General features: G+C 41.0%; 3 protein-coding genes across 3 annotated transcripts in view; 1 reads left to right on the plus strand and 2 right to left on the minus strand.

Annotated features, from left to right (window-relative positions):
• The window catches only part of LOC117805731 (formin-like), a 46,636-nt gene extending 9,458 nt beyond the window's left edge, over positions 1-37,178 (minus strand). Inside the window, exons 1-13 of the mRNA XM_034674259.1 lie at positions 35,350-37,178; positions 35,133-35,253; positions 32,891-32,952; positions 28,978-29,729; positions 25,236-25,377; positions 17,637-17,724; positions 15,262-15,323; positions 14,904-14,992; positions 13,814-13,943; positions 13,509-13,655; positions 13,320-13,379; positions 13,119-13,239; positions 5,002-5,094 (exon numbers count right to left, since the gene is read on the minus strand). Of these exons, the coding sequence (XP_034530150.1) occupies positions 5,002-5,094; positions 13,119-13,239; positions 13,320-13,379; positions 13,509-13,655; positions 13,814-13,943; positions 14,904-14,992; positions 15,262-15,323; positions 17,637-17,724; positions 25,236-25,377; positions 28,978-29,729; positions 32,891-32,952; positions 35,133-35,253; positions 35,350-37,131 (3,649 nt within the window). The 5' untranslated portion in view covers positions 37,132-37,178. The remainder of the gene's footprint in view (positions 1-5,001; positions 5,095-13,118; positions 13,240-13,319; positions 13,380-13,508; positions 13,656-13,813; positions 13,944-14,903; positions 14,993-15,261; positions 15,324-17,636; positions 17,725-25,235; positions 25,378-28,977; positions 29,730-32,890; positions 32,953-35,132; positions 35,254-35,349) is intronic.
• Positions 37,179-40,459: 3,281 nt separating this feature from the next.
• LOC117805732 lies at positions 40,460-54,037 on the minus strand. Its single transcript, XM_034674260.1, has 3 exons — positions 53,960-54,037; positions 51,421-53,085; positions 40,460-40,848 (listed from the first exon to the last, which is right to left on the minus strand). The coding sequence occupies exons 2-3, from the start codon at positions 52,970-52,972 to the stop codon at positions 40,631-40,633; spliced, it is 1,770 nt and encodes a 589-aa protein (XP_034530151.1). The 5' UTR covers positions 52,973-53,085; positions 53,960-54,037; the 3' UTR covers positions 40,460-40,630.
• A 9,519-nt stretch (positions 54,038-63,556) lies between these two features.
• On the plus strand, positions 63,557-201,199 carry LOC117805906 (ryanodine receptor 3-like). Its single transcript, XM_034674508.1, has 105 exons — positions 63,557-63,921; positions 93,161-93,280; positions 101,231-101,335; positions 102,031-102,051; positions 108,330-108,404; positions 109,611-109,689; positions 110,260-110,372; positions 111,779-111,878; positions 112,067-112,160; positions 113,003-113,077; positions 113,645-113,801; positions 115,783-115,947; positions 116,617-116,738; positions 117,678-117,858; positions 120,472-120,607; positions 121,844-121,939; positions 122,301-122,419; positions 126,478-126,611; positions 127,924-128,165; positions 129,083-129,275; positions 132,833-133,049; positions 133,674-133,778; positions 134,010-134,012; positions 137,174-137,277; positions 138,871-138,954; positions 139,162-139,321; positions 147,725-147,872; positions 148,125-148,327; positions 148,503-148,677; positions 149,037-149,245; positions 149,343-149,542; positions 149,742-149,808; positions 150,600-150,760; positions 150,951-151,116; positions 151,495-151,581; positions 151,933-152,159; positions 153,268-154,075; positions 154,369-154,569; positions 156,960-157,062; positions 157,656-157,787; positions 165,243-165,516; positions 165,643-165,757; positions 166,332-166,464; positions 167,395-167,498; positions 167,665-167,800; positions 168,451-168,637; positions 168,754-168,862; positions 168,945-169,065; positions 169,619-169,788; positions 170,232-170,452; positions 170,744-170,834; positions 171,509-171,649; positions 172,223-172,386; positions 172,534-172,612; positions 173,137-173,226; positions 173,333-173,476; positions 175,064-175,126; positions 175,283-175,358; positions 175,620-175,743; positions 175,873-175,988; positions 176,077-176,144; positions 176,249-176,370; positions 176,519-176,568; positions 177,245-177,305; positions 178,362-178,600; positions 179,157-179,238; positions 179,322-179,452; positions 179,697-180,020; positions 180,381-180,621; positions 180,740-180,827; positions 180,931-181,023; positions 182,336-182,506; positions 183,716-183,775; positions 183,866-184,000; positions 184,568-184,680; positions 185,419-185,518; positions 187,621-187,730; positions 187,997-188,048; positions 188,132-188,185; positions 188,279-188,378; positions 188,458-188,537; positions 188,619-188,695; positions 189,061-189,134; positions 189,880-189,897; positions 190,532-190,612; positions 190,719-190,807; positions 190,907-191,035; positions 191,158-191,262; positions 192,603-192,684; positions 192,844-194,156; positions 194,271-194,329; positions 194,437-194,611; positions 194,703-194,789; positions 194,881-195,075; positions 195,188-195,318; positions 195,402-195,444; positions 195,565-195,692; positions 195,781-195,841; positions 195,984-196,130; positions 197,335-197,469; positions 197,552-197,708; positions 197,850-197,914; positions 198,542-198,642; positions 199,344-199,395; positions 200,154-201,199. Exons 1-105 carry the CDS (start codon positions 63,874-63,876, stop codon positions 200,247-200,249), a joined length of 14,667 nt encoding a protein of 4,888 aa, XP_034530399.1. The 5' UTR covers positions 63,557-63,873; the 3' UTR covers positions 200,250-201,199.
• Positions 201,200-221,363: the final 20,164 nt, after the last annotated feature.

The following is a 221,363-nucleotide window of genomic DNA, read 5'->3' on the forward strand; positions in this document are numbered from 1 at the left end:
CATTTTAGCATCAAGCGTTTTATCGAAGTGACAGTTAAGCACATTGTAAACTTTGACATGCCTCTGTGCGTTGACGCATGAGAGTGTGAGCCTGTGATGCCTGTGTTCAGGGTGGGGAGCGGTGGTGTGTTTGTGGAGATGTGTGTTTAAGTGTAAGTGTGTGTTGTGGTGACATACATGTGCATGTTCTGAGCAGAGCTGTAGCAGGGGTGCAGGATTGAGCACGGAGGCTTGGGAACTGAAGGCTCCTGTGGACTCCTGCCATGTAAAAGTGTACAAATGCAAGGCAGATGTGTGCGGCGGGCCAGGCCGAGGTGCAAGAATTTATCTAGGGCCAGAGAGAGCCTGTGATCTCAGATTTATTGCATTTTTCCAGATTCATCCCTTTTACAATGATGGGGGACCTTTCCTACTTGAAGATTTAAGAGCGGGAAGTCTCCAAAAATTGTTCAAAGAGAGGTTTGGGGGTCTTCTGGGAGAAGGTGAGCTTAAGCCTCCAACCAACCACCCCGCTTACTTTGACTCTTTTTTTTCTTATGTATGTGGGCAAGAAGGTAAACCTAATGAAGGGAGGTTGTGGCCATGTCTGGGGTACATGGAGGAGGGGGGGCAAGGAGAGGGGCCGTGACCAATGGCGTTAGTCTCAGCAGGGGTCAGGCTGGCGCCTGAGGTACCCCTCTGGTGCGACTGTGCAGAGGTGGCACTGGAGCCGAGGGAGAGAGAGAGAGGGAGAGAGAGAGAGAGGATGTGTGAAGTTTCTCTTCCTTGACTCCTTGTGTAAACATGAAACCAGTAGTCGCTAACTAGAAAGTTATGAGATGTGCATGCTGAGAGGGATAATAAATTAGGGCTTTAAAACTCTGACACACTTTTCCAAACTGCTGCTTTACCTAGCAGTTAGATAACAAAGAGACGGATCACTGAGAGGAATGCCGAGGACCTTCAGGACCTCTGAGAAGCATCCACTTTGTTCCTCAACACCATCTTTATCTGAACACATCTCAAAGGCTTCATCAAAAACAGGCTCTTGGGTCAGTCATCATCTGCGGATCTGCTTGATTTACGTAATTCTTGGTCATCTGGACAAGTGGAATTCTGGTTATTGGGATGTGACTCACAGACAACAACAAAAAAAGTGTGAGGATGTGATGATACATGTGTACTTGCTAATAGAGCCAGATGATGAATAAAAGAGAGTTGTTTTTAATTAGGTGTGGCGCGTATTCAACATGAAAATATTTCCAACAGGGTATCCCCAGAGGTTTCAAAGAGCTTATTAAAAAGGGGAAACAAGAAGGTGGTAAATCTGATGTTGTGACAAACAGTCTGATGTGAGGGTTTGTCTTTGATTGTGAGCTTAACCTTAGAGATGGGGTCTTTATGTAGAGAAAGAAAGTGTAGGTGAAATGCAAAGATGCCAGAAATGAGCTCAGGATAATGCTTCATAAAGTAGAGTCTCAATATATCATACAAATCATAATGCAGGTAGGAGTTTGCTTGTAACCACAGGAGTAACAGTGATGGGATGAAGACAGGAACAGCCTTACAAGAGAGCAGATCACTTGATATAAGAGGTTAGATCTGGGAGAGATCATACAGGCTTGTTTAAAAGGCACAGCGCAGGGCGTTTGGGTTCACCTGCAGGCCCTGCTGTGAGCCTCTCCACAGGGTCACAGGTCAGTGCTGCTCAGAAACACAAGACTCACAACAAAGCGTTGATCACTGATACACTTTGATCTCTTTTTTCTCAACCCTGTTTCCTCAAAGTTAATTTCGATATCTAAAATCATGTGTCAAACACATGAGTCTGCGGTCAGCCTCTGGAACATTTACCTGAATGAGAAGTTCACGCATTTGCCGATGAGTCAGAGTTTAAGAGCTTCAGCTGTGTTTGATGTGAGGACTGTTGCTTTGTTTTTGCCTTTTGAAGTCATGGAATCATCACGAACAATGATTACACACCGCTCCTCCCCGACGCGCAGCCAACGGCTAGAGGAATTCTGTTTATGATAGAAAGGTTTACAAGTATTCCATTGGAAAGTTTATGTTCAAGATGTGCTGTCGGAAACCAGGTCCGTTTCGTAGCCAGTGGCAGCAACAGAGGTTTTAATAGCGTTCAAATATTCTGTGATACTGAACAAAGCTCGGGAAAGACTTCAGATTCTGACTGATTTACGGTGGATAAATCATGAGAACAATGCTGTGGTCGATTAATTTAAAGAACAGCAACACAGACTCTGTGTGCAATTACAAACAGCTTTCAGAAACGGTTCCACAAACATGGAATCCCCACAAATTTTCACTCTGAGCCGCAAACATATGGCTACAAACTCGCTGTGAGATACTCCATCTGACTCCTGTATGATGGGGTGAAAGTACGGTTTAACCACTCTTTATTCAAGTAATCTAGTATCCAGCCATGGTGAGAGTTTTAACATCAAACCAAAGATTTTCTGCAAGACAAGCTCAATCATGCATCATTTTGCTATTGCGCAAGTCTGAAGCATACTGAAATCTCCAACTTTACACCAACGTGACCAGACCAGAAAATGGATCATTTCTATGGCTTAGCCACAGCCATTTACTGTCTCATTTTCAAGCTTTTATTTTGGTAGCTAGATTAATTTATAGCGCCATAAACATGGATTAGGGTAATGAAAATGTTGAGATGTCCATTGGTGCTTCAACAGAATACAATGAGAGAGAATGTAAATTTCTTCTATGAATTTGAGACAAATCTTTGGTCTATGTGCTCATCAGGGTTGTGGATTGAGGCGTTCCTTTTTTATGCTTTGATAACATTTTTAAAAAGTAATAAAGGGAATTCCTTGTTGACTTGTGGTTTGAGTTGGTGACAGCCCATCTCAAACTGCCAGTTAAAGGTGGAATACCTACATCCCTATAATATCTCGCTTTTGATATGAGTGTCATCGAGGCATATTGGGAGGACGAAGCTGCGCCAGAGTCAGAGGTAGCAACAGAGGCGCTAAAGAGGCAAGGATTACTATGAGCTGGCGGAACAGGCAGGGCTGTGTGTATATGCATGTCTGTGTATGTGAAAGTGCGCATATGTGGAGCTACCACTGTGCATTTACCACCTATGCTTCTGCACATCCTCAATATAAAGTGAAATCAAACACTGGGACATCAATATTGGAAAGTTGTGGGTTCAATATGAAAAGGCGTTACCCACTGAGAGCAGAGCTTTGTGGTCTTACAAGATGAGGAAGATGGAAATTTCCCCGGATTTCTGTTGCATGATATAACTTTGCAACCCCCCAACTCACATACACATAATTAAATAAGCTAAAAGGTAAATCATGTTGTGTACAAGTTTATTTGTTAGGGGTCTGTGGAGCTTAAAGAGTAGCAGGGACTTTGTTTTTATAAGATAAGTCTCCGTTTTGATTGGGGTGAACTCTCCTTTTGCAAAAAAAAATAGTATGCTCTTGTTTTCTTGCAGAATACATGCTGCAATGCAAAACACAGTAATCACATGAGAATGCTTTAGTGGCAAGCCTTCAAGAGTTTCTCCTCGAGACATCTGATCAGTATCTGGAGCCACTTTCACAGTTTGTCCTGTTGTAATTGAATCAAGTGATGTGACAGCAACAGAGGGAGACTGAGCGATCTAAGCAAGATGGCTTTACCGCTCTCATTTGGATGCAGAATAAGGTTTGTGAATGATAAAGATTTGATGACACAAATGTAGAGCAGCATGGACCCCTTTTGGCCACCATGGATGATAACTTAAATGATGGCAGTGCCACTGTCATGTTTTTCCTTGCTTCTTACTAATAATTAGGCAGACTTTGTGTTCTGAGGAAAGACAAAATCAGGAGTGGGACAGGTAGCTCGATGATAAGAGTGTGTTAGCTCTTCCTCAGTCCTGGTGGTCCCCGGGGCCGATCCACTGAGGCCAGCCAGCCTTTACAAGGCCGCAGCCAGAGATGTCCCGCCAGCTTTATGGAAGCTGGGAGTCCATGAGAACCATGTTAGAGGCAACGCGATCCCTTCTACAGGCCTGTAGACTCCTGTCCTCATGCTGTCTTACAGTGCACCACGACGCCCTCTCCCAGCAAGAACAAAACTCACACACACACATGCACTGAGAGGCTGACTGTCTGACACTGCAAAAAACATAATTATAACTTCCTCTTTTTAAAGGTCTCATGCTAGGCATCAGGGTGAACATGGGGCTTTTCTAGCTCTGTAAGCTCGTTTTACTGACCATCTCCTCGGCTGTAAATCCACTGTCTAAAATACTGTTTCATCTTTGGAGACAACAGGAATTTTCTTCAGGCTCCCTTCAGAGTGTTGTATGAGAGAGGTCAGCTGGAGGTTGGGAGTGAGGGCAAACACTGGCGAGGCCTTCTAGTGTGTCATTGTGCATGAATTGGGAGGATAGTGTGGACAGAAAATTCAACCTATGGCTCCTCTTGACTTAAGAGTAGAAGGTTACTTCACAGAAGATGGGAATTTGCATAATGAGGAAACACATGGAGAAATATATGATGTAAACAGCATGCTGGAGTTTAAATGGATTATTTCTTAAGTACTTTGTTATTGTCCTCTGATGCTGATTTTACTCTCCATTAATATGACATGAGGCACTTTTTTATACCACCAGTGAAACAGATGTTTGCTGTCCACACAGCATCTATCAAATATACACGTCTTTTGCGTCACCTAAACAAACCACATTGTGTGACTAGCTAGAGACGTCCAAGATGGACGAGATGTGTTTCTTCTGTCCTTCTTTGTTTGCACTTAATAAAAAAAAAACATGCTAGCCCTCGGTGTAAAACACGTCAAGACACACCTTCAATATTCATTTTTTAGCTATCTCAGACCGCTCCTCGTCCGTGTCCATATGCGTGGCAAGCCATGACACTACAATAGGAAACGATGCAATGGTTTTGTCGCTGATGCTCTCCCCACATCACATGCAATCACAGCGCGGTCTAAGTTTAGCACATAGAAAGCTGAATCTTGACTCACCTGCAGAAAGGAACTTTTCCATCTTCCCCTTGAAGGGCTCGAGGTATTCCTCTGAAGAGTTGGCGCACACCGTCTGTACGTCTTTCTGACAGGCTGATGACAGAAGACAGGGAACAAATATAAATGATGTATTATGTAACTGGTGTGACTTCCTCCATATAGAGGGAAATACAGACACAATAAGAAAAGAGCCTCAAATACGACATTTCTTTAAGATAAAGATATGTAATAAGGAATGGTTAAAAATATCAAAGGTTATACTTTTTACCCAAAAGCATAGGTACATTTTTTTATACACTATATTATTGAAATATTAATTTTAAGTGTTTTTTTGTGACAGTTTGTCAGTTTTATACATGTATGCCATTTTTGCAAGGGGTACTGTGGCTCAGTGGTAGAGATTCTCAACTGAAAGGTTGGGGGTTCGATACCAGGTCCCACTGTCTGAAGCGGTGAAACGTCTTTAACCCCAAAACTGCCCCCATGGCTGTGTCAGCAGTGAGTGCAATTACTGATAGGCGCTTTGGCAGCCTCTTCCATCAGTGTATGAATATGGTGTGAATCAGTAAATGTGACATGTCATGCACATTTTTTGTAAAAACAAAAAAAAAATGGTTGTATTTTCTGTTTATTTATGAAATCTCCTCTCCCCTATAGGCTCCTGTTTGCTTGTATTTTATGGTTTAAAAATCAGTAGTACTTGAGTCTTGTTCTACATGTTGTTACTTTCCGGATGTCTTAATAATATACATGTGAGTTCAGCAGATGTCTCTTTGCTGTTTGTGGATTTGTTTTCTGCACAACGCAAAATGACCCAGCTCACACGCGCTGAGAGGAAACAATCGTGACTGAGCGTGCTCCAGCCGAAGCTTCCCCATTTCCTCTCAACTGTTACCCGGGTTAATATACACACAGACGCCTGGTAAAAGAACTTTGGCACATTGCTCAAACCTGTAAGTCATTAATGGCTGCAATAAATACCTCTACTTGCTTATGACTGCATAGCTAAATAGTTCTGCAACACAACAAGAGCATTAACAGGTCTGGCCGCAGTCTCACTTCACTGCGAGGCTGCTTTTAGATCTGAGTTTGGCTCTCAAACGTTTGCATGCAAAGCAGCTGCACCTGCAACTCTGTGAACTCAGTCTATTACATCTTTTATTTATTGGCTGTGTTAATAAATCAGACAGGAAACACGACGTCTGAGCATTAAAGTTGAGGAGTAACTACGTACAGCCTCAGTGTCTGGATTCCAGGACTCTTTTAAAATTTGTGAATAGTGAGAGCCGGCAGTTATCAAAATAAAAACCAGAGATCGGCAACCAAACATGACGACCAAAATATCCTGTTTGGACAAAACCGCGTTTCCTCACCAGAAATCCCCCAACTCAAAACGACCCATTAAAAAACAGTGTTCAAAACAGCAAGTCTACAATTTAAAAGGCGGCTCTCTCCCAAATGTGGTCCAGACAGCAAAGGCCGCAAGGAGGAAGCCCACAAAACACAGCAGCTGTAAAGAATAAAAAACCAAAAGCTGCAGTTTGAGACATTGTCTTAGAGTGATAATACACTTTTTAGGAGGCGTGCCTTGTTAGGGAGGATTCTCCTGCAAGTAAATGACAGACACCATGCATCAGTAAGGATGGAAGATCTTAAGTGAATGGGCTTTGCCAAAAATAAAACCAAAATGAAAGTTAAAGGGGCAGAAAAAGAGAAAGTTGTAGTGAGGCCTTTTTTTTCATGTGAAGTTGTTGTATGAAGAGCTGTTTCTTTGATTCAGTCCTTATGGGCTGCTTAGAAAAAGTATACATGAAAAATCATGGACTGTGTCCTTTAATAGGTGTCTTTTTACTTACTGCTATTTCTTTAAATTTGGGCCTAACATATTCTTTTGATAGAATTGTACATTATTCCTTAGACGGATCCTGATAAAATTATTCACTCACCAATGATGTATAAGTGTAATTCAATTAATATTGAATTACATATAATTCATATACCTGAAAATCATTTATATGAGTGAAGAGTCGTACTTTTAGACATCTGTATGGCAAAAAAGGTCAGAGATTAGAGGAATTTCAATTATTATCATTATTTTTTTTTTTGCTAAATACAATTAAAAATAGTGAATTTACATAAATTACAAAAAAATGGCAATTAGTGTAGATAAAACAAAATCATTTTGCCAAACTCTTAATTAAAATGTAGAATCTTTTAAAATATTTTCTAAATGGATTAAAAAAAATTTGGTGAGGCGTAGTATACGTCTTGATTTAAAAAAAATTGCTTCAGTTATATTATGGATACTTAAACCTGAACTATGAACATCTAGAATTAACATTTTTATGTTCAAATAACAAGGTAATATTACAGAAAATAAATCAACATTTTATCTCATGAGACGACAGCAAAATATGTGTGCACTAAAATACAATAAATACTAAAATACAAGTTTCCACTCTTTTCTAAAGACCATTTTTCAGGACTTTGACAATTTAGCTGGTATGACAAATTGTGCCTTTACACCAAAATACTCCCTTTGTGGAAGTCTAAATCAAAAGATATGCAGTGCATGGTTATAACCCAGAACTCTCACATGATTATACATTAAATGGAATTGATCATACAATAATGCAAATACACTTGCAGATGTATAGCACTTAATGTCATACATATATAAAAAGATAAAAATCTAGGCTATGTAAAAAAAAAAAAAAAAAAAAAAAAAAAAAAAAAAAAATATATATATATATATATATATATTATGGCAAGCCGTTCAGGAAATTAATATATATGGAATGAAGTCTGAATATATGGATTGAAAGTCTGAATATATTGAATGAAACTTGATATATATGGAATGAAACTCGATATATATGGAATGAAGTCTGAATATATTGAATGAAACTTGATATATATGGAATGAAACTTGATATATATGGAATGAAGTCTGAATATATGGAATGAAACTTGATATATATGGAATGAAACTTGATATATATGGAATGAAGTCTGAATATATGGAATGAAACTTGATATATATGGAATGAAACTTGATATATATGGAATGAAGTCTGAATATATTGAATGAAACTTGATATATATGGAATGAAGTCTGAATATATTGAATGAAACTCGATATATATGGAATGAAGTCTGAATATATTGAATGAAACTCGATATATATGGAATGAAGTCTGAATATATTGAATGAAACTTGATATATATGGAATGAAACTCGATATATATGGAATGAAGTCTGAATATATTGAATGAAACTCGATATATATGGAATGAAGTCTGAATATATTGAATGAAACTTGATATATGGAATGAAACTCGATATATATGGAATGAAGTCTGAATATATTGAATGAAACTCGATATATATGGAATGAAGTCTGAATATATTGAATGAAACTTGATATATATGGAATGAAACTCGATATATATGGAATGAAGTCTGAATATATTGAATGAAACTCGATATATATGGAATGAAACTCGATATATATGGAATGAAGTCTGAATATATTGAATGAAACTTGATATATATGGAATGAAACTCGATATATATGGAATGAAACTCGGAATATATGGAATGAAAAATCACGTCATGTATGGCCTGCGCCATCTTGTCTTTCTGGGGTGTGATCATAGGGGTGTGATTTTGTTTTCCGGTTAGACGTAGCTTTTAGTAATGCAACCATGAGGGAGACACGAGATGTTTTCACTGCAATTTTAATTAATGAAGGGGTTATCAACCCCTTGGGTAATGCATGTGCTGTTAAGTCAATCCGTATAGGAAAAAGGAACCCACCCCTCCTCTCTATTAAGTTGGTTTCATCCAAAAGTGATGATCGGACCGTCTGCACAGAGAGACGAGAGGAACACGAAGCAGTGGGCTGCAGAAGCATTTAGGAGGGTAGTAAACAAGTGAAAATACGAAAATATTAAACATCACAGGTTATACACACTTCTACAAAGGCTAGAGATATTGCCCCTTCTTTATTCAGGTGGTTCAGTCCTCTAGTTCGCTAGCTAACTTTTGTTATGACTTGTGATAATGTAGCATCCTGTTCAATGTTAACAGGTGGAGCTCATACCTGTGTGCATCATCTGACAGTGAGTGAGTGTAATGAAAAAGTACGACCAAATTACCACAGGTTACAGAGGTAGAGGAAAATGTGTCCCCTCAGAAACACTAAAAAGAAGTGCAAAAGGTTATTTTCGGAGAGACATTAATAAAAGATGAGTCTCTTTGATGACAATAAAACAATACGATTATAAGTGGTGTTCAGAGTACTTATTTAAGCTTTCATTCAATATATTCAGACTTCATTCCATATATATCGAGTTTCATTCCATATATTCAGACTTTCATTCCATATATATCAAGTTTCATTCCATATATTCAGACTTTCATTCCATATATATCAAGTTTCATTCCATATATTCAGACTTTCATTCCATATATATCAAGTTTCATTCCATATATTCAGACTTTCATTCCATATATATCAAGTTTCATTCCATATATTCAGACTTTCATTCCATATATATCAAGTTTCATTCCATATATTCAGACTTTCATTCCATATATATCAAGTTTCATTCCATATATTCAGACTTTCATTCCATATATATCAAGTTTCATTCCATATATTCAGACTTTCATTCCATATATATCAAGTTTCATTCCATATATTCAGACTTTCATTCCATATATATCAAGTTTCATTCCATATATTCAGACTTTCATTCCATATATATCGAGTTTCATTCCATATATTCAGACTTTCATTCCATATATATCGAGTTTCATTCCATATATATCGAGTTTCATTCAATATATTCAGACTTCATTCCATATATATCGAGTTTCATTCCATATATTCAGACTTCATTCCATATATATCGAGTTTCATTCAATATATTCAGACTTTCATTCAATATATTATTTCCTGAACGGCTTGCCATAATATATATATATATATATATATATATATATATATATATATATATATATATATACACTGAACGGAAGCTATACTGTATTTCACACAATGATGGTTAAAACCTAAAGTTAGACTCAAACATGGATTCACTTTATTTCTCCAGAGGCATGATTCCCCAATCCATCATATATGAATAGGAGTGAGTTGGCGATGTATTGTGTAAAATAAGACAACAAGACAACAAGCTGTGGGTAAAGGAGGGGCGGAGGTGGAGCTAACGGGAAGACAAACAAACAAGAAAGTCAGAATTGTTCTCCAGTATTTGCCCTGTGTGGTTTACTTTGATGTCAGCATGTACTTATGATTTTACTGTGGTAAGCATGAGCCCCACTGCAGCTACCAGGAAATCACAGCACAAAGACAATGCACAACTTTGAGAGGATTAGAAAATAAGCTGAACAGTGGATGAGAGAACCCGGGGACTAAACTAGCTGTTTGATGAATGTTTCTGTCTCTACGCCTCGCCACCTCCTGTCTCTGTAGCTCTGGATCATTATTAAAAGTGGACACTAAGGAAGTAAAGCAGTAGACAGAGAAACACATGATGATACACCGGTGACTTCATTGTTGTTTAACAGTTGCCAGCGGAACTACAGTTCCAGCTAATGAAATAATTAATGTCATATATTGTTATTTTCCAGTCTGACAAATATCTGCATGTAAAAAATGACTTTGGCTTTTTTTTCATTATTTATCAGAGGTTAAATCAGTGCGGTGCTCCGACCCTGGCACATGCTAATAATTTATACCTGGAAAAGTGAATTCTCTCTCTGATCCCCAATTATCTCCAAACCCAGCAGACTGTCAGACTTCCAGCTCCGCTCTCTGTTGGATGAACCCTCTATCCCCCCTCTGTGAAGCCAGCCAGGAGACAGCTTCAGTGGGGAAAGGTAAGACACTCCTCACCTCTTTCCACTCCTCATGAATCAACTGGAACCAGCAAACTAGAAGCCTTCTCTGAATTTTTTGCAGGAAAATATTTTGCTGGCTTGTAGAAACATCACGCAGGACTTAGAATTAGAGGTGGAGCATTAACCCTTGATCAAATGTTGGTGCAGGGAGCAAGATGGACTAACCCTGTGATAAGAAAAAAGCCAATGACAATAATGAGCTAAATATATGAGGAGTCTTGCTTTATGTAAAGAACTAATGTTGAATTGAAGCGATTACATGTTTGGTTAAACGAGTGGAGCGATACTTCAGCACTTGGACTTCACACATGCAGTTCCGAGCCCAGGCTCCATCGTAAAGCAGAGCTCAGGCTAAAGGCCCTGCCTGAACCTGACATTAAAGGCCATTTAAAATCAGGACACTGTCTGATTTGCCACAGTGATGAATGCCTAACCTGGGCCAGGCCCTCAGTGAAACACTAAACTCCCCTGGGCAGCAAATGAGCTCTGACTGTTTCTTTTTATTTGATCCTATTTCATTCGGTAGCGTCCCTGCCTCTCTGTCAAGTCCAATTACGCGGCAGTTAAATGGATCTTTATGTAGCTGGTCGCTTGCCTGATCTGCAGATTCAGCCTCAGGTTTGAAAGGCAGCTGAGAGCTCAGGTTGTACAGGATTTGAGAGTTAAATGTTGGTTTAAATGCCAGGGTTAAAAGGTGTGATTTGTCACAGAAACACAATAGAAGATATGCTTTATAGCAGTCCTGCAGTCGGTTTAACTCCTTGTGGCCTCCTACTCATCTCTCTCCCTTTGAGAGGAGCACAGGGAGAGGTCATCACCCTCTCCCCAAACAGGAAGCCCCATCAAAAGAGGATCATGTTTCTGCACAAGCTAGTGAAGGAGAGGGCAACCAAACAGACGGGGACTTGCTCTTGAGCATCACTGACTGGACTCTACACACACACGCAGAGCAAAGTGAGAGATATGTGTGATGTGTGCAAAACCGACCCTGTGCAAAATACCAAGATTCTTTGGAAAGACTGATTTACACAAACAGATTTCGTCCTGAGAGGTTAATCTAGGAGAGGTGAGTTTCTGACTGTTAGTACAAAGTCTCCTGACCTCTGACCCCAAGCCTGGAGGGCAAGACAACGCAGTCGTGATCAGGTGAAGCCTGCCAGCCTTTGCTTTTTTCAGTCGAACAGAGCGAGTTAAATGTGATTCAGTGTGAACCTCTCAGTGACAGAATTCTCATTGCGGATGGAAGCGATCTGTGTTAGCTTCATAATTAAGACCACTTGCTTTCTTTAGGCAGGTTTATAATAGCCGGGCATAAATATTTATTCCTGGCGTCTGCAGAGGATAAAAATGGCTGGAGTCAGAGGTGGAGCTCACCAAACATCCAGAATCCAACACTCGCCCTGTGATGCTAATACCCCCGAGGAATACTCTGCCAGACTGTGCTGCAGCGGAGATCAAATGCGAGGGCCCTTATGTTGCATTTATTGTCTTCAGGTCTTCCATTTTTCCTAATAAATGAGTGACAGCTTGAGGTGGGTCTGGGTACTTCAGTAGACTCTTTGTATTTTTCCCCCGGGTCAGTGAGGAGAGGGCTTTAACAGCGATCTAAAAAACGTAGGGGAGACTTGCAGAGCATATCTAATTGCTTTCATATGCCGTATTATTGGTTGATTTAAATAACCACAGACACGAGGGGCACAGGGGTGCATTGCCTTTAACCTCTGCATGGCCCTGACCAAGACTGACTGGCTGGCTGGTTTGGTTACTGAGTGGATCAGCGCCCCTAACACTTTAAGTGCACAACACCAAAATCAGTTTTTTAATCTGGCAGTTATCCCTCTGATGCTTCCCCAGCATGCTGGACTTTGATTTTTTGAACTCCACCCTTGCTTAAGAGTTCATTGGAGCAATTTGGATGTTTCATAGCTAGCTGTTCTGTCATTGGTGTTAAAACAAGAATGCTTGTGGTGTTAAGATGACAGGGCTGTGAAGATGCAATGTCTGGAAACTGGAAAAAGCTGCTTCAGGCGTTCATTGTTTTTGAATACACCCTAAAACCTCTCTCTGCCTTTGAATTTATATTTAAACTACTCTTATGAAGGATGCTCATAAATGCTATCACATCGGCTAACAAAATTGAAAATGCAGTGATAAATTGACTGTATTTAAACAACAGGATATGTCTTACTTGTCAGATCTTTCTTCAGCTTCCTGGTGTCCTTGGAGAGATCTTCAAACTTCACCTGAGCAGCCTGGAAGAACTCCTGAGGCTCCGGTAGAGGGAACACACTCTTATCTGTGCCAGCATGCTGGAATACATAACAGTTTATGAGTGTTGAGAAACTGGCATGGGAGTAAAACTAGGTAAATTTAATTGATAATACCTTACCTCGTCGAAATTACGCAGGTAGTATAAAACGACATAATCCACCAGATTCATCTTGTTGTCCTATGGAAGAAATATATGGCTATGACGATCAGGATTTAAACTGCTTATTGTTGTATCACCTTGATTTGATTGTACTTGGCTCTTATTTGTCAGGTAGTTACAGCATTTGAGGCTGTTTCTGTTTGTTACCCTGCTCTTGACATCCTTAATTTTTGGGAGGATTTCCAGTCCAAAGCCATCAGCCTGACCTCTTGTCCTGTTCCCCCCGTTCATATAGTTCCCAAAGGCCAGAACCAGACCCATAACATCCTTTAAACTTTGACACTCTAACAGCTCCTGAAACACACACACACACACACACACACACACACACACACACACACACACACACACACACACACACACACACACACACACACACACTGTGTTAGGAAGCCTTCATGTAGCTTTTCAACACTTTTCTGAAGCAGTGTTTGTTGACATGTAGCTCTTACTTTGCTGATGCGTGAGATGAGGTCCACCTTGCGGCGGATGGAAGCGATAGTATCGAGGAACACTGACTGAAAGATGATGCTGCGTGCTCGGCCTGCGAAGTCGGGAATCTGGGAGAGCTCATAAAGAAACCTAGGGAGAAGAGCGGGGAGAGGGAAGGGGGAAAGATCGGGGTGTGATGTGTTATGACAAATTTAAACAAATTGTCTAAAAGGAAGAAGTATTCTGGGTTCTTGGCAGGCCCTGCTGCTCCACATAGTCTGGCTGAGTCAATGTTGCTGTTCTCAAGCACACAGGCAGCTGATAGTCATGAGCGGTGCTGCTCTGCTGGGTTTGAAGGGTCCGCGGGGTCGGGGTGGAAGGAAAGCAGGCAGAGAGAGCGGCGCACACAGATTGATCAAAGGTAGCTCTGGCCTGATGCGGGACGACTTATGTAAACAGTGCCGTGTCAGAGGGGAGCAGAGCGGTAACATCCTGTGTGATTAGGCCCTTCTGATGGAAGGAGACACTGAGTAAGGATGACTCTGGCAGCCATAGTGACAGCTCTGGTCAAACATGGAAACAGGAAGGCCAGGCTGAGCGGCACCGCTGGGTCCGGGCCTCGTTAACTGGTCGGGACTACTTAACCCTGACAGGAACTACTGAGATACTAAAACAATGTCCATGTATCCTTTTTATTCACCCATTTGTAGAAGGCCATATGAAAGCTGAGGACTATGAAGGGAATAAAAGGATGATGCCCTGATTTGCACAGGTTGCAACCTTTTCAGATTTTTGGAATTTGGTGCTACCTATATAATAAAACATTTTTATATAATTGAAACACTATTGATATTAATATTGAGATTACATTTTCTTTTTTTGGTACATCACATTCACATCCAAAGAAACAAAAAAATGAAATGATACCAGATTTCAGATGTGTCTTGTGAAATTGTCTAAATTGCTGTTTATCAATTTAATTTAGCTAATTTAATTGGTTGAAAACCAGACAAACAAAATATAAATGCTATTCAAATTCCCTGATATTCTCTCTCTCTGATAAAGACAAAAAAAATAAACAGGTTTATGATGATTTTAAATGATTCCTACTGTTCAGGCTTGTCCAGCAGTTTGATTTCCTCTTCTTTAGCGGTCTCAAAATGTTTTTTTATCATCATCATCTCATCATTGGTAGCCCTCTGTGAAGACAGACAACAGGAAGCTCAGAATAAAAGGGTTTAGTAATAAAAATAAATAAATTCAGACAAAGAAAACTACCAAAAAACAACATAGTTCTATATGTTCTCGTGTATGATGCAGCTCAATAACGTGCTAAAGAAAGGTATTGTTCTACAACAAAACTATATTATAGTATTAAAGAGGTTTTTCTTAATTCTAGGCTGGTGCATGACATTACATCCCCCGTTTTGATTTCTTGAAAATAGGCACACTGCTCTTTCATACTTACATTTTCATATAAAGCTTCAATGGTCTCAAAGTCCACTACAGAGTTGTCCACAGTAAGAACAGCTGGAAGGTAAAGAAATTCATGATTAGCAGTCAGTCTCATGAATGGACAAGACCTTTACCAAAGCAATCTCAAGGGCCGCCAGTGCTTGAGGAACAGACTTATGTTTCTTATGAGAAATACATAAATAATAGCCCAGTTAGTTTGTTACACCTCACATTATATTAGAAGCAAACACAATCTAAGCATCACAATGCCAACAGTACATTGAAAACCAGTGCAAAACATTGAATCAACATCCACAACATTTACAAAATGACTCTTGTTCTGTGTCTGAAATACTGAGAGATGTCAAAGATTTATGGCTTTAATGAAGGAGGAGGGGAAGAGAAAATGATGGGGAGGAAGGCTCCAGTGATGCTGGATCAACAGAAAGTAGTGGGTTGGTGTTAGCAGAGGGGGAGCGCTCAATGCTTACTGTTCTACAAACAACTATCCACTACCAATCATACTGTTATTTCAGCTCCAAATACCTCAAACTGACCCAAACTACAATTTGGTAAGAAATTCTTAACTTATTACTGTCACTGAGGCTAAAAGTGAAAGTTGTGCAATGACTCAGTTTTGTGGAGAGCAAGCAAGAGATTAATTACAAGCAAAATTTTTCTCTTAAGTAGCAAAAGTTTGTTTTTGTAAAAGTGCAACCATTGCCATGCATCAGTTATTATATTGGCAAAAGTAAAAGTAACAGTTAAGACAGAATCACAGCCCTAGTCTTTTCAATCACTGCTACAAGCTAACAAGGTAATGCTTTGCATTCTGTTTCCCAGCTGTTCCCGTTGCAGAAAAGCTGTCAATGTGGTCCTGATGTCTGGATCAGAGAGATCGCTGGAGGTCCATTTCCTACATCTTATTAGAGTGGATTATTCAGTCCCTCAGCCATGCAGCCGTCAATCACACACCAAAGGGGGGCCTGCTCCAGTGTGCACAAGAGCACTCTGATCCGAGGGGAGCCGGATATCTCTCCACACCGACAGATCAAAGCCGGCCTGCCAACCGCCTTACACCCTCTCCTTCCACTTTTCACTCATCAGCTTCGGTGTGGAAGGGCATGTGTGGTGTGTGAACATGCGTATATATGTGTGTTTGTAGTTGGTGTGTGGGGGAGAGCCTCCCTTTGCCCTTGAACCATGGTGGCCCTTGAGGTCCCCCAGTCACTCCGGCGGGTGCAGTTGACCCCCTCTCTGCCTTAACTAGAGTGCTACCTTCTCTACTCCCCTCCTTCCCAACCTTTCTCCCTCCCTAGTAGCTCTAATTACATTACATGTCCCATGTCCTTTTAATTTGGCAACAAAGGGGAGGCAAGCAGGCGAGGCCAGGGACCAGAGCCCTTAGAAGTGCTTATTAAGGTGCTGTCCTTCATTGTCAGATTCAAATAGTTAATTTCACATTCACCTCCCATTAAGGCACAAGGAAGCAGCCTCATGCTGGGAGCGAGCAGGCCTTTTTTTTTTTTACCAAACTACCTCTACAAGCTGTCACTGGAACACAGAGAAAAGGATTAAAAGAAACAGGGGAAAAAATCTAAACAAAATGGGCGTCCTGGTGCTATGTGCTGTTTGGCTCGTGTTTGAGGTGGTTTTATGTGGTAGCGCAGTGTCTGCTAACTGTTGAAGGTGGTTTTGTACATGCTCAGATCATTAGTGGGGTGTCAGTCCCATTAGGCTTGTGGAAACCGTCACTGGCTACAATAAACAGATCTGCTGGCCGCATGCTCAGACTAACAGGCGGCAGGAACTCTCCGCCACAGTCCTACGACAAGACCAATTCCTGGCCTATCTGCGCCATCCACAACACACACATTATGTGTTTACACACACATACAAGCGTGCATTTTCCAGAGAACAACCAAGCATGTAATCAATCCATGCAGCTCTTCAAATAAAAGAGATTGCAATTTGATTTAAGCAGTGTAGGAGGGATTTAACACAGTGTGACAGAAAACAAAGGCTTCCTTCAACCCAGTGTTTAAGTCTCACATTTTGACAAACTGAGGCGTTTAATTTCCCACCATGGTAAATGGAAAATCATCCACTTTTCCACTTGAGACACAAATGAATCATAAATGAGTGTGTGTAGTTACAAATAAGTGGCTGTCATGAAAAGGAAATTAATGTCTGCAGCCGGGCTCGCTATCTCTTCTCTAAAAATAACGACATCTGCATCTCATCACGAGTCATTCGCAATTTCTTGCTAAATAGGAGAGTTAATTCAGTTTATTACTCTGGAAAAAAATAAGTGCTCCTTCCTTGACAGAGACTAAAATGATGTCATGGACATAATAGAACAGATCATCATTAGAGCATATGTTTTACCATGTTGGATGTCTTTCATCTCCAGATGCAGGCTCGATATGAGGATCCCAACTGCTTGTGAACGCTTCCCATCAAGAAGTTTGATTAACTGAAAAAGAAAAAAAACAAGTTGATTCTTTTTTACAGTCAAAAACAAACATTTACAATAAACAGTACAACATTTCAAAAATGATTTGGGGTTTCAAGTCTCAACTAATAAAAGTGTATGACCCAAAACAGGGTCCATGGTGTGACATTACTGTAGTTATACCTAAGGTTACACAGCCATATAATAAATCAGTAAGGTGTCTCATAAAAAATTTATTTCTGGGATGAAAACTTGATAAAAATAACCTCCTATGGTGAAAACGATTGGCAGATGAACGACAAATTGAGTGCCTTAAGTCAAGTTAGTCTGAAATGGACTCGAACATCCATCACACTTTATCAACACACTTTGTCATAACCAACCATCATGCAAATGTGAATGACAAGAAAACATCAGCACAAAACCCTGCAGATTAGGACTTGGCAATATATCAAGTTTTTAAGATGTTTTTTCACACCAGATATGGGCAAAGACCATATCATTTAAACCAGGGGCGTCAAACTAATTTCAGTTCAGGGGCCACATACAGCCCAAGTTGATCTGAAGTGGGCCAGACCAGTAAAATCAGAACATAATAACCTATAAATAACAACAACTCTAAAGTATTCCCTTTCGTTTTAGTGCGAAAAAGTACATCCTGAAAATGTTCACATTTCATGAACTACCTTTCTACAAAAACAGCTGTGGTATTTTGTCCATGATGAGTCTCACAGTGGGCTGAATATTTTACTCTTTAAGCCCTGAAACCTGCTGCGAACACACCAAACACACAGGTTACCCATTCAGCTGACACAGAGTGTGATGTTTACATCAAAAGAACAGAGATTATAATAATGAAGAAGGTAAAGTTGACTATTATGGACCCCTCAGCTCCAGCAGGAACAGTTTGCTTGTTGGCCAGTGCTGTATTCAGGGGTGTAGTGCTAGTGTTAGTAGTTAGTGGGTCATCTTATAATGTTCAGAAAAGTCTGCATGAATCTCAACTGGATTATGCAAACAGCAAGTCATCTATTTTCTCACTTTGAGGAAAAAAGTCCTGGAAAAAAAGTGCTGTTAAGGTGTGCTCAGTCAGCACTTTGATTTTATGTGACCCTCAGAGGACAAATTTGAAATAGTAGTTACTTTTATTGAAAAATTGCAGTTAATGTCTTCTCTGTAATTTTTTTCACTTTGCAAAGTCATCCCGCCGGCCCGGATTGGAACCTCTGGCGGGCCGGTTTTGGCCCGCGGGCCGCATGTTTGACACCCCTGATTTAAACTGATTTAGTTATGTTGCCTTAAAATAATGTGCTACGTATCGTCCATATAGCCACCATTTTGCCTATTTCTTTCGTCACTTTTCTCCCTCTTCACCAGCCCTGCCTCACTCCCGCTGAGCGTAACCGAAACTCAAAAACTCTCACTCACAAAAAGTCCTGTGTGCAGCCACAACATAAAATCAGATATAAACATATGCAACGCTGCTGAAGATGGCGACGAGGAGCTGGTGGGTAAAAAGCATAATACAGGCTTAATGAGTTTGAGATTGTAAAATTTCTGGTGAGCAGCTGAATAATATAGAATGTAGAGAATACTGACAACAGATTGCAATAAAAAGTTTGAGCATAATGAATGTTTCCCCCGATTTACTTTACAAAGTGCAATACAAAAAGTGTTTACAACTGCATCCCACAACCTAAAACGTGAAGCTTTCGCAAGCTTCTGCACCATAACAATCCACGTTGCAAACTTAATTTACCCGTGCAATGGCCTACACATTGCAAATGCCGAACGGTACAGCTTCACCGACTACTAAAAACCATTCACCAGAGGTACCAGTTGCCAAGTCACGATTACTTAGCAAGAGAAATACTGCCAAAAATGTAAACTTGAGTCAGAGCCTCACCGCATGGCTCATAAAAGTGTCTCACTTCGCGCTGATCGCCGTTATGTGGTCTAGCAGGACCTGTGAGCCATGTGAGTGTGACAGTGCATTTCATGGGAGATGAAAAGTGCTTCTCTCCAAAAAAAAGGTACTTTCCCAGAGATCACAGTGGAGAGCACACAGCTGAAAACTCATGCCCCCGAAGAGACTGAGTGAAATGCTATCAAAGAGTGCGACACAACAAGTGGCAGAGGATGCAGTGTTTTGGTCACAGAGTTCATCTGGCTATTGACGGGATGAATGTTGAATGAATTGATATGCAAAAAAAAAAAGAAGATTGTCAGGCCTGTTGCTCAGTAAAAAGATTGTTTACAGTAAGAACTGCTTACATTTATACACTTACTGACCACATGATAATCTGTTTGAAATGTTAAAGCTACATCTGGAATTTTTCTTTTCAGATTAAAATATCGAGATATGATATTTGGTCTATACCGCCCAGCCCTACGGCTAACACAATTCATTCAAGTTACATCAACCAGGAAGCAATGTAAAACAGAAACACAGCTCCTCTGGTTTACCAAAGAACACATGTGAGATGTAATCAAAAAATATCAAGTCGCTGTGAAAGTACAAAGGAAACAGTGGCAACATAAAAGGACAGTCTAGAAGAGCACGGCATAGAGAAGCAGGGTGTTTTATAACTAACTATAAATTCACAGGATTTTTATTTGTGCCTACACATGGTCACAATTACTTATGACTGAATTAGCCGTAAAGCCAGAGAGAGTTTTGGCAAGGTAAAGCCCAGCTCTAAAAGTTAATGTGTCACGCTTCTTCATTAGGTATTATGGCGTTGCCGGCTACTGGGCTGTCCAGTGGGAGCTGGAGAGCAGAAGCCTTAGAAGTGGGTATTGCATTACAGAGCGTAAGTGGGTGCCATGCTGCTTCCAGCTCTATTACCTGGATCACTGGGGATCTCCCACTCTAAAGACTTGAGAGGCTGGCTTTCCCAACACCTCTAATTAACCATTCTGGACGGGCCGCTCTAAAAGCAGCCCAGGAACCCTTTCTCTGCTCACAATTAGCCCAAACAGTTACATTAATGAGAAAAGACAACTGATGCTGGATGCTGGGCTGCAAACAGCTTGGGTTAGATGCTGATGCTGAGACAGGTAGACATCAACAGCTACAACTCCCTCTTGTGGAAGAAAAAGGGGACTGAAGGCTAGGTGCTCAGAGAAGGGAAGAGGAGAACATGAGAGAGAGAAAAGTGAGCTGCCAAAGAAAATAAACAGAATGATGGAGGGAGACACGCTGAACTGAAGCAGGTGGAGGATGTTAGGCGAGGTGAGCAAGGAGATGCAGGTTCAGCGAGTTTACACAGCTACGCCTGAGCAGCCAGTCTGCTCTGCATGGACTTCTGGTCTGACTGTGTGAAATCTCTTGAATCCCCTCAGCAGATTGTACAATAACCACTACATCAAGACTTCCCATCAATAACCACCTACTTCACACCCTGAAACCACCCAGACGTGTTAGTCTTACACCCACTCTCCAACGTCAGAGCCAGAACTTCAAATATGTCTTTAATAAACGTTCTGTGATTGCTCATAAGTACTTCCCATAAAGCAGTTAAAGCCACTGTTTGTTTAAGGAGATCTGCTTCGTGTAAGCTTGATTCACATTTGATTTATGTGGGAAGAGGAAATTGCCATTTTTGTGTTTACTGATGTGCATATTTTCAATTTCAGCTCCACTTATTTCTTCACCTCCAGCATTCTCTTCCTCCCCTCTAATCCCTCAATCAAGAATGCATAGACATGCCCGTCCTCCCGCTTCTATAGGTGCCCCCATCTTCATTGCCTCCTCTAGCCAGTGGATTGGAGTGAAGCCACATGCCTGCAATTATACCCCATGGCCCAGTCCGGTCCAGTCTGCCCTCTTCCATGTCATCTCCTCCACTTTGATATGCTAATATGCAGAAAGAGAAAGGCTCCAGAGTAAACAAGAGCTTTGATTTTTCTATGGCACACATGATAGAGATTAACCCACTCATGTCGGCATCAGCTACATCCCCAGAGTTTCAACTTATGGCGTGTGGAGTGAGGAAGTGGCTCATATGCATAATGTACACACACATTCCTTTCTCTCGGACTCATCTCCTAAGACCTCCGCACACATATCCTCCTCCACCTCCTCCTCCTCCTCCTTATCCTCCCTAGGGCTGTGGTGTTAGCATGATCTGGCAACACTTTCTGAGCAAGTGCATAATGACTCGGGAGGAATTGCCGTCATCACACACGTACATTCAGGCAACATGGACGCAAATACGCAGAAAAAGACGCACAGGTCTGGAGAAACACGGACAAACACAGAAACAAATAGACACGAACATGGTAACAGAACTGCACACACACACACACACACACACACATATGCACACACACACACGCACACGCACACACACACACACACACACACACACACACACTGGTATCAACAAAACACAATTTTTGCAGCAAATTGTCTAAATTCCAAAAGAAAAGCAAAGCAAACAGGGGCAAAGCCAGGGGGTAGTTTGGGGGTGGCCATGGCCCTGAAATCTGATTGGCCACCCAGAAATCATAAACTCTCATTGGCTGTTTTCCTTATCAGAGGCAGCACTTATACGTAAATCAACTATATAAATTATATCTAACGGGCTGCTAGCATCCTCTTTGCATTTCAATGAGGAACATTTTCTGTTGCTGGTACTTTGGAAGGTGACTTTGTACAAACATCTTCGTTTGGAGTCCTTAAAGAATTATGTTCAGCAGACCTCAATGTTGCCACTCCGTTGAATTACCTTTTAAATAAAATAAAAAATTAGAAAAGATAGTAGAATTTTTATTATTATTTGTGACTGGTAGAGATTACATTCCTAGGTTTGGGGTATGCCCTAAATGTTTACCACTCCTGGCCACCCCTACAAAAATCAGTGCCCCAGTTTAGCCAGCCCAACCAAAAATGTCCGCCTCTGAAAGCAAACTGGAAGATATAGAGTCTGAATATGAAGCACATTTAAAAGTGTATGCAAAAGAGAAAAAAAAGCATGTCAATAGATGAATACTGAGTCAATATCATATCATTTTCTGTACCTGAGAGTAAGGCATGTAATGCAGTGTGACATCTTGTCAAAAGTGACCCTGAAAGTATAAGCTTAACAGCCACAATAAATCGGCCAAACCTGGTAAAATTCTGAAATATCGATATCTTAATGGCCAGGGCTCTGTTGTGCAGTGTTTCCAAATCATGTCCCAGGTATCAGGTTACGGTATTTCTATACATTTGTAAAACCTGTAACCGAGGTGAACCCTGCAGCAAAGAGCCACAGACAGGAGTCAAACCAGCCAGCCACTGCAATGAGGACTACAGCCTCTTTATATTGCAAGTGCTTCATCCACCCAACACAAGGGTGTCTTTAGATGAAACAGAGCACAATAAAATGCTTATTCTAAATTTGGTGAGTAAAGCTGATGGACTATTTGTATCTTTAAGTCAATTTAAAAACCTGCTGTTAAACTTTAAAGACCTAGACCTTTTTTGAGGGCGCCAGACTCTCCTGAATTTATTTTTAATATGCTGAATGAGACAAATGTGGTGTCGATGGAAACCTAAGAATGTCCGCTGTAACTGAGTTTTTAAAGCTCGTTGATAGGATTAGCGGTTCAAAAGTTATCAAACATTTAAAAACAAGTAGCCGCCGCCGGCTGTCTAGGTCTCTGAGGGATACATAAGTGTAGCAGCAGCTCCCCTCATCATTTATTCACATTTTTGATCCAATCCCTCCCAATCTGTATCACCTGGTTGTCCCCCCAGTTCTGATCCCCTCCTCAAACTTCTCTACAAATCTGTTTCTTTCTCTTTTTCCTTTCCCTCCCTTCTTTCCCAGCCGGTAACCAGCTGAGCTTCTTGGAAGTGATCATCAGCTGGTGATTCAGATGATTCCTCTCCTCTTTAACTCGCAGTATAAACTTTGAAGGATAAAAAATTATTGGGTAAACATGGTTCTTTTATTATGACGACCTTCCCAGCCAGTTGGACTGAAAACAATTATGCCTTTGCATTTTCACTTTGAGCTGGAGTCTGAATGCTCTCCCTGGCTCTAAGCACAGACCCTTTCATTAAACTTAAGAATCCTGTATTATAAAATCACTGGGAACAAATGTCTAAACATAGATTTCAAGGCTATAAAAAAAAACCAAATGTTATGTTGGACTTAAAGTTTTTTCCCCCCAATATGAATTTGTTTCATCAGTTTTTCCATTAGTTTATCTCCCGAGCTGATGTAAGCAAAGACAGGAGACAGTTGGAAGGATTCGTGTCTGGATGTGGCCGTCTGAGTTGGATCAAATGTTGGACAGTTTGACGCTTTAGAGTGACCAGACTGAGTGGAGATGTAAGCATGAAGATCACACACACACTGTGGCCCTCTGGAGTGGAGAGGAGACTTAACCGATTGATCAGAATAGGGGAGCTGTATGGATTTAAAGAGGACAGTCTCAGGCAGTGGCCGCTTTTTCACTGCTTGGACGCCACAGTGTGCACCATGAGGCGGCAGGGATGCTGACGTGGCGCTGGCTGCAGCAGAGGTGCAGAATTGCAGGATTGGACATGAACAAGTTTGTCTTTGGTAGGCTGGTGGAGGAACACTTGATAAATCAGGCACAAAAGCCCCTCTTTGATGATTGTTCTTTACTTGCTTTGTTTTTAATAATGTAATTTAAAGTTTTGCACAGATGAATAAACCTTTCAAGCTTGAACACTCACCTCCAACACAATCCTGCACAGTTAGTTAAGCGTACACAGAGACATAAAGGGAGTAAACTGATAGCTACAGTGGCCCATAAGGGGTAATCACGCTGTAATGGCTCAGTCTATTTCCAAGAGTGGGACAGGCTGTAAATTCAAAAACACGAGCAAAAGTTTAAAACACATACAAACATTGACGAGCCGCAAATTAGAAAAAAATAAGGATGTTAAGTTAAAACAACTAGGACTGAAACAGAAGTGCTCCAGACCTGTAGGGGGCGCTGATTGAAACAGTTTAATATATATGAGAGAGAGAGGGAGGGAGTGTTTGGACGCCACAATGAGAGCCACAAGGGGGCAGGGATGCTGACTCGGCGCTGGCTGCAGCAGATGTGCAGAATTGCAGGATTTGACAAGACATCGACGAGTTTATCTTTGGGAGCGGATCAATCTGGTTCAGATGACGTCTTTACTGATTTTCCTCACCGTCAAAAACTGAGCTTTGAAGCTTTCGCTGATAAAACAAGTCAATAAATAAAATATTGAAAACTTGACCTACAGTACATCATAATCCTGCACAGCTAGCTTGGCTCTCACATGAGGGAGTGAACTGATAAACCTAAGGCCTGTGTTGGCCCAGTGCAAGACCTGGCAACCATTATCTACTGAGGAAGTCCTAAAGAGAACTGATTTCTTTCTTTCCATTCCACCTCTTTTTATCCCTTTCTTTGATTTATGACTGACCACAGCAGCAAACAGAGAGCATTTTAAACAAAGCTCCATAAGAAAGAGCTTCAGGTGGCTTCAGATACACAATCCACGTCAAGGAAGAAATCCGCACAAACAAGATTACCTTCTTTGTTTTGGCTTTCTTCTCGAAAGTGTCTGACAGGGGCTTCTTCTTGGGCTGCAGCGTTGTCTTTGAGAAAAGATCCTCAAACTCGTTGGTGTTGACGATGTTCGGTTCCTCCAGAGAACCCCAGAGTGTGTTGTTGCTGGAAAAAGAAGAACAATTTTAATCTGTGATTTCATTTATGTTGCTTTATCTTGCTTTAAAATGTAAGGTAATATAGTGCCAAAGATTTCATCTCTAAATATTGACAAAGGCTAACCTGGTTACTTCCTTTATCATAACAAATTGTGGGTTCCTTTGTTTATTATTGTTGAAGATTATCTGATGTTTATTCAAGCCATTTGTGGAGCTGTTGTTTTTCTTTTTTGTACTGTCTTGCAAAAAACTTGGCAGGATTAACTCGATTCCCAACTTTGAAAAGCATTTTTTACGAGGTAAGTGATAAAAATAACAAAAGTTTAAGACAAGCTTGTTCCTCTAATAAATGACCATTTCCAGAATACTGGAGATGATGTTGTGTTGTAGAAGTTGCTGAGTAACATGGACAAAACAAACAGAGGCAGATCTTTTAGAACAAACTGTGTCTGAAGTGAAGAGGACGTTCAGGAGCTCGAGCTCTGTGCTGTTATAACACGTCTACATTTCTCTCTGCTAAAACCCAAAACATCTGTCTCTGCTTTCCTCCCTTAAATCTCATAATCAAATGGACATTAACAGCATAATCACCGGGCTTACTGACAAAAAAACTTAGATTTTAGGATGATGACATCTGTAATACACTGCACATGTCTGCTGTCTGGCTCCCTTTTGCTCTTCACACATTGCAGCTGTTTTCTCAGGTCATAGTTTACTGATTTTACATCTCATCTGTGAGCTCATGAGACTGGCAAGTCGATTATGCCAAGTCAAGGCCCATTTACGAAGAAAAAGAAAACCTGAATTCAAAGCACAAACATTCTCTGGCTATTGAAGCTGAATACCTGAATAATCAACAGTATCAGGGTCAAATAAGTACAGTTGCATTTGTTTCCTACTGCAGTGGGATTTTTCTGGAGCAGAAGGAGGTTTCTGTCTAGGACATAATAATACTGTCCCAAAATCCCCCCTCTAAGGGAGAGACTGAGAGAAATAAGTCCAATGATCAGCCTTTGACTGCGAACCCAACTGTGCAGGAATTCAGCTCGGAAAAGAAAATTACACTCACAACCTCAAGAAATAATTCCATGCAAGAAATCTTTCTAATTGAGCAGATCATGACTATAATTGAATCAGAATCCTCCTTAAAGCTCTGCTCCCAGCCTCCCAAGAAACTTCGTCCCATGCTCCCAACTGTACTTTGTGTTTCGGCTTACATTCAGACACCTGGCATCATTTCAAACCTTACACCGCCCCCCCCCTCATAACTCAGAGCCTCACACCATTAACAGCGATCACACAGCTGATCCAACTACAGTTAAACATCTGACCCATTTAATGCCCCTTAACTCGGCTCTTTACAGTTTAATTTACAGCTGACGTGAAACTGCCGTCAGTCAGTCAGTCAGTCCTCCAGCACCGGCCAGGACCAGTGAGAGTGCAAACTACAACTCAGCTTCCTGCACTAATCCAGCCATGGAAATACAAGGCCATAAAGCTTGAAGCCTGGCACTCAGAGGCAACAACCACAGCCACTGGAAATGGGCCGTATAATCCACTTACAATTACAGAGGGTCTGGTGCAGCAGCAATATCTATGATATGTCAGTTTTCCCAGTTACACCAAAACCATTCGACTGTGGTCAGTGAAGCTTAAAACTTCATCAGCAATGAGACAAAAGTTTCCACTACTGCAGCTTATACTGTGTATCTATTATTGTTGTCTCAGCCAGTTAAATCTGAAGTAGTCCAATAATGCGCAGATGCTATTTTAAAGGTTGGGCATGTTTTAAACAGTAACTGCATTTGCGACACGTCATCTCTCCTGAAGTGTTGTTACTTTTGGTTTTACACCAAAACATCTTTTAAAACCACATTGTACTCCCCCTTCTGTCCTTCTTACGCCAACCTCACAGTCTCCACCAAATGACACCTATAAATCTGAGAGTAGCTTACAGCTAGATTGGTCAGTGGTAGTAAAGTATAGCTGCAATGTCCAGAGTCAGTGTGACTGGTCAAATGTTTGCATGCTCAGTGTGAAAGCATGGTTGAGACATTATTATTATTTTTTAGACCTTTTTTGCACTGTCTTTATTGCACATCTAGTAATGAAAATATGAATCCCTGCGCAGTTCTATAGGCCAGGTCTGTCTTATTTTCACTTGGTGCTGGTCTCTTGTAAACCCTATAGTAACTTTATTTCCTCTTAATGTGAGCTGAACAATACTAATACTCTTTGTTCCTTATTAAGGATTGATCAATGATGATAAACTGAATGAGATTAAATAGGGATGTCACAAAGCATATCATTTCCTAGTTGTTAGAATGGGAATGTAAACTCTGACTGACAAACTAGTCTAAAGGTAAGAAATCATTAGCAAAACAGTCCAACTTTAGCTCAAATCTTTGACATGGCTAAACAGGGATCACAGAGTCTGCTGGTAAATAATGTTAAATTAGTTTGCAGAGTGTGGCTAAGACAAGCAGAGCTAGCCCCACCAGTCTTCCTTGCAGGTTAAAGTCCACATGCCATCGCTGATTATGCATTGCTCTGTTTGAGTAGTTATATGCCAGTTTAACCAGACACAGCCAACATACAACTTCATCTGGATTGCAGCATCATCAGTGCTTGTTTACATTAGGGTAGCAGAGCATTGTAGCATTATGGCAGAAGACAGTGACTGGAGGTATAGCCCCAGCTAGTGGTGGGTGGTTGCACTACAGATTGGACACATTTTTAGATCAGCATTCCAGGGCTACAGTAATACAAATATGATTTAATATAGTTATTCTGGTGCTGACTAGTGAGGGTGACAACGTTAAACCATTCAGTCGACTAAAGACATCCCAAAAAATCTGGTTACAAATCCTTTGATTTGTTTTTGTTTTTTAATTTCACAAATACATACTGAGCAAAATATCTGCTTGCCAATGCTCTTTACTGGACACAGATACAACTATCTATCTGCAAATAAGCTTAAATAGACCAATGCCTGTCAGCTACAAACTGTGTTTTACTGTAATAATAAATACAAATGGACACTGTGGGTTCCCTAGCCCTGGGCTTGCTAAGGACTTTGGTTGAAATACTGTAAAGGTGAAGAAATACAGATCTAAGTAAGCACCATGATTTTTGCATAGTATTAACGATTAGTGTATCATACAAGAAAGTACAAGTATGATGTAACCTGGGTCTTATTTTTGTAGTTTCGGCCACAATCAGTGGTTGCATAATTTGTATACAAGTAAGCAATTGCATCAAAATATGTAAATGTTGGCAAGCATTTAGCATTAAACGTTGCTCAAATGTCATAAATAATCCCTCACTGCACAGGAAAATTGTTTGCATGAAACTACAGTAAATACGGTAAACTTTGACTTCAACCTGCAAGACAGCCAGTGATTTCTTTTAAATCATTTTGGCTGATCAGGAGTCAAATTAAAATCATGTGACTGCTTGTGTTTCTTGCTTGATTTGAACATATTTAGATCAATGCTGGTGCATTCCGAAATCTCTCTGAGAGCCTTGCTGAGTATATATTATCATTGACTAAAATAGTGGACAAAACACTGAAAATCAGACCCAGGTTGTAATTTAAAGCACGTACTTATTGTCCTGTATCTGTATCCTGTTCCAGTAAAGAGGCTTCATTGGACATGCCGGCTCAATCGCAGCTTTCCGTGGGGGCGCCTCCACCTTGTGGCTGAAACCGAAGCCCCCCATGGGGGGAGGTGGTGGTCCACCAAAGCCTGGTGGAGGAGGAGGAGGAGGAGGAGGACCAGCTCCAGGTAGGCCAGGAAGGGGAGGTGGAGGAGGCGGTGGAGGCGGACCACCTCGAGGGCCAGGAGGTGGTGGTGGTGGTGGAGGGGGAGGTGGTGGTGCTCCCATGAAGCCTGGCAAAGGGGGAGGGGGAGGTGGTGGCGGAGGTCCCATGAGGCCCGGTGGGAGAGGAGGAGCTGGTGGAGGTCCACCAAAGCCTGGTAGGGGAGGGGCAGGAGGTGGAGGAGGAGGAGGTGGTGGTGGTGCAGGAGGTACTGAGGAAGTTTCAGCTTTCATATTTAGTCCAATAGAGTCCAAGTTGAGTTTTTTGGGCACATTCTGGCCGGGGCTTTGTGCCAGCCCGCCAGGGTCTCCCTCAGGGCTCTTGATGAAGGTCTCCCGGTCCGTCTGGATCCCCACGGTGCGGGAGGTCTTGGGTATTTTGTCTTCTGGGGCGGACACAGTGGCCTCGCAGACCTCACGCTCCTGGTCTGTGACGAACGGCCGATCTTTTTGCATCTTGGCGATGACTCCCTCCAGGTGTGACATTGAGACGGCATTTTCACCTCGCAGCTGAAAGATCTGAAGCTCAAAGTCTGACTAAAAGGAGGACGAGAAGAGGCAAGAGATTCATAAACTTCATTCATTTTCATTCTCAAGGTGAAATAAAAAACAGTGAGTGGTAAACAGAGCTTTTCCTTGAATGAACTCAGAGTAGAGTGTCTAACTGTTCGTCTATGAGGCCGACATGAGAGGGTTTCTTTGTTCAACAATAATGAAATGAAATTTTGTTTACAAATTCATACTCGTATATATTTTCCCCGATCTGAGGTTAATTTCTGCAAAGCAATGTATCAACCCTCCAAGGTCCAGTTTCCTCTGACAACTCAAACAATCCAACAAGAACAAACGATCCAAAGTGGAGTATTGATTTGAGGCTGAAAGAACACTGTTTTGCAATAAATCTTACACATGTTCCTGGTTAGCTTGTGTCAGTGCAGAAATAGAATTAGGCACGTTCCCACCCTTTCTTGTGGGCTGACTGCGGTAAATGTTTCTCAAAGTCAGCATCAGTCTGTATAAGGGCAACATCAAATTAAAGGCTTAAAGGAGACAGGCTGAGAAACCAATTCTGAGGTCAAACTTCAAGGAAACAGTCCATACAGCAATTTATCAGAGGTACAAATTACAAAACATGACCAATGATATGCTCTATTTGTTATCAAGAGGTAGGAAAATGAAGTTCAGCCCTCTGCTTTTGACGAATAACACACTGTTGACAGCTTAAGTGGAGTTTGGGGTTGGACACATCCATCACGAAACAGTAACTACACATACAACAGTAACTTTACATCTGGAGGTCACAAAGTTATACAAATTTCATAGTTCAGAGGGACAGTTGTTGTTTTTTAAGAACTGGGGCTGTATGAGATACTTGATACTTATAGTCTGATTTACAAAAGGAATACGTGGCTTTTGCACCTGCTGAACATGAGCCGAAAAAACATGGTCTCATCCGCGAAGCAAGCACAAAGGGTAAATTGCTCCAAAAACGCAGCGTCACTCTGCACAAGTGTTGTTTGCGTACATTAAATGAGCCATTACACATTCATTTGGAGCAAAACAGGAAATATTTATGCATATGAGCCTCATTGCAAATATCCCTGTGCAGTTAGAATGAAATATTTACAGTCTTCCAAGAGGTGGTGGTAACTACGTTGCAGTGTTTATGATTATGTTATGCTCAAACTGTCAGTGATCATGTCTGAGTGACCTAAAAACGGCACATCTGATCTTAGAGCCTGTTTGTAATACCTTAGCATTACTATTACTATAATAAAAAGGGGGATAATTAGTCTGGGGCTGAGGGCGTAGTTGGCCTGGAGGTTCAAGTGCACGCTACATATACCGAGGCTATAGTCATCATCCCAGAGGTTGCTGGTTTGACTCTCAGCCTTGAAAATTTGCTGCATGTCTTCCCCCGCTCACTACTCCCCATGTTTCCTGTCTCTCTTCATCTGTCTTATCAATAAAAAGTGAAAATGTCCATAAAAATAACTCAACCTACACACATACAAACTGATCAATATGCATGAATAAATCTGAACAAGCTGCTTTTTGCTAACTCACTCCAGGAAGTTAGCTGGATAAAAACTGTGAAATTTGGGTCACATTTGTCATGAATCCATTCCACATGAAAATGGTCAGGACTATCCCTCTCTGTTCAGCTCATACTGTATATGTGGATAGAATTTAGTGCTATCAGGATGAGAGCACACAGCGCAGCTCTGCACAGCACAGAGTGGAGACATAGCAGCTCATCTCAGTCACAATCAGGGGGAAAACATGGAGCAAACTGGACAGAGCTGTCTTGTGCATGAATATCATTAGCACAACTTGTTTTGTGAATGAGACCTTGAGATAGAGGAGATAGTGGGGGGCAAATGATGCACTTAGTATAGTGATGAAAAATGTCTTAATACTGTACACTAGTTCCTTAAAATGAGGAACATTATATAGTAGATTTGACCCCATCTGTGGTTGTTAGCCTCGTGTCTGTCCTGGTTCTGCGGCTACTTTCTCAATCAAGGAGCTGAGCTGACCGGGATCCCCTTTGGGTAATACATTTACTAATGACAAGTACCTCGTAGATCTGAGACCGAAATGATCACATTTTGTATAATTGAATTAATTAACATTTTGTAATTTATTTATTTTTTTGTTATCTTGTGCAATGAAATATGTAGGGATAAGTGTGATGCTATCAAGTGTCATCATTTAGATTTAGTAGTATTATTTCTAGGACTGAATGTGCTCTGGGTAATGAGTTTATGCATGAAGAGGTAAGATTAAGATTGGCAGGCACCAGTAATAGTGAATATATTTATTATTATATTGATAAATGCCAGAAGGAAAGGACAGAAATAAACACAAGGATGCCACTAATCATGGATTGTAAGCCAAAACTGTTGAATAGACTCCAAAGAAACTATATTTGTGCCTGGTCCTTGACAATTGTTTTCATCCTACGGAAGACCGCTCTCCTTGTGCCTATGTGGTCAGTTTGATTTTAAGTCTTGTATTTTATTAGTTGACAAGACCAAATCTCCACTACAAATATAGACATCCTTATTGGTGCATGTTATTAGAAGAAGTAAGGTTAATCTGGATTGACTTCCTCATGCACAAAGCTAGATCTGTGCTGTTTAAATATAAGTATATGTTGCTCATTCTGTGCCTCATCGAATTAGCATCAGACTACAACTGACACTATAAACAATACATTATATATATTCTTATTAGGCAGAAACTTTTCCAACTAAACTAGACAGACTTTGGCTTGAAGTTTATTTTCTTTCAGTGAGAGGTAAAGGAGGAAGATGACAATTATCTTTAATGAGGCGACTGAACTTGATTGACAGGTTAACTAAATGCACATCCAAAGGGTATCATTTAAAGGAGACTTACCTCTTCTAGTGCTTTTGGGAAATGCTCCAAAAAGTAACTGGGGTTCATTTAACCACTGCTAGACTTGAACATTTCATGCTTACTTAGTGCCATCTTGTGTTCAGGAGCATCAACTACAATATCAATCGGACAATTACTACCCAGTTCCATGGCTGGATTAGCTGTTTGTCTGTTTAATGCTGCAATTCAGAAATTGCTCTCTTAACTTCTTTAATGTCACTCCATTCTTCTCTTGCAATCTGTGTTTAAAGTCAGTGTTTCAATGTGCCTGCTCAAGGCTTTTGATTACTTACATGCATCCTCTCCACCTCCTCCTTGCACTCCCTCTTCAGCTGCAAGAGGGCAGCCTGGTGCTCTGAAAAGCGGCAGAACAAGGACACACATTGTGATTTATTAAACAAACACTTGTGTACACACCCAGTTGAATAATCACAGCCAGTTGTTGCTGTTTGTATTTATAGTTGAAGGGAAAGGGGTCAGAAATAAGTTATCTGGAGCTATTGGCTTTACGGCTGGCGTGGTAAATCATTACTGAGCTGGTTTGGAAGACAAGAGACATCCCAACAAGATGTAGAGCTGTTTGTGGTACATTTTTAGAGAAGGGCGGGTCACCTTCATTGTAAAAGCAAAATATTTACAACTCAGCCAACCAGTTTTACATCATACTGCCAGCTGACAGGGAAGCCAAAACATTTTGCCAGGTCAGAACACGAAATGAAAATAAACTGCTATGTGAGAGGTGGCCAGCATATGGTCCACCTATAATCATTTAAATTACAGTGGTGTTAGGGGACATGTACAATGCAGATGGTGAAGAAAATATACTAAGGGGAACTTTTTTTCCCCACTACAGTATACTTCCCTGTCCTGTCCTGTCCTGTTCAGAGATACAAGTGAAGTCACAAAAGTAATTTGTCCTCTGTGATCAAGCTATCTGTTGAATGTATTTGTAGACTTAATGATAGGGTCTGCACATACATTTAACATTTAGGGTCTCATTTGATATTTTTTTACACTTGAAATTACAATAAAAAAAATCAAGAATACACAAGAAACAAGATCTCAGAGGCAAGAATATACTGGGTTTTTATGTGTGTTTATCATTCCTGAAATAATGAATTAAGCTCCAAATGTAGACTCAGGCTGAGCTCAAATAAAGTAATAAAATGAATTATACTAATTGACAAGACTTATATATAGCTTTTCTAGGTATTCAAAGAGGCTTAATGCAGCTTAAATAAAAAATAACATACAATTAAATTAAATTAAATTAATTAAATAAAAAAAGAGAGATGGAAACGTAACAGACTTATCAAGGTAAATTCATATGATCACTCAGGTGTGTTTAGTCTAAACTCCTGTGTTTTTTAGTCTTATCTACAGGTGCATCAAAGTATTGTGAAAAAGTTTAGTATTTTTCATCAGGTATTAAAGAAAGTAAAAATTTTAAATATTCTAGACTCATTACTTATAACTCAAATGTTTCAGGCATTTTCTTTGTTTTAATTTGGACAATTATATTGTACAGCTCTAGAGTTAAAAAAAAAAAATATCCTTAAAAATATTGGAATATTTCATAATGAGTTACATGACTTATGTTGCCTTTTTATGAAAGAAACAAAATAACTTTTACAAATTATTCTAATTCTTCAAGGTGCACCTGTACAAGCTGCTCCTCACAAATCATCCTGGGAGGGTTATTAAACTTGTCACAATTGGATTGTGTTGTCTTGACTTGTGGTATTTTTTCCTTTTCAATAGTGCTCTTCAGGCCGTGAGTGTGTGAGTGGATACATGTTATATGAATGTACGCATGTGTTAGGTTTATCTATATGGCTCTCAGTCAGGACCTTTGATCTGTTTCTTAAATCTAACATGCTGTTCTTTAAGACAAGATCACAGATCTTTGTAATAATCCAGACTTAATCTCCTCTCTGGGATGAAGCTGCACCACATGGAGCATCCAGCAGCTGTTTCCCTGCGCTCCAATGTACTGTACGCTTTTAATCAACACAATTTCCATGCACCCAGACCATGAAGGGGGAGCTTTTTAGTTTGTAATCTAATCATCCCTGTGACAGCCTGTGTGTGCTTTTGGCCTCTCTCTGGGTCACTACACCTTCAGAACTCAAAGTGGGCAGACATGGCGTTCTGCCCAGAGTATACTTGATTTCATTAAATGTTTTTTTCCTGTGCTAACACCCACACATGCTGGCCTGTGGTGACATGAAACAGTGTCCAGATAAACAGCTGCATTAAGGTTCTTAAATTGATTTAAGGGATGTCTTACACACTGCTGCTGATGCTGAGCTAGCTCTGCATGATCCTTTCCAGGTTTGAGTGCTTAAAAGAGTGACATGCCAATGTTTGGGTTTTAAAAAGAGATTCTTTAAAGATTTGAATCCAATGTTTCCACAATGACTCTTATCCACAAACCAATCAGTGTGAGGTGTGTCTGTTTAGGCGTCGCTGGTGTTATACTCTGTCAGCATTCCTAATCTCAGGTCTCTGGAGCAACAAACTTGCGGTTCTTACCTGCCTCCGTGTATCGGAGCCCAACCTTCTCCTCCTCATCCTTAGTTTTGGGTGGAGGCCACACAGCCTGCAGACGCCTTGGAGTCCGGTCCTCACTGTCGGTAGGTGACACAATCTCCGTCTGTGGGGAGACAACATAGATGCAACATGAAATCAGTGATACAGAATTAATTGAAAGGAACCTGAAAGTGCGGTGTGAACTTTTCCAGTTTCATACATTAGCTTCTGTAGGAGCTTTGTTTTCCCTGCAGGGAGCCTTCGAAGTTCTTTCAAAAATGGACCTCAGGTTTTCTTTGTCATTCTTGATTTTCTTTCTTACAGCTTCAAGATCCACCTCTTCTGTTTTCTCCTTTTTGATAGTTTTTGGGCCAAAGAAGCTCCTGAAGGTATCATAAGCCAGGTCAGAGGCTTTCTTTATGTCAGGCGGGGATGTTGGCGTTTTTGGACCTGGACTTTTCTCTTCCACAACCTCCTCAACCTTCTCTTGGACCGCTTTCTTCGGTTCTGGATCAGCATCTTGCTTTTCCTTAGGCTTTTTGGGCTCACTGCGGTTGTTTCCAGTGCGCAGGTGACTGAGCTGTGCCAAAACCGTGCTTTTAGTGTCCGTGATAGATTTGGGCTCTGTGTGTTTTTTAGCTGAGGTGGCCGTTGTTTGCTCTGGGTAGAGCTTGGCTTTGTTTACTGTCTTCTTCAGGCTGAGAAGGGCCAAATCAGCATCCTTCTCTCTCTGCTTAATCTCTGACACCGTCTCTCTTTCCTCACCCACTGCTCCTTTCTTCAGCACCCGCAACCCACTGAAGAGAGCTGGCATCTGGAAGGACGGGGAGGAATTAGACGTGGTGTCCCTAGATGGGGATGAAGTAGAAGAGGAGGAGGGCGAGATGGATGAAGATGAGGATGGCTTGCTTGTTTCGGGAGTCTTCGGTGCAGTTTTTCGAGGGGAGGCAGGGCTAGCACTTAGCTTGATGTCCCCTGGGGACTCATTAGGTTTGGATGACAGCGTCTTGGTTGGACTTTTATTATCAGCTGAGTTTGACTGTTCTTTTGGAGAGGACGAAGATTTGACAGAAACTTCTTTAGTCTTAGGGCTTGAGGGAACAAAGGAAGACACCTGGCTGGAGGGGGGTTCTTTCGCCTCCTCTTTATCCTCCACCTTGTGCTCTTGCTTTGTGTCCTTCTGTTCACCAGTTACATCCTTAGTGGGGACGATGGAAGGAACAGGCAAAGAACAATCTATGCCGATTTTCTCCTCACTCTCTTCAGTTCCTCCTCTACTATTCTCTCCTTTTTTAGATTTTTCTTCACCGTACGACTCCCTTTTGATGCTCTCCTTTGTCTCTCCCTGTTGGGAGTTCTCTGAGGTGCTCCCCTTCTTCTCTTCGGTTTCAGGTTTGGAGTTTTCTGCACTACTTTCCTTTATCTCTTTAGTTACCTGTTTGGAACTTGAAAGTACTTTCCTAGAAAGAGTTTTGCTTAAAATATCTTCTATACGGGATCTCTCCGTAAGTTTGTGTGTTCTGAACACAGGCACTTCAAACACTACATCACTAGCATCCTGAAACACATCTCCATCTTCAGGTTCCACTGTTTTACTGTCCTCTGACACACTATTCCTGCTGCGTGCTGCATCCTCATCTTCCGTGTCACTGTATGTTTCCACCCTGGTGACCTGGACCAGATCTAGGTCAGCCGAGGCTCTAGCTACTCTTTTCTTCTGGTCGCTCGCCTCCTTACAGGTTTCTGTTGACTCAGCCTTCTGCACCGTCTCACATGGAGCACCCACATTATCCTGTTTCACTTCTTCCTTTCCTTGAAGCTCAGCATTTTTATGATCATCTCCAGTAGCAGGATCCTCCTTATCTGGAAGATCCTTGAATGCTACAAGCACAGCTGGGTCTGCTTCTTCAGATCTAGTAAGGCCGAAGATTCCACCGAAGACATTCAAGAGAGTAGCGGGCTGTTTTACCAGGCCCTCTGAGTCAGTGCTGGTGCAGTCCATCTTTGTTCAAAGTGTGACATCAACTGAGAGCAAAGTAAAGCAATCCAATACAGGTATAAACTCCAGAAAAGTGTCCATTGAAAACGCCACAAAATGATTCGTCCCCCACCTCCAGGCTGCTTGTATTCCACCTCTACAGCCGGCTGGGAACAAAAGGTCTTTGTATGGACAAATCTCCCCTGCTCCTCTTACCTTCTCCAGGAGGGCGCCAAATATAACAACACTACCCTGTACTCCTGTTTAGCCTGACACAGAAAGCTTGGATAAAGTATACTTTCATACTATCAAACAAAGACCCTATGATTGTACAGTCTGTTGTCAGCAGTCCAGTTAAGTCTCCTCTGTGAGAGCAATATTCCCATGACGCTGTGAGTGAGCTGCTCAGTGGCTGGAAGCATGTCCCGCTGTAATCTCCCTGGGAGAGCAGAGTTCACCTGCCTTTCACTAAAGCATTTCCAACTGTTCCAACAAGTTGAGATTTATATCCACAAAGTTTCGCATGAAGTCCAGCACTGAAAAGATCTTCTAGACTTGTGTCTGTCTTCTTTAACTTGTTTCTCAGTTTACAGGAAAAACCCTGTGTATTGGTGTAGTGTGGGAAAAAAAACCCTTAGGTGAAAAATAAAAGTGTCTCACTGGTCTACCCGGTCTGGGGACGCCTCCCTTCAGGTCCCTCCCTTCCTGGGAGGGGACCTGCAGAGCCCAGCACCTCAGGTGTCTGATTACCTTTGCTCACTTCCGTAAACTGGCTGAGTGAGCTAAGAGAGCTAACACAGAGGGAGAGTCAGGACAGTCTGTGGTCAGGTGCAGAGCTGAGGAGGTCCATTAACCCAGAACTGTGTGAGCTAAAGAAGTACAGGGCTTAGGACAAGGTGATTAGGCAGCCTGGACACAGTCAGCTATAGCTAACATGGTGTAGGGCTAACATGAGTGATTAGCAGCTCATGAACTCCTAGACAGGTCAGGGCTTAATTCAGGTAGAAAGTTTTTTTTTTAATAAGGATTAATGTTTGAGGAAGTTTCCAAGCTAAGGTTTATTGAATTGAACAAGCTGACACATGAACTATAAACAAGTTAAAAAAAGAGTGTGTGGAATAAAATCAGTTAAAATTTGAATAAGCTGAAAAAAATCTTTACTAGTGTTTAAATTATAGATTTTTAAACTTGTGCTCACATTTTTAAAAAATTCCAAGCAAATGCTAGCTACATTTTACAAGCTAAAACTAGTAGTTAAATCTGTGTTATTAAACACAAGTTTAAAAATAGTTTAGAAAAAAATCACTCAGTAAAAAAAAAGCTGAAAGAGCAGTAGAAGTTTGTTAGTGTTACAACTATCTTTTATAAAAACGTATTTTTGACTTAAAGCTGCTGTTGGTAGGAATGGTGTAAAAAACATTACTTTTTTTCTGCTGGGTTTGGAGAAAAGTCATAATGCCCATCGGTACTCATCGGTAAGTGAAGTGATTTGAGATTATGGCGAAATCTCTCCGTTTTCCGATGCCTTTGTATCAAGCAATGTTATTATTCCCCTCGTTCCCGTTATGACGGACCAATCATAGCTAATCTCCAATCCTCTGATTGGTTAGGGGCGGCCCCTACTACATCCTCCGACTGGTTATGAGTTCGGCGCTATCATGACTGCACACGCCGATCTGTGTTGGGGGACTAAGAGGAAATCTGGTTGGGAGAGATAGTGTTGACATTTGAAGTCCCTCTCTCTGAACAGATGTTTACTCTGTGACTACCAACAGCAGCTTTAACATGCTCTTTGGGAGAAAGTTTTACAGATTATATTAACTAAAGTTAGCTTAACTTTTCAAGCTAGCAGAAGTAATTAAACTAGTGTGGAAAAAAAGAGTTGATATGTAAAAGATAACAGAAAAAGAGTAGAATGAACAACAATCTGTTGTGTTACAACTACTTTTTTTGTAAAGCTTGTTCTTAATTTAGACTACCCTTACCTTTGATATTATTAAAATACTATGAGAGTGGAGGGACAACACAGCAGTCTTCAACCTGTTTCTGCCCCTGGCAACCAAGGGTTACACATTCCTTTAGCCTGTTTGATTGAACACCATCTTAACAGGAGCACCCAAAGGGCACACTTCCACTAAACTGCTTTTCAGTGAGCTTTACAAAGGCTTTTAGTTCCACTGAATGACTCCTCTAAATCAAACACATTTAGAAAGTATTACCTCCTCCCAAACACGCAACTTTTTTACAGGTATTTTATAAAAATAGTGTTTTATGTCATAAGAAATATTTCTTTTTAACTCAAGGGATCATTTAACAGCAAACGACATGGTGCCATAAGAAATTCAATTGGAACAGGAGACAAATTAAAGAAAAAATAATCTGTGTAGTTAAAAAAACGAACAAAAATATGTGTTATAGTATTTCCTAGCACTGGTGATTATTTTTGCCCTCAGCCACAAATAGGAAAGGGCCTTGTGTGACTGAGGTATTAAGTTATGTAATAGCAGTGGCTTTTCATGCACAGACAGTAAATCCCCCTCAAGGTTTGTACTAGAAAGAGGGAACCACTGATGGACAAAGAGTGACGCATGTACAAATCTAACAAATGGGAGCTCAAAATAGACCTGGAGTGATTCATATTCATGTTGTGGATCATGTAAAAACAAGAGGGAATAAATAGCAATCCCACAGAGATGGTCATCCCAAACTACTATTTGTATGCTGGCTATCCCAACACATCATGTTAAATAATGCTGTATCTTTATTCCAGGGAGTGTATGGATGACAATGTAAAAAATGTTACACCCAAGTATTTGAGCTGGCTGTCACTTTCACAACAAAACAGAGTGTCTAATTCTGTCTTGCATGGCCCTTGTACTGGTATGTTAAGATCATCATGCTCACAGTCAGGGCAGTTATTGTGTCTTGGGAAAACAATACATTGCTTGCGTTGTTACACAACCCGCCTTAAACCACACCTAAGTAATTTGCCTCATCTGACACAGGAATGCCTCAGGCAGACAGCACGATGGAATCCAGACAGACTTCGAAACAGTTTTTGCAGCTTTCTATTGGATGATTTAGAAATGATTACGCTAGTTCCCTAATTGTTGTACTTGTTAAAAGAGAAACTAACAAACAACTGGAGACAAAAAATGCATTGTTTATTGTTAGCTTTTGTTTTTAGGATGGAAAACATACAATACAATGGGATTAGTTCGGTCACATGGTCACAAAATAACATCACAACAACAATGCAAAATCACTAATGACTCCTTGCAGCCAACAAAATGGAAAATTAGGTTACAAATGTGGTCAGAATGCTAAAAGAGAGGGAGAGATTTCAGAAATGATCTCAGTCAGTTTTGGCTTAAGACCCCAGCCTGCAGATAATAATCCCTGACGGGTTAATCTGTTTTCTAAGAAAGCATGATCAGGTGGTTGAATGGTTGAGTGGAGAAAAGTGTGAGAGAGGAACACAAGAGAGCCACACTGCTCTCACTGTGACAATATGCATCACAGCTCATTTTAATCTCCAAGTGTATGTGTGATGTTTCTGTTCAAGGCTCCTTACCGTGCGCTCCAGCCTGGGAATGTAAGGTGTGTCCCCGATGATGTCATCCTCAGGCGGTGTGATGCGCAGGAAGTCCAGGTGATCTGGGCGGGGAACAGGGGAGAGGGGCTCCTGAGGGTCATCGCCATCCAGCATCCAGATGTCATCCTGACGCAGGAGTGAGTCCTCTACAGAAACACACAAATAAAAAACACAACCGCCCAGTATTTTAATTAAAGCTCTGATGATGAATTTTCAACGGATTATGAAACAGACTTATAATGTCAATGATGCCTTTTTATAGTCTATGAGAGCAAACTAAACCAGTAGCTTTATAGTATTTTCTATTGGGGGTGTCAGAAGAGGCATGATCCAGAAAAAACTCCACTTAAACACTTTCCCCTGCTAATATTCATGACAAGTGATGCATTTGATGGTTTCTTTTTTGTCAGGCAACACGATTTATACATGACAAAATGAGCAGAGTTGTCTGAGGTATCATTAGTATGTAGGGGTGCGCCTGCGTTAACACACACAGAAAGTTCCTCCCAAGATCTTTAAGTGTCTGTGTTATGAAAATATAACTGTAAGGAAAAACACTGGGCATGCACTGACAGGAAAAATAAGGGCTGACACCAAGTCAGTGTTAACAATAACAACTAAGCTACTAGCCAATTATAATTCTGATGTTATTTTTATTAACTGTTGTCGCTTATTTCATTTTCATTGTTATTAATTCCTTCCATCAGCGCCAGGGACCCAATAAAACGTTCATTATAATTTATATATATATTTATCTAAACAAATTAACAAGACAATCTTTACATCAGCTGAGTTCCCAGATTTTTTTTTGTATGCTACAATTAAGTTCAATGCAATGCAGAAACTCAAATCTTTGGGTGTATTTCCCTCTGTACTATAGTCACAAAATCTAGTTAATTTAATATAAACCACATTGACCTAACTGGTCCAGACATACAGTACTTCTTATTTCGAGATACTATAAACTGAAAATGAGGACTTCATTAAAAGTTATAGGTAAAAAATGCTGACAAAGCATTAAGCTAAATTTTGGTGACAAGCTTCAGGAAGCATGTTGTATAAATAACCTAAAGAAATGTATCAAGAAAATGTTGCTTTACTTATTAAATCAATTAAATCCTAATTTTTAGCTTGTAATATCTTGAAATAAGATTGATGGCTAGACTTGTAAGGTCAATGTGGCTGATATTAGGTGTAATGAGATGTTTTGACTAGCAATGAGTGAATGAAATACACCTGGTAAGACTTTAGTTTTCTTCAGTGTGCACAGATCATTAGAAAAATAGAAGAATGAAAAAACTCTGAAATATAAATATGAATCATTACAGACACAACAGCAGCTTCCATTCCACTCTTATATTTCAGGGGCTAACTACCTTGTCATCATTCAATTGATGCAAGGTAGTGCATAAAGTATGTTGGTGAATCCCTAATCAATAACAACAGAACAGCAGGTGTGTCAAGGCAAAAATAGCAGCACTGGCTGAGGCAAAGTGTTGTCCTTCGTAACCTGTGCGAGTGATTAAAATGGAATGAGGGAGAAAGCTGACATCAGATTCTTTTAGCATCAACCCAGCAGAAAGAGAGACCCTTGTTTGCCACAGGCTTCAGGGCACATAGCTATTTTTATCTGCACTTAACGGGCCCAGTTCCATTTGTCAACACCAGCAGAGAGCCACGCTGATCCAGTAAAGACAAATGAGCACAGAGCTCTGGCCTCAAAAAGCAAATACCACAGTCTCATATTGATTTGAATTAAAGAAAGGTGCACTGTGATGTTGCTCAGCAGTAATACTGTACTACACTGAGGCTGTTTGCAGATGGGTGTGTTACTCTCTCCTGGCCAGGAGAGAGTAACACAGAAGATAATGATTGAGTTATAATGATAAAAAGTGCTTAGGAAACATGGTGATGTCAAAGAAAGTGTCTCCCTCTGCTGTTTAGGAGCAGTGAGCAAGAGAGGTTTATTTTTTGCTTTTCAAAGCATCAGGCCTTTAATATTTACCGCTCAGTGACACACTGCAGACACAGCCGTCCTCATGTGCTATGCGATGAACAAATCACATGGTATTAACTTCAGGAACCAGGAAAGAGGATCTGCTGCCAACACAGGAGGAGGAAAGGGAATTTCACATTCCTCTCACATGCACAGAAACATGATTTATCTTGCTTTGATTCATGACTGTATCAAGAGACTCAGTCATGCAGGAGAGGGGAAAAAGTACAAGATCAGAGATAACAGTGGAGGAGGTGAAAGAGCAGAGAAGATAAAAAGAAGGTGGAGACAGATGAGGCAACATATTTGGACTGAGAGGGGGGATAGTAATGTATCTTGAAGCTAGGTGACCTCAATTTCTTCCAGCTGTAAGACAACACCTTGTCCTGTTTGAGCAAAGCTATGAGCTTAAAACTGAAGAAAAAATCATGTCACTTCCTGTTCTGCTCAAGTTTCCAATAACCTTCCTTTGCTGTAAGTACCCTTGAAGAGAGCATACAACATTACTGTAATACTGTCCAGCAGCCCCTTCTGAGCCCCTTGTGCAGCTCCACAGAGTCCGAGCCTGAGCCAAAGGCTTTTAATTCACTGATGAGAGCCCACACACACACAAACACACAAATCTAACAGAGGGAGGGGGTGCTTTGTTAAAAAATGGGAGCATTGAAATTCAGCCTCAGTCGATATCAGTCATTAGGAGAGAGCAGCAGCGCCTGCACTCCCTTCTATTATCTCAGACTTGAACAGCAGGGAAAAGAGTAGGATTAGATTAATAACTTTTCATTATCATAATGCTGCCTGCATGGACCTGCAGTGGGAACTGCTGACTATTTGCTGGACCTTTTCCAATTGCATAGTTAAGCCAAGTGCAGGCCAAGAAAAGAAACCATTGATCAGAAACAGCTCTCTCAACAATTCCTCTTACCAACTGGACTATTAAATAAATGAGGCACGCAGCAGTGCACAATGATAACTGCACATTCTGTGTGCACAACTTTATTTCATGACATGCAAAATTAGATTTTTTTACAGACTGATACATGTGTTCCATGTGTGATGGGAAAAATACAGACAATATAGAATGTTATTCTTGTGTTGATTAGAAGTTAGAAACACTCACACATACCAGATCTTCTGTGATTTGCATATTTTTATCTGTTGGCATGGCTGAGTGAGAAGTCACAAAGGTGACCAGGAAGCGAGAGGTCGTACAAAGCTCTCTGGTTTATCTCACAGCTCTTTCAATGTATTTAACGATGCAGTAATCTTATACTCTGAAGAGAACAAGTAACATGTTGAATCTTCACTCTGGGTCACTTGAGCAGACCTTGTCTTGCTTGTTAGATCACTCAGCCAGCTGACCGCTTTGCAAAGCTCACTGAAGGCCAGAATAAAGCTCACAAAGACAAACCGTTGTAGTTTGAGTCTTTCATTTTCAGATTTCTGCCACACATGCTACCAAGAGTGACAGTCAGCTAGTTACTGCATAAAATATGTACAAGTTGGCCCACACTGCCCCCATCTGGAAAGGCAGGGGAATGCATGTCAACCTGCCTGTTGTCAAACACACTGCAGTAATAAGACACAGTTAAGAAATGAAAACACTGCCATATATTACCTGTAAACAGATATGAAGAAGCAACTTTTAAATGCATTATATAATGGCACTAGACCCTGCATGCAAGCACACACAGTGAGCTTAACTTCACCGGCCCTGGGGAGAACTGTGCGCTTATTACATTTTAATCTCCCTCCCTGCTGCTCTAAAAGCCCGGGCTAAATCACAGTGTCCATCTATAATGGAGGGGACACCAGCTGCAGAGATTGTGTTTAATGCAATGCTAACTGAATAATTCCAACCAAAGACAACAGCAGTCCATCAAACCAAATACTGTTATCCAGTGTGTATATAGAGAGAGAAAAACTGCTCTGTAGCAAAGTCACTGTCGTTTTATGGGGAGTTTTCAGACATCTCAAGTACATACAGGTGTTTCCTCAGAGTAAGCAGGCAGGCGATGAGTGACAGAGCAGTGATCTGGCAGTGAAAATCACAGAGTGTGAGTGAGCAGCTGTCAGTCAGCAAAGGTTTCTTTGTGCTAACGTTAGCATTATCATTTCAACAGTGGAGTACTTGTGTTCTGGGCGGCTCAGGAACCCATCTAATGTTCGATCCTGGCAGGTGGGTGTTGTGAATCGTGATGGATTAATACACCTGTCATTCTGTCCACTGCTCATCACTCATCCAGCGGTCAGAGAAAGCCTTGTGGAGGTTCTAGTGTAAACAAAAAGAAAGACACCATACTACATAGCTATCCTTCCGCCTTTATGTTCCCATAAATCTAAATAAATGTTGAAGTGTTTTCATCACGTCATAAATTGTCAGATCTATGCTGATGTCTGGCTCAAGTGTTCTAAAAGATATTCTGGATTTGTGTTTTGATGACTCCTCCATCACTCCAGGGTGTATTCCAAATTTGCATCCAATAAAATGCTTTCATGTACTTGCATGTTTCTCCCTTTTGATACATAAGACTTTCAATCTAGTTAGCATTAACGTGTGTACCTGATGCTCTCACTTCAATGCTACTGAATATCGTAAACGGCGATATCTTGCAGTCAATCAGGTCCAGGTTTCAGGGTAGTGTCACGACATAAGGCACTGGAGTGGCCAAACTTTTTCTTTAGTGCAGAGGGTACCAGGCCTTTATATAAAGCAGGCTTGGATGACAGACAGGCCTTTAAATTAGATTATCTCTGTCTGAGAGGTATAATTGTTCATATTTTAGAACAATTTTTACTGTTTGCGGAGAGTTGGTTGTAATTGCGCCAAGTATTTGTAAGTATTGTCAAAATTCAACTCTTCAGCAATCATGATAATATATTTCCACCTCCGGATGACCTTAAAATATTATATCATATGTTTAAAAAGTCTGTTAATATTGCTTTAACATAATAGTTTTCAGGATAAACAGGGATTAAATAAATCTGTGGCTGTCCATGGCTCATCCCCCCACAGACAACACCATACGGAGTGTTTATGTTTTTATTTTTTAATCTGAATAACCTCCTTTTTTGCAAGCTCTCTCCAGGAGGTGAGCTCCATATACAGTAGACTCTGAAATTTGGGTTACTTCTGTCATGAATCAACTCCACAATAACATGCTCATCATATACTATATGTGGACAGGATTTAGATGAAGCATGCACAGCTAATAACTGAGAGGGCACACAGCAAATAATTTGAGGCCAGTCTTTGTTCACTTGTAAAGGATGTGATCGTGGCTTTAATAAGAAGCCCTGCTTCAAAAGACTTACTTTAACATTCAGTTAGTCCCTACTCCAACAAGGCAAATAGCATATCATAGTTTATGATTTCTTGGTTAGAGTAAAAGGGGGTCGTGTGTCCTCCGGCCACTCCAATGGACTCACTCCTGTCCTGTTCTTAAAGAAAACACTAACCCATCTCTTAGAAACTCACAAAACAATGCTGGAACCTAAAGGCTATAATCTACTGATCATATAGCCTGTGGGAGCAACAGCCAGCTTTTTGGGGTTTCCAGTGTAGTCAGCAGTTTGTGATAAAGGACGTCCAGCCAAGACTTCCTTTGCAGAGCGCTGCCTTTGTTTACTGACCAACTAACAAGTACCATAACTGTCTAAGATCAGATTTTAGTTGTGCTTGTGCGCAAAATTTGTTTTATAGAGATGAGTAAGCTGATTAGACGATAGCCAGGGGTTACAGGGTTGCATCACAGGGAATTGGGTTCCACTGCTTTTGCTCTTCATGTGGACCATTTTCCTGCTGTTACATGATTGGTCAATAATACTGAAACTACAAACACATTTCAACCACAATGCCGAAACACTTCTGGTGCCAAACTCTGGTTACTTGTGAGGAAGAAACAAGTGAAACTAAGCACTTTTTTGATGTTCATGTGGGATTAATGTAGACCAGATAAGGCAGACTTATCCATCTGCATTACAGAGCATTCAAAGATTAACACTAGTCTAACCCCTCTATCTCTTATACCCCCCCTCTTATTACTATCTCTCAAACAGCTTTTCTCAGCATGGCATATTTTAGCCACTCAAAATCTATTACCCTATCAGTTGTAGTATAAAAAAAATCTGGGCCATGTGCGATTTTTAATGTATCTGGCAGCCTTCAACCCCCACCCTCCATCATTTTTAGCCAGGATGAAGGATCATAGATTTTTACATAAATCATGAAAAATGCAGGATTCACAAATCACCCATTTGCTTTAGCGTCTGTCAGAGTTGTTTCTCCACACTGGCTTGTTGGCTGCGTAGCTGTCAGGCCGGTTGATGGACTTACTGGCTTAGCTGTCAGTGGTAAAGGGACAGCTACAAGTGGAAGCACAGGGAAGAGTGCTGTAGTGCCCTGAGGGCCAAAGTGGTAATGTAGCCTGACATGATGCCCACAGAGTCATCATTAGTCATTTGAAACGCAGTTCTGCAGGCTGATGGGTTTTTACAGAGCTGAGGAAGAAGGAAGAGAGTTCCATTGAGCATGACAGACAGGAAATTTGGTTAAGTTTGCTCCAGTCCACTGTATGTCTAAAATAGTGAAACATTACAAAGAAGCCTCAAACTAGAAGCCGCGCATATTAAAAAGCATGAGTTGGAACATAGCTGACATTTACCGCAGTGTTAGCATTGCAGTCATTCATTAAAGAAAACAAGTTACACGTTATACAAGAAGGACCTTTGTGCTCTGTTCCTCTGAATGCAGAATGAAGCTAAGAGCCACAGCATGAGAAAGACTTGGAGAGGAGCGCTCTTAGCCTGTTTTGGCAGAATCCACTTCATTATCCAAATAAAGCTGGCCCTTGTCCTCGTCGGGTGGAACAATGTTGCATAGCAGGGCACTCTGTGTTGAATGACAGCTAGCAGGGAGGGCAGGGAGAAACACTCCAGCTCTGCACTGATCAGTTTCATATGACCTTGCTGTTACCTATTGGGTAATCTGATTATGGTATTGCCTGCCATATGTTTGACAATAAAGAGAGAGAGAGAGCGGCAGAGGGGAAGAGAGGGAGTAAGACAGAGATAGAGATTTAATCGGCCTAAAAATTATTATCTTTTAAAGATATATGTATTATCAGATCACCATCAGATCTAAACCTTATGAAAGAGACACTTTCAGTGACAGTAAACAGACAATTATGCTGCACTTTTGTAGCTCAATGTTTTGGTTTTCTAGCCCTTGAATGAGAAATTATCTTGGTTCAGTTTTACTGTTATCATATTTGTTTTTGGTCTGACACCTTAAAAAAACTTTAAAAAAAAACAACACTACATTTTTACAATTGCCAGTATTGGCTAGCTTAAGTGAATTGAGAAATCAGCAGCTTACCAGCCTTCTAAATATTGGAAACAGCAATAACAAAACTGAGGAGTCCCCCTCATGCTTTGTTTATTATTGTGGATTTTTATGATTTAAAGCTCTTTGTAACTTCTGTTTTGATAAGTGCTATATAAATACACTTTATTATTATTATCATATTATTATAAAGGGATACACATTTACAAGTAGTGAGCAAAATACAAATATAAGCTACATGCTAATGTTGTGTCCCTGCTAAATGTTTAAATCAAGCGGCAACCTCCGGTCTAGAAATATGGGTCCAATGCGGAAGTGCTAAAAACTGCAGTTCATCAAGGATCCGCTTGAGGCTGGCTCCGGAATTACCGAAAACCACATACACACCAATTCAAAAAAGCTGATCTTTACAGCAGAAATAAACATGTTTACAGCCTGGTACAGAAGACGAGTGTAGTCTGGATAGCTCATTTCTCGATCAGCACACACTGTGAGGGGGGTGAATTTTTTTCTAACACGGCAATTTCGAAGATACTGAGATTACTAGTCTTACAATGAGAGGCACAGCTGACTTGATTGACAGACGGGAACACTGTAGCTGTTTGCTTGGAGGCTCAAAGCCCGCCTCTTTACGTCACAATCACTCGACAGCAGCAATATGGCTGCCGCCGACGATTGGCCTCAAAACAGCGCTTCAGAAACAGATGGGTGACGTCACGGATACTATGTCCATATTTTATACAGTCTATGGTTTAAATAGACAAATGTTTGCTAAAAAGTCTCCCATAAATGCTTGAAAAATGAATATACTTATAGTTGCTAACTTGATTTTGCTAGCTTAAAAAAAGATGCATGCACATGTTTACAGTTTCATACGACTACAACTGTCGGTGGCTAACTTAACAACTTGACAGAGAAATTAGCAGCTAAAGAACCAGATGTTTCCTTCAGTAGTTAGTAAACAGTAATAGAAAAACTAAAGGGATATCAAATAAATGACAAAGAGTAACCAGGTGGCAAGAAAAATTACTCCAATGCTATTGTTGCTATCTCCTTGCTAATTATAAGCACTTTTTTCTTGTAAATTTCTTATTTATGCTCTAAGTGCTGTATGTTATGTGTTTATCTTGTTTATGCTAGCCAAAGAAAGATATACACATGTTTAAAGTATCATGTGCAGCTGCTACTACTACAACTACCTTTTTTTATTGGCGAGTTTGAGAACAAAGAAAAGATGTAGAAGCTAAACAGCTACAAATCAATCATGAGCTGAATGCTCTGTTTTTACTTGTGGTTTAGGGTTAGGGTTATGTTTGTAGTGTGTCTTTAATAATCAAATAGATATGCACACTTTGAAGTTTCCTAATCAGCTTAAAGTAGTGTTTGGTTTGGTGTAAGGTATCAAGAGAATAATACCTAAGAAATAAGAAACATAAATGCAAAGATAACATAAAGAGACACAGGCAGAAATTAATTGGATTGTGTAAATACACACATCACATCTTTAGTACGGTTACAGACTGTGATGTAAGAGCATTAGCACATGAAGCGAACAAGATGATATGTTATTTTAAAACAACCATTCCTATCAGCATAATAATCACCCTCATTAATAAGCACTAAGCTTCACGAAGATTAAAGCGCCCGAACCGTAATTAGTTCAGCATTTGCAAGCCATGAAGGACCCAGCTTCACAATGACCCACTTAGTCCTTTCGGCTGGACCCTGTGAAGTCTATTTATCTGTGTTAACATCTGAGGTGTGCTCAATTATCAAGTAACACAAGGACGAGCTAGAAAACAGCCAAGATGCAGCCAAATCGATAGAAGGCTTTTTTCTTAGATTAAAGGTTTAAGCCTGTACTATGAAGGTTGTGCAACATGAACCATCTGGTTAGCTTGATGTACGCAAACAATGTTTGTCTACATGTTTGTAAGGGTTTCATACAAGCAGCTTGTGGGTCGTAATATCACACTATTGCATCTGAAAAGACATTTGTATGTTTTCCTGCAACCATGCTCAGGAAATTAAAGATAACAATGGATACAATAATAAAAGTGGTGCAGGCTAATATGTGTGGGTGTGTGTAAATGTTAAAGACTGCATGGTCGTGTTTGTATGCCAAGGTGAGGACACGCAGGGTCAGTCTAATTTCAGAGAATTGATCCAAATCATCCCACCATGCACAAAGCTGGGCCATATATCCTCCTGTATACTATTAGCATAGCTGCACACTGCTCAGCTCTCCTTCTCTCTCTGGCTGTTGCTGAGCTCAGCATTGCTGGCTGTATTTGTGGAGCCAGTGCTTCTCTATGATGTAACAAATTACTGACTCTGGACTGGAGCATCCTGAAAATGCACTGTAGCTTTTAGAAGGGGGGTAAAACTGCCCAAACTGGCACTAAAAAGAAAGATACCTTATCCTCAGTCCATAATTAAATGACACAATCAATGCAGGACGGTCAGTTCATCGTCTGGTTGGAGCAAAGATTGTGTTACTTACTATGACTAAAAGGATGATTAAAAACGTAACAGAGTGAGCTAATGCAATAATGTTATGGCCAATTCCCAAGAATCAAACCTCAAGCATTAACTTGGATTACTGATGGAAGAGGAAAAGGTCACAAACTTTGACCTACAGTGTGTGCCATGTAAATATGCTTAACTATTTATTCTATTACTGGTAGCATAAGATAAAGATTAAGGAAAGAGGAAAAGAGTTTTGCAAAAAAACAGAAAGTCTAATCCTTTTTCTTAAACCCTTGTGCCTGCTCGATCCCTGATCCTTTGTCAGTTTGCTGTGAACTGGACAGGATGTGGGGTTTTAAAGGAGGGGCAGCAGATCCCTGGACATCCAAATTGGCAATGCTTCAGTTAACAAGGCGCTCACGAGAACCTTGATCAGGCCAAACTCTGTGTCAACTGAGCTTTTGATCTGGGACACTCAAGCTAATCTCTTCTATTCTCAGGGTCCTGGTTGCCCCCTTCTGCAACTCTGTAGGGTAGTTTTTAATTTGTGGTCACACGTCTTTGCCACAGCAATCCAAAGCTGGACAACCAGAGACATTTTTGATAACACCTTTGATTCACTGGTCTCGCTGGATCCCATTTGGGTCTAACCTTCTTTCTAGGAAAAAGTCTGAAAGTAACAAAGCTGCACAGAAAACTGCTCGAGCATTTCAACAACAACCTGAGGCAGTATGTGAGACACTCAGAGAAAGACACACTCTCAAGGCATCTCTCTTGTTCTGCTTTTTGAAATCCAACATCAGCACTGCCAGATGAAAGGTGTGTGCTGACAGCCATTTTACGCTACTAAGACAATAAAAGTGCTAGTGTTCAAACAGGAGCAATGTAAGATCTAATAACTCCACTCACCTGTTGTTGTAGAATTGCTGGAGGAGTTCCACTTAGAGCTGCTCGGCCGTCTGCTGAGGTTCAAATCCAGACGGGTGACGGTGCGCTTGTTTCCATTCTTGTCAATAACCTCGGTGTAGATTTTGGGCTCGTCTGTGTTGCTGGAGCTGTCTTGCTCAGGATCTACATCCTTATCTGAGAGCAGTACAATGCGGTGGTTCAGGATGGGGCTCTCCTGCTTGGAGGACAGAGGGGACAGGACTGGGGACATGCTCTGGAGGCTATTGGAGGCAGGGAAAGAGGTGTTGAAGATCCCAGCGAGAGAGGTTGAAGAGGGGCTCTTGAGGTGGGATTTGGTAGAGTAAGGTTCATTTGTGTTGGACAGGGGCAACCGTAGCCCATCAGAAAGTTTTGGACCTGTCTTTTCTCCATTGAATCCCATCTGACTTGGTCCTCTCCACTTTCCATTCTCCAGCTGACAGTTGCTAGGCCCTGGATTTAGCATGGATGGCCCTTCCATGTCTGGGCTTGAATGATTGACATGTTGCATTCTTCCTTCCACTTCTTGCACTTTGGCCACTACCCTGACCCCTGAATTACTCTGGTTGATTGTCTTGGCAGTTGATGTGTTGCCAGATAATTCCTCATCAAGAGAATCAAACATCTTGATTGGTCGAAGATTGCTCCCACTTTCCCGCCGGGTCAGACCCTCCATCAAGCTGCAAAACGATGACTCGTAACCCAGCTCAGCATCATATTCAGAGAAGTCAGTGCAGAAATCCATGTCAGGGTCAAATGCCCGGTTGTCCTCCATGAAGTCCCAACTCTCCCGCACAATTTGGAAGGGTTCCTCCATGGGGAGGATGGGGTTACTGACCGCGCTGACATAAGAGCCAGTGACTGAGCTGTCAGAGACATGAGCAGAGGAAAGAACACCTGGGATCTGTTGCACTTTTGAAGTTGAAGATTTAGACGAACCATTTTGAGCAGGAAGCTCATTTGATGATGTTCCACTTGAAACTTTCTTCTTCATCTTGCTGTGCAGAGAATCCTCAGCACTGTCCAGCTTTTTACCACCCAACTTCTTCAACTTTTTGCCCTTGGATGTAACTTTCTTCTGCTCTGGAGGCCCAGCAAGAGGAAAGTTGATGCTGCTGATATCCTGACCTCCAAGGTGAACTTCCTGACCCTCCATGATATCCTGGAGTTTCCCATCCTGGTTACCCATCCTGACTCTATTGGCACATACCCTACACAGCGATAAGATGTTTGCGAGCAACTGGTGATGCTCCGCCGCCAGCCTGCAGAGCTCTGCGACTGCTTCCTTTGTTGACTGCTGGGAGTTGAGGAGTTCGCCTGAGGAGTCTGAAGACTGGCCTCTTTGTTTGGACACGGCAAGATCCTCCTTTCCCAAGTCATGGTCATTAGTGAACCTCTCTGAATGAGGGCCGCGGCTCTTGTACTTGAAGTCCGGGGCCCGCCTCTTGGGAAAATACAAGCTGATGTGGCTTAGCTCACGGATGGGTGCATATAGGAGCAACACGGTGTGTGTGCCCTCCATGATGGGTGCCATGTTAATCACTGGAGCACTCTGGGAAAGAAGAGTGGTCAGTCCCCAGGCTGAAAGAATGGGCTTGGACTGCAGAGGAGGATATCTGGCTATTCATCACCTGGCCTGTCCGGATGCTGTCAGAGAGAAAGTAGCACAGAGCTGTAAACCTGACGAAATGCTCAATAACATGATTGACCTACTAGTGACTTTTACACACTTTGGAGACTGTTTAAAATATTCTGAAGCATTAGATGTATTCATATTTTTAAACATCCAATATATAGCAGACAATATCTAAAAGCCCTGCAGGCTCATGTCAAAGCTACATTTGGTGCTTCACCATTACAACTGCTCCATTTCCAGGAATAGGCCCTCAACATTTTCCCACCAAAGACTTCTTCATTAAAAATGAAAGACGTGCAACCCAGCATGGATTAAACTTGTAATTCTACAACTTACCATCCTAACCCTGTTTTATCCTCGTACTCTTGCTGCATGACTAGATGAAACACTTCTAAACCGCATTTCATCAACATTTCACAAGCTGCCGCATAAAACCTGAGAGTGTCAAACAAGGTGACGACAAATGCAGAGCCCTGTGCTGTCGCTGGCATTTGAGATATTTACAAGCAAAGCAGGCACACATTTAAAACGTCCTTCAGTGCTTTCCCCCCTAATATTTTGGAACATCTCTGAACTGTTTACATCATAACATAATCCCGTGGGTTGCTGTCACCTTGCAACCAAACACGAGAGCAATGATCACTGTTTAAATGGCAGCACAATAACACTGTCATGCAGGGTTTCTGCAGCTCTGACAACTCCAATCAGGAAATATTTAGCTTAATTTATCAGATTTAAATGAAATGACAGACAAACTCCGCAGCATCTTAATATAAGCTTGATTTGTATGATTAATTAAAAGCTGACTTTGTTTCAGTGAACTACACCTGCAGCAGGTAGGCTATAAGTCAAGCCGCAGCTCGTAAAAGATAAACAGTTACTTACCCGATGCGCTTCCAAGGCAAATATTTCTTCACATCTCTGCTCTGCCACCAGCCAGTGTTCACCGCTGCTTCACTAGGGTACCGCAATGAATGACAGGGATTCGGACCAATAGAGGAACTCAGCGCAGGCATGCTGCTCTGTGATTGGCTCCTCATCTTTAATACACACCCAACAATTTGAGCCAGTGCAGCTGCAGCTTTCAGGTAGGCCGCCTGGTAGGTCCCAGTCATGGTGGTAGTGTGTTCTTTGAAGAGAAACGAAATTAAGTATGGCTTAAACGGATGCAATTATTTATAATTTGGTAATATTGAACAGTATTCCGGAAGCTAACGTTTGCACATAGTTCTACACATTGAGAATTCAGTGTATCTGAAAGCACCTGCTCTCTGAAGTCCTTGAAGTGTGATTTGTTACAAAACAGTGACACCTACCGGTTAACATTTGCACTAGCATGCACTTACATTAGCACTTACCCTAAATAAAGATGGCCTTCACTAAATTATGTATCCGTCAAGTTCCACTTATATTTGTATCTCTGAAAGCGAATATTTCATGTGTTTGTGTATTATATTCAAACATTTTTTAAATTAAAAACAGAAACAACAAAAGAAGAAAAACTTTGGAATCAAAATTAAAGGAACATAACAGTTTAAACTTCCTTTTTGAGACAAAATTATGTTGCCAGAAAACAGTGCAACCCACCCAGCACCAGCATTAACTTAACTTAAGTTCGTTTATGGTGGAACAGGTGTTCCACAGAAATATGTTACTTTCATTTTTTGGCTGATATACACAATAGTACTAAGCAGACATGCATCCATAAAATATTTACTGTTTCTCTTTTCATGAAAGAAAGTAATTTCCAGTTATTTTTTCTAGATCTTGAGTTATTTATCATGTCTTATAAGGATTATTCTGATTCTGATTCTGATTCTGATTCTGATTATTATTATTATTATTATTATTATTATTATTATTATTATTATTATTATATATTTTAATTTTTTATTATAAGAATAGTTCAATATCTAGATAAATAAATAAATGAATAAATAAATAAATAAATGTGTTCTTCTTCTTCTTCTTCTTCTACTTCTTCTTATTATTATTACAATCATTATTATTATTAGGGCCCGAGCACCGACAATGTCGGCGAGGCCCTCTTGTAACCCGAGTGATTATTCTTATTAGGGCCCGAGCACCGACAATTGTCGGCGAGGCCCTATTGAAACCCTAGTGATTATTATTAGGGCCCGAGCACCGACAATGTCGGCGAGGCCCTATTGTAACCCGAGTGATTATTATTATTATTATTATTCTTTCTCGCGCCATTTGAATCCCCAATGTGCTTGCCATAACGCGGTGCAAAAGTCCCCAACCGTTGCACATGCACCAGGCCTGGCGAAAATTTCGACATTTTTGTGGTCCCGAAAAAAAATTCCCCAAAATGGCTCAACGGCGCCCCCTTGAAGTTGGAAATTTGAAAAGGCTAGCCCCATAATACGGTTCAACATACATGCATCAAATTTTTTTTGGTAAGGTGTCATGCCAAGACCTACAAAAAATCCTCTTAACGTCGTGGTGAAATCCCAACAGGAAGTCGGCCATTTTGATTTTTCTGTTTTTGACCCCATTATTTTGGGTATGTATTTGTTTGAACTCCTCCTACAGTTTTGGTCCCACCAACTCCCAACCACGCACATTTTGGAGTGGACAGATTAACGATCAAACGATATCAGACAGAATTTCTCTAACTCAATTTTTGTGGGCGTGGCACCGCGCTAAACTTGGAGTACATTTTTTCAATCGCTAAAGTATGTATTTATGTAAATAGCTCCTACAATTTTGCTCCGATCAACTCCCAACCACGCACATTTTGAAGCAGACACATTGACGATCAAAAGTCATCAGACAGAATTTCTCCAAGTCAATCGGTGTGGGCGTGGCCACGCCTCAAACTCTGATGTCTCGCCATGAAACAGGAAGTACTTATAGCTCCTTCATACAGTGTTCAATTTGTTTGATCTTACATACACATGATCAGGGTCCATCCCTCAACACACCTATGGACTCATTTATCTACTACAGCCATAGCGCCACCCTCAGGAAATACATGGTACTGACATTTACATACAATCTCCGATCTCTTCCAAATTTGACATGTTTCATCATGGGCCCAGCCTCAACTCATCTATATACACATGTTTGTCATATGAATAGCGCCACCTATTGGACACAAGCAGTATTTACTCTCAGAACATGTTTTTAACATGCTTGTGATCCCAACTCTTTCTATAATGATCTGTGATGAACAATCCTTCAGAACATAATTCAAGACACAGCAGCACCTACTGGTGACAGGTGGTACTGCAAGGTACACTATGCTGATAACTGCACAGGTAAGCTCACAATTTCAGCCTAAGCAGCACAGCAACACCTGCAGCACATCAGGCGGTGGCTTAAATCAGGCGGTGGTGCACATCTGGGACTCGCGCACATCAGGCGGTGCTTGAACGAGGGCCCGCACATCGCCGCTTGCGGCTTTAATTATTATTATTTTTGTTTCTCCCGACTTTTCAAACCCCAATGTGCTTGCCTTAACGCGGTGCAAAAGTCCCCAACTGTTGCACATGCACCAGGCCTGGTGAAAATTTCGACATTTTGGTGGTCCCGAAAAAAAATTCCCCAAAATGGCTAAACGGCGCCCCCTTGAATTTGAAAATTTCGGAGGGCCAGCCCCTCACGACGGTTCAACATGCATGCATGAAATTTTTTTTGGTAAGGTGTCATGCCAACATCTACAAAAAAGCCTCTTAACGTCGTGGTGAAATCCCAACAGGAAGTCGGCCATTTTGATTTTTCTGTTTTTGACCCCATTATTTTGGGTATGTATTTGTTCGAACTCCTCCTACAATTTTGCTCCGATCAACTCCCAACCACGCACATTTTGGAGTGGACAGATTACCGATCAAACGATATCAGACAGAATTTCTCTAACTCAATTTTTGTGGGCGTGGCACTTCGCTAAACTTGGAGTACATATTTTCAACCGCTAAAGTATGTATTTATGTAAATAGCTCCTACAATTTTGCTCCGATCAACTCCCAACCACGCACATTTTGAAGTAGACACATTGACGATCAAAAGTCATCAGACAGAATTTCTCTAAGTCAATCGGTGTGGGCGTGGCCACGCCTCAAACTCTGATGTCTCGCCATGAAACAGGAAATACTTATAGCTCCTTCATACAGTGTTCAATTTGTTTGAAGTTACATACACATGATCAGGGTCCATCCCTCAACACACCTATGGACTCATTTATCTACTACAGCCATAGCGCCACCCTCAGGAAATACATGGTACTGACATTTACATACAATCTCCGATCTCTTCCAAATTTGACATGTTTCATCATGGGCCCAGCCTGAACTCATATACATACACATGTTTGTCATATGAATAGCGCCACCTAATGGACACAAGCAGTATTTACTCTCAGAACATGTTTTTAACATGCTTGTGATCCCAACTCTTTCTATAATGATCTGTGATGAACAATCCTTCAGAACATAATTCAAGACACAGCAGCACCTACTGGTGACAGGTGGTACTGCAATGTACACTATGCTGATAACTGCACAGGTAAGCTCACACTTTCAGCCTCGGCAGCACAGCAACACCTGCAGCACATCAGGCGGTGCCTTAAATCAGGCGGTAGTGCACATCTGGGACTCGTGCACATCACGAGTCCCAGATGTTCAGGCGGTGCTTGAACGAGGGCCCGCACATCGCCGCTTGCGGCTTTAATTAGGGCCCGAGCACCGACACGCAGTGGCGGCGGAGGCCCTCTTGTAACCCTAAGGATTATTATTATTATTGTTTCTTCCGCCGTTTCAAACCCCAATTTGGTTGCCTTAACGCGGTGCAAAAGTCCCCAACCGCTGCACATGCACCAGGCCTGGCGAAAATTTCGACATTTTGGTGGTCCCGAAAAAAAATTCCCCAAAATGACTCAACGGCGCCCCCTTTAAGTTTAAAATTTGAAAAGGCCAGCCCCATAATACGGTTCAACATACATGCATGAAAATTTTTTTGGTAAGGTGTCATGCCAAGACCTACAAAAAATCCTCTTAACGTCGTGGTGAAATCCCAACAGGAAGTCGGCCATTTTGAGTTTTCTGTTTTAGACCCCATCATTTTGGGTATGTATTTGTTTGAACTCCTCCTACAATTTTGCTCCGATCAACTCCCAACCACGCACATTTTGGAGTGGACAGATTGACGATCAAACGATATCAGACAGAATTTCTCTAACTCAATTTTTGTGGGCGTGGCACCGCGCTAAACTTGGAGTACATTTTTTCAACCGCTAAAGTATGTATTTATGTAAATAGCTCCTACAATTTTGCTCCGATCAACTCCCAACCACGCACATTTTGAAGCAGACACATTGACGATCAAAAGTCATCAGACAGAATTTCTCTAAGTCAATCGGTGTGGGCGTGGCACCTCGCTACATCTGGAGGACATTTTGAAAAACTCTAAACAGTAATATCTCTCATATGCAATAATGGATCAGGCCTAGACCGGTCATGCATGATAAGTGCCCCAGCCTGAACGCCTCTATAGGCAAATATTCCCCAATATCATATAGCGCCCCCTACTGGCAGCAGAAAATACCATGTCCTACAGTTTTTGTCCAATCAACTCCTGCTTCGCTCAAAATGTTGTTGTCACCAGCAGCACCTACTGGTGACAGGTGGTACTGCAATGTACACTATGCTGATAACTGCACAGGTAAGCTCACAGTTTCAGCCTAGGCAGCACAGCGACACCTGCAGCACATCAGGCGGTGGCTTACATCAGGCGGTCGTGCACATCAGGGACTCGCGCACATCAGGCGGTGCTTGAACGAGGGCCCGCACATCGCCGCTTGCGGCTTTAATTATTATTATTCTTCTTCTTCCGTATTTTGTATGTCAAATGTGCTTGCCATAACGCGGTGCAAAAGTCCCCAACCGCTGCACATGCACCAGGCCTGGTGAAAAATTCGACATTTTGGTGGTCCCGAAAAAAAATTCCCCAAAATGGCTAAACGGCGCCCCCTTGAATTTGAAAATTTCGGGGGGCCAGCCCCTCACGACGGTTCAACATGCATGCATGAAAATTTTTTTGGTAAGGTGTCATGCCAAGATCTACAAAAAAGCCTCTTAACGTCGTGGTGAAATCCCAACAGGAAGTCGGCCATTTTGATTTTTCTGTTTTTCACCCCATTATTTTGGGTATGTATTTGTTTGAACTCCTCCTACAATTTTGCTCCGATCAACTCCCAACCACGCACATTTTGGAGTGGACAGATTGACGATCAAAAGTTATCAGACAGAATTTCTCTACGTCAATTTTTGTGGGCTTGGCACATCGCTAAACTTGGAGTACATTTTTTCAACCGCTAAAGTATGTATTTATGTAAATAGCTCCTACAATTTTGCTCCGATCAACTCCCAACCACGCACATTTTGAAGCAGACACATTGACGATCAAAAGTCATCAGACAGAATTTCTCTAAGTCAATGGATGAGGGCGTGGCCACGCCTCAAACTCTGATGTCTCGCCATGAAACAGGAAGTACTTATAGCTCCTTCATACAGTGTTCAATCTGTTTGAAGTTACATACACATGATCAGGGTCCATCCCTCAACACACCTATGGACTCATATATCTACTACAGCCATAGCGCCACCCACAGGAAATGCATGGTACTGACATTTACATACAATCTCCGATCTCTTCCAAATTTGACATGTTTCATCATGGGCCCAGCCTGAACTCATATACATACACATGTTTGTCATATGAATAGCGCCACCTAATGGACACAATGAGTATTTACTCTCAGAACATGTTTTTAACATGCTTGTGATCACAACTCTTTCTATAATGATCTGTGATGAACAATCCTTCAGAACATAATTCAAGACACAGCAGCACCTACTGGTGACAGGTGGTACTGCAATGTACACTATGCTGATAACTGCACAGGTAAGCTCACAGTTTCAGCCTCGGCAGCACAGCAACACCTGCAGCACATCAGGCGGTGGCTTACATCAGGCGGTCGTGCACATCAGGGAGTCGCGCACATCAGGCGGTGCTTGAACGAGGGCCCGCACATCGCCGCTTGCGGCTTTAATTATGATTGTAATTATGATTATGATTATTATTATTATTATAAAAATAGTTCAATATCGACAAAAATATGAATACTTTGTTATTATTATTATTATCATTATTATTATTATCAATATTATTATCATTATTATTATTATAAAAATAGTTCAATATAAAAAAAAACTGAAACAAGTATTTATCACAGAAAAAACATTATCTCAAAACATCAAAATTATTGAGTGTCGGTCTTTCAAGAAAAGAAGTGAATATTGGTTGTTGTCACACAAAAAAGCAATTAAATAAAATATAGAGATGCATGTCTGCTTAGGGCTTCTGTAGCTTTACGTGCCATCATATCAATACACAGTCTACATGGATCAGATATTTCAATTTAATTGAGTTAAACGTAAAGCACTGTCATTAAAGGTCACTTACTTTAAGCACAGGACTGCCCACATCCATAATCAGAGAGGTTTACAGAGTTTAAAATGTAACACAGCTGATGGCGAAATTGCCTACATAAATTAACTGGAATATTTTAGATGAATATTACAAGGGCTACTGAAATATGCATGTTATCATTAGACTGCTTGTTTCAACAGCCTGTTAATTGGGCAATAAAGACAGGAGTGGAGGAAGATCATTTGTCATCATTAAGGAAAAAGGACAAGGGACCTAATTGAAAATAAGAGAAGAGGAGAAGGGAAGGATGGTGTGCTAAAAAAAGAGGCTAAATGAAAGAAGGAAACATACACTGTGAGGGGTGCAGGTGTCAGCACACAGTGTGGACGCTAGAGGGGGCTATCACATCATGGTTATAGAGAATATGTGTTTATTTAATTCAGTGAGTGGGCTTCTTTATGTCATGTCTGAGTCAACTGTGATTCAACTGAGGATAACCAGGGACCAGACCGATCACTGTCACTGAATACAGTCCTCAGGAAAAAGGAGACATGAGTCAACATTGTAGTCAGTCATTGTTGTTATGATTTCATATACAACCCCTATTCCCCAAAAAGTTTGGATGCTGTGCAAAATGTTAATAAAATAGAATTTGATAGTTTGCAAATTATCTAAACCCTAGTTTTAATGAAAACTAGTGCAAAAAAAAAAAACATATTAAATGCTGAAACTGATTAAAAAAACAACAAAAAACAGATATTGTATAGGAAAAGTATATGCTCATTTTAAATTTGATGCTAGCAACACATTTGTAAAAAGTTTGAACAGGGGCATGCTTACCATTGTGTTGCATTACCTCTTTTTCTAACAACACTGTAAACGTTTGGGAACCAAGGACCAGTTTGTGTTGTCCCCTTCTTGCCTGATAGATATGACTTCTGCTGCTCAACCGTTCAGAGCCCCCTTTGTCAAAATTTTCATTTGATGAAGTTTTCAAAAGGTGACAAGTTAAGACTGCAGGCAGGCCAGTTTAGCACCTGGACTCTACTACTACAGAGCCATGCTGTTGTAATACATGCAGAGTGTGGTTTGGCAATTGGCATTATGCACATCATTGAACATCTTCCCTAAAAAAAAGGTATAGTCTGGATGGCATTATATGTTGCTCGTAAAAACGGTATTGTTCAGTATTAATGGTGCCTTCCAAGATGCATAAGCTACCAGTGCTATGGGAACTTATGCGTCCCCATACCATCACTGATGCTGGTTTTCAAATTGTGTACTCATAACAAGTCACAAGGGCTCAGGTCCATAGCAATCACTGGTATTCCTGGAACATGCTTATATATTTCCTCTTTGCGTGATACAGTTATAACCTGCAGTCATGGATACAGTGATAAACTCACAGTGCTTTTTGAAGTGATTTAGAGCCCATGCAGTGATTTCCATTACATAGTCATGTCTATTTTTAGAGCAATGCCACCTGAGGGCCATCCATTATTGTTTTTTGGCCTTATCCCTTTTGTACAGATATTTCTCCAGATTCTTAGAGTCTTTTGATATTATGAACTGCAGCTGATGAAGTCCTCAATCTAATTATTTGCAATGTTATGCTGAGGAACATTATTCTGAAATGATCTAACTAATTGCTCACACACTTTCTCACAGTGTTGAACCTCTTCCCATCCTTACCTCTGGGAGACTCAGCCTCTCTTGCATGTCCTTTATACCCAGTCATGTTACTTCCCTGTTTGAGTTGCAAACCCTCAAAATCAGTTTTATCAACATTTAACATATCATCCCAATTTTTTGAAATTCAGAATTGTAATTCCTACAAACGTCCTAACTGTTATTCATCGTATTATACTGTTATTCACTAACAAGACCACGTCCAAGACCTGCTGTAGTATGTAAATAAAATCACATCATTGAACATCAACAAATGAAACCATGCAATAGTACAGTTTTAATAATTTTATTTAAGTAAGTTAAAAGGTTGAGGTAAGGAGGGATGAGTAGGGGTTGTGGTAAGGAGGGATGAGTAGGGGTCGAAGTATCTGAATAGTCTGGAATAGAGGGTTGAGACTCAGGGTGACGAGGCGTCTCAACTAAGCGTCAACCTCCGGTCTAAAGATATGAGTCCAATGAGGAAGTGCTAAAAACTGCAGTTCATCGAGGATCCGCTTGAGGCTGGCTCCGGAAGTACTGGAAACCACATACACACAAATTCAATAAAGCCGATCTTTAAAGCAGAAATAAACATGTTTACAGCCTGGTACAAAAGACGAGTGTAGTCTGGATAGCTCATTTCTCGATCAGCACACACTGTGGGGGGGGTGAATTTGACTTTACTTGACTGTTTTCATGGAAAATAATCACATTGCCTGATAAAGTTGACTGTTGAACACAACAGGATGAGGCTTTTGTTGAAAACACTACTTTTGCATGTATAGGACAAGAGATAATAATAATTAATAACAAAGAAGCAACATGTAAAAAATGTTTTCAGGATGTTTTTGATGTTTCAAATCAGAAAACGTTTTGTCTAAGAATATTCCAGTGATATTTAATTAGCACAAAGATAGAATGTTTTATCTTCAACATTCAAATGATGTTTTGGTAACATTCTTTGGGTCACAGATTATTGAATGTTTTTTAGAGTACGTTATCTGAGAATAAATTGAGAACATTATGAAAACTTCCTGCTGAAAACATTCCAATAACATTCTCTGTAACATTAACAGAATGTTTTTAGAACATTGGGTTCACACGGTTCTCACATAACGCCCAGCAGCGTGTGTGCCGAGGGGAGCTGGCCATGGTGCTGAACTTGGACCTACTCTGGAAACAGCAGCTGACATCAATACTCTCCTATACTGCATAGAGTGTGCTGTCAGCTACTTTCACAAATCAGCATGATTACTGTGAAGCGGTCGCTGTTAGATAGGGCGGGGGGAAAGACAAATAAGAGATATGCACATTATGTAGAGATTTTGTAACATCAATTATCACTCTTGTGTTTAAATATTCGCGCTTTCACGTTTGTATCTATCAGGTCTGCCGGTGACGTCGAAGATAAAGACCCCGTTGCTGTCTCTTATAGCTACACGACGTGGCTTCTCCCCGTTTCCCTGCCGCCTCACCGTCCCCAGTCGCTCCAGCCCACCGATGCTGCTGACACACTCCTCCTCCGGGCGGCGAGCGGGGCTTGAGCACAGGGGCTTGACACACACATGCTGCGGTAGTCTACCCCGCTGAATGGCCGTGGATTAGCCATATATGCTAATATCGATAGGAGAGAGGAGCCAGCGGAGGCTTCCCGAGTCTGAACAGGCTCCTTTGCAGCCATGGCTGAAGGTGGAGAAGGAGAGGATGAGATTCAGTTCCTCAGGACTGTAAGTACATTTCCTGCCGCTTGTAGTTGAAGCGCCACTCCGGTGGCTGTGGAGAAATGTGAAGCTTTCTTATACATAGTACCTTTTGTGTAGGATTATGACTGTCGATTGCCTGTCACTTGGTTTGATTCACACAGGTTATTTCATCTTGTAGCTTCTGATAACCCCCCTGCATTCTTGCAGATCTTGGAGGCTGTGATAGAGCTCTATTGTTTTTGCGCATGGCTCACTGACAGCTATTGTCTCTTCTGCAGTCTCTGTCTCCAGAAGTTGACAGCACTATTTCCCATGCCATGGAAAACTTACACTATGCACTTTGCTGCACCTTTTTGTGCAGGATTTTCAGTTACAATTTAGACAGAGTTTGACAGGCGAGACACTGGGATTTGACCACTTTAAATAACACAGATTTTAAGTATAGCATTGTAGCAAATCTCTTTGCAAGAAAATGAGTTGTAAGCCAGCGTGCAGCATGCTGTATAATATATTCAAACGTGGTAGCCAGGCAGGGTAGGCTGCCAGTCCAGACAGTCACCCCAGGGTACTTGTGCAGCAGCAAAGGTCTCTGCAAATGGACTGAGAACAACATTTTTGTCATATATACGGTATCACTGCATCCAGCCAGATTAGTAATGCATCTTACTTGTTGAACAAAAGCTAATATACAGCAACAGACTATAATGTATTAAAGAGACTGTAATTTAGGATTAAACATTACAGTCTTTGCTTTTCTTGGCTACAGTACTGCACTACAGTAGAAATATTCATTGACAATGCACTTCTCGTGCCTAAAAGCAGTGTTTGAGATTGGAAATACCTTCCAGTTGTTGCAGAAAGAGGAACACTTTCTCTTGACACAGATATATGATGGCATTATGAGCTCATGTATGGTCAAATGCATTGAGAGGCATGTCATGTCTGAAAATACACACACAGGATGGATGAAGGGGCAGAGCGCTGGAGCTCTTCCAGACAGACCCCGAGACAGTAGGAGGTGTTGGGTTGCACATATCCCTGGCACTGCTGCTTGTGGTTTCCCTTTATTAAGCTGTTCACAGATGCGCAACTTGCTACTTACTTTGAGATAAACGGAGCAGGGATTTTGTTATTTTTGTCTAAACTGCAGTCGTTTTTTAAAATGTTTTAGGTCGAAATTTCTTTCTCCGGCCTTTTGTTGAGGCTTGTTTGAAACAAATTCTGCAAATAATGCTTCTTTGTACTCTTGTAGTCATGCACTGTATTGATTATGAACAGTGTTAAAATGTCAGCAGGGTTTTCAGACAATTGCCTCTTTATAACTCTAACTTCAGGTATCAGAGAGGTACAAACAACAAACAGTGAGTGACTGATTCGTGACTTATTCACTATGTTTGAACCGAAAGGCTTACCTTTTCTCAGCGAACATTAAAATGTCCCTTCCTTTCACTCAGAAAAAGCTAATTCCTCCTCCCTATTTTTCCTACAGCCCCCCAACCTTTTAACCACAGCATATAGAGGTCACCACATCAGCACGCCTGCCACTCCAGAAAAGAGCTGACATTTCAGCACCGCTTCCCTCTTCTTCTTTTCTAGGCTCCAACTTAAATGCCAGCAATCCACAATTAGGATTTTAAGAGACAAGCTTCATGAGAGTTGTTGATTTAGTCTGTTTCTACTTGTTTGACAGTTCAAGTCCCTTTAGCTGGTGACATTTTTGTATCCAAATGTAACCCAGGTAGCAGAAATGAAATTACATTGACTAATAGGGAACCGCTGTTGCTTTAAAAAGGGCTTAGCAGCTTGTTGCATCCCTCCACACAGGGAAGCAGCTGACTGGCTGGGTGGTGTTGGGATGAGGACGCAGTGAGCGAGCTTGGTGTTTATGAGGGTAAATGTGTGTGCCTGCACGTGTATGTGTGTGTGTGTGTGTGTGTGTGTGTGTGTGTGTGTGTGTGTGTGTGTGTGTGTGTGTGTGTGTGTGTGTGTGTGTGTGTGTGTGTGTATGTGTGTGCGCGTGTGTGTATGTAAGCGTAAGTGCGCGCTTGAGAATGTGTGTATGTGTGTGTGCTGAATGCAAATGCAGAGCTGTAGCTGTGTGGTGCAGTCAGGCTGCACCAGACGTGCCACAGCAGAGCACAGTGCAGAAATTATTCATCAGGCCAAGCAAGGCACAGCTGAACCACTCAGTGTAGAGGAGCAGAACAGATACACATGAGTATGAACATGCACACACATACAGGCCTACATTTAGTTACATGACTAAAGTCAATCCTGCAGAAACAAAAGCTTAGGTGGACACACATATGCTTCTCCAGACACATTCATGCATACACTGTCGCTCTAAACAAGTGTTGTTGTGTTCATACATCTTGTCATGATACATCTCTCATTATGTCATTAATTACCTAAGAAAGTGGAAATGGCTATGGAGCCAGCCTTAGAACAATATAAGAACATCAACCTAAAAACGAGCCGGGAATCATTGACTGTATATAAAGACGGACAACGTGTCCCTACCTCTTTCAAAAGGGATGCCAAAATACCCAACGCTAGGCAGTGACATCATGGCATTTGGAGACAGGGTCCGTTCAGTAGGGATCAGCTGGGGGAGCAGCTAAACTGATGTACTGCCCCTTCTGCTAACCCAAAAACACATGTATCCTCCAATAACATGACAAAGATCCATCAAGTCAGCAGTGCAGGAGCCACATTTGTTAACATACTGTAGCTGTCAATCACTGTATTACAGTTTTAGCATCAAATAAATAACTAAACTAAATTAAACTTAACTAAACATTTACACATTGATTGTACAATTATACTGCAGCCAGTCTGAAGGGGGAGCTCCACATTTTTTGGCTTTACTTTTGGGGAGCTGTCATGTCATCCATCTTTTCATAAAGTCTATGCGAGAAACGAAAGAACAAGCTAAACTCATGTTAGCAGCAGTTCCAACACACTCAATGAATCATCCTAACTTGACATTTGAAAAATGATACTGAAAACATGTTTGCTAGCTTTTACTAATGTTACACTTAAGGCGTTTTTCGACCAGAGGAATTTTACCCCGGAACTAGGGACACTAGTGAATGACCCTGTAAACTGGAGACCTTCAGCTGAACGTAACGGTGTTTGTGGAGTTTACACAGCTTTTGAAACACAGAGGGAGTTTTAGAATTCAATATCCTCATCAGATAAGTATTTAATGATCGTCTAAAGATGTTTATGAGGAATGCATCCGGCTGAAAGTCGACAGTAAACAGGGTCGCGGTTTAAACCAAAACACCGGTGATCTCTGCCTTGGCTTTTTGAGTCAAAAACGATTTTAAAGCCGTGTTGAAACGTCTTTGCTACTCACGCTTATCTCCTCTCACGTGTTGATTCAGTGAAGCCATCTGTGATGAAATATAGCACCATCTAAAACAGCGCGATCTGAGTCTCTTCATGCTAACAGGCTAACTGTTGTGTTGCTCATATGATACCTGCCTGTCCGTCTGCTTCTATGGTGTCATCTGTGATGAATGGCATTCGTCTTTGTTTTACTGCCCTCTACTGGTCTGGTGGTGTAGTGCATTTACTTTTTTTTCTCCATACGTCACTGGCCTTATTTGCACAATCAACCCAGGACTTCAGCCCGTTGAACGGAGGGGAAAGAACCTTTTAGTTCAGGGTAAAGTAGTTCTGGGGGCTAAAAGACCCCAGAACTCTTGGTTGAAATGCCCCTTTACAACAGGGCTAGCACATTACACTGTTTTCTGCTGTTGTCTAAAGTTTAGCCAAGATCTTATTGCTGCTTTAAGCAGAATTTGATGACTTCGTAGTGGTAGCTATGGTATTTCGTTTTACTGTCTTCTGTTTAGCTAGCCAGTGCTATAGCAGGCTAACAAATATTGTACTGTAGTCAGTGCTTTGACTATTGTACTCTCAGATAGTACATTTTTGGGGATTTCAGAAGAATGTTCGATACTAGTATAGCAATCTGTACAACTGTACTCTAACCTTGCTTTTTCAAAGAGCAATAGGTGGGAAAACAGTCAGCTAGGATATGTAGAGGTAATATTTCTCACTGGAGCCCAAATGTAGCTTGTTATTAAAGCCAGGAAGCTTGATAGAGCAGTCTACAAACTGCCTTTTCTCTAACAACGCAAAGTAATTTCCCTGGAGTGAGAGCAGAAATTACCCCTGCCGGACTGCTGCCTATAAACCTCAACTCAGTGGGAGGAAAAGGAAGGGAGGAGAGCAAGGATACCTCAGCCACGGGTAATTTGATGTTACAGGGAGAGGAACAGTGCTGATGGTGAGCCAGGAGACTCAAAGGAAAGCCTCCCCCAAACTCCAGTTTAATATCGGAGGGGGCAAGGGTCTGAGCAGAGAGTTTAATAAGACTGCATATTCCAGAGAAACTTCATTCAGCCTGTTTGGAAGTCAGATCCGTCCTCAGATGCACCAGCTGAAGCTTCACTGGCTTCATTATAAGCAGTATACTGAATGAAATATCAGCTTATGGTAACATAGCTCAAGCTGCTCATTATGTAAGGCTTGTTTTCTAAATGAATTGCTTGCCTACTGTGCTGCTTTGGGTCATTAGAGCAGACAGAGAGGAGAGGAGAAAGAGGGTGGCATAAAAAACTTTTGTTCATTTCTCACAGATTTCACTCTCCGAATAAGTTTCACTTATTGGTACAAACTTGGTATAGCATGCAGAGTGAGCTTCCACACGCCGAGTTTCTCTGCTGCCAGGTCCCCTGCCAGGCATGCATCAAATTCTGGTGATCTGTTATCAGTTCGAGTGGGTGTAGCGACTTTGAAAAGGCCAGACTGGGTCTTTGACTAATGCTGTGTGGCAGGCGGTGCTTATGCTGTTTATGTGAAAGGCGCTGCATGCACTCTGCATCTGGGCTAGGAGTGTTAATGAGACAACACAGAGGGAATGCATGCTGCCGTACCTGCAGAGAAAGAAAGGAAATACTCAAAGAAGAAGAAAACTAGGACCATGCAGCAGTGAAGGGTTAATTTTGGCTATGCTATCTGCTGGTGACATCAGTGCCAGAGCTCGCTGCCTCCTCACCCACTCTTCCTCTTCGAATACCCTGCTGGGTTGCTTCTTTGTTGCTCTTTTTTTCCCTCTGCATCTCTCCTCTCCTCTTTCCTCACATATTCAGTTTCAGTATCTCTCATTTTCCTTCTTTTCACTTTTATCTTCCTCTTTTATCTCTATTCTTTGCATGTTATTACCCCGTGCTTGTTTGTGAATCAGTATTCCAGCGCTGTATGTTTTCTGGAGGATGCTACCACAGTTAAAGGCTTTATACGAGTGTGGGAGGCTGTATCTAACTGCTGCTCCACACTGGCCCAGAGGCAGCCAAAGGTGCCCTTGATCTGCAGTGTGCAGTCTGGGATGTAGTCTCCTGACTGTGAAACTGGAGGCATCTTGAAGGAGAATTTTCCAGGTTGTTGCTCACCTTTCCTAAACAATATTTCTCCAGTGAGTGTCCAATATCCGACTTGACTCTTGTTTTGTTATGACTTTAGCCCGAGAAGTATGCCCAAAACACTTCATATTCTCCTCCTGTTACTCAGTCACTTGCTCTGTGTATAATTATTAGAGATTACCATGAAATTATTCCCACTGATGGGAGTTCAGTTCAGCACTTCATTGCAATCCTCTTGACACTAAGGAGGGAAGCTTTAATGTTATTATGATGAGGTTCTGCTGTCATTTCATGCTTGGATTCAAAAAGTAATAGCTCAGCTTCATTAGCAACCACAGGCATTTTGAGAAGAATGGTGCAGATTTGAGTGAAAAGATTCACTCTGATGAAATAACAATTAATTTCATTAAACCAGGAAAAAATCTTAATTTCATGCAAGTATACTAATATTTGGTAAATTGGTTTTCCTTGTGTATTTGGCATCTTTTTTCACCAGCTTGTATTAAGATACAGAAAAGAGATGGATTTATTTATTCATAGAATACTTTCTACTTCAGCTGGGTGTTGAATCAACTTGATGTTCTGCAAGTATCTTCCTTGATAAGGTGCATTGGAACTGCTTAAAATGCAGTTATATCATGTATAAGGCATGGTATTGATCTTAGCTTGTTTTCTGCACTGCACACCTCATATACTTCCCCATACATATACGCTACCCTAGTATTGATTTCCTCATATCTCTTATTACCTTAGTCTCATTCACACTCCCCAATATTGCACTTGCAGAAAAGTAAGTTAGTGTAAGCTGTAATGCGCAGTGTTGTTCAGCAGGAGCCTGTTTCTCTGTGTTGTGTGATGAAGATGGACGGATGAGATAGGCCAGTGATGTAGAGGGAATTAAGCCAGCCGGCCGGCCCACAGACAACCCGGTGCAAAGCTGCTGTAATGAGCTATTGATCGCGCCACCAAATGAAGAAATTTCCTCAGTAATGTCAGTGGCATGCAGTAAGCAGGCCTGATTGATCTCCTGTTTGAGAGCATGAATATTTAATCAGAGGGTAGGATGCTTCAACCTAAAGAAGACACTGCTGTTCTTTTCTCTTTGATTGTCGACCCCTGACATGTGTGACATTTGTGTTTTTAACTAAGGATGACCACAATGACTATATTTCCATTTTCAATTGTGCTGCTACTATCATCCTGAAGTGACCGTGGGCTGTCAAGTTACCAGGTTAGGATACAATACAGCCGATTTTGAGCAGCAACAAGTTACTTTCATAATTGATGAATCTGTATTATTTTTAACTTCATGAAAAATGTGAAAGCCCAGTTACTTGACCAAACTAACAACATGACCAATACTTAAATGTTAAAGAAGATAGAATTAGTAGAGACAGAAATAGGCAATAAATGATATTCATTTATGTGTGTGCATACGTACTTCATGCCATCCCTGCATTAATCAGTGCTCCAGTTCTGCCAAAAAAGTCTGGACACGACCATGTGCTTCATCTACATGCAATGAAAAACTAGCCGTCTAATGCAACACAGTCCAAATAGCTGATGTGAACATACACTGATTAGATGTAACATTATGACCTCCTACTTAATATTGTGTTGGACCACCTTTCATCAGGTCAGAGCGAAATCAGCTCTGACCCGACAAGACAAGGACTCCACTAGACCTGTGAAGGTGTGTGAAGGACTTAACGTCCTTTAAAGTTGTGACAAACATCTCCCAATCAGAAACATCAGAACATTGATTAATTCAACAATTTAAGCTCCAGGAGCTCTTCTGTTGGACCGGATTACACTGGCTTGCCTTTACTCCCCACTTTCGTCAATAAGCCCTGGCCGCCCATGACAGTGTTAGAGGTTCACTGGTTTTTATGGGACGTACTGACCACTGCAGACCAAGAGCACTGCACAAGAGCTGCAGTTTTTGGAAATCCTCTGACCCGGTCATCACACAATCACACTCTGGTCCTTTTCATGGTAGCTCTCATCCTAATGCTCACCCAATGTATCTACTTCCAAAACATCAACCTCGAGTGTTCAGTTGTTTCCACACATATCCCAACCACTGAGGTGCCATTGTAAAGAGGTTCTCTACGATATTCACATCATCTGTCAGTGGTCATAATTTTATGACTGGTTGATGAAAGTCTGTCACTATTAAATGATCTAACTTGTCAATGCATACATATTTCAGTTCTCTGACTGAAGGTTAATTCTTTACATATGTAAGAAAATCATGAAAAGAGTAAACAAACAACTAAACACCCAAAGACAATACTTTTTTGAATTGTTTTCTGCATTACAACTTTAGCCTATACAATTGTCTTTATTCATACAATTATGAAAATGTGTATTATTAACAGTCTGGGTGAGATCAAATTAATTCTATGTTTTTCTGTGGCCAGTAACTAAATCATTAAATTACTAGTCTATTAAAGTACCTATATTTAATGCATAAAGTAAAATCTTAAACCATCTATTCAAAATATTTCATCCTTCATCATAATCCAAAGTTTAAAAACTTAGTTTTTCATCAATTAAATGGTTGTGACAATTGATTGGCAAAAATATCTGTTTATTTTTTGTGAATTTCTTATTACATAAAATTAATATACACATTTGTTCCCTCAATCGTTTCTTTGTTTACAATAAGTTCATTAACATTCACAGCAGAAACCACCATTATAACCAGAACAATCTTTTTTTTTGGCATGAACTGAATTCATCTGGAAACAAAATGATATTTCTTTCTTATCTGAACAAAAAGAGCTTATGTCAATGACTCAAATACTCCTTTTAATTTTTCTGTAGCTGCTTTTGTGCTCCAACCAGCTCCTGATATCAGCGGCTGGCTGCTTTGGACCAACAACAATGCAGTGCAATTAATCCTACAAGCTCCACTGACAGTAAACAGGAAACATGCAAACATAAGATTCCTACGCACCACTTCTGCTCCTTCCAGGCTTTTCATACTGTTAGCATTGTAGCGTATATTAGCTAGTTGTTTTCATATGCCATCTGTAGTCTGTTGCTGCTGCAAAATCCCATTACCCAAATTAGTGCTTGAAACACATGTTTAGCAAAACTCTTGCTATGCTCTGAGTTTTCTTTCACCTCTTATTGTGTTGTTGAACTGTTAACACACAAAGCACTTAACACCATACGGCTAAGTGAACACTCGCCACATAGTTTTCCTCACCAGCAGCTACCGTTAGCCCTGTTAGCACCTTTACTGCTTCTCTTTCCCTCTCCTCTTGGCAGTAAGTGTTGACTCACACATTCATTAATTTATTTCTTGTTCTTTTTGTGGCTTTTCAATATTTACAGATTGTACAAAATCTGTACCATAAATTATTGTTCACTTAGTTTTCTCTCTAAATAAAAATCTGATTTCCAAAGTCACACATGTTATACTTTAATAGACCAGGAAGTAGGTTAGATAGTTAGCTAATAGCTTTTGAAGGAAAAGTTGCAGCTCATTTGCTGTCTTCATTGATAACACTTTAAAGCTGGCGTTGGTAGTCAGATTTAGATACAATTCTTGTTATACTGGTATCATGATCATTATGTCCCGATGGCAATCAGTACATAATGTGTTCCTTAAAAAGAGCGACAAAAAGCTGCTATCTACAGCCGGAGTAAACCTGGGAAACACCAACAAATCCCTGCCATCAGGAGCCAAATTATGAAACCAATCAAATCCTGTCCTGCCGTTCTGCCCGCCTCCTGCGCGTACATTTCATGTTTGTTTGTGTTTGTAACTTTCTCTGTGATAATGTTTTGGTGTTTCTTACAGCTGAGTGAGACATGAGTTGATGTAGTGCAAACACAAATGATGTGCTGAGGACCGGTTTTGAATCAATCACCATCATATGGTCGCGAATCAGCGGCGCTCATGCATGTGAGCTGGGGCGTTGTTTTGGAGGAGGTCCGAGGGGAGGGAGGGAGGGGTTAGATGGAGTCCTGAGGAAATGCTACATTCAAATTCATGCTAGTTTTCCGTGACTACCAACCCTAGCTTTAATGTCAGTCTATTAAAAAATATATACATTTAGCTAGTTAGCTCAAGTTAGCATTAAAACTGGGGGCCTGTCGCCTCTGTAAGTACCTTACAAATGACCTGTTGTCTTTGTTAGTTTTAGATAAGCCAGAGTATAATTTTTTCCTCAAAGGTAGATACAGGAACTATTTTCTTTGGTTCTAGTCTTACTGCTAAGTTAAGCTTATTGGCTGCTGTCTCTATAGCTGCCTATTCAACACAGACATTGCACTAGTATGGATTTCTCATCATACTCTTGACATAAAAGTAAATAAGACCATCCCCTTCAATATTTGAGATGTACTTGTTCTTGTTCCAAAAAGGAAAAAATCTTAAGATGTGCTTTTCTTTTGCTTAAGAGGCCATCAGTCCTGGCTTTCTCAGTTTGACCTCTGTTTTCTCAATCATTTGAAGATGAGTTATGACAGTCAGTCAGAGTTCACAGCATTAATTATTCAAAGCTAGCTGTTAGCAAAAGATAGTTAGCAAAAGTTAGTGTAATGACAAGAAGTAAGGGGACACTCCCACCTTGCCATTTGTCTGAATGTTAGAAATTAAATGAGCTTGAGAGTTGTTAGTTGGTGGATTTTATCCTTTTTCAAGAGCTAAGTTGAATCTTACCCTTTCTTTCTATCCTAGGTCTTAGCTCAGCTAACCACCTTCTGTCTCTACAGCTACCTGTCAGAAGACAGACATGACACATCTATGGATTGTCTCATCAAAGTCTTGGCAAGAGAGCAAATGAGAGCACTCACCTAAATGTTTGACAGTTACATGAAGTTTATCTTGATTCAAGAAAGTTGTAGAGTGGGCAGAGGAACAAAAGGAAAGCACAGATGCTGGAAGATTTTGCTTTTATGGGGTCTGTCTTGATCTGAAAACAGGCTTGTTTGTGCTAACAAGGCCATCAGTTTGGTCAGGCTGTCTCAGGGTTTTCTTTGTTTTTTCAGTCATTTGGAGATGACACTGTCAGTCAGGAAGCACTGCATCAATTGAATCATCCTCGAAGGTGTCACTGTTAGCTGCTGCATTACCCAAAACGAACCAGAGAATCACCTCCTCAATTCTAATCAGCTGCTGGGATGTGATGGCACCGAATCCATCACGCCTGAAAAAAACTTGGCACATTTAAAACTCTGAATCTGACCCAGGAAAAAAGTGTTCAGTGCAGTTGTGTTCACATGACTTAAACTGACAGTCTCATGTGTTATCTTGGACACATTTTAATGAAACACTGTCACATAGCTTGACATACATGGATGATCAAGTCAAAATGTATTGTATCTGTTCTCCTATGAAACTTTCTGAACCCCTCTCTCTACCTGTGCATTTGTTACCACAGAAACCATTGATTCTGACATATTACCATGGATAAAAATCATTAAAACCTTCACTACTTTACTGCTTGTGAATCATTCTCCTCCTACATGAAGCAGCTCTGGTATCTGCTGTAATTATGTCCAATGTTCTGTCTCTCCACTGTGCCCCTAATAGGCCATTTAGAGGAGTGTTTGCTGCTGCAGTCTGCTGCTGTTGTGGCTCACTTTAGAGGAGAAAGTTGAGTGTCTTTCTCTGAGTTTACTGAGTTTTATAGGAAACCATGACACTCATCTGAAACTGAACAACCAGCTGTATATGGGCAAGGTACTCCCAGTGCAACCAATGCATGTTAGTGAAGAATCTTATTGACTTGACTGAGGGTGTGTAATGATGTAAATTGCCAGATCTGAACACATAGGTGCACCTGGTGTAACAGCAATTGTTGTACTGAGAAAATCCAGTGATGTTTCAGATGCCAAAGTCCCGGCCTTTTCGTCTGATATTGACAACGGTGGCGTTTCCCACCTCATAAAAGATTCAGACCTCTTTAACAACCTCTGCATCACACTACACCAGCACAGACGAGGCAATATCCCCCTCTTTATTAGGCCTGGTTGCTGCAGAGTCAACGATGTGTGTTATAAAAAAAATACACTATCCTGCCTTGCCAGCAGGCAGGGTTCAAGATTCATGTAGGTTGTAAGCACAGCTTGGATGTTGATAACAGCACACATAAACATTCTAATAAACCACCTTTGCTTCATCAGTGTGCCACATATTTGTACTTTTATGTCTTGCAAGCCGTAGCTTTTTTTGTTGCTTCTACTTTCTTCTGGGACTCTGCAGTGTTTCTGTGAAGAGGAAACTTTTAGAGGTAGGTTAGCCCTGCAGGTGAGAGAACGCATTGAGACAGTGGAGCACTTTTTATACCCGTACTGGGCCGACTACCTCTGCAGCACTGCTGAGATTTTCTCAGCATCCCGCACACTGTTTCTGTAGCAGTATGGCTGACAAGCTGACACTTTAAAAGCCCCCCCACCAAGCTCTTAATGGCCTCTTTACTGAAATATATGAGGAATCAGTGTACTGCAGGTTGATATTTAAGGAGGTACAAATTGCCACACTAGAGTTTGTCTTCTAACACCTTGTAAGAGGCGAGACGACTGGTTATTTTTTTTAGCCCATTACAGCTTTCCATTTTCCACCTGTTTTTTGTGCCATGTTTCTCGTGGTGACACCATCCTCCCAAATTTGGTAATTCTCACCAAGTCAAGCTGTTGCAGCGTCTGTTTTGCCTCCGTCTGCCTTTTATTTTCTCATCCCAACCTTTCCTGAGTCTCAGCTGTGCTTAGGCTTTGACACCAGAACCCCTTACCTGGGCAACGTCACCAGTCCCAGAAGAAGCTGCAGCTCAATCTCTGCTCTCTTCTGTGTCAGAGGGACCTGATGAAGCTATACTGGCAACTGTGTGGATGAGAACTCTGATGAATTTTAGTCAGGTCAGGTCATAAAGGACGATGGATATTTTTAACTCAGAGGAGCTAGGACTGTGATCATTCATAAAGTCCATGTAAGGAACACTTGTGATACAATTATGTTGTCTGGGTGTCTGGGGGAAAGAACATATGCTTTTCTTCAATTTATGGACTATGTTCCTTTGGAGTTGCGGGTCATGTAGTGATTGGATCACACCTCTATTAACCATCAACATGCCTCATGTATGAGCAAGCTAACCCTTGATAAATCTGTTAAAGCACATTTATTATGGAAAATAGACTTGCTTTCTTGCTAAGAGTGAGATGAGATGATCATTACTGCTCTTGTGTCAGTTTGGTAAATGAAACTGGAGCCAGCAGATGGTGAATTTACATTTAGTTTAGCATCAGTAGCGGGAAACAGCTCGCCTGTACAGAATTAAAAAGAGCCCTCTACCAACATATCTAAGGCTCACAAATTAATGTATGATCCTGCTTTCTGAGACTACATGAACTCATGTGATTACTCATGTGATTATTTACTTTCCCATTCAAGGGTTGAGCTACAGTTAGCATCTGCTTAGCTTAATGCAGCAAAAATACTTGGGCTTTGGGGAAAAGCTTGCTTGTCTCTTTCCAAAAATGAAAATAAAACAAACATTACCTCTTAATTTTAGCTAGTTAGTGTGGGACCTGTAATAATGTCACGCATTGATGTGGACACTGACACCCGCCCACTCTAATGTTATTTTGGTTATTTCATACATAATCTTTCTAATTAATAATTGTGCAATAGTAAGGTACACAGGCATTTGTTTTATCCTTATGTGTTATGTGTAATTAAGAGGAGCAAGGCTCAAGCAGGTAGTTTGGGGCAGCTTTGGAGCAGCTTTGGGGCCTTTTGGGATTTGCAGGTGCACATGCGCAGTTTACAGAGCAGACTGAAATGTTTATGCTGTACGCAGCCTTGCTATAAATCCTGGAAGTTGAATAAACTATAAAACACACCCCATGCACACCTGGAAAACCACTTTTTGTGTCCAAGTGTGTAACATTAGCATGTTATCATAATTTTTTCATTTTACCTAAAGCTGTAAACTGTGGGGGTCCCTGTGGGTTGCCTTAACTCCAGAAAATGTGTACTTCCAGCCAAGACATGGCACATAACCCAGGATACAAGTTTTCGTGTTTGCTCGTGGGGTTTTAAAACAGTGCTTGATGTTTCCTCTCTTTATGATTTCAGTTAAGCTAACTTCTTTGCTTAAGCTTTACATTTAGTGGTCAAACATCAGAATGGTATCAAACTTCTTATTGATCATTAAAAATGAAATCTGTATATTATTTCTTAAGAAATGACTGGTAGACGTTGAGCTATAGTAGTTTGGTATGCAGGAAAACACAGTAGCATACTTTATTTGTGACTTGGGCACATGATGTGGCACTTGTCCCTATACTGCAATCGCTGCTTCCTTTGGTATACTAGGTCACAAACACAGCACTTACACATTCTTGACCTGAAAGCAAAGTGCATTTCCATTTCTGTAGCACTCCGCTCTTTCTCTAGCGTCATACTATTGAAATAGTGAGTCAGACTTTTCACCTCACTTCCTGGACCCAAAATGGTTACAAATGCACCTGTTAGCGCTGCACTCCCTTTGGACTTCCAAGAAGGCTCTTCCCCTAAATATATAACACATTGCTTGTCAAAAGTAAAAGTAGAGCCAGCCTATTTTCCCCTCTCAGTGTTCTGCCACAAAAAGTCTCAATTCCCTCAGCAGAGGAGGCTACTTTAAGAAAGGCAGCAGAGGGAGTGAGTGTGTGAAATGTGTTGCTCTGGCTAAAGTACTGTCACATTTTGCCCCTGAGCATTTCCCATGACTACATGTGTTTAGTAGGGATGTATAACAGTACATTATGAGACTGAGTCATTACACATGAGGGATTGTTCATATTGGTGGGATGAAATATGAACACTGTTTCATTTTTCGAACAGCACACAACATTCTCTGCCTTTGACTTCTCCTGTTCAACAACACTGTGTTTGATATGTCTTACATCTATGGCAGAAGAGAGGCGTATGGAAATGGCAGTAGCAGATGGAAATTTTGCAGCAGAGGATGCACATTGTAGTGTTTCCCACACATTTGCCATTCATTTTAGCATTTTTATTCATCCAAATAGGATTCCCACCCACTCAAAACCCATCAGATAACATAACATATAACGTAACAGACAATGTATAATGAAATAAGATGGCGGGGCACAGTGGTGCAGCGGCTTCTCAGCTACCGGTGTTAACTACGATTAATACAAAACAGAGCACTAAACCGAATGTAGTGAAGTACGGCTCGAGTTAACTTTTTTCAAGAAGGCGCAAAGAGTTATTACATCTGCTCAAAAAAGGACCAACAGCACTTAGAGGACATTTACATCAGCAGATGCAGAACCAGAGCAGCAAACTTTATTTCAACCCCACCCACCCAGCCCATGAACTGTTCACCCCCCTTCCCTCAGGCAAAAGGCTGCATAAGAAATCAGAGCTTGGACAACAAGGCTGGGGTGCAGCTTCTTCCCTGAGGCTGTGAGGCTTTTGAACTCTGCCCCCTAAGCTATCCACTGCACTTAACTCTATTGCCCTTATCCCAACATGCCACTAGCTTCAACAAAATGTATTTGTAATTATTAATGTATCATATTGTATGATTTTGATAATGTTTTTTAGGTTATTTGTTATCTTTTTTTTATCTAGTTAATGCTGAACGTGAACAGTTTTCGTTCTGTTGTGTTTTAACCTTTGGTGAATGACAAAAAAATCTGAATCTGGGTCTGAATATAACAGAAAACTTAACAGAAAACGTTACAGAAAACATCACAGGCATTGTAACAGGCAACCTTAAAATAAAACTCAAAAACACTTTAAAAATCAAAAATCACATAAATGGACAACAAAATGGGTAATGTAATGGACAATGTAACAGATAATGTTGGATACTAAAAAGTGGTAATTTTATCAGACAATATTACAGACTGCATAGTAGTTAACGTAACAAAGTCACAGCAGCACACAAAGTAATGGACAATGTAATGGAAAACTCAACAGACAATGAAACAGACAATGTGACAGACAATTAACCAGACAATAAACAATGTAACAGACAATGTAACAGACAATGTAACAGATTTAACAATGAAACGGACAATGTCATTAAGGACTTATGCCTCTTCAGGGTTGCTTCTACTTGAAACAGTTTTTACTTCTGATTCTTCTTCTCATTTTCATTTACCTCTGTAACTTTACAAGCTATCACCTTTCCACCCTTAAAAATAAAAGCATGTATGTTATCCAAACAGGAACGACCGCAGCATAAAGCAGTATGTTTCCTCTTATTCTAGATCTTTGCTTTTGTTGTTCTTGTTCCCGTATGTACGTCGCTTTTGATAAAAGCGTCTGCTAAATGACATTGTAACATTGTAACATCGTAACAGTAAGAATGTCAAAATCGATCTAGGTAGCAATCTCTTCTATAAGGCTTAAACTCAAACTGGGTTACTTACACCCGCAATAATAAGTATTGTAGACCTAGCATTGTGACTTGTATTGTAATGTGATTTCAGTGTATGATTACATCCCTAGTAGAAAATGTAATATTACTCCAATGTTCTACCCCAGCTTGTGTTTCATCATCACATGATACATAATAACGTTACAGAGATGTTTCATTGCTGGATTATTTCCTTATTTTGTTCAGTAGTATTGACAACAGGTGAGGAAGTGATGAAAATGCTTGCTTTGCCTTTCGCATTAAAACCACTGCTAGGGAGGAGAAGCAGTGCTGCAAGGTGCAATGAAACACTTCACAGCCTCTCTCCTGCTCCTCCTGTACTGAAGCATGCAGACAGACTTTATACCTCTGGACGTGGGAGGGGTTTGATGTGCTTGCAGGGCTCATTTAGTAACACTCGGTTTATGAACTTTCTCCTCATATGACCTGCAGCAGACCTCATTTTTTAATGGACGATTGCTTTGACTTTTTGTCATATCTGCGCGCTGATATACTGTAACATTGAAAATCTTACAGCAGCAACAAACATCCCGTGCCATTTAATGTGTAGCCATTTTTCTCCCTGAGCTATTTGCTTCGCAGTGATGGCCATACCTGTCCAATCTCTGAGATGGATGTCCTGGGCCCATATGGTCGCTGCCGTTCACAGCTGTATAGTGAGAGTGTATGGTGATTGGGTAATTAGATTGCCTGCAGTGATTAGACAGTCCAGGTCTGAAGTGTAATATGTGCCAGATGAAGGTTTCACACAGAGACAGTTACATAACAGAGAGGATCAAGTATGGATTGGACTATTGAACCACCACATTAGATTATCTTCAAGAGCCGTAGTTGTATGTTCTTGTTTATTTATTCTTAGTAGGCTGACTGAGCATCAATGGAGCTTACAAACAATTTCCCAAGTTAAAATAGAAAGAAAAAATATCGGGTTTGATATTATTTAAATTTTTCTTATTTTAGAGCGTTTAAATCAGTTGAAAGTGAAAGTGCTGTAGATATTGATGAAAACAGATTGGACCGGCTGAAGAACTTTTGCTGATGTAGGCCAGTAATGCCCAATAGGATGATGCAACGATACCTCTGCAAATAAACAGCACTGACTGAAGCTGATATTGTAAATCTAAGTTTGAGTTCATATGAATATTTTTAATGATTCCTCCAACATCATACTGAGTTGCACCCTGTGCAGTCTTCAGTACAGCTGCTTTTATTTTGCGCCAGGGCTGGCCACTGACACTGTTCAATAACAAGCTGTAAAGCTGTCATCCTCAACACCCCAAGGAAAGCCTTTTAAGGAGGCTGAAATTTAAGCGTATGTCGAGATTCATTTATGGTGTCACTCTGACCCAGGGATTTTAATGATGTGAATGTGTGTGTGTGTGTGTTTGTGTGAGGTCCTCGTGCTTTCTGTAGCTCTGTTTGCTTTTCTTTCTGTCTCTCTTTCTCTGTCTCTCTCTCTCTGTCTCTCTCTCTCTCTCTTTCTGTCTCCATCGCTGTGTGTGTGCTCTGGGGGCAGCGTGTTCAGCACTGTGCCTCGAGACGAGCATTAGCGCTCCCATTTACGCAGCAACACTGAGTCATGAGAAAAAGCCTCGCTCCTCTGGTTCAACTTTTTTTTCTCTTTCTCTTCCATGTCTGCTGGTGTCACAGCACAATGTGAGAGAGCACTAAGCTACAAGTCTATGAATCACTGCAACAGGGAGCCAACAGATAGTATGTGTTATCTCTACCAGAATTTTCTGGAACTAATGATTCTCTTGTTTCAGTGTTTCCTCTAACACTGGAGAAACTTAACAGAAAAAGAAGGGATGAAGGAAATACATTTTTTACATTTTATTTTCAAGCAAAAAGTTTTGATGAATTCATTTGTGCAGTTAAGCGTGACCTGAATTCAATCCCCAATGACAATATAATAATAGAAACCAGCTTCAATAGATTTAACAAAACTAGTTGTTTTCTAATGACCGTTTCACCATGAGGGCCTGCGTGCTTTAACGCCATTTTTTTTGGGTTACTCGGGCCCATAACTACAAATTCAGTACGCTTCTCAACTGCGCTTACTGTTGCCAGGTTACTTAAGTTGTCCTATTGCCCTTATGCTTCCCTCATAGTGACAAATAAGTGCATATAAAATATTCTGTCTGCTTCATATTTACTTTCATTTAATGTCTTTCTTCAAAGAACATGTAAAAGTAATTGATGGAATTTGTGTCATGCATTAGCAGTGGCTCCAGACCATAGACTGTATAAATAATGGACGTAGTATCCGTGACATCCCCCATCTGTTCCTAAGCGCTGTTTTGAAGCCAATCGACGGCGGCAGCCATATTGGAAATGCAAAACTCAACCAGGCATAGTGTGACCTAAAAAGGCTGAGTTTGAGCCTCCTAGCCAACAGCTATGCATTCCTGTCCGGGAGTCAAGTCAGTCATGTCCTTATTTGGGCAAAAACTCGTAATCTTTATATCCTCTGAAATGGAAAAAATTCACCCCCGTACAGTGTGTGCCATTAGAGAGATTAGCTTCGTAGAGCCAAGCCGTTTTTTGAACCAGGCTGTAAACATGTTTATTAATGCTGCAAAGATCGCCTCTTTTGAATTGGTGTCTGTGGTTTCTGGTGTTTCTGCAGCCAGCCTCAAGCGGATTATCCATGAACTGCAGTGTATAACACTTCTGCATGGGCTTCATAGTTTGAGACTGGAGGTTGCCGCCTGCTCCAGACTTGGAAAATATACCTTGAAAAAACAAGCGTGGTTAGTTTCTCCTCCGTAATGACCTCTGTCTTTGTTGTTTACAAAGATGAAATCACAAGCCCCGCCCCTTCTTGATTTTAATTAGTTGGTGATGGAGAAGAAACATAGAGGAGCTTGGCAGTGTTCACCTGAGATTGCTGTGAGCGCAGTGACAAAATACAGTTGAAGTAGGGGTGTTTCTGTGCTAGGGATGCAACGTGCTAAAAACACTGAAAAGCATTGGTCTCTCAAGAAAGTAAACACTGCCAGTGCAAAGAAAAATGTGAATGGACATAGGCCCTTATACTTAAGACTTAGCTAATCTAAGCTAGTTTGCTTTTTGGCTAATGTAATGTTGAAAATAGCAGCTAAACAACATCTGAAGCACCATTCAATCAAAAGTTGTTGATTAGGCACAAGAAGCTGAGTATTATTAGATTTACACACAGAGGAAATATCTACGTAGTTTGCTGAGATCAGGAACAAACATGCTAATGCAGTTAGCTCACTGTTGTTTGTGGTCCAAACTTCATTGCTGTGATTTGTAATGGAAAGTTTTGTGTGCTTCTGTTAAAAGTTGTGTAAAGTGAGCATTCCTTAAGTTGTGAGTCAAATGTGTTTCTAATTAAAATATTTCCTTTTTTGACTGCGATGAAAACCACTGAGTGCAGTCAGGCATTGTTTCATTTTACATTTTGGAAAAGGAATGTTGAAAAGAAGTGGTGGTATTCATCTGTATCTGTTAATGATTAGCAATGTTTTAATCTGTTAACTGGAGCTAAAAACATGAAGTCATTGCATTTGATTAAATCTAAGGTTTAAAGCTGCTGTTTGTAGTCACAGAGTAAACATCTGTTCAGAGAGAGGGACTCCGAATGTCAACACTATCCCTCCCAACCAGATTTCCTCTTAGCCCCCCAACACAGATCGGCGTGTGCAGTCATGATAGTGCCGGACTCCTAACCAATCGGAGGACGTAGTGGGGGCGCGGCCGACACTTAACCAATCAGGACAGAGGATTGGAGATTAGCTATGATTGGGGAATAATAACATTGCTTGATACAAAGGCATTGGAAAACGCAGAGATTTCGCAATAGTCTCAAATTACTCCACTTACCGATGAGTACTGATGGGCATTATGACCTTTTCTCCAAACCCAGCAGAAAAAAAAGCAACATTTTTTACACCATTCCTACCAACAGCAGCTTTAACCTAGGAACTCTTATGTTGAAGAGGTTGTTGACCCTGAATCACCTCTTTACAGGAATAAAAAGTACTGTGGGTGAAGGTTATACAATGTTTAACATGTGTAATGTACATCTGTCATATCTAGGAGGCCTCATTACATCATATTAGATTGCAGTCCTCTCTAATGACTGCTTTCTAACAGGCCTGGGAAACACCTGGTCTTTTCCGTACCCACACTGTGTTGTTGATATGAGGGGGGAGAGTCAAGGTGGGAGAGAGAGCTTGTAGGGGGTGCAAACATTGCCCAGATGTATTTTGTTCCTCATTGCCCGACCAGCTGTATCAATCTGTGCAGAACAAAGTCTTGGTGTGTGAGGCAGCCTGTGTGCAGTGTTGACTGGCAGCAGCAGGCCCCTGGTGATGATGGAGACTCATTATCCAGTACAGTGTAAAAAAGGTGTCACACGGGGACAAAGGCAAGTGGAGGCAAGTGCTTAGGTCTGCTGTGTCTGTGTGTGGTGCATTGGCTTTGTTTGCTGGTCTTTTCCATTGGCACTCTACATACTTCTTTCCTTTCCTTTTTCCTACCCTCTAATCCCTTCACTTCTTCTCTTGCTTGTTTTTCTGTACCCTTCAACTTCCTCCCAGAGGGCCTCTCGATGCCACCCTCGGATCAATTTGCTGTTGATTCACCTGTTTTTTTGGCACACGATCAAGCTGAAAAAGACAGACAAATCTGACCTCAAAGAGCGATGCAGAGAGCGGAGAGCTGCAGCAGCTGGGGGAGCCGAGTGTGGATTTTATCGCCACAAGTCTTTACTTTGATGGGGTACACTTAGCAGTGGCAATTTCATCTTAACAGGAGGTGTAATTGCCTTTTCTTTATGAACTCCTAAGGGTTTCACTCTCCTTTTGTATGTACACAGGCAATTGGTAGTTTGAGTTAATGCACTTTTTTAAGAGAAAACTTTTCCACATTTTATAGTTGTTTTCATGGATGCATGGCATATTGTGTCACGGAACATGGTGAGAAATATTTATGATGATTTGTCATGGTGTTCCAGGTAGTTGAAACCCCCTATTCCCAATTTGTTTGTTCTTATCTCTGCTGCTTTGATGCCTCTAACTAGAGGTAAAATATTTCGCTTCAAAGATGATGAATGATTACAATGTCCCAGGCAGAGACTTCTTAGTGCAACATGGTGCAAGCAGTAGTAATACAGGCCTGTTGGGAGGCATTGGAGCAACACATGAAATACTGAAGCAATTCACTTGCCATCCCACCGCAACTTACAGTGCACAGAAACAGGAAACGCTATGTTTGCTACAGAGAGGCACTTCGCTCTTTCCTCTCTTCCTCCAGCTTTTTTTTGAGTCTGTAAGACGTTTTGTGACTTGAGCTTCACGGTAGTCATTGTAGCCTCCAGGATGTACTTGAGAATACACTGCCAAAGCACTGCAGCTCTGCAAAGTGCACGATAAGGTGGCAGGAGTTTCTTTCCACGAGGGGATGGCACCCACTGCACTGCACTACCTGCTGAAAATGCTGTAAACATCTGTTCAAATTCAGGCTTAGATACTTCAGACTCCTGAAAGCATGTTGGATCAAGTCTCTTCTACTTTATTCCGGTACTTTGTAAGCCTGAAGCAGAAAAACACGAGGTTAGACTCCTCAAACTCAGGACTTCTCCTCTTTGTTGTCTGGAAGGCTGGAGTCGAAACTCTATATGCAGAAGGGAACATTAAAAAGATGAAGGAGAAAAAAGGAGAGAAATAGATGCTTGTTAACTAAATGCACACTTACAAGAGATATAATTCAAGCATAATTTGTTTATGCACAATAACAACCTATTACTTACTCGCCTCAAGACCCAGCAACCTCTCTTTGCTATCATCAGTGATTATAATTTGTTACAACCAGTGTTTTCTGAGACTAAGTGCAGCCCATGCCAAAGATACTACAAGGTTAAACCTCAAGGGCAGCACCAGCAGGTCTCTGGTGCTAAAACATGTCATTCATATGAGCCATATGCAGCTCAGAGCAGCGATTGGCTCTCTGCAGCCTCGTTGAGGAGACCTTTGGTACGCCTACTTGTCACTATGCAAAAAAATCCCACCAATGTCGTTGTTCCCCTGTCCCTTGGAGTCAGTGATTGGCTGAAACCAAGAAAATAAGCTGTGATGTCACCATTGCCGGCTTGTTGATATGCTTCAGTGTTACTCGCACAAGTCTCACAGGAGTTTCATTCTACTGTTGTGCAGACACAAGCACATACACACACACACACATATATATATATATATATATATATATATATATATATATATATATATATATATATATATATGTGTATATATATATATTTACACAGTGGAGATGACAAATGCTTGGATTTACAGAGTACAAAGCAGTGAGGGAGTGTGAGAGGGGGCGTATTATGATGAAGGGGAATTCAATCCCAAGGTGCCCTTGGAGACTCAGCTCAGTTCCCACAATGCTTAAGAGCAGTTCAATGAGTTCTGGTTTTCTTTTAATCTATACAGAGCTGAGGTGATGATGTCATGGTTGAATAAATTATTATTTCTGAAGCTGGATGTTCATAGAAGGAATTCTTTTTATTGTGGTTACCCCTGAATTTTCATTCAAATCAACCAACAGATGAAAAAAACAAAACCTCAACTACATTATTCACTTTGGATAAGAAACAAGTACCTTTCAAACTTATAACATTCCAAGTAGAATCATCAGTAATGTATGTTTGATACTAATTAGCAAGTAGCATATTAATTGTCATTATTGTAGTATGCACATTTACATCAATCCTCCTGTTAGGTACTTCCTGTCTGTGTTGATTTATGTGCCCCCTTTGGACAAAGTAGTACCTTTTATCTCTTTGCCGACCTTGCCAATGTACGTGTCTAAGTAGTGTATTTCGTCAAAAAACACTCATCCTGCTTTCTTTGAACCAGTGCAGTAGAAGAGTCACCAAACCTCAAGCCGAAATTGAGTCTTAAGTCCTCAGTGTTCAAGTCTGAGTCGAGTCTGAGTTTCCGAGCCATCGCTACCTTAGTCCAAGTCTGGCCAAGTCCTCATTGTGAATATATGTAGAATCTATTATAAGGGGGACAGCTATTTCAACCAAAACTAGTGCATGAACTTCAGCTAACTGTGTGGGACCTTTTGGATGTGTAGAAAACTTGTTTAGTTTATTACCATTAGATTTAGACTGATCCTGTTGGCTCCTGTGTGCACTATGTATCATGCCTAAATGTGCACTGCTGCTGTGATGGGATCACTGCAGGTGTCTAATAAACTCAAATACTGTACACCTGCAGTGATCCCACTACAGTCCACTCACTGTTACCCAGAATTTAAACTAGTGAAACAACTTGGACCCGGTGGTCAAGTCACTTTAGCTTTAACATTAACGTTAACGTTAGCTTGCTAACAGTAGCATAATGAACAGTCCAAGTAGGCTAACTTTATAAATCTCATTTACTGTTCTGGGTGCATCCTGGACAGATTTCTGTTGAAGTTCTAGCTTGTCCTTGTCTCTCCCTGAATGGGTATTTAACAAATCAAACATGTTGAACTGCTCATGCTTACAATTTCTGGAAAATCTTTAAAGTTAAAAGTCATGATTTGTTGCTCCTCTTTATGAATCTTGGTAGTAACTTTTGCAAACCAAGTCACAAGTGTCTTCAGTGTCCTGTCCGTCTGTCACCTTGCAATGCTTACAGGCAATAAAATGATAGCATACAAATTGTAATTCTGTTGCTGATCATGTTCTTTATTTTTCTAGGTCAACATAAAGCATCATTTTCCTTTAAGTCTGTTGCATAACCAGCTAAAAACTCATCACAGGAGCTTCAATGTGAAAAAGCAATGCTTTGTGTTTATTTTGACTGGTGGGTGAAGAGGAAAAAATGAGCATGATCTCAAATTCTGATGCAGTCAAATGAAGCATAAGCTAGCTCTTAGCTACCCTCCAGAGTGCCAATTTATTGGTAAAAAATACTTTATGGGTTTATTTTGGATTCATGAAGGACACATTTCAAACACAAGCATTGTGTAAAACATGAAGAACAGCGGACATAAAAAACTACAAGTTAAAGCTAACATTTATTTATGTCACACTTCATGTTATTGCAATATTTAACAATGGGAAGTCACATGACGTATTTTTCTCATAACATACAGGCCTAGTTAGCATTGTTTAATCATATGTAAAGCATGTTAGCATGCTAACACTGAAGCACAGCTTTACCTACATAACCTCACAGAGCTGCAAGTGTGGCTCTGCCTTCTTTCCTCTTGAAAAGGTGACTTATTTGTACGGCTGCTAATTTAGTTTTTTTTGGTATAAATGATTCATTATTGTTCTTCTCATGTAATCTCTGAAATCTTTTATCATAGTAACAAAAAGTTTTTCACAAAGGACCTTGATGTTTCTTGACCTCTCTAAATGTTGCCACAGGCATCTTTGCAAAGAGTCAGCCAGAAGTCACAGAATTCCCTGAAGACTGATGTTTTCTTCAGATTTTGTAAACTGCACCTCCTCCTAAATCGAGGAGAGCGTCCTCTTTCCCTGCAGTCTGGCTGACATCACTTAGTGCTTTGCTTTATGAATGATTGATAGCAGTGAGTGCCTCCTCCTCCTCTGGAGCAGTCAGATGCAAAAGGGGACGAGTCAGAGAGGGAGGCTGGGGATGGAGGGAGGAACAGACGTAGAACAAGAGACCACGTCACATTCTTACCTCAGCACGGGGGCAAGACAAGGTAAAAGGTCCAGTCGTGAGCTAGACAGAGGCAGACACATGTGAGTTAGCCTCTTTGATTAAAGTGACACTTTAGTGTGTGTGTGTGTGCTACCCACCTGTGTGTGTGTGTGTGTGAGAATCTTGGCACTCAGACAGGCATGAATGGGGTGTGGATCGATGATGTCCTTATATGGCCCGGTTCAGCTGTGTGCCCTCTCTCTCATCACGTAGACTGATTCCATGTTCCAGCTCAGCCAAGTGTTGATTTACCATAGAGAGCTATTCATTTCAATCTGCATCTGAGTTGAATAACCTTTTCATATTGATCCAAGACGGTTAGCATTAGCCAAAGTCTCTCCCTTAACAGTCCAATGAATGGCACGATCAATTCCAGCTGTCAGTGTTATCTCAATTAAACTTCTTTCTGTGAGAATGATACACATGTCGCTCTGATGACACACTATATTTATCAGTGTGAATTTACAAAAAAAATAACTTAATGAAAACCCTATTTTGATACGCTAGCTTTTGCAATTTGCAAGTAGATATATACAAATAATGTTATTAAAATGAAATAGAGCCTTGAACTGTGATCAAATGATGCGATAAGATATTCCTTTATTCGACCCACAACGGGGACATTTAACGTGTTACAGCAATAAAGTAAACAGTGCAAAACAGTATAAAGTAAACAAGAGCATATGAAGCAATTATTTAAAAGTTATTAGCAATTAAAATTGAAGAAGTAAAAATAAGCTTACGACGTATATACACAACTAAATAAGTAAATTTACAAATATTTACAAAACCAGTGACACGGTGAAAAATGTGCACAGACTAGTAACAGGTTAAAAACAATGTACAGAACAGAACTGAGAAGATGAGTAGAAAAAAAGTATTGCACATGTAAGAAGAGATGTAGCGCCAAATCATGTCAAAAGAGAGACAGAGACAAAAAACAAATACAGCAACAACAAAATCAGATAGCACAGACTTAAGGCTAAAGTGGTGATAAAGTAATAAGAATGAGAAACATCAGCAACGAAAAGTTGTAATATCAACAATACTAGTGTGTTTGATCCGTTTGATTTAAGCAGCTGAATTGAAACAGTTCTACTTTTAGCACTAACGACAATAATGATGATTGTATAAGACTGATAATAATTGTAGCAGCTGGAGTCAATCAGGTCCACAGCAGCAGGTGGTCCATAATGATGATCCACAGGAACATGCGAGGGTCGTGGCACACTACTTCTGATGAAGATACAAAGTTAGTAACATGCATTAATTTAATGGAACATGAAAACACATAGATAGGCAGAGAAGGAGACACTGAGACCAAAGGCAGAAGTCTACACAACAACAAGCTAACTAGCTTGTAGCTTAATAAAGCAGCAGGTTTTAGCTAGTCCTAGCTAGCCTGGGTTAGCTGGAGTATTAAATTCATACACTGGAAAAAACATATTTTAAGGTACTTTTACCTTGAAATAAGCCCAAAAAATCTGCCAATGGAACAAGTGAAAATTTGCCTGGTAAGATTTCTTAAAATAAGACGTAATTTTTAAAAAACTGTGATCTTAAAATTAGCAGGGAAAACTTAATTTAAGCAATATTTTACCAGTATTTTAAAGCTTAGTGTCTCAGAATAAGACAGGAATGCTAACAATTAGTATTTTTTCACTCAAAAAAAAGGTTTCTGCAGTAATACATTTCATGTCAACTTCTTCATTTGAGATATATTCACTTTAATTTGAGTTGTATTATAGCGGTATCATGTTAGCTGGATATACTAATATTCAGCCATGCTGTTTTTAAGGTTAAGCCAGCTATGCTCAAAAGTAGGAGTTTCATTGTGTGCATGTAGTTTAAGGATGTATATTTTTATCTGATTTAGAAGAAACAGTGCCTGAAAACTGTAACCCACCCTTTAAATAAACAAAACTTTTCTTTCTTTCTTTCTTTCTTTCTTTCTTTCTTTTTACATCATTTAGCATTAGCTTCACAAGTGACTTCCATTACGTTCAGCAACCCTGCAGTATCTGTGCGGCAGTGTAGCTGTGTCTTGAAGCATCTGTTTTTGCCATCTTGCAAACTACCTGCATGATATTAATCAATCAATCAATCAATCAATCAATCAATCAATCAATCAAGCTTTATTTATATAGCACATTTCATACAAATCAAATGCAACCCAAAGTGCTTTACAGCGATTGAAAAACAAGAAAGAAGCAGAAGTAAAACAATGGCAAGACATATTAGGGGAAAATACTAATAATGATAATAATAAAAATAGTACTAATAAAAATAAAAATAGAAATAGACTAAAATAGAGACTAATGCACACCAACAATAAAATATGTGTTATTAAAATAAGTTAAAGCATCAAAATTAAGAATACAATAGTTAAAATATTTTTTCAAAGGGTGAGGATAAGACTTGAAAATAAAACTAAGGCTAAAAATATAAATAAAAACTGAGTAGATAAATGAATAAATGAATGAATAGATAAATAAAAATAGAATAAAATAACAGTTAAAATTACGAAAATAATAAAGCAGCATTTAAATCGATATTACAGTAAAAGGTAAGTAATAAAATAGTTAAACTCTACATGGTAGTTGATCCCAGCCTACTAAGGAACAGTTGGACTCATTGCCAGGGACGAACCCCTACCCCTGTTCCACTGGTCCCATGTTGTCTTAGACTAAGGAATCTTTTAATCAACACTCCACAAAGTTTATTTACTTGACAGTATACCACTGTTTTCTCTCAGAGCATGGTTATGACGTAATGAGGGAGAGAAGATGTTAAAAAGCCCTCTCTGCATGTTGCACTTATAGTTGGTTGGCACATTGCATAACACTAGAAATTATTATCAAACTACAACCTTTCTATCACTTGACAAATAACTATGGCATAATATTCCCTGACACATTTCTGTTTCATAACACACAGACACCCACAATGAGGTCGACATTAGAGTTAGAATGAGCCACATCCGAAGCACACGTGATCATCAACCGGAAAATGAAAATGTGTCATGCTGGCATTTTGGGGCCCTGAGGCACGTCAAATTGATTTTTATGCAGTGCATCTAAACACACAAATGTTAACTAAAAGCTCTCTACGTACAGTATTACGCACTTAGAGGCACACAGATGCTACACATCTTAATTCCTCTGTTTCTCTTTCTGTCTCTATCTTGTGCATCATGCTGCACTGTAATGGAGTGCTCAACTGTTACTACTACTACTACTGCTGCACTCTGCTCTCAGCACATTCCCCCTGTACATTAAATAATGCAGCTGGCCATTGTGCAGGAGCGCACCCACCCCCCATTTCCCGCGTCCCTTTGCAGCTCATATCAGCAGAATTCCACTCGCTCTGCTATCGCAAAGAGTAACTATGTCCAATTCAGCGTTTACAGAGCCAACACTATAAACACAATCATCCCATTTATACACATCCAGAACATCAGATGTTTATTTTCAGCTGGCTTGCTCCCAGAAGAACGTTTATTGGGGGGATTGCGCTTTGTCACACCTTCCTTTGCTGATGTACACGACGGCTACAACTGTGCAAAAGTGCAAAAGACAAAGCAGGTCTAATACCTGCATGACTCATCTGCATTAAAGATTCAAATTGTTTATTTATTTATGCTTCTATTTATGCTTTTGTTTACACAAACATCAAAATCTATGGATTACTGTAAGTCTGTAATGAATTTGAGCCAACACGAGTAGATTAATAGAGAATATGGATTTTTACCCTTCAAGGGCTTTATTTACATTACTGTGACACTGCTCTAATTTTGGACTTGTCAAAGACGTAAATCTAAGTGCACTGAGTCAGAAAAAACATTTACTTAATAGATTAATCCATAAATCTGACAATTATAGGCATGTATGCTCAAATATAAGCACACTTAATGTCTTACATAATTGCTAATGCAGCATCAAAGCCATGCTGTGCCTTTTTCTCCACACATACATAAATGCATTAATTTCTTTTTTAAACGTGTAACGCTCTAATCAATTGCCTCATTTGTGCTGAGTAAACAGCCCAGAGGAGATTGGTTTGATTCAAAGATGTTAGCCGTGGAAGATCTCTGTTTGATCATCACGTTCGGAGGGAAAACCTCCCAATTAGCTGCAAAGAGATAGAGAACAAGTTATTACTTATGAAGAAGGGACATTTGAGACGTTTATGACATACTTTGCTTACTCACTTGTGGTACCTATTTATTATTTATGTAAAAAAAGGTACCTCGAGAAACGTGAATATTACATTTGACAGGTTTTTGATTCTCATTAAAATTTCATGAGCTCCACCATGTCTTGCTCAAAGGCAATTAAAAAAAAATCTCAATGTCAGGCTACTATTTGGCAGCTAATTATACATGTCTTTGCTTGTAGTCATGCAGTTTCTGTGTCTTATTTTGAAATCAGCCCATTAAAAACACTCCACTAGTGATACTGCTGTAAGATAAACACGGGCTCTAGTAAGGGTGTAGTTCATCAATCTTGAAGCTCTTTTGTTCACGTCCTGCTCGCCCATCACTGTGGTTGGGAAAATGACCATTAGTGGCACAAGAAAGTCCCCGCCGCTCCGTGGACTATGGTGGGCATGTGTACGCATGAATTGGTGCTCTCTCAGGACATGACCCGTGCACTTACAGGGCCTGCATTCGCATGCACAGACCCACGATCTAAAGTCTGCTTTGTCTTGACAGGATGATGAAGTGGTGCTCCAGTGCGTGGCCTGCATCCAGAAGGAGAATCGCAAGTTCTGCCTGGCTGCCGAGGGGCTCGGCAATCGACTGTGTTACCTGGAGCCAACGTCTGAGGCGAAGGTAGGAGCAGTGACTCCCCTTTTGTGTGTTTTGATTCTTTCTGCTCTGAAAAACCTTTAGTGCAACACAGGGATCCAGACTATTTGTGCTGGATGTAGTGCATTTGATGGAGTTTGTTTTTTATGCAGTTATAGAATGAGTTTTGGTCACATACACACAAACACACACTTAAACATAATGAACAAATGTCTCAAGAAGTAATGCAGAAGAGTGAACTAGATAAAAAGAATGTATTCTCTGGAGTAAGAGCTCCATGGAAACCAGACACCCCTGTAGTAAATCCTTGTTTAGGTCCAACAGATGTAGTGAAGAAGGGATGCAAAGAAATGTAGCTCCGCATGCCATCAAAGCAGGAACATCATCTCACATCCACGCACTCTCCTTGATGAGCTTTTCCTCCAAGAGCTCAGGGGACGACTCTGCATCTCTGTGGGCCGTGTCGTCAGATGATGATTCCCTGAAATTACGCCCCTGGACTGTTTGATGGATTGTTTCATAAACTGCGCCGTCGTTGGCTTTAATTGCCTACAGCTTTATTGCAGCTCAGCATCACTGTTGTACTTGCTGACGCATTTGCTGGTTTGTGCAACTAAGTGCAAAGTTTTAATTACGAGCGTTGAGTTATATTCAATTGTTTGCCTTTGTAATCAGCAGGCTGCCACCTTATTAAGTTTTTGTGTAACACATTATGCAAATTCCGAAGCACATCCTCAGGCTTTTTCTTAAACATGTTGCTCAACAAGCAGTCAAGCTATGAGGTTTGTTATATCTGTGTGATGATTGGCTGCCAGAGAGAATTGTTGCAAACCTGAGATTCTCTCACCTTTTACCAGCTCTCGTTGCTCTGCTACTTATCTTGTATTAGTGTTTTCCTTCACGGAAAGCCTGTTGACAAAAGGCCTAATGGGCTTTTTCCGCATTGATTGTCTTTTAATCATAATCCATTTGTATTGTCTGAGATAGATTTCTCACAAGCTGGGACACCAGGAATTTGCAGTGCAAAGCCATGAGAGACGCACGAGTGAATTTCAGAGAAAGAGGGACAATACAAGATGGAAACAAGAGAGAGACTGAATGAAACATCCATCTTGGAATGTGGTATCTTCTCTCCTCTTGAACCTCTCCTGCCCCACAAAGGCAGAGTGTGTACGGCGCTATTGTACGCAGAGCGAGGTGAAGCTTTCACCCCATATTGGATGGTAATTACAGCTGACAGGTGTGATGGATGTTCTCCCTATCTGGCACTTTGTCCTAATTGCCTGACGTTTTTTTTATAAAAAAGGCAACACCCCACCTTTGGGATCAATGACAGAGAGGTGAGAAAACCTATGATGTCAACTTGGAACTGGGTCTGGACGCCTCCTTTCCTCCGTGGACTAGCTTAGTGATGGGGTACAAACTCAAGACGACATGTTGAAGTTGATTTAAAGGGAGCACAGTTTAAATGGCGGCATCAATCAGCCAATGAGAAGCTGGTTGATTGTGATATACAACCGGCAGCTTTTGCGAGTCAGCGTTTTGGTATGAAGACCACCTGAGGGTATGAAATGATGTTTGTATGATAATAGAAACACGAGCCGTGATCCGCTGATCAATGCAGAAGTGTTGATTTCAGTTCCTCTTGTATACCCTTCAATTAACACTTTGAGCAGCTCCTCCAATTAAGCTGGAAATAAACGGCGAAATAAGAGGTAACCTCCTGAGGGAAATCAGCTTTAACCCTTTTTGACCCCGTCCCTGGAGACAGAAACAAAAACGAGGCAGAATATCTACACTCGTCCATCATCTAGCAACGCTCTTCCCATTACCCTATTGGTCATAAAGCAAACGTCAGGGCAATGCCAGGCCACTGTAAAGATGTCTTCATGATCCGCCTTCTGAGAGGACATCCTGGCAGGGCTGAAAACTCATCATCCCCTCAGGATCTTCGAGACCTTTATTTGCCTTGCACTGTCATGGAAGTCGACTTCCCACTAACTGTTACGGCCTGACGCTAGGAGAGGGAGCAAAGGTCAGCTGTTAGTCACCCAGAGAGACGAGGGTGGGGCTGAATTGTCTCCCACCAGAGCACTTTACTATGATTTCTCCACTCCCAAAGTGAAGGATTATGACTGCAGAGGCATCTCTGACCCAAAATGTGTAAAATATATAGCTTAAGCGATCATGATGCAGAGTTATGACTTTTTTTAATGTGTGTCATAACCTGGCTCAAGGGTCATGACAGATACAATAAGGACACTAAAGTTGACCGCAAACTGTCATTATTTATTTCACAGAAAATAACAACTGAAGAAGTAACTGCAAATTTGGAGTGTTTTAGAGAGAGAGAGAGAGAGAGAGAGAGTGAGAGAGAGAGAGAGAGAGAGAGAGAGAGAGAGAGAGAGAGAGAGAGAGAGAGAGAGCAACACAGAGGTAGGCTTTTGTGCCCTCAAAGCACCAAGCCCAGCTGATCTGCACAGATCCGTCTCCTGCAGTCTCTGTGCTCTCTCGTCCGACAACATCCACCGGCTGTGTTTTCAGAACCTGCCACAGAGCCAGGACTGCAGGACAGCTGGAGTCATGAGACTGAAGTTTTCCTGCGGTAATTACTATATCAATGATTATTCCACTCCTCTCCTCCTCCATGTTGTCTTTATAGGCTTCTGAGAATCTCTGACCTGTTGACTTCAGGCTCCGCTCATTATGACAGCTTGTTGTTGTAGTTAAGTGAAATACGATCTGGGGATAACAAATTGTGTTATTCTGAAAATTAACCAGATGTTTTACTTTTGTTTTGGTGCCTGACTTCTTGTCCTGCTCGATCTGCTCTGTTAAGATTGATGCGCCATGCTCTGGCAACCAGCAAAAGTAGAAGTCTTGTGTATCTGATCTGGAGGGCTCTGGCGTGCCGGATCAGAGAAGCAGCCGGGACACATTGAAGCGGATCCAGTGGAAGTTAACACATTGACTAGAATAGGAACCTATTAACTCCGGTGCCGTGACGGATCCTAGACGAACCGGGCAAGGATCTGGTGGAATTTGGCAGTTAGTCAGGACTGTAGGCTGTGGCCGTCGCATGTAACAAGTCTTATGTCGCGTTCACACCAGGCGCGCAATCGCTAGTCGTGTGAATACAAACGAAACGTTTCGTGTTTACTCGCTCTAAGTGGCGTCAAAATCGCGTGCACACGAGTGCCCAAGACGCACATTTTTGCGAGAGGGAGGGGGGGTTCCCACGCCACAGCAGTCTGTTGTTATCAAACAAGTTAAGCTCTCAGACATTGAATGGGGAAGCCGGTTATGCTAAAGGGGGCAGAACTAACTGCCTACTACAACCTATAGCTTGATTCAAGTGACTCTACATTCATATGTTGGGGAAGGGACAAACCTGTCCTCTTCTCTACATAAACTGCTCTTTGAAAAAATAAATACATTTGCAAACATAAAATATGTCTTCGAAGTCATGATAATTCAAAGTTAATCTGTAAGGCAACTGGACTTGGTGGAGGGTCTTGAGGACATTTCACCCCTCCTCTGAAGCTTCATCAGTTCTGAACAAACTTTTTGGTGATTCTTTGAATTGAAATATTTTGAGCTGTTTTCCTTGTTTCTGCTGGGTGACAATGTCAAATAAAACTGAAACCATATCTTTTTTTGTTGTTACTGTTAACCCATTAACCAAACAATGTGTTCAAAATGTCAGTAAAGTGACATCAAACTCAATAAAAGCCATAACTTAAAAAACAGATATAGAAAAAGAAAAAAGACACCGACTGTTAGCTTTCAATTAAAGGTTAGGTTGACATTTGGATTAAGACCAGTCAGCAGGTTCCCCTGCTTCTAGTCTTTATGTAAAGCTAAGTGAACTGCTTCCTAGTTATAGTTATAACATAAACAATATATACCTGTGTTTTCTCTTTTTTCTAATCTTATTATGTCTGTGAAAATAAGCCTAATACACAGGTTAACCCCTTTAAGACAACTAGCATGAACTAAGAAAAAGTAGCTTACATTTAGCAAAGTTAGATTGCACAGTTTCTAATCTCTGGATCTATCACTGGATTTAGGTGTTAGCTAGCAACATGACTACAGTCTCCATTTTTGGATTCTGATATCTCATAAGGGGAAAAAATGTGTCCGTCCATTGTTCTGGTACAATACAGGTTTTTAAGTTATTTTTGTTTGTATTAAATCTCATTGCATCAGAGCTGTGTGGCTAAACTTCAGCATTAACATTTGCAGTTTTTGAAGCCTGGCAAATTGCAGTAAAGCTCTATTAAGCTTAGAGAAAAGGCAGGGTCAGGAAAAAATCTCTTCGACTTTATCACACTTAGTCATATGACGGTGATATAAGAGTATTGATAGAGTCACTTTAACAGACAGCTTTGAGAGTTAAATCGTTGGCAAGACTGCAAACAGGTATTTACCAAACTGTCAAACTGATCCCTTAAATGCATTTATGGGAGCGTTAAATGTTTTATGTTGCCCAGAAATTATTGACACATTTATGATGAAAATAAAAAACACCATCCCTACAAATAAAAGAAGTCATTCAGGATGATTTTCTTAATGGCTCCACCGTGGTGGAGTGTGCCTTTAGTGTGCCTTCAGATTCCCTCACACTGGCATGTGCCGCTTTAAATCAAATCATCTCTGTTTGTTTTCACTGAAACTTTTCAACAGTCCCCCTCCTGAAGCATCTGTGCTTCAACATGATGAGAGATTTAATGATGACATTGCCATGGCTCTGCACAGGAGTTGTCTTTTTGGTCTTGAATTTGTTGTGACTTTACCTTGAAACTGGGCTATGCGAAGTTTGCAAATGAGGTTAGATTTACCTGCGTGACTGAACCAGTTTGTTGTAAGTTTAGATACTCAGTAAGGAGGACAGGGAGAGTGTTTAGGCTAGTATAATTAATCATGTCATACTCCACAATATCCCTTTCCCTGCTTCCCTCATTCTGTCAGTGAATCGCCTCCATCCTCTGCTGTCCCATCCAGCACTGCCCTGGTTTTGGGATGCGATTTGGCGTCTTCTTCGTTTGCTTCCTCGAGCTCTGTCCAAGACCTGGCTTATCTGAGCACAGGCTGACCTGAGAACACTTAATCTGTTTTTTAAGTACCTTTTAATGAATATCAGCCTCTTGATTAAGACCAACTTGGTTCAAATGAGGCAGAAATGCTGCAGTAAGCAGATTTTATGGGTATCTTATCAGAATACCCCTTTAGATTCATGGAGAAGTTTTCAATTGTCTGGCAATATGTGGATGTTTTACTTGTGTAGAAAAAAGTCTTTTTCATTCTTCATCAAAATTAGTGTTCATGGGAGGCGAGAGAGAAAGCGGTGGTAATCATTTTATTAATGAATGTAGGGAAAAGAGGTATTCAGCTTCATCTTAAAGTCGGATTAATTCCAAATAGTATATATGAAGGCCTGCTTTACAGTGCACAGTGTTCTGTACATGTAGCTTCCTTGTAATTATTGTACAGCAAGACTTTATACCAGACCTGGTCTGAATCTCATCACACTTAAAGAAGATATAACAGAAAAGCAACAGCTTCACTTACTGTGTTTACCAAGCGACTCATCAGGCTGTGCTTCAAAGTGTTTTGTTACTCCATTATAACATGCATTGCAGTGATCTGCACACACACACACACACACACACACACACACTAACACACACACACACACACACACACACACACACACACACACACACACACACACACACACACACACACACACACACACACACAAACATGTCAGCAGTGTAGATGTGAGGTGCCAACAGCAGAAGCAAAAAACCCATAATAGCCCTACTGCAGGATAAACAAAGAAGACAGTTTCCCAGCACATTAGTTTTGTACAGTCATGATAATATAGCACATGGATCTACGGAATCCCTCTGAAGCTATGCAGGAGTTGTTCAAATGAGACAGCTGCCACTCTGTGTGCCACTGTGAACAGAGACCGCAGACTGCGCTGTGCCTCTTACACTTCACTGACAACATAGAGAGTTATAAAGAGCTTCTAGATAAAATGTATATGTGTTGTTTTCTGTCTGTGTTTTACCAATGTGTGTGCTTGCTCCCCATGGCTTGGAGAGCATGCCTACATAGGTCCTACGTTAAAATGTTAGTTAATTAAAATCTCTGTAATATTCTCAGGTTAAGGCAATTGCATCTCATGTATTATTTTAATAGGTCATGTAATGCAGTTTTTTGTTTCACTTGACACATAAAGGCACTTTTACTGCATTATAAAAATCAAGAGAGCAGCAAACAAGAGTCTGACACTCAAAACAAAGAGTTAGACACTAAAAAATTTCCAAGGTAGAATAATCAGTGCTTTATTGTGACATAAAATCAGATTTTAATAAAAGAAAATATATAAAAATGTGTGTTTTTAGCCGTCAAAAACACCAGAATCTGTCTAAATAAGAATCATGTAATGGCAATTTCTTGTTCAGGTTATGATAGGGTGATGGATGAAATAAACTTATGGAGAAACAAATGATTGTCTTTTGTTGAGTTTTATTATCAACACTCTTTGCAAAAAGGGAGAAAACAAGTGAATTTCTCTAAGTTGAAGTCAGATGTCTTCTGCCCCAAAATGTGAGCTCAAACAGCATATATCAGAGAAGAAAACAGGTGTGGTACATTGACAGGAAGCTCTCCCAAAAAAGGGAAAATTCAATGGTCTAACAAAGATAATTGGCCAAGTAAGAAACAGGACAAATGAGAGCATATCAAGATATGTAAGAAAGCTACGTGAGAAAGCTAGGATGGGAGTACAGGAAACCTCCTGCCTGCGACCTTAGAGAATTCTGAACCAGCACCAGTATCCATCAAACCTCCCGTCTGCGACCTTGGAGAAACTGCACGTGCAACAGTTTCTATCACTCAAACATGAAACTCAGTAATTTCCCACCACAATCAGCAGGTCGGACCTTGAAAAAAACAGAAACTGAATTTGGCCTAATAAGTGACAATCAGAGCATATTTAGCTACCAGACAATCTGATGTTAGTCAAGCTAGCAAAACGTCTATGGTTTTACAACAATAGGTGTTTGTTGTTTCCAATATCACTGGTGTTAAAGAGGTATTTCGTATTGGTTAATAATCAATCAATCAATCAATCAATCAATCAATCAAACTTTACTTATTAAGTGCTTTTCATTGTAACACAAAGTGCTTTACATAAAAAAACCTAAAATAGAATAAATTAAGAAAAAGATCCCACCCCCAGCCCCAACCTTAAACCCACCCCACAATCCTAAGGTTAAGAACACAATATATGCAGCAATAGTAATAAAAGCAATACAAAAAAAAGAAGTTGCTGAACGAACTGAATACTCACGTCTAAGTATAAGACACAGTATGAAACTATGATATCAGAAAGTCTCTTTTTCTAGTGACGTCCCCTCCGAAAAGTATCACCAGTTTTGTTGTTTCCGCATCCCTAAGATGCATTTTAGCATCCTTAAGCTTGTTGTTTTGGTTTTCTAGCTTGCTCCTGTACTGTTTTGTGTCAGGCCCCACACTCTAATAAGCACTCCTTCTAAAGGAAACAAGCAGCCGTTTCAGCTCTGATAAAGTCACAGCACTGTCTCCAAACAGAGGACAAACAAAGCAAACAGCTACCTTAGCAAGCCTGGTGGAGCTTTTAATGGACAAAGAGCCAAATATGACTTTAAGGAGTTACTTGAGTCCAAAAACAGACTAACCACTTCTACAGTATATGTTTTTTTGAAATCACTCAACTTCAAGAATGACTTGTCTATGCTCATCTTTTGATTTAACCTGAAGAGATTGCTGGATTTTTATAGGCTGTCAACATCTGTTTCATGCTGCTTGAAACTATTTCATTGAGACTTGTGAACAGAGAGACAGAGGAAGGACAAATTCAACTGAAGTATGAGAAGTCAATAAAAGACTAATTTTTAACTTCATTCTCTGTTGTTTCAGTATGTTCCCCCAGACCTGTGCATCTGCACCTTTGTGCTGGAGCAGTCTCTGTCGGTGCGGGCCCTGCAGGAGATGTTGGCTAAGAGCGGTCAGAACAGTGAAGCGGTGAGTGATATATAAACACACACACACACACACACACACACACACACACAGACTCTCAGACACACTGTGACACTCTGACAATCCATACTTCAACTCTTCATAAGCCATTCCTGAGTCACGTACTGTTTGTCTCTTTCTGTTAGATGTTCAGGAGACGAGGCTGTTAAACAGTTAATTGCAATGAACGCAGTCAGCTCAGTTGAATACTCTTAACTTGTTCAGTCACTATAAAGAGATTAATGGGCAAATAGGCCCATTACAGTGGCCTGGGGACCCTGACTGCAGAGAGGTCCGGGCCTCCATGAATATCAATGAGGATGCTCAGCATTACTGCAGCTTTTCCTCAAGTGCTGCATGCACTTTTGCCCATTTGATTAACACCAAGCCTTGAAGGAAAATATCATCATTTAGCTACATATTTTATTTCATATAATAAGTACTCTACAAGCCCACAGAGCAGCTAGCACAATATTTGCCTTTTTTTGTCCCAGGAACATCCACTATAAAAAAAGTAAAAACAAGTGTCTTGCGGAGGAAATTTGCATATGCAACGTGGCTGATACATTTTCTGTTACAGTTTCTGTTGTCTTCTTGCAAGTGTGTTTGCTTCTCTCTCTCCTTGTTGCGACAGATGTGTAATTCTCCCACCTTTATCTTCTATTTTCTGTGTATAATCTTCATCTTCTGCATGATAGACTCGCGGCCTGGATCGATTGGTATGTTTACCACTCATAGCATTCCCTCTCTCATCCTTAATGCATGATTCAGTAGATTAGTCACTACACACAGTTTGTTCTCTTATCCCTCTTACGTTCCCCTCATACATTTTGTCTTTTATATCACCGTTTTCTCAACATTTGTCTGTATATAAGAAACTGTTTTCTACAGTAACGCCACAGTCCATCGTTTGAAACACAGTAACTGATCATTGTATGGATTTTTTGTGCGCACTGGGTGAGAAGATTGTGTTTGAGCTAACAGAGACGAATGAAGTTTGGTATAGGCTCTTGTTCTCCAAACACATCAGCTCGCACACAACTCACTTTCCACAGCTGGAGAACTAGAGCGTCACCGATGCTGGTTTACAGTCAGATTAACATTAGCTCAGTCCTAGGGGCATTCAGTTGTGTATTTCCTGCAGTGTCATTTTCTTTATGTAAACCCTCCACATGGAATAAGCTCTCATTTGTCATAGCATCTTTTTTTACTCACTCCGCCTCAGCTGTGTGCTACAAACAATGCAGGCCAAGATTTTAACAAGAGGACAAAATATAATCTTGAGTGATTTGATTATAAGGCTCTCAGTGGACTCAGTTAGCTTTGGCCGGTTCCCCATTTTTTTTTTGCTATGTGGCTAATGATAGTGACAATTTCCATAAATCCTCAGATTTTAAGGCTCATCTTCACTAACTTGACTCCCTGAGATAAGATGATGTTTCAGAGTTAGAGCTTTGAGGCTACAGTGGGACTGTCTTTGCAGCAGAAGGATGGAAGTTAAGAGCATTGGTTCCACTGTCACTGTGGGGAGAGTAAAAGCTGGCTGGGAATTATGGGCAGAAAAGCAGAGAGAAAGGGGTGCTCACATCACTGAATGCTAAATTAAAGCTCAAACAGATGTATTTAACAGCCTTATTCATCATGCATCAGCACCTTTTTTGAAACCTCAGCGTAGCACTTCAAGTCGAAGTGAAGTTAAAGCGACTATTGTTACTGCTAGCATCTTCAGAAATAAGAATAGAAATTACAGCATCGGCATATACTCTGGGAATGCACCAAAATAGCACTTTTTTGGACAGAGGTCCACAAAACAGTGGAAAAAATATTTAGAATGAAGATGCCTAAACAATCTAAAAGCCTTTTCTTGGGAAAAACTGTTTTTTTTATTGGAAATGCAAATGAATATTTTTTCAGAATAATGTTAACAGCAGCAAAGAAAAATAAAACCAGGCGATGGCTGCACTCTGACCCTCTCACAGTAGAAGAATGGGTAGATAAATGTAAATGGAAAGAATCACACACTCACTGAATCTACAGATGGACAAATTCAATAGAAGCTGGTCAAAATGGGAATACTTCAGGAAAAACATTTAGACTGTAACCAGGGAACTGATAAAATAAATAAAGCTAGATATAGAATGTCAAAAACAAAATGGAACCTTGCAGGATGAAACATGAAAAAAAACAACAACAGCATATATTAAGGACAGTGTTGGGCAAGTTACTTTTAAAATGTAATACATTATATATTAGTAGTTACTGTCATTTGAAAGTAATTAGCTACATTATTTATTTATTTATTGCACATACTGTATAAAAGAACAAAACAAAACATTACATGTTCAATAACACAAGCCAAGATATAACAGATAAAATTCAATAATAAAATTAACCACTAACATGTTATGTGCAGGAGGAGCCAAAAAAAACCAGGCTTGTCGAGTGGCCCTACTTACAATATTACTGTCTCTGGATTGTAATGTGTTACACTACTATTGAGTTACTTTCACCAAAATAACTGCAGAAGTATGACTAGCATTCTAAAATGCTAAAATATAGTTTATTGAGCTGATTATAAATCCAGTGAAGGGTGATGTGGTATAGCATGATGACTGTGTAGGCCCTAAGGCTACTAACAACTTAATATAATAGGCACAGTTAAGGCTCATGGCGCAATACAACAAGTAACAATGAACAAGGACTCCCTGACCACTAAAGGGTATAATAGAAATCATATGATGACCATCTGAAGACCAGGCAGTGTGATTACAGCCATCAGACCCATATCTCTAATTTGTCTGAGACAGCCCCAGGAGTCATCTGATCACAGACACAGCCATTGATTGGTTGAATGTCCAAAACAAACATGGCAGCCTTCTATCAGCTCCATGAACTGCAGGCATAATTGTATTTCATTCAGATTTATCCATAAATCATGGCTTACCTTCGGTTTTGGACGGACAGGATCCAGGTAGTCTCTGAAAATACACTGATCTTCTCAGAGGCATAGAAAACCCTGTGGATGTCGCAAAAACACACTGAGAGTACCACCGGAAACCTACGGTTAGGATTTTAGACAAACTGTTATAAAAGATTGCATTTTCTGTCGATGGTGCCAGCCCCGACCTCAGAAATGTGTTGTAATGGGTATAATATTACTTAAATTGTATTAGTAATGCGTTACATTACTGCCTTACAGCAAAAAGTAAAACATTACTGTAATTGTGTTACTTTTGTAACACCTTACTCCCAACACTGGTCTGTAAATAATAGCCATGTCGATAATTTCAAACCAGAGTTTACTCTACAGAAGTTTGTAGCTGCAGTTTTTAGAATGTTTACATAGCACCTTTGTTAGATGTTTTATCAAGAAGTTATTTTTCTATACAACTATTTAATGTATGTTGGAGTGTTCTTCAGAGCCGTGGGAAGTGGCTTTAAGTTGGGGGTGCTGTAGTAAGAGTAAGAGGTGCAATCTTTTTTTCTTTTTGCATTTAGGTTACTTATGCAACTGATAGGCTATAGCGCACATACATTTTGTTTGTATTTATCTGGTTTGAATACAAGCTTTCAAGAGAACTTTTCATTATAAATTCACAAATTGCAACTTCCATACCCCATTGTACAGCAAAGAGCATACAAGACAAACCTGGTAAAACAGACCCAAAAGGCAGTAAAGCACATTGAACAGAACATATCCAAATACGTTTAGTTTTTAAGCAGGCACACACACAGGGCACATGCATCAGGTTATTTTAAAATGAATAATTATTTAAAATTGCTATAATTATTTCTCAAATCTTCCTCAGGTATTACATTTTCAGAAAATAATACAATGAAAAAAACTGATTTATTGTGTTAATTAATGTATTTGTTTCAACTTATTTATGCATCCACAAAAAATTGTGTGATGCCTTTTCCAACAGTGGGTGCTGCAGCACCCTCAGCACCCCTACTTCCCACGGCCATGGTGAAAAAGTGCTGCTTATGTCTTAACAAAAATACAAGTTTGATTTCAGTATATACCCATTGTAAAGAATAATTGTATGTAAATTGGAATGTGTAGAATATATCTTTTTGCAACACTCTAAAAAAAAAAAGAAATTACAGTATCATAATGACAGAGAGCAGAGCAGAGCAGAGCAGAGACACTGAGCAGTATGAAGAGTAAATCCATACAAATGAAATATAGCTCCAAGTTGTAGACATGTTTATAAGTTATTTAAAGTAATACTGCTGTGAAAAATTGTTTGGAAAGTAGCGTCTTTTTTCTTTGTTTCACTGCTTTGTTTTAATAGTGTTGCTAGCTCTCTTCACTTCCCCCACAGCTCTGTCCCTCTCACACTCGCAGCTTCTTTAGGCTCAATAAAGTAGCCTGGTAGCCAAACACTGACACCTACAGACACACAGTTTACAGGTAAATTGATATACCCTTGTGAACATAACTATCACAATTCTTTGACGTATTGATATTTTTGCACAGCTTTAATATAGATGGAGTTAACAGTAGCCCCGTTATAAGCACATAAACTCATCTTTAAAGCTGCGTGGTCCCTTGAGATGCTTGTGTGGTCAGTACTCTTCAATTAAACTGCTAATGGCAAGCTGTTAACCCTTGTTAGCTAAAGTTTCTTTACTCTGTCCTGTCTTTACTTACCTGATGAAGCTCAGCCTTCAAGCTGCTGTCCATCTATCACAGACAAAGACCAGCCCTCCTGTATCTGAGAAGCATTTCTGATCCTCAAAGACAGTTTTTCTTGATGATTAAATCTGGTTTCCGTTGGACTTGAATATTGGCAGATTTTTTTTATTTCAGTAAGAATTAATACTCCTCTCAAAAATCTCCTCCTTAATATTAAACACTATGTGCAATTGTAACAAATACCCCAGAGTGTTTTAAATGGCTTGGATTGGCCATTTTCACTGTATTTCTCCACTCACATTTATCTGTTTTCGATACTGTCTACCTATTCATCATTCCTCGCCTGCGCTGAAATGTCACTGGAGGAAGCGCCATTAAAGGGGAAATGGAGGTTGAATTCGTCTCGGCTGAAGCTCTGAAATCAATATGTCTTTGAACAGATGGGCTTATCAATAGACAGTGGCTGGAGCAAATCAGTACTGCAGGTTGCTTTAGCCGGAAGACTCTGAGACACAGAGGGGACCAAGAAGGCTACAAAAGGACAACACCTTTAGTGGTTGCATAAATGCTATCCACATTTAGCTGAATCCACCAGCAATAACTCTGTGTGAATTTTTTATCACCCGTTGACCTGTTTGAATTTTGGGTCAGTGGTCAAATAATGAGATGCGTCAGTCAAAGAAACAGAGCTGCCCTGATGATGCCCGACGTGCTCTCTTTTCTTGTCCTTGGCTATTACTACCACCTCTTCCTTTTAATCTTAGTGTTATCTTGTGGCTTTTTCAACCCCTTTTTTCCCTCAACACTGAGGCCACACACACACACACACACACACACACACACACACACACACACACACACACACACACACACACTCACTCACACACACACACACACACACACACACACACACTGACATGTAATCTGCTGCGGGGCACAACCAGCAGGACGCTGCATCCAGCTAAATGCCATTTGAATTGATCTGACACTTGTGGTCAGCAGCTGGACAGGAGAAACAGCCCTGTACTCTTACACCACCTTGATCTAGTAGTTTTTTTTATAGCTCAATGGGCTGAGGGTAATACAGTTTTACTTGTTTCACTTCTTGAAGGTATATTTCATGCAGAATTTTCTTCTTCTTGCTGATGTGAGCCATTATTTAGCACCACAGCTCTGTACGTATAACTCTCCGCCCAGCAGTGGGATAAGGAAGGGAGCGGAAGGCTTGGGTTTATCGGTTGTGGAGATTGCAGCTGGATGTGCCTCGCCGCATTAAGCTCAGTACCTCAGCCAGCATATAGCTGTAGCCAGGAGCACAGAAGAGGCCTGGAAGCCAGTGCTGCAGTCTGCACGACACAACTGCATCAAATCACAGGCCGGCAATTGTCCCAGTAGCACATGGAGGGGGGTGGAGGGGGAAAAAGAGAAACAGAACGAAAGAGAAGGCTATGCATGGTAGGATGTTTTCACGAAACACTACCATGAGTCATGCATGTCTCAGACTATTAAAAGGACTAATCTCAATTTAAATTCAGCTACAGCTCATTGATGTTCTGTAGAGGTTGCATTTGTGGTGTAATGTTACATTTTTTTAAACTAAATCTCTGTTGTTCGAAAGAAACTAGATATTGTCTCCATATTTTGAGCTAGCAGTCTTACTTTTGAGAAAGAACAGTGGTACACGTGTGGCTTAAGGGGTTTATATTTATTGTAAAAGATCAAAGAAAGGCAATGAAAAGCAGAAGTCCATTGAAAAACGATGATTCTTTCCAAATAATGATCCTTTTTCTTACCTCAATGCTTCCTAGAGGCTCGTAAGAAAGGTGAGTTGCATTGAAGTTGCTTGTTGCAGAAAAACAAAAAAACTCCTTACTCTCTTTTGCACCTACCAGTAGAGATCTATTCCCCTCCTGCATCTTAACCCAAACCCCATAAGCGTTGGAGTTGTTCTCTGCTAATGTTGACATTTGCATCAGAGACATCAGAGACTGTGCATCCTTCCTACATTCCTGTTATCGGAGTGCTGGAAGAGATGAGCCCGTATCCTGGCTCGCTCATGGATACAGGAGCCAGAAATCACCATCTCCTGTGGCAAGTCAGATTGCATGTCTTCATTCATGAGACGGGGTGGCAAAGAAAAGCCTCCCCAGGAGATGTGTTCCCAAGCTTGAGGTCATCATTGGTGGTGAGAAAGTCATGGCTGAGGTCGATGTTGAGTGCCAGAGGTCGGGGGTTGGATTAAAGCGGTTGGAGGGAGACCACTGGGGCTGTTCTGTCAGGAGATGGAGTTGACGTGTAACTAAGTGTATGTGTGCTCTTTGTGTGTGTGTGTGTGTGTGTGAATTATGTGTGCAGGCAGCGCAGAGTGGCGGACACAAGACTCTTCTGTATGGACATGCCATCCTCCTGCGACACTCCTTCAGCTCCATGGTAAGAGATCCTATTCATGAAAACAAAGCCAAACCTAGATAACACAGTAGGAAGATTTGAACATTATCAACTAGTATTTATCGATTCCAACAAAAAATGCAGAATCTGAAGCAAAGGTTGGGAATACAGAGTAGGAGAGAAATCCTGTTTTCTGTTTGTAGTCCAAGAAAATCCAAACAACCATGTATCAGCAGGCTTTGGTGTGTCCAAGCACCACCGTCCGAAGTTGAGAAATGAAGCAAATGTGGAAGTGCAGTAAACTGCGCTTTATAATCTACATGGGTTTGCCAGGAGGCGAAAAGCCTGTCTCTGCTCTACCTCTTTGCCTGAGTCCAGGTTGATCAAATGTTAGGATGAGTCAGCATTTCCAACAATGGCATCCACCATTATCCGGCTCTCCAGGAACCAGTTGGTGACGTCAGAGACTACATCCATGTTTCATACAGTTCGTGGGTATATCCAGGAAAAAACAGTCCATATGGAGAGCAAAAGCAGGCACAACCCAATCTGTCATTATGACATCCTGCCTCCTGGTAATCTGACAATGATGTATGTATGTCCTGGGAACAGATATCTGCATGTAAGCACAGCTGCAAGTGCTTTTTTTAGATCCATAAATTCAACTTAGCAACAAGCAAGTCATTATGATTATTTCTTGACTTTCTAGAATGCATCAGAAACAGTTGATCTGACCTTCATTCAACAAGCAAGCATTTTAGGACAGACCTGACAAAGCTTGCAATCTGCATCATGATGTTCTTTTCTCTGTAAACTTAAGACCAGTTGATTGCCAGTAAACCAAAAGAGAATCTTGTTTCATTTTGGAGGTTTTAGGGTTAAAACCGCTTTAGTAAGTCAGAATAACTCCTCTGTGTTACTTGCAATTCACAGTTAAACTGAGACTCGCCAATAACAGATGATCAGGCTCTCTCCCACAAGGATGGATCAAGAAATTACAGCAACATTTTCCAAGTTGCTAATTTGACTGCAAACAATGCAGCAAATGTAAATGGTAGTCTTTGCTGGAGGCAGTGTATGGCTACCTGCGAGCTACACCAGAATGCAATAATGGTTATTTGTATTTGACAGACTGCTGAGACTGTATCATCAGACGGTAGATTGAAAGGGCTTTAACAATTCGTGCATGTGACATATACTTCTCTCGAGGAGTGTGTGACAGCTCTGCCCTGTGTGTGTTGACTACAGTATCTGGCCTGTTTGAAGACATCGAGGTCACAGACAGATAAGCTGTCCTTTGATGTCGGCCTGCAGGAGGATTCAACAGGTAAAAGAAAAACCTCCTGACACTGACTGCTTTCATCCCCCTTTATTGCCCCGTCTCTCTGTCTGTCCATGTTTTTGTTCCTCTTGTCTCTTTTGCTCTGTCTATCTCTCTCACTGTTGTCTCCAAGCCACCATTTTCTTTATCTCTCTCTGCTTGCACTTTATTTGCTTATGAGCTGATTTTTCAATGTGTGTTTTTTCAGCTTTGCATTTAATAACCCCTGTGGAACACTGTAGACATCCCATTTGGTTCTTTTATCAGCACCGATCTCATCTCTGCTGCAAATTTTGTTGTACTGCTGTTGTTTTCTCCAACCTTGGTCTGCCTCTTATTTGCATTGTTATCTATTTCACACTATGCAGCAGATGATTGTTGCCATGGTGCATCCACACACGTCCAAGTTTTTACTTCTGCCTTCTCTGCCATGTTGCTTTAAAAGTAATTACAGATGACATTTGGGTAGCAGCATTGTGGCACTCTCTCCAAACTGTTAGCACTCTATCAGTTTGCATAAATCAGAATATGGAGACAGCATATACACAGTATGTGTGTGTGTGTGTTTTGCTGTAGGTGAGGCCTGCTGGTGGACGATCCACCCTGCTTCCAAACAGAGATCTGAAGGAGAGAAAGTGCGGATTGGTGATGACCTCATCCTCGTCAGCTTGTCCTCGGAGCGATACCTCGTAAGTTCAATGTTAGGAATTTGATCCTTCAAGTTGTATTTAGTGTGTATATGTGTGCATGCATAATATACAGTCTTAGCAAGAGAGCATCAACTCTGCTTCTCCTGATGCGACAAAATTTCAGATTATCCCAATCCGGTTACCACATGCTGCGCTCTGGCTGTGACCTCTCTCCTGCAGGAGGCTTAACGTTAAAAGTGACAACTTCTTCCCTCTGGATGACACCAAGACTGCTAACAATTACATTATGCTAAATTTGATCCACACAGGAAATGTTTGGTTTGACGGATTTGTCACATTCCCACATCCTGCCAACAACAGACACCCTTATGTCGCTGTTTTACTTCCATGCTGACCTTATAACTCGTTTTCTGCCCTCTTAGTTTAGCCTTTTAGCATTTCGCTATGTTTACCTGGGAAACATGTCCCCAGTGATCCATGAAGTTGGTGACAGGAGACAGGTGGTCTTTCCCCCCACATGTGTGCTGGGGCCATGGCCAGATGACCGCCATCCCCTTATAGCCACCAATGTCAATCTGCGAGTGTGCAGTCACCCACTCAGTGGCATTCGGGGACAGCACCTTAAGGCTGTTTTTTCAGACTTACAGCACATAAAGTGTGGAAACACAGCCACACACATACACATCACATCCCTTCCAGACGGTATAAATCCCTAGACTCTGACAGCATCTGTCAGTTTTTTAGTTTCCTGAACACCCAGTGAAAAACTGACTTCTTATGTATCACGGTTACAGTCTTGTTACAGACCAACATTTTTTATTTCTCTGGTTACCCTGTAGAGATTAATTTACAACTAAAAACATTTATTAAAGTGTTTCTTTGACAGGATCACATTATTAAATACATTTAGTTGTTAAACACAAAAGTAGAACCATGCAAGTACAATATCTCAGCTAGTGAGGGTGCTTATTTCAAATGACAATAACAAAGTGGATTGACCTTGCACTGTAACTGATGTGGGTTTAGGCCTCCCTGCATGCACAGTCAAAATCACTAGCTCGACTCTTCTCTTCTGTTGCCCCTAAATGGTGGAATGAATTGGCCAACCCCATTCGATCTGCAGAGTCCCTCTCTACTTTCAAAAGACAGCTAAAGACCCAGCTCTTTAGGAAGCATTATGCACTTAGCTAGACTGTTGTCCCCAATGGCAGATCATGTCTTCCAGCTACGATTGACTCGCACTGTCCTGCTCTACTCTGGGAATCTGTGTTCAGCTCTTGAGGGACCCAGCACTTGGTACTTTGGTCATTATTGTGTTGATGTTAATTGTTGATGATGATAATGGAAGGTCTTAAATTGGTTGGTAGCTTCATTGTAGATGTTCCTTATTTTGTTTGTTTACACACGCAATGAATCCTGCATCTCCCTTTACTTCATCTCTGCAGCACTTGTCAATCTCCAACGGCAACATCCAGGTAGATGCTTCCTTCATGCAAACCCTGTGGAACGTCCATCCCATCTGCTCTGGTAGCAACATAGAAGAAGGTAGACCCTGTACCTAAACCTCACACTATATATCTTCTGCACAACATTGTATAGATTTAGAAAGATATACAAATACACAGTAAAAATAGAGCAGGTGTTAATTTCCCTAATTGGTGAAGGAAAGACGTGCAAGCCACAAAACATAACCAGTTATAACTTCTTAATCTCTGTCCCTCCTTCTCTGATAGGCTACCTGTTGGGCGGTCATGTGATGCGGCTGTTCCACGGACACGATGAGGTAGTGGCCATCCCGGGGTCGGACCAGAGTGCAGAGCAGCAGAGGTGCGATACATAGCCAGCATCAGACAAACTGGATTACAGTGCAGCACAAAGAGTCACACTTTGAACAGTTATGTTGCCCATGAGAAGCTAACTGACCTTTGAGTTAGCTCCCAACGCACCTCATAAAAATGCCCCTGACCAATGTGACATTCTGCCCTCAGGGAGCCAAAATGGCCGCTGTGTTATTTTTAACTCCAGCTTAGCCACTTGATGCCAACACAGTGAAGCTTGCCTTAGAAAAATGGCACACATGGGCCTGAAGTGGGTCAATACAGCGGGCGAGGCCCATTCACACTCATCCCTAAGCCAGGAGATGTGTCTTCCTCCCTGGCACAAATACGTGTACACACATGGAATCTATTTTTAGAACAGAGCATGGCCGATATAGGGGCGGGGTGTATATCCAGCTCTGGCTTTTTCTTACTGTTGCCCTTGAAATTCAGACGGAGAAGGATTTTTAGAGGTCTATAATTTGTCTGAGGCAGATCAAACACACTCCAGGCTGTCAGCAGGGGGGGCGATGAGCGATTTCTTTTATCATTGGACCCAGTCACCCATATCTCTGATAGACAGTGTAGCTGTAGGTTATCAGGGCGCACATGTCGCTGTTTGAAGGATGTGACGCTGTAGTCGGCAGAGTAAATACAAACCTGAACTTCAGTTTGTTTGTGTGTGTGTGCCTTCTGAGTCCAACGTCCTCCAGGTGAACATCAGTGTGAAGACAGAGAGTGAGGAGGAGCTGTTCTCCTCAGCTGGAATGAACACCCTCGACAGCATCAGTGGTGGCTAGACATTAAAAGCATCCACAGACAAACCACCCACTCATTCTTTTTTCTTTTCAGGATAGTCAACTATGAGACGGGTAAAGCAGGTGCCAAGGCTAGGTCCTTGTGGAGACTAGAGCCACTTCGAATCAGGTGGGTTGTATTTTGCACAACCACGTTTCTAATCCAGTCTTTTATGTTTCCTTTGTAATCATTGTCCTGTTCTCCCTCCCTCCTGTTTATTTCTATCTACTTCTTTCTCCTTCTATTATTACTCTCTCCCCCATTCATCTGTCCTCTCTTTTCCCTTCATTTGAATTTACGCTGTGGCCGCTTTGTCTCTTTATTCATCATGCCCCTACCTCTTTCCTTTCTTCCTTCCCTCCCTCTCCCTTTTAAGTCTTTGATCCTGGCTATTTCAGAGCCCCACAGGGATGCAGCCTTTCCATTTCTTCCATTTCGCTCGAGTCAATTGTGATATTTGTCGCATCTCCTGAGTGTTTGACCCTGGTTTGTTATGACTTTCCTGAACAGAAACAAAGTGCATAATCAGAGAGATGTTTTCAGCTAATTATTCCTCGGCATGGCACAAGGATAATTGACAGCTGGCAGCACTGTTTAGATCAACTAATTAGCAGATATTAGGCTCCCAGGGCTTATAAAAGGCAACATTTACTCCATGTTTGTTTGATTTTAATGTGTGATATGCAACCTTGGCAGCTGGAGCGGGAGCCACATCCGATGGGGGCAGCCCTACCGACTGCGGCACCTGACCACAGGTCACTACTTGGCCCTGACAGAGGACAGGGGGTTGGTGCTGCAGGACAGGGAGAGGTCTGATACCGTCGCCACAGCCTTCTGCTTCAGAGCCTCCAAGGTTAGCACCGGCACAGATACAAGGGCACACGATGAATGCATCCTACTCCCTGCTGTTCTTTAAGGTGACCTGTGTCACATAAGATAAAGCACACACACAGAAAAACACACACCCACACACACTGTCATCAACGCTGTGAGACCCAGTGTTACAGTTTTACAACACCACCTTTAACTGTCCTAGGTAAAATATCTGATAATACTCTTTTACTTTAATATCATATTAACATTCCACAGAGGTCCTGTTCTTTGCATATGACTCAATACAACACAATACAATACTATTCAACCAAATGTGTACAACACAATATGATATGACATGACACAATATGACAGTACACAAAAAGTGTACTGTGATTCTATATAATATGACACCATGTTAAATGATATGACGCAATGTGAATCTGTATGATACAAAATGATATGATGCGATGTGATACTATATGACAAGATACAGCATGAGACAATAGATACAACAGTATATATGATTAAAAAGATATATTAGATAGACACAAAAGGATACGATAACATATGGTATTCTATGAATCAGTATGACATGATATGTTAGATAGACAAGACATGACACAATACGATATATGATATGACACCATATGATACAAAACTAGGTATTACTATACAACATGAAACCAAATTATTTGACACAATATGTAATTATACGGTGCGGTGCACATATAGCTGCAACCATTGCTGTACTAATTAATAAAAACATTCAAGGCTCAACACATCCCACATGTTAACAGAGAAAAACACACCAGTGAAAACCACAATTGCATTGCACAGTGCCTATGTTGCACATACCATTGTACATTGCTTAAAAAAACAACATGAATAAGTGAAAAACATAAGAAGTCTTGATGTTGTTGCACAAGACATACAGCTTCAAGAAACAGGATCTAAAATCTATGTTTGAGTTTTTAAACAGCTCAGTTTGAATTGAGGAGGTCTGTCGTGTCTGCCAGATGGTTAGACTCCATACTGAGAGTGGAGGATGTGAGCTGGGTCAGGCAGTACTCTCTGCACTTGCCTGAGAACAGACTGTTCAAATCCTCACAATGTTTTTGGATAGTTAATTTTTTCATGTCTGGAATTACAATGAAATTCGACTTTGTAAATACGTTTTTTCGTTTTCCGCTTCACTAAATGGTTATTCATAAGTGATGACTGGTAAGTGATCATTATCCATAATATACTGTGAACCAGGGCAAAATGAGCTAACAACCCTGTGAATTAACCTCTCATTTGTTCTGTGTAATGTTGCAGGTAATGCGAGTGCATAAATGTTGCCCCCAAGGCCAAACATTGCAACATTACATTTAGCTAAAAACTCAATATTTTCTTGCAAAATCTCTCTAGTTTCTCCTTTAAGAAAAAGATTTTGCTCCATTTCTCTATATTATTTTCTCTAGGTCTTTCAGGGTTAAGCTTAGCCGTAAAGCGCCAACAATGGATCACCTTTAAAACCCTCCCAAATGAACCGCCCACCCCCCTTGGACTGGAAAATCATTTGGTCAAGGACGATGAAAATTACAAGAATTATTAGAGCAGTGACAGCAACACTACCATGGAGGTTAATTTAGCTGAACTTGCAGACTCCGACTACAACGCCCATTTAGCCCTACTCTACATAATGGACTTTCTAGATATGGCCGGTGAATGTGTGCCAATTAGCGACCCTTACAATGTGGATTTAAAGCATGTATTATAGAATGTAAGTGAAGTCATTTATCACTTCAGTCCTCATGTCGATTGGGGGCTGATCCTAATAGCTAAACAAATACAATCATCTCACCGTGATGGATGGAGCCATAAACAGCAGAAGCATCCGACAGTTGGTCGGTGGTTAAGAACAAATCTGCATGCAGTGTGCCTTTAATGTGCACATGCTGTAATAATGCTAGTGTGCTAATGTGTGCTGCTCTGACAGCTTTCATTGTCTTCATTTTCTCCTTTCCTTTGCGCAGGAGAAGCTGGAGCAGAGTCCCAAGCGGGACATCGAGGGCATGGGGGTAGCGGAGATTAAATACGGGGACTCGCTCTGCTTCATCATGCACGTAGCCACAGGGCTGTGGCTCTCCTACCAGGCACCCGATGTCAAATCTGCCCGTCTGGGTCCCCTCAAGAGACGAGTGAGCAGACACAAACACAAGCACACACACCAACAGTTTGTCTTTGGATGATATAGAAAAAAACCAAATGTAATAAATAAATGAGATACCTTGAAGCGGATAATTATAATGAGTTTGATTGAGTAAGGATGATTGTCTATTAGTTTGTATCTCTTCCTCCACTAAATATAAACCTTGTCCCTCAGCTACTGTGTCAGAAGTGATAGACGTTTGTGCAAGTGTGAAGATGTGCCCTGCATGTTAACAGAGCCAGATAGCCTGTAGAGACAGCACCTGTGTTCCAGACATAGTAGCTTGATGAAGGCCTAGGTACGGTGGCTGATAAGGGAAGTTGAGCTGTAACAGCCCCAACCATTTCCTTAGGAATATGATGCAAATTCAGAAATTATGCTAATTGAAAAACACATGCTTAAGTCCAAAACAAAGAGGAGCGTTTCTGTTGTTGCATTTTTCTGGGACTTATGCACATATTTGGATACGCACAATGTCTGAGCGAGTAGCCTGTTTCCCCTTATGGTAATTATTTTGGCAGTTGCAGCATGATTGCCCCTGTTAGCTACTGCACTTAAGATATTATCATATAATGGCTCTCTCTTCCTTCCCTCTCTTTTACCATAAAAAACATTCAATGCTAATGTCTCACGCTCTGTCTTTTTCTACAATCTCAAGGCGTGCCTACACGCTGAAGGTCACATGGATGACGGGTTGACCCTACAGCGCTGTCAACACGAGGAGTCTCGCGCCGCACGAATCATCCGCAACACCACATTACTCTTTAACCGCTTCATCAGGTATGCTAAACATTTCAGTAACACTTACACTCCTCGTTGAGACATGCCAAGCGGTGACGTGATCACACAAACTGCCTAATTAAACCGAGTCATCGTCCACGTTTGTCTTGAGCCACTTTGAAAGGGCGATCAGCAAAATCTCCTGCTTCAAGTTACGTAAGCACCGCACTGATGTTTGTAGAGCATAATTAATAGGGATGATAAAACAAAGAGTCCCCAAATGCTCCGTATCAACAAATTAGCGGTGAAGCTTCAAAACGTAACATTTTAAAAAGCCTTGTGGACTCTCACACAGGCCACACAATCTTGATGTAACGTCCCTCCTGATTGTGAATGCACTCAGTAGAGAGTTCAGCTCCAGGGCTGTGAGTTTTGACTGAGTGGGGTGCCAAAGCCCCAGACAGCTCACTCAGTGATCCACTCATGCGTTTCCAAAATGGCAAACATTGCAAGCCCCGTCTCGGCTACGCAAGGCCAGTTATGAAAAAAAAACAAGCTGTGGAGCACGTAAGTGGATGCTTCTACTACCCTTATTTATTATCAAACGGCCTGCTGTCCCCCTGGGTCGGGCTCAGGGCCCATCACACTGGGAACATGTGAGAGTCTGTCTGCTTCCCCCGTGGCTGTGACACACACACATCTCCCCGCTCCCCTCCCACGCTTACGACAGGAGCTATTTTTAGCACTCCAGCGGAAATCAGCATTTCAGCATGGATGAACCTGTGGGCTAAACATTGTGTTAGTCATCACAGCCTCTCCTTAAGTCTGCTCAGCTGCTCCATTAGAGCATCTTTACCAGGAGGTTGATGCATTTGTGATGAATGGGAGTCATTTAAAAGCTAAACTTGAACACAAGCGTCACAATTCTGTCGTCTTTCTGAATGAGGCTTTTTTTTTTTTGTGATTGTGACTGTGCCTTTTCTGTCTCCCCCCTCACAGAGACCTAGATTGTCTGGGTGTTAAGAATAGAGCACTGGTTGCGCTGCCGGTCGAGGAGGTGCTCCAAACCCTCAATGACCTCATCGCGTATTTCCAGCTCCCTGATGCTGAGCTGGAGCACGAGGAGAGGCAGATCAAGCTGCGCTCGCTCAAGAACCGGCAGAACCTTTTCAAACAGGAAGTAAGTTTCATCAACGAGGGAGTCAAATGAAGCATCAATTAATGATATGGGGAGCTGTTCTGCAGTGCAGCAAAATATGAACTCCCTCCACCCATCAGAGTTAAGATTTGGACTTCTGATTGAGGGAAATTATTGTAAGTGACTCCACGCATGAGAGAGCAGAGAGAAAACGTGCAGAAGACAAAGTATGAGAAAGGCCAAAGGGATTGATTCTTTGTGGTGTGTTCCAATGCCATCTTGTATTCGGAGGCACTGCTTTTGGAGGCGTCAGCAGTTTTGGTGTTATAAGTTTTCCCGTAGCTGGCACGAGTGCACTGAAGCTTTCTGCTAAACCTCTAGGACCTAAATTGCTTTCATCAATTACAAAATGTCAGCTGCTTCACTGAGTGGGCCTATGATGTCAACTATTAAAACTCCCCCCTACTCACCAGACTACAGTGGGTTTCCTCAAGTCAACATAGACAAGTGAAAATTAACCAAATCAAAAAGCAAGTTGTCAAATCATGCATATTTTAGCTTTTCATCTTCTACCCTATTCATCTGGCTCCCTATTATAATGCTCCTAAACAGCCTGTATCTGTACCACCTCTGATATATTTCACACAGAAGGTCAATTTGTCACCACAGGCAGCTGACTCATGAGTTTTCCCAGCATCATAACTCATCAGCAATTTCCATTTTTGTCTGTTTTACTCCCTCTCTTTAGCATATCTGATCATCAGAGCTATTTCTGTGTGGAATAAATCACCATGATTCAACCACCACAGGGCTGCGTTCAAGACCGTCACATAATTGACAGTCTAATTGAATTGTTATTTACTGCTTTATATCTGGTTCAAGTCCAGTGTGGTTCAAGTGTATGTTGCAGAGGAGGCCAGAAATCTTGGAGTGGTCTTCCTCTCTAGTCTCTCATTTAGTACTAAGGTGTCCAAAGCGGTGCAGGCGTGTTCATTTACAGCAGTAGACTCATTTCTAAGGTTAGACCATTCCTTTCTATTTTAGGAAAGGTTGTTCAAACATTCATCCTCTTCAGATTTTATTGTAACTCACTGTATTATGGAATTGATAAAGAAAACATCCATGTAATCTGATTATTAACTAGCATTCTTACTAATCACCCAGCTGTGTTAAATACTTGATTCTGATTGGACAAAACCCTGTAACAACGGTAATTAATTCTTAATAGCAAGAATGCCTTCAGGGACTACCGGATCACACACATCATATCAAATCAATTGATGGAAAGGGGCCGACACATTCACATATGTTATGATTTCACCTCTCCCTGTTGACAATGTGGCAGAAATGCTAGTTTCCGATAGCATCGCTGAGGATACTTTTATTACTGCTCTCAATTTATTTAGAGAGCACAAAACTATAGAGTCATGGGTAATAGCTGACCAATCACCAGCAGTGAAAAGAAGATGAGAGTAGGAAAAAGCAACAAATGTAATGATGGATGTCAAAACCTGCAAAGAGCTGAATGAAAGAGAAGTTGTTCAAACTGAAGAAAACAGACACAAAGTTTGTTTTTAGCGTCACTTAAGAATGAGCAGGATTGTGTAAAGTGAGTGGGTGGTTATCAGGCTCTTATCTCATCCTGTCAGGATTTTATTACGCATAACTACCCACTCACTATACATTATCCCTTACACGCTGCTGCTCAGTTTTTAACTTGTTTCAAAAGAAACAAGCACATCAGTTACACGCTTTCTGACCTTCACTAGGTACCACTTACTTTTAGAATTGATCTTAAGACATTATTGCTTGATTGTAAAGCTCCACAAGATTGATGTTTTTAGTTCATCTGGCAGGATTCTTCTGATCACTCCTGAATCTTGACTTGTGACCGAAGGTGATCGGACCCCTCAGATTTGGAAAAATCCCTGCAAGACAATCTCAGATTGGGCAAAGAATGTGTCCACTTTTAATTTGTTGCTTTAATCTAAGGGCTTTCGCTTAACTTGTGTGCTCTTTTAATTACTTTATTACTTTCAGGTTTATCTTATTATGATTTTTTTACGTCTTCATTTAATTTTGTTTTTGTGCTTTTACCCCATGTGCTTATAATAATAATAATAATAATTTTATTTGTAGAGCACTTTTCAAAACCAGGTTACAAAGTGCTTTACATGGGCAGCAAAATAAAACAGGCAGATCATAAAAACACACAAGTCAAGATAAAGAAATAAAACATATTTTAAAAGACATAAAATTCCCCTAAAAGAACTCTAAAGGAAATAAATTTAAAATATATTTCTTAAGATGGTTAAAATAAAATAAAGTCAAATAAAATTCAGATAAAATCCTGGAAGGCTCTGCGATAAAAGTATGTTTTAAGAGGGGATTTAAAAGAGCTCACTGACTCAGCAGACCTGGTCTCTGTTAAATGTATGGCACCTTGTAACACTGGTTTTGAAAGGTGCATTATAAATAAAAGTAAACTTTTTGTAATTATCGCTATTACTATAATTGTATACCACTCAAAGAGTTCATCAAATACAGTTGTCATACTAATTCATGCTTTTAGTTAATGCTTCATGTACTTAATTCAGGATGTGTGTGTATGCGGTCATGTTGTGTTTATTAGTTGTATCACTGTGTGTGTCTTAGGGCATGCTGACTCTGGTTTCCAACTGTATCGACCGTCTGAACGTCTACAACAGTGCTGCACACTTTGGCGAATGTGCTGGATCAGAGGCCGGAGCAGCCTGGAAAGACATCCTCAATCTGTTATATGAGCTGCTGGGTAAGACACTGCAACAACACATACACACACATACCCACACACACGTTATTGTTTAGGTACATACACACAACAGAGTACTGTAATCCCTCACACAGAAGAGAGTTTCTGCTCTGAGATAAAGTGTGGATGATATTTAAAGAGCCATGAACAGACTCATTGCGGAGAGCTGAATTCTGAGGTTGCCAGAATTCAACAGAGACATGTGCACAGAGACACACAGCACAAATACAATAAATACCCCCATAGATACACACACGCTCACATTGTTTGAGAAAGACTCAGCGGCATGTGGCGCACTGCTTACAAGAGGGTTTCTTGGTCTTAGCGATGTGCTTCCAGGGCATCAGCCATTGGCCAGATTGCTTTTTCATGCAAATGTCATCTCATCATTGTCTTTTTTTTCTTTCTATCTAATGCTGTGTTTACTGTTACTGCGCTCTACCAAAGCACAATGTCATCAGTCTCTTTATATCACTTTAACCTTTCCCTTTGCCAGCATATGCTCTGTCAGATATGGACGTATCTCCCTGACATGATCTGGCAGGGGAAATATATGCATTTTTTTACTCCCCCTCTCTGTCTGCAATCCTGCTGTCCTCTTCTGTATCTACTAAATGCCACGTCTGGCTGGAGTCACATGCATTTGTTAGTATAGCAGTTGCCAGCAGTAATGATTTTCTCCCTGTTTTGGATAAGTCACATTCCCAAAAGGAGAGTGTTTGTAGTCCACATGTGAAGGTTATCCTCCACCCTGCCCCTTTGAAGCCCCTCTCCCTTCCAAGTCTGTCCTTCACATCCTTATTTACACTGATACCACCTCCTGGCTTATATTAGTGTTCCACACACGTTCCTCTCTTCTCCTGTTCCCTCCTCCACCCACCTGCTCCGGCGCAGCGCTAAGTGGATTTGGGATACCGCCCTCTTTTCTTCCCCGTCTTGACTGCGTTTTGTGACCCTGCCTTTTTTTTTTTGTAGCTAGGACATATGTGGGTGTGTCTATCCCTGTGTGTTTATGTCTTATCTCCTCCCCCTCCCTCTATCTTAGGCATCTTCCAAATTAACATGTATCAGAGTGTCCAAGCAGAACCTCTCTCCTCCCCCCACTTAGGGCACGCAAACAAGGTGTATTCAAAAATGTACACTGCCAGGGATCCATTGCACCGCTTCTGACAAAAAAAAACCTCTCTTTTAAAAATGAATAATTGATTAATTGCACATTTTTGCTCTCACCTGCAGCTGCGTTGATCAGAGGGAACAGAAATAACTGCACCCAGTTTTCCAACAACTTGGACTGGCTGGTTAGCAAACTGGAGAGACTGGAGTCTTCTTCAGGTATGCTCATTATCATTCTAACACATTCTTATCCTGCAGTGAAAAAGTCAATTCTCTCCTTCTAAGAGACATCTCTTTCTTCAGTGGCAGTGCTCAAAAGTCTGACTTATAAAAGATGCAAAAAGTTAACACAGCTTGCTTTGAAATTGTATAGCTGCCCCTTTTTTATGTACAGTATGGTAAAGGTTTTAGCTACAGCACTGAGTGTTTCTGTTGATCCGGGCAGGACTGGATGTGTCTTTGACAGGTGTCCTCTATGTGTGTGTGTGTGTGTGTGTGTGTGTGTGTGTGTGTGTGTGTGTGTGTGTGTGTGTGTGTCTTTCTCTTCGATGGGTGTTAACTAATTGATGAATCTGTGCAGGCATCCTGGAAGTTCTGCACTGCATTTTAATTGAGAGCCCCGAGGCCCTGAACATCATCCAGAGAGGACACATCAAGTCAATCATATCGCTGCTCTACAAGCACGGACGCAACCACAAGGTGAGCAGCCAGGGTACCTGTGCTAATGAGCATTACAATCTTTATGGTGATATAAAACATTGACACATCAGTGATTGACGCAAAGATAAAACTGAGAATGAACCCAAGAGTAAAATGTGTATCCATACATAAAGGAACTACAGCTCAGTGAGTGGAAACAACACATTAGAATTAAGTTGCTGACTTGCTGAGACCTGGAAAAGAATTATAGTCCCATGCATACATCTGCAAGCTAAGTAAATAGTTAAAACCAGAAGCCAATTTGCTTTTTTAGCCTAGCACAACAAATGGAAAGAGAGGGAAACGGTTAACCTTGATCTGTACAAAAGTATGTGCAACTTTGCTTTCAATGGTTACTACCTGGAATGTTCACTGGTTGCCTGGAAACAGCTTCTGGCCAAGAAAAAGTCCAGCATATGATGGGCCATTTTCAATCATACACTTATTGTTTTGTATTAAATAAACTAGAATTAACAAATTCACTTGTACGCTGCAAAGTTAGGGTGTTGTCAGCAAGGTTTTTATGAGAAGCCTTATAATGCACAATTTTGTGCATTTGTTCTGTTACAAAACCATTCTTACCCTGATCCTAGGGTTAGGGTTAGGGTTGTGATTAGGGTTAGGGTTATGATTAGGGTTATGATTAGGGTTAGGGTTATGCTTAGGGTTAGGGTTAGGGTTAGGGTTAGGATTAGGATTAGGGTTAGGGTTAGGATTAGGGTTAGGGTTAGGGTTAGGATTAGGGTTAGGGTTAGGATTAGGGTTAGGGTTAGGGTTATGATTAGGGTTAGGGTTAGGATTAGGGTTAGGATTAGGGTTAGGGTTAGGATTAGGGTTAGGGTTATGATTAGGGTTAGGGTTAGGGTTAGGGTTAGGGTTAGGGTTAGGATTAGGGTTAGGGTTAGGATTAGGGTTAGGGTTAGGGTTAGGATTAGGGTTAGGGTTAGGGTTAGGATTAGGGTTAGGGTTAGGGTTAGGATTAGGGTTAGGGTTAGGGTTATGATTAGGGTTAGGGTTAGGGTTAGGGTTAGGATTAGGGTTAGGGTTAGGGTTAGGATTAGGGTGGTTAGGGTTAGGGTTAGGGTTAGGATTAGGGTTAGGGTTAGGATTAGGGTTAGGGTTATGATTAGGGTTAGGGTTAGGGTTAGGGTTAGGGTTAGGATTAGGATTAGGATTAGGGTTAGGGTTAGGGTTAGGATTAGGGTTAGGGTTAGGATTAGGGTTAGGGTTATGATTAGGATTAGGATTAGGGTTAGGGTTAGGGTTAGGATTAGGGTTAGGGTTAGGATTAGGGTTAGGGTTATGATTAGGATTAGGGTTAGGGTTAGGGTTAGGATTAGGATTAGGATTAGGGTTAGGGTTAGGATTAGGATGAGGGTTAGGGTTAGGGTTAGGATTAGGGTTAGGGTTATGATTAGGATTAGGGTTAGGGTTAGGGTTAGGGTTAGGATTAGGGGTAGGGTTAAGGTTAGGGTTAGGGTTAGGGTTAGGGTTAGGATTAGGGTTAGGGTTAGGGTTAGAACCACAACTAAATTTAAGCAAACAGAACCCGAACCAAATTCAGGCAAACAGAACCAGAACCAAACTCAAGCAAACAAAACCCGAACCAAACTCAAGCAAACCCAACCAGAACCGAACCAGACCGGAACCAGAACCGAACCGAACCAAACCGTACCAGAACCGTACCAGAACCGTACCAGAACAAAACCGAACCAGAACCGTGCCAGAAGCGAACCGAACCAGAACCAAACTCAAGCAAACAGAACAAGAATCAAACTCAAGCAAACCCAACCAGAACCGAACCAGACCCGAACCAGAACCGTACCAGAACTGAACCAGAACCGAACCAGAACCGAAACAACCCGAACCAGAACCGAACCAGAACCGTACCGGAACCGCACCAGAACCGTACCAGAACCGAACCAGAACCGAACCGAACCAGAACCGAACTCAAGCAAACAGAACCAGAACCAGAACCAAACTCAAGCGAACAGAACCAGAACCAAACTCAAGCAAACCGAACCAGAACCGAACCAGACCCGAACCAGACCCGAACCAGAACCGAACCAGAACCATACCAGAACCGAACCAGAACCGAACCAGAACCGCACCAGAACCGAACCAGAACAAAACCGAACCAGAACTGAACCAGAACCGAACCAGAACCGAACCAGAACCGTACCAGAACCGCACCAGAACCGAACCAGAACAAAACCGAACCAGAACCGAACCAGAGCCGAACCAGAACCGAGCCAAACTCAAGCAAACAGAACCAGAACCAGAACCAAACTCAAGTGAACAGAACCAGAACCAGAACCAAACTCAAGCAAACAGAACTAGAACCAACTAAAGTAAACAGAACCAGAACCAGAACAAAACTTGAGCAAACAGAACTAGAACCAACTAAAGTAAACAGAAACAGAATCAGAACAAAACTTGAGCAAACAGAACCATAACCAAACTCAAGTAAACAGAACCAGAACCAAACTCAAGCAAACATTATTAATGTCCTCAGGTTGGCATTGAGAAAAATCCGATGATTGGGTTAGGGTTAGGGTTAACTTGTGATGACTTCTTCAATATGAACCTGAAAAGAATAAACAATTTTACCTGAATTAATTACATTTGTTACAATGACATCATGATACAGATTTGTGAAAAGTAAAAATGCAAGCTTTGTTGGATCTGTTCCCAAGACGAGAAGAAGTGCTTGATTGTTTAATGGAGGTATGATTGATAATTTCTGATGCACTCCAAGAAGTCAAGAAATCTCACTGCTGATTGTGCTTTGTGACATATTTACAAGTAAATCTGTCGCTAAAGTTAAAATGTTTTGGTCTAGAATGATTGTTAGCTCCACTTGCTTGCAGATATCTGTTTATGGAGATACATTTATTTTCAGATTACCTCTGATGGGAGCTAGAATGTAATTACCGTAGATTACTTTCTGCCTGCTTTTGCTCTCTTTGGATTGCTTTTCATGTAAACACTAAAGCGCGCTGACACACGATTAGTCAGTACTACCCAGACTGTAAACATAATACAAACTGAAATCAGGACACATCCTTAATCTCCAATCCAGACCCCCTCAGATACAGTTTCTACACTTTATGTACAATGTAGTAACTGTAAACGGACATTACTGTTTATGTTCTGGTAAGCTAACCCACAGCTGACTCTGTCTACACTTTCCACTGACATGTCAATTCTCTCTTTTCACCTTACTGATGTCAAGAAAGCAAATAAGTATATTTCCCAAAGTGTTGAACTATTCTTGGAAGCACTCTAAAATAACATTCAAAACTTGTGTTCAAGCAAAACTACCCCACAGCAGGCTGAAATGGAAGTGAACTCAACTGGAAGTGCCTGTTTCTCTTGCATGCAGTCATCCCCAGCTCTTTCCTTATTAGGCTCACCAAAATGCTTCATTGGATGCACATTCATTTCCATAACAGTTCCCTTTGGGCTGCTTTGTCACCACGTCCTCTGTTTAGCTACTAATTCATTGTGTTTACCTTCTACCAGCACACAAACTTCTTACCTTCTTTTCTGAACCCTCTTTGACGGAGGGTCCCTGTGGGTTTGGCTGCAGTGTGTCCCCATCATGAATCAATCAGTTTAACAGTGAAAAGAGATCAGGAGTGGGCAGTCAGCTGCACCGAGACATAAATCAGCCAGAATGTATCATTTGCTGTGAAGGCAGGAGAAAAAGAGCCAACCATAAAGAATGGCTACTCTGGGCTGTCACCTTTGGCAAAGCTTCCTAGCTCATTTAATTTCTCTGCTTTGTTAAGCATCAAAAGGGATTTTATTGGACATGTTTTGCCCCCTATAAGCATCTTTGGCAATTATGCAGCGGTTGCATGCAATGAGTTTGTCCCTAGAGCAGCAACCTGGACAAAGATAATAAGTCATTACTGGAAGGTATGGATTCATTTCAGGGGTTTAATTGGGACAATGAGGTCAGTGTGTAATCAGTTGTTGTATCAATGTTGAGCTCTCTCTTGACTCACAGCTTTGATTTTCCCCCTTTGTCACCTCCACTTTCTCTCTTTCAGATCCTGGATGTCCTCTGCTCGCTGTGTGTGTGTAACGGAGTTGCTGTGAGAACCAATCAGAACCTGATCTGTGATCACTTGCTTCCCAAGAGAGATTTGCTGCTGCAAACACAGCTGGTCAATGACGTTCAGAGGTCAGCAATCCATCAATGATGTTTGTGTTTTTGTTAAACTACAGTGTGGAACAACATTAAAGGTACTCTGAGGGCCTTCTGAGTGGTGCTGATGTTGGTGCTCCCTGCAGATGAAGAATTACAGTCTACCTCCTTGCTGATCTTTTCATGTGCTCACGGAAGTGATGCTGTCTCTCATTTTGCTGTCTTCTTAGCCTTGGTTGCTGGTATTTTGTTTTCTTATTCATTCATAATCTGCCGTTACAGTGGACCTTAGGATGATGTTGTGGTTAGGGCTGTCAAACTATTATTTTTTAATACCCATCAATAACTGTATCTCAGTAGTTAATTGCCATTAATCCCAATTGAACTATGTGTAAAATTCCACTATTTGTGGATTCTTCATTTGGGAATCAAATGGATGCAATGCAGTGTACTATATGATCTTGCCTTTTATATTTGACTGCTACACCAATGTGTTCTGAAACCATTTCCTAGAGTCAAGTAGTAGCTCATTTGTGAAAGGGGCTGTAGAGGCACGTGTATTACAGTCATTGTGAAGTGCTTTTACGAAGGAAATTGTGGCCTTATTTGTTATTCTGTGTTTAAAGTCCTGGCCTGTGTGTCAACTGAGTGACACAAGGAATTCCGATAATGCTTGGTTTGTATGATAGTTTCTTCTGAAGTTATTTGTTCGGGCCACTTTTAAACCAGTGAGTGACTGAATTTAATTTCAGCTCTAAAACTTTAAGTATATGCTAGCTAACATTGGCTATGCAAGCTGGGTAGCTGTTAACTCACATGTAGCTAAGCAGCAGCTGACATCTATGCATGAAATTGTTTGGTGCAGTTTGAATTTAGTGACGTATAAATCTCTACTTAAATCTCATGTTACAGCCAGTCTTAGTTTGAATTTCACTTGCTTTGGAACACCTACAAACACAACTGGACAACTGAAAACTCAAGTATGTCTTGGTCTTTGAACCTCGTATTCTTTCATGTCATCCTTAAGCTATTAGTGTTTCGTATTTTACAATAAAAAAAGTATGTTGTTATGTTGGGGTCATTTTAGCACAACTCCCATCTCTGAAATCTCTCTAGAACATTGTCTTACACTAGTTCAGTGATCTGCTTTGCTCTGCCTTGTTCCCTAAAATGAGCACTTTAAGGAACTTTCCAAACCAAATATTTAAAAGCAAATTTAATTATCTGGTCCTAAGGGCTGAGAATCTCATTATTTTTTAAGGGAAAAAACATCCCAAATGAACATGATCATATCTGATATGTTCCTCGGGGGGATAACTAATGATTTCTTGTTTTACTTCTTTGTCAGTATGAGACCCAACATCTTCCTTGGGGTGAGTGAGGGTTCTGCTCAGTACAAGAAGTGGTACTATGAGCTGATGATTGACCAGGTGGACCACTTTGTGACCAGCGAGCCATCACACCTGAGGTTGGGCTGGGCCAACACCAAAGGCTACGCTCCTTACCCTGGAGGAGGAGAGGGGTGGGGGGGTAATGGAGTGGGAGACGACCTCTACTCGTTTGGTTTTGATGGACTTCACCTCTGGTCAGGTCAGTGGGAGGAAAAAAACGGTGCATGTGTTGCTCAGAGACTTTATAAAAGATAGATGAGGAGACAGCTACCTGAAAGTGAAACCAAAGATTTAGAGCTTCCTTTACTGCAGGTCAGAAAACCCACCTCCTCCATGTTAACAGATGGGACATGGGTCAGACTCTAAAGATTAAAATAGAAATCAACACCATTTTTCTTAAAAATTGTTTCTGTCATTACAAATCCATCTTTTCATGCAGATTTATTTGCAAGCATTCATTCATTTTGAAATATTTATTTTTAATTGTTTATTTATTTATAATGTCAAGATTGTTGTCAAATGCAGCCTCTGTTCCCTGGATTAGCAGAGTAGTGGAGGAATGGGGAGAGTGATCATTAAACTTTGTCCACCTCATAAGATACAAAATGCTGTGTTCTTTGCCTTCGTAAAGGACCTTCGTTTTTATTAGTAAGTTAAATATATGTTACTGTCAGTGAAAAGGGCGGCACGTCAATACTGTGTATCTAAGAGCCGGTGCCTACTGCGCAGACTCAAATGGCTTCAAATGTGCAAGATGTCAGCACCTACAGTGGTGGGTTGTTTTGGCTTCGTTTTTGTAGAGGGGAGGAGTTCTGTCATCTGTCTTTGTATAAAGCCAATCGTGTAACCCAGCTCATATCTTAATAAGATAATCTAATAAAGATGAGTGCTAACCCTGGGCTACAGCCAGGTTGTGTCTAGACGGAACCAGCACCCTGCAGGGACCATCTCCTTGCCCAGAGTGTGTGTGTGTGTGATTATGAGTGCATGTTTGTGTGTTGAATCCTGTGTGTGTGAGAGACATGATCTGTGCCAGCATCACTCATTGGCTCATATTTCACAGAACCGCGTGTGTGTGTCTGTGTGTGTGTATGTGTGTGCGTTTGTTCCAAACAGGTCGCATCCCGCGGGCAGTAGCGTCCATGAACCAGCACATCCTGACCTCAGAGGATGTGGTGAGCTGTTGTCTGGATCTCGGAGCTCCCAGCATCTCTTTCAGGATCAACGGACAGCCGGTCCAGGGCATGTTTGAAAATTTCAACACAGACGGGCTCTTCTTCCCCGTCGTCAGCTTCTCCGCAGGGGTCAAGTGAGTGTTGATTTGTTACTCGTCCGTGTTGTCGGAGAGGAAACTCACTCCGTGATAGATGTGCTGGGAGAGAGCACAGAGAGATGAGACGGACTCACCAAAGCCAAAAGAAATATAAACACATATATGCTTCACACCGACACTCACACAAACACTGTCGGCTTGAAATCAATCTAATCCACCTCCTCTTACTGGTCCAAATTCATTAATCCTCAAGGCCCTGAGATTGGACACAGGTGAAATAGGCTGGCTTTATACTCTTCTCTGTTGCCATGGTGACCACAGATAGTGTGATTGACAAGACTTTAAAATGGAATTTCAAGCTCCGGTAGTTTCTCCATGATTCAGTGATTGACTCTGACTTTGTAGAGCAAAGCTGCGTTTTGCATTAACAGCTTTTACTTTCTGAAGCCCGGAGACACTCCACGCAGAGAGTCTGATTTTATTCAGTCATGTTTGCTTCTTCAAAGTGAGTTCAGTCTTCATTGCTTGATGAAAATGAATTCTAAAAAGTAATACCGTACCTGATGAGGTTTGAGCAGTGGAACAGGACCTGGGAGTAGCAGCAGAAAATATTGTTCTGTATGAGGATCAGGGTCAACTGAGCCGCATGTCATTCTGTATCAGCTCAGAGACTCAAACGTCCTGAGTTCATTTAAGTTTTGTGGCTCCTAGTTTCATACTTGAACTGTGACCAAAGCCATGCTAGCAGCTTGGAGGTTAGCTCAATGCTAATGCCTGCTTGTTGACATGGTCCACCCCACCACTATCATCTCTCTCTCTCTATTCATCTCCTCTATCCCTCTTTCCAACCCCAACTCGGTTGAGGCTAATGGCTGTCCAACATGAGTCTGGTTCTGCTCAAGGTTTCTGCCTATTAAAAGGAAGTTTGTCCTTGCCGCTGTAACTAGTTAAATGCTGCAAACATAGACTGTATAAATAATAGACGTAGTATCAGTGACGTCAACCGTCTGTTCCTGAGCTCTGTTTTGAAGCCAATCGTCTGCGGGAGCCATATTGGTAATGCTGAACTCAACCAAACTAAGTGTGAGGTAAAGAGGCGGGATTTGAGCCTCCAAGCCAACAGCTACAGTGTTCCCGCCTGTCAGTCAAGTCAGTCATGTCATGTTCTAAAAAAAGTTCACCCCCCCGTACAGTGTGTGCCAACAGAGAAACTAGCTACTCAGACCCAAGCCGTTTTTTGAACCAGGCTGTAAACATGTTTATTATTGCTGCAAAGATCGGCTTTTTTGAATTGCCTCAAGCGGATTCTCGATGAATTGCAGTTTATAACACTTCTGCATGGGCTTCATGTTTTGAGACCGGAGGTTACTGCTTGGCTGCAAAGTGCTCTGTTCAGGTTGATTAAGATGAGATCACACTGAGTCCTGTCTGTAAGATGCAACTGGATCTTCTCCTGGCTTGATGTTGGGTCTTCGTTAATAATTTAACATAGAGTAAAGTCTAGACCTGCTCTGTTTGTAAAGACTCTTCAGATAATATTTATTGTGATTTGGGGCTGTATAGATAAGGATTGATTGATTGATTGATTGATTGATTGATTGGTTGATTGATTGATTGATTGATTGATTGATTGATTGATTGATTGATTGATTGATTGATTGTCTGACTGACTGACTGACTGACTGACTGACTGACTGACTGACTGATTGATTGATTGATTGATTGATTGATTGATTGATTGATTGATTGATTGATTGATTGATTGATTGATTGATTGTTGATTGATTGATTGATTGATTGGTTGATTGATGGATGATCCAGTGAAAATGCTGCCATGCTTCACCTTACCAGGTTTAATGTTTCTTTGTGTCTTGGATTAGTGTTGAAAATCTGTATTTGCAGAATATTTCTGTAAAGTTTAAAGAAAGTGTAATCTACTTCTCAGCCCATTATGGCATCCTGAAAATGCTTTCCTGTCTTGAGATACAGAAAGACAATTTAGCTAGCTCTCGCTGAGTCACCATCTTTCATGGCAGCAATCTAACAGCCTAATAAAACCTAATTAAGTCCTTTTACACCACAGGGACTTTCATTCGTTTTTTCAAAAGACACCAAGGGTGATCAATGTGATGTTATTGTCATTCATATCACATTTGCAGAACAGGCCTACTGTTGGCTATGATTCATATGATTTCATTAAGTCATTGCTGCTTCACTCTTTACGGCTTTGTCATGGGGACATTCTGACTTTACGAAACAATAGGAGGTGCTTACTCTTACATTGAAAATAGTTGTTTAAAAAAAAAGGTCTCTGAGGCCTTTTTGAGGCTGTGTTAATTGTACCTCACTAGAATGCAGATGAAGTATTGTTTTACAACTCATACTGTGCTCAGTTTACTGTGAAAAGCTGGAATATATCAGCAAATAAGACCAATTAGTCTTCTTTGAGTTCTGTCATGAGTGCTGGAGAATGTAGTCTCTGAACTACTGCTACATCACCTTGAAACTAACAATTATTTGAACCCTCTACAGTTTTGTTTCAGACGTCACTTTTCTGCAGAGTCAGATGCTTAAAACAAACCAGTCACTTTTAAGAGAGCTACCAACTCCTGATAAATTCCACCTCAAACTTGTACTCATACCTAACTTTGTAACTGTAGCTATGTCCCTGCTAAATGTGTGATCTGTAGTATCATGCTCTACCCAGTTTTTATTTCCTTTGTCTTTTCAACTTACCATTTTAATCTGTAAGTAATGCAAATCAGCACCCTCTATAGACCCTATCATTCTTACAAATACATAAATGGCACCTTATGCTTCCCATACACCTCTTCTCTTCTTCAACTCTTAAGCAATTTCCCTGCAATGTGATTGCTGATATCGTACAGCACGTCTATCTGTGTTATAGATGGTGTATCCAAATGTGTCTTTTAAAACTGTAAACAATTCTGACTATTACTTCACGTGCTTAATTAATTGCTAGTGATCCAAATGATCCACACACGCTAATAAAGCTGTTGTGTGCTTGTCTACCTCTAACATGAATTTTCCACAAACTAAAGAATAAGAAGTCACACAGAGAGAGCCCCTCTGTGTGACGACTGTGGTTCCAGTTATGACACCTCCGGCCTTGTTCTTGAATCTGACCCAGTGAACAGGGTGAGCATCTCGGTGGATTTAAACGTGCCAGAAGATGACAGCCACACATCTTGACTGCTCAATAATTGAGGCCTGCAGTTGCGTCATCACTACTACTTGAGCTGCTATTTTGGGCGGCCTCAGGAGAGCCTCTTCACAGTGATGGCCTGAGACTGTTTTTTTTTTTCCAGTCTCAGAGCTAAACTTGTCCCTGTTAGCGCAGAGGCTGGAACTGATTGAAAAGCAGAAAAGCAAGTTACTGTTGGTTGCATGGATGCTTTTAAATTTACTGTCTGCTTCTTTCATTAATAGCTGTGTGATTATCACTTATGATTGAATAAGCAATTTATTTTTACATACTCTTGAGCCCCAATTAATTAACTTTCTTCTAAGTGATTTTAAGTGCTTAGAGTACAAAATTAATCCAACACTTGGCACACATTTTATTTTGACAGGGTGCGTTTCCTGTTGGGCGGTAGACATGGTGACTTTAAGTTCCTGCCTCCATCGAGTTACGCTCCATGTTACGAAGCTCTGCTGCCAAAAGAGAAGATGAGGGTGGAGCCCGTGAAAGAGTACAAAAGAGATGTGGAGGGAGTGAGAGATCTGCTCGGTACTGCACAGTTCCTGTCTCAGGCATCCTTCATCCCCACACCTGTTGAGACCAGCCAGGTAAACCAACATCACAAAAGAGTGCTCTAATCCTCAGACTAGCTCATTGATCATGAAATCAGCTTGATGCTGCGCTACAAAAAGCAACTCAGTGATTAGATTTCCTGACCTTCTGGAATGTATCAGCAAAGATCGATCTGACCACTATTCAACAAACAATCTTTGAAAAGTTTATTTCTTCTCCTCTTTGGGACAGACCTGACAAAGCTGGCATTTTTACTTTAAGCATATCTTCATCATGATGTTATTTTGGCAAACTTAAGCCATTTTAATTACAAATAAATCACAAAACCATCTCTGTAGGGTTCTTACTACTGAAGTAAGTCAGAGGAAAGCCTTTGTACAACTGTTTACAGTGAAACTGAGACTTACCAGATACAGGTGCTCTTCCAGGTGATGTAATGAACTAAGAAATAACATATCTGGAAGGAAAAATCACACTCTAAAGTTGAACAATGCAGTACAAAGAAAAGGAAATCTAGTCATGAAGTTGTTTGTCACTAACCTACTTCAGTTTATGCCTCCCATCTTAAGAGGCATAAGCCATGGTAAGACAACAGCTGATTGGTTCTAAGCATGACTTGCTATCCTCTGGCTTACTTTTCTTATCCCCTTTTTCCTTAGATTATTATGCCACATCACTTGGAGAAGGTCCGAGACAAGCTTGCTGAGAACATCCATGAACTGTGGGGCATGAATAAAATTGAGCTTGGGTGGTCGTACGGCAAGGTGAGAAATATGCAGACTTTTCCTTTCCTCATACAATACAACAAAGTCAAAAAGCATAATCCATACATTTTGCCATTTTATTAGAAATAAAAGCCAGAAGTACACATTGTCTAAAGAAGTTTGAGTTAAGAGCAGATATACATTAGTTGTTAGCAATATTCAAAATTAACCATCAAAGGCCTGTACGTCATCTTGCTTTCTCTTTTATAATTTGCGGTTCACACCAAAAAGAGGGTAAGTGGAAAGAACACTTTCATTTTTCATGTTCAATGCTTTACATGCCATTCATTTAGTCGCTTCATTCCAGTTTGTTTGTAGGTAGCGGAGTCATTGTGTCTGTGTCTTCAGTATAAATCATGAATAACAAAGTAGTGTTTCATTAAAGGGCAGAACAGCATGTTTTAGCAGTGTCAGTGTGGTGGTAAACTAAAAAGAAAGTCTGTTTTTATTAGCTTGTGCCTATTTTTAACTTTCTTTAATGAAGCTTTTACGATACAATTGATCAATCAAATGTAATCCCTCTTTTCAAATTGCAGTTTTTCATGATGGGAAAAACACTCGTTCATTTTCTTGCTAAGAGTTCTATGTGAGGATCAATGCTACCCTGTTAGCTTAACTAAATTCATCACAGACTTGAAGCAGTAAAAACAGCTAACCTGGCTCCGTTCAGAGGTCAAAAATACAACCAGACCCCTGACTGTAAGCAGGGATCAAACAAATGAGAAACTAAGTGTTAATTAGTGTGCTGAAGATCCTCAGAAGGAGATGCTGAGAATGGAGTTGGGTAGCTCTTCCCCTGACTGTGCGGTGGTTAATATGAAAAGCCGAATAGTGGACAGGGGCGAGTTAGATGCTCACTTGTCTATGATGTTTTTGTTGTTGTTTACAGCTGAATTTGCAGCATATTTGCACCATGTATTTAGATCTGCTGTTCAATTTTAAACACATAGGCACAGAGTGATCTGCAATATTTATGACCATCAGTGGTCGGCTTTTTGATTACATTAGGAAACAGAAAACCACTTGCTTGTGTTGGTTCAGCAAATCTAATTGTATACAAATCACTGAAATATTTATTAATTGATTTTGCAAAACGGTGTAATAGATCACTGTTTGGCAAGTATGACTTTAATACAGCATGTTAATACGATCACACATTTAGCACTAAACCAAAGAAAGCATGCAGTGATTGGCTGTCAGCAAAACATTAAAACAGTGCTGTTTCTCAACCTCCATTTGACTTGGACAGATTCAATAGAACTTGGACTGGTTTTACTTTGGTCAGCACCTGAAATATATCAAACACTGATTCACAGCCTGAATTGTTTCTGTACATTACTTCTGTGCATCAGTTTTAACATTTTAGAACAAGACAATCATATTTTGAGTTCAAGTTAAAGCTTTATTTTCCTACTATGGAATTAATTTGTCTTGTTTCTCACTTTATATAGCAGCTAAAGCAGAATATATGAACATACTGTGCGCCTAAGCCCAGCTGAACACTTTGATTTGGGTTGTAGTGAAGAAATTTTGGTCTCAGGAAATGATATTAACGAAGCAGAGGTCATGCTGGGCTCAGATTGAAGCTCATTAACTCAGAAAGATTTTCATATTTAAATAAGGCATTGATATCAGCCCTGAACCACTTCAAATAATCCTTCTTTTCTGCATGAGGAGTTGCTGAGCACTCAATATTTTGTCTTTGTCGACAAAACTTAAAAATGTAGTAGCAGGGAGTACCAGAACCTATATGTGCTGCTTTGCTCGTGTTTCAGGGTAGAACATGCCAAATTTCATACTTTTATAACTGCTGATTGAAATTGTACTACTTCATTTGTGAATGCACCGTATCTTAACAAAATCAGCTTTCAGAAAAGGAGTTTTTACACCCCTTGAGACTAAATAGCCACAGCTTCAGAGTGCTTGTCACCAGCTTTTGATGGCCCAAGGTGTGAGCTAACTGGAGAGAAGAGTGAAGAGAATGTAGCAGAAAATATCCTGTGGGTTGAACCTATGATTCATAGTTCACGCTTCTGAGCAGAACTCTCAACAAGAAAATTAATAAGCGTATTTCCCCTGATCGAACTATTACTTCAAAGTTAATTTGAAACATTGGTATGAGAAAACACAGGAGAGCTCAAGAAAATGATCGTATCAAAAAACTTAAATTGTAAGTTTTGCATTGTTTCACCAAATTCTTGAATCATTTATGTTATTAGACATGCAGTTTTTACTCTCAAGACACATTATAAAAAAATAATTTTCATGTGCAAAAGACTTGTGAATGACTTTCTGGTTTATTGCATGCTGCACTGGCTAAAGGATGATATCACAGTTAACTGTTTTGCCCTTGAAGAAGTAGATTTTAAAGCACAACAGTTTGGAACACAGCTCTTATGTCTATAATACAAACATACATACCAGATCCTACCTTTGATTTTATTATTATCATAATAGCCAGCTTCATACAAGCTTTTATCGCTGTTCAATGCTTCCATATAACAAACTTTAAATTGACCTGATTTTTGTCTCACTTCTAGAAGTTGTTCTTGCTCTCCCAGAGAGGGTCAGAGGCTCTGATAATGTGTCATGTAGCTCACGGTACATATTTGGATGTCATTACACTGTAGCTCAGTCTGTGCTATTCCTTGTTATTAATTACTGCAGCTTTCACAGTAGGTGTCATACAGATGAGGCATACACAGAGCTTCGTTTTATTGGACCCATCATTTCATAAAAATATCTTCTTTATTTGTCGTCTGTTCCACAAATGTAATTCGGTATGAGGAAGAGCTGCCAGAGAAATAGATTTCCTGTAGAGTTCTTGTACTATTCACAAAAGAGCTGGCTGGTGTTCATTGAACCCACACACACACACACATACACACACACACACACACACACACACACACACACACACACACACACACACACACACACACACACACACACACACACACACACACAGCTGCATATCTGTACACAGCCCTGCATGTTTTCTTGGTAAACATCCGCCATTGCCATGCCGCCCTCCTCTGAGCAGCATAGCCAAAGGGATTATTTGGCACAAGGTGCAGCCTCGAGAGACGACTCACACCTCTCACTTGGTATTCCAGTCGTGCACCTTTCTATCTCCCCCAAGAAAACATGCTCCCTTCTTCCTCTTTCATAACATGTTCACTAGAGTAGACTGTCTTATCACTGCAGCCTGTATTTACAGCACATCCCCTTCTCCTTGTTGGTGCACAGTGACACTGACTTACAAGGCTGTGTATTTCATATGCATATATTTAGAAAACTTTCCCACATGCATATAGAGTGACTGTGGAGCTAAGTTTCAGGCAATAAAGAGGAGTTGAAATATTATTTCTGTGACTCTTCTTTCTTCTTTGTAGATAAGGGATGATAATAAGCGGCAGCATCCGTGCCTGGTGGATTTCTCTAAGCTGCCAGAAACTGAAAAGAACTACAACCTGCAGATGTCAACAGAAACTATAAAGTATGTTGAGTATTATGAGCTGATTTTCTCCACTGTGCTTTAGTTTTTGAAAAGAAGAAGAGAGGCAGCGTGTGATGGAGCCAAAGAGACACAGATGGATTCATTACAGAGAAAAATGACAAAAGAATATTCTTTTTGTTTGTTATTTTAGAGCGTTGATAAAACCAAAGGTATGTTTTACTTAGGCTGATGAACTGTTAGCATTAACATGTGTACCCAGAGTGTGATTTCTACTAATATAGTTATATTAAATCTATAAATGTACTCTATGTTAGCATGTAGTTATAGGTTTTATGATGCATTTCTGTTCAGGCTTGGCTCTGTAATAATATCTTACTGCATTCAGTGACAGAGCAAAAAGAGGCGTACACTAAAATCTGTTTTCATAATAAGTAAACAGTTATAGTACAATTTAATTATTCTGTGGTAAAACACTTCAGATGCCTGATACACTCAAAAACTACCTGCTGCTCACCCACTTTTAGTCCAAATTTGAACTAACCAAACATTTTGGACCACATGGTTGAGTAACATTGGCAGCTAACGTTACCATTAGCTTGCTAACAGTAAAAAAGTTTGAACTTGTCCCAGTCTTCTCCCCAATGGTACTTCAACATACCACACATGTTGCGCTGCTCTTGCTTCACTTTGCTATAAAATCCATCTCAATTCATGACACTTCTTTAACAACCTGACAGGAACTGAATAAATGATTGGGGCTTCCTACTAAAAGACTAATAACTAAAAGACTACTCTCCTTCTTCAGAGTCAGAATGCAGCCTGTACTCGAGTCCAAGTCCATGTCCTCGTCATAAGTGTTTGACTCTGTCTTGAATCCCAGTCCTTGACTAGAGAATTACAACAGTGATTGAAGACAATTAAATATGGATTATTAACCTCCCAAAACAGGATGGAAATATTTTCACCTTTGAGTTTTTATCACTAGGTTTCTTGTCTCCAAGGATTTTTTTAAATACATCAGCGGCCATCAGCTAGTGTCTAAATAACAGAGGACAAACTCAAGGAATTAAAAATATGGAGCAAAGAGATAAGAAATCAAAAATAGATGCAGGCATGACCCTCAGTTCTGGGTTAAGAAACTCCTTTCTCCAGTGTTGCTCAACCAACTAAGTCTTCAAATCCCATTGTTAGAGCTCATCACAACCCTGTTCGTAAAGGTCCCAGTGAGACTTGTTACAAGTGCTTTACATCACTGTTCTTTTAATAATAGAGGAGAAAGTTGGAGTTTGGCGTGATTAATCTTGGTCTGGGGCTTTGGCAGACACATCGAGGTGACACTGATGGCTGTCAGGGGGACATCAAACTGTTTTTTACTCTCACTTTGTCCCCTCAGATAGTGTGAAAAAATGTTGTGAAAAGCACTTCACATCTGGTGCCTTTCCTCTGGGTGTTCTTGGCCTGTTTCTCCCAAAATATCAGGACATGCACAATTTAACCTACCACTATAACATTTGACCACTCTGAACCCCCTCTTTTGCTTTTAAATGTACAATCTAATCAGATATAATAATACTGACTGAGTTACACTGTTTTGTCTTATTTTACCCACTCTGTGTTGTTTTCCTCTTTCAGGACCCTGCTGGCGTTGGGCTGTCGTGTAGTTCAGGTCAATCCAAATGCTGAGAGCACCCTCAAAAAGTTAAAACTCCCCAAAAAGTAAGTGTGTGTGCTTATATGTACACTCTAAATTCCATTTTTACATGTTTACTTATCTACATGTAGTCAATTTAAGACTAGCCAGTGGTAATATACATGGTGTACTGGAATGATTTACTTCAGGCTTTAAGAAAGGGTAGAAAAATGAACCCTGAACCCTTTTTATTCTTGCATAACAGAAGACACGTGTGTTTGTTCCTTCCATAGCTACATGATGTCCAACGGTTACAAGCCAACTCCTCTGGACCTGTCTGACATCAAATTGACTCCAGGTCAGGAGCTGCTGGTGGACAAACTGGCAGAGAATGCACACAATGTGTGGGCCAAGGATCGCATCAAACAGGGCTGGACTTATGGCATTCAGCAGGTACATTCAATGTGTTCGTGTGTTCAAATTCCCTCAAGATAAATGTTTATCTGTAATTATCAACAAGTGAGGAGCTAGGAATTTTTTCCCCTTTCTGTTGTTTCAATCTTTGCTATTGTATTTTTGTACACGCTCAGTTTGTCCTTCATGCTCCATTAATGCCCTTTCCATACAGTCTACACTCTTCCAGTGCCCATGTCAGACAGTTTGTGTAGCCTGACATTTCTCAGCTCTACGCCATTATTCAGCATGCAGCAAGATGTTCTGCTCTAAAGGGTAACAAGACACAGAACATATTGTACCGAACACTCTGGAAACAGAATGTCTCCTCACATCTGTTGAAAGAACAAGTGCTAAAACTACACTCACTGACTGCTAGCTCTTTTTACCATGCCTGGTATCTTTTGGTGCTGTTGCCATAGACTAGATAAAGATCAGATATGGCAAATTAGTAGAATGCATGGTCAGAGGAGTTCTTAAAATTGGATGCTTTCTGTTTAGTTTTTTATTCAAAGGCGTTGAGACAAGACATCCATGGAGAAATAGTTTGAAGCATCCTGAAAAATGATCATTAAATTTGATAAATCTTAATTCAGAAAATGAGTGAAGGCTTGTCTATCTGCTAAAATTTTGCCAATACAGCATAAAACGTGTGTGTGGGGTTTTTTTTGTAAATGCTGGTCTAGGAGTGCATTTAGAGGTCTGAATAGAGAGGAGTAAGTCCCAAAATCCTCTTATGATTCAGAGTTAGCAGTAAATCAACATTTCAGGGAAAAAAACAAGTTCAGTTTGTCCTTGCACTGCGTACTCAACCAAAAGTTACACCTACGTGTCAATTTGAACAATTACATACAAGCAATTTGAAAGCATTTTACATCCATCACTCTACAATAACAGATTGAAAACTTCAGTTGACCTTTAGTTTGCTAATTAACTTACCTACCTACATTATTGTAAAGAGGGAAAGAGGTTGTGAAATTTGTAGAGCAAGAGTCATAGTTAATGGCATGCAACTGGTGAGGACTTAAGGATTAAGCCACGTAGTTTTTAATCATGCTCTATAGGAATCAGGGGAGGCTTTACACCTGACCAAACAAACTGCCTGTGATCTGCATAATCAGCACAAGATTTTAAATTAAGCTCCACAAATGGGTTTAACTGGTATTAATAAGATACTTGCATGGTTGTCCCCCAAACCCCAGCGGGAGTGCTGCCACAAGAAACGACACTGAGCAGATAGAAGAAGTGATAGACAGCAACAGCCCAACTGCAATTAAATAGCCAATTAATTATACTGGCCTAAACACTCTCCCTGTCCTCCTTACTGAGTATCTAAACTTACAACAAACTGGTTCAGTCACGCAGGTAAATCTCATCTCATTTGCAAACTTCACACAGCCCAGTTTCAAGGTAAAGTCACAACAAATTCAAGAACAAAAAGACAACTCCTGTGCAGAACCATGGCGATGTCATCATTAAATCTCTCATCATGTTGAAGCACAGATGCTTCAGGAGGGGGACTGTGGAAAAGTTTCAGTGAAAACAAACAGAGATATATATATATATCTATATCATCTATATAATACTCTTATATCACCGTCATATGACTAAGTGTGATAAAGTCGAAGAGATTTTTACCTGACCCTGCCTTTTCTCTAAGCTTAATAGAGCTGTATTGCAATTTGCCAGGCTTCAAAAACTGCAAATGTTAATGCTGAAGTTTAGCCACACAGCTCTGATGCAATGAGATTTAATACAAAAAAAAAAACATTAAAGCCTGTATTGTACCAGAACAATGGACGGACACATTTTTTCCCCTTATGAGATATCAGTGATAGATCCAGAGATTAGAAACTTTGCAATCTAACTTTGCTAAATGTAAGCTACTTTTTCTTAGTTCATGCTAGTTGTCTTAAAGGGGTTAACCTGTGTATTAGGCTTATTTTCACAGACATAATAAGATTAGAAAAAAGAGAAAACACAGGTATATATTGTTTATGTTATAACTATAACTAGAAAACAGTTCACTTAGCTTTACATAAAGACTAGAAGCAGGGGAACCTGCTGACTGGTCTTAATCCAAATGTCAACCTAACCTTTAATTGAAAGCTAACAGTCGGTGTCTTTTTTCTTTTTCTATATCTGTTTTTTAAGTTATGGCTTTTATTGAGTTTGATGTCACTTTACTGACATTTTGAACACATTGTTTGGTTAATGGGTTAACAGTAACAACAAAAAAAGATATGGTTTCAGTTTTATTTGACATTGTCACCCAGCAGAAAGAAGGAAAGCAGCTCAAAATATTTCAATTCAAAGAATCCCCAAAAAGTTTGTTCAGAACTGATGAAGCTTCAGAGGAGGGGTGAAATGTCCTCAAGACCCTCCACCAAGTCCAGTTGCCTTACAGATTAACTTTGAATTATCATGACTTCAAAGACATATTTTATTTTATTTTATTTTTTTTTATTTTTTTAGAGCAGTTTATGTATAGAAGAGGACAGGTTTGTCCCTTCCCCAACATATGAATGTAGAGTGTTGCACCAAGGTTCACATCATGGGGTCGTGGAAGTAGTGTTCCCTCTGATCCTTTTCCTTTTTCTGTTCAAGTTGTCCAGAGGGGACCACTGAGGGTATTGCTGATTATGGAGCCTTTTTAACTCATGGGCCTCAGCGAAATACTTGGCCTGCCCCTCTTCTCCCAGTGATTTCCACATCGTCCCCAGGTGCTCAGTCACTGCTGCACTCCCTCTTCCAGCTGTGTCAACCACAACTTTCGGTCTTTGTTCCTTCGTGAATATCATAAAGGCATTGAGAGGCTTCTTTATGTATGGCTTGTCTTTATCATGCAAGCTCTCACACTTCCTCTTCCTTGAGATGGAGGTGTTAAGAGGAGCAGCAGCAGACACAGGTGGAGGTGCATTAAACACTGGAACAGGATGCAGGTATTCCTGGAAGCCTCCAGAGATCCTCATTGGTGCCTTGTTGAATTGTTGTGGAGGAGCAGCAGCAGGCTGACTGGCAGCTGATGATACGGTAACATCATCTCCGGACCACTGATAGGGTAGGCACTGCTTATTGGCCTGGTTATAACCTGGTGCCATGTTAATGTCCTCCTCTCTTAGTGTTTCAAACACTGCGGCAGAATCTGCCAGTGCGCTTTCTATGTTAGACAGCTCAAGTGCTGATTCAAATAGGTCAAGATCATTCAACAGTCTTTCCTCAATTTCACTGGACCAATAACTGGTGCTTTGCTCAAACCCAGCATGGACCAAGGCAGGTGGAGGTGGAGATGAAAGTGAAGCGGGTGCAGGAGGTGGAAAATCTACACCCTGCATTAACTCATTGATGGCTCGCTCACTGGATAGAGTGTTTGTTGCACAAAGGTTTGGAGGCACATCAGATTGTGTCTGTGTGTGGCTGGGCTTCATCACATCTGGGGTCGTGGAAGTAGCGTTCCCTCTGATCCTTCTCCTTTTTCTGTTAAAGTTGTCCAGAGGGGACCACTGAGGGTATTGCTGATTATGGAGCCTTTTTAACTCATGGGCCTCAGCAAAATACTTGGCCTGCCCCTCTTCTCCCAGTGATTTCCACATCGTCCCCAGGTGCTCAGTCACTGCTGCACTCCCTCTTCCAGCTATGTCAACCACAACTTTCGGTCTTTGTTCCTTCGTGAATATCATAAAGGCATTGAGAGGCTTCTTTATGTATGGCTTGTCTTTATCATGCAAGCTCTCACACTTCCTCTTCCTTGAGATGGAGGTGTTAAGAGGAGCAGCCGCAGACACAGGTGGAGGTGCATTAAACACTGGAACAGGATGCAGGTATTCCTGGAAGCCTCCAGAGATCCTCATTGGTGCCTTGTTGAATTGTTGTGGAGGAGCAGCAGCAGGCTGATTGGCAGCTGATGATAAGGTAACATCATCTCCGGACCACTGATAGGGTAGGCACTGCTTATTGGCCTGGTTATAACCTGGTGCCATGTTAATGTCCTCCTCTCTTAGTGTTTCAAACACTGAGGCAGAATCTGCCAGTGTGCTTTCTATGTTAGACAGCTCAAGTGCTGATTCAAATAGGTCAAGATCATTCAACAGTCTTTCCTCAATTTCACTGGGCCAATAACTGGTGCTTTGCTCAAACCCAGCATGGACCAAGGCAGGTGGAGGCAGAGATGAAGGTGAAGCGGTGGGAGGTGGAAAATTTACACCCTGGATTAACTCATTGATGGCCAGCTCACTGGCTAGAGTGTTTGTTGCACCAAGGATTGGGGGCACATCAGATTGTGCTGATCCAAATAGGTCCTCCATATCACTGACCCAATTACCGAGCTCCACGGATTCAATCTCTTGGACCAGTTGGTCAAATGAATAACTGAACTCCATCTCGAAGGTAGACTTTGTTTTCTGTTTGCAATTCTCTCTCAGTACGACTGTGGCTCACTGGCTGAAGTCTAAAGCTGAAATGAGTTTAATTTGGTTTTCTGACTCTGGTATGAACCTTTGTAAAATGTTGCTATTGTTGTGTCATAGTTGCTAGTTATAGTTGTGACGTCATTTTCCGTTCCCTGGCAACTGCGCGCAACGAAGATGGAGATCAGGAAGTGATTTTCAGCAGTCTGTGCAGACCGGCTCATGGCTCAGACACATAAACACAAGAAAAATGACCACGGTTTGCGTTATTTACGGTTTCCCTAACTGATAAAACAGAGAAGAAGTGTTTATTGTGTCCAAAAGGGAATGGTTCTAAAGGAGGGGAAATACAAAACACTCTCTGAAAAAACGAGGAAATAGTGGATAGCAAACCTTCGTCTATGGTCAGGAGGAGCAGAGTCGGATTATGCCCGTGTGTGTGGTGACCTTTTTGGCCAGGGTAAGTTAAAGTAATGTATGTATGCTGTATATATGTCTATGTATAAGGAGCTAACTCCTTCCATACTTTGTAATGTTACGTTTTTCCCATCTTTGTTCTGCTGGAGTTTTTAACCATTAACGACCAGAGGTGGGTAGTAACGAGTTACATTTACTCCGTTACATGTACTTGAGTAGTATTTCAAAAAAATTTACTTCTGAGAGTATTTGTTTTGCAGAGTTATTTTTACTTCTACTCAAGTACATTTGTGTTAAAAAAATATGTACTTTTACTTCGTTACATTGGGCTGTCCAGTCGCTACTTTTACCGTTCCTTTTTTTCTTCATTTTATATTGTTTTATACTCAGACATCTCTCATACAGCGCTTTCTGATCAAGAGCTATAAATAGCCTCAACACTGAATGAACGGAGAAGTAGCTCCGCCCCCTCCTCCACCTACAGCTGGGGAGAGAGGCTGCGTTATACCTGCGACCCCTTTGGAGGAACATGTTTACCCCTGTACCCAACATCCAGACTCTCTCATAACTTCTAAATGACGGGGAGAAACAGTCACATTATGCGCTGCTTACTCTGTTCTATACGGTGGAGATCTCATGTCATGGTGAGTAATTAGTTAGGTAAGCTAAGGATCACACTGGTTAATAATAAATCTTAAAAAACATGTTATAGTTAGTTATCAGGTAAGCTAAGGATCATACTGGTTAATATTAAATCTTAAAAGCATGTTAGAAATGTTGGAAAGTAATCTAAAGTAACTTATAAGAGCAGTAAGGTAGCATGCTAATAAAAACAGCTGCTTCTGAAGCTCAACAGTCACCTCAGAGAGATTCTTCAGGACTGAGTTCATGGCCTTTTTAAACACTTCCAAGTTGTTTTAGCACTTTCATGTTATGTTTTTAAGTAAGATGTACTGAAAATAAGTTAAAGGTTAAAAGGGAAAGTTTGGAAGGCATAGATATATTTTTATTGTAATGTTGGAGTATTGATGGTTTGGAGTTCTGATGACATCTCAGACACAGTTTGAAGTTTCAGCCTGTTTTAAAAAATGAAAGTGGGTACATTAGTTTGTGCAAAGTGCAGCTCCTCTTTCTTTAATGTTTGAAAGTAAACCATGCCTAACAGCATTCATTTTGGCATTTTCCTATTTATGTCACTTTATTAAAGGCATTGTGCTCTTCACATTGTTATTAGGGTTTCCAATACAATACAATTTTATATATGATACTACTCACAAGTTATTTACTCTTACTCAAGTACTTATTTCTACGAGTACTCTTACTTCTACTTGAGTAACATCATTGTAAAGTAACAGTACCTTTACTTGAGTACTGTTTCGGTTTACTCTACCCACCTCTGTTAACGACAAACAATAGGTAGTAATTGGTAATGCTATCCAGAAAGCTGATTTAAGTTATTGTTTTACTTGCTGCAAACTACCGTTGACTGGACCGTTTAGAGTGATTAACCTGCGGTAAGTAAACAACGTTACCCGGGGAGTCCACAGGATGGACTCCCACGGCTGCGCAGCGTGTTTGCTCCGTCCGAGGGCTCGCGCCCTGGTCCATAGGACGCGTGCTGGGAGTGTAGCCCAGCTTAGAGCAGGCAGGATCAGCTGGGTCCAGCATACAGAGAACCACATACAAACAACAGGTTTCTGCTCATTTGGACAGTATTCCATTACTTTGGTGCTTTAATCATCACTGAGTATGCTGCAGAACTGTAAAGTTTCATTTTTGCAGGTTTAGATGAGTTTAATAATAATAATTTGGCTCTATTGTGTTGTCCTGTTACCTTCTGACACAGTTATCATCTTAAAGTCCTGTTGTATCAACCTGAATCACATAGATGTGGCTGTTTGTAGCTTACATCCATAATCAATGAGTATTTCTGATCTGTATGATCTTTAAACGGTCGGGAGTCTGTGCATGGTGTTTTATTTTGAGATTGGTGGATGTTGCATGCGATCCTCGTGCCTGACAGGTCGTTCTTTTCTGTGCATACTGCCGCGTGCTGGGCACGGGCTTCATTTGCTCGGTGGTGTAAAATCAAGTCTGGAGGACGAAGTAGTTAGTGATGTCAACAACAGACACATTTGGAAATAAGCTCGGGTCAGTTAAAAAATGTGAAGTCCTCATGAGAGGAGGATCTCTTCTGACATAATCCAGATTTTTTTTCCGTATCGCTGTCTTATTATGGTTTCTAGAGCAGCACTGTACGGGCTTTCCTCGGTTGCGTCCATTCTGAAATTTACTTCCTGACCCCCATTTGAATTCCACACGTCACTGGCATGACGTTATTGCAAACAACCCAAACTTCAGATTGTATACAAACTTGTCATAGTGATTTTCATGACAAGCAAATAAGCAAACAGACAATGTATTTGAGTTAAACACAAGGTGCTTTGAGAAAGGATGAGCACTCAGAGAAGACACCCAGCCGATTATGCCCTCTGATAAGTTTAGTCGCCAACAACATGGCTCCTCATGTCTCCAAAGACCAAGAGTGACAGGACAGATGTGCAGTGAGAGCCAGTGCACCAATAGGGTAATCAAGTGGGCACCTCCCTCCACTGATGTTTTGCTAAGTTAGGCCGCACACCTTGTAGAGGCTTGACAGTTAGCTCTGGCATTCCAGAGCAACCTCCCTCCATGCCAGCCCCCACTGTCGATCATGTCCACTAGCAGAAAGAATATTTTTCAAGTTTTTAATACTCTTATCAACATGGGAGTAGACAAATATGTTTGATTTATGCAAATATTTTTCTTCTATTATAGCAACATTTTAAATCAATGAAAAATAATGTCCAGGAAATTCTCCAGAATAACCTCAAAGGTACCGCATGCTCAAAAAATATATGCTGATGCTTCATGCTCAAATATATTTTCTTGATGCTCCAGCAGCTTAACACAAAACGATGGACCTAATGCGTCAAAACATCCTATCATTATACAACATCTACATTGCTCAGTTAGATTTTACATCACTCAAAGATCCTCTCTGGATGCTTTACGCTTTAATCTCACAACCTAATTTGTGTTTAGCTTCACATGGGGTAAAATAAAGAGCACTCTGACTAGTTTGCAATGGAGACGCCTGGATAACTTTAGTGGGGAGGAGGTGGGTTCTCTGCATCAGCTGTGTGCTTGGCTTAAAGTTGTGTTTGAGACTCAATGTACTACAGTGGTAACTCAATTTACACATACAGGTAGTGCAGATAGCTTTGGTCTTGTGGAGAGAACTATCAAGCTGAACTTGCCATTCACAAGATTTCAAAGATTCAAAAGACCTGTTTACTTATCCATTTCTACTCAAGAAGGTTTGTTTCTGCTCGCCAAACACAGTGTGACTGCTGCACCGCTTCATGATTTCCCACGGGACGGGCCGAGGGTCAAAATCGCAGAACATGCGTTTGTTATCGTGCGTCAAAAAATATTAGTGGTGTTAAAAGGAAAATGTGTTGACATGTCATCTGGTTCACTTTGACAATCCTAGGTTGCAGATAATCAAATCTGACTGTCTGTCTTTTCCTTCCTGCAGGATCTGAAGAGTAAGCGTAACCCTCGTCTGGTTCCCTACGCTCTGCTGGATGAGCGCACCAAGAAGTCCAACAGGGACAGCCTGCGGGAAGCTATCCGCACTCTGATTGGCTACGGATACAACATCGAGCCTTCTGACCAGGAAGGCGGTGAGTGTGACACAGCGATGTTCAAACAATACACTACATGACGATGAAAAATGTTATGCCCGGGCATATGTGAAGTAATTTCATGGTACAAATAAGAGATTTTGTTGCACATTTCCTTTCAGTCTAGTGTAATCAGGGACGAGCGTATGAAAAGATTGCCTTTAACCTCACCTCCTGACTGCTTTTGTAATAAATGGTTCTATTATTGATTTCTGTATTTCTGATGGTACGACTGTGTCTTCCATTCATCAGGACAAGTGGTTGAGCGGCTCAGCATTGACAAGATCCGCTTCTTTAGAGTGGAGAGGACACACGCAGTGAGGATTGGGAAATGGTACTTTGAATTCGAGGCTGTGACGGGAGGAGACATGAGAGTGGGCTGGGCCAGACCTGGATGTAAGCCGGATGTGGAGCTGGGCACGGATGAGCTTGCTTTTGTGTTTGATGGATACAGGGTAAGCTGTCAACCAAACTCTAAATCTGTTTTTAATTATAACAAAGTTTCATATGTTTCAGAAGAAATTATGTGCAAAACAAGAATTGAGAAAACATGACTTTAAATGGATTTTTTTTCCTAAGTGTTTACACCAATATCTGCTCCTGAGTGCTTCATTTCATTCTTTTCTAAAGGGTCATTGTCTGAACACGGGCAGCCGTTTGTTCGGGCGGTGCTGGCATGCCGGTGATGTTGTGGGCTGCATGATCAACATGGAGGACAAGTCCATGATCTTCACCCTCAACGGAGAGATCCTCATCACCACTAAGGGATCTGAGCTCTGCTTTACTGACTTTGAAACAGAGGATGGTGAGAAGATCTGTGAATTTGGATATTGCCAGGTTGGCGATAGAGCCAGAAACTTAAGGTCAAAGTGTGTGAGACTGATAAGGTGATGGTAGGAAGAGTTGTAGGTCACTCATCTTTTGATAAAGCTTTCACTGGCTGAGCGAGGGCCTTTAACCTATAATGACCACGCTTGGCATATAAGTGAAAAATAAGTGGCTTACTGCAACAAAATCAGCCTCATTTAATGTGACACTTGTAAATTGGCTTTCTGAAAAAGCAGGATTGATTTTCCCTCCTCTCCTGCTGTGTGTGTGTGTTCTGAGTTTTTTACTCTCTTCACCTCCTGCTTCGCCGCTTCTCTTCCTCTGGCCGTCCTTCAGGTTTTATACCGGTGTGCAGCCTTGGTCTGTCTCAGGTGGGGCGAATTAATCTGGGAAAAGACGCCAGCACTTTTAAATACTACACCATGTGCGGCCTCCAGGAAGGGTTTGAACCCTTCGCTGTCAACATGAACCGAGAGGTCACCATGTGGTTCAGCAAGCGCCTGCCCACTTTTGTCAACGTGCCAAAGGATCACAACCACATTGCTGTAAGAACAAAACTCTGAAGTGGCTTATTGGCTAAAAAAAAAAAGAAGGTAAAAACTGGTGAATGATCTAATGCAGAAACTCTCTTCTGATTTGCAGGTTACCAGGATTGATGGCACAGTCGACAGCCCCCCTTGTCTCAAAGTTACCCACAAGTCATTTGGCACTCAAAACAGTAACGCAGACATGGTGTTCTGTCGCCTCAGCATGCCTGTGGAGTTTCATTCTGTCTTCAAAACAAATCCTGTTGTGGACATGAACGGAGTCCACGAAGAGGAAACACTTAAACTCAAACACAGGTGCTGACATCATCATCTTGAAGTTCAGTTTCATTCAGTATCATGGAGAGCTTCTCCAGTTATTATGATGCAGTTTAGGTTTTTGTCCTTCAGACATCCTAGACTGGCTTTGAACTCTACTCAACCAATCAGATATCAGAGAAAAAATACGTTTTCACCTGTATGTACTAAATCACCTGTTGAATGTGTCTCCTTGTAGATATCCGTTAAGATCAGTGAGGCACAGTGAGGAGAGCAGACGAGTGGACTACGGCAGCATCACTATGGTACAGCATATCACTTTTTCATGTTTGTACTTAACAGTACACAAACAAAAATTTGTTTACAAAGTATAGAGACAAAAAGTATAGGAATGAAAAAAAAAACAATAGTGACAGGCACTGTAAAAACCCAACATGATTCAATAGAATGGGAAGGATCATATGTATTTTTCATGAACATGTACATATGTTTATTTACATGTATACACACAAAACAATGCATATACATATGTTTACATACCTTAACTTATATGAACACTTAGATATACTCTTCTACACACAATCATACACACCTGGGCCCAGACATGTGTGTACCTAAACATACAAGGTCACATTCAGACATGTATGCGTGTGCATGCAAATCTGTGACTGTCTTTTCAATCACAGGATGTGGTCAGATAAGGATCCAGTGGGGTAGCCCCGCCCCCTCCTTGAAATCTGATTGGCCACATCTGGTGTCTCACCTAAATCCTAAACTATGATTGACACCTAAACTATCCGACTTGTCAGAGGCAGGACCCACAACTCTATGGGTTGTGTTGCAACAAAATCATGTATTTTTGTTAATACTTTAAGTTGTAATCTTCTTTAAAAGTTCAAAGTAAGGGGTACAAATATAAATACTCCCTCTGGGTATTGATACTTTTAAAGTTAGGAAAATATACATATGAATATTTTATCTTTACTTTGATTTCAGTGGTCAGATTATATATGTTTAGCAGATAAATAAATGAAGATAAATGCTATTCATTCATGTCTTTCTTCATGCATAACTCGTCACCCTTGTGCCTCTACAGTACTACCACTCAGTGAGGGTCTTCGCTGGTCAGGACCCTACAGGCGTGTGGGTCGGATGGGTCACCCCTGATTACCATTACTATAGCAACAACTTCAACCTCAGTAAAAACAGGACAGTCACTGTAACACTGGGTGATGAGCGAGGAAGAGTCCATGAGAGGTGAGATCAACAATGGCTTCACTTGTCAGCAAGATTTGTTTCAGTAGTTCTTCCCTGTGAAAAATGAGCTGTTTACATATATAGTGCATAAAGAATAATTGGTTAGTTTTTTAAAAGCTAGTTGCTACCTTCATTTAAATTAAAAACCTACATCAAGACCAGATGAGTCATTGCTTTCTGTCTCTGATAGTGTGAGGAGGAGTAACTGCTACATGGTGTGGGGTGGTGATGTTACGAACTCTGCTCATGCCTCGAGTCGCACCAATGTTGATCTGGAGATTGGCTGCCTAATAGACCTGGCCACGGGCATGGTGACATTCACCGCCAACGGGAAGGAGATATCTACATCTTATCAGGTACTGAATAACTGAAGGACTTAAACCAGGCAGAACCAGTCTCTCTCCTCTTTGCATAATTTCCAGAGTCGTGACGTCTGCATTGTTGAAATTCAGACTTTTCAGATTTACTCTGAGCACCAAATCTGACAGAACCTTTGGAAGGGTATAATCTTCTTATGTTCTCCTTCACTGAAACTCTGTGACGCTTCACCCGGCGCTGAGTCATCCTGCCAACCGACACCCTCCAATGATCATGCACATACACACACACATATATAAGCAGTGTGGTGTAATTTCATGATGCATCATTAAGCTGCTTTCCGCAAGTCATGCTCTGTTGCTGCACCTTAAGCTTCTGACGTGGACTTCCTGTTTACTCCTTTTTTTCCGCTTCAGGTGGAACCAAACACCAAGCTTTTCCCTGCAGTGTTTGTGCGACCCACCAGTCCTAACCTCTTCCAGTTTGAGCTGGCTAAAGTAAAGGTACGGTCATATCATTGTGTCATTACAACAACCTTGTTGCAAGAATTACATTTGTAACACAGTAACAGCAAAATCCAACAATTTAGCACAGTGTTTGTTGAAGAACATGCTGTTTTTAGTCGTGACAGTGTGCTCCTTGATGTCAACCTTCTCACAATATCTTAGTTCACCTCACAGAATGTTCAGAGACACTCGTCCTCGTAATGAAATTGTCGCATCATGTGTTAATGCTGCTCAAAATGAAATTCTCTTACAGATCAGGAAGTAGTGCATCTATTTGATGCTGAAACAAAACATATGAGTTTAGAGGTCAAGCAGTAATATTAATTTGCGGTTATGTGACTTCTCCAGAACGCCATGCCTCTGTCCTCAGCCATCTTTAAGAGTGAACATAAAAACCCGGTGCCTCAGTGTCCTCCCCGTCTCGATGTCCAAACCATCAACGCCGTGCTGTGGAGCCGCATGCCTAACACTTTCCTCAAAGTGGAGACAGCCAGGGTCAACGAGAGACACGGCTGGGTGGTGCAGTGTTTGGAGCCCCTGCAGATGTTGGCTGTACATATACCTGAGGAGAACAGGTGCAGTGCACGATGTGATGTATCTAATCAGTGGGGGTTAGTTGATTTAAATGAATGAGGGAATGTTTGCAGGAAAAAAATAAGCACATTTGCTTTAGAGCCAATTAGATGAAAGAAAGCATTCATGAATGCTGGTGAAGAAGATCAAAAGCCAGTCTCTGAGTCTCTGTAAAGTGAACTGCACAAAGCACTTGTGTAGTCTTTAGATGCTTAACAGGCTTCTGCACTACACGTCACATTAACCTTTTCACACACAGTCATTCCTTAAGATTTGATAACTGACAATCTGTTGATCTGCTGAAGACTACGCATTTAAGAGCAGTGTAGAGTTCAGTGTCTTTCCCATGGACGTGTCGACATGTCGACTGTGGAGGCTAAGATCAAACCTCCAGCCTTCTGTGGGAACATGACCCGCTCTACCACTTAGCCACAGCTGCTCAGTTAAGCATAATGCTAATTCAAGTTTTACCCCATTAACCTAAGCCCCAATCATGAATGGTCCTTTTACAGTCTTTTCGCAGTTTATTATTATTATATTATTATTATTTATCATTTAGACTTGGCAAACAACTCATTATGTCATACTTTTTCCAAATTCATAAACACTGGAAATAACTTTCACTTTTATATCATTACTCCTACAAAGTTCTTTTAACAGCTTTCAAAGCATTATTTATGAAATGCTTGTTAAAAAATCCATTGACATATTCACTTGCATACAAAATAAAACAAGAAATTTCAAACAAGAAGATTTTACACAATTTTCTTCAAAGGTATAAGTCTCCTTCTTGCTGCTTGAGTATTCTGGGATGTCTTCATTTATCTTAATTTAAAAATTATCTACATTTGGAGGGCCATTTGAGGGTTTGATGACCACTGCTCCTTGAGAAATTGCTTGTCTTAGCCTCTGGAGGAGCATTCTAAAGGGTGATGAAGGGGGAATTTTTGGGGCTGAGCGTGTTAGAATTAGGACACAGCTGATGTTTGGATTTAAAGGGAAAAATTCCTTATGAAAATACATCTTGTTTTGCGTAAATGTTGTACAACCTCTCTGGCGTCTAAGCATCTGGACTGTAATTGGCCGAACCTCTCTCACTTCTTCCCCCAGGTGTGTGGACATCATGGAGTTATCTGAGCAGGAGGACATGAAGACGTTCCACTACCACACCCTGAAGCTCTACTGCGCCCTCTGCGCCCTGGGAAACACCCGTGTAGCCCACGCCCTCTGCAGCCACTTGGACCAATCACAGCTCTTATACACCATAGACAATCAGTACCTGTCTGGGATGCTACGCGAGGGCTTCTACAACGTCCTGATCAGCATCCACCTGGAGACCGCCAAAGGGGCACGACTTACGATGAAAGACGAGTTCATCATCCCTGTCACTGCTGAGACACGCTCCATTCGACTTTTTTCTGACGCTTCCAAAAAGCACCTCCCACCGGGGGTGGGGCTTAGCACCTCACTCAAACCGCGGCTCAACTTTGCTCCGCCCTGTTTCATCAGCACCAAACGGGAGCTGCATCTCTACAGTCCCCAAATCCCTCTGGACGCTCTGAAGGAGAAAGCTATTTTAATGTTGACGGAGGCTGTTCAATGTTGGGGGCACCACATACGAGACCCTGTAGGAGGAGGTGTGGAGTACCAGTTTGTGCCCATCTTGAAACTCATTAGCACTTTGCTTACTATGGGTGTGTTGGGCAGTGAAGAGGTTCATAAAATCCTACTGCTCATTGACCCAAGTGTTTTCAGAGAGACACGTGAGGAGGGAGTCACAGGAGCCACAGACAAAGAGGGACTCACAGGGGCGGAGGAGAAGGCGGTGGAGGCTGGAGAGGAGGAGGCAGCTAAAGACGCTAAACAGCCAATAAAAGGGCTGCTGGAGAAGAGACTGCCTGAGCCTGTTAAACGACAGGTAATTATGAGCACATATGAGCCGTCTGGATTCCTCTCATCTGTGTGTAAAGCACTGAAAGTAAATGTGAAATCAATGAACATCTTCATCTTCTAGTGCCAATTCACCCGTAGAGACAGCTGTGCACTTTATTACATCTTCCCTTACTGATCCGCGGTCACAGACCCATTCAGAAGTCAGTCACACATGTAATGGCTGTGTTACATATTGAACAACATATACCTCTAGTTTAGCAGTTAAGAAGTGATTTACTGGTATTTGTCTTTTGCTCTCCACCCTTGTCTGCTCCCCAGATGTGCGAGCTACTTCACTATTTCTGCGACTGCGAGCTAAAGCACCGAATCGAGGCCATCGTGTCCTTCTCCGACAGCTTTGTCTCCAAGCTGCAGTACAACCAGAAGTTCCGCTACAATGAGCTGATGCTGGCCCTCAACATGTCGGCCGCTGTCACTGCAAAAAAGACCAAAGAGTTCAGATCGCCCCCTCAAGAACAGGTGAGAGGGGGCTGTAAGTCACTGCAGGGCTGCTAGGAATGAAGTCAGCGAGGTCAGAAACATGTGTAAACAAATGTGGCTTATTGTCTGTTGTGCCAGCTACTGAAGTTTACAGTGTGAACTTATTCCAGGCCGAGTGGATGATTGTGATATTGTTGTTTTTTGCCTCACATTAAAAGAAACACACCATATTTGCATACAACTTGATTTTTATGCTCTTTTCAGTATGCATTATGTAAGGGCAAATGTGTGGTGAGCAGGTAGTTATGGGAAATAGAATCTCGACAGGGTGAGACAAGACCCTAACGTGAGTGCTAATACTGCTGGACAGGATCCAATATGAAAGTATCCATGTTGTTAGCCTGCCAATTCAGCATGCTAACCAAAACTAACATTTTAGCAACATTGTTTTGATGCAAACGGAAACTAACAGTTTTATCTCACCTTATGGTCTATGGCAGGGGTTCCCAAACTTCTCAGCCCATGTCCCCCAAAATATAGGTGCCAAAGACTCGCGACCCCCACTGTCCCCCAAAGTGATTTAATGTGGCTTCATTTAGCTGGTCTGCAGAAAATTAGCCTACTTATATGAGCATGTGTCTGTGTTTCCTGTGCCGTTATGAATTAACCTACTGCTACTGATGCTTTTTATAATTAGCTGTTCACTAACCCTAAACTTAGGAGTCATCAGAACACTCATTACATTTTCTATTTTCAAGGTTTTATTTAGATTTTTAGCTGGTATTTTTGTTGATGTTTTTAATATAATGGATAAAATATACTATTACTGAGATAACTTAAAACAAAAACATTCTGGAAGACATATCACGACCCCTCATTTGTGTCTTGCGACCCCCCAGGGGCTCCCAACCCCCATTTTTGGAACCCCTGGTGTATGGTGTTCTGTGGATTGATTTGACATGAAATGTGATCAGTTTACCTCTGGCATTGCTCATGTTAGTGAAAGTTAATAACCATTGTCAAGGGGTTTTGACCAATCAGAATCCAGCATTTTTCACAGCCGGAAGATCAGTAAGAAAGCCGGGTAATAAGTTAAGACATGTTTTTAATGCATGAAATATATTTATATTGTGTGATCAGAAATAAAAGTGTGTTGTTGTAATTTAAGGATAAACTTAACAATCAACTCATTCTATTTGGGTACTTAAAGGCCCTGCACTCTCAAGTAGGTGATTTTACTTGTTTCCTACTCAAAGTCTGGGATCGCTAACTCTATTACAAGTAGAAATTTCACATGATTGAAGTTTTATAGGTTTCAACCTGGTGTTTGTGTTAAAGCTTACTGAGGAATGAGAAACAGAATTCAATCTTTTCAATTTACTTCACTCTACACAAAAGTACTATTAGCTGTGGGGGTGTTTCAGCCTTTCAGTTTAAGTCATTATTTATTTTAGGACCATTATTCATCATAGAATCAAAAAGTGAAGTCCTTGTAAAGAAGACTAGGTTTGAAATCTTAATATTTAAGCATTGAGGAGGAGCTTGTATTTCAATCTCTCTGCCTCCTTTCAGATAATAGCTCAGTATAGTTTACTGTATATAAAATTATGTGACATGAAACAGGAGACAGTAAGAGTGCACATGACTGCACCACTTTTCACCTACTTACATCGCAGGTGCAATATCATAACTCCAGTAGCTTCACTACACCTCACACCTCTGCTCATGTGACTCTGACAGTTTCTCACATATTCTGCATGTGATTTTATTAATACTCATGTGACTTAAAATAAAATGCAAATCAGCCATGCTGGACAAATGCCAGGAAGTGTGCATCTGTTAGAAGTGATGACTGTTAAAAGCTATTACATCTGACCACACAGAAAGCCTGCAGGCTCAACACTTCAAATGATGCATGTAACTAGATAATTCATTAAGAGATGTTATATAACGTCTCTGACCTCCTCTAATATACAAGGCTGGTTGCTTTTTCTTACCTTGGATAACTTTTTGTTCTTAATTTCGTATTGCTGAAATTGCTAGTTTTGGTTTCAGACTGAATGAGAGTTAGTCCTTGAAATGACTCAGAAAGCCCTCTTTCTGTGTGTCCGTGTGTGTCGAACAAAGCCTTAAGGCCGATTCATCCCTCTTGTCTGTGGTGTCATTGCTCCAGTGAGAGTGCACACTCAACCACACACATACAGAGTCCCTTAAGGGTCACAGTGGGAGATGGAGTTCAGCGCTTCAGTGCTACTTTAATGACTTGTCATAGTGTCCTTCGGCCTGTGAGTTCTGAGGCAGAATTAAGCTGTTTTGCTTTATTTTTCTCTAAAAGTGCTACAACTGGAACACAGCATGTACTTTTCAACAGGAAGAATCACTATCTTTTTATGCATAATGTGTCTGTTTTCATATCATTCATATTTTAGATCAACATGCTGCTGACTTTCAGCACAGGGGAGGACTGTCCGTGTCCAACAGACATCCAGGAGGAACTGTACGACTTTCACACCCAGCTTCAGCTTCACTGCGGTGAGATTAAGAAACCTAATCTTAACAATAAAACATGCCTGACTGTGTTTAACTTGATACAATTATCGTATATTGCTTGTTGTGGAATTTGTAATGTATACTGTAACAGATATATCAAACGGAAAATATAGAGAACATCAAAAATATAATGTCATTCTGTCTTTTTATACCATTGTGCTACATCAGCTGGGTTGTCACAGTAATTGCTTTCAGAAATACGTTCCTCTTTCCTCCCTCTGCATCTCTCTCTGTTTCTGCAGCAGAGTTACAGTTCAGCGCCTCTCAGATTGCTCTGACATCTTGATGTTTTGATAAATAATTGAATTGCCCAATTCTCTGCGGTACAACGGATCTAATAGCAGTTTCAGCCGTGCCGCAAAGCACCGACCTGTCATGGCACCCGCCACACAGAGAGCAATAACATACGGCTTTAAATTGCAAGGAAATTGCAGAAACTGGGCATGCCACACAGTGTACTATATACATGACACGTCTGCTAACCCCACAGGAAGCCACCGCTTGGCAGAGATATGGCTTTAATAAGCTTTGATCTCCATGTATACATAGTGTGTCGATCTGTTTATACCGTGCAGGAATCCCTATGGAGGAAGATGAGGACGAGCAGGCTACATCTCTCAGAGGTCGCCTCCTGATGCTGGTGAACAGGATCAAAGGGCAGGCGCACAAGGCAGAGGAGCCGACAGAGAAGGAGCAGGCCACACCATGTGAGGAAGTCTCTGTTTTTTCTTTTATTATTTGTGAGGCCGAAGTGCACCTGCTTTATAAAACCGGGGACAGGGTGATCTTAAGTCTAAAAGCTTGTTTCTGATTGGCTGAAAGTTGTGGATAAAAGCTTTTCATGCACACATTGGCACGATGAGTTTCAAATCTAGGTGCATGTACATAAAGTTGTCAATACAATACAAGCACCCATAACCATAGTAACATACTGAAAATGTTAGAAAGAGTTAAAGCTTTATCAGTGGTATACTCTCAGTTTATAAGGTCTACATGGCAGAAATGTCTTAAAACTGGCGTCCTTGAACAGGACATAGAAGTTGTATCTTTTTCTATACAGCTTGTACAACATTGGTTACTAGCTCAGGCTCCTTTCACACAGTATTCCTTCATTCCCCAATACATTCGGCTTTTTACGATCTCTTTCACCTCGTTTTGTACTCCCTCTCTGTCTCTCTTCCTCGCTTAAAGAAAGAATTAAAATAACAGAATCCCGTGTTTTGCACCTCCAGCACCCTCAGCCTCGCATCTATTTGCCTGCTGGTGTCATGTGGACTGTGTCATTTCGGTGGCACTCATTTCCATTTCAATTTCTTTTCAATTTTATTATGGTAATATATGGAGCCGGGTGGCGGAGAGACTCTGGAGTGGAGAGCATCTTCTGTCAGCCGCTCCGGGAAATGAGGGAAAAGGAGACGAGAGGAAGAAAAAACGGCTATAGGACCAAAAATCCTTCCACTGATTAAACTCATAGACACATAGGTACGCTACACAATCTTAAGAACACACAGAGGGAACAAAAAACATTTCAATCACAGTAATAGCTAACAGGGGGGCAACAACAGTGTAAATGAAGAACAAGTTGTATCTAAGTTTCAATCTGTAGTACCATTCAGTGCAAGAGACCACAAATCGAGTATCTGATTGCAAATTATTACCAGTAGAAAATATATGTCTCTCTTATTCTGTTGGCCTTCAATTAAGGAAGCAGTGTGTTATTTGAACATGCTGCCTGCGGATAGGTATTTTGAGTTTTATTTCTAAGAACAAATCTCCATTTATGGCTGCAATTTTTCACTTACGTATGGCGGAAAATACTCAATTTCTGTCCGTAAAAAAACTGTGTCTGCTGTCAATTGTCTAGAAAGGGATGATTTTAGTCCAATTACAAGCCTCCTGAGAATCTCACCATAACCATACCATCCCCATCTATTCCTAGGATCAATATTTGCAACAAAGAGTGGTTAAATTGCTGGTAGATAAAACTGGGCTGAAATATGGGTTGCTGGGTGTAAATGCAGGAAGGAAATCTCCTCCCAGGGATTAGGTATGACCCTGATGTGTATCGTAAAAGAGGACCACACTGATCTATCAGGAGCAGGGCTGGATGAAAATAGAGGAGTGTGTATTTTCCCTCAAAAGAGTGCGTTTGGCTGTTGGTTTCCTCAGTAGTGTCTGCAGGGTGTTGTGTGAATGTTGATTGATTTGTAGGCTCGTTTGTGGTGGCAGCTGCAGTTCAAGAGCATCACATCCTCTACTGGAACAGCTTGGAGTGTTAGAGAGCGAGGAAACAGAGTGGAAAAATGGAAAATCAAGTCTTTTTATCTGCTTATATGTTGAATATTTGTTTGGTTTTATATATACCTTATGTTGTTTGTAAGTGCTAAAGCTTGACTTTGTTAGCCTTTGTTGTTTTTGTCTTTTCTTACCTCGGGTGTTTTTCTTTTTTTCGTCTATGGCTGTTGCATAGTAGATTAAACTTCTGCTTCTGTAACTTTGATTTACATTCAGAAAGATGTACATTTTAAGACAAGACTCTTCATGCAGATTAACAGTTATTTGACACAGTGCTTATAGCTAAATGCTATTGCTTGCATGTTAACATGTTCAGGTTAGCAATGCCTCCCACTGCTTATTCCTGTCAGGCAATATTAGTCATGTTCAGCACAAGAAGCAATCTCTGGTGTAGAAAGATGAAGCCAAGGTGAAGGTTCCTCAAGTGTTCGCTTAAGACTGATTGCAAAAGTCAAGAAACCTTGCTAGAGCCAATATCAAAATGCCTGACTTTACAGCAGAATTAAACATGTTTGCAGTCTTGTACAAAAAAGGGTTTATTTATACCTCATTTAGCTTTTTATAACAACTGTGCAGTTGATGATATTTTTTAATGGCTTGCCTGTTAGTTTTGCATCATTGTGCATAGTTAAGCACATGTAGGGGCGTGGCTCCTTTATCTGTCAGGAGGGACATCTGTTTGCCAGCAGGCTAAAAGCCGACCTCAGCTTCACCTGTTTCTGGATTAACCAGTTAGTTAAAGTCAGCATTTCCAAAGTGGCAGTCGCCTTCTTTGGGCTTCATAAGGCACGATGAAGCCTCCTCTGACTATACATCCATATAGACACTGTACCTCCATCTCCCCCTTTGTGAGAAAGTACCACCTTAATGGGCGCTGACGTATAGCACTGGTGGTGCCAAGGCATGTGCAGAGGCAATCTGGCTGGTGGAGCTGTGGGACTGATGTCACATCCCTTCCTCTAGTCACACATTTAACTCACAGATAAAACCTCACAGATCCCTGAGGTCGGTACAGTCCACAGCAGAACAGATTCTTATGTTGGTTCATTAGACACTTACAGTCATGGAAACCACACTGACTCTTGTGTTTGTGTTTGTTACTGTTTCTCTCACTGTCACTCCTCTACTTTGCAAATTTGGCAAAGAACGCTGCAGGAACCCGCGTTTTTATAACATGGCTGTCAATAATTGAATTGAATTGAATTGAATTGAAAACCTTTATTGTCATTGTACATAATACAAATGAGATTTGGGAGAGCAGCTCCTTTAAAGTGCACACACAATATAATATAATAACACAAGAGGTAGATGTTTTTGCACAAAGAAAACAAAGACAAGACAAAAAGGGCAAGACAAGATATCAGTGCAGGGTGGTTGAATTAATAAATAAATGAATAACGAATATTGCACAGAGAGTGGAGGGAGTTATTGTACGGGGAAAGTGTCATCAGTCCGGGTTATGTCAGTTCAGGTTTGAGTTGAGTATGGTGACTGCTTTGGGGAAGAAGCTGTCCCTTAGTCTGTCGGTTCTGGACCGTATAGACCTGTAGCGTCTGCCAGAGGGCAACAGGTCAAAGAGGTGGAAACCAAGGTGAGTAGTGTCCTTCAGGATGTTCCTGGCTCTGCTGAGACAGCATCTTTTTAAAATCAGATAACTCATACTAAACTAAACGTCTTTGAAGCATGAATACTTGCACATAAATCACATAAGAACTATCTACTGTATTTAATGTGTATTTTAATTATCTAGTTTGATCCATATTCTATACATAACACAGGAGGTGGGCTTTATGACCTTTCCTACAGACACTCACCTGGGGGAATGTTATGGCTTCACTCTGGGTAGCTGTTGTTTGTGTATTGTTGTAACATAGATACCATATAGTCACGTGTATGCCGCTTTCAGGTTGTCGAATACATCTACACTGGTGCCAACTTGGAGAGGGCTTTCCATCTAAGAACATAGTCAAGATGATAAAAATGCTCACTGGCAGCCTCATTGACTTATTGCTTCTACTAGCAGCAGCAGCCAAGGCAGCATCTACATGCTTTGTAATCATACACTCTATGGTAACCTCACTGAGACTTTATCCATGTTTTTTACAGTCAGTGGTTGGGCCCTGTCATGATCGTTTTAGATATTAGCACACTAAATTATGCTACAAAAATAGCACAGCTGATCCAGATGAGAATTTCTTTACTTTGGAAGACATTTGATTACAAACCAGAGTGCTTTGACGTGAAAGAAATGTGACTTAATATTGCACCTAGAGATAAAGGGTTAAGAGTGAATATGAAAATACCAAAAGTTAATAAATAGGACATTGGATTATGTACAAAATGTTGTTGTAATTCATGAGATTCATCCATGTGTGAGTTTACTTCTTGTGTTTGGCTCAGTATATGTTGCAAAATGTAAATCAAAAGCAAATTATTTTATGAGAGGAGGGTTTGCGAGACTGGAGGCAGGAGGATGGCCACAGTGAAGATGACATGAAATACCCTGCACTGTTACTCCGGCTATAACTTCCCCTCCCCCCGTCACATCTTCTAGCTCAGAGAAACCCTGAAGATACAAAAGGCCCCGTGTCATGACCATTATTTCACAGGGATGAAGTAAAAGGAAGGAAGCGCAGAATTCAATTTGTCTTCTCTAATGAATGCAGCGTTTAATGCTCCGAGCTGATGAAATGTGTGTGTGAGAACAGAAGGATTGTGTATCTGCAATATGACACCAAATAAATCTCCGGCTGCCATCAGTGTAACTGTAGAGCGGTCAGATTTGTTGGTGAGGGGAATGTGCTGGAAGGGTGTACTCAAGAGCGAAAAAGACAGACAGGAAAACGAACAAGTGTGTTTGATAGTGTGACAGAATGAGAGTCAGGTGTTGTGAAGCATCTTGGCTGAGAGGAAGAAATGTCGCTTCTCATTTTGGAACAAGATGGCTTGTGTGCCCTTTCTCTAACACCCACGCAACTCTCGGCAGCCACAGGATCGGTTACCGCTGACTGTGAGACTCTGCTGCCTCCCCTTCACCGCGCACACACACACACACACACACACACACACAGACACACACACACACACACACACACACACACACACACACAGGCACGCACGCACACACGCACGCATGCATTGATAGACAGCCTGGTGTCATATAGTCTTTGGAAAACCAACAGATCCAATCACGGAAACAGGCACATAGGTCTTAAAAACACAATCACCTAATTGCAATACTTTTAAGCGAATCAATTGCACATAAATGGCTCCATCTTTTATGGTTCTTAGTTGTTTAATTGATGCCTTCTCTCCTTTGTGTATTCAAACCCCAAAGAACAGACTCACAAATAACTCACATCCTATTGATCCAGTTTTAATAAGGCCTTGAGGGTACCCCACCCACGAGCTGTCCAAACAAATGTCTCAAATTAAACCACAGAAGAAGAAGAATACAGTGCTCAACTATTAATACCATGTCCACTTCCCTTCACTAATTTGTTGCATAATAGAGCTTCCTTTACGCTCTGCTGAAAATGTGCCTTTTCATGAATGAGCTTGTGTGATGCTTTACGTAGACAATAACTCATGGTTGAATCACAGCTTATTACCTCTGCTTGAACAGCAGGGGCTTGTTATGGTGGTGGATTGCATGCGTGTAGTCCCATTAACATGACTCAACCCCCCTCCGAGACTATGAAGGAGCTGTCCGTCTTTTTGTTTTGTGCCTAAGGTCATTCTTACATCACTGAGTGGGTTTGGGAATGTGTCTGGTAAATTGTGTGTGTAAAAATTGAAGCATCGGGTCAATTGGAGGCCCCCCTGTTAACATCAGTCTTGCAGGGCTTTGTGTTGGGTATGTGTGTGGGTGGTACTGTGTGAGGAAAGTCAATGGACTGTATAAAAGGACAGCGAAAAAGCTGTCTAGAGTGAAGCCAAAACCTTTATTAAAGCTCCCCCTGGTGACTGGCTTCAGTATAAGTCCTAAAGCCCACCTCCTGCATTATAACAGATGGAACATGGGCAAAACTAGAAAGTATAAATACAGGTACACTTAATCTTTCCCAGACATGTGTTCCATCATCGCAGTTGGTTCGTATTATACTGAATTATCTGCAAGTGTTAATTTTCTGAGCAGTCTACTTGCGGGCTCCTGCAGTGTTTTTATTATATTAGCAGAATCCTTGAACCCGAAGCAGCCTGAAGTATGTGCTTTAAGAATCTGTTCTGCTGTGGATTGAACAGACCTGAAGGATCTTTGCTGTTTTGCCTAATCGCTTCAGCGCATGCTTTGGCTCCACCAGTGTGGGATGGAGTTAAGGCATGATGTCCTTAATAATAAACAGTCAATGGAAAAGCCTGCTGTTTTAAAATAAGTGCCTGACCATTTTAGCATCTTTAAGGAAATTGTTTTTATTTTATCAAGCAGAAAACAGTTGTGATAAACTTAGTGTAAGCCAAATTCCAAATACCAAATGACCTTAAATCAGAAGCTGTTGGAAGAAAAACAGCGAACAGTAAACTTGCAGCTCCTGTGGGGAGTTATTACATGGTTGTCAAACAGACTGAAATAAATATTGATGTCTCTTTATGACCAACAGTAGCAAAAAAGATCATAAAGGATGAGACTGATTACTCTATGTTGTTATTATTAATGCCTGAAACTACTGATGCAGTGTAGGTGTCACATTTCGCTTTACTGTGTGACACAAAGAGTTTTTAATAATAGATAAATAATAGCATTATAATAATAGTTTTGATAAACACTACTCATACATGTACAGGGAAAACTGTTAGCAAAGGGACAAAAGGTAACATCATAAGTTCCTCAGAGGAGCTTTAATATTAAAGTTATTTTTAGAATAGTTAGTTGCTTCACAACAAGATAAAAATGGCAAAAACGCATTAAAGGCAGCGAGGAAGCAGAATTTTAGGATTACCTTTATTTTTTATTAATCTGTGGTTATTTGTCATTTCTTTTTGATAATTTGGGCCATTAAATATCAGAAATGTTGTTCCTTGGATGTCTTATTTTGCACAATTTTCAAGAATAAGTCATCCCATGAAGGTTGATAGTTTCAATGGTTAACCACTTTTTTATGGTATTTCATAACTAAGCATGTTAATGATTTTACGTGTCATGAGTGTCATTACAAGTGGAGGATTCAGCTGTTTTGAAATGTTGGACAAGTAGTCAATACATCTCAACCAAGTGGCAACCTCCGCTCTCAAACGATGAAGCCCATGTGTTATAAACTGCAATACATCGAGAACCCACTTGAGGCTGGCTGCAGAAACACCGGAAACCACATAGACATGAATGGGAAAAAGACGATCTTTGCAGCATTAATAAACATGTTTACAGCTTGGTTCAAAAAACAGCTTGGCCCTACGAAGCTAATCTCTCTAATGGCACACACTGAACGGGGGGTGAATTTTTTTCTAACATGACGGTTCAGAAGATATTAAGATTACGAGTTTTGCCCAAATAAGGACATGACTGACGTAACTCCTGGTCGGGAACACATAGCTATTGGCTAGGAGGCTCACACTACGTCACACTCTGCCTAGTGGAGTTCTGCATTTCCAATATGGCTGCTGCCGTCGATTTGCTTCAAAACAGCTCTCAGGAACAGATGGGTGACGTCACGGATACTACGTCCATATGTTACACAGTCTATGATCTAAACCAATGATGCATAGTTATTTCCTTGTGTTTTTTTTACATTGATATATGAGTGTATATGTGCTAGTAATACAAGTAGAAAAGCAAAAAACCGTAACACTAAAAGTTATTTTTATTGTCATGGAAAAGAATATATTTCTGAAGGAAATCATTATTCATCATTACCCAACTATCTTTGTAGCCAACCTGAAGGAGCTGATTTCTCAGACGATGGTCAGCTGGGCGCAGGAGTGTCACATCCAGGACCCAGAGCTGGTCCGCAAGATGTTCAGCCTGCTGAGGAGGCAGTATGACAGCATCGGGGAGCTGCTCCGCGCCATGAGGAAGACCTACACCATCAGTGGTGTCTCCGTCCAGGACACCATCAACCTCCTGGCCGCTCTCGGCCAGATCAGATCTCTGCTGTCTGTCCGTATGGGGAAAGAGGAGGAGAAGCTCATGATTGATGGACTTGGGTAGGTTGTGTTTAAAATGTTTAAGTTATTATCTCATTTTTATCCCTCAAATTTGTTTCATGCTTTCATTATCATAGTTTGTGTTTAGATAAAAGTTTGGTATCCTTTCTTTTCCTTCCTCTTCAGAGACATCATGAACAACAAAGTGTTCTACCAGCACCCAAACCTGATGAGAATACTGGGCATGCACGAGACCGTCATGGAGGTCATGGTCAATGTACTCGGAGGAGACAAGTCTCAGGTTTGATTACTTCTACATGTGTATTTATTAGGGCTTATGTAGGCTTTTAAAGAGGCAGCCACTGAGCTTACAACTCCCCCTCACCAGAGAGGATGTTTCTCATTTAGAAAGTTTGTGTTCAAGTCCAGTTTTGCTTGTTATCATTTGTGTGAGAAGTATGGGTGCAGGGCGAGTGTGTGTTAATGAAGACGTGGTCCCAGTAGGTGGGCTTTCTCATCAGGCTGACGGCAGAGGAGTTTGGGAGGGAGGGCAGAAAGGGCAGCCTGTGGCTGGCTGGCTGGCTGACAGTGTGTGAAGGTGTCAGGCTTTTTTTGACATTAATTAGGAACAAAACATGCCGGGGACTTTACAGAAACAGGCCTGGAGAAAAAGTCATTAGAATAAACTCAGCTCACCAAAATGAAGAAGCAGACTCCAAAACCACTTTTTATCTGGAGATCAAACATCAAGTTATATATCTATACTTTTATATACTTTTTCAGGTTGCAATCTTGGCTGTCATTTTGCCACAACTCTCTTGTTTGAAAATCCAGACATCTGATTTTACTTAATGCGTGAGTGTGCTTAACCACAGGAAATCGCCTTCCCCAAGATGGTGGCTAGCTGCTGTCGCTTCTTGTGCTACTTCTGCCGAATCAGCCGACAGAATCAGAAGGCCATGTTCGACCACCTCAGCTACCTGCTGGAGAACAGCAGTGTGGGCCTTGGTGAGCACATCTCTCTGTCCCTCCATGTCTATATTTAGCTGCAACACATTCTATCATCCATCATTGTACTAAGAGTAGCTGAATTATTCACGTTGTAAAAGCTATGACATTAATTAACTGGTTGAAAACTGCACAACTTAACCAACAACTAATTGTTGTTTGCATATGGATTACTGTTGTTTTTCTTATTGTTAAATATTTTGTAAAGGCAGTTAAGTATGTGCAACATTTGAGTCCATAATTAACCATATCGAATCATATCGTATCGTATCACAGGACGAGATGAAGCATGAACCAGTAATCGCTCAAGATACATGTAAATTACACTACCAGTATCATCATTAGTATGTCTTACACATTCTTCTTTACCATCTTACGGCTTATTCTGAGCCTCTGAGCTCGCATCTATTAGCCCTAGACCTCAGAAGATTCGTCTGGTGAGTGTGTGTAATTGTGAGTCTTAGAGCTGAAAATCTGTCAGCAGAGAGAGCGACTCATCTCCCAGTCTGTTAGAAGAGCCACGGTCTCAGAGAGCACCCTGCTGGGGTGAGAGAGTGTGTCTTCTGAGTGCACACACACAAGCACCCAGTGGCACACACACACTCACACACAGTCTGATGGCTGCTCTTCAAACAGGTAACATTAAAAAATGAACAGATACACTTCACAAAAAATGCACAAGCTGTAAGCACAGTGTTATAGATATGTTTATATGCATGTGGCAACAAAACCTGGTTCCCCCTAAACTCTGTTAGACTTCATATTAGAGAGATTTTTTCTTTGGCATTGATGTTCACCAGCTGTTGGCAGATAAGCTGCTGTTGACATTCTGAGAGAAGTGGAAATACCTCCCCCTGCTGTTTGTGCTACACAGTAAATACAGGCTATAACATAAATTACAGAAATGTAAATGTCTACTTTGTTTTGTAGCTTCACCAGCTATGAGGGGCTCCACTCCTCTAGACGTGGCTGCGTCCTCTGTGATGGACAACAATGGCTTGGCTCTGGCTCTGGAAGAACCAGATCTGGACAAGGTAAGACTCAGTCGTGGTGTGTAACTGCATGATTTAGGACAGTGTCAGCCATTCTTTATATGCATAAACAGTTTCTAAAAATAGAAGGAGAATACCTTGGATGGATTGATTAAAGCTAGGTGAGTATTGATCTGTATGTGTTGTTATCTGTGTGATGTGCCTGCAGGTGGTTACCTATCTTGCTGGCTGTGGTCTCCAGAGTTGTCCGATGCTGCTGGCTAAAGGTTATCCAGACATTGGCTGGAACCCCATAGAGGGAGAGCGTTACCTTTCCTTCTTACGGTTTGCAGTCTTTGTCAACGGTATGACAACATTTACCACCCATCTCTCTTTCTTTCCTGCTTTCTATCTCTCCATATCTCTTTCTGTGCATCCTCTACTGTTTCTCTGTCTATTAACATGAAACAAAGATCGGGCTGAATTTGAAAGACCTTCATTCAGATGCTTAAAGAATGTTTTTCCAATCCCCAACTTGGTCAAGGCAGATGGCTGTCTAACATGATTCTGGTTCTGCTCAATGTTTCTGCCTGTTAAAAATAAGTTTTCCTTGCCGCTGCGACTTGCTGAATGCTGCAAAGTGCTCTACTCATTGTGGATTAACATGAGATAAGACAGAGTCCTTTCTATAAGATGGGACTGGATCTTACTCTGTCTTGATGTTGGGTCTCTGTACATAAATTACATTACATATTAATATTACACTGTCTGGACCTGCCCTACAGAGCTTCTTCAGATAACATTTCTTGTGATTTGGCACTATATAAATAAAGATTGATTGATTGATTGATTGATTGATTGATTGATTGATTGATTGATTGATTGATTGATTGATTGATTGATTGAGTCGTGCCTGAGGCTTTATGGACAGCATTTTTTGTATATTTAATCTGTTTTGTATGTTCTGTGTTATCTTCTGTGTATAAGCTCATATAACTATATATCTGTGTTGCAGGTGAGAGCGTGGAAGAAAACTCCAACGTTGTAGTCAAGCTGCTCATCCGCCGTCCAGAGTGTTTTGGTCCCGCTCTTAGGGGAGAAGGAGGGAACGGTTTGCTAGCTGCAATGAAAGAAGCCATCAAGATCTCTGAGACGGCGGCGTTAGACCTGCCGGGCTCTGTGCACGGGGCCAGCTCAGACGTGTAAGCATCTAAGATCAAACAAAGCTTATGAAATCAATGCAGAGAACTTAGAAATACAGATTAGCTTCTAATCCATCATGCCTTGTGTGTTTGCTCTTCATTTTTCTCACTGTTAGGTCTGCTGATGGTGATGATGAGGAGGAGGTGGTGCACATGGGCAATGCAATTATGTCCTTCTACTCTGCTCTCATTGACCTGTTGGGACGGTGTGCTCCAGAGATGCACGTATGTTTGAGAGAATCTGTGAATTGTTTTGTAGTTTTCCCCAGATATATGTTCTCTTTTTCACTCTCCAATTTCTCTGCAGCTCATCAACAAGGGGAAAGGTGAAGCTCTGCGTATTCGTGCCATCCTGCGCTCTCTGGTGCCTACAGAAGACCTTGTGGGAATTATTAGCATACCTCTCAAAATGCCCATCACAAACAAAGGTATGAATGTCAGCCTAATCACCCACAGCAGCGGTTAGTACAAATTACCTTTACGCTTCCATCAGAGAGCTCATCCTTTTTATTAGCATGCTTCTACCTCATGTGAAAGTACAATGGTTACCAGAGTCTGCACAGTCAGTGCAAGGCAGAACATTATTGATTTCATTTCACCGCTCATGCCTTTTTAATCAGCACAGCGCTTACTGCACACTCCCATAGCTCTGAGTAAGCCAAATCATTTCTATAGCGGGCCGTCATGCTGTATTGATTGATCGGCGTAAGCATGGCAAGACTCGCCTCTTAAATTTGCTGCCCTGAGCACTGCTGCAAAGGCTCGGTCAGCAGGCCAAGAGTGAAGACAACAAGCTCCAGCGACAGAAAACTCTCATCTGCGTGCTGCTGCATGCTGCCTAATGAATACACATGACTCCCCTAATCAGAAAAGACTTTCCATTATTTACTGTGGGCCGGTCCCTGGGCATGTCGCTGCTCCACACCTGTGTGGTTTACTGTGTGTGTTGTGCATCTCTGTTCCTGTCGGAATCTCTCTCAGATGGGTCAGTGACAGAACCGGACATGTCAGCCACATTCTGCCCAGACCACAAGGCCCCCATGGTGCTGTTCCTGGACAGGGTGTATGGTATTGAGGACCAGACCTTTCTGCTGCACCTGCTTGAGGTGGGCTTCCTTCCTGATCTGAGAGCGGCGACATCCTTGGATACGGTAAGTAACGCTGACCATGAGGCAAGGAGGTGATTAATAGACAGCCTCTATTACATGAACTTCATCAGGAAGATACAGGATCAATAGTATTGGAGGATCTTTTAAAGTAATGTGGAGCTTCTCATTAGGCCTTGGTTCAAGTTTCTCTTCGGTAGAGTTGTAATTTTATGTAATGCTATTTAACAACGACTGTGGAGTCTTGAGTGGATGAAACAAAAAGCAAATCACCATCATCAAGGACGGCTTAGTGTAACAATGCTTCATAGGGGTGATGTGGTCTTGCTTTTTGTGGTAAGGAAGCTGAGTTCTCTAACAGTCATACTAGAACAGGAAAGGCGGTGGTAGCAGCCTCACCAGCAACATAAAACAAGTCTTTTGCCTGCGTCATATGATATAACACAGCAGTGTAAAGCTGTATGATCTTTGACCCTTTCTGTGTGCAGGAGGGTTTGTGTACCACAGAGACGGCCCTGGCCATGAACCGCTACATCGGCTCAGCCCTGCTTCCCCTCCTCACCCGCTGTGCCCCTCTCTTTGCCGGCACCGACCACTATGCCAGCCTCATCGACTCCACGCTGCACACCATCTACCGCCTGTCCAAGGGCCGCTCACTCACCAAGGCACAGAGAGACGCTATTGAAGAGTGCCTCCTGGCTATTTGCAAGTGAGGCACATTCAAAACTATCCACAGTTGAACAAAAAAATAATCTCTCTTTTCTTTTTTTTGACTGAACGGTCAACAATTGTGGTAGCTCACCTGGCAGCAACAGCAAAGATCAACAGCTCATTTTGTCTGCTTTCTAGCGAAACTCTAATAGCTCAGGGCCTCCTGAAAATCCTGCTAAATTGCTGGGACAAAAGTGGTCCGACTGTAAAGATGTTCTAGTTAAAGACAGCTCAGGGCAGCAGAGCTCTTATCTCTCACTCTTCCTCTCTCTCTCACTTTATCCTGCAGGCACCTTCGCCCCTCCATGCTGCAGCAGCTCCTGCACCGCCTCGTCTTTGATGTGCCCTTGCTCTCTGATTACTGCAAGATGCCTCTCAGGGTGGGCAGCAATTACTTTACTTTTCTCACTACTTTCACAGTCTGTTTTGCCTGTTGCTCCTGTCTGCCTCATTATCTGTCTTTTTCCCTTAACATGTGATCGAACCCTTTGTTTGTCTGTGTGGTAGCCTTGCTTTGCCATAATCAGTAGATTGTTAACTTTGTTGGGGGTTATCAACAGTTTATTTCTACCAAATGTAACCTTCAAGTAGTTGTTTACACCTTTCACCCTCAGTCTTACACACATACACAGCCCGAGGTGTACATTTCTAATACACCCAGGGTGTTAATCATCAGGTGTGGAAGTAGTCTGCAGCCACAAGATGGAAAACAAGCAGATGAAGTATTGGAGTGTGTGATTACAGGCTTGTTGGCTCCACTGCTCTACTCCATCCGCCTTCCACAGGAGAGAATTACTGGAGATGTAATAGATTGTGACCAGCGTGTGAGATTGCACACACACTTGTCCTATACTTCCATGTACACGTTTGGATTTAATTTGATCTTAGTGTGGGTGGATGATTTCCTTTGAGGTGCTTTTCACTATTCCTGCATGTCCCAGTGCCAGTGTGTGAGGGATACAGAATGTGTGCTGCACAGTGAACTGTCTTGTGGACTAAATTCTGTTTATTTATTGCTGTTCTTGATTTAAATTTTGCTCTGTGTGTCCTCCAGCTGCTTACCAACCACTATGAGCAAAACTGGAAGTACTACTGCCTACTATCAGGCTGGGGAAGCTATGGCACCGCTTCAGAGGATGAACTGCTGCTCACCAAGAAAATCTTCTGGGGAGTGTTTGATTCTCTGTCCCAGAGGGTGAGGAAAGATTTTTATCTGGTTCCTTTTCTGTGGGACTTCATCATTTTCTGAGCAATAGTGACTGACCTGCATTTGCCAAAAGGCTGACATCTCCTCCCTCTTAAAAAGCACTTTGTAAGCGATTGTTACACCACACATGCCCTCCAACAGTGACAAACAGTTAAATAGGTCACCTAATGCATCACAGTCTTGATTAACATGTATGTATGTGGGGGACTCGTTGGCACTAATATCCAGAGGTCTGTTCATGATGCAGATGGCTGCACTCAGCACATCTCGCTAAATGCCCACTCATGAAAGGAGGCTGTGCAAAGGGCCGGCCTGAAAACATCAATATCTCGACAACCATCATTGATCCAAAGCCTCTTGCAATTTGGTTCTTCAGCTTTTAGAATAATTCTTTAGCTCTGCCCCTCCCCCTGCTGAAGTAGCTGTGTAGCTCTATTTGAGTACCACTTTAGAAGTGATAAACACATTACATGTAGTCTTTGAATATGATTTTGCCTAAAATAGAATATGAAGAACTGGGTTTCACACTAAGTCTGTAATTTTTGTTCTCTTGCCTCGCAGAAATATGATGCAGAACTTTTCAAGATGGCCATGCCGTGCTTGAGTGCCATAGCTGGAGCTTTGCCACCTGACTACGTGGATGCCTCCATTAGCACCGCAATGGAGAAGCCTGTTTCTGTAGATGCTCAGGGCAACTTTGACCCTAAACCAATCAATACTGCTAAGTAAGCCAAGATTTAGCCAGATGTCAATAAGAACTTCCCTATCAGCCTGACTGATTGTTTCATACCTGTAGTGATGTGCACAGTACATGACTTAGTTAACATATATTTGCATACACAAGCTGACTGATTGTCAAACTCTTTTTCCAGCATTGCTCTCCCGGAGAAGCTTGAGCATGTCGTCAACAAATATGCAGAGCATTCACATGAGAAATGGTCGGCAGAAAAGGTAAGGCCAAATAGGAGAGCTTTCCTCTGGGAAAATGGATAGAAAAGTACAAAGTACTTGACCTGGAACAAGTCTTAAGTGTTGTAAGAGAATGGGGGAACCTAAATAGCCTCTGTGAAGATATACTGCTTACAAAATCAAGAGGAAATACTTCATGCATATCTAAGTGAAAAAGAAATTCAAATCAATCCTTGTTTTCTATTAACACAGGAGCCTTTGGTGAGGTGTTGTATGATATTTCTAAAAGAGATCCTCTGGGTATCCTGGCAATAATTGTGCCAGTCTTTGTGTAGCAGGCCTCTGCTTCCTTTTGTGCCAACTGCATAGCCTGCGTTGTTGCATCTGTCAAAAAATTGAACAAAGGCTGAGGACAGCAGGAACTGAATGTACCATGGCTCCTTAATGTGTGATGCACACTTAATCTCCTACACAGTCTTTCAAATCATAAATCACATCCTCAGGGGACTGTGAAAGCAATGAATATTCCTTTCACCCTTGTACATCCCTCTGTACATTTGCCTCAGGTGCTGCTTGGATGGAAATATGGAGATTGTGTGGATGAGAAAGCTAAGACGCACCCTCAGCTCAGGACCTACAAAGCCCTGACAGAGAAGGTAAAAAATGTTAAATATGAGATTTGTGAAGATGATTAACACTGGAGAGATAACCTAGAGGTTGAGGATTCTGGGCTTGTTCCCCATTCCTGTCTCTGTGCTTCAGGAGAAAGAGATTTACAGATGGCCTATCAGAGAGTCCCTAAAGAGTATGCTGGCAATGGGCTGGAGCATCGACAGGACAAAAGATGGTGAAACCATGTCTCTGAGGGAGACTGAGAAAATGCGAAAGATCTCTCAGACTTCACAGGTACAGTCCAGATAATATTCTATAAACAAACAGAAACATCAAAAGTGCTTGTTTTTAGTAAAATGGTCATGCAATTATGCCAATTTTTCAGCTGAATTTTTAGTCTCCGGAAGGATGATTAGCTCATGTTCAAGTATTTTTAAAAATCCTAATCCTTTCATGAGTCATATGTTTTTGTTTTGGGATGTTTTCCGTCTATCTTGGAAATGACTTAAATGTTTAATTTAAATTTAACAAATAAAAAAGCTTATCATTATGGCCAGAAGGGAGTATAAACTCTCAGGGCTGGGAGTGCAGAAGGAAAGTCCCAAACACATACAGTGACATTTAGAATTATATCTACTACAAACTCACAGTTAGGTTTTGGAACATAGGGAGGTAGGCAAACAGTTAATGAAAACCAGACTGGAACATGTGCATGAAGGCAAAAGGCTCATGCAACCAGCATCAAGATCTAAACACAAATGGTCCAATATACAGTTTGTAGTGAGGCTAATTAGCAAAGTGAAGACAGGTGAGCAAGAGGGTGAATGGTCAAGATAGGGCTGATTACAACAGTAAACAGGTGTGTAATATTGAAGTGGAAGGGCGTGTGGAAAAGGAGCTAAGCACATGTAATGGACAAGGGGATGAAGAGAGAAAGGGAGACTAGATAGATGTGAAGTAAGCTCAACTTTCTTTAAGTGGATAATATAATGATATGTATTTTTAAATCAAATTCACATTGTGTATGTTACTACTGCTTAGTGTTATCTTTCAATTTAGTCAATGGCAGTATGCAAGCTAAATAATATCAGTGTATTCACCTCTAGCTAAAATTGAGTGTTTCAAAAGGGTAGCTAACTTTACACAAAAGGTTATCTTTCATATGACTCATCTCTCTTCAATTGTGTCATAATGCTTTGTACTTCTTCATTTAATGAAAAAATGTAACGTCTATTCCTAACTTTAAGCTATTTCAACGGTTAATTGATGTTTAGGCTAACAATTTCAAGGGCTAACTTTCTTTTCAAGCTAATTTCAATCGTTACAGTAGGTTAGTTTCTGAGTCAACTCTTTGTAGTTTTACCTTTCTCTTCCAACTTTTTTAAGTTTTTACAATAAGTTCTTGCATAAATCACATATGGGCATTCAAACAGTTTTTTAAGTTATCTTTTTAGCGGACTGTGATAAGCTTAATAGGTTAGTATAGCTAGCTAACCTAACTCAGTGGTTAACTGTTTCACTAGCTAATATTTTAATACTCTTTGACAAAACTATTTCAATTGTTCATTCATTTACTTATATACTATTTCAGCATCTCTTCTTGCTAATTCATTCCTCTTGCTTTCATATCCTTATTTATATTTGTAGTTGAGTTAAAACAACTAATCTAGTCTTACAGCTGCTATCAAGGCAAACAGCTTCAAACTGGGTTTTTTAGAGTGGACTTATTTTTGTTGCTAATCTCTTTATATAATAGACTGAAAGCCTAAAGACATAGACTAATCCCTTAACAAATGCTATTAAAGCCTAAATCTTGTGTTCTCTCCAGCTATCAATGTACTGGGCCTCATTGCTAATATGCATCTTCCCCAACAACTCTAGGCAAATGGCTTCAATCCAAGCCCTATAGACACGAGTAATGTGATTCTATCAAGGGAATTGCAGGTGAGTGACCTCACATTTGTGTTGTCATGCTTTTTGTCTTTCTAACATCAAACAATCTCTGAATACACAATGAAAGCTGTATTTCCTGGCTGTGAATGAGTTATGTGGGCGAGACATGCCCCTCACTGCGATGTAATGTTTGTCTTTTGGTCCAAGGGGATGGTGGAGGTGTTAGCTGAAAATTACCATAACATCTGGGCCAAGAAGAAAAAGAGTGACCTCGGAAGCAGAGGTGATTTCTTAATGAAGTGAATCGTAAAACACGTATATTACACAGACATTAGCAAAACAAGAGAGGAAGAGAAGAAGAATGTGGCTTAGTGGGTGTAAAGTGTTGCTGTGTTTGCCTTAGAGTTTTTGCATGTTTTCTCTTCTCTGATCTGGAATGGATAGATTCTCTTGAAAAGTCCATTCTATTCACGACACAATTTGCAGTCAGAGACACAAAGAAGAGAGCCATAGCTGATTAACACAGAGCTGTATCTCGTATCAGGTGGAGGAACACACCCTCTGTTGGTGCCATACGAAACACTGACAGCCAAGGAGAAGGCCCGTGACCGAGAGAAGGCCCAAGATCTTTTCCGGTTCTTGCAGATCAATGGTTACAGCATCACAAGGTTTTTATTGTAATGTTACTAGCTTGCAGAAACGTTACTCTGCAACATTACTTCACATTTATCAAATGCTGTACAAAAAAATCCAGAGGTGCTGAACGTAATTTATGCATGACATCTTATTTTTTGCAGAGGTTTAAAAGATTTAGAGCAGGATTCTTCTTCTATGGAGAAGAGGTTTGCTTATAAATTTCTCAAAAAGCTGCTCAAGTATGTTGAATCTGCCCAAGAGTTCATCGCTCACCTTGGTAAGTTAATATTACATTAACATGACATCAAGAAAGCCTATGTAGTATTGCTTTTTACTATTAAATATGTAACTTTATATTAATCCAGAGGCCATGGCTGCTAGTGGAAAAACTGACAGGTCCCCTCATGAACAAGAAATCAAGTTTTTTGCCAAAGTAAGTATGAGATATAAATACAGCTGTTTATGCATAGTTAAGTCTTTTACATTCATTTTCTAATGACACGATCTGATCTTATCATTAATGATCCCCTCCTTCAGGTTCTTCTTCCACTCATAGACCAGTACTTCAAGAACCACTCCCTCTATTTCCTCTCCTCCCCAAACAAAAACCTGAGCAGCAGCGGTTACTCCTCCAACAAGGAGAAGGAGATGGTAACCAGGTATCGAGTGAAAACATTCAGTTCCTTTATTCTACAAGAATATAGCATGCCAACAACCTTTCACCGTCTTTGTAACTAATTTTCTCTAAATAGATTTACTCATTTTAACTGTCTAAATTCCTCCCTTTTCTATCCATCATACCTCCAGCCTGTTTTGTAAACTGGCAGCTCTTGTCAGACATAGGATTTCTCTCTTTGGTAAGCTGGTTACTACTGACTGATCAGCCGTGTGTGTGTGTGTGCTTGCGTGCCTTTGTGTGTGTGCAGACATGCTTTATAAAAGTGGGTGCTTCTTCTTTTGTCAAGCTGGTTTTCTTTGATGCCTTTTGAGTTCTTTTATTGTCAAACTTTATTAATGTTGGCCTTAAATATAAGAGTAGCATGTTGGAAACCAAATACTGCAGATATAACATGTTAATGTACGCTCTACTCTAGCTGGTAGGCGGATTTCATTAACTTTGTACAAAGCCAGGCTGCCCTTTTCTAGCAGTTTCCACTTTTAATGCAAAGCTCAGTTAGCTCACACCTTGGTGTAGCTTTGTTTTTCTCATACAGACATAAGGATTGTGTCAGTCTTCTCATGTAATTCCCTGAAGACTGCAAATAACATTATGCCTGTTTCCCAGAATATTAAATTATTAGTTTAAATAAAGCAACTTTATTATTGTAATGATGGCTGAAATGTAGAATTTGAGGCTTTAATCAATCAATTAGTTACTAATACATATAGCATTTAATGTTTCAATCCTCATTACCAAAGTACATACAACACAACCAACTGTGGTGCCTGGCCTTTGTACTTACACAGACATAACATGGTTGGCAGTGTATGTTTGCATTATATTGATGGCTGCTATTATTGTCTTGTTTATAGGGAGTGATGCCACCACTATTGTCAGCTGTCTGCATATCCTGGCTCACACCCTAGACACCAGGTGAGGACACAGGAAGCAGCACTCAAGGCTTAAGGGGAGCCTGGCATTGTTGCACTTCCTCCTTAAGATTTAAAAGAAAGAAACATCACAAATTAAAAGTTGTTTAAGTTTAAACAAAAGCCCTTGAGGGTGCAAGTTTGACCTAGCGGTTAAAGTGTGCGCCTCAGAAGGCATAAAGACCCACATTTCCTGCTTCTCTTCAACTGTCCTATCTAATAACGGCAGAAACACCCTGAAAAATAAATTACAAAAACAGCCCTTGGTCTGATGATTATTGTGTTTAAACAATAACTGCTTTAGAAATCACATTACTACATTTTCCACTCGTAAAGCACTGACTAACGATCTTACCTTTGCCAACCCTTCAAGGGGAGCACGTATGTCATGAGCCTTTTCTGTTGAGCAGTTGGTACTTGGCCTCTTATAGGAGGCACTGACATTAACAGAGAGAATCATTTGGCATTTAAATAAACAAAGCAAATTCATGCAACCCATGTTGCCCGAGGCTAATGGTGTTCTTACCAGACAATGTACTGTTTTTAATGCAGCTCACGCATAATGAGGCTAAATCTGCACTTTATTATTGTGTCTTGTTTGTGCTGAAGAGCTACAGCTGATGCCCACAGATTCTGTCTTTCATTTCTCCTTCTGTCTGGGAGCCATCAAGGCATTTCAATGGATAATTTATTTAGCAATGTTATGAACTGTGAAATGCTGAAAATGGACGGCCTAATCATAGTAATGCATTGTACATGATACATCTAAGCCCCAATATTGGCAAGCTCACCTTAGATTTACATATCGTCCTAATTCAGCATATAAATCATGTTTCAGTGTAAGGGCAGTCAGGTTGATACTCATGTCTCATATTTCATGACTAAAAACCTCCACAGACTGTGAGAGTGAAGTAATTGCATATGTGAGTGTGTCCTCCTGCGGGTAAACAGTGTTGTCCTTTGCATACTAAGGGGTATCCAGTAGTTTATTATAACCCTGCCCGTGCATATTCCCTCATTTGGTCTCAGTCATTTATCACGCTCTCTCTCACTCAAACAGGACGGTGATGAAGTCTGGCTCTGAGCTGGTGAGGGTGGGGCTGAGGACGTTCTTTGAGAACGCAGCGGAGGACCTGGAAAAGACGTTTGAGAACCTTAAGTTGGGGAAGTTCACTCACTCCCGCTCGCAGATGAAAGGAGTGTCGCAGAATATCAACTACACCACGGTGGCTCTGCTCCCCATTTTAACCGCTCTGTTTGAGCACATCACTCAACACCACTTTGGAGTCGACCTGCTTTGTGAGTCCTGACAGAACAGATGATCAAATATTGTGCGAGAGGCTGCTAAAGCAGTGGAGTCGAGTGTCAATGATAACTTTTTTGAAATGTAGTGATGACATGCTTCTTAGATCCTGATACCAAAGATCATATTTATTGCTGACCAAAACAAGTGAATGCTAAAGTTACCCCCGTTAATATGAATTAGCAAAACAGCAATGGACATTCCTGCATATCTTTATAACACTGAGTTCATCAGTGGAGCCTGAATAATGTATAAAAGAATAGAAATAATTGTATTTCAATGCAGCAGCTCAACTAATAGCTCTCCAATCAACCTCAGCTTTACTTGGAGTGTAATTAGCTTGCTTATTAGGTAGCATAATAACAGGCTAAACTATGTAGTTTAAAAACATGTTGCACAAAGCTTTATTCCAGCTAAGAGTCAACATCTGTGAGTGTATTAGCATGTCTGTAAACATTTGGTCCAAACATCTCTACGCCTGAGTGAAGCTCCATAGAAACAATAGCACGGCTCTACAGATTTTAAAATTGAATATTCTGTCTTTTTTACCAGTGGATGATGTCCAAGTGTCCTGCTATCGAATCCTGACCAGTCTGTATGCACTGGGCACAGGGAAGAACATCTATGTTGAAAGGTATCTGAATTTCATGAGATAAAAATTACTTGCTGTTATTCAGAAATTCTTTGACCAACCCTCGTCCTCTTTGTGTCCCTTAGACAGCTCCCAGCTCTCGGTCAGTGTCTGGCTACCCTCGCTGGAGCCATGCCTGTGGCCTTCCTGGAGCCGATGCTCAACATGTACAACCCCTGCTCCATCTTTAATACAAAGAGCACCAGAGAACGAGCCAGTGAGTCATTTGTAACAATCCTAAATTGAGTAGTTCATTAGTAGGGGTGGACTAATGTGGCTAATCACATTACTATTTTATGAATAAAGCAAATGTCTGTCTATAAAAAATCATCTTACCCATTTAAAATGTCCTCTTTGTTTTATAGTTTAACAGAGGCTGAAATGTACTTTGTTCCTGCTCGTAATCAGACACTTATATGTATTGCATTGCATAGTATTTGAATCTCCTCTGGCGTTTTCAGTCCTTGGCATTCAAGAGTCAGTGGAGGAGATGTGTCCTGGCATGCCACGGCTGGACGGCCTAATGAAGGACATCAATGACATGGCTGAGTCTGGAGCCAGATACACAGAGATGCCTCATGTCATCGAGGTGGTGCTGCCCATGCTGTGTAACTATCTGTCTTATTGGTGGGAGAGGGGCCCTGAGAACCAGCCAGCCAGCGGGGGCAGTGTCTGCTGCACCACTGTCACCTCAGAGCACCTGAGCCTCATTCTGGGCAACATCCTCAAGATCCTCAACAACAACCTGGGCATTGATGAAGCCTCCTGGATGAAGAGGATTGCAGGTGGGAATAGGTTTCTACAACAGCTGAGGATAATGACAAAAATACTTGCAGTGAAAACAATTTCCTTCAGCCACATCAGGTGGCTTTTTAGTGTTACCAGCCCATTTCTTACATTTTTTCCCAATTTTAAGTAGAAAATGTTGTTGTTATGTTTTCAGATGTAGGCTTAATGTATTTCATTGCCTAAAACCTTTTAATTCTATAAACACTACCATATTTATTTATCTAAAAAACATATATTTCTGACACTCCATAGAACAGGAAAGAATACAGCTAAAATATGAACAAGTTTTAAACAAAACTACACATTTTAGATCAAATATAAAAAAAATAACATTTCCACTCCTTTTCCCTGTGAAGTGTATGTTCAACCCATCATCAGTAAGGCCCGTGCAGACCTGCTCAAGAGCCACTTCCTGCCTACACTGGAGAAGCTAAAGAAGAAGACAGTAAAGGTGGTGTCTGAGGAAGAGCTGCTGAAAGCAGACAGTAAAGGAGACACACAGGAGGCCGAGCTGCTCATCCTGGATGAGTTTGCTGTACTCTGCAGGGACCTGTATGCCTTTTACCCAATGCTCATCCGTTATGTGGATAACAACAGGTTAGCTCACTGACACATGGGGGAAGTTGTTTTTAGGAAGTATTTAGGAGGGGATCAGGAGGATGCCGGTGCTTGCAGAAAAGATAGAGGATGTATTTATCTTTCTCTTTTTCTGCAGGTCTAGGTGGCTGAAAGAACCAGATGCGGACTCTAATGAGCTCTTCAAAATGGTTGCAGAGATATTTATACTGTGGTGCAAGTCACATGTAAGTTTCTCCTGTCTATGCATGCTAAGCGACCAAAAGCAGAAGTGTGTAGGTGACACTGACTGAACATAAATGTCACTCTCTGGTATTTGTCTTTCTGTAGAATTTCAAAAGAGAAGAACAAAACTTTGTGGTCCAGAATGAAATCAATAATCTCTCCTTCTTGACCGGAGATAATAAAACCAAGATATCCAAGGTAGGCTTTGTGTTGCTTTATACCTCTCAACGCTGTCACGATTGAGTCCCTGTTAAGACAGCAATAAAACTCTTTGAAACATTTTAAGGACTCCTGTAACAATTAAGGCCCAATGCTCTTATGAAAAACTCAAACACCCAAAATAAGCAGGATTATGTCTGACCCTGACTTATGATTGTGTGTGTCTGTGTATGGGTTTATGAATTTATACATGCATGTGAACGCACATGACAAAAACTAACAAGCATCTCTCATTAGGCAAATATTCCTTCACACCCCAAGCATAACAGGATTTACAGCATTTTCTTTCTTGTCTGCCTGAATTAGCGGTTTAAAGGCAAACAAATGGTTTTCATTGAAGTTCACGTCCATGCGAGGACTGCGTGCCTCCATTAACCCCACCCTCATCTTTTCCCTCTACCTTTCTTTCTCTTTCTGTCCCTCTCTCTATCTCAAACAGTCCTTTAAGGAAAAGGTAGAGTGATGCAGTGCATGCGCCGTTTACCTGCCAGCTTATTGGCTTTGATTCTGCAGTCACCATGCAGAGAAGCCAATAGCTTGTGCTGCTGTGCCATATAGTCTGTAGTGTAGTTCTCAACATAATGTCCCTTATTATTTGTGGCCTCCATTCATCATCACGTGTGATTTGGAAACTTACATTCTTTCTCATTTCCTTTACGGGCGGATTACGTCTCTTCTGGAGTGATGAAGCCCCGCCTCTTTTGCAACATATCATGTGATCACATGTGATTGGTGTGTTTGTAGTTGATGGATTGTGCTACCCCCCAGTGTGTTTGACCAATAGTTCCCTGAAGCTATCGATGTGATGTCGTGGTAGATGTTGTTCAACTGTGTGTTTACATGTATGTCTGTGTATTTTCAGTTATATGAAAATGAGTGTTTTCACTTTGCCAGCTGCTTCATATTGACTCCAGAGTTCAGTCTCCCCTCGGTGGTAACACTAGAGCTGGTCTGCTAGTTTTACTTTTCAGCTGACTTGTAAGTGTAGTAATGCTCCAGTGGCACAGAATCAGTCTTGTCATAGTTTTGGCCAGGACTGAAAAATAATCACCTCAGTTGGCTCAGCCTTTTTTAAATTCACTGTGAGTGCTTGTACTCGTGGTAATCTCCAGTAAAATACTTTTAAGATATCAATTTAAAGTTAAAAATAAATAAGATAAAGGAAAAAAGAGGTAAGTTTCATGTATTGCCTAAAAAGACTAGCCTTTTAGCTTTTTAAACCAGATTAAGATGCCATGGTATTTTTTTCACCACCTCATGCTGTCTCAGATTAAATGTGTGATTTTTTCAGTCTGGAGGACAAGACCAGGAGAGGAGACACAAGAAAAGGCGTGGTGAGTTCTACTCCATTCAGACCTCGCTGATTGTGGCCGCTCTGAAGAAAATGCTGCCCATTGGCCTCAACATGTGCACACCAGGAGACCAGGAGCTCATCTCCATAGCCAAGATTCGCTACCTCATGGTGAGACACTTTTCATGTGACCATGCACCAGTCACACATTTTACATTAGCTTTAAGGGATTATAGTCGATGTAAAGATATATAATTGACCCTAAACCTGAACACATTTATGAAGCATTTAAAGCTGGGGTTGGTAATCAGATTTAGATATACTTTTTGTTATAGTGGTTAAAATTATCTTTATGTCCTGATGGTAATCAATACATAATGTGTTCTTAAAAAAGAGCGAAGAAAAGCTGCTATCTACAGCCAGAGTAAACCTGGGAAAACACCAACCAATCACCGTTTTTTGGGACCCAAAATTTTAAACCATTCAAATGCCGTTCTGCCGTTCTGCCCGCCTCCTGCACGTACATTTCCCCGGCATGCACTCCGAGTCTCCGTCTCCTGCCGCTGCTTCCCCTGACTCTACTGACTGCCCCTCTCGCTCGACCTCGGGCCTGTCCCCTCTGACCCGATGAGGTGCTTTGCTCAGGACTGTAGTCCGGATCAGAGTCTAAAAAGCTCTCACCACGGGGGCTCTGACAAGCAGAAGAATTAATGACATTTAGTAAGTCCTACAGAAATGTAGATGTATTGTAGCGTCCGTCCGGACGCTGTAGGGATGACGAGCCGGTTCGTGAACACGTTGATCTTTAATAACCGGTCACTGTTGGCCGTGATCACGCCAACCAACAAAGCAACAATCAATGTTTGAATGAATGAAGAACTTCTCCTCTTGTCTCTCCTCTCTCCCGCTCACACACTCACATCCTGATGCCTTCACTGACTGTCAACACTGTAGGAATTAAGAACATCTACACTGAACACGTTGAACAAGCAGTAGAGCTGTTACAGTTTTATATGTGTTATAACTTTTCTCCTGATATCGTGTCACCAGTACAACTGGATAATGCTAGAATGACAGTTGTGAGTACTAACAGCAGCCATGTTTGTTTGTGTTTTTAACTTTCACTATGATAATGTTTTGATGAGGACCGGTTTTGAATCAGTCACCATCATATGGTCGCAAGTCAGCGGCGCTCGTGCATGTGAGCAGGGGGGGCGTCGTTTTGGAGGAGCTCTGAGGGAGGAGGGGAGGGGTTAGACGGAGTGATGAGGACATGCTACATTCAAATTCATGCTAGTTTTCCGAGACTACCAACCCCAGCTTTAATTTCATTAGAACAGTGCTCAAGTTCTCTTCCACACTCTTGCTATTTTCCAACAGAGAGACACAGATGAAGAGGTCAAAGATCACATCCGGCAGAATCTACATCTTCGAGTAAAGGTGAACTTAATCTTAATCAGTATCATATTATTATCAGCTTATAATTTCTGTATTCATTTTTTTACATCCATCTGTGTAACACACTCTCAGTCAGAGGACCCAGCAGTAAGGTGGCAGCTAAACCTGTACAAGGACATAGCGATGAAAAGTGAGGGGCTTCCAGACCCTGACAGAGTGGTGGACCGAATCCAGAGGATCTCTGCTGCTGTCTTCAACCTGGAGCAGGTCAGGACTCAAACATTAATAATGATGTTACCAAACACAATTCAAATGGCACTCTAGATAGGCTGCAAATGATAAATGATGTTACATTTAATTTTGGCCATTGGGGACATATTAGATGGCTGAGGCCTTTGTGCTCCACACACACACACCACTGTGTTCATCATATCTCTTAATAAGAGCTTCACTGATCAAAGTGTTTTGTGTATATTAAAATGTGAGACTTTTTTTAAAAGTTAGTTATCTTTTTCTCAGTTTTTTGAATAATTATTGGTTCAGATAAGCATAATAGATAGAGAAATAGATAGAGAATAGAGAAAACACAAATTTGCAATGATGTTTGACTGCCCGGTTCTGTTTAGCATCTCAACATTTCTGACTCCTTTGCTTTTCCTATCCACTAGAAACAGAAAAGTTCATGATGGGTGAAAACACACGAAAAACAAGAGCAGAGGAAAATCTTAACTAGTTTTACGGACAGAGATGTGTTTTTTTTCCCCCTTCAGTTAACCTGTCAAAGAATGCTGATCTACTCCTCTCATTAATCATGTTATCTTCCATTCCACATAGGTTGAACAACCACTGAGATCAAAGAAATGTGTGTGGCAAAAGTTGCTGTCCAAGCAGAGAAAGCGAGCCGTCGTTGCCTGTTTCCGCATGGCTCCACTTTATAATCTACCAAGGTATGACTGTCTGCATCACACCTCCAGCATCTGCTTCTCCGCTGTTCTGATTTTATTCTGATATTTTGCCAAAACGCTCTTTAACCATGAGTCAAAGATGATGGTCCCTATAGATCTACAGTGGTTGGGCAACCGCACTGCAATAACTGTAAAATCAACTCTAATGGACAAATACCACTGCACTTTCTTCTCTTTCTTTCTGACTCAGGACTCTCATTTTTCTCCCTCTGTGAGTTCTGACCCTGCATTAATGCACAGCCTCCCTCCCTGCGTTTGTAGGACAAATGTCTGGCCTGCAGCTGTTATCAAGGAGTAGAAAAAGGGACACTAGCAATTTCATGCCCTGCTGCTCTGTAACTCAATCACAGGAAGTCAGGCATAGAGCTACAGTAGGGAAGAAAACAATTATGAGGACCAACCTGGGGGTGGCCATCTTCAATATGTGCTCAGGCTATGGCGCCCGCCCACCTAACAGCATGACTCATTTATTCAGAGTTGTTGACAGTGAAATACGACACAGCATAGCTAATAATTATCAGACAGCCTTTACAATGCAGACACAGTTTATTGTACTTGTTTGGACTAATTGATTTGTGCTGGAGGTTTGATGTGAAGCTGCTGGATAATGTCGAGTCTCCTGAGTTTCACACATTCAGATGTCATCTTTTCTCTTTTATCTCTCTATTCAGCTTTTGTTCTCTGCTCAATGTCACACTCTATTGTACCTCATCCCCTCAGGCACACAAATAATAATTACTTCCTGAATGCCTACCGACATATTTGGCTGGAGATAATGCATGAGAACACAGACTATGACAGTCTGCTCTCCATGCTGACGGTAATGTAGCGCTGATCCAATACTGCAACTGTATGACTTTGCATTATAAACCTCACCTAACTACCCCCCAGCTTCCTCACAGCTACAGTTTGTGCAACAAGTTTAACTCGCATATTTGCACGTTGTTTTTTTCACTGGTCCTGGTCTGTACAATAATGTAGTCAGCTACCTAAAAAATAAAACACATTTGAAGAGTTCATTTGCAAAAACAGATATCTCCGTTTTTATACATTTTCAAAAAACATATTTCCTTTTAATATACATTTTTAATAAAGTAAAATGTTTAAGATACTGCTAATTAGTAATGTCATTTTGTCTTAGTAAAAGCCACCCAACTTCAATTGATTGATAATACCTAAAGCTAGTAATAGAAAAAATACGTTTATTGAAACATTTAAAAAAAAAATGTAAAGTGAGTTTTCTGTTTTTGCAAATGAACTCTTCATTTATTCTTTGAGAAAAAGCGTTTTAATCAGAAATTAACAGACAGCCTGGCTCGGCCTAATTGCTGGAAGCAGAAGGAAAAGGCTAGCCTTGCTCTGTCAGATGGTCGGTTGCTTTAGCGAGCTGAATCTCCTCTTAAACATTTGAGCTTTAGAAGTGCTTGTTTGAATTCTTTTAACTTTGAGACAGAGCTAGGTTAGCTGTTTCCACAATACTCCAACCTATGCTAAGATAAATGTAACTGTTGTAGTTTTCACTCTAAGGTTAAGAAACACACGATCGCATCCTGGAATTGAAGTTTCTGTCCACTGATTTACACAAGACCAGCAGTATATACCTCTGCATTTATAAGCAGCAGTTCTCTTTATGGTGACCAGTTGGCTGTGCCAGCACCCAAAGCTAACCAGTACTAACCTCTTCTTCTACAGTGACTTCTCCCGTCCGTTGCTCTGCTTCTATCTAACCCAGGCTAATCTCCTCTCACCCTTCTTCAGGCATCGCTCTATTAACCTCTTCCTCCTGGCCTATCAGAGAATATGGATAGAAACAGAGGAATACTCTTTTGAGGAGAAACTAGTGCAGGATCTTGCAGTAAGTACTTGCGTCATCCCCCAGGGCCCTCTTGTTGGTATCACAAGTGTCTCAGTATTCAAAGTGCTTAAAAGCGGTCAATCCCACCAAGGACCACTTTGTCGCACTCAGTCATTCATACGATGAAACTGGACACACATTTTTAGCAAGCATGACATCACCACTGATGTCAGAGCCGGCTGAGGTATTTTGATTACTGTGTCCCATCGAAGACGGGCATCTTGCTAAGATGCTTGGACTTAAAAATAACATTTCTGAAAGATGAGCATCTTTCATGAATTGTCACAAAAAAAAACTTACAATCCTGCATTGTGCTTGTAGAGAAAGAAAAAAAAACAACTTCTCTCTCCACAACTTCACAGAAGTGCTTAAAATATTTTGCACTTTATCTCTCATGACAGCACCATATGCATAGAAGGATTAAAAACACCTTGAGGATTTACGAAATAGAGATAAAAGATACCACCACGGAGGCATGCTGGAAATTGTCATTCCCAACTGTGCCAGCGGATGTGTTTTTTAGGTTTTTTTATAGTAATGAAAATGAAAATGAAATTAATAAAACTTATCATAATCTAATCTTCATTCAGCTCTTTTAAAGTCCCATCTGTTTTCACAGTATTTAAAATCAAGGCCACAGAGCTCCACATGTGAGGTAGAGTCTGTGACAGAAAAATAGCTTTATGATCAAACCAAACAAGCCACAGACTTTATAGGAATGTCTTCTCAATGTGTCTGCTATCATGATGGTTTATCATAGGAAGTCTATGATAACGTGAAAACTGAGGCTCATGGAGAGTCATGCTTAATTTAACCTCCACCTTCTAACATTACTGATCATCATCCTTGGTATAAGCGTGTGTGTTTGTGTATGTATGTCTGTGTGTATGATTATGCGTGCACGTGCCTGTCATTGTCTCTGTGGTTTTTGTTTGTCCTCTGCATGCAACCAGTGTATCCTACTGCAGTGTTTTTTGATACACCTTACTCACTTAAGGTAAGTGAACACTAGCATTATTTGTAATAAAGAGCATACACCTGAGATTAATTTGTATGGGTTTGTCCAGAAAACGCAGCCTAAAGTGGAGGAAGAGGAAGAGGAGGAGATCAGAAAGCAGCCAGACCCTCTTCACCAGCTCATTCTGCATTTCAGCCATAATGCTCTGACTGAGTGCAGGTAAACACACCTGTCCACCTGGCACCTACACGCTTTGCTCCATCTGTGCTATATAACAGTTTTGGCAGGCTCTCTGGCTAATAAAGGGAGGCACTGGGCTAAATCATTGTCAGTTATCTGATTCCAGGAGGAAAACATAAGCTGTTTTTAGTCACACTTTACAGTTCCTGTAACGACAACAATTTAAACTTGCAAATGATTAGGTTGAGATGTGATTGTACGCTGCATGATTTACCCATCATATATTTATCATCATCTCTTGTTAGTTCTTTGGAAGAGGATCCCTTGTACATTGCGTATGCTGATATGATGGCAAAGGTACTTCATTTTTTACACTTCATTAACTAAATCTTTACACACTTCAGCGACATATTCACAGGTTTTAAAATCTCATCTTTCAGAGCTGTGCTGAAGGCGAAGAAGAAGAAGAGGAAGAGAAAGATAAAACATTTGAGGTACCATTGATTTCTGAGGAATACATTTTTGTATTTCAGTTTGTTTTGATTCACATTGAGGTTTTGCGGCTACTCTGTTATTGATTTATACAGGAAAAGGAAATGGAGAAGCAAAAGATGCTTTACCAGCAGGCCAGACTTCATGATCGAGGAGCGGCAGAGATGGTGCTTCAAATGATCAGTGCCAGCAAAGGTAAGGAAAGACATGTTCACTTTTGGGCCTTCTTAAAACCGCCATCCAGTGTGAATATGATGTCATTTGTGGTCACCAGGTCGACTTGCTGCTATGGTGACTTTCACCCTCCAACTGGGCATCTCCATCCTGAACGGGGGAAACATACTGGTCCAGCAGGTAGGCAGAGACTGCAGGCAGAATGTGTGTCTCTCGCAGCATTAGGCCAATGTTTACTGAACAACTTTTATCTTCACACAGAAAATGCTAGACTACCTGAAGGAAAAAAGAGATGTTGGCTTTTTCAAAAGTTTGTCCGGGTTGATGATGTCTTGCAGGTAAAGAATCTTCAAATAATTATAAATATTGTTTGGGCTTTATCTTAGTCCTCAACTTCAACATAAAGGGGGATTCAACAAATTACAGTATACTCAGAAATCTTTGTTTACTAGACACAGGAAGAACTTACCCAGCCTGTAGAGATGAGGAGTGGAGGACCTTTGTTTGTTGAGGTTAAACTACAGCTGTATATAAGGGAATAATGTAATATTATGACCATTCAACCTATTACTGTCTCACTGACTGCACCAACTTAGTGGAGTACATACTAATTTGCTAGAGTAACCCTTCGAAATCCATATCACAGAATATACAAATGAAGTACTTTAAAAACATGTCAGGCTTTGTCTCTTATCTCCTGCAGCGTCCTCGACTTGAATGCTTTTGAAAGGCAAAATAAAGCTGAAGGTCTGGGGATGGTTACTGAAGAAGGATCAAGTAAGTGAGGATGATAAACACGGTAAACAGAGTAATACTGTCCTAATGCTGAACTTCAGTGTTACACATGTGACATTAAAGCTATAAGTAACATCAATATGACACGTGTAGAAATCTTGGTGTGACGTCATGTGTCTCATACAGGCTTGATGGGTCAATGTTCTTTAGTCCGGCTCTTCAGTTGCAAATTGACGATGAAGGCAGCAACCGCCTGATGCAAAATCCGCTCTTTAGTGTTGTACAAAAACACATCTCATGTCATGTGTGTCTTGTGTACCATGTTGTATGTCATTGTCAGACAGGTAAACCTGTGCCTACTGTATGTCTAAGTCCTGTCCAGGCCTTGTCCGCCACCAAAAAGCAGTCATAACACAACATCCACATACATGAGAATCTGCGTTAATTTTTGACATGATGGGTAGCATACAGTATATAATTATGATTTGATCATACATTTCCAGCTCATTTTCACTTCATAAGCTCAGGCATAAGTGATGGTAACTGTTATAACCGTACTCAGTAGTACAAACACCTCTCTAGCGAGCAGACTGTACTTAAGACCTTGTTCAACGTACTGCATGTCTGTCGCAAATCAGTGTATGTAAAGATATTTCTATAGCACTATCATTCTCTCCTGTTCCTACTTCTTCTGATTGAATATAAATGTCTTCTCCTTTGCTTATGTCTGCTTTTGTTTTGTTTGTTTGTTTTCCTCTGATCATGTTTTTTATGTCATCGGTCGCAGTCAACGTGAGTGAGCGGGGTAAATACATGGTTTAGATTCTACTCATCCTATGCAATGCTGACATCCTGATTGCTCTTTTCAACTCCTTCCTACTTCCCTTCCTGTCCTCTTTTCCCCAACTCCTCCTCCTTCCTTGCCCTGAATGCAAAACAACCACCTTCTCTGTACCTTGGACTGAAAGAACGCATGCATGCTCCTGTGACATCTGGATAGATTGTTCAGTCCAGGGTTTGACGCCCCAAACTGATTCAAATCTCTCCTCTTTTCTCTACCTTTTTAATAAGAAATCATTGCTTGTCATTTGCGTTTACTAATTTAACGTATACTAACCAACTCTAGATTCTTAGAAATAAATCTCCTGAAGCTTTGTTTGTCAGACACAACAAAGCTTTGCTGGTGTTAAACAACCAAGCTCCGTTTTATACCTTCTATAAACCCTGTTTTCATTTATGAAATGATGCACTGTTCCCTGTCTGTGTGTTCTGAAGCCCAAATATAGTGCATATTACTTTAATGCTATTTGACAACTAGGCAGCAGCTTTATGAGGTAGTGCAGCTATGCAAGCCCTGATGCCTGTTCTTACATAAAGATGATGAGTGTCTGACCCTCTTGTCACTGAATGGGACAATTAATCTCACTTCCTCTCTCCAGGTTCCAAGGTCCTGCAGAACGATGAGTTCACTAAGGATCTCTTTAGGTTTCTGCAGCTCCTCTGTGAAGGCCACAACAATGGTAGGTGGACATTTTTATGAGGCTGCATGTTTGGGGAAAAAGTTTGAGAGAAGGCCAAAGGCACTCTTCTACAACCAATGATATCTTATTTTATAATCTCTTCCAGATTTTCAGAACTTTCTGAGGACTCAGACAGGAAACACAACAACAGTCAACATCATCATAAGTACTGTCGACTACTTACTAAGACTTCAGGTATGATGTTGTTGCATACAGATCTAAGAAATAGACAATAAATCTTTATTGTGTAAATGTTCTTGAAGGGAGTCAATCTTTGTATTTTCATTTCATTAGGAATCCATCAGCGACTTCTACTGGTATTACTCTGGTAAGGATGTTATAGATGAGGCGGGTCAGAGGAACTTCTCCAGAGCGTTTGCAGTGGCCAAGCAGGTCTTCAACTCTTTGACGGAGTATATACAGGTACTGCATCACAACACGCTGCACCATAACAACAACAGATCCTGAGCTCATCAGTCTGAAGTTGATGCTCTGTGGTGATCCCTCTCCTCTCTGTACCCCCTCCTCCATGCTGTGTGTTGCAGGGTCCATGTATTGGGAACCAGCAGAGTCTGGCTCACAGCAGGCTGTGGGATGCTGTGGTGGGCTTCCTCCATGTTTTTGCCAACATGCAGATGAAGTTATCGCAGGTTTGTATTTTTTCGCAGTACACCAGTGGCACTGTTAAATGTTTCTAATCAGGTAACCCTGTTTAATTCTACTTACTTTACTCAACTACCCCATATCAAAGAGGTCACTAGTTTCATTTGCAATCAACATCATGGAATTGACTGCTACAGTAATGTTGTCAGATAAATATTTACAATTAAAACATATGAGCATCTTATAAAATAGGATGCAAATAAAAAAGATGAAGTGAGTTAATTTTTTAAAATAAGCTGCTAAATTGGCTACTAGATTTAATTTTAGATGTTTAACATCATTCATATTTAGAACCGGATTATGTTTGAGCAAGCCAGGTACACCAACAGAGGAAGCTGATATGCTGATATAAAATCAGTGAAATTTATTGTAGCAGCAAATTGGTTTAGATGTACTGTATATGGTTCCATATCAGTGGGTAGAATACAAGTGGTTTAAAGGTAATTACCTCATGAATAAATTCCTCATAAAACTTTGCTCCCTAGTCTCTAAATTTGTCTCATACTTCAGGATATCAATTTATAATCCTATCTTATCAAATGTATTTAGTGATGGAGTCTACTTAGAATAATATGTTGTTGTTTTTTACCTACTGTATGCTCATGACGTACATATTCCTGATTTAAAAAAAGAGTGCTTGAACTTGACTATTGTATGCAGTTGTCTTAATGTCAGTATTGCTCCTTTAACTACACTTTAAGTAACACTTTTGAGTCCTTGAACCACCAATACTTTGTCTCAGTTAACCAGAAAGTCCTTTAATATATGTTTGGCCACTAGAGGTCTCTCCAGGCTCAAGGATGACCTCAGGCTGCTGCAGCACAATTACATTTGTCATTCCACTCAGCTGTATGATGCATGGCTCAATCTATGATATTTTCTCTATCCCCCAAGAAGCCAGGATCGGGATAAAGTCCAACGGCCTAACCTTATCAGGTGGTCATCAGAAAGAGAGCCTGCTCTGACAGTAAAGGGATGAGGGGAAAGCACAGGTGGAGGGCTTTGGATTAAGAGCATCAAAGTTTGCCTCAGATTTATAGCATGCTGAATACAGACTCCACAGAGACCCTAAATGAGTCAGACTGACCCTGCCATCTGCTCCCAGAGAGAGGAATAACATTAACCCTGGTGCTGATGGATGGATGTTATCTCCAAGGCCCTTCTGGGGCTCAGCAGGACCATTGTGGGTCCCAACAATCTGAGTCGGCCTTGATCTCAGCGGGATATTAGACAGGGTGGCTGCACCCTTACAGTGAGGCAAACATCTAACTGTGTGATAGAGTGTGGTCTGAGTCATGCTGTGTCCCTCTTTGTTTTCCACCAATAGGACTCAAGTCAGATTGAACTATTGAAGGAGCTGCTGGACCTGCAGCAAGACATGATCGTGATGATGCTCTCCCTTCTTGAAGGTTTACTTTTGACTTCATACATGTTGCATCATGTCATTTTGCAAATTTTCACAAAACAGTTTGTCTGGAAAACATTTAAAATGTAACAGCTAGCTTATTGTGCATAAGTAGTGCTTATTGTGTGATTTTGTTTTGGTTCTTTCCTCCTTCACATCACAGGTAATGTTGTCAATGGTACTATTGGCAAACAAATGGTGGACACCTTGGTGGAATCTTCCAGCAACGTGGAGATGATCCTGAAATTCTTTGACATGTTTCTGAAGTTAAAGGACCTGACTACCTCAGACAGCTTTAAGGAATATGACCCCGAGAGCAAAGGGGTCATCTCAAAGAAGGATTTCCAGAAGTCCATGGAGAACCAGAAACAGTACTCTCAGTCTGAGATTGAGTTTCTTCTCTCCTGTGCAGAGGCAGATGAGAACGACATGTTTAACTACAAACAGTTTGTGGAGAGATTCCACGAGCCTGCTAAAGATATTGGCTTTAATGTAGCTGTGCTGCTGACCAACCTCTCTGAGCACATGCCTCATGATGCTCGCCTCTCAACGTTTCTCGACCTGGCCGAGAGCGTCCTCAGCTATTTTGAGCCTTTTCTGGGTCGCATTGAGATCATGGGAGGAGCCAAGCGCATAGAGAGAGTCTACTTTGAGATCAGCGAGTCGAGTCGAACACAGTGGGAGAAGCCTCAGGTGAAGGAGTCAAAGCGGCAGTTTATCTTTGATGTCGTCAATGAAGGCGGGGAGAGCGAGAAGATGGAACTCTTTGTGAACTTCTGTGAGGATACTATATTTGAGATGCAGCTTGCCTCTCAAATCTCAGAGCCAGACCCAGTGGAGCGTCCAGAGGAAGATGAAGAAGACAACCAGAGCGTGGCAGAAAACCAGGAGGAGGAAGAGGAGGAGAATGTGATGATGGAGTCTTCTTCAGCATTTACAATCGCCTGCATCTCCATGAGAAAAAGCTTCAGCCACTTCCGTCAGATGCTCACTCTGAAGAGCATGAGGCGGCAGTACAGGAAGTTCAGGAAGATGAGTGTGCGAGAGCTGGTGCGAGGCTTCTTCTCTTTCTTCTGGATGATCATCACGGGCCTCTTCCACTTCATCTACAGCCTGATCTGGGGTTTCTTCCACATCTTATGGACCACCATGTTTGGGGGCGGCCTCGTCGAAGGGGCCAAGAACATGAAGGTGACAGACATTTTGGGGAACATGCCAGACCCCACCCAGTTTGGGATTCACGGGGATGTGTTAGAGATGGAGAAGATGGAGGCGAGCGAAGCATCTGCGTTGGCTGAGATGGGTCAGATGGCTCAGGGGGAAGCAGCGGAGGCAGACCTGATGGCCGAGCTGCTGAACATACAGCCTAAGAAGGAGGGGAAACACGGGACGGAGCCAGGTTTGGGGGATGTGTCTGAGGTGGTGGTCGGGGATGCACCATCTATTGCCAGTGCTGTGAAGCAGAAGAAGGCACAGGTGAATTTTCGATACTCCCTTAACTTATCATGTAAAAGCTAATAGATTTTTACTTGATGCAGGTTTGTTATCTCACAATCAAATGATTCATCTGATGAACTATGTTTGTTATAGCTGGCAGCGAAAAAGAAGGCATCAAATGGAGACTACAAATCTGATTCAGAGAAAGGAGAGTAAGTGCTCCTAGTTTGTTTATTGTTTGTATTGTAATTATTTTGTGAATTTTCAGATGAAAAACACCATTTCAAATATTTTTAAAACATACATTTTACCGTTACAGTTCAGACGATGGCGAGAAGAAAGACCGTGACAAGTCTAGAGACGATGTCCCCTCAGAGTCCTCAGTGGAGAAGAAGAAGGCCCCAAAGAAGAGGCTTGGCGTGAAGAAAGAACCACCAGAGGCCTTTACGGCCAGCTTCTTCGCAGGCTTGGAAATCTACCAGACCAAGATGCTGGTCAGATATTACAGTTAAAGATATTAAAGAGAGAACTGATTGGTTGGTTTCACACACACACAACTTCATCATTAATGATTTTATTTTACAGAATTACCTGGCCAGAAACTTCTACAACCTCCGCTTCTTGGCTCTATTTGTCGCCTTTGCCATCAACTTCATTCTGCTCTTCTACAAAGTAAGCAGGCACTGTGATGCACACAGTATACAGACTGCATCTTGTTTTTGTTGTCCACCTCTGTACCTTTAATTGTGTCACTGTCCTTCAGGTAACTGGGGACTACTCAGAAGACGAAGACCCCTGGAATGGTCGAGGTAGAGCTGGAGAGGAGGAAGATGAGGGTGCACTGGAGTACTTTGTACTGCAGGAGAGCACAGGTTACATGGCGCCTACACTTCGCTGTCTGGCTATACTGCACACCATCATATCGTTCCTTTGTGTGGTGGGATACTACTACCTGAAGGTACAGTACCTGCTGACAAAGACCTCATTTATTATAATCACATTCACAATAATGTCCTCTGACATTTCCTTCAATGTGCTAACGGTGCAGGTGAATTCTCTTTGTGTCCAAGGTGCCTCTGGTGGTGTTCAAGCGTGAGAAGGAGATTGCAAGGAAGTTGGAGTTTGCCGGCCTTTACATCACAGAGCAGCCGTCTGACGATGACATCAAAGGACAGTGGGACAGACTGGTGATCAATACTCCGTGAGTCAGCCGCTCTACAGTTACTGAAGCCTTAATCTTTTTCAAACACAAGTTTAAAACTTTGTTTCTCTCTGTTTTTTTAGCTCTTTTCCAAACAACTACTGGGATAAATTTGTAAAAAGAAAAGTAAGTGGCCTACTTCATCAGAGCACCTCTTCTGTTTTTTATTCCTCGTACAGGAGAGGCAGGTTTTAAAAGTTTGTTACTACATCCTCTCTTCTGTTTCTTTCTCACTGCTTCTTGTAGGTGATCAAAAAGTATGGCGACCTGTATGGAGCAGAGAGGATAGCAGAACTGCTGGGGTTGGATAAAAGTGCCCTGGATTTTAACCCTACAGAGGAAGCTGTGGCCAAGGAGGCTTCACTGGTGTCATTGTGAGAGAGCAGACAGATCTTATAGAGCAAAAAGAGGTCAAACAAAAAAATAAAACCCTCTCATCTCTGCCTCTTTTGTTTTTTCCAGGTTGAGCTCAATCGATACAAAGTACCACGTCTGGAAATTGGGAGTGGTGTTTACAGACAATGTGAGTTTGAGCACAGGTTGGGCTGATTAATAGCTCCGTCAGCTCGGGGGATTACTTGATGGATGGAGGGAGGGGTTGATTGATGACATTATGAACTGGACAGATGCTCTCTCTTCATCTTCACGTTTTGTTTCATCGGCAGTCATTCCTGTATTTGGTGTGGTACACCACCATGTCTATTCTGGGCCACTACAACAACTTCTTCTTCGCTGCTCATCTGCTGGACATCGCCATGGGCTTCAAGACCCTCCGCACCATCCTCTCCTCTGTCACACATAACGGCAAACAGGTGAGGATGCTGAGGCTGCAGGTCTTCTTTTAAGCAGCAGGGGTCACTGCAGAGTCAGTGGTTGGGGTTGAGATATTGAGACAGAATCTTTATTCCCACGAGCCTCGTTGAAGGGATGGCATCTTGGGTTATATTCTTGTTGCACTGGCGATGAACTCTGCCAAGAAACAAGGTGTGTATCAATTATTAATCTGAGAAAAAGGAACAAACTAACCAGGATGATGCATGCAGGCTGCTTTCTGCATGTTTGACCTGCAAGTCACAGAGAGACTCCAAAACATCAAGCCCTCAATTTCTTTCTAATAGTTTATATCTGTCTAAAATATAATTACACACTCACCTTTTTAGATGGGACAGAGGGATTATCTGTTCTACACCCTGTGATGGTTTGCAGGTTGCACACAATGAACCGTGCTGTGACTGATAACAGATTAATGTTTGGTTTAGCAGGAATAAGTCATCTGGTAAATATTTAGTGTGCTGTGTCGATTCCTCTTTCTTCACCCTAAATATTTGTATCTCTCTCCCAGTAAGTTAAAGAACCATAGAAAAGGCGGTGATGCAAGTGAAGGAAGCGAGGGTGCAAAGCTGTGATTTTAGATGCACCCAGTATCATCTGACATTTTTCACTGAGGTCAGATGGTCCAGTTGCCTTCATTTAAATCCCAGCCCTGACTGTCAGTCCTTGCAGAGACTCCCGTGGCATCTGACCAGAGGCACAGATCAAAATTGAATGTCACATCGATCTCCAAGGGTGGAAGTATACCTAAATGGCACGGCCGCGTGGAATCAACAACACCTGCTGCACTCAGCTCACTGCAGGCAGATGAAGAGCACCATCATTCTGAATGCAGTCTACAGCAGCCTCTAGTGTTGCTGTTTATGTGTATGAGTAAATTAACTGGTGTCTGAATGTATGTCAGATGTCAGATGTCAAAACAGGCTGCTGTTTACACAAGTTTTCTATAAATAATACTAATGTGTGATCAGTAAAGAGACAGCCATTCTTTCCCTTTCTGTTCAAAGTGAGGGACCCAAAAGGAAGGAGAGCTTAACCCTTTCTATGTCCTGTGTGCGTGAATCCCAAAAGCATTAACAGATGGAAAGTTTGTAATGACACTCTTCTGACTCTCTCTCTCTCTCTCTCTCTCTCTCTCTCTCTCTCTCTCTCTCTCTCTCTCTATCTCTCTCTATCTCTCTGCAGCTGGTGCTGACAGTGGGCCTGCTGGCGGTCGTGGTCTATCTCTACACTGTGGTGGCCTTCAACTTCTTCAGGAAGTTCTACAACAAGAGCGAGGACGAGGACGAGCCTGATATGAAGTGTGATGACATGATGACGGTAAGCATCAATCACACGTTTCTATAAATACACCGGACCTCTGACTTGACTTGAACTCACCCTCCCTCTGTGTTTCGCCCAGTGTTACCTCTTCCACATGTACGTCGGGGTGAGAGCAGGTGGGGGTATCGGTGACGAGATTGAGGACCCAGCCGGTGACCCCTATGAGCTGTACCGCATCCTGTTTGACATCACCTTCTTCTTCTTCGTCATCGTCATCCTGCTGGCCATCATCCAGGGTAAACTCCAGATGAACTTACACTTGACAAATGCGAAGACACTGAAACTCGTGACATACTTTGTAATTCTCCACATGGATGCAGTGTTTATCCACAGTGCAGTGTATAAGAAGTGATCAGAGCTCTGCTTTGTGGTTGCAGGTTTGATCATTGATGCTTTTGGAGAGCTGAGAGACCAGCAGGAACAAGTCAAAGAGGACATGGAGGTGAGAGAAGGTTCACTGGTTGATTAAGGATGGGGGCTTTTGTCCTCTCAAGGAGCACAGTACAATTAAGTGAGCTCTCTGAAATATGACAATAAGAAATACAAAAGCAGCTCCATTGTTCTCTGGCTATAAAAAGGAGAGGGACTAAATGAATATTCCGTATAGTCTTTTATATTTCCAGTAAGCCCCGAGGCATTTGTAAGTCTGTTAGAAAGGTCTCCTCAGGACATCTCGAGTTAAGACGTGTGGCCTACTTTTGTTTTTGGAGCTATCAATCTCTCTTCAGTTCTTTAAGCATCAAATAGTGAGGCCAGAAAAAGGTTGGAGCAAGCTGGAGGTCATTCTTTAGATAAATATTTAGTCTGAAATATGAGTTAATGAAGTCTAATTTTAGTAAAACATTTAAGAATTTGCTAACTGGGACTCCAAGGAAGGGCACAGAGAATCACAGTGCTCCTGGGAAAAAGCAGGATGGTTATATTATGCATTAATCTAACCCAGATAACATTAGATTGAGTTCCTTTGAAAGCTCAGATGATGCTGAACTGTTCACAGGCTAGAGAACAGTAAAACAGTTTTACTGAACAAGAGACAGGTTGTCTGATCATTGTTTAATCTTGTCCTCAGACCAAATGTTTCATTTGTGGGATCGGCAATGACTACTTTGATACAACACCTCACGGCTTTGAGACTCACACCTTACAAGAGCACAATTTGGCCAACTACCTGTAAGTATCAAGCATCCACACATCCTCCACTGATCTTGATTTGTTGATCATCTATGCTTGTTATTGTCCCCAGTACGTGTTGCCTCCTTTCTGTAATTTAACTACATGATTGATAGATTTAGCACATTACTGCAGCATCAGGGCCACAGTCACTAATTGTCCCAGTGATCCAGAACACTAGCTCCCTTCAGGTACTCTTTCCATCTGTCTCTGTGTTTCCTTCTCATCCACTGTTCCTCTATAGAGCCCGTGACAATAGCAAGTCTCAGTCCATTTGTGCTCACAGTCAGCTGGCCGGAGGATATGGGAGCGACCTCATTATGTTGCTTCGTTATTATTTAATGCCATGAACTTTATTGGAAAATAGGTTTGTGATAGCGTGCTCTCATGCACTATTCATCACAATTTGGCGTGCTATGATGCACACAGAGATACAGCGGCCCGTTGCCATTTAGACTTGATTTGGGAGACATCAGGTGATATAGTGATGGAGATTAGTCGAAATTGTCTCCTAGTTACACAAAATCTGACATTTTGATTTAATAAAATGTTGTAAAAACAAACAGAGCCGCAGCCAAGCCTTTTTGTCTACCCTCTGTTTTGTGTTTAAACTCTGACCGGACTTTCAGGGGAGGATGTGAAAGCCTGTTAGTTTTTTCAGTCTGACATTTTTGTTTTGTCTCATTGTCTTTTTTCTAAAGGTTTTTCCTGATGTACCTCATCAACAAGGATGAGACCGAGCACACCGGCCAGGTACAGCATAACTCGACATCAGTAACCTTTCTCTGAAGAATCAAAACAATTACAGTTCTGTCAACTTCAGATACACTGAGGCTGTTTTGGAAACTGCCTACTATACTAGCAGAACGTACTGATTTGGCCAAACTTCATTATGTAGTAGTAGTAGTAAGTAGTATAGGAAAAAGAGCAAAATCTGCAGTATGCCAAAACTCCCCGGATGTCTACTGAATCGGGAAAATTTCACAGTATGCATCGGACCAGTCTGCCCTGCGTACTGTTTCCCATAATGCACAGCTCTCGATCCGCTTTTTCTTTTTCCTTCTTTTTTGATGGGAAGAAATCAGTTTTTGGGTGCTGTGAAGGTTATTGAATTACATATAAACCACTTCCTAACTTTGATGCTAAAGAAGCAGTTTATCTATCGGCTTCACCGTTGTTTACTTCTGCTTTTCAAAACCGGAAATCCAGTCACGTCTGACCCAGCAGGCTGCAACACAGATCGTACAGAACAGTCATATTACATACTAAATTCAAACGCAGTATGTAGTAGGCAATACCTACTGCCCACTACATTAGTAAGTAGTATGTAGCTGGCCCGAGTGTCCTTGCTGTTCAGATAGATTCAAAGGAAGTGTTGGATTTTTCAGAGAAAGTTACCTAGATTCAAGATAAAACCCCACCAGCATTATATCAAAACTTGTTTCATCATGAATGAATTAAAATACATTTTCTGTAGAGGACTGACAATGTTAATGTGTGTCTGACTGTAGGAGTCATATGTGTGGAAGATGTACCAGGAGCGCTGCTGGGATTTCTTCCCAGCCGGAGACTGCTTCCGAAAACAGTATGAAGATCAGCTCGGATAGAGCAGAAGCATCCTCTTTACCTCTGTCTAAAATACATGGGCTGCAGGAATATGTAGTCCTGCATACAGCCGCTGGACTACAACACCTAACAGTCATCTGTTGAAGTGTTATGTCCAGGTCTGAGGAGGGATTTGACCACTTTTTTGACTAGAAAAGGGAAAGTTCTCTTTCCCGTGTCGATACAGTGCCAGTCTGTGTAGAAATGAAGTGAAATTTGCCCGGATATTCTTTCTTTTCAGTTTTGGGACTCGTTTTTTGACAGCGTGTTGCCTTTTACTCCACATAACCCCGAATCATTGCACAACTTTTTTTTTGTCTTTTTGAAACACTGGGTTGTGTGGGGTTATGGGACAATGTGTCAGTCGTATTATGCACAAGAACCCAATTTCTATATTTTGAGAATGTTGAACTTGAGACTTAATGCCAAAAGAAAAGAGAGCAGCAGATTTACAGAGTGTGCAAAAATATAAAGAAAAGTTTTTTCCAGATGTTGTAACCTTACATACAGAGAAGATGTTTTAGAATGAAAGGCAGAAAGGTTTATTGTGTAGAATTAAAAATGCCTAAATTTGTCCATTAAGTGCCTTACAGTACTGTATCTACATTACAATGAAGCTATGCAAGACTTTTGTTTTTTCTTTATTGTATGTAAGAACAGTCATTTTCCTGGAGCAGTAACAGATAGCTGTCCAGATCTGTAGTTTGTGGCTGAACTTTTTCATTTGAACATGGGAGAACAGCATTGATCTGATTTGATTGATACTTTTTGCTGAATGCAGCGTAACTGCAACCGTTCAAGGTACAAAGTGTAAAAATAATACTTCAGAATTTACTAAATACCTTCAAACAAGAACAAGAATTTAATTGCTATTGTATGGCCATTTGTATGTAGTAGCTTTGCTGATCTGTGCATTTCTTTTGATGGAAAAATAAATTAATGCAAGAAATAATGACAGTTATGTTTTTCCTTTTGGATTTGTGAACAGATATCAGAAATACATCCACGAAATACATTTCAACTTTTGATACATTTTTTTTCTCAACCTGTCTACAACATCATTACACGATACTTCAAGTCTAAAAGATCTGGAACAGTGAGTCATTTCTCTCCCAAACTCTGCAAGATGCAACATCTGTCTCTTTGACTCATCCTAATCCTTTCAAAATAAGATACTGACTGTGTTCAAACTGCCTTTGGCTGTAGTTCCAAGTTAATTTGACTCACTTTAAACCTTAAAGCTATTTTCTAACTGTGACCATCCAGCTGCCTTTGATTACATAGAGTTTAGAAGTAGTGGATGAGTAGATGAGCACCTGTGGTTGGTCACAGAAGTAAGACCTCAGCAGGCCGCATGATGGGAGTTTTAGCCCAGTTGGTGCCACCTGTCATCTCAAATCCTGTCACCACACATCAGGCACCACACAGTGCTGGAGCCGGCTGCTGAGAGCAACTCTGCCTCCTCAACTTACTCCTAACAGCTCCAGCACGATGACAGGTGTTTTATGGTGCCAGCACACTGATGAAATCATAGTTTTGAAATTAAAAAGCAACATCAAATAATAAATATTAACTGCACGATAACAATGCCACGTGCAACCTCTGTTTTAAAACGCTCTGCCTGTCACAGTGCAAGCAAATGTTTAGTAGATCTTGTTTTGAGTGCACTGTAAAAGCAATACCAGATTAAACTCATGTTAAGTGTCACACATTGCTCGAGCAGAGGGGGGCTGCATGCTGTTCACATTATGTGGCCATTAATGCAATGTGAGAACAGGTGCGAAATTACTGATACAATTATTCTCAATAATCTGACAGGATGAAGGCTGTGGGAAGCCGTTCTGGATATGAAATGTCTACAATTAAGCAATCAAATAACTTGAGATGTGTAATACCTATTAAATTCTACTTTCCAATTCCCATTGTTAAGTCTGGTGGAAGCATAATTTGGTTGAGTCTTATTTTTCTTCTCAAATGGCCTGCTGAGGGAATTTATGCACATTCTTAGTCATGTTTCAGCAAGTATCAGAGATATTGGACTTTTCATGCCTTCAACTATCATTTCAAATCTGTATCCAACAAACTGAATAAGCCTGAAAAACTGTATGCCAATACACAGAGAGAAACGCATACTCTTGTTTTTATAACTACCTTATATGTTATATGTATGAATGTATGAAAATGTATATCCTCATCCTTATGTCTGTTAGAGAAATGTTACGAGAAAAGGTTTGTTTGCTTTCTTCCTGTTTGCTAATAGTTGGATGAAATAAGTGGTATCACATTCTGTAAATGCAGAACAGCCATGATTGGATTCAAAAGAGAGTAAGACACTCTTACACCTTAAATTTAACAGATAAAAAAATAGATTTATTAGAGAAAAGCTCCCTCCCTAACTTCATTATGTTGCGCTGACTTTTTCAAAATGGTCTTACACGGTTAGTCCTTCATGTTACCAGTGAGGGGAAAGAGAAAGGGAACTGATAACAAGAGGGGTCATTTACTGGGCAACTTCTTTCTCACCTGGTCTCAAGAGGTTTGATCTTCAAAACATGTCCGTGTTTAAGCAGGACACGTAGCCAGAGGCTGAACGTGGAATGACACAACCCATGGGAAATTTTACACTTCACTCCATCCTCTGTCCTCTTCAAAGGGATAACCTTGCAGTTTGTTGTAATACATTTATTTCACCCTTCAACGTTTAAATGCTTGCTTTTACTTAATTTTTAGTGAACATTTTTTGTTTAATATGACTACTATGCTGATCTCCAGGTACTCATTTGGAGATATTAGCCACCTGTCTGTGTTGCATTTAGGTGAAACAATGTGATCTTACAAGAGAGGCTAAATAACTGGCTTCAGTAATGCCCCGCACCTGTTCTCTTTCTTTGATTCTCACTATAAGCCATTGCTGATGCAATATTGCTGAAAGTGGTATCCGGCTGTCATCCTGGACCCCGTATGGCGTGCAGCTCTGTGGAGTGACAGATATGATGCAGGAAAATAAGAGAGCAGCTTGAGTCACATTTGTGCTGTCACCTGCAGCTGGCAACCTGCAGAGAAACCTCCAACTGGTGACAAGTCTCTGCATATGGTTCTGTTGATGCATCCTGTCAGTGTCTGAGGCTTTTATGTGACATCACACAACAAACAACACTTCTACAGTTTTACCACGTGCGCCAAAGTAGGAGGGAGAGGAGTAATTTGGTTAATTTTCCATTATATCAAACAAGCTCAGGGGACTTTTCCAAAGCCAGTAATGGTTGACTGAGTTCCGCCTTGCCTTACAGATTCTAATGAGGACTCTAATGAGGCTCATATTCAGCTGATAAGCTGCATCTATCAGGCTTTGTCATTTTAAGACACCAACATTGTATCATCTGCATAACAAGAGATGTCTTATTCATTTTCAGGATGGTTTCACATGGCTCTTGACTTTTCGAAAAATATCAATTGACTGAAAAGAAAAATATGTTTAGCAAGTTATGAAGATATTTTAGCAAGGAGACCTAACACTGCAGTACCGCCAAAACTAAAGGGGGCACTGTTGAGAATTGGAGCTAACAGTCCAATCCAGAACGGCAAAACACATTGGGCCTCATTCACTAATAAATGCGTAGAAATGTTCTTACTCTGCGCATAAAATAAGTGCACACGCAAAATCACCGTCGGATTCATGACACGTGCGTACCAGCCAATATTGTTCTCACCACCTTGCGTGTATTAGTGAATCAGAATCATTTTAAATTGACAGGTGCGTGCCCGCAACCTGCAATCAGCATACTGCCACGCCCCAATTCATCCATATAAGAACATGTTTGGTGCATCAAGACGCTGCATTTCCCCTCGGAAGAAATAGGTGATTGTTGTGGAGGTTGAGACAAAAAAACAACACTTTTCCAAAGTGTATCAGCAGGAGTCACCATGAACAAAAAAGGGAAGCCTGGGTTTGTTACTGAGGCTGTTACTGCTGTGTCTCCTGAGGTTCACACCATGGCTCAGGTTAAGATGAAACGAGCCTCCACCAGCCCAAATGTGCGCTCTACTACGGCACGCGTGTCTGCATGGATGTTGTTAAAGCGCACCTCTTGGAGGGTTTCAGGATTTGCAAATGGAGTCATAAGCCAGGTTCTAAGGCCATATCCCCGGTCACCTAAAAACAACATTTTAGCATAAACAGGATAGAGACTTAAGATAAATATAACACAAAATATGCTCACCAACAAGCCATCCCTTTCTTAGAGCAGGGGTTCCCAAAGTGGGCATCAGGACCCCCTGGGGGGTCACAAGACACATATGGGGGGTCGTGAGATGTCTCCTAGAATGTTTTTATTATCTAAAATAGTACATTTTACCCATTTTAGTAAAAAAAATAGAAGCTAACGTTGAAATAAAACCTTGAAAATCGAAAATGTGATGAGTTTTCTGCCATTCTTTCTGCCAGATGACTATATTACAATCATCTGGTAAAAATATACCTATATGACATCCTCATATAGGTAGGTTAATTTTCTGCAGACCAGCTAAATGAACCCACATTGAAACACTTTTAGGGACAGTGGGGGTCGCAAGTCTTTGGCACTTGTATTTTGTGGGTCGCAGGATGAAAAGTTTGGGAACCCCTGTCTTTTTTTTTTTTTTTTTTTTTTTTTTTTCTTCTTTCTTTTCTCTTGTCTGCATATATATTTCTGGTTTGTGTCATGTTTGTCACAAACTGTCAAATATCAATGCAATTTATTCTTGCAGCAAAAGAAAAGAAAGAAAACCTTTTTCTTCTGTGCTTGTGACTGTGTGCATGCAACCATCACCATCCCTCTTAGAACTCTGGCCTATCTTTTATTGACAGCTAATATCATGTTCTGTAAAAGAGGGCGTGCACACCTAGGTGGGCCAAAAAAAATATATATATATAAGAGAAAGTGAAAGAAAGATTACATAAGGATATACAAAGGGACAGGGAAAGAGAAGGAGAGAGAGACCTAACACACTTAGATGGAGAGGGACCATCTCACCATGACGCCAAAAAAAAAACAAAACCCTGGAACCCCTGTCTTAAAGCTCCTGCCTCCAAACGCATCCCCACAGTGCTGTTGTTTAAAATTAATGTCTTCAAGCAAATAAAAATAAAAAATGTATTAAGGCTTAAACAGGCTCCTACGAAACAACTAGTTTTGGCAACCGATGCGCTCATTCATGGCACTGTTGGTGGGAGTGATCAACCTTTTTTTTAATGTGTACATTGTCCTCATATTTTTAATTGTAAATTAAGTATCTAATTTAAGATTCAATATTCTAAGTATGATAAGGGTGAAAAGGCTTCAATTTGATGGTTACTGAATACATTTAGTCAATTCACTGCTTTTATTGTTGAATTCTATTAAAGGCTTTTTCTTTTACTGAAAGTAGTTTAATATGTCAGGCATTTAGTTCAAAGAGTATGTGTCGGAGGAAGTTCTATTTTTGTTCGTAGTGTAAGAACAAATTCAAGTAAGAATATATTGATGAATCCCAGATTTGTGCTTCAAACGTTCGTCCGCACAGTTTAAGCACATATTCGTACGTTAGTGAATGTGGCCCATTGAGAAGAAGTACAAAGGAAAATAACTAACATATTATGTGAGTTGTTTATAAACTATATATGATGTTACCTGGCTGGGGCGCAGGGGTAGATATATACCCAGCGAAGCAGGGTGGATTAGACAGGTACTGGATGTTAGTTGGACAGCAATGAACAAGAGCTGCGACATAGGCGAACACAGCGGTGAACAGAGTGTGTGACAGAAAACAGTCAAGTGCTGGAATTGCTGACTTGTAGTGTTCTTGTATACAAAATTGGCAAGACAGTGCAAAAAACACTGTTAGTGTACACAGGCCTGAACCTTTGGAGGCCTTCAAGCATGTTTTATTCTGCTTTATTTAGCCAGTTAGAATTATGCCATTGATGCTGCTTGAAAATGTAAACAAATGACAGTTTACAGATGCAGCATTGTGATAGAGGCATAATCTATGCAGGGAATAATGTGAACTGATAGAAAAACAGAAGTGAGATGAACTCTGAAGAAAGCATAAAATTAGAGCAATTTAACCTAAACGAGTGAACAAGTTGTGTGTGTGAGTTTGTGGTGTGTGTGTATGTGTGTATGCAGTAAAGACTTAGTAACATAAAACCCTCTGTCCTTAGTTCACACACTGTGGTGCTGGCATCAAATTCTTTGACAGATGTGTTCCTCCCTGAAGCACACTCTACTGTGCATCAATGGAGTTTATGTGCAGTTAAAGTGTGTGTGTGTGTGTGTGTGTGTGTGTGTGTGTGTGTGTGTGTGTGTGTGTGGGTGGGTGGGTGTGTGTGTGTGTGTGTGTGTGTGTGTGTGTGTGTGTGTGTGTGTGTGTGTGTGTGTGTGTGTGTGTGTGTGTGGGTGGGTGGGTGGGTGGGTGTGTGTGTGGGTGAGAGAGAGAGAGAGTTAAGGCTAGATGGGTAAAGACAAAGGTGGAAAGCAAACTATCAGTGTGATTTGAAGATCCCCGGCTGGTATGAAAGACAGAAATAAAAGACTCAAACCCTTAACTTTGTACTCACACTTTTTTCATTTTCATGGAAAACAGTAAATCATACATCTGTTAGAGATCCCAGAACACCTGAGTGAACTGGATTGTAGCCTAAACTCAAAACGCAATCAGCTAAATCTGGGTAAATTGATATTTCTATTGGTGTCACTGACCTTTAAGTGGGGGCTTGGATCCAGGTCTCATGTGGTTTTAACCACCTCAGAGCACATTTGAATGTCATATCAACCCCAGAGGTTTTTATCTTCAGTATTCTAGGTCTCTCTCTAGCCACATAATGATTGAATTGATAGATCTAGGTTGTGTGAATTGACAAAGTCTGCAGGCGTGTAACACAGCTGCTGAAGTTTCTTTTGTTGTTTTTCTAGGGCGAGATGCAGGACAGAGGCGCTTTCAGGGTGCTGTGCTATGAAAGCATGAGTGGGAAACCCTTCACTCACTATTGTTTCAAAGAGAAAAGTCTGTCCACTCCTTTTTAAATCATCTCCCAAAGAGAGATTCAAAGAACACACCACAAGATCTAACTTTGTTTTACATGTTTGAACATCACTTTGAATGTGGTTACTGTCAAAACAATGTTCTACATGAAAATGAAACCACTAGCCTTCTTGTCATACAGAAATCCTGATAGATAACACCATCCATTCGTATTAACAGAATACCTGAACATTATCCCTGGTTTAATGGACTGTCGTTTCCTTGGATTCCTGCAGTGAACTAGGTCTTAAGTTCATGTGCAGAGTATCTATTACATGTCCAAGGTCAGACAGGCACTTTAGCCCGTAGCTGTAATGTAACTAAATGCTGCAGGGCCAGAAGTGCAGACGGACAGTGATGTGAGGTGAACGCGGTGCTGAGTGAGGGCTGAGGTGACAGGCTGCTTCCTACTCCACGGGTGTTCTATTGCGCTGATACGGCAGGGGACAAGTCAAGAGCATTTCCCACTCTGACTCAGGGCCAAACATACCTGGAGAGGACAAATGAGAGATGAGAGTGTGCCATTGTGACTTTTCAGGCAGAATTTCTTCATCTACTACAGAAAATCTGCATCATAGGCCTTAATAACTCACAAGGTTTTACAGAGTCAGTGCAATAGGGATCAGCTGATGGTGTTGCAACTGCATAAACAGCAAACATGCTGCAAATGCATAAACAATGTAAATCCAAAAACATACGAACACAGGAGACACATGCAAAAGAAAAACGCTGCAAATTCGAGAAGTGACAACGGAAGTGCTCCAGGCCTCCAGGGGCGCTCAGTGGAACAGTTTATCAATGATGTGAGCTGTTTTTTTTTCCTCCAGTGACATGTTATTCAAAGTCAATGAGATTTATAGTTTTAATGTGTAAGTGGCGTGTTATACCCACAGGGAGTACTGTTAATATGAGTGCTGTAACTAATGCGCACTCTGTGTTTAGAGCCTGACAGCAAGCACAGTCAGCTTATAGTAGGCTGTAATTAGCTGCATGGCTAACTGAGAGCTGAAGCTGTTACCTTGAGCCACACTTAAATGAGATAACTTTAACATAGCTAACAGTCAATCAGATATTCATTAAAAGTTGTGTTTTTGCACAGTAATCAGTGTGTTGCTGCTAACACAGGCACTCTGTACTGGTGGTGTCTATTGTCGTGTGGTCTGATAAGAAGTCTGATAAGTTCACTGCCCTGTCATCCTCATTCTCTTCCCTCAGTAATAAAGTACTATAAACTCCTTCACTGAGCACCCTTGTAGGCCTGGAGCACCCCTGGTATCATGATTTCATTTTGCATGTGTTTTCTGAGTTAGTGTATTATACCTCTCTCTTTTATTGCAAAAGTACTTTCAACCAAAATTGTAAGAACGTGAATATTTGGACATAATTAAGTGTGATACCACCTTTCTATGATAAAGAAAATATTATATGTACCTACATACAAACATTAAAACTTTCCTTTTTGATAAAGCTTATAGTTAAGCTGGATCAGGCTTGGACCAGCTTTTGTCATGCTGCTATAGGCCTAGACTGCCGGGGGAACTGGCACACTGACACACTGGGATCCTAGCTCACCCTCTTCCCCCCAACCCCCTCATCACTCACTTTAACTCTGCCTGTCCCATTAAAGTTACTAACCATAGACCTTTCTGGAGTCCCTGAGCTCCATTGTCTCGTAGATTCCTCTGAGCTGCCGTAGACGTCCTCCTGCTGTGGACGATCTGGACTCCAGCTGATACAGACGTGCTGGACTCCAGCGGCAACAGCTTCTACGACTCGTCTCATCACTATCACCTCTCTCTCTTACTCCCCTCTATCTGTCTTTCCAGACCCAACTCAGTCGAGGCATGATGGCTGTCTAACATGAGTCTGGTTCTGCCTGAGGTTTCTGCCTGTTAAAAGGAAGTTTTTCCTCACCACTGTAACTAGCTAAATACTGCGATGTGCAATGCTCATGATGGATTAAGGTGGGGTCAGACTGAGTCTTACCCTGTCTTGGTGTTGGGTCTCTGTTCATAATTTGTGGTGTGGTCTAGACCTCCTATGTTTGTTAAAGCGTCTTGAGATAACGTTTGTTGTGATTTGGCGCTATACAAATAAAGATTGATTGATTGATTGATTGATACATATATTTGAATTTTATAGTTTGACTTATTTACAATTGGTTAACATAGAGAATGTGGGCTTTATGACCTACACTGCTGCTATAGCCAGTAGGGGGAGTTCCAAATGTTTTGGCTTCAAGTCTTAAGAGCCATCATCTTTTTATACAATCTATGGTCTGAAGCCACAGTCAAGAACAAATCAGCTTAATATTAAGGTTTCGAGGGTGGCAAAATCATCCTTGCAGCTACTTCAGCTGTGTTCCCAAACACAACATGTAGCAAGGGGTGAAGTTTATATAAAAAGTCTGTGAAAAACTTGTATTTAATGCCACATATAATACTGCTGTCTATGACTATTCTTGACAAACATCTTGACACATCCACTGTATTACAGCTAGCACATGAACAGTGGCTAAAGTAAAGCTAAGAGTATGATTCTGCGTTGAATGTGCGTAGAGTAATTCCTATGCCAGTCAGATTGTCTGTTTCCAAGCCGACTACCTTCCATTTCCATGCATAGTTACATTTTGGAGGAGGTGCATTTCAGGCTACGTGCATAGGCTACGCAGTCCTGATGCCTAGGCCTTGGCGTTGTTACGATGCAGAAGCATAAACCAGCCTTAAGGTCTCTACACATTGTTGGCTTTACTTGTACATTTGGGCTCAATAATTAACATCTAGATAGTATAATTTTGAAAAGCTAATATGAAAAAATACATTAAGAGACCAACTTACTAAGCTATACTGTTACATAGTATGATAACTAGATTTAACTGTTTTTTTTTGCTTTTACCAACACCAGTCATGGTTTACTGTTACATTTGTCGATGTACCAGAACCATGCTGCTCTCTTGTTTCTGGTCTTTGTGCTAAGCTATCTAGGCTAACAGTCCCCTAGGTTTATCACCTTGTAGTATAGAGATATATGAAAGCAGAATACATTATTTTATTTAAGAGCAAGAGTGTATGTTTTCATAAAATGTCAACCCATCCCCATTCTTACGTAGACTGTATAGAAAAATGTGTCAATTTCGCAAAACCTTGAACCCAGACACATTTTCTGCTAGCCTAAACTTCTGATTCATAGAAAGGGTTAAGCCTTCAGAAGAATTGGAGCGCAACAGAGAGGAGGAACAAGAAACAGAGAGTTTGGAACAGAACAAGGATGTGATCGTTATTCCAATAATTCACCTCACACAAAGTCAACTTGCTGTTTTCCAGGAAAGATAATTTCATGCAACACAGGAAACAATGGAAAAGTTAAACGGTTTGTTCTGATTAGACCAACAAAACAGAGTGATCTTCTGCATGGAACTCAATCAAGTCGATTGTTTTAATCAAGGTAATCAAGTCAAGATTGTATCGACCTGAATATGTACTGTTATTCATTTGTTTCCGCTCATCCGATTGTCATTCGAAGTGTTGCAAGCTTCCTGAATCTAGTTTCTCAAAGCAGGATCCAACATCCTTACAAAACTGAAGGTGGTCCCAGCACACCGTTAAGGCACACTTGGGCCTCATAGTCAGAACATAAAAAAGTTGAAATAGCTTTTTTTTGGTCTGTTTTTTTCTAACCCACCGATCCATGATGACAGTCATGTAGACAGTGATTGTACCTTAGTCTCTCTTGCACCTCCTACCTTTGAATAATACATGTCATTACCAATGCAGACCATGAATGCAGTTGACACTGGTGCTGACTAATGCAAGTCACGACAGAACACGAAGGCAGGTCTCTCAAAAGCTTTTCCAGGAACTCCTTCATTCTCCTGAGCAGTTTTGAATTTCCTCTTCATGGCCCATTTAACTCCTCACTGGATGTTAGCCAGAGTCATCCTGTGTCATTTTGAAGCATCAGAGCTGTGAGTGTCTTGAATAAAGGAAATATTCCCTGTGGACCGTCTGCCACCAGCTGTAAAACTGTGCATAGAAGTGGATTAAAATGTCTGCCCTTTGGTTACAAGTTCTTATAATGGTGGTGCAGGTCATGGAGAGAGCAGAGGAACCACACAGATTTAATTAACTAGTCCAAGGGAGCTCGGCACGTGGTCTTTGAGCAAAATGTCAACTTAAGTAGTCTAACATTTACAAGGAATAATTACAACACTAAAATACAATTTTGGCCAAAGCTTTGAGCTTTTCACAAGCTTTATGTAGTTGTAGAGCATGAACTTAACAAAAGTCTGACAGTTTTAAAAAATGAAACAAAAAGGTTTCATATTGGTTAGCTTTAGCTACCAAAACTATATGCTAGGTTTTGGTGTGGGCTAAAACAATTAAGTAACCTCTTCGTGAACATACTTTTGTTTAGCAGTGAACAAAGCAGTCTCCAGGGTTGAAAAGAAACACGTCATGTTTTTAGCATAGACTATAAATAATGGACGTAGTATCCGTGATGTCACCAATCTGTTCCTGAGCGCTGTTTTGAAGCCAATCGACGGCGGCAGCCATATTGGAAATGCTGAACTCAACCAGACATAGGCTGTTTCCGAAATGGCCTGCTACATACTACTTACTAATGTAGTAGGCAGTAGGTATTGCCTACTACATACTGCGTTTGAATTTAGTATGTAGTATGACTGTTCTGTTCGATCTGTCATGCAGCATGCTGAGCCAGACTTCGCTGGATTTCCGGTTTCGGAAAGCGGAAATGAACAACGGCAAAGCCGATAAATGAAATGCTTCTTTAGCATCCATTTATGATTTAAAAAGTTATGAAGTGGTTCATATGTAATTTGATAACTTACACAGCACCCAAAAACAGATTTCCTCCCGTCAAGAAATAAGGAAAAAGAAAAAGCAGAACGAGCGCTGTGCATTATGGGAAACAGTACGCGAGGCAGACTGGTCCGATGCACACTGAGATATTTTCCCGAATTAGTAGACATCCGGGGAGTTTTGGCATACTGCAGATTTTGCTCTTGTTCACATACTACTTACTACATACTGAATGTTGGACAAATCAGTACGTACTGCTAGTATAGTAGGCGGTTTCGGAAACAGCCCCCGTGTGACGTAAAGGGGCGGAGTTTGAGCCTCCTTGCCAACAGTTATGTGTTCCCGACCAGGAGTCAAGTCAGTCATGTCCTTATTTGGGCAAAAACTCGTAATCTTAATATCTTCTGAACCGTCGTGTTAGAAAAAAATTCACCCCCTGTACAGTGTGTGCCGATAGAGAGAAATTAGCTACGTAGGGCCGTTTTTTGAACCAGGCTGTAAACATGTTTATTAATGCTGCGAAGATCGTATTTTTTGAATTGGTGTCTAAGTGGTTGTGTATGTGGTTTCCAGTGTTTCTGCAGCCAGCCTCAAGCGGAGTCTCGATGAATTGCAGTTTATAACACTTCCGCATGGGCTTCATACTTTGAGACCGGAGGTTGCCGCTTGGTTTTTAGGGAGTCCTTCATATTTAAGTTGCACTTTAGCCTGCTGACATTTGCGCTACACAAATCTACATGACATTTACATGTATGTTATTTGCTTTGAATTAAATTTGGTCGAAAAATAACTCAGCAAATTGCAACAATGAGAGCAAAAGAGGGATTCAGTAGATCACCAATATTGTCATTCCTCAATGAGGTCTGAAAGTCTATACCGCATTTTACTGTAGCTAATCCAGTAAGGTAGCTGCTAAGACTAATGTCACTAAAGTGCTGATGCTAAATGAATATTCAGTGAATTATTAAAGAACACATTTGGGTTAAAGCATGACTATAAAAAAAACTGGGCAACCTGTCCGGTGGTTGTTGGGCTAAAGCAGTGAACTGATCAACCTGCACTGCTGAAGAGGCTCACAGTATATTTATGACTACCAGAGAAACTGTCTTATCCTGCAACAGACAATGTTATAACATTAGTCAGCAAAACTTTCTGCATTAATCCTGTCAGATTAGCATTTACAAGCTAAAACCTGCTCTTTTTAGCAGCATGGTGAGGTTATACTGGGTGGATTGTGGGTACCAGGAGGCCCTGATAAACAGGTTGGTATCTACAACAGCCAGGAGCTGTGGCAATGGAGATTTGCCCTGCTGCAGAAATCCCAAACGCACTGAATTTGCTGGGTGGTGGAAGATGTTTTACTGTCTGAAAGCGATCAAACATGAACATCCATGAAAATGTCTTTGCAAAGACGTTGCATGTGCTGGACATCCTGAGGCACTGTTGGTGAGATGCATCTGAAAAGAGTCTGTTGTATCTGGCACCCTGAACATGGAGTGGCACACCAACAGCACTTGACACAGGCAGCCCTGTATATCTCTTGGCTGCCCTGAGGTTAATAAAGATGCTTGTGATTGTATAATTTTGCTCTAGACAGCAGTGAAAAGGGAAAACAGATACAATGATTTCATTTGATCCTGTGCGGAAGCCTCAAGTGGGTTCCACGGGTAATTTCGACGTGACACGAGTTTATAAAAGCAATTTACTGTTGTTTTTCACATCGCTTTATTAAATTCTGTGCCCCAGGACTTGACTGTAAGCTTAGACAGCTTTAGGTTATTGTGAACATAAAAACAATGCAGGCAGTTGTCAGCCGAGTCCAAAGCCATGTATTTTGTGTTTGTTGTTATCTGAAATGGGTTTTATGTTGCAACGGTTATCTTGACATGAGACAAATGCAACAATTAATTATTGATTAAAGATGCCATCACAGCTGTTACCTACATGATAAATCTTTAAATACTTTTATTTATGTCAGTAGATTAACATCTTTAGAAAAGAGCAAAAACCTGCAATAGCTGTTAGTGACAGGACTCTTCATCAAAGGCCTCTTCATCCTCCATGCAGGTGATCAACGGCAATGATCTAACAGCTTTTTTGGCTTCTCTTTTGACCCCTCTCATTGATCTGCGCATGAGACAAGGGTGTTCATGAGTGCTCTTTACCCATATTGCAAAATAATTAACACTCCTCTTTTTAATGGATGGTTTCCAAGAGGTGCACATCAGGAATGCAACTTTCGAGCACTGATTGAGCGACCTGATTAACACGCCATGAACCATCATAAGAGCGTCAACTATATTTATAACAGGCAAAAATATCAACCCCCTCGACTGGGACTTTCACCCGCAGAACACACTCATTAGGAACACCAAGTTCACACTTCATATCTCACCACAGTTTCTCCATGCTGAAACCAAGAGTGTTCCCATCAGCGCAAACAGTTCCACAAATAGAGACAGAGATGTGAGCGGAGAAAAAGCAAGGACAGGATTTATTTTACATCAACGGAACTGCAATCAGAGGCATTAAATGTAAAATAAAAATAATAAATCAATGATTTTAATAGAAAAAGACAAAAGCCAACACAACTGAATAGAAATGATATTTTGATGAAAGTAAAGTAGGGTTGAGGGGGGTACAATGCAATGTAACATCAGAGTTTAACATGAGAAAATGCCTTAAGACAACCCACTCAAAAAACAGAAGCTCTGAATTAAAGCAGACTAAAATAAGACAGACGGGGTAAGAAGAAGATGAATCAATGCAAGCAGGAAAGGAACTTAGTACACATGAACGCTCCCGTGCTGATACACAGCTTATTACCCACAGAGACATTGAAAATTCTTCTATCTTTCAGGAACTTAACCTTTGAGCATGTAGTCATGATGAAATTACAGTTAGCATAACGTGATCTCCAAGCTCCTGTTGACCTCCGAGCCTTTACTGAGGGCAAATTTAACACAGTGACTGCCCAGCATACATTAATCAAGAGATTCGGATCCTTCATGTTTTATTTGTTATCTAAAAGAGTCAGGTGGTAGAGTTGGTAAAGTTGTGGTATTCAGGTCCCACATTAAACCCTCTGGTAAAATAGCAAAGATCCCTCAGGCTGGCACAGTTTACAGTGTGACAGTGTCTTGGGGCAATTTGTAGTAGACACATGGATTTAGAAAATTCAGTGACTTGTGTTTGTGTTGTTCAATACATTTTTATCTCCCTGTTCCTCCTCCACTCTGCAAAATCCCTTGCAAGGGTAAAACATTTAGACTTAATAGAGGGGTGGTGGGATGGGGGAGGCAAAACTTAACCAGCAGCTCATTGGCAGCATTGTTGTTGCTGGGATCAATAAGAGAGAAGACGTGTTAAAATGGATCGCCTTGACATTAGAATGAGATGTGATTGGCTGTGAGTGATTGAAACAATGATTCAATCAGCAGCTTGTCAACTGATGATAGCTGGGGCGTAAGACTTCCATGTCCTGCATGAAGTAACACAAATCTTAATTTGAGAAAAGTTTATTTGGTGTGTATTTTTATTTTATAGTTGACTAGCTGAGCTTTACATAAGGTCATTGAGATACTGCTTTCAGTTTTCAGATTTTAGGTTTCCTAGTTAAACCTTTCCTCAAGGTTATACCAAGACCCCTTTAAAGTTCTCACCTGGAATCCAACCAAAAGGGTTAAATACTTACTCATCTGTAAAAGGTTCCAACTCCCTTTGAGATCACAACCTTTTCCTCTCCAAGGCTCTTTGCAAGAACCCATCCAGTAGGTTCTACTACAGACCTGTTTTTATTCCTTGCACTAATCCAGGGAGCTTTCAAAATAGACAATCCAAAGCCAGATGATAGCGCAGGGTCCAATGAGAGGTGAACACTGTGAAGTTAATTTCTAGAAAACAAAAAGCACCAACTCAACAAACAAACAAATACTGGCTTTGAAATTGTTCATCTTCCACTTTAAAGCCCCAGCTAGACCCAAGCACACTGATAAAAGATATTAGCTGCACTGTTTCATGTGGAATCTTCATTTTGTGTTAGTTTTCCTACATTAATGTGTGCATTACAATAAGTTTCAGGTCCTGTGTCCGCTTTTTTATTAAAGATATTTTTGGGGCCATGTTGCCTTCAGTTGGGCAGCCGAAAAGGGACAGGAAATATTGGGAGGGGAGAATGTGTGATGACATAGACCACAGGGGCGAGGTTGGAATCAAACTACTGGCTGCAAGTGAGGACCGTAGACTCTACAGGATATGGAGTGTGTTCTCTATCCGCTGAGCTAAACCAGCATCCCTCGTCCTGTGGTGCTTTAGAAGTCTAGAAAGAACTATTTCGCTTCTGATACTTGGAATGTGTTAAATGTAGTGATTTGATGTCATTGAGATGTGCTGGTTGAAACTATTGAACACAAATGTTAATTTGATTTCTGGTAGTTTCCATGTCATTCATTAAGCCCAGACTAATAAAATAAGCCAGGCAGATCATACTGGATACACTTTTTATGTAGGAGTAGGGTGAATCCACCTAAAAGGTATATATCAATTTGGCTTAGATAGTTCAGAGCCATACCAAGCTGAGCATATTGTCTTTATATCATAGCTCAACAATCGACTTCACCCTTGGTAGTCAGCACCAGAATTACAAGTAAGTTGAACAAATTAATAATATTTTAATTGTTGTAGGCCCAAAATTCCCAACATGGGTTTTGTCTTGGCTAAAGCACAGCCACCTACCACTAGCTAGGGCTGTAACTCTGGTTAATGGCTACTTCCATAATGCTTAAATGCTCTACAACCTGAATTTAAACAAGCACAGATGACATGTGGCATCTTGTAACAGTAGGGCTCTGTTTTGATCTAGTAAATGAAGATTAAGTTGTATGTCTGCTGTGTCTGGTTAAACCTGCACTTAACCACTCACCCAGAGCAATGAGTAATCAGAGGCATGAGGACGTTAACCTGCAAGAAGGACTGAGGGCTGGTGGTGCTAGCTCTGCTAACCTAAGCCACACTCTGCAAACCTATTTGGCATTATTTACTTTCAAACTCTGTGGTCATGTGTCTGGCCGGTTTAAATAAATTGTGCTCAATTGAGACTTTTTTCTACCCTTTTGACCTGTTGGCAAATCAAATTAAAATTGTCATTGAGATGAGTGGAAATTATTTGCCAACAGTATAAGTTTGCATTAGTTCTTTTCAAAAGCAGTTCTTCAATAGCAAATGGTTTTTGGGTAGAACCTTTCCCCTGTGAGAGGAACCCCCTATTTCTGCTACTGTGTAGAAGTAGTTGTGAAAGTTTGCTGTCGTCCTCTGAAGAAGTCTGACAAAGCTTTTTAAACTTATAACCATGCAACACCATGCAAGAGTTTCAAAAGCAGAGACTGTAAGTTATCAAAAGTAGCTACCTTGGTTTTAATTTCTCGTCACTCTCCTTACGAGCTCAGTGCAACTCGGACCAATTAGCACGCAGCACCACAGGAAAGTGAAGCTCATCAATAAACCATGGCACATTATTTAGGATGGAAATGAAAGATTGATGCCAGAGTCTCCTTACAAGACGGTTTCGGCACTTCAAACCATCAAAGTGCACTTTGTGAATTAGCCTTGAATCATCCGCAAACTTTTGAAGAGATGTCACTTTTAATATTTCTTCAATGGCCCATCTGTATGAGGCCATGCTTCAGACAGCAGATACATCAGGAGTTCTCAGCAGTCAGGGAGGCCATCTGTGTTTATTTTCCATTAACACTGACTCTCTCATCTCAATTCAAGGATACACTTTATGTTATATGTGTTGATTAATTATTCAAGCACACTGAAATGGTCCGATCTCACTGATGAACTATAAGGAAACTTTCCTACTGTACTTACTGGTATATACATATATATGCTTACATGCTAATACACAATAACGTATCAGTGACAGTGTTTCTAACTCTTGCATGCTTAGTTAATTTTCATATTCAAAATGGTTAATCTGAAACAATATCTTCCTTCCAGCTAAACACAGCATGGTTCACCCAAATGACAAATTCACCCGAGCTCCTTTAATGCCAAATTCATGCAACAGTGTGCGTATGTGGGAGCAAGTGATTTGTTTGTGCATGCTAATGTCTCTGCATGGAAGATGAGGGACCACATGATGGGCCCTGGCTGTTTGCCCAAAATAAACACCTTATCAGAGAGTTGGGGGGTGTTGCTGGGTAATCAGCCCACAGGCATAAGAACTCCAGACAGACATCTCACCCAATTAGCATTCGGCACCTTGCCCACAGCTTTGGGCAACAAATGCTTTTTTAATGTAGCGTAACTTTCATTAAAAACAAGCAGAGTGAGGCTAAGTATAGAATCGAGTTAGAAAAGTCCAGGCATGTCCTGAAAAACACACACATACACACATGCAGACACACAGATTGGCGTTGTTTTGGTTGTACTAATTTGTTTTAATATTTTACATTTCTGAGATATATACGGAGTCATAGAGGACAGGGTTAGGGTTAGGGTTTTGATTAGGGTCAGGATCAGGGTTAGGTTTAGGGTTAGGGTTATGATTAGGGTTAGGGTTAGGGTTTTGATTAGGGTTAGGATTAGGGTTAGGGTTATGATTAGGGTTAGGGTTAGGGTTTTGATTAGGGTTAGGATTAGGGTCAGGATTAGGGTTAAGATTAGGGTTAGGGTAATGATTAGGGTTAGGATTATGGGTAGGGTTGGGGTTAGGGTTATGATTAGGGTTAGGATTAGGGTTAGGATTATGGTTAGGGTTATGTAAGGTTAGGGTTAGGGTCAGGGTTAGGATTAGGGTTAGGGTTATGTAAGGTTAGGGTTAGGGTCAGGGTTAGGATTAGGGTTAGGGTTAGGATTAGGGTTAGGGTTATGTAAGGTTAGGGTTAGGGTTAGAACCAGGACTAAACTTAAGCAAACAGAACCAGAACCAAACTCATTCAAACTGAACCAGAACCAAACCCAAGCAAACTGAACCAGAACCAAACCAGAACCGAACCGAACCGAACCAGAATTTATCTCAAGCAAACAGAACCAAGTCTAGCAAACAGAACCAGAGCCAAACTCAAGCAAACCGAACCAGATTCAAACTCAAGAAAACCAAACCAGAACCAAATCAGAACCAACCCAAAACAGAATTTAACTCAAGTAAAAACAACCTGAACCTTACTTAAGCAAACAGAACCAGAACCAACTCAAGCAAACAAAACCAGAACCAGAACTAACTCCAGCAAACAGAACCCGAACCAGAACCAAACTCAAGCAAACAAAACCAGAACCAAACTCAAGCAAACAAAACCAGAACCAAACTCAGGTTGGCATTGAGAAAAAGCAGATGCCTCAGCTTGGATGGGCTGATCCGATTTTTCCTCTCAGTGAGTACTTGCCCGGTCTTCAAGAAGACTCTCTCTGAAGGAACAGATGAAGCCAGGATACACAGCCTCCCCTCCATTACCTGTATCCTATATCCTCACATGTGATTGGCCGCATGGCATGGTCATGCTGACCAATCAAAACAAAGTTCTGCTGTGAGCAGAGCTGGGGCTGAGCACTGTGAGAGCTAAGCAGCAAAGGAAAAAACTGGGAGCCGGCTCTCTCTCGATGCGAGCCGGCTCTTCTGATTCACTATAAAGCATCGGCTCTCAGAGCCGCAGCTTTTGATCATGACACATCACTAGTATGAAGCAGGCCGTTTCAAAAACAGCCACAGTCACTCTCAGGTCTCATCTAACACCAGTCCACCTTCTTGGTTTAACAATTTAGAGTTCTAATTGAAACTTGTGTTTTGCCACGGTGTCAACAGGCAGAGGTGAAATGTTTCATACTCCTTTCTGTGGATCGATTTGGAATCACCTGTGTAATCAGGTTGACCCTGGCTTCACTTATCAATCACCATTGTTATAAGATATTGGCCATCAGAACCAAGAACATAACTAGTACTTAGTTTTAACTAGTTTAGTTTTGTATTTCATTTGTTTTTTTTAATTTAGTTTTAATCTCCTGCATTTCTGTCACTTTCCAATCCCTTGAGTGATGAGTAGTACCTCCTTTTGTTTTCCCCTCTGTAATTACCCCTCTCATTGTCTTCACCTGTGTCTGATTAGTCTCACTTGTCCCTGATTACTCCCCATGTCTCCCCTTGTTTCTTTGCCATTTCCTCACCCATGCTCCTCGTGTTGATGTTTCCTCGTGGCTCGGCTTGTGTTTCCACCTTTTGCTGCACAGTTTTTCCCTTTTGTAAATTTCTACTCTGCTATTCTTGAACTCCAATTAGTAAGCCTTTGTTTATGCTGAACAATTCTCAGTCTGCACCTGGGTCCTCTCCATTTCTAACTTTCCCAAACTTGATAGTTCTACAGTCGACTGTGAAACGATGTGCGCCCTGGTGACAGATTGTCTGTAAAAGCACCAGTAAGTAAGATCAAGGCTACACTGCATTACCATGAGATGAAAACAGAACTTTCAGCATGAATCTCTGTGACAAATGATCCGTCCTGATATTCTCAGGCTGAAGTCAATATAACTTGTCTTTTGAAAATGCTTCGCAACTGTAAGGCACAAAATGCATTTGTTATTAAAGGTTAGAACAGGACACTGGTACAGGCTGAAGGCTTAAAAGCAGGAAAAAGTACAAGCTTGTTCGATGATTCAAACTCAGAAGTGCCCCGGTACCAAGTCCTCCAGCCTTGTACGTATTCTTCCACCCTTTTCCCTGACTTGTCATCCCCAAACATGACAATTATTTCATCCCTTTCCCTTCATGAAGCTAATCTTTAATTGTCAGTCTATTAAATGGAGTAAAAGTCAGAGTGTTCATAAGAAATAAGGAGAAAGGAAATTAAAAGAACACATAAAAGACACACACACGAGGGGAAAACACATAATTCTTTAATTACAAGCTTTTGTATAAAAATGAATTCTCTGCTGAATTAATTTGTGCCTAACAGAATAACGTGGAGGTTAATTAAGGTGTCACTTTAATGAGCCTGGGAAAATAATCTGGTTTAAAAACACACTAGTTTTTACACATTACAGTTTAACCACATTTAAAAGGTCAATTAAAGCAATTGGAGGGAACATGCAGAACAGTTGATGTAGTATTGGTCATCTAAATTCAACAGACGGTGAAGCATATTAATTTGATTCTGCTGATTATATTTCCTTCCCTGCTGGCTGTGCTGTTTTTTAAACTGTCCCCAAGTGAATTTTAAAGTTAGGCCACAGTCTTGGCATGACATGAGGAAACTTTGATTC

The sequence above is a fragment of the Notolabrus celidotus genome, chromosome 22, assembly GCF_009762535.1.
Source record: "Notolabrus celidotus isolate fNotCel1 chromosome 22, fNotCel1.pri, whole genome shotgun sequence".
In the NCBI taxonomy this organism is placed as follows: domain Eukaryota; kingdom Metazoa; phylum Chordata; class Actinopteri; order Labriformes; family Labridae; genus Notolabrus; species Notolabrus celidotus.

Excerpts from the sequence above, each read along its gene's own strand:
- LOC117805732 (XM_034674260.1), bottom strand. The coding sequence starts at position 52,972 with ATGGCACCCATCATGGAGGGCACACACACCGTGTTGCTCCTATATGCA. Across the intron at positions 40,849-51,420 it reads CAGCAATTCTACAACAACAG|AGGACTCACTCCTGCGTCAG; the intron begins GTGAGTGGAGTT and ends GTGTTTCTGTAG.
- LOC117805906 (XM_034674508.1), top strand. The coding sequence starts at position 63,874 with ATGGCTGAAGGTGGAGAAGGAGAGGATGAGATTCAGTTCCTCAGGACT. Across the intron at positions 108,405-109,610 it reads GACACTCCTTCAGCTCCATG|TATCTGGCCTGTTTGAAGAC; the intron begins GTAAGAGATCCT and ends TGTTGACTACAG. Across the intron at positions 185,519-187,620 it reads GTCTGCTCTCCATGCTGACG|AAAACGCAGCCTAAAGTGGA; the intron begins GTAATGTAGCGC and ends GGGTTTGTCCAG.